Below are 288358 nucleotides of genomic sequence, written 5' to 3' on the forward strand. Positions count from 1 at the left end.
CAAGCTGTAGAACTCAGAGAGACAGTGTAAACTTTATTTTTTCCATTCAAAAGACCAAAAAAAAATAATTCCGATTATATCTAACCTTGTAGCATTGAGACAATCATATAAGCCACCTGAGCCCACAAGACAGGAGAATGTATATATATTTTTTCTTTTATAATTCATTGTGTAGTTATAAAAAGGACAGTCCATATAGCAGGAAATTGCCAGTAAAGCCAAATCTAATGGGGAAAAAATGTGTTTTTGTTCATATGTTGCCTGTTGTATTATTTTTAATACTTCTCACAGAAGTTGCAGATAATTAAAAATTGCCATTTATTGTTAAAAGACTTTTTTAAAACGATCAAGGACCACTTTTTCTTAATACTGGCAGGTTTCCACTGGCTTGCCCAGAATTCTTGCTTGTATGGACTGGGTTTGACAGCCTAAGAATATACCCAGCTGGTTTTCAAACTACCATGTTCAATAGTCTGGAGAAGGGCTGTGAGACATGTCATAAAAACAGCTGCCTCTATCTCCCAAACCAGCCAGAAATAAGCTGAAGAGAACAAAACCTTGAATGAAAACACCTCGACTTTTCATGCAAGGACAAAAGGTGGTCATTATGCATACCAGGAAGGTTCTTTTATAGTTAGTAATTACATATAAATTGGAGAGTTACAATCAAAAAAATCATTTCTTTCTTCATTTGCTTAAAATGTGATTTCTGCAGCCATTATATAATTACTGGTATTTTTCAGTAACATTATTAAGAACAAATGAGCTACTGCTTCTGAAATTATCATAAAGATGAAAATACTGAAAATTCCTTATTAGAACTAGTTGTTCAGTGTGAAACAAGAGCAGGGAATTCATTATTTCTTGAAAACTGAACTTTTTTCAATAGCAAAAAAGGATCAATCTCTGTCTTTTTACTTCTAAAAAAAAGAAATTAGTTCTATTCTCTTCGACACATTATTTCAAGCTCTCCATTTTCTTCAGGTTCCCTCCCATCGCTGCAGAAAACTTCCAGTGCTGACTGACCTCTAGCAGTGTGCAACAAGCAGGAATAAAGAACCCAAACATCAGGGGGGAAATCCTGAAATAACGGGAACAGCTGCTGCTGTTGCTCTTCCCCAGAACTTGACATCATCAGCACATCAATAAGAGAAATGTGATGTTATTCATGACAGCTAGTAAAGTCTGAATTCAAATGTATAGATGTTGATAGATCAGATACTATATACAACACTTACAGGGGAAGATGGGAGGAGAAGAAAGCCTTTTCTTTAAAACATTGAATGTGGATTCCCAGTGAAACAAACATCTAGAATGTAGAGCTAGAGGGACCTTCACTACCAGCTCTCCTTCCATGTGTTTGAATAGGATTCATCCTTAGGACAAAGGGACCATGCTGGTTCAGGGAGGCTACTCCTCTGTGTGACATCTTCAGTGAATCTGGTCCATTGTCTTTACGCTGCCCAATGGGAGGGGGAAGATTCCTCACTATTGGTGAGCCCTGATGGTATTAATTACCTGTGGAGCGCTCACCATTAGTGGCAAATCCCTACTCTTCTCAGCTCTCCTACTCTTCTCAGCTCCAATTAATGTGGAATGTTGCTACCCCATCACAGCCGGGCCAGGATCGTAGGCAAGTATAATCAGAGAGAAGCTTTAATAACCAGCCTCCATGCAGCTCTCCTCTCCACACAAAGATCATATCAATCTACCCTATTCCTTATTACCCATTCATCTAATGAGCCTCTTCTCCACTGATTAAGAGCCCTTACCTCCAGAAGATGATTGTTGACATACCCCAACCCCTGCCTTTGAAATCAACAAAACACAGCCCCCGCGCACTCAGATTTTCATCCTGTCCCTTCATGAAAACATCCAAATGTGTTTAAACCAGAACCTCCACTCATGCTGGCACCTCCGCCCACTCCTCCTTCCCCACCTCCTTTTCTCACGGCTTCACTCTTTTGCCCACATCATAGCCCAGGATACCTGCGCAGATGAGTGTTCTATCAGCTTCAGAGAGGGGTGGGAGGAGCCACTGTCAGAAAAGGGATTTTTTCTTGAAGGTGAGCAGAGGATTTGGCCCTTGTGTTTCAGATGGCTTATGCATCTTGCCCGTTAGGTTCTTATTTGGGTACTCAACTGCAAGGGCCACCTCGTGTTGTTTGAAGGGACTGAAAATGCTGCCAAATACTGAGGATAGAAAGGATGTGGAGGGGAGAAAATTTGGTTGCACATGTGGAGGAAGTAGGAGGACTGGGGTATAGGTGGATGCATACCATCTCACCCAGCTACCACTGTCAAATCTGCTAAAAAGTGAGTGCTGCCTCAGGATGCATAAGCTTTTTCTCTGCCTTGGGGAACCTTCTCCTTGCAGGAGGGTTTCCTGAATGGGAGACAGCCTGGCAACGTGGCTCAGTTTTAGCCAGCTGCCCAAGAGCTAGAGGTGGGTTTGGGAAGGGGCACATGGAACTAGTACATACAAGACTCTGTCTCCAGTGTAGCATTTTCAAGAGAGTTACGGAAATATATACGTAAAGATTTATTCCCCTTGCTTCTCCCCCACTGAATAGAACCAAACATGTAGGATCCTAGGTGGCTACAGGATGCCTGAGCCCTTCACAGTTGTTCTAGCCCCCAGCAAGAGCCCTCAGTTTCTGACATTATGGCCCTACTGGAGCCAGGCTACCAGGGATTACCCCTGGTCTCAGTAACCACAAAAGGCTCCATGTGAAAGATAACAGCCCCACATAAACCTCAGCAAATTAAGAAAGACGACTAAAGTGCATCCTCTGTTTTGACTCCCAGCCTGCCCATTCTCAGACTCTGCCCCCTGTCCCTCCAGCACAGATTTTAGCCCCACAAAATGCCCTTTATGTTATGGGATCCAGAGGAAGGAGGAATTTTGCTACAGGCACATTAACCCATCCCTTTTTTTCCCCATTTGTGCACACAGAGGGTCCCCTTCGAGCATGTGGATTGGACGGAAAGGAAACAATCCCACCAGTTGAATAGTGCAGCTTTCTCTTTCAGTGGGAAAGTAAGCTACAGATTGGATTTGCAGCTGGGAAGCAGAGCGAGATGAAATGTAATCATCACCACTGGAATGAATGGCAAATCAGATTATCAAAGCAAATTCTGTTTTGCTTTTTTTAAAAACAATTATTTAATTATGGTTAAATAATTTTTAAAACATAGAATATACCTGACAGCTTGACGACCACTGATCTCTCATTCACTCTATTTATGAGATTTATTTCCTATGTCCTAACTACATCAGCCTATTAAAGTGGCTGCTCCTTGGCTGCATGTTAATCATGGTTTTTGGCTGTATTTTTATTAACTTATTCTTCATTGTAATTAGATGTAATGATTAGAATATCTTTTATGAGGCTGTAGTTTACTTTTAACTGCTCCACCAGGCCCACGGTATAAATTGAGTGCATTTCAGCCACCTACTGCACTTCAGGAATATTCAAATCCTATTGCTTTATGATCATGGAAACTGCTGAAAACTGTTTAAATGAATAAATCCCTTAATTTACTCAAATTAAATGGAAGTATTGTTGTCTTTTTTAATATTTCCTATTGTTTGTCTGTGGTGAGAAGTGATTCTTTCCCTGTAGACTTTCAATCTGTTAGTGTGAATCAAAAAAATCAATACACAAAAAATCCTGGAATGACCAAACCCAGTGACACATACTGAATGTTATAAACATTTGCTGATTCAAAAGATGTATTTATAAACTCTTCTGGGTCTTAGAGGTCTTTCAATAGGACATTTTTCTTTGTGTTCACATCAAACAGAAAATTCATTTACAAGTGAATATCATTTCCTCTTGGTTTGATTGCAGAGCCCACCTTATTTGCATGTCTTTGTTTTCCTGTTGGAGTGCTTACCAGTCTTCTACAGCTGGTAGGGGCTATACTCAGTACCTGCTATTTGCCATAAGACACTTGATTCAACTAGTTACAGCCTTGAACCAGATTCCCAGAGACAGTTTTGCATAAATAGTATTTAGATAAATGAAATTCACAGGAAAAATACTACTTGAAAGCTGAAGGAAGGAATGGTAGGAAATAATTCATTTAAAACAAAAATATGTTTCTATTAATGTGAGGTATAGGCTTATCGTCAGGTTAAAAATTAGGAGCCATCTGTTTTTCAGCAGAACAAAGGCTAGACTCGTGTCCTTATGATCATGTCCATGTTTGAAGTGGTCCCCCTGTATGTATTTCCCCCTTCCTCATGTAGAAGGGGACATGATCAGATACCATTTCCTGCCTCCCCAGGCCCTACAATGGTTATCCAGGGGCAGGGTGGGGATAAAGAGTTGGCAGGCCAGGGTGGGGCTGGAGGGTGCTCATCATGCCATATCAACACTCAGTGTAGACCAAGGAGGGAAAGTCCTCTGTTAACTTTCCAGTGGAGCCTCTAGTAGTGTGGCTCCAGTAGAGCTGTCTTGCACTGAGAACCAGGGCAGAGCCACAGAGACCCACCTATCTATAGGTCCAAACTGCCCAGTTGGACTCTAGGAAAGCCCAGCTCCCACTCCACAGTTACCGCTGGCTCATATCTCTGTGATAGGCCAAATTCCCACCCTCCAAAACTTGACAGAATTCAGACCCAAAGTTTGCAGTTCAGGGCCATTTGTGCCCCAAACATTCTCCTTTCAGTCTTTATGCATTGCCAGCAAAATGACACTTTCCCATCTCACAGGCCTTGTCTTCACTACAAGAAAAAAGCACTTTCTTAACCCAAATTAGCTAACTTGAGATAAAATCCTAATGAAAACAAAGCAGTGTGTAATTTTCACAAGTCAGTATAGAGTCACAATCATAGGCCATGTCTACAGTACAGTAGACTGGATCGACGCAAGTTACATCGGCATAAACTCGCCACAGTTAGTATATCTCTTGTACACATGCATATTTGGTTCCTTGCATTGGTGTAGCACATACTCACTAGAAGTGCTTGCGTCGATGCACCATGGGTAGGTATCCCAGTGTGCAACTCACCATCATCCAGTGCATTGTCCAGAAATGAGTAACACTCGAGTGGTTGAGTGGCCAAGTTCCCATCATGCAATTTACACCATCCCATAATCCATCCATATCCCTTTTTTTTTTTTAAATCCCACAAACCTATATAGCATTTTTCACTGTCCATCATCTCTGACAGAAGCATGAATCCCGCACAGCTCTGCACTACCGTCAGGAGAATTGCAAACATGGGATGAATGATCCTCCAATGTTTGCAGAACCATAAGAAGACACACAGCACCTGGGCACATGATGATTTTGTGGAGGACAGATTGTTATGGGACATAGCAAAAAAACAGATTAAGGTTGTTGGTGGCATTCACAGAGCACTGCAGATGGTGAAGAGTCACTTCTGGGCCCAAGAAACAAGCATTGACTGGTGGGATCACATTGTAATGCAGGTTGGGGATGACAAGCAGTGGCTACAGAATGTTTGGATGCAAAAGGCCACATTCCTGGATCTCTCTGCTGAGTTAGCCACAGCCCTCCAGCGCAGGGACACCAGAATGAGAGCTGCATTCAGACAGATGCAAGCAGGAACATTTTTTTCCCAAATTGGTGATGATGAAATGACAACAGTGATCCTGAGGGACCCCGCCTTGCTGCCTTGGCTCATAAAGCCATACTGGCCCACTCAACAGCACCAAGGAAAGATCTACCATCTCAGCAGGTACAGAATAGCAAATGAATGTGCTTTTGGTAGATTGAAAGGACTCTGGCATTGTTTATTCGTTAGATTAAATCTCTGTGAGAAAAATATCCCAATGGTAACAGCTGCTTGTTGTGTCTGCTTAATATCTGTCAGGCAAAGTGGTGCAGGGAAGTTACCATTGAGGTGGAGGTAGGAGTGGCTGTCTGCTGACTTTGAACAGCCAGACACAAGGACTGTTAGAAGAGCTCAACGAGGAGCTATGGTGCTGAAGGAAGCCTTGAAAGATCACTTTAACCACCAGTCACATTACCATGGTACAGTCCACTGTATTGTACCTGACCCTGAAGTTTTGGGGCGTGGTTAAGAATGGTGTGGTGCTTGGTTTACCTTTATGAATATAGCACTCTGTTAATGCACCTATTAATTGTGCGAGGCTTGCTCTACATTTATAATTATTACACTGTGTTTGTCATGGATCCTGTGAGTTCTGTGGTCCTATACAAGAACAAAGAGTGAGTGCTTTGAGTACCGCTGTGCATTCTGCAGTAGATGTTGTGAAGTAATAAAGATGAATTAATTTCTAAAACAGAGTTTTATTAAGTATCAGGGGGTAGCCGTGTTAGTCTGTATCTACAAAAACAACAAAGAGTCTGGTGGCACCTTAAAGACTAACAGATTTATTTGGGCATAAGCTTTCGTGAGTAAAAACCTCACTTCTTCGGATGCATCCGAAGAAGTGAGGTTTTTACTCACGAAAGCTTATGCCCAAATAAATCTGTTAGTCTTTAAGGTGCCACCAGACTCTTTGTTGTTTTGATAGAGTTTTATTGTGAATCAAAACCAGTGCAAAAAAAAGTGTGCAGTTTAAAAACCAGTACAATAAAAAGTTATGCAAATACATTAATGTAACAGAACGTAGCAAGGGGAAAGGACGTTCATGTCCTTTTCAGTTCATTTTGCCTACACATACAGCAATCACCGGTCAATGTATGGTGTAGTGGTGGTTGCCTTCACTGTCCTCCAGCTTGGGGTGGTATGGGTAGGGATGCAGGTTCTGATGCCACAAAAAACATTGGGGGATGTACGGAAATGTTAAAATTTAGTTCTCATTATCCTGATGTATCTCCCGCTCCTTTTCCTGCTGGGACTCTTGGACCTTTCTCCTATCTGCTTTTCCTTCTCCACAGTGTCTGAAATATTCATCCTCCAGACCCTCTGTTCATAGTCCGATGCAGCACTGACTTGCAGGATCTCTGAGAACGTCCTCCTGAGTCCTTTCTTTCCCCTTCTTGTCTTGGGCTCCAGGTGTTCCACAGGTGTGGAGGGGGGAGCCCTCAAGGCCACAACAGCAACAATTAGAGATAAAACACACAGATGTATCATTGTATTCATGGTCACAAAGGAAAGTGAAAGTTATGTTTCAGAACTCCCACTCTTTCCTCCTCTAAAGTTTTAAACAACACATGCTTTTACTGACACTTCAACTTCGGAGCAGCTCTGCACAGCAGTCCCAACCATGGTGAATTTGGGCAAGCAGGGTCATGGGGACCAGTGCTGGGGGAAGGAGGAGGGAATTGTTCAGGTGCATAAAACAATAACATTTCAGCTCCTATTAACATGGGTGCAAGTACTGGCACTGTTTTTCACAGGTGGCAGAGGCGGATTAAAGCATGGGCGCTGGCCAATTTGGGGCCCCTGCAGGAGCACCAGAACCGGCGTAGAAGTGGGGGAGCCACCAGCACTGGAACTGTGGCTATGCCCCCTGCTCCTCCTCTTCCCCCAGGGCCCCACCTCCTGGCCAGGCCAGAAGCAGGAGTTGGACAGTGGTAAGAGCTGCCCAGGGAGCCTGAGCTGCTGTGGGGAGCCTCGGATCCTCCATCTGCCCTGGGCAGGGTCCAGGATGCCTGAGAGCAGCCCCCAGCCTGTGTCCCTGCCACCCAAGGCACACCACTGCTGGTAGGACCCAGGGGCAGGGACTCTGGTCCAACCTTCTACCCCCGCCCAGACTCCAGCACTAGGGTTTCCAACTTTCTACTCACACAAAACTGAACAACCTTGCCCTGCCCCTCCTACAAGGCCCTGCTCCCATCATGCCCCTTCTACGAGGCTGAACCCCCACTCACTCCACCCTTCCTTCTGTCACTCACTCTCCCCCACCCTCACTCACTTTTGCCAGCCTGGCTCAGGGAGTTGGGATGCAGGAGGGAGTGAGGGCTCCGGCTGGGGGTGCAGGCTCTGGGGTGGGACCAGGGATGAAGGGTTTGGGGTGCAGGAGGGTGCTCCAGGCTGGGGAGTGGAGCGGAGGGGTTTGGAGGGGGCTCCAGGCTAAGGCAGGGGGTTGGGATGTGGAAGGGGGTACAGGGTCTAGGCTGGGGGTGTGGGTTCTGGTATGGGCCAGAAATGAAGGATTCAGGGTGTGGGAGGGGGCCCTGGGCTGGGGAAGAGGGTTCGGGTGTGGGGAGGTGAGGGCTCTAGGTAGGGGTGCGGGCTCTGGTGTGGGGCTGCGGATGAGGGATTTGGGGCAGAGGAGGGGGCTCCAGGCTGGGGCTGAGGGGTTTGGAGTGCGGGGGTGGGATCCAGGCTGGGGCAGGGGTTTGGGTGCCGGGGAGAGGGCTCCAGATGGGGGGAAGGGCTTTGAGTTGGGGCTGAGATCAAGGGGTTTGGAGGGGGGAGGGGAGACCAGGGCTGAGGCAGGGGGTTGAGGTGCAGAACGGGGTAAGGGGTGCAAGCTTCGGGCGGCTCTTACCTCGGGTGGCTCCCAGAAACAGCAGCATGTCCCCCCTCCAGCTACCATGCGGAAGTGTGGCCAGGCAGGTCCGCATGCTGCCCTGTCTGCAGGTACTGCCCCCGCAGCTCCCATTGGCCGCAGTTTCTGGCCAATGGGAGCTATGGAGCTGGCGCTTGGGGCGAGGGCAGCCTGCGGAGCCCCCTGGCTGGCCCTACGCCTAGGAACTGGAGTGGAGACATGCCACTGCTTCTGGGAGTCGTGCAGAGCCATAGCAGGCAGAGAGCCTGCTTTAGCCCCACTGCGTTGCTGACCGGACTTTTAATGGCCCAGTCAGCGGTGCTGACCGGAGCTGCTAGGGTCCCTTTTCAACTGGGAATTCCAGTCAAAAACAGGACGCCTGGTAACCCTATCCTGCGCACATGGGGGGAAAATGGTAGGTGCTGAGCACCCACCGGCAGCCCCTCCCACCCCCATCAGCAACTCCACCTCCCCCCAGCGCCTCCTGCCCACTGGCCAGCCCTGATGATCAGCGCCTCCCCCTCCCTCTCTGCACCTCCTGCCCACCACAATTAGCTGTTTTATGGTGTGCAGAAGGCTGGAGGGGAGGCGGGAAGAGCGAGGACACAGCACACTTGGGGGAGAGGGTGGGAAGAGGCAGAGCGGAGGTGTAGCGGGGGTGGGAAGAGGTGGGTAGGGGTGGGGCCTTGGGGGATGATGTGGAGTAGGGACGGGGCCTGGGGCAGAGCTGGGGGTAGAGCATCCCCCGGCACGTTGTAAAGTCGGCGCCTGTGGAGAGTTGCTGGGCAGGGATGGCTCCCCCGGCGCCGCTCCTGCTGCTACTGGCCCGGCCTCAGCAGCCACCACGGTCCACCCAGGCTTGCCTAGTGCAAGCACCTGGCTCCCGCTGCCAAGCTGCCCGGCCTGGTCCCTCCTGCTCCCGGTGACAGGCTGCCACTGGGCTTTGTGCCCAAGGTAGCAACCACGTACAGCACCACTCATCCTGTTGCCTCTGGACCGAGGCTTGTAGTTTGTGGGGGGGAAATGTTCCCCCATTCCCCCAAACTACGCCCATGCTACCGCCACTCCACACCTGCCCATGTTAAAAGGGGGTGGCATAGCCCTCCCACTTTTAAAACTGGAGGAGGAACCAACGCTCCCCTGCTTTCCCCCCCCCCAGTTCTGGTGCCCATGGGCCCCCAGGGCATGGGGGGTACCAAAATGTTCTTTGTGCCTAGGGCACCAATAAATCTTAATCTGCCTCTGACAGGTGGTGGAGATTTAAGATGATATAGCACTTCTGAGGGTAACCAAGATACAGAGAATACAGCTGCTGCTGGCATCTTGGAGCCATTGGGGCCCATATGACTCTAGTCTGTTTATTGCAATGGTGCCTGCTGAAGTCATCGAGGATTGGCACAGGAAAGTGTCCTACTGTGGAGAGACAAATAAAGCTGTCATTTCCTAAAGAACTTTGTGGAGGAGTGTTCACTCCCACAGTAACCTGGAAAGCGTTAATGAGGCTGAGAAGAGACTAATTAACTAGATAGGCCACACCTAGCGGGGCTAGTATAAAGCCAAGAAATTGGAAGCAGAAAAAGGCTGCAGCAGGGAAGCCTGCAGTCATTCACTATGCATTACAGAGGGGAAGGAGGAAACCTGAGGGGAGAGTAGAAGCCCAGAAGATCCAGGCCCTGTAGGAAGGGTTTAGGCTGGTGGAACAGAAGCTTGAGAGAGGCAGAGTATGAAAAGGCTCAGGGAAATGGCAGCAAGGAGAGATGTTGCAGCTGTCCCGGAATAGAGGGTGACCCTGGGTTCCCCTACCAGCCACTGGGGAAGTGGCACAGTCAGGGCAATAGATTTGAAGACTGCCTGGGATGTACATCTTGTGGGCCTTTGATACCTCAGAAGGGGGAAAACATATAGTGACCTGTCCAGAGGGCCAAACCAAAAGAGTGAATACCCCATGTCAAAAAGAGAGAGAGAGAGAGGTGATGGGGCACACAAATGAATGGCAGAAGGGGGAATAGGACCTGGAAGTAGCTAATTCCCAGAGCAGCCAGGAGGAGGTGCCCTACTATATGTGTCCCTTGTTACACTTTGAGAGAGGATTGCAGATACCTCCATGAAAGTTTCATTGAGATCTCTCAGGATTCAAGGGACATCCCAGTAAACATAAACAAACTGCTCCGCATTGCTCCCTTCCTGCCTCTCCTGCCATCTAACCCTACAGAGGAATGAAAAGCAGATACCAACTCCACCTCTCTTTGTTGTACCTCTACCCCTTCTAATATGAGTAAATTAATGAGAAGTTGATAGTTAAGTCCTGCTTAGCTTGGGGTTTGATGCCATCAGTATATCTAAACATTGTAATGGAAAAGTTATTCACACATTTACCCAAGGTTCCTTCCTCTGCATTGGGCTCACCCGTTCTTGGCTGCGAGGAGCGCTAGACTGTGGTGGAGTAAGTCTCACACAGGTCCTGGCTCACAGCATAGCTGGAGCCCTCAGTCATGTCTCCCATCCTTCTTGTCCTCTTTCTCCTCCTCCTCTTCCTTGCTGTTAGCAGGAGGGGGCTGCATCGTGGGCTCCTCGGAAGTATCCATGGTGCTCTGTGGGGTTGCTGGGGTCCCCACCAAGTATGGCATGCAGCTCATTGTAAAAGCAGCAGGTCTGTGGCTCATCACTGGATCAACTGTTGGCATCCCTGACCTATTGGTGTGCTTTTTGCTGTTCCTTTACTTTCACACAGCACTGCTGCTGATCCCTGTCATAGCCCTTCCCCTGCATCCCGCCTGCAAACTGCTTGTAGATGTCCATGTTTCTATGGCTAGTCCACAGCTGTGCCTGCACAGCCTCTTCTCCCCACAGGTCCAGGAGATCCAGTATCTCCTGTCTACTCCAGGCAGGAGAACAGAAGGGGCTGAGGTGCATCAGTGCCCAAGGCCCCCACAATGGCAGGGACTGAAGTGACATATACCAGATGATCCTAAGCAAGTGACCTGCACTCCACAGTGCAGAGGAAGTGGAAAAACCCCAAGGTCCCTTACAATCTGACCTACGGGAAAATTCCTTCCTGACTCTGAATATGGTGATTAGTTAGACCCTGACCATGTGACAGACCCACCAGCCAAGTACCTGAGAAAGAGAATTCTTAGTACCACCTTGAGCCCGTGGCCTACCCATCCAGTGTCCCATCTCCAGCTGTGGTCATCTGTGATGCTTCAGAGGTAGAGGGGGGAAAACAGAATATATTGTGGGAATGGGAATCCTTTTGACCCTGGCAGGTGACCAACTGAAGCCCGGAGGTTCTAGGAATACAAGACATGAATCAGCAGGGACCCTCAGGGCTGTTGAGCCCAGCCCCAGGGCCGTCCCTAGCTATTCTGAGGCCCTACACGGCCTCCCCTGTGGGGGGGGAGGGGCCCAGCCTCTGCGGGAGGTGGGGCTGGCTTGGGGGGCAGGGAGGAACCCTAACCCTAACTGCCCCCCAGCACTCAGCGGCAGCGTGGCTGGGACCAGGTCGCTGCACTTCCTGCCACCAGTGAGTGCAGGCCCAGCCCTGCTGCACTCCTCAGGGAAGTGGGGGCAGAGCAGGGGCGGGGGCTTTGGGGAAGGGGTGGAGTGGGGGTGGGGCTGGGGCAGAGCAGGGGCGGGGCCATGGGGAAGAGGCGGGGCAGGGGCTGGAGCAGCATTCAGCTGCGCAGGGCACCAGGAAATCTGGTGCCCATAGGCGCTGACTCCGTGGGTGCTCCAGGGTTGTTTCACAGCAGCAAGCACTGGGAGAGAGGGGGAGGAGGGGGAACGCAGCATGCTCAGTGAAGAGGCGGGGCTGGAGCAGGGATTTTGGGAAGGAGTCCAATAGAAGCAGGGAGGGGGCGGAGTTGGGGCGGGGACTTTGGGGAAGGGGTTAGAATGGGGGCGGTGGAGTCGGGGCGGGGGCAGGGGCAGTCGAGCACCCACCGGTGCCTGGAAAAGTTGGCACCTATGCTGGTGCCCTACACAGCTGCATACTTTGCATATGGGTAAGGAGGGCACTGCCCAGCTCCCTCGCTGCCGCATACACGCCCATACATACATTTGTCAAGCACTAATTAAGTTGTTTGCCCCCCCACAATTCCTATTGGGAAGGTGTTCCAGAGCCTCATCTGTCTGACAGTAAGAAATCTAATTTCCAACTTAATTTATTCCTGGCCATCTTATACCCATTTATTCCTGTGCCAACATTGTCCTTTAGCTTAAATAGTTCTTCTCCCTCCATGATGTTTAACCCCAGATGTATTTATAGAGAACAATCATATCCCCTCTCAGCTCCATTTTGCTGGGCTAAACAAGACAAGTTATTTTAGTTTCCTCTTGTCAGATAGGCCCTCCATTCACCTGATATCCTAGTAACTCTTCTCTGTACCTGTTGTAGTTTCAATTCATCTTTCATAAACCTGGATGATCAGAACTCTATACAGTATTCCTGATGTGGTCTTACCAGTGCCTTGTACAATGATGTTAACACTTCGGTAGCTGTACTAGCAATGCCCCTCCTGATACATCCTAGGACTGCATTTGCCTTTTTCACAGCCAAATTATTTTGGTAGCTCATAGTCATCCTTTGACTAGGCTCCCCTATAACTTGACTTGTTAACTTGTGGTGAAACTACAACCTGCCTTGTTTTCAGCAGGATTTTACCTCAAGTTAGTTAATGTGAGTTAAAAACACCCTTTTCTTGTCCTAGGGAAGACAAGGCCACAGTGTTTCATTTTAGCAAAACATCCTCCTGTGCTCATGAAATCCAGACTATAGGCAAATCCTGCTGGTTCCATCTCCAAAAACTGTTATTTCCTCTTCCGCACTAGTAGTAAAATTCTAGTCGATGCTCTCATGCCTCCACCTCTTCTTCTCTGGTCTCCCCATATTTCAACTTTAATCCCTCTACTCCCAACTATAATGCTATGGCATTATAACAGTCTTCCTCTCAATGCTCTCGTCGTTCCTTTTTTGGAATCCCTTAACTGGCTACCCTGTGCCTTCCCTCTACCAGATTCAAATTTCTCGCCCTCACCAAAGTCAAGATGAATACAAGATGGTATGTCTGCATGTTTGTAAAAATGGACAGAAAACTATTTGAAAGAAGACAATGCCACAAAGACCAAACTCTCCAAAAAATGGACATCACCAAGTTCTATAGCTTTGTAGACCTACTCTCTGGCTAAAGAAATGTTGGGCCTGATTTATGTGGAGGTATCTACTAAAGGCTGCCTGTCCACTGAAGGTAGAACAAGAAGTAATCAGCTTGATCAGTGGCAAGGAAGATTTAGGTTAGATCTTAGGAAAAACTTTCTAACCATAAAAATAATTAAGTACTGAAATAGGTTTCCAAGGGAGGTTCTGGAATTGCCATCATTGGCATTCTTAAGAACATGTTAGACGACCACCTACCAGGGATGGTCTAGGTATTCTTGGTCCTGTCTCAGCACAGGGGGATGGCCTAGATGACCTCTCCTGTTCCTTTCTAGCCCTACATGTCTATGCTTCTATTTTAAATGTCCGCTTTAAGAATTAGGGACTAACAGCTACCATTTTAAATCTGTAAACTTTGTAGAAAACATCACCCAAGAGAAGAGTTTGATGGTCTATCTGTTGCTGATTTTATTTATTTAAGATTCATTTTAAGTTCAAGACTTACTGCCCCCAACACTGGAAAAAGTAAAGTAACATGGTAGAAAACAGATGGTGATATTAAGTAGTGCTGACTACTGATATTGTCCTCACTGCTAAAGGGGATGAATTACTTAAACATTTGGAACTTTATAACTTTCAGGGTGAAGATGTGCTTAAGGTCAAACAGTCACACTCAGGGATTTTTAAATATGTAATCAGAATAAAGCACCCCAATACCATGGTATTGGGTACCATCATAAATCAATAAATAAACACTGTTCTTTTTCTTGGGCTGCACAGTCAGAGAAGATCAATCCATGTATAAGGCTCTCTCTGATAGATTCACATTTTTTTCCAAAAAAAGGGGCACCCCCAATCCACAAAATATTGTTACTCCTTTTGGCCTGTGTAGCTAGACAAAATTTAGGTCTAATAGTTTATTCTAGTTGGGAGCAGAAATTGGTGATAATCAGGTATTTCTTTGATGCAGTTTTGTTTATTTACAAAGAACATACAAGCTCCTGTCTCTGAATGCAGAAGGAACCACAAACAAAGGAGAAGTTTCTCAGTTTACAACCCCAAGCCTCTTTAGCCAACTCACCCAAAAGCTCTCCCTCTCTCTAGCTTTCCCCAGGGGCACATTGTGCTCACAGGCTATTGCTAGACTTTGCTATCTTTTGCCTCTGCCTCTCCCTCTGTTCTTGTCTGTCATCAGTTTCTGTGTGTTCTCTCACACGCACACACACACACACCTGATCAAAATACCCAGTTGAATCCTCGCCCCGCCGGGTACTAGTTTCTGGGCACACTCTTATTTTAGGTTTTAATTGTTTCTTACTAAATGGGGGACTTGTTCACATGTCAGTTTGAACTAGGTTTTAACTCCACCTATAGCAAGGTTTCATCCAGCTCATAACAATATTAAGAGGAAGAACATCCCAGGAAAGCATATCTTCTTTAATTCTAACCACAGTTAGAGAACAGTTTATTGGTCCACTGTCTTCCCAAGTGCATGCTTGTTGTCAATGGCAATGCTCCAAACTCAGAATTGCAGATCCCCCTGCAGGTCTTTTCTCTTCAACATTTAACTGTAGAGAGTAACGCACTACCTTTTTCAGAGTAGCAGCCGTGTTAGTCTGTATCCGCAAAAAGAACAGGAGTACTTGTGGCACCTTAGAGACTAACAAGTTTATTTAGCATAAGCTTTCGTGGGCTACAACCCACTTGCATCTGAAGAAAGTGGGCTGTAGCCCACAAAAGCTTATGCTCAAATAAATTTGTTAGTCTCTAAGGTGCCACACTACCTTTTATTCTCCAGTCTTCTTCAGGGCGGCGAGTTGTATGGGCCTGTGGTGCCTGTGCTCCAGCAAATTCAGGGCCCCGGAGGCCTGGCTCTACCAATGTTCAGGGCCGGGTCTCTCCCCCAGCCCCACCTGCCACCCCCACGCACCTCCTCTGGAGCATTCCCCAGCCCTACCTGCCGCCCCTGCGCACCTCCCCCAAGTGTCCATGCCTCACCTGTGCCCTGGGCAGCGGGCAGCTACCCCCTGCAGCTGCCCGCTGCACTTCCTCGCCAGCCGCTGCCGGCTAAGGGAGGGGCTCTGGCAGCTGGCTGACTGCTGTGCCTGCAGAGGGAGGAGGGGAGGAGGCGCATTGGCATTGAACCCCCCCTAACCCTGGCAGGTGACTCCCAGGGGGCTTATCCTGTCTCCACTTCCTGAGCAGCAGCCTGGGGCTTGGGTGAGTGTTGTGCTGGGGTGAGGGGGAGGAGAGGGGGCCCCTTCCCCAGAGCTCGCTGCTGCACCCCAAAGTTTGAACTCCTCATCCCTGGTCCAGCCCCACCCCAGAGCCTGCACCCCCAGCCAGACTCCTCACCCCCTGATCCCAACCCTCTGCTCCAGCCCTGAGCCCACTTCTGCACTGTAAACCCCTCATCCCTGGCCCCACCCCGCAGCCCTCACCCCCACACCCCAACCCTTGACCCTAGCCTGAGTCCCCTCCCACACCCCAAACCTCTCATCCCCAGCCCCACCCCAGAGCCCGCGCCCCCAGCCAGAGCCCTCACCCCCGCCCCGCATTCCAACCCTCTGCTCCAGCCCTGAGCCCCCTCCTGCATGATGAACTCCTCATTCCTGGCCCAATTCTTTGCTTAGGTGTTGTCATTTCTTTCCTTTGTTCTTTATAAGTGGTTCTTAGGGGTACATTGCTGTGGATGCTAGACTGTCTGACTTGTAGGCCTTGTCTGCACTGGGTTATTTTACACCAACACAGCTGCATTTGTGCAAGTCCCTAGTGTAGACAATCCATGCCCAGTTAACCATGACTTGTGCTGGAACAGTTTATCTCAGTGTGAAATCCCAGTGTGGACAAGCCCTTAGTAAGGTGACAACTCCACTTTATCTAAAAAATTAGTTTTATAAAAACAAACCCTTAAGACCCACAGAAAAAATGTTCCTCTGATATTCTTTTAAATTCCATTGAAAACACTGGTTTTACAGCAAGGACAAATTTCCATCAAGTGTTTGCAACCCAAATGTTACAGCACAGAGAACTTGGAAGCACCTTAATTGATTTTCATTGTCCAAGATAAGAGATGCACAGACTGAGAGAGAGTCATAAATAGGTAAAGAAATACTTGTTTACAATATATGGCTTTCAGGCCATGTCTCCAATAATAGAGTTTAGCATTTACCTCCCTGTGCACATCAATGAAGATTTACCCTTTTAGATTCCTTTCATCTTGGTTACTAGGCTGAAATATTTGTGTAATAGTTAAAACAACAAATCTAGTTAAATCAGTGTACATCCCCAATAGTAATGCTCTGCACAGCCATGTCGATAATCCAGTTCTGCCTGCTCTCCAGCCTGGGAGAGGAAAGGAATGTCTTACCCCTCATTCCCAGCTCCACCCCAGAGCCCGCACCCCCAGCCAGAGCCCTCACCCCCCCACTCCAACTCTCTGCCCCAGCTCTGAGCCCCCTCCTGCACCATGAACCCCTCATCCCCAGCCCTCACCCCCACACCCCAACCCTCTGCCCGAGCCCCTCCCACACCCAACCCCTCATCCCTAGCCCCACCCCAGAGCCCTCATCTCCAGCCAGAGCCCTCACTCCCACCCCGCACCCCAACCCTCTGCCCCAGCCCCATCCCAGAGCCCTCACCCCCAGCCAGAGTGCTCATCCCCCCCATACCCCAACCCTCTGCCCCAGCCCTGACCCCCCCTCCTGCACTGTGAACCCCTCATCCCTGGCCCCACCCCACAGCCCTCACCCCTAAACCGCAACCCTCTACCCTACCCTGAGCCTCCTCCTACACTCCAAACCCCTCGGCCCCACCCCATTAATTTTGTGAAATAATAATCAACAATGGATAAATTCTTAATAAAGTTACCCAGAGAAAAAGAACAAAAGGATAATTCATCAAGTGACGGCCTGAGTTCAACACCCAGCTTGCAAACTGAAGTTATACAAAAGAAAGATGTGGCAAATCTAAAAGATAAGAAAAGGAGTTTTCATCAGTCTTGGCTATCAAGATTTATGTGGTTGGAGTACAATAGCGAATTACACAGACCTTTTTGCTTTTAAGGGTTATTGATCCAAGAGTGCTTGGTTGTTTCCATATTCAAAAGAGTATTAATAAAGTTGATATTCTTAGTTAAATAATTTTTTCTTACGATACTGATATTGTGCAATATAGGGAAACTGTTAAACACTTACTATTTCCAGTCCATTTATACATTATTTTAAAATATATATATCAGCTTACAAGGTGGCGGGGGACGGGACTTGGACCCGTTCTGGGCACCACCAAAAATTATACAAACCTACTGCCACTGGTCTTCTTAGCATATGCACAACGAGCCTCAGGTGGCAAATGACCAGGATTCATCACTGAATTTGGTCCGCTGGTTGGATCATTAGCTTCCCCGGCCTGGATACTGATGGAGCGTGTGACGTGAACGCTGATCCATGTATGCTAAACCCTGTTCTCCAGTATTCTGTTACATCTGTAACAAATCCATAGCCACTATCCATTTGTGATTTCACGGTAACAGAATTCAGATGCTCCTGCATCACAAACCCAAACCCCTATCAGCTGAGCTGGAAGAATCTCTCTTACATATTAGCAACATGGGGCATACTCAACAATATATGCCTGAACTTGCTCTACAGTTGAGTATTTCTGATTCTACCCAGTAAAGGACAATTTTACCCATATTAGCTAGTTCATTACAATATCAACACTTATATAGTTCAATACAACTTCATGCCCAGCACATGAAACATGCACATATTACTGGCCTGCTACTCCTCTCACATCTGGTTTTACAGCAGAATAATTCCATTGACTTCAAAGGTAGAACTCCTCAGTGCAAGAGGAGAATCAGGCCCCATAAGTCTTTTTAACCAATAATTTGCATCCTACAAAATAAAAAAGGATCCACTTGGCAGAAAACCCCTACCAAAATAAAACACGCCACTGAATGCGTTTCTGCCCCTGAGCAGAGGATGAGAGAACAAACAACACATAATAGATGTTAGTCACATTGCTTATTGCACTGCTGGAAGGCACTCAGATACTATGGTGATAAACGCAGTATAAGAACCTGAACAGAACAGAATAGAAGCTGGAGTAGGAAAAGGGGGATAGTGAGCAGGGCAGGTTGGCCAGAGTAAAATGGGCAAGGAATGGAGTAGAAGATGTGAAGAGAGATGGGACAATTTGTCCCCGGCCTTGAAAGAGAAAACAAGGAGCTTGATTTTTAAGTGGAAGGCTAAAATAGCACAAGTTTCTCTGTAACCTTTGGTTTTGATGGAATAATACATAATAGCTTTAATAGAAAGTGAATTTGGGTGACATTTTCATTGTCTTGTTGAGAGGATGATTCAGGTAGTCTAAACCTGAGGAATATTTTCATATTGTTTTCTAATATATGGAGCCATTGAACAGTTATGTCATTACTGTGACTGAGGCTTCACTTCTGAGCAATTCAATCAAGAAACACCTGGAAAGACTGATATTGACTGTGCTTTAGTGATTAAATATTCTTCAGCTGCTTTAGAAAATGCTCCTCTCTTAAGACATTTGCTTTACAACTGGAAAAATCTATCCCAGTCTCTCTACAGTGGAATCTCACTAATTTTGACTATACTAAGCCACAAATACAATACTTTTCTCTCACACAGAAACAAAACTCATACCAACCAGTAGCCTTGATCAACCCTCTTCCCAGAAAATGCCTGCTGGGTTGAAAACTCTGAGGATACCCTGGCTGAAATTTCCTAGACTTTTTCCCCTGTGGAATTTCTAGCCAGCAGCTGGGTCCCAGAACCATTAAGAAATGTTTCCTCAGCACAGAAGAAGCCATGGAAAAGACTGCATTAACAGTGCCACTTTTTCCATGGGACTTGGGCAGGGAGGATGAATTGCATCCCTTTAGACCTCTTCCTGATCCACATCCTCTCAACCCCACAGAGGTCTCTCTACAGAATCCAAGTTGGTTGATCCTAATGAAGAATCAGAGTCAAGATCTGAAATCAAGCAGCAGATGAGCCTATTTTGCAAACCACTGCAGCTGGGATTTTCAAAGAAGCCCAAGGGAATTTCATAGTTTCATTGAGTTTAAGGCTAGAAGGGACCATTAGATCACTAGTCTGACCTCCTGTATAATACAGGCAATCAGACTTCACTCAAATACCCCATCACTGAGCCAACAATTTCAGTTAAATCAAAGTTTCAGAGTAACAGCTGTGTTAGTCTGTATCCGCAAAAAGAAGAACAGGAGTACTTGTGGCACCTTAGAGACTAAAGTGCCACAAGTACTCCTGTTCTTTTTTTAGTTAAATCAAAGGATGTTAGTCCTCAGGAAAGTAAACTATTGTGTACCACAGGCAAGCTGAGAGTTAGGCACCCAATTCCCATTGTATATCAATAGACATTGGGCACCTGACTCCTTTGGGCATTAGAGCCTATGACACTTGTGACGGGTTGGATCACAGAAACCCCCTTGGGAGCTGCCACCCGATGTGCAAAGACTACCCCTGCTTCTGTTTTCCCTGCCAGCTCAGGACTCCAGCACCCTGTCTTGCTGAGCCAGACACTCCTGTCTGGCTCCAGACACAGATCCAGGGTCTGAATCACTTGTCCCAAAGCTGCAAGTTTACCTGAAAACAGCTCGCAGTAGCGTGCTTGTCTTTAGCACTCAGATGCCCAACTCCCAATGGGGTCTAAACCCAGATAAATCCGTTTTACCCTGTATAAAGCTTATGCAGGGCAAACTCATAAATTGTTCGCCCTCTATAACACTGATAGAGAGATATGCACAGTTGTTTGCTCCCCCAGGTATTAATACATACTCTGAGTAAATTACTAAATAAAAAGCGATTTTATTAAATACAGACAGTAGGATTTAAGTGGTTCAAGGTAGTAACAGACAGAACAAAGTAAGTCACAAGCAAAATAAAATAAAATGCGCAAATCTATGCCTAATCAAACTGAATACAGATAATCTCACCCTCAGAGATGCTTCAGTAAGTTTTTCTCAGACTGGACACCTTCCAGGCCTGGGCACAATTCTTTCCCCTGGTGCAGCTCTTGTTGCAGCTCAGGTGATAGCTAGGGGATTCTTCATGATGGCTCCTCCTCCTCTCTGTTCTCTTCCCCCCTTTATATATCTTTTGCATAAGGCGGGAACTCTTTGTCTCTCTGGGTTTCCACTCCCCCTCACTGGAAAAGCACCAGGTTAAAGATGGATTCCAGTTCAGGTGACATGATCACATGTCACTGCAAGACTTCATTACTCACTTGCCAGCACACACATATACAGGAAGACTCACAGGTAAATACAGCCATCTGCAGACAATGGGAGTCATCAAGATTCCAAACCATCATTAATGGTCCACACTTTACACAATTACAATAGGCCCTCAGAGTTACATTTTATATTTCTAGTTTTAGATACAAGAGTGGTACATTTATACAAATCAGATGATCACACTCAGTAGATTATAAGCTTTGTAATGATACCTTACAAGAGACCTTTTGCATGAGGCATATCCCAGTTACTTACATTCACTTATTACCGTATTTTCTCTAAAACTATCTCAGTTACATTATATTGACTTATTATCAAGTTTTTATAAAACCATATAGACTGCACAACGTCACAACACTAATAGTGTCAGAGCACAAATGTATATATAGAGAGAGAGATACCTATCTCATAGAGCTGAAAGGGACCCAGAAAGGTCATTGAGTTGAGTTGAATCCAGCCCCCTGCCTTCACTAGCAAGACCAAGTACTGATTTTGCCCCAGATCCCTAGCTGGCCCCCTCAAAGATTGAACTCACAAGCCTGGGTTTTGCAGGCCAATGCCCAAACCACTGAGCTATCCCTCTTAGATAGCTATAATTTAACTTTTTTTATTCTAGTGTGACAATGATAGGACCATGTTAGGGAACCAGGTGTGACAATTTGGGGAATCTGTCTGTACAATTACAAAATCTGGTTAATGTTGTGAAGTTGTTCTTATGAAAATTACCATATCACGGAATGCCTCTAGGTCTACATGTATCCACCATTGCTGACAAGCCTGTAAGTATATGTGATGGAGTGTCCATCCCACACAAGGCGGAGCTGGTTAAATTAGGCCAATTAGCCTGGTAGGCTGCACCTGGGAGGAGATTTAGGCTTGAGTGACAAGCACTGATTGATGATGAAGCCCAGCTAGCCAGGGGCAGGCTAAGCTTGTATAAAGACAACAAGCTGAGGACAGAAGAGGGCTGTAGAGGAAATAGTCCGCAGTCACTCCCTAGGAAAAGGATGGTATGTTTGGGACTAGAGTCTGGCACGAAGTCAAAGAGGGAAGTATCGTGGATAGTTCTCTGAAGATGTCCGCGCAGTGTGCAGAGGCGGTCAAAAAAGCAAACAGGATGTTAGGAATCATTAAAAAGGGGATAATATATTATTGCCCTTACATAAATCGATGGTACACCCACATCTCAAATACTGCGTACAGATGTGGTCTCCTCATCTCAAAAAAGATATACTGGCACTAGAAAGGGTTCAGAAAAGGGCAACTAAAATGATTAGGGGTTTGGAACAGGTCCCATATGAAGAGAGATTAAAGAGGCTAGGACTCTTCAGCTTGGAAAAGAGGAGACTGGGGGGGGGGGGAGAGATATGATAGAGGTATATAAAATCATGAGTGATGTGGAGAAAGTGGAAAAGGAAAAGTTATTTACTTATTCCCATAATACAAGAACTAGGGGTCACCAAATGAAATGAATAGGCAGCAGGTTTAAAACAAATACAAGGAAGTTCTTCACACAGCGCACAATCAACTTGTGGAACTCCTTACCTGAGGAGGTTGTGAAGGCTAGGACTATAACAGCGTTTAAAAGAGAACTGGATAAATTTATGGTGGTTAAGTCCATTAATGGCTATTAGCCAGGATGGGTAAGGAATGGTGTCCTAGCCTCTGTTTGTCAGAGGATGGAGATGGATGGCAGGAGAGAGATCACTTGATCATTGCCTGTTAGGTCCACTCCCTCTGGGGCACCTGGCATTGACCACTGTCAGTAGACAGGATACTGGCCAGATGGACCCTTGGTCTAACCCGGTACGGCCGTTCTTATGTTCTAAGTAATCCAGGGAAATAGCAACAGGATCTGGGAAGAAACAGACAACAGTCACCAGACATAAGGTCCCTGGACTGGAACCCAGAGCAGTGGATGGGCCTAGATTCTCCTACCAGCCATTGGGGATGTGGCATAGGACCTGGCCTCAGAGCAGAAGACCATCTCGAATGGCATGTGGACAGCCAATTCAGCAGGAGTGTGATACCCTGGAAGGGGAAAACTACATTGACTTGGCCGGAGGGCCTGAGTCATGAAGAAGGAGCTCTGCAAGTCCTGGAGAGCAAGGAAGGACACAGTGTGAGCAACCATTGGAATGGGGGCATCTGACCTAAAAAGAGCTAATCCCCAGATGTGGCCACAAGGAAACAGCCAATGATGTGTAAGCCCATGACAACTGGTTCAAGAATGTGGGCATGACAGTTACCCTGATACAAGGGGAGGATGAGTGTCTCCAGTAGAAAAAGCAAAGGGAAAGCAACAATAGAACTACAGTGTGTGGCTACCTTTTTTGCTGAAGGCACGTATACTTTCTCGAGTTGGACCCCACAGTTGCCGCTTTCATCTGAGGAGGCCAATAAACAACAAAAAGGGATCCAAGCACTATTTATGCAGATCCTAGAGAACCAACAGAGACAATGAGAAACACAGTTATTTCTACAGAGTTATTTGGTAACGTTGGTCGAACTGCAACAATGTTTCTTAAGATTCTCCAAGAAGAAATTAGCAATTAGGAATGGAAAAGAGGTTCGGTGGCTAAGAAGCCAGAGGCCCTGCCAAGCAAGTATCATGTCTGTGGAAGGAGGGGACACCTGAAAAAGGAAAGCCCCTCCCTATCTTGTAATAAAAAGGTTTGTCTGGAAGGGAGGAAAGCAGAACAGCCAAGAAGAGTCCCACCTGTTGTGAGAGCAGGAAAGGGGGATACCTGTTTTTACTGTGGGGAATTAGGGCATGTGATGAGGGGTTGTCCTAATAAGAAGGGTAAAATTACCCAGGAAAAGAGCAAGTCTGAGGGAAAGGAACAGAAGGGAGTGCCAATGGCCCACTACTTGGGCACAAAAGCTATCAGAGAAGGCCAAAGGGGCTATAATGATGGAAGGTGGAGAGGAGTTGGAAGGAAGAAACACTCCCACAAAGATAAGGCTGAAGGATACTGGGATAAATATGGAGACTATCTGGAATACGGTGGGAGCTCAGACCTGAAGGAAGGGGTTCTTGGGTACCCTGTGAAGCAATGGCAGAGGCTATCTGAGAAGTTGATAACTGAGGAGTAAGCTTTGAACGTGGCCTTGCAGGACCTAGAGTTCCAATGGGAAAAGTATTGTGGCACTATACAGGAACAGGGCACACTGCTTCTCTTTGTGCGGTACATGGAGCAGGCAAAGAGGGAACCTGTGGGACCAGTTACAACAAATGCAAGGTAGGCAGCACCTGTACCTCCATGGAATCATCTTATGAGGGAGGGTATGTGATGGGGAGTCCACCTGACACAAGGCAAAATAGATTAAATTATATCAATAAAACTGGTCAGCTGCACCTCGGAGGAGACTTAGGTTTGAAGGACAAGCACTAATTAACAATGAAACCCAAGTGGGCAGAGGCGGGCTGGGCTTGTATAAAGCCAGCAAGCTGAGAACAGAATGGGGCTGGCTGGCTGGGCTGCAGTAGGCTGGGCTGCGCTGGCAGCAGTGGCTGCTCACCAGGCTGCGGACTGGTTGTGTAGGTTGGGAGCTGGGGCTTGGAACTCAGGAGTGGCTTGAGCTGGTGGTTAGCTGGCTGAACAGAGCTGCAAATACAGGCTCAGAGGGATAGGCTGGAAGTGATTTTTGGAAAATAAGGGAGAAGAAGCAAGGGATTAGTATTAGGAAGAAGAAAAACAGAATCGAAATACCTGTATCTGAAGAAGAGGGAGCAGACATGGATGGAAAAAAGGATCGACGTCTTCTAATTATTAAATTGCTAGCTGAAGACAAGAGATGTTAATCCCTTTAAAACAGTGGAATGGATTAGGTAAAATATCAGCCATATATTAAGAGATAAAAGGCTGCAGGGTGGAGATTTATTAGTAGAATGTACCCATAAAGCAGAGAAACTTCTTAAAACTACAGTTTTAGGGAAAATAAAAGTAATTTGCAAGCTACCTGAATTTATAACAGAAGCAAGAGCGATAATGTATGGGGTTCCACTTGGCATGACTGAGGATGAAATGAAAAGGGGTATAGGTGAGGACCAAGTGCTGTTTGTTAAATGACTGATTAGCAGGAGAGGGGGAAAACACAAACCATCCACAGCCATCCGAGTAACATTTAAAGGTGCAATGCTACCCAATAGGGTTAATAAGGGATATCATTTCTTCTGGGTTAAACCATATCTCCCAGCCCCTTTGAGATGTTCTAAATGTCAAAGGTTTGGGCATGTGGTAGCTGTCTACAAGGGGAAAACGAGGTGCCCTAAATGTGAAGGAGAACACTCGTATGAGAACTGTATGTGAGGAACAGAACTAAATGCAGCAATTGTGAGGATGAGGATAAGCACAGGGCAGCATACAAAGGGTGTGTGGCAGAGGAATGAGCTAGAGAGAGATACAGAAAATTAAAATTATCCATACAATATCGTATGTAGAAGCTGCCAAAAGATATTCCCAGCACAATATAGAGAAGGAGGAAAATGCCATTGAGGGAAAAGAGCTACTTGTACAACAACATGCCGTTCAGGGCAGGAAAGATAATATAAGGGGAATAAATGAAGATGTACCACTTGTAGGCAAAGAGAAATTTATAGCTTTTCTGGCAGATGTTATTAATTGCACTTTATAGATGGAAGAAGACAGAAAAAATAAAAATTATAACAAAAGTGGCAGAAAAGTATTTCCATATAGGCACTCTCTCTTTAGCCTGCATTCATACAATTTTAAAAATGAAGGTAACAGTGCAGTTTAAACAACATGGTTCTAGTGTTTTTCGCTGGAATGCATATAGTTTAATAACACATGGTCAGGAATTAAAATAAAACTGTTTTGAAACAGAAAGCAAACCTGGCGTGAGATGTGTACAAGAAGTTTTCTCACTGACCTTGTTTATGTTTAGACTTTCAGGATACGATGTAAACAGATGTGACAAAGAAATAAGAGGAGGAAGGGCCTGTGTATTTATAAAGAAAGGTCTTAGTTATGTTGATTTAACTGTATAGAACTTAAGTTTTGACTACAATATTGTTGAGATGCCTCTGCAGAACAATAGCTTTATATGAATCTATAATGTTTACAACCCTTTTTAAAAACTAGACAATCTAGAATTGGAAGAGTAAATTCAGGGTGTCAAAGGCCCATATATTATTTGTGGAGACCTTAATAGCCATAACGAATTATGGGGAAGCATGAAAACTGATTATAATGGCAAATGCCTGAGACAGTTCATTGACATGCATCATATGGTATTGCTCTATACTGGAGCACCTACTATGTATAATTTGGTGGATAGAACCTTTTCGGGTTTAGAGCTGGGAATTCCAACAAGCAATACAGCAAGCAAATGCTGCTGGGAAACCTATAAAAAATATGGAATGGGAAGTGATCACGTTCCTGTGTAAATTACATATCAAGACCAAGGTAATGTTAAAAACAATGAAGGAATTCCTACCTGGAGCCTTAGAAAAGCAAACTGGGGACTCTAAGAGTACACGTGCTGATATCTAAGTACCAAATAGTAGTGTTAATCTAGTGCAGGGGTTCCCAAACGGGGTCGGGAGCCTTCAGAGGGTTGCAAGGTCATTACATTGGGGGGTTGCAAGCTGCCAATCTCCACCCCAAACCCCGCTTGCCTCCAGCATTTATAATGGTGTTAAATTAAACACACTTTTTAATATATTTATTGGGGGGTCACACTCAGAGGCTTGCAATGTGAAAGGAGTCACCAGTAAAAAAGTTTGAGACCCACTGTTCTAGCAGAATTTCATGATAATATAATAACAGGAGTTGTAACAGCAGTCAACCCAGCAATACATAAAACATTGAATTGCCACAAACTCAGAAATCTTCATAATGAAGATTGTAAAGCAACAACTAAAGAGAGAGAAAGAAGGCATACAAACAAGCAAAAACTACAATGAATAACAAGGACTTAATGAACTTTAAAAGATGTAAAGCAGTGGCACAAAGAATTATTAAAAATGCAAAGAAAGAGTTGGAGACAGTATTGTGGGGAAATGAACAAAGATTTCAAGGTTACACAGAGATATATATAAACAAGTTAAAAGAATGAATGGGATATGAAGTAAAAACAAATTTATACCTGGTCTTATAGTAAATGATAAAGTTGAAAATTCAACTTAAGAAAAGTGGACATTTTGGCAAAGGAGTTCCAAAAGTTACTAGTGATACAAGAGGAAACACTATAAGGACACTTTTAAAGTATATCTTAAGAAGGGAGGCATTGACCCCATGAACTGGGAAGAGCTGGCTGGCAATAGACTGCAATCGCATTGCATTATACATCAAGCCTCAGCCCGTTTTGAAGAGAATCGCCTTGCTCTAGAGGCTGAGAAATGGCAGAGGAGGAAGGAAAGGGTACAATATCCCAGCCAGCAGTTGTGCTTTCTCCAAGCAACCACCTGTTATATATGTTGGAAAACCTGCAGAGCACGAATTGCACTTCTCAGCCATCTTAAGTCTCATCAATGACATTTTTCCCCCAGCAGACATCATCCTCGTATTGAGGGATAGCTGATGACAACAAGTGATGCCAATCAAAGTAAAGAGTTTTGTGAACAAAGAATGTTTGATGAAGAAAATTGTGAGTCCTTGCCTGGCTTGGTAAAATGTAAAGATGACATACTGAATGACAACTTCAACATACAGGAACTCAAAAACACTATAAACAAAAGTAAAAAATCCAGCTCCGGTAAAGATAGCATATGTAATGCAATGTTTAAGCACCTACTAGAAGGGAGTTTGAGTTTTATTGAAATAATATAATATATAGGGAAAAGGGATTCTACTGGCAGAATGGAAGGAAGCAGTCATTATAGTAATAGGAAAACACAAGACCTGATGCATATAGACTTACTGCCCTCACATCATGTGAGCAAAATTGTGGAATGAATGATAAATGAGAGATTAATAGCGTACTTGAAAAAAAAGAAATTATAAACTATGTACAAAGGAAAGGAAGACGCACAGTTGATCATATAATAAGATTAGAAACAAAAATACAAAAAACTTATGAGGAACCAAGTTTGATAGCTTTCTTATTGGACATTGCAAAAGCATATGATGTGCTATGGGGGGAAGGCTTGCTGTAGAAACTAGAAGCAACTGGAATAAGAGGAAGAATGTTCTGGTGGATAGGAGAATTCTTAAATGATAGAACCATACAAGTCAGGATGGGGCTGCTTTGTTGAATATTTATAAACTTACTAGTGGCACTCCACAGGGACGTGTAATCAGCCCAACCCTGTTTAGCATTTTAATAAATGATCTCCTGGAGAGTATATGGGCAGGAATAGGTATTACTATATTTGTAGATGACTGTGCTATACGGGCCAAACACAGAAGATAGCTGTGGAGAGAACCAATGAGGCGCTCAGGAAGATTTCAGAATGGGGAGATACTTGGGGATTTAAGTTCTCACTTGCTAAAACAAAGGGAATGATATTCACAAAAAGGAAGACTGGGGAAGACTGGAACCTATATCTCTATACAGAAAAAATACAGGTAGTTCATAATTTTATATTCTTGGGAGTTGTATTTGATAACCAACTAACTTGGAAGAGTCATATAGTAATATCAAGACTAATTGTAAAGAGAGAATGAATCAACATAAAAGTTTTACTGGGAACTATTGGGGTGCAGATAAGAACACATTGGTGCTGTATATGGCATTAATAAGACCAGTTATAGATTATGGATGACAAGCCTTTAACTCAGCTTCTAAATCCACCCTAAATAAATTAGAGCTGATCCAAGCCCAAGCTCTGTGAATCATATGGGATGCTAGTATTACAACTCTGTTGTGTGTGCAGCAGGTAGTAACCAGATAAATGCCTATAAAGTTAAGCCTAGGCGTAATTTCACTGCTACATTGGGGGAGGGGGGCAAAGCAGGGGCACACCCATGCACGTGCACACTGAAGCCAATTCCCTTGGCTCATGGGCTCTCTCCTCCCACTTGGAGAGGTACCTGGGCTGCTGGTGCTGGGGGAGGGCGGGGACAGGCTGGCTTAAGAGAGGAACCCTGGTTCCTGCTAGTGGCCACTCTGGCACCAGCTACGGCAGTGATGTGGCTGTTCTGGTGCTGCTGCAGCCACCTGCCTGCTAGGGCTGCTATTGCTGCCAAGTGGATGCCACATACTGGGCTGCTGCTTCTCCCCTTCCCCCATTCCCATATCCCCTTCTCGTCCCCATCCCCTCCCCCTTCCTCTCTCCACTGTCCCCTGTCCCAACCCCCTCTCTTCCATTCCTTACCCAACCCCATCCCTTGCCCTGCCTCCCCCTGCTGGCACACACCATTGTATAGGAAACAGGCGGGCACTAGAACCCAGGAGGCAGCCTGCAGCGGCCGATGCTGTGGCCTGGAGCACAGGAGAACAGCTGCTCCATCTCACCTCCTCCCCATGAGCCAAAACATGCCAGGGGGGAAACGCAGCATGGGAAGGACAGAGCACCCCTACTCTCCCCCCACAGGTCGAGCAAAGCAAGCCCTGCAGGGCAGCTCAGTGCTCACAGAAATAGGGGGAGGGGAGGAAGAGGCACCTGACCCCGTGTAACCCTCCCTCTCCCCCCCACACACACAAACACCTCACCTCTGTTTCAGGGGGCAAACTACACCCATGAATTTAAGGATGACACTGTTAGATATAACCTTTGGGCTAAGGTTAATGGAAATAGGGAAAATAAGTGTACCAAACCAATATAGGAGGACTGCTGGGAATTAAGTAGATAAAAAGTAACTGGGTGCCACAAATTCCCACATGCTAACAAGGTGAAAAGTGAGTAAAAAACTTGAGTAAAAAGGAAGATCTAGAAGAAGTTAAAATCTTTAGTCATGGGAAATCAAACTATATCCAGACAGTTGTATCTCCAGTTGTAGATTTAGAATTCAACAATAAAACAAAGGGAAAAGCAAGATCATCAAATATGATGACTAAAACATATGTGTTATACATGGCAAATAGTGTCTGCGTAGCCAAATCTATATCAATGGCTCTAGAGATGACAATAGAGATTGTATCCCTCAATTTTGAATTAAGAGATCTATGAAACTATCCAATTTTGAGGCCATTATGACAGCCGCACTGATGGGCATACTGTTGGCACTGACTTGGATAAGAGATGTATGCCTAATTATGACTGCTATCCTGTCTGACTCTTCATTAGGTATAATGGCAATTAGAAAGGAAGCCTCGGGAAGCAGGAATGACTTAATCAGTGAAATTGATTGTTCTTAAATATTGTTCTTAAACTACGGAGATAGTACAATTAGGTATACATATAGTAATAGTGTGAATTCCAGCTCATGTTGGAATACCAGACAATGAAATGGCACATAAAGCAGTGAAATATGCCTTAGAAAATGAGGAGGTGGATATAAAGATTCCTCTGAGTAAACAGGGCTTCAAATGCTTGGTTCAGAGAGAACTTAAGAAGGAATAGCAAGAACTATGGACCAAACGGGAAAAAAAGGAGAAAGGTTCTATGAAATAAGTCCTAAACTTGACAATAATGGTTAACCTAATAGCTAAGACAGAAGTGAAATATCTATATTTAGAATGCTAACAGGTCACAGTGACCTGAACAGTAATTTATATTTATGAAACAAGCACAAAGACGGGTTATAGAACACATGCAAAGTCCAAGAAACAGTTGAGCATCTGCTGTGGCAATGCAGGAAGAATTACATAAAAAGAAAGATTCTTTATGATGAATTGAGATGCCTCAAGGTGACAGAATGCAGTCTCAAAGGATTGATGAGCCAGAGTACCAGGAAAGTGGGATAGCAGTAAAAAAGCATTACTGTTTTTTGTTTGTTGTTTTTTTTTTATAGATACAGGACTGAGTGAGAGGATATAGAATTTTGCTTATGCAAAAACTGCCACAGGTGGTGGTTGTAGCCTCACATGCTGAGGCTGCTGTACCAAAAGAAAAGAAAAGGGGCTGTAGGGAAATAGTCTGCAATCACTCCCTGGGAGAAGGGAGGTGTGTTTGGGGCTAGAGTCTGGCAAGAAGTCAAAGAGGGAAGTAGGAACTAGCCCAGGGAAATAGCAACAGAGTCTGGGAGCAAGCAGACTGCAGTTGTTAGACATAGGGTCCCTGGACTGGAACCCAGAGTCACAGGCACCAACTTTCCAAAGTGCTGGGGAGTGCTCAATCCCCGGCTCCACCCCACTCCTTCCCTTAAGGCCCCACCTCTTCCTGCCCTCACTCCAACCCCACCCAGCCTCTTCCCGCCCAGTTCGGTCCCCTCCCCTGAGTGTGCCACGTCCTCACTCTTCCCCCTTCCCTCCCAGACTTCTGCATGCCGCGAAACAGCTGATTGTGGCAGGCAGGAGGCACAGGGAAGGAGGGGGAAGGTGCTGATATGGAGTGCCTGCCAGCAGCCACCATTTTTTTCCCTGTGGGTGCTCCAAGCACCCACAGAGTCAGTGCCTACCTCCAGAATAGTGAGCAGGCCCAGGTTCCCCTACCAGCTGCTGGGGAAGTGGCATAAGATCTAGCATCAGAGCAGAAGACTGTCTGGAATGGTATGCAGACAGCTGATCCAGCGGGCCTTTGATACCTCGGAAGGGAAAAATTGAAATCACTGGTCTGGAAAGCCAAGCCACAAAGAGAGAGCACCCTGAGTCACAAAGAAGGAGCTCTGCATATCCCGGAGAGCGAAGAGGAACACAGTTTAAGCAATCTTAGAAGGGGAGCGTCTGACCTGAAAAGAGCTAATCCTCAAATGTAGCCATAAGGAGGCACCCAGTAGTGAGTAAATCCCGTGCCAGCATGTTTCTCCCAGACTATATAAAATGGAGAACAGTTAACTTTAACAACTGTACTCTGACGGTCAATAGGTATGTTGCTGAAGCTGGAAGAAGCTACTTCCTCCATTTTGTCTGTCAGGGGCTGGGGTTCGAAAAAGAGAAACTAATCTGTAGCAGGACCAAGAAACCAGATGGTGATGGGACATTTAAATTCAAAGGACTCACAGACCCACACCAAAAGGTTTGGGCAGGAGAGAGGTGAAGAGATGGGCAGGTGGAGTTTAGCTGCAAGACCAACAAAAGTCAAAACAAGCTGACCTGAGAAGGAGGAGGCTCCATGACTCAAAAGACAAACCATGTGCTGCAGCAGATGGACCCTAGATGGCCCTAGAAGACTTTGACTCCAGCCCAAAGACTGTTCTGGAGTGGTGAGGAAACAAAGGCAGGGTTTATTATTTTTGTATACATATGTGTATTTCTTTGTGTGATTAAGTAAAGAGCAATGGTGGTTTAGGATCCTGTGCAAAGTCTGTCTGCCAATGATATGTGTTACACCTATCACATTTCCTTGAAGAGTTAATGTGTAGACCCAGAACACCAGTCAGCTGTAGTTCAGAGAGGGGGTTTGTTTAAACTACGTGGAAGTCTCAGGGGTCACTCAGGCTAGGCAGTTGGACTGCAGGTCTCAGCTCTCAGGACTGGGTGTTAGACAAGGGTCTGCACCCCAAGAGTGTGCTTTGGGACCCCAAATCGGGGCAGTTCCTGGATTCAGTTCAGCTTCTGGAGGCTTGATGCACATTGGGCCCAGTTAAGTGGGCTCCTCACAGGAGACTGGTGAGCAGCCAAGAGGGGTGCTCAACTAGATCTGTGACACCATGCATTAAATGGCCTAGGCAATGCCAGACAATCATACATGGTTAGACTTCTGAATTCCTTGGAAGGGCTCAATCTAGAATGCAGAAAAAACGTCAAGAAAAAGATTCATACAATGTAAAAACGTACCAAAACAGATGACTTCTTAAAGATTACTTTGCTATATAGTGTGTATATTTTACGTCATGTCTTGCATCACACGTTTTTTAGAATATAAATAAAACAAAATTGACATGTATTCACAATCTAGCACCATCTGCTGCATAAAACTCGAAGGCATTTTAAAGGTAAAAACAGGCTCTGCTCATTCCTTTTCACATATTGTGACTCTTAATCAGTAAGATACATTTCTATTTTAAAAACTCAAATTTTCCTTGACTTTCAAATAACTTTAATTTAAAAACATTGCCATTAACTGAACTACTTTAAAAAGCAATGACTGTTCCATGAAATCCTGCTAATTAAGGACCATCATTTATTTTCTGCACTTCATCAAAATTCACTTATTTCCAAGATACCAGACAAGGAATGGGCCAAACTAAACCATCAGAAATTGTGATAAATCAAACAACATTTATTTATGGAAGAGCTACATATTTTGAGAGATAAAGATAATGTTTAATATTTATTAATTCTGCTAATACAGATGTTTAATCTACTATTCAAAATACATGGTTACCTGATCCATTCTGTATTTGTGCAGGAATTTTATTTTGCTAATGACCTCTTTCAATCTACAGGTAAGGCACATGGCCTTCCAGCAGAAGGTCAATTTTTCCATAAACCTGGACAGAAATGTGAAGGATTATTAATTTTATTTCCAACATTTGTTACTCAGCAAATGAAGGTTTGTACATGTCTCTTCAATTTGTAAAATCCCACAGCTGTTAAAACTAAGTAACCTGGTTTGTTTTGTTGTTCTAAACATCAGCTGTGCCTTGAAAATTTAAAACTACTGGCAGTTTAAATTTACAGCTACTGGCAGTTGTAGCCTATTCAGTGGTAATTAGGATTATATTTAGTATCCCATTATAAATACAATTTTAGCCCTTCCCCAGGTAAAACCAAAACTCCTGAAATTCCAAATGCCAGATCTCCTCCCAGTGTAAACTTTTACTGGAAGATCATCCCCAAAAAAATGAGAAATAAGTTTTAAAACTAATAAAGGCTTGGACTTGCAAAGGGGCCTAAGGGAGTTAGATACCCAATTTTCATTGAAATTCAGTGGGAATTGGCCAACTAACTCCCCTCCCCTAAGATTTTCCTGGAAGAATAACTCGAGACAAAAAGGAGTGAGGCCTAGGTTGCAATAGAGATTGTTCCAGATGCATCTCCTGAACGTAGCAAAGATATAGGCTCATAACCAGGCTTCTGGAAATATAAAGTCATCCCTATGTGTTCAAATAACATTGTGTCCATTAACAAATTGCTCAGTTCCTTTTTGGCATTTAAACAAACCTCCTGAATAAAAATGAAAGCACCATCCTTTATGGAGGAATTTCAGGCCGTGCCTAAAATATCAATAAAGTCACATGGTGTGTCAAAAAGTATTGATTATTTATAAGTTATTTGGTACCCTTTTATTTTGGGTAGAAATAAAAAGAATTTTAGCAAACCAACACACCAATGATGTACCTAGTAAAATAGATAGAGGACAAAAAGATACTTAAATATTTGGTGAACTTTTATTCAATACTAAAAGTATATTCAGCTGCAATAAACCAGTTCCTAAGTCCAATTTTTTTAATATTAGCATTTGATAGACAGGCATAATTTGTTAAATATGTAATCAGAGATTTCACTTAATTTAACCAAATCACTAGAAATGACGTGTTATAGGTATTGTAATGATGCTCACTCTATAATATGGTAACATCCTATTAAATAGAGAGACCTGATGGCTATTAAAAAAAAAAAAAGAGGAAGAAGAATTTTAGGAACTGTTCTTTCTTCCTAAGAACTAGTCTGACTGTGAAATGAAGCTAAAAGCCCTGAAGAGCCTCATACTCACAATTAACCAGTGGATACAAATATCAATACTGACAAACTTTGCAACCCATACGCCACAGTCTGGGAATGCTTATTAGAAAAATAAGCAAGAAACGTTTTTTAAAGACAAACTGCAACCATATTGTTCAGCTACGCAGTTTAAGAGATCACAAAGTAGAAAGCACCTGTCATAATGAATAAACTGGGAAATGTCACTTTTTTAAAATGTAATTACAATTGGCATTTTGGGGCCTGCTACTGGAAGTATCCATCTTGCTGAAAAGTTGTTGCTTTTTAACTTTAGTATTATGCGAGGCCTAAGGAAAAGACTATGATCCAAGCCAGATCCTAAGCAGGTTCAGACCTGCTTTAGTAATTGTGACACTGGCAAACCAGGTGCCAGATCTTGCCAAAGCTTCCAGCCTCAGCTGAGCACTGACAAATTCATTGCTGGAAACTAGTCTGTTTCACCTGTGTGTTAGGTATGGTTAAGATGGGAACTGAACTTACAACAATGTGTTTAGGCTTTATGAAATGCTTGTAAGTTGCTGCATGCATTAATCTCACTTATAATATCTTTATCACATGTTAAAAGGTAATATTTAAGTTTTTGCTTTTTAACTGTAAAATATGTTTGCCCTGAAACTGTGAACCTAGGCAGAAGGTATCATCTCCTGCCCATCAAGAAGGTCTATCAAAACCAAATGGGCCATTATGAAACATCACAATACAAATACATTGTTAATTATCCCCTCACACCATGAAGAGGCTAAGTGCAAAAGGGCTCATCCCATCAGGTTGAATTCTGGAAGAAGGAAATAAAGATAGCTGACATGAAAATTTTTCATCTCTTTTGCTGTTTGGACTCTCACAGGGCCAGAGCTACGAAACAGAAGCAGAGATCCTCAGGTCAACCTGGGGTTAGCCCTAGAAGACATTCAAAACTGACAGATTACTACAATTATGTCACCTTTTAAAACTTGTAACTCATTTGTGTAAGTGCTTGCCTGTTTTAACCTTGTAATAACTCCCTTATTTCTTTTATTAGTTAATAAATCCTTAGATGGTTTACTATAGGATTGGCTACATGCATTGTCTTTGGTATGAGATCCAGGGCCGGCTCCAGAGTTTTGGCCGCCCCAAGCAGCCAAACAAAAAAAACAAAACAAAAAAAAGCCTCGATTGCGATCTGCGGCGGCAATTCGGTGGGAGGTCCTTCGCTCCCCGAGCAGGAGTGAGGGACCATCCGCCGAATTGCCACCAAACAGCTGGACGTGCCGCCCCTCTCCGAAGTGGCCGCCCCAAGCACCTGCTTGGTAAGCTGGTGCCGGGAGCCGGCCCTGATGAGATCTAAGGTACAAACTGACCTGGGAAAGTGACTGGTCTCTTGGGAATGGGAGACACCCGAATATTTTGTGATCTTTGGTGTATAGCAACCAATTATCACTAAATCCAGCTAGCCTGGGTGGCAAGATCTGGAATGTCCAAGGGGCCTATCTGTGACTCTATGGTAAGACTATTATAGTGTGTCACGAGTTCACATTTGTTACTGGGTTGGTGAAATCTAATTACAGAACATACAATCAGTTTGGGGTCTCTGCCCTGCTTCTTGACAGTCTGCCCTGAGGTTGGCATTCACAGTCATGAGCCACTCCAGACAGTGTGCCAGTAATGACTGAACAGCTATGAAAAAGTATTTCATACATTTAACTTTGTCATTGTTTCTTCTGACAGTCAGACCAGTGTTAAAACAAGCTGGAAATTAGTTATAGTTGGATTCCTACGCTCCCTAGGTCCAACAGGCTTTGATTTCCAGCAAGATGGCTGCCTCCCGCACCATGCTAAGAAATGCCAATTTCAATTTTATTTTTTATTTAATTTAAATGTATTCGCCTTGTGATTTCTGAGCTGAGCAAGACTAATACAGTTTTCCTTAAGAGCTCTGGACTGGAAGGAAGTTATCATTATGGGCCATCTACTGCCCTCAATCCAGAACCCAACTCCAACTGATGTCACATCAAAGACTGCATACGGCCCTAAGAGTCCTCTGGATAGATCAACATTGCCTATTCTTTCTAAGTATGCTCCTTTTTGTCAGTGGTTATACATTGATGGAGCCTCTCAACAGAGAGTGAGAGGCTGAAAGAAGCATAATTTCCAATTGTGAGCTAAGCACCAAAGGTGGCAGTAGGTCAAGATTTTACATGGGGCTCTATAATTCTCTCTAGCTGCTTATAAGCTGCACGTGTGCTCATTAAGGACATTTCTGAAAGTGCTCTTTAGCCCTTTGCTGTGGCTACCAGGATGCACAGTGATGTGCAGGTGCTGTCTCTGAACACCTGCTCTTTGATTTTTCCTTCAAGCGTTTTACTGGGGTGCTACTTAGTTTACAGCACTGGAAAACAGTAAGGTGAAAGCTCTATGCAGGTAAATGACATACAGAGCTGAGATAAAAGATTTGTTTTGAATCTACTACAATTTGTGGGTGGGGCATTACCCCAAGTGTCCTAAAGGAAAAGCTATGATGCCAATTCTCTGATCCAGAGTTGTGTATTGGGAGGAGACTATCTGAATCAAAAGCAGGTTTCACAATCTGCAGAAATGTATTAAAAGTGCAAAATATAAACCTTTTTCAGAATAGCCCCCCTACATTTTATATTTTTCTAAGATACTTGTTTAGTCATTTGCACTAGGATGACAGCAATGCCATTACCTAAAAGATTATTAATTACTTGTTAACACACTCCAAGCCACTCAAGTTCATCGGCTTTGCTTTTTTACGAATCACTACTACTTTATTTCCATAGAACTAAGTGGGCGTCAAATTAATCAGTATCACATGACACTACCCAGAGGCAACTAGTCTAAAGTAACACTCAAGAATAAATACAAGCCTTTTTAGTAACCTTTTAGGGGGAAGTAACTTTGAATCAGGATAATATGTTCTAAAACTTACCAATGAAATGTTACAACAAATCAAAACTGGCTTAAAGATTGTTCAAAATATTCCATTAAGTCCTACATATTTCAAAATGCTAGCTTTAAACATAGAAAAATATATACCTCCTAAACCCACTAATGTATTCCTTTGCTATGTCAGTTGCTAAGGGTTTTCTTTCTCCTGTTTCTTGTACAACACAAGTTTATAAAACCTGACATGCTATTGGGAACCATTTCTTATTGGATTGACTTTGAACATACCTGAAAGCGTCTTGTTGCTCCTAGATTTTATCTGATATGGTCCAGTGAACTCAAGCAAGCCTGAACCTGACCTTGACATGTTCCTGTTTACCTTAAGGTGATAATTCAGGAAGCAACTGCTCATCGTCAAGTTTAAAATAATTCTTTCTGCCGGTTTTAAGGGGAAAAACAAAAAGATCGAAAAGAATCTTTGACCTTCACCATTTCCTGACCTAAAGCTAACTGCTGTTGGATGCTTTCTTGTCCATATCTTCTGTCACATAAGAAGTTTCAACCTGAGGCTTTCTGCCCAATTCATCAGATTTTTATTTTTTTATGTTTTGCTTAAAATAAAGCTTGCCAATAAAGTGACTTTATTTTAAATCATCCTTACAAGTAAACTGACTTCTACTGAGAGTATATCAACATTCAAATATTTTCAGTATAATTTTTCCATATCAGTGCAGAGACCTTTGTGAATCTAGAATGCAAACGGTGTTACTTCGCCACATCACAGTACTGTAGTCTTACAAATAGATGTTACAAGAATGAAAATGTGTCGGTATCTTTAAACAGTTTTCAAGACTCTACTGAGCTTTTTACTAATAATCTCTGTGCTATTTTTTCACATGGAAGGGATTTTAAAATACAAATTTAGAACAAAAAGGCCTTTAATCTTTAACACAAATATATGTCTCTATATCCTTTACATAGGTCAGTGGAGCCAAATTCCTGTCTCAGAGATGATCAAACTTTGCCTAGCTGAGCACTGTTGTAGCAACTAGCCCCAAAGCCACACATTAATAGCATTAGATAGAAAAAAAATTGCTCTTCTCCAATAATAATCTTACCGTTTCATCTGCAGATTTCAACATGCTCGTTGGATAAGCATCATTGGCGTCAATTAGCTTGTGTTCAGCAGCTTTGAAAATCAGATGTCTAAAGTAAGGAACCTAAGTAACTTGCTCAACATCATGCAGCAAGTCTATAGCAGAGCTGGGAATAGGCCCATGCTCCCTGAGGCCTGGTTCTGTAACCTAGCCATTGGATCTTGCTGCTTCCCCATATGTAAGTGTAGCCTAAAGACACTATAGCATAAGCTGCAACATTACATAATGGGATCTGGGGAGCACAGCTCCATACTAAAGATAAGAGTGGCCATAGATCTCATGACAGAATTGTATGGGACTGCATCCATGGGACATATTTTTCCAGCCCTGACTAATTGTCTCCTACAATGTACCAAATAGTACACACAGACTTTTGGAGCTGTTTCTGAAACAAGGTCAATATTACATCTGGTCAAAAAAATTCATCAGAACTGTTGTTCAATGGAAAATGGGGTTTTTGATGAAACACAATTTTTCATGGAAAGTGTTTGAGGCTGAAAATCCAATGTTTTCCACAGAAAACTCAAAAATTTCCAGGGGAAAATAGAGTTTCAGACCCCTTCAAATCACTATCCAAGAGCCCTCCCAGTACATAAAACAAATAGCTTCTGCCATTGATTTCTAATAAGCCAGCAAGTAGGGAACACTTTGGTTATAAGCCAATAAGGCTACAGCTCCTGTTTCACTCTTCACTATTCTCTGTTCATTCCTCCTGCCCTTCCTCCCCAACAAACATATTTAGTCCTCTCCACAGATAAAGAAATGAGAAAACTTGGTCATCTATACAACCTAGTCTGTGAGTAGACAAACCTCCCACTAAACCACATTTAAAAGGAATAAGTCTGCTCTCAATCATGACACAAGTCTTAATACCTCTATTGTCCCTATGTACAAGGAAAACAACAGTACTTACCATTTATACAGTGCCTTTCATCCAAAGATCTCAAATCTCTTTGTAAGTGTGATTAAAAATTATTTTCACCATATTATAGATGGGGAAATTTTGCCAATTATTTACTGTAAACCAAAGAAAATAAGTGGCAAATTTGAAAATAGAACACTGCTCTCCTGATTTCTAGTCACCCACTGTAACCACTAGCCCATTCTTCTGCTTTTCCACTGCATGAATGGAAGATGAACAAACATGGGAAAAGATTTGAAAGGGACAGTTTTGTGTCTGGGCCATTAGCAACTGCTCAGGCAGTATATCATGAGTCTGAACTGAGTCTGTCTCGTTTGCAGCCCAGATTTGCTCCCAGTGAAATCAATAAGAGATCTGGAAGAGGCTTCAGTGGGAGCAAGAACAGGTACCAATGATGCCTAACAAATAACTAAGAGTTGAAATCCACCATGCACAACCACTCAGAGGACAGGGGACCCAAGGCCCCAAGTTCTTCACGTCCATGTTAGTGTAGCTACAGGCTTTGAGCATTTCAAATCTAGGTCACTAATACTTTGTTTCCTAAGGTGCTTGCACCTCTGTGCCGAGGCTATGAAGACTGGTCAACACTACAGACTTAGGTCAATATAAGGCAGCTTAGGTCAACCTAACTCTGTAAGGGTCTACACTACAACGTTGCTCTCGCCAATGTAAGTTGCCCACTACACCAATCTAATAATTTCATCTCCATGAGAGGCGTGGTGCTTAGGTTGATGTAGTTAGGGTGAAGCAGTGGCCGTGTAGACACAGTGTTACTTACATTGCCCACAGGGCTCACAGCTGGAGTCCCATCTGCACCCCGAGCTGTCAGCCCCAGGATGGGAAGGCTCCAGCTAACAACTCAGGCTCTCAGCCCTCCACACTGCCCCACTTCAGTTAGTGTAAGCCTTCCTGTTGAGGACGCACGTCACCAGCAGAAGGAGGGGAGTGTGGACATGAAAAAATACAGTAATTACACTACTTAAATTGACTTAATTTTGTAGTGTAGACAAGGTCTGAGCGAAGATCTTTGCCCTTCCCAGACCATAAGGCCCTCGCTGGACTGTTGCCTGACTCAGGATTGCAGCTTCTTCAAAATGGGGAGGACAGAGTGCCAGTGCTTTCATGTCCCTTCCCTCCCGCCTCCCCAGCAGGGGGATTTGATGACTACCCAATGGCAACCTCAGCTGTGGTGAATCAACCAATAGAATTTTACACCCCACAACTTGTCACACTCAGGGCTCCAATTACTGCAGGGGGGGAGGGGACGTATGTTACCTTCCTGCTTAGCTGCACTGTTTGCTCAGCCTGCACCAGGTCCTGGAGCCGCACAGCACTGAAGATGCTCCACTGCCCAGGTACATGCTGCCTGTGCCAGTCCCAGCCACCCTGTGGGGTACACTAGCCAACTCAGGTCCCAGAAGGTGCCTCTGGGGCTCTTAAAGGGGCTGTGCTTTTTCTGGGCTGGCATGCTCTGGGGTCAGACTCCCAGGTGTGCTCACAATACAGGGACGATCTTGCACTGCAACAAGGGGTACTGGAGCGGGTACATCTGTGCTGCAGGACCCAGCTCCTGTATAGAGCCCATGGGGGGGCTAACTCCCTCATCCTGCCTGGGTCCAGCCCCAGGAGAAGTCAGCTGGTCCCATTAGCACCCTTCATACAGGGGAGCAGCCCCAAGAGTTATCAGGGCTCCGCAGGCAACACAGCCAGGCTGCTAGCGACAGCATGGTCCAGAGACCAGGAGGCAGGCTCTAGAACTCCAAGGTTCTGTTTGTGGCTGGGGTAGGTTCCTGCACCTGCTGTTCCATCTGCCCTATGATGATGGTACTAGTGCCTTGTAAAGTGCTTTGAGATCTCCCAATGGAAGGGGCTGGATATTTATCTGATTATGTTTTTGACATTTAATGAACATTATTAAGGTTGCTGAGTCAAGCACTCAAATGGCAGAAATAGCCAAAATTACAGTTGCCCCTGCAACCTTAACTGGGGCCCTTGTACTTTACATGCTCTGCACTGAATGAGGCAGGGCCTCTTGTGGGAAAAATAGTGTGTGTGTGATCACAATCAGTCACACACACACCCCATAATCACAGACGTCACAGGCCACCCACTCACCCAGCCATTCCAGGGACTTTCCCAACCAATTAGATGTTTGCAAACCAGGTGTAGAGACATAAGGGAGCCTCAGGCTCAAAGCTCTGTCTATCTGCACCTGGCTGAGAGAAGGCTAAGCGTATGTGTGAACCCCAGCCTAAAGATGCTTCCTTTAAGTATGGATCTGCCTCCTTTGCCTTTGTACTTGCTTGCAAAACACATTGCAGTCCAAACTTCCAATCCTGCCTTTCCCTGAGAGTTGCAGGGAGAGTATTCCCCTCATCCCAGATTGCCACACACACACACACTAGGGTGACTAGACAGAAAGTGTGACAAATCAGGACAGGGGGTTGGGGGTAATAGGAGCCTATATAAGAAAAAGCCCCAAATATCGGGACTGTCCCTATAAAATCAGGACATCTGGTCACCCTAACACACACATAAACGCACACACACCCCTTCTCATAAGAAGGCTTGTGAACAAATCAGTATCCCTGCTTCTGGCTATCATAGCGATGTCTGATTATTATTTGTAGTTTGCATCACATTCTAAAGTTGACTTATCAAAAATTGCATTTCAGGCAAAATAGTTTAGTACAGGAGCTGCACTGCCGCAGGATAGGTATGCATGAAAGATGAAAAATACATTGGGTTCAGCCCATTTCTTTCAGATATAACTGTCTTCGAAATCATAGCAGAGGAAGCTACTGAGTCAGGCAGTGCAAATATTATGATGACAAGCCAAACATACACAAATGAAAGGTCTGAACCACATTAGAATCTTTCACTCCTTCCAGTGGCCACCCTTATCTGGAGCTCACCTTTTTTCTGCAACCTGGTTATATGGCAATCTCAGAAACACTCATGACATACGTATTCGTACTTAGATAAACTGTCTTGGATTGGTGTGGGAAGCCTAAAATAACCAGATAACAGCTTTCCACGGTGAGGTGGTGAGAAAGTGTACTCAGGTGACAGCAAATGAAACAAAGCATCACGTCTGGAAAAGATAGTGTTTTGAACCCTTTCAGGGGAGACCTGTAAACTGGCCGGTTTGTTTAACTAAGTGACAATTTACGATTAATGCTTGTCTTTTCTGCCCTTGTGCTAATCACAGACCAGTTAGAGATACCTGTGGCTTTGCTGATATTGCAAATTCTGTCCTGAAAGTTAAAAAATGTGTCCTAACGTGATCTACATTCCCACTAGAAACCTCTTTTTTCAGATAATAGAGCAATCCAGAAAACATTACCAAATGAAATATGACATAAGGATCTCAGCACAGAAGTTATTCTATTTCATCTGAGTTTTATATAATTCGATTTAGCTATTTTATGATTGTGGGAGAACAAAAAATTGAAATATTGATTATTTGAGAACTGAGGGGTTCCGCCCCCCACCTTCTCTTTGGTTGTTGGGGGGGTGCCTACTTGATTCAAAGATTACTCTGATTTAAAATATAATACTGTACAGATCATTAATCTACAGTGTTGACTCGCCTGGAGAGATTTAAAGGAAATGTGACCAAAGCATTACAGTCTGTCGTTTTGTTTTAGTTGGTTGGGTTTGTTTGTTTTTTATGCACTCTACTGATATAATCATGTTAAATAATCCACAGATTTGGGTTCCCTTATTCTGCCCTTCACCACGCTAGACCATAAGAGCTCCTTTTGATGATGTCAAGTACCCACATACAAGGTTGCTGGGAGATTTTAAGAATCATTCTTTTCAATATGTGCTAAGGGGAGTCCAGCAGCACAATGCACTTCCAAATGCCTTGGGCAGTGTGAGTGCCTCGTACACTGCTGTTGAGATCATACCAGCTCTGATGCGGGAGTTATGACCTCAGTGAAAGGGCAGTAAGGAGATGCCATGATCGTATTGCTCGCCTGCAGGATCTCAATGACAGATTTCCTTCTTTTGAAAAGGAAATAAATCAAGCACAAACACCTGCTAAAATAAGTGCCTGGTTTAAATCCAGACCCTGCTCCCACTGAGGTTAATGGCAAAAGTGCCATTGGTTCAACCGAGGGCAATAGCAGGGTCCTGATTCCCTACAGTCCATGAGGCAGATCTTTGTCCTTTACTTTAAGGGGACCAGGATTGAACCAGGGCTTCAGTTTTTAGATAGCAGACACTATGTGTGAAACAATCCTAGTTATGCGAAATGCCCTAGCATGGATTGGTTGATTTATTTATTTACTGGCAATTTTTAATTTAAATTCAATCCTTTAAATCACGAATTTTGTTTCCTTTTCCTATACCTGTCATAGAGGTTAAATTTTAACTAAGTAAAAAAGATGGTCAGCTTTGTAACTAACATTTATATATTGCATATATCGATGATACAGTTGTCTTATTCGGGGTAGTCTTAGTTACTAAGTAAATGCTTTATGCGATTACTTTGGAATCTTAAATTTCACTGTATTCTCCTTTTACAGAAATAGGGCCTGATCCTGCAACTCTTACTCAGAGAGTAATGCTCACTCCTGCCTAACGAGATCGATAGAACTACTCAAGGAAGTAAAGATTACTCACCTGTGTAAGGGCTGTAGGATCAGACCCCAACTGTATTATAAAGCCCGTCCTTCCTGCCTATGTGACTGCAAAAATCACATTAAAATCAATGGAAAGTTTGAGATGCAAAAGGAATGCAAGACTGGGTCCTATTTCTGCACTCTCCAAAGATAAGGGGGGAAGGGAGAAGTACAAGGAAGACAGAGTGACATTTTGCATCATGGGCCACATTGTTAACCCCTTAAACTGAACTGGTGAGCAGTTGCTCACACAAGGTGTCCTATTGATTTCAGTAGAACTGCTCGTGTGACTGACTTTGCACCAGTGTGAATAGAAGGCAAACAGTCTGGCCCCACATGAGTGTGTTTCTTGGGGAAGTAGGAATGTTCACCATTGTTCTGCAGAGATTTTAATTTTGATGTATTTTGTTTCTCGGTGCAAAATAATAGAAAAAAGGCACTTTCTATTATAGCCTACGTAAAATACAAAATCAACAATGACTATAAATATGAATGCTTGCAAATACAGGACATTTTTACAGAACATCTGAGAGCCAATTAAAGTAAATACTTTGTTATATATATATATATATATTTCTGCACTTGGCCTTGTTCTTGTGCTTTAAAGAAAATCTTGGCTAGATAGAAAAAAAAATCCAGTTGTTTTTTTTGTCACGGATTGATCATTAAAATAACTCTTTAGAGTTCAAAATACTCCCTAGTGGCAGAATATTCAGAGTTGAATTCATTTAGGGCATCATCTAAAGTCCTTTTGAAGATAATTGACAGGCTCCTTCTGACTTCAATGAACTTTGAATCAGGCCTTTGATTACTATTAGATAGTTAAAAGTGGTATTTCCAAGAACCAAAACTTATTGAAGTCATTTAAGTGAACAACTAGACAAACAGTAGTTTGTCAGCAACTTTATTTAAAAAAAAAATCGCATGACAAACTGTAACCAAGACCAAAATACTGTGTCCACTGTACATCATTCATTATAAAACAAACATACACCACATTTGTAGTCTACCAAACAGTGTATTTTCTTTAAAATTATATAGTGCGTGCTTTTAGATTCATGCTTTCAATATTTATTTTACATTTGCTATTCAAATATTTTTCTGTTATAAATAATTGCAACTTGATCAAATTGTGTACCTGTTATCATCCTATGCGATCCTATTCAGTACTGCAATGCGTTTTTGTATGTTTTTTTCTTTTTAGACACGAGTAAGCACATCTGAAGTGTAAATAAAGTGTACAGAGGCCAGACATGTCTGCAGAATGGTGACTACTGTCCGTACCTAGAACTTGGAATGCTAGAACAAGTGGCAGGAAAATACATAGAAAAGAATTGTTTCCAAAAGGCACAATTTCCTCGACACGAAGGTACAATACAAAATAGATGGCGGCTAAAACATTGGCACCTAGGAGAGCGGTGCTTGTTGCGTGTGGACTCGTGCTGACTAGGATTAAACCCCCTGAGGGCTGATGCTTTGGCAGTTCAGGAGGAGGCATTACAAGAGCACTGAACGGAGTGAGAGTGGATGGTTAAAAACAAGCACCCCGTTCTTTCCCCATCCGCAAGGGTTTGTTTCCGAGCCCCCTTCAATACGGTACCCCCTGTAATTTACCTAGGAGGGCAAAGTCCGCTGAAGTGTTTCAAAGCCCATGTAAACAGAAGCGGATCTGCGCTGTGACAACCCCCACCCCGGTCGCTGGATTACTACTGATCATTGCTTCTGCTGCTGGTTTCCTGGTCGCTCGGGTCATCCGTGAAGCAAACGTCCACGTCGCTCTCGTTGTCAGTCTTTTGCTCCGGCTCCTGGGGCTGGTAGCCGGGCTCGCTTTTGTCCTCGGCCGCCTTGTGGAGGCTTTGGCCCGGGTGCCTGGATTTGACGTGGCGCTCCAGGTCCCTGCGCCGGACCAGCACCTTGCCGCAGAACTCGCAGCGGTAGGGGGTGTTGCCCTCGGCGTGCAAGCGGATGTGCTTGTTGAGGTTGCTGGGGTCGCCGAAGGGCCGCAGGCAGACCTTGCACTTGAGCGGCTTGTAGCCGGTGTGAGTCCGCATGTGGATCTTGAGGCCGTACTTGCGCGAGTAGAGCTTGCCGCAGTAGAGGCAGAGGTGGCCGGTCTTGGGCTTGCCGCCGGCTGGGCCGGCGGCGGCGGGCTGCAGGCTCTCCAGGCGTCCGCGGCTTTTCTCGGCCGCGATCTCGGAGAGCTGCTGGGTGTGCATGGCGATCTCCCGGTCTATGCCGGCCAGGGAGCCCAGCTCGGCCGGGTGCAGCCCCGCCGCCGGCCCGTTGAAGTAGGCCACGGAGTCCGGGTACTTGAGGAGGTTGCCGAGGTGCAGCTTGAGCGGGTAATAGGGGGCGCTGTAGAGCAGCTCGCCGTTGTAGAGGGTGAAGGGCACGAGCGGCAGGTTGCACTCCCCGGGGTAGGCCTTCAGCCCCTCGAGGGGCGGCAGCGAGAAGCGCTCCAGGTGCAGCCCGGCCCCGGCAGGCAGTGGCGGGTAGCGGCTGGGCGGCAGGCCGGCGTGGTGCAGCCCCCGCTCCACGTGCTTGAAGGCCGAGGTCTCCTCGAAGTGCGAGAGCACAGGGAAGGCCCGCAGGCCGCCGGCGCAGGACAACACGGGCGAGGGGCCCTCGGCCGGGTGCCCGCCGCACTTGGGGTGGGGGCCGCCCGCCAGCGCCTCGGGCCCGCCCCGCCCGGCCTTGCTGCTCCCCAGGGCCTTGCTGAAGCCCAGCCCGCCGGCCTTGCCCTCCTCCGCTTTGGAGAGACCGGCCGGCCTGAACGCCGACCTGCCCCCCGGGTAGAAGCTCAGGCCGTTGCTCCCCGCCGAGCTCCCCACCAGGCCGAGGAAGGGCCCGTGGCTCCGCCCCGAGCCCACGCTCATGTCCAAGGCTCGCTCCTGCTCCTCTTTCCCCGCGGGCCTGCGGAGCGCCCCCAGCTTGCTCAAGGGCGGCGAGGCGGCGGATTCCCGCTTGATGCTCTCCCGGGCCGCCTGCTGCAGGCTGTGGGTCCTCAGGGGAGCCGCCGCGCTGGGGAGTTCGCCCGCCGTCGCCTTCGGGGACAGGCTGAAGAGGTCCGAGGAGCGGGCATGGTCCGGGTGGTGGAGGAAGCCGCGTCCGTTGTTCAAGACGCAGTGGAAGTGGACGTGGGCTTTGAGGCTGTTGGGGTATTTGAACGTCCTCCAGCAATACCAGCAGATGTAGCGCTCCTCCCCTAGGAAGAGAAGCGGAGCCCTCCGTTAGACAAACAGTGGCGGCCCACCCGTCTGAGTCAGCGAGAGAGAGGCCTGTGCAAACCCTGTTACCGCAGCAAAATGGCCCACAATGGACCCGGGACTCCTGCATTAGACAGTCCATGCACGTCCTTTAAATCATTGCTAGGAGGGGCGCAATGGAAAGTAATGCTGCTCTCACTCACTGCCCACTACTTGTGCTTCTTTCCCCCAAGTTGCACAATAAAGGCCCGATCCAAACGCCATTGAAATCAATGGGAGGCTTTCGGTTAACTGCAATGGTTTGGATCGGGTCCTAGCTGCAAACGGGGTCTTCCCCCTTCTCCACCCGCCCGTCCAGCGCCTCCTCTAGGGACTGGAGTGTTGCCACAACTGTCTGGTTTGCCTTTTTAAGCGGGGTCACAAAAGCCTCTTGGCCCGGGAACTAAGCTGGACTGGCCTGGGCTGAGCAGAGCTGGCTGGGCGGAGATGGGCTAAACTGTGTTTGGACTGGGCTAAAATGGGCTTGGGGAAACGAGAGCAGCTGTTGCCTTAAATCGTCTGTCGCCGGGCCCATCTGTTGACGTTCGCAGAATAGGTAGCGTATGTCGAGGAGTTGACTAAACTGAACAAAGGCCAATCTAATGATCGTGAGCTCCTCATTACCCGGCGAGACAATCTCCTATATGTATAGGCCATATGTAATCATTCCTTTTCAAAGGACAATGCCCTTTGTGCCCCATCCCTAAACATTTAGGCTTCCCTGAAGCGGAACAAACCGAAATGGCCATGTTTGTGTTATGACTTCATGTTACTTAAACTTAGACTTTTCTTTCTCTTCCTTCTGAGGAATCAAAATAAAGCCTGGCCTGTTTTATCAACCCTGACATTGAAATATATTCTCAGCAGGAGATTTTTTTTAAAAAATATACAATAGTCTCTCCTACTTACCAGCATCCAAAACTTACAAATTAGACATTTCAAACAATTAAAAAATCATAATAGTAGTAGTGCAGGCTCTGTATTACAGACCAGCCCTAACTTTAAAGAATACACTAAAAAGGCAAAGTTGTGGAACTGAGCAAGTAAAATAGTATGTTTTCAAGGTTGCTGGAATCCTATTAAAATATTGGCGAAGTATCTTTACAAACACTAAGGTGCAAAATCAAGCAACCTTAAAAGCAGAGTAAATAAACAACAGAGATTTCTACTTTGGCCTTTTAAGAAATGTCATAGAAACATAGTTCCAATGTGTGTTAAAATGATACATTAACTTGAAGCAAAGCACGGAAGAGTGCAAGAGAAGCGTGTAAAATGGTTGGGTTGTTAATGAATAAGTTCACATGGAATTAGCACACTAAACAGCCTTTTAAAAATGACTTTTAATTCAGGAATCAACCAGTGTCAGTTCATTCATTGAGTATCATTCAGGATAAAATAAAAGTCTTTCCACCCCAACCCCCCATTCCCCTTTGGAACACTTTCATGCACACTGAATAATGAAAGCACAGAACAAAACATGGGTTGCGTATTTTCTAGTCTGTTAAGTATTATGTAGTTTCTGTCATGCATAGCTCTCACTAGCTTGCCTTGAAGTGAGTGGTCTTTATGGATCTATGCTGGAATCTTAAATCGGACGTTGTGTGTTTTTTCGCACTGCTGGGCTGAGCTGGTGTGGGGGGAGAAGGAGTGTGTCTGCTGAGGCCTTAATTGCTCAATTGCCGTGTGTCTGACTCCGATCCATTTCAGTAATCCTATTACCGTGCATTGGGATACAGGTAAACTAGCTTTAAAAACGAAAAGGCTTACAGTTAGAAACAACCTCCACAGCCTAATAAGCCTATTGTGTTGATTTAGAAACGTCTACGTTTTGGCTCTTTTCAAAGAAGTTTGAAATAAGCGTGAGTGTTTATGTTCTTAACAAAGTAGTTGCAATACCAACTAAGCTTTGTTCCAAACGCAAACGTATCCTGAATAAAAACCAACTCTTTCCAAGCAATGATCTATTTAAAAGAGCCTTGTTTATAATGTTAAAAACTTTGTTCAACAAAATCGGCTGTCTAGACGTTTCTTCTTGCATTTTTTTCAAAATGCTATCCACAAAAGTGCATAGGTGCTGGAACTAGGGGTGCTGTTGCACCCCCTGGCTTGAAGTGTTTTCCATCAGATACCGTGTTTATAGTTTGGTTCGATGGCTCTCAGCACCCCCACCATACAAATTGTTCCAACACCCCTGCAAAATTAGTAATAATGTTTTCACCCCTCAGCCAACTACACTAACGTCTTGTTCCATTTATTATGCCCTCACACTGTATTGATTACTCTGAAACTTCACTCTGGAAGTTGGGAAACAACTGATGTTCAGAATAAGATTGCATCATATATGCTATATTTAACAGTGGATTAGAAAGGATATATGAAATAAACATATGTATTTTTACAGTGGAGCAGATTCTGCTGTCCTTATTCTGAAAGAGCAGTGCTTTAGCAGTACTTCCATTGGAATTAATGAGATTACTTGTGGAGTAAGGTAATATTCAAGGTGAGTATGGGCAGCAGACAGAGTACTTAGCGGCATTTCACTTTTAATGCAGATCAATATAGCAGAGTCTTCTCCCGTTCATTGATTTTGTTACAACGGGTCAAATTCTGCAGGCCTTACTCGGGGCAGTAGCCCCACTGGCTTTAAGAATTTGACCCAGAGTTTGTTTCTCATGTTGCAGTATTTTAATAGAAATGATTTCACTCTCCGTAGAGTGACATAAACTAGCAATGTTAGGGCCTGAATAAGCTCCAGGAGATGATCAAGCCCTTCCTCCTTACGTAGGGTACTGACTTATGTGGGAAACCTTCTGAGCAAGAAGTGTGTAGACAGTGCGGGATCGGGTTTCTGATCTGTAGGAATCATGTAATCCCTGTGCGCTGCTCATTTCGTCTTTGAACAAGTCTGTTCTATTATCAGGCTCTTTATTCAACCTAATCTGTGCAGGGAAATGTCAGAGCAGCAATGAATGTATTCACGCTCCAAGCAGAGTGACTAAGTAGACCATCACCAAAAGCAATTTTCAAAACGAGCTTCAATCTGTTGCCTTCGTTTTCACTAGGAAGAGTGTATACAGTTTTGCAGAGATTTGTATGAAATACTCAATGTAACTGCTCTTGGAATACAATTCTACATCCATTGAAACCCCACGTCAGCTACAAAATGCCTGCACATGGAAAACAGCACATGGAAATATGCTAGCTATCAGATTAATAGGAAACCATTTAGACAGATAACTGGATAAATATTTTTCCTACGTCATATTTCGAAACATACGTTTTCCCCCTTTCAGAAACTACCGGGTTAATAATTTTAAAACATGGTTTATGTTTACACTACAACTTCACTTAAAAGCAAATTGCAGATTCACATAATTTATCCAAGACTGATGCATGCCAAGTGCTAATTTGCTAGTGCACATATATAAACTGAATTTAACTCCACATTATTTTTACTTAGTACATCCTAATTTGCGTAAACTGACCATTACCCTTTTAAAACGACTAAATGAATCTGAGGAGTAGCTGGAAATTGTCCCATATTTAACCTGAAAATGGAATCTGAAGCTGTAACCAAAGGGAAAAGATGAAAATGGTGTTTTAATAGGGCAGTAAGATAAATTACTGTATTGAAAAAATAGAGAATTATTGTTTTATAAACGATCTTAAAATCCCACTTTTCCTATCAAAATTATAAAATATAGTCGATGTTGAAAACAATCTCGTTATCTGAATCCTCCAATGTATTGTCAAATTGCTGGTTCCACTTATTTAAAAACAACTTTTAAAAAACAAGCAGAAGGAACAGATGACTGATTTACAATAAAACGGTGGCTGATTAACAATCGTTGTAACTGTGCGGGTATATTTTTTAAAGAATCTGTCTGCAAACACATATTTTATTTGCTTAGTTTTCTAACTGCAGTTTTATATCACAACGTGGATGCTAATTATAACGTTGCTCTGAGGAAAAAAAACATTCGCAATTGGGAAATCGGCATGAAGTTCTCCGTTAGAAAAGGCACCTGTGAGTTGTATTGACTTCTACGCAGTAACTACTGAACAGAATAATAAAGTCCAAGTTGTTGTACCTTTCTCGTCGTGTGTCGGAGTAGCAGTGATTGGGATGTCAAACCACTGAGCCAAGGAGTTTGAATACCACACGGTCAGCTCCTCCCCTGGCTGGACATCTCTAAGCGCTCTGTAGAAAATCTATTCGAAAGAGAGAAAACCTTATCAGTGCCCCTGTAATGCAACCCAGCGCTGTTAAAAGAACATTCAGCCAGAGCGTTGCACGCAATCGAGAGAGAGAGATACCTACCTGTCCTCCTGGTAGATCTGCAATAGCTTCCAGTGTCTGTTCTTGTGTGCTTCGGGCAGCCCGGATTAACCCTATCCACTCCAGAGCTGAGCCCCCGGCTTCATCCACTAATTCCCCTCTCACCATCCGTACCTAGAACACAGGCGTCAGCCACTGTCATTTCCACACAGGATCCAAGCAAGACAAAACACAAGCACAAATCCCTTATATAAATAAAGCCTAAACGTGCTCCTTACTAGCAACCCTTGCATCATCTTCCCGTCCAGGGAATCGCTGGTTTAAACAGTCAATATATAAAGGCCGAACAAGTGTTTGGGAATAACAGCAAACTGTTTGATAGTGGTGAAAGAGAAAGAAGCAGCTAATTTATAAGAGCTAGATTTTGCCATCCCTACTCATATTGAAAGTACTGTGCATTGAGATAAATGAGATTGTCCATGGAGTAGGTTGTTACTCATTGTGAGTAAGGATAGCAGCATAGTCTGGCTCTAAAAGCGGTAATTCTTTGTGTTATTGTAAGAACAATTCTGTATAAGTAATTTCTCCACTGGACAGCATTTGCTAAAATGTATCTTCTTCAACTGCTGCAGCTGCCTTTAATTTTAATTTTAAGCTCGTTTTAAAATGCACAGGTAATATTTAATATTCACGTTTCTTAATGAGTGTGGTTTCGTGCCTTACGCCTGTAGTGGAGCAATTGTAAAATACGCGACTTGTCAAAAGAAAGGGGGGAGAGAGGAGAAAATTCTGCTTAGCTACAAAGTCTCTGGGCCTCATACTTCATAATCTGCTGGCCCATACAAAGAGAAAATGAAGTGCCAGCTCGCTGAATGACCATGTAATAAAAGTCAATTGAACAAAGCCGTCTAAAGAGAGAAACCAATGGAGCCAGATGAGAAATAAATTTGAGGGGGCTGGCAGAGCGTTTAAAAACAATTAAAGGGCATTAAAAATCCGAGCGGAACTTATGACCAACCTGTGCACTGGGGAAGGGGGGAGAAGAGGGAGTGTTTGCCTTGTGGCCATCGCATTCATTTACAACACAAGCCAGTTGAAAACACTCTCTAGCAGAATTTTGCTGGGGTAACTAGTTCCTCTCCATTAAACCCCTTTTGTTTATAAGGGAAGATTTTGAAACTTTGAAGTGTCTGCTACTGGAAGCCTGAGATATTTTCCGCATTCCAGACTCATGGAGTTCTAACATCAGTCAGTTCCTTCAATTACACGCGACTGTGATGATTTCAGGGCATCTCTCTAAGCCACGGGTTTGTTTTCAATAGCTGGAAAAAGCTGGAAAAACCACCCTTAACTCTGAGCCTTGGCTCAGTACGGGCATCTGGGGCTTGTGCTGTACCTGGAAATAACCTACCCCCTGGAATATTTATAAACCAATCTCATTCTCCCATCCGCCTGCGTCCAGCTCGAAAAGATACAAATTATTACTGGAGCTCAGATTTCGATACCGGCCGAAGAGAAGACGATTTTTAAAAATACAAATAAAAAGCAACAGCGGTGGTATCTAATATGGCTTTGGCTGACCTTGTCGCTGTGGCCCCATTGTATAAACACCAAATAAATAAATATATCAACGAAGCCGTAACAAATCCAGGGACGCTTGGACGGAGAATACGATTTCTCTGAACAGGTCGGTAATTACGTTTCAGAAAGACCAAAAGGGAGAAAGGAAGGAACAAATCACCCACAAGTTATCAAAGCAACAGCATCTGAGAGCATAGCCAGCGCCACAAAGCTGCAAACTAGCGAAACTCCCTCACACCTAAAACCAGGACAAGCACCTCTTGTTTAGGATACATCGAAACAGGCTCTCTGCAATCACCGGCTGTGCAATGTGCCCCTCTATCATCCCTCTTCTCTTTGGCTTAATGAAGATCTCAAGGGCAGGGACATATCCTCTTGTCTAAAAACACCGCCACAGCCCCTTCACCTTCCCGCTACCAAGACCAGCCTGCCGTAACACTATCCAGCAACGCAGGGAGTGGGCAGGAAGGCTGGATAGGTTTTCTATACATTCAATTTCAAAGCCGTAACAAGGAATCTTGGGATACTTTATCAAACTCTTCCCTTTCTTTCCTGGTACTCTGGCTTGTTCTAAAAGGCAGGATGAACCGAGGAGAAGTCAGACTCTTCTCCTAAGTACAGATCCTCCTGAGTCACTCTCTGATCAAACAAGGTCCAGCAGTGCGGGAGAGACCATAGGAAATACCTTTTTTTTAGGTCCTGGCTCCCTGCGGTCTGACAGGTACTTGCCCAGTTTGAAGATGCCCGGCACAGGACCCAGACGCAGTCCGGCTGGGATGCAACTTTCTGCATTCACGCTGATGGCCGGAGCCCTGCTTGTTTGCATTGCTGCCTCTGGGTATAAGGAATCAGGAACCCAAAGCACTTAACGGGGATGGAGTGACAGAGACAGCCAGCGAGCAGGATGAACACAGGCGTATCTCCGCCTGCAGAGTGACGCGGTGGTGTGTGCACGCCGGCTTTTCAATTGGAACAGGAGGGGTACCCCTTGGCACGTTGATGCTCTAGGGCGCAGAGTTTGGTGAGAGAGTTTAGCTCTTACAGCAGCTGCAGAGTTCCATCCAAGTGGGTCACGTGGAGCCTTTCCCTAACCCTCCTGCATAATCAAGTACTTTGAATGGCTAGCAAACAATGGTCCAGGCGACCTTCCCATTCCTAAAAATCCAATTTGTCAAGGGCAAAGAAAAGGCGCTGGTGAATCAAAGGTCTGGAGGGACCATTAATCCTCAGCATGGGGTATTGTCCCCGAGACAGTTACGATATTTTAAGTGACAAATCCACTGTATAATTTCTCCATAAATTTTACTTCCTTTTATTGTTCCTAGACAAACCAGTTTTGGAAAATAAGTGACTATTTTAAGTCTACTTGGCTGATTCTTTTGAGGTTTAATATACTTCAAAGATTTTTAATTCTCTTCCCTTGGCTTTATTGTAAAGAAGATTAAACAAAGAGATGGGGAATGTTTTGAGGACTTGTTAACTTCTATTGATTCCTGGCGTGTGCCATACAGAAATTGGGCAGGTACTTGATGGGAAAACACCAGAAAATACCTACACTTTTTTTTTAAAGACCATATTACCATTTCAGTGGATTGGTTTCAGGCCAGTAACCTATTTATAACAGCTCTGCTCCTTAACTTTTACTTTCTTCTGGGATGAATGGCACAAAATATGAACCATTGTTGCCCTTTTAAATCACGAAGTGTTGCATTTGTGAACACCGTGGGAATTGTTTAATTCCTGTTGTTAGAGAAATTCAAGAGATGGATTCAAATACAAACAGACATCACAGCATTCTAAAGAGGATATTATATGTTTGTGTACCCCTTCTAAATTAATACCTCTCCAAGTTATTTTTCCATATACAAAATTGCTCCCACTGAGAATACTTTTTTAAAAAGTAAAAAAAAAGTGTAACTTAACCCATGATTCCATGAATCCATGATTCCAAATGATCTGTACTTTTTGTAAAGGGTGATCGTATTTTAATTACACAAACATGAAACACTGGTCTACGAGTAGCTTACAAGTACATTTGTAGCGCATAAAAACATCTAAGATAGTGGGGGGGGGGCGGAAGAACAAGATTTTGGAACGGGAATTTATCCTGATCTATTAATTGGACACACACACACAAATCCTGATGTGCACAAAAGACTAAAGAGTCAATAACTGAAACTTCTATTTGCGCTTTTATAATTTTTCCCATTTCTAAATAGGAAGCTCACTGTAATATAGGTGAAGTTGATCTAAATAGGCTACATCTGAATGTTTCTTTCTTTGAAAAACAGTTGCATAGGCACATTTTAGACATTATTTCCAATAGCAACTGCTCTCGTTCTTTTCTGTAGTTTGATAAATAATCCAATCCTAATCAGTTAAAAAACAAGCTATTAAAAAGTTAGTCTTTTAGATATAGCTCACTATAGGTTATATGAAACTGAGCAAATGCTATGCATTGCAGGCAATTATCTAGGCATTATATCTTATAGCAGGTAGCTCTCAAAATATCATCATAAGGATTTTAATCATTATATTTTTTTGTTTACAGCAGCACTCGTCATTATAATAAATACTAAAGGTGAGATGGCGCATTTTTCTCTAAAAGTATGGCATGTAATGGGATAAGCGGAAAAGCTCTTTAGAAATAAGGTGATTTTAAATGAGCCTCATAATTCTTAAATCTGCATGATCTGTGTTAGCCTGACCTAAGTATATATGAAGACAGACATCACAACACGCGGCGCTATGATACCAATTAAGGCAGGCCATGTCTTTCAAGTTAATGCAGATCTTAACATGGCAGTTGATTATGCAGATAGTTAATTTCATCAAACCCATCTTCTGTTCAGTGCAACAACAAATTGGTGTTTAATTTAATGTTAGGAAGCTGCCACATATCACACATTGAAATGTATTTGTATATTCACGTAAATTCATAAACTTCAAATATTTCTTCGGTTTAAACACTACAGTGGTTAAATGGCTGAAGTCCAGTATCATGCCTCTAGGACATGGCGTTACATCCTTTTTTGCCTGTTCTATTTTGTTATATGGCTATGTCCACAGAGATACAAACCATGGGTTAGATTGTGGCAGCACGGGACATTTGCTGCTGAATTGAATGAAAGCAGAATCTGCCCCTATTTAAATAACCAATGAAGAAACCCGGCCTAAGTGAAAGACGGGGGAAATGGCTGTGGCAAAATGCCTTCTCTAGTCACAAATTGTTCCCCTGCACTAAATCAATGTACGTCATGGATACATTTTCAATAATGATACATTTGCGCGCGCACTAGGCAAGCAGAAACAAATGTAAACTACGTCTCTGGAAACATTAATGATTATCGATCATTCCTCTCCATGGTGTAATTGTAGGGAACATTCTGAGAATAGGGTTTGGTGTGGACTGCAGCGGGGGTGGAAAAAAACTGAGATGACCCCTTTGATCAGCAGCATGAATGGGGGGGAAAGGATAAACAAGAAGTTGAGGGCAATAAATTTAAGCCATGAACATGTCCCTATAACCTCTGGCCTGGCGACTTTAGGATGACACCCAGTTTAAATTGCAAGCGCTGCAGAGATAGAGAGAGGGCTTTTAAGGAAACCAAGGTACCCTACCGCTCCATTTGGGGAGCTGCTCCATCCCCTCCTTAATGAGTCACAAAGCGTGAACGACACGCGAACAATTTTATCAATAGGACCATGTAAAGGCCGACTGTGAGGAAAGTTATTTATTAATATAGCCAATTGTGACTGGTTCCCATCCACTCAGAAAAGAAAAGCCCCGCTCTGGAAGCATTCACACCAGTTCTCCAATTTTTATTCTGTCCTGTGGCTCAAAGTTGAAGTTCCCCAAGTGAAATAAATTGTCCACAAAAGAGGAAAGGAACCACATTTTCTTTTATTTTTCCTTCCCTAAAAAGGAAGGGTGAAACCGATCTAATGTGCCCACTGGAGCAAGATGCAGCATGAAAGGCCGGGTGTTAAAAGTAAAAGCAGCCTTTGGAGCAAATGGGATGGAAAATTAAATGAAATTAAATAGCTTGAACGACCGTATTGTCCCTTATTAAAAAGACACATTAATTACATGGTTTCAGCTTTATTCAAAGACAATGTTTAGACTCAATCAAAACGTTCCACTCTCGTTTTTTATATACTTAAGCTGGGCTGCTCGAAACACCATTAAAGTGAAATAACTTTTGCCCCAGAGATTTCATGAAAGATATTTTAGCAGTCAGCCCTTATTTATGCCCACCGCTGAACTGCCAATGCCCCTGCGGAACACTTTGGCACAGTGTTCTTTTTGATTTAACAGGTTGCCCCATAATGAAGCATGAATGTTAAGGAACAACAGTCATCCAAAGAGGCACAGTTGCAGAGAGCAATGTCCCACCAGGGAGCTCCATTCAAATCATCAAACTGCTCCAGCACAGAGAAGGTTCAACATTACATTCAAACCAGCATGAATGCCTGTATACAGGGCCAGCTTCATTATGTTGCGGAGAAACACAGTGGATGCTTTAACAAAATACTGCCCCTTCATTCAGTAGTCAATATTCTCGCAGTAAAATTAAGCAGCCAATTCCCCCCATTGGCCCTTTTTAGTGTTTTATCCATTCCAGAAAGGAAAACAACCGCTCTGCGAACGATGAACCTTGCAGATTGGAAATGATCAGCTGTAACCTTTCAGATTGCACATGCTTTGATACGGTGCCACAGTCTTCGGCCACACTACACACATATACACACACGCACGCACCCCCCCCTCCACCCCACACACACATACACACAGTATGCGGTGCATAGATCACAACACTCTGTATTACATGCGAGCTGTTTTCCACGTCATAAGGCAAAATGCGCATTTAAAACAGACCCAGAGTTCTTTCATAAATCGTTGCTTTTAATTTAAAACTTCCTTGGCACTGGAGTATCCAAGCACAGTTTTAAGTGTATTGTTCTGTCTTGTTTTACTTCTATAATAATAATAATCGTAATCAGAATGAGTTGTTAATATTAATTATTACCTATGTGAGGCGGATTGGCAGAGTGAGCGGACAGGGGTGAGCGCTAAAGGCTCCTAACAAGCTGAGCTGTCCAGACAAGATGCGGGTGGGATATTAAAGCAGCTTTTGAGTAGTCATTAAGGTTCTATGGGAACCCCAGCAGATGACATGATCTCAATTTGGGATTCTTATTCTTAGGGGCAAACAAGCTTCATTCGAGATCGGGTTAAAATACGTTTGGTGCTAGCTAAAAATTCCAGAGTAGGGTGGTTGTTTTTTAAACCCAGTTTTAGCTGGAAGCGATGCTTGCCACATAAGGTATTCAAAGTCCGTCTAAAGTTGCCTTTTAACCGGATTCTCCCCCCGAGCCCCCAACTTATCTCTTGGTTCTTTCGGTTGACATGGTACAAATAAAAGTCAGTAAACTTGTTGCTGAATTGCAATGTTTCGGTGTACCTTATAAATTCATACCTTTTCTCCCTCCATCGCCTTAGAATGAGCCCCTGTCTCAATTCGATTTTCCTTGCTGTTGGGCACATTTAGGAGAGACTCTATTTGTGAAGTTCATTTCTAGGCAAATGTATTCAAGAGCTGATTGGGATGAATAGGACCGTGTGTCAGCCGCCCCTAATTGGGATTAAAGCACTTAGGACCATATGCAGAGAGTGACAGAAATTCTCAGGTTTCATTGTATTCAGACTTCCACCCGCTTGGACACTCCTCCTAGAAAGGAGATTTATAAAGATTTCGGAGAGAAACTAAGGAAATAAAAGAGAGACAGAAAATGACCGGGCTAATGTCTCTCGGTGGGACTGCCAGCACAGCAAATGTTCATGACAGCTCCTGAGAAAAGATGATTAGAAAGAAAGCTGCAATGACATAATTGGACTCTGATGGGGTGGCGAGTGGAGCAGTTTAATGGGAATCCTGCTCGGAAAGACATAGGGATTATTTCGTGTTCAGGAAAAACAAAAACAAAAACGAAACACTGATCTCTCTCACCCAACGTCCAATGACGCTCGTTTGTTCAATCCTACCAATAATATAAACATCTTCCAAAAACCCGCGTAGCTAATGCTTTTTCTAGTAGCAGGAAATCAACGAGAAAGATACATTGAGGGGGATCTTCATGAGATGCATTTATACAGTAAAGAATTAAAATGAACACAGAAAGGACTACAAAGAGGAATTATTTTAAAAGTATAATTAGAAATACCTTAAAAATATATACAGCAAGCATCATGGGCCTGATTCGATGCCTATAAAAGTAAATAAGATGGGAGACTTCCATTGATTTCAGAGGGCTTTGGATCAGGCCCTATGAGACACAAGGCTCGTATTGGCTGATAAAGCCATATGAAACATTGACAAGCGAGTTTTGAGATCCGACTGTCGGCCTCCTGGAAGTGGTATAAGTTACTCTCCAGTTGGCCTGACAATTGAAAAGGGAGGGCAGAATAGAGAGCGAGCTCTCCCGCTATGAGACCCTGTCGATTTGTTACTTTCGCCTATAAACACAGATGTCAGACTATTTTCTTCTTCCTTCACTGACGGTGACCTTCCGCCACGCACTTGCAGCAACACCCAAGCTTTCTCGTGTCAACAGACCCCAGTACCGACCAAAGGGGATGGCCCAGGTTGATCAAAGAGAGGAAGAAATGAGAAAGGCCGTGTTATATTTGTGTACGTATTTCCCCGGCATTTTATAATGAAATCCAGTCCAACTCTTCTAATGGGTGGCTAGTTCATGTTGAGAACGGAAGATGCTCTCAGTACCCCCCTTTCCTACCTCACCCCTCATTGCCCCGCCTCTCTTTTCCCATCCTATTCTGAGGTCTGATTATTATCAGGAGAGAGAGAGTAGGGGCTGCAGCTATTGATTTTCCGATTACTTAAACTGTTTCCATAACTGAAGAGCCCATCACTTTTAAGAAAAAGGGCATCTGAGACTCACAGGGTGAAGAAGATTTAAAATCAATAGGGTGAAAAATACCAAATCGCAGGGTCGACTCGACACTGACACAATCCCTCTGTTAGACAGGAAAGCTTTCGGTTATCAATTGACTTGAATCCCACCGTCGACCGGTGGTTTAGCTCGAAGAGGACATCCCCACAGCTCTGATTCACCTTTGTGTGCTAAATCCTGATCAATATACTCGGGCAGCAAGAAGCAGGGACACAACAGGCCCGATCCTGAATTCCTTCATCAGTCAAGATTCCCATTTAAGTAGATAGACGTTTTGCCCGCCTAGGGGCGGCGTGAAGAGGATCAGTTCTGGATGGACAGGGGTCTTTCTCGATCCTGATCGTCTTCAAATCAGGAAATATACTTGCAGTACACATTGTATTGCTGATTTAAAGTTCTCAGACTAAATGAACCCGCTGGTCAGCCGTGACGGTTTTCATTTGCTCCCACTGAAATCAATGGGAGTTATGCCTTTGACCAGAGGATGAGCAGGATCAGACATTCTACTGCTGATGTAAATGAGTGTAGCTTCATTGAGGGCTCAGACGATTTATGTATGAGTTTCGCATCCACTAGAAGAAAATATTGCCATAGAAAAAAATAGAAGATTCTCCCTTTTTTATCTTCCACAGGATTCCTACGTTTCAGACCAGCAAACTCTATATGTCATAGTCAACAGAGGATTTTTTCAACCACCCGTTGCCCATATGTTACCTTTATTTTGAATCGATCTAAGAAAATAGATGTGAGTTGTGTATGTGGCATATATATAATGTGGCATACATACACTGTACAATATATAACTGCGAGTTGATTCACAGCACAGAAATAGCTCTCTGCCTACCCCGTGCCAGAACAGAAAAAGAGACAACTATTCTAGATGACTTTTATCGACTCACAAAACAAGGGTAATGAGTTTGAGAGAGCGGAATCATTTCACGTCAGCGGCAGCCACGAACCCATAATGTGGTTGCAAGCTGACTCGAGGGAGGGATTCCGAACAGAATGTTTGGAAAATGGAATCTTGCTATTTCAGAAGCTCGGAATCGATACTGTATATCTCACTCCAGCGGCACAGGCAACGTATGCAAAAGTGATTGTGAATGGTCTAATTTTCTCCCTTGTGGGTTCCCAGCCCCACCACCCCTTTAACTTCGTTTCACGTGGCGTGGGGGAAGAGTTTATAGCGATTTACTCCTTCTCATAACACAAGAATTAGGCGTCTCCAAATGAACTAGGCAGCAGGTTTGAAACAAACAAAAGGAAGTATTTCTTCACACAAGGCACAGTCAGCCTGTGGAACTCTGCCAAAGGATGTTGAGAAGGCCAAGACTATAGCAGGGTTCAAAAAAGAACTAGATAAATTCATGGAGGATAGGTCCATGGATGGCTATTAATCAGGATGGGCAGGGATGGTGTCCCTAGCCTCTGTTTGCCAGAAGCTGGGAATGGGCGACAGGGGATGGATCACTTCATGATTACCTGTTCCATTCATTCCCTCTGGAGCACCTGGCATTGGCCACTATTGGCAGACAGGATACTGGGCTAGATGGACCTTCGGTCTGACCCAGTATGGCCATTCTTATGTTATGTTCTCATAGGACCCGGTTCTGCTCTCATTGAAATAACTGGGAAATTTGCTATTCGGTGGGAGACGCCTCGGATCCTACGCTGTGTTAGTTCACGAGCATTTATTTGCTCGCTCGCTCAGGACTTGGCTCTTGGTGCACCTGCAGTTCTTGACCTTAGGAGAATCGTGAACAGTGTATATTGTGCCGTTTGTTCCAGAATAGTATGGAGCCCTTAAAAACCAACACACCCTATTCTTTTGTAAGGTGTGTACAGAATACAGAAAAAAATACAGAAAAAAAAACAGACCAAGAAAGAAATAAGTTTTCTGAATGCTGCAAACAAAAAGGGCCAAGTTCTATGCCACTGTAAACGGGCAAAACTCCATGGGAGTGAGGGGAGCGGAGCCCTACAATTTAGCCCTAAAAATTCAGGCCTATCCCTTATTCCTAAATCTCTGCATCACTCTCTCCCACTCGCGGAGTAACTGACACGCTGTTCCTCCCAGACCCTGCGCGGTTGCAGAGATGGGTCTGCTACAGAGGAAAATACACACGCGGGTGGATCTCACGGCTTAAGCAGGGAGGTGAAGGAGTAGCCATCAGGCCTCTTATTATTTTTTTGTACCATAACCAAACTAGATTGTGTAGAGTAATTTATACAGCGATTTACGGTCATATACTAAGAGTACTTAATAATTGTTCAGTCAAATCAATCACACCCATATATCCGTAGTTAGGTTCTCGAAATCCCACAGCATCGAAACCATATGCTAACTATCATAGATAAATATTACAAATAAAAATCACATGGCATCTAGCTAGCTATGTCACCAAATAGGCTGTTAATAGGTTATTTTATAAGTGCAAAGAATTCTCCAGCTAAAAGGTTTGCATTTTTATGAGTCCTAATGGAGAATAAGTTACAAACCTACGGCCAATCCCTACAGTCTTTTCTTCAGTCTTCACTCAGACAGAACTCTCATTGACTTGAGTGTGAGTTTTACAGGAGTTCCTGAGGCTGTATCATTAGGCCGAAGAAGCGTTCTCATGGTGAAGAAATATCATGAAGGCGCATTCATTTAAAATTCCAAAGCCAGTCGTCCCAAAAGGGGAAAGTGTTTGTTTCCCTTTTTCCCCACAGTGATTTAACTGGGATTTAGTGATTTTTGGAATCTTTTGACAGCTCGACGTTTGTCTATAATTGTAATAATCTCTCTTCGGTGTGATTTCCTTTTAATTTTCCTGACAGCTCAGCTACAAGTTATATGGAATGTTTATTGATCCAAAAGCATATATATTGAGCATGATAAATATGCATATATTTATGCCACGACTCATTAGTATGATCTTTTGTGCGGTGATGGTTCGCACTTGTTGAATGGACATCTTGAAGAGCACTGTAAACCTACCAATGACCTGTTTCTAAATGAGCCATACAACATGCACTCTTCTGACAATGTATCCGGGTTGTTTTTATTGCATATTATGAACTCTACGCCGAATAAATGGCTCAGTTTTCTATCCCTAGCGAACATTAATGGGAAATAGCATCTAAACAGCTGCAACTAGTTAATCGTCTGAAAAGACAGAATGTCCAGTCGTGCTTTCCAACACCCCCTGTATTTTCTGCAGTCAGTTGATGCTTGTGTTCATTTACGCAGAAAACAACGTGAAATCCAGATCTACACCACATATCTCTTTTTGTCATTTGGTTAAGCACCATCTACTGCCCCTAAAGGTCATACCTAGCTATCCATGCAGCCTAATGTTGGGAAACACCCGGAGTCCTGGAATCACAAGGTCAAATTTAGACAAAGTCCTCTATGCCCTTCCTTTCAGCGGAGAATGGACTAACTACCGTGAAGTTTACTGTTTGAGACGAGACCTTAAAACGCAGTCCCTGGCTTTTCTGTGTAGTGGACATTAAAGATCCCATGACACTGTTTACACAAGGTAGGGTTTGTCAGCGTTATTGGCCAACATTTCTGGGACCTGTCTAAAAACCTGAAACCAACAGAATACAAATGCACACTATAAATAATAAATAAACCATGGGGAAATATTCTGAGGTCCTCCACCAGATCGGATACAACCGAGTTAGTGGGTAGGGGCCGTTTTTGAATAAAAATTGACAGAATTACCATACCCCACACAGTTTCCTTTGTACCCTGCTCCCTTTCCCGCGCAGACTCAAATTTGGGGTATGTAAATTACAGTTAAACTTTGATTACACAAAGCTCGAGTCTCCTCTGACTTATGAACGATAGAAAGCTGTCTGGCTATTCACATATTTTGGTATTTTCAGGGTAAATTAGATTGAAATGCAAAATCCAGGATTTAACGAGCCAAATTCATACCTAGTGCAACACCATAGGATGAATTTGTCCCTTGAAATATAATTATAATATTCCCTGGAAAATTTGGCACTCCTTGAACTCAGGAATGGCTAGCATTGTTCCAGGCAAACATGTTGGGCCATATTGTGCACAACTCCTGTACACATCATTGGAGTTAAGCAAGTCAATCAAGGGCAAAGTATGCCCCCAATGCATTTTCTGCTTTGAACTATGTGTTGTTGATCCCATATGATTTATTTTAATTTAATTGTCTGTAGTACAAAGTGTGACCAGATATAGCAGGATGGAAAGGGTTTAGCTGGAACGTGGAAATAAATGACAGATTCCCCCTTTGAATGCCTGCAATGAACGTTTAAAGTCAGAACCGTATATCTTGCATTTCTTCAGGTGTAATATGTTTAGACATGCGATTCCTTGTAATTCAACCAAAAAGAAGTCTATGACATAATTACATCAAAAAACGCTTTGGTTTGGTCATTGAATGAATGATATAGAACAAGGCAAATAGTTATCAACAATACCCTATCAGCTTTAAATCGAGCCCATTGGAGTCAATGGTAATCCTTCATTTGATTACAATAAGCTTTAGCTCAAACTCTGTGCGCGGCCACTATCTCTGTAAGCCTCCCCAGAAGACTATTCGACATTCTGCTGAAATCCCAGGACCCCACTAGCTAGTAAAGAACATGTTCTCACCTGAGAGCCCTGGTGAAAACTATCATTATATTTGCCTTATGTAAAACAAATGACACTTCTACACACAGCTGAGTAATTTTCAGCAGCGGAGTGTAGCAATATACAGAAACCTGGCAGTCTTCCAGTCAATCAAACAAACAGAATCCGTGCTGTTCTATACGCAACTTTAAATATCCTGGGACTAACATTGATTGTGGCTAATAGCAAGGACTATATTTATCTGACTGAATTTTTTGGTTTGTTCGTTTGGATTTGCTTTTTGGTCTTCCTGGATGAGAGAGAAATTGGTACTGAGGCTTTTTTAAACTATTTACATTTTCTAACATTTTCTCTCAGCCAGCATGTTTGATGTCAAGATGTCTCATAAACTGCCAGGGCTAGAACCTGGGTGTTCTCCATTCTGCACGGTTACTCCCTTGCCAAACTCCTTTACTTCTCCGTCCTTCTTTAATTCTCTCGTGGCCTCTTCTCCGTCTTTCTACAGCTGCCTTCCATTTTATAATCCTTCCTTTCTGCCCTGCTTCTTGATGAGGCTTTTAAAGAGAAGATTGATGCTATTTGTTCCAAGTATCTTTTACTTGTCCTTCGCCCTCCTGATTCCTGACCTGCCTTGCACCACCGTACCTCATTCCTCTCAATCTGGTATCTTCTCTGCATGCCCTCTCCTCTGTCCTCAAAAGGCCGTCTCTTGACCCCATCTGCCGCCATCCTTCTTTCTAACACCTATTCCTCTCCTGTGCCTCTAATTTGGAACATACTTGCTACTCACACTGCCTTGAATACCTTTCCCCAAGCTCTTGCTTTGCTCCTAACATTTGGTTTTTGCTCCTTCCACGCCCATGACATTTTCCTCATCAGGTACAGTGACCTTTTTTTAGGCCATACCTCAAGGCTTCTTCTCCACCCTTATCCTTGATTTATCCACTACCTTTAATATTACCCTGTCCCGGAAGCTGCTCCCTACCTTTCCTGGTTCTCCTCTAACCTCTCTGACTGCACCTCCCTCCACCACATTATTGCTGCCTCCAAGGGATTTCTCCTCTGTTCTCGCCTCTTCTCCTTCTACACTCTGTCCCTAGGCAACCTCGTCCTTTCCTGATCTTTAGATTAATCTATGATCAAATCTATGAATGACCCCACAATAGGAGAAAGAGCAATGACACAAAATGACCGAGCCAAACCGCAAAGTGACCTAGAGAGGTTGGAACAATGGAATGTGCAGATAAATAGGGGAGATTTGGTACTAATAAATGTCAAGCCTGGTATCTAGGGAGAAGAAATAAACAGCACAGATACAACATTTTAGGATTAACCAAGGATCCGCACTCGTGTTACAGATTGGTTATTTTAATTTTATCTATTTAGTACTGTCCTGCTATAGCTTTATGCAGTCATGACACAAATAAGGTTTGTAATCAGATATGAGAACCTATTCATAGAAACACTGTTCCACTATATAACTGATCACTGGTATAAAATTGCAGGCTGGATGCATTGCTACGGATGCATTCCAGGGAAGTACACAACACGAGTGGGTACACAGCACAAGAAAGGGTTCTTTTCCCTTCAGAAATTATATCCTCATTAGTAAGGTTATTCTGAAAAATAGATATTAATGGCTCTATTTAGCATTCCCCACTCAACAAAAATTCCTATTGACTTCATCGGGGGTATATCTACGTGTGGAGTGATGAGCCTTTGATCTTTGTAAAATGGTCTTTCTGTTAGATTTTACAGATTTGTTTATGACTGGCAAAGAATAGCAAATGCAGGCAGTGGGTCTGATACAAAGCTCATTGGAGCTAATGGGAGACTTTCCACTGGCTTTCATAGAGTTTGCATCAACCCCAGTGTGAGGCCAGTTGAAACGCAGAGTGAAAGGAGCTGCTTATTTTTGACATAGCTAGCGCACGCGTAACTGAAGCTTTTACGTGTATTATTCAAAAACATAACTTAAAAGGCAAACTGGTGATTAGATTAACTTAAATGTTTCACAAAGGTGCCAGGAAATATTTGTGAAACTTTTTGTGTCCGTTGATACATTTGTTTTATAACGCCTCCCTAATCCCTTGAAATACATTTTATAGAGTCTCTGTGTTAACTCCTTTAGAGTATTGTTGTGGCACTTTAACATGTTGTATCACCTAAATGGTCTGATCCTGCAGCTTTGAGGCAGACAAAACGATCTTTCATATCAATATGATTTTTCCTATATAAAGACGGCATGCTGGGACTCTTCTGATTTGAATATTTTCACTGATTCTCTCTGTTTAGACTACTTCTCTGAAAATAGTGGCGAGCTTGATATTTTCAAATCTGTTGTTGAATCTGACCCAAGGATAATAAAATTGTAGAAGGACACACAAAGCTAAAATATATAACCAAAGAGAGTGCATTCTGTCAAACTTCCCCACTCACATAATCCCTCTGCAATGTTTCGCTTGATTCTTTATACACAGTGTACATTTTTCCTTAAGAGTTTATCAGGGGTTGTCATATCTTGTCGAATAAATGTTCTATTTTCTGAATAATTGTAGCTATAATATGAAACACTTAATTTTCTGATAAACCTTCTTCCTGAACAGCATCATAATACAAAATATTATTACTGGATATTTAATAATAATGTTAATAACAATAATAATCCACCTAGCTCTTATATAGTGCTTTCAAAGCACCTTACGAAGCAAGTAGAATAACCCCAATTTTACAAATGGGGAAACTGAGGCACGAGGAAGGACATGACTTGCCCAAGTGGCCAGTAGCAGAGCCTGGAGCATGTAACTCAAATTTCCTGGGTCCTATTCCATTGATTTCCTTACTATAAATAAATGTGCATTTAAATGCTGTGCTGGGGATAGACAGATTGAATATGATTTCACCCCTTAGACTCCTATTGAATTCAGCACTTGATCTGAGAAGAGCCAGGGAAACCATCGGTATGGAGGGGGGAAGGGGAGGAGAGAGAGAGAGAGAGAATGGTAGCTGCTGGAAGGAAGATTTCTTTCTGTAGCGGCACCAGAGAGCAAGACAGGGCGGGCTGGCTGGCTGGTAATGACCTAAATGGGGAAAGTGATAGGTTTTGCCAGTAAGACGAAGAAATGGCTGTGAGAGCTGGATTTTTAATGAGAACGTATAATGCTGTAAAGGGTTTCATCATTTTCTGCTTTGCAAGACATGACTATCAGCAAGGACAAATGGAAGTTTTGCAAAAACCCAGCTATCAGAAACTGTTCATTACACTCTGGTAAACATTTCCTCATGGTGAAATAGTCGGGAGTCAGGGAAGAAGCCGAGTATTTTTCTAGTATATGCAGCTCTCTAATTAATGAATTTGACAAACTGAAGGTTTCTCCTCTGGTTCCTGCTTAAAGTGACTTGACTTCTTTTTAATAAGTAGAAATATCTGAAACAGGAAACTAAATGGATATATAGAACAACCACGTTACCTCTAATGTATAGGTTCTGTGGCTAAGTCTGTTTTCAGATCTCGTTTTAAAGTACATCAGGAGGAAGTATAATGCCTTTTTCCTTCAGTCTTGTCATATTTTTCAAACTGAAAAAATCTATTGATGATGACGGTTTTGTGGTAAGGAAGCTAAAGCAGTTCTTAGGTGTCATCTGTCAGGAGTCATTTTCCTTGTAATTTATTTAGTTTTAATATAAATGTTGCTGCCTCTTATTCATTGTTGTGCTACTTTTTAAAAATCCCTAAATACAAATACTTTAAAATTGCTGCTGAAGCGCTATCCTCTCCCCATCCAATGTCATCTCTGAATCGCGGTATTAAAATGTGTATGGAATAGAGGAGAGTCTTTAACTCAAAAGTTTCGGTCTCTCTCTCTCTCTCTCTCTCTCTCTCTCTCTCTCTCTCTCCGGGAATAGCCTAACTAGAAAGAAAGATCCTTTTGCAATTTGGATGCTTCTGCCACGGAATCTTAATTTAAACAAATCTCTCGCCTTAAAATCTTTGCCAGCCAGGCTTGAAATAACCTGCATTCAAAACGACTTGATGCCAGCCAACTCTTGTGTTAAGATGACGCTTGATAATCTTCAGTTTTAGAGTCAAGGCTGTCTTCCTGTCCATTGTTGCTTATTCCCATGAGGAAATACTAGCATTATAATTAAAAGCTGCGTTTCCCCCAAGTCTTGCCAGTAAAATGGAAGGGAAAATCAAGTTGGATGTGTAAAGCACCTAGCTTGACACAATCGAAGATTGCCAATAGCCTTTACTCACTGCAGCAGGACCCTTGGTTTCGGTAGACTGCTCATATGTGTAGAAACTATTCACGTGAATGCAGATTTGCAGGATTGGGTCCACTAAAACATATTATTGCCTTCAAAATGGAATATACACAGTATTACTGAATGCTCAGACCGCTCTTTCAAAAGAAATTGACACATATTTAACACACACAGACACAGACACACACTTCTTCAGAAAGCTGTTAATATTCAGCGAACACTTTTAAAGAATAGACCTGCCGTTTGCGGGCCATGTCGTGTTGCTTGCATTGATGCTTTTGGTTCATAAAAACATGTACATATGACGCCATATAGGTCTTTAATGCCCTTATTCTAAAAGGATAACCAGGGTCTTAACTTTGCACCTCGGGCGGAGGTGTCTGTGTCTGGATTTTCCACTGGTGGGTTTTTTTTTTTTTTTTTTTTTTGGCCTTGTATAGAAGGCCAAATATTTATTATGTTCTGGAAATTATAACAAAAATCTGTCTCATTAAATGACTTCCCAGCAGAAGAATATCTGCATTTTCATCACAAAACACCTGAAGCTGTCATTATGGACTATTGTGCCAGTGGTCATATCAAGTTTTGGTCTACATGGCCCTCATTTCACATAAGTATCAAAATTACAGACACTCACTTATGAATAGCCCCAACACACAACTGAAGCAAGCAAAACTCCTTTGTGGCATGCTGCTCTTAATGCAAACTATTCCGATTGCTTTGATTCAGACTGTCCAGGCTGCCTTGACAACTTATGAGGGTTTACCGTATAAACACTGTAAGCGGTTGTACTGTTAATGTGAATAAGAACCATTAGAACATAAGACCCATACTGGGTCAGACCAATGGTCTATCTAGCCCAGTATCCAGTCTCTGGCAATGGCCAGTGCCAGATGTTTGACGGATTGAACAGAACAGTCTGAGTCGTCCATCCCCTGTCTTCCAGGCCCATCTTCTGGCAGTTGCTGGTTTAGGAACACCTGGAGCGCGGGGTTGCCTCCGGACCTTGTTGACTAATAGCCATTGATGGAGCTATCCTTCAGTGGACCTGTGGAATTTTTGGGTAACTCTGCATGCTCTTCAAACCGAGAATTCACTACAATGGACCAGCACAGGGTTCCTCTTTATCTCACGTGCTTCCTTTGAACGTCAGTACTCAAAACTTCCGAGTTAAGACAAAACGATACATCTTTGAGCTCCTCATGGACCTCAGTATCCAAAAGGCGGAAGAGGAAGGAAGTTGTCTGGACATTTGAGGAATCCAGAATCAGGCGCATTATAAAACTTCTGAGGATAACTACCGGTGTTGAATAAAAAATCACCCTGTCATTCAATAACATGTTCCTAGTTCTGATGACGGGGGAAAGCAGCAGTTATTTCCATCATTAGAAGGGAACATGCATAGGTCCGATGTTCAGAAAGAAATAAAATTACGTTTTCATCACCGGATCTGTTAGCACTAAACAAATAGCCTGCCAAAACGTAGGCTTTACTGCTGTGCAACATTCAAGTTTGCGTTGCGCAGAACATAGCACGTCACCTTTGTAAGAAAGGGATACAATACTCTGATTAGTCTTGAGATGTAACTTCGAAATTGTTGTCGAATAGCCGGGATTTGGCGCAAATAAGTATGTCTGTGTGGAAAGTGTATTATTATAATTACACTGTACCTACAGTGCTGGTGACGTAATCCTCCTTATAATCCTTCCTGGCTTTCTGCAAGTGTGGAAGCATTTTTTAACTAGATCAGTGTATTTTCTCTGGAATAAATTGTAATTCACCCTGAGTGAACCTTTCAGAAATGGAGCTGAAAAGAAGCTTTTGATTTAGGCGCTGCTTTGTGTTTGTGAGACACGTTTGAAGTTTGGTGTGATGTTAAGATGAGAGTTTCTTAACAATCCTTTCCATGAAATCGCAAAAAGCTGAGTGGAAATCGTTCTCTCTCTCTTAAGTAATACGTGTGAGTGTGTCTGTGTAGCGATATAGATCAGAAAACATATAATACAAAAATAATAGGACCCTGCTCAGAAAGCTAATGCGAGCTTATAGTTTAGAGACGAATAATTTTTAATAGATGGGAATGAAAATTATTCCGGCAAAGTCAGGTCTTCTTTTGTAAAAAATTTTCTTCAAGCGTGATCTATGTAAGATCTAATTAATTAACATGTTCCTCTGTTTTCTATTCATTTATCTTCAGGAACGTTAGAGATTTTTCGGGATGGAAACTTCTCATAAGGTTAGACTTTAACACATGACACTTCTTGGGAAAAAAAGGTTACTAGTAAATGTTTCAGAGATGCAAAATGTTATAACAACTGTCAGGTCCTTTAAAGGCTAACAAATACCTTTTGTGAAATAATGCATAATGCCTTGCTTTAGATAATCATTAAACAGAGCAGAAGAAAAGGGGACCAACTCAGGCAAAAAACACATGCTCATAATTTTATTTAATTTAATAAAAGCGACAAATCAGGTTTAAAAACCATGCATAGTTTGGAAATGCGGTTTGACTAAAGGCGCTAAAGTTAGAAAGATTGAAGCGCATGGCATTTGACTCTCATTTCTTTGATCCCAAGCAAATTATCATCGTGATGTATTCTTCTTAGCTCTCAGCAGCAGTAGCACCAGTAATCCTTAACATCCTCTTTCGGGTGCCTTCCTGGATTTAGGCTTTGTCTGTCTCAACTGTTTTAAGGGGAAAATACTGGTAATGAATGAAAAACGGTGGAGCAAAAATAATGAACATTCAAAGGTACTAATGAAGCACTAATAACCCCTGTGCAAATCACAGACACGACCTCCTAGACTTAGTAGTGGTGCGAAGTTAACTGAAGATATACAGGGTCAGAAATACTTTTAAATACATACAGTGCAAGCCTCAATGGATTATTCTCGCGGGATGGTTACATCAGTACCTCGGTCAGTCCTTTTAGGCTTGTGAGAGAAAATATTATACTGACGTAGTTTGAGTCCCAATAATTACACACAATTTCCTCCATCCCTGTGAATTTTAAGGGTTTTTTTTTATTCTCTTGCATTTTTGTCATGTTTTTCCTATAGGTCCCTATTCCGGTGCAAATTACTCCTTTCCCTGATAAGCACAGGTTTGCTGGGGTTGGTATCTACAGCCTGACCTTCAGCAATGCTTTCAATGGTACTGCCCTGCCCATGGCCTATCATCCTGCCTATGAGATGTATCCCATTCAAAGAGGTCACCAGCTCTTCTATCCTCACTTTCAATCAGCTTCCTTAAAAAAACAAAAAGCACCGTAGCATTGAGAGTGACTGTGGAACGAAGGAGACCCCGAAAGCTAAAGAAAGCACAAAAGAGCGAACAAGGATCGCGTGTGAATCTGGCATAAATCCGCTTCTTCATCAGCATCATAACTTATATGTGGCGATCTCAACGTCCAAAGCCATTTTTTCACGTGCAGGGGATTTTGCTAGTCACACAGATGGAGGACGATTTTCTCCTTCATTGCTTTCAGTTCCTCTTGCAGTGTTTGTGTTTTCTTCTGAAAAGATCAACACACATCTTTCGTCTGATCGTATCCAAAGAGAGCAATTAATCAAAAGCCGGTCTAGGGTGTTAATATGCCGGAATGAGCTCTGCAAAGGTTACTGTGTAAAGAATTCTTGTTAACTTCAGAAAGGACTAGCAAAGATAAGTCAGGACAGAGAAAGGTGTGCCAAGTTTCCTGCTTTTCAAAGATCTACAAGGCAGTCAGAGGACGTATATTTAAGTCTAGTGACTGCCTACTCCAAAAGGTGGCTCCTAATAATTAAAATTCAGGATAACTTTAGATTGGACTAATTTACCTGTTGGCTTAATTCAATATTTGCAAAGAGGGAAAAAATTAAATTAAATTAAAACCTACGAATTGTAGTTTGCCTGTAATTCTTCAGCCACGTCTGTGTATTTCTCTTGGATTTCCTTGATCTGAATCCCTAATGCTGCATTTCCGTTTTAAGGGCCTTAATCTGTAGCACCAGAAGAGTGCAATGCGAAATCACCGATCTGTTCACTCTTGCCATAAAATCCTGGCCTCACTGAAGTCACAGGCAAAATTCCCATGGACTTAACGGGGCCAGGCTTTGAGCCTTGGAATCTTGTCTTTTCTCTCCACAAGTATCCCAAGAACTGAAATGGTTTTGGACAGAAATAAGAAAAGTTTCCATTGCGACCACAGATTTCAAATTTAATAAAGCTGCATCATATTGAAATAAAAATCCTCTGCAAAATGAATCTCACCTGCAAGGAAGAGGTTGAGACCTATGTAAACACCTGCTCAATATGAACAGTTTGTGCTGCACTGAAACCTGCATGTCTGCATCCCACATATTCTATGCTAGAACTGGGCACACCCTCTTTGTATCAAACATATACTTAATATAAATGTACCTAAGCCACGGGGAAATTGAATATGTTCCTAGATGGGCAAAATATGTGGAAATCAAAAGAAAATGCATTGACTTGAAATTCGGTATTGCATTTCTGTCTGTTGCAAAAGTTTTACTGGGAGGAGGTGGGGGTAAATAAAGTGAAAGAGTCTCTGGGGCCCAGAAATGAAAATCCTTTGAAATAATAAATTATTGTGTTGGAGGTTTGCAGCTTGATTGATTTTAAATGTGGGTTAGGGAGGAGGTTTGGACTTTGTACCCTGACCCTACCTGTCAAAGGGATCTAGCGATCTGTAAGTCAATGACTTTTAATAACACCCCATTCTCTGACACTTACCTTAGTATTTGTCCTTATTCTGGAAATTAAAGTGTGAACTTCACTAGCAACTGCTACTTCAATGTGTTTTTCGCAGCTTAATAAATCTACCCCGAATGGCACCTAGACTCCACCCCAAGGAGCTGTCTGTCTTTAGAAGTGTCACCTTCTTCCAAACAAGACATGTTCTATTGCAAACTAATTGTCCTCTAACCCCGTCAGTCTTTTTTTCAGATGATCTGAACCGACCTACACGTTGATTTCAGATGTGGGAATTAATAAGTAGCCGAAGTTATATAAAATATTATTCGTGTATGCTTTCTACCGGTTTGACATGGGGTCATATATAGAGACACCACTCCTCCAGTCCACCTCCCTCTCTGCAAATATAGCCTAAAAGACCACCATTACTGGAAAATATATCAAAGGATTGTCACATTACCTAACTTTGTGAAATCAGAACAAAGGGTTGCATTAGAAGTGACATAACATAAGCTGGAAGGGGTTTTCAAATCCACTTACACTTCTTTTGCAGTTCCCTATTTCTTCCCTGAAACGTCTCACATTCTCGGCATGTTTTGTGGAAGGTTGATTAAAGTCAAAAATCTGGTTTTGTACCACTCGTCTATTTCCGGAGGGGAAATTAAACAGAATATGGCAAACATGAATGTTTATAGTCAGCTCTGAAAGAAAATATGTTTCAGTTATTTTATTAATACATAAATATATTTAAAGTAATGGGAATATTGCCAACTATTGTATGGAGGGCTATAGATAAGTGTAAGTAAATAAGCAAAATTTGCTTGTAATGTTAAAATTAATCTTGCAATGTACAGCCATTGAAAGTAGACTCTCCCTCCATGTATTTCTATGCCTTTGTGGGATGTGTAGTAGGAGAAATATTTCTCTTATGAAGATACCTGTCTATATTATGGATGTTTGTTTCTAGAGATGGCATAGTAAATATATTAAACATGTTTGTCATGAACAAGGATTTTTTTATCAGCAAAGGCTGACAGATAATTTCATTTTGCAGATCCGATGAAGTATAATTTTACCTGCAGGTTCTTGGCTGCAATTCCTTCAGACTTCATCTGAATGTCCCTCGGAGCAGGAGCCAGGTCTGGGATTGAGCGGGAGACATCAACACACGCTGAAGCACTGTAGCTCTGTTTCATCAAATCTTCGATTTCCTGTTCTGACAGAAACACACACACAGAGTACATGGTAAATAATACGATACTTCTGCAGAGCTTCCAGAACAGAAAGATTGGAAAGTGATGTTTAAAACAAATAGACGTACAAAACTCTAAATCTAACCTCACTGTGTACTCTCTGCAGGAATGCAATTTCAGCCTCCGGATTATCCAGCTGTTTCTCCAGGGAGATGCGAGCTGAAGTGGCAGCCTCCCCATCCTTCAATTAACTAAATACATAAATAAGCATACATACATATAAAATAAAGATCTAGCAACGGATTTCACATTTAACACCAATACTAGCTTTTCGAACTCCACTCTGTAGGTATAGAATGGTTTCTTCTGATTGCACAGCACACTCTGAAATAAAACGTATGTGACAGAATGGCTGAACAGATGAAATAATCTTCATAAACAATTTTCTCTCTCTCCCTCCACCCCCTTTCTCTCCTTTGCCATTTTGTGTCGCCAGGACGGCTGGCTTTGGGTCGCACTAATATCCGGATGAGAATGATCCCAAATCGGGGTATTGTTTCAGTGCACGATAGGATCAATGCAGAGTATAGTTTGCATTCCATGCAACCGCAACTGCTTTTCTTAATTATAAACTCAGTCCTACAGGGCTAAAAGCTTCAATGTCTCTCTCCGCTTTCTTCCACCCTTCAAAGGCACCATTATAGGGCTTCTTTATGGACTGCAGCTGGTCGGCCACAGCTTCCTTGGCAGCCACTGCTAATAGGCTTTTCAAGGACTGATGAATCCTTTGATACCCAAGCCGCGGGAAAAGCAGTGGTGCAATATATGGCCTGTGACATATTGAGGGATGGGTAGGCCCCACTTTCTCTCCAGTGGTGATGGTGCAGTCAGGATGGCGCAAAGCACTGTAATGTCCTTTGTATATGGGAGGGGTGGCTTTCTGTGTGGTCCTGTGTGTGTGGTAGCTGTGGTGTATCAACTGTCCTGTGGCATATTCTTGTATGGTGTTGCACCCTATAGTACTGTGTGAAGAAGCACTGTTGTGTGGTGACCGGGTATATTTTCCTGGGCATTTTACACGATGGCATTCTGTGGTGCATTGCTGTGGGTGTGGCACCACTGTGACATGTTGTGTGGGTGGGACACACAGGCATGGTATAGTATGGTCCTGTGTGGAGCACTTTGCTGCTGTCCTGCCTGGGTGTGGAGCACCCTTATATACATTACTGTAGTGGATAGGAGCTAGAGTCATGGACCAAGAACACTGACCCCATTGTGCTAGTGTAACACCGACAGACCCCAGTCCACCAGGGGCGGGATCGAACCTTGCAGGGGTCTCTGGAGCTTAGTGCATGAGCCGCTAGGGCATGAGCTAAAAGCCAACTGCCTGTTAGCTGAGGCTGTAGAGCAGACACCTGTTTCTCTCCCCTCCCCTCCCAGCAGAGGGGACAGAACACTACACCCAGGAGGTGTGTGGGTTACTCTAGGTGCTGAACAAACACGCAACGAACAGACACGCCCTGTTCCAAATGGCTCACCATCTATGCACAGTATAAGAAGGACAACAGGTGGATACAGACAGACAGATGGGGGAAGGACGGTGTGGTTTGCTGTGGTGCTCCCCAGTGGCTGTGGCAAGCTAGTGTGTTCTGCTACAGCAGGCTAGGGTTATTGCCCTTTGCCCTTTCCTAAGGTCCGCGGCTCTGCACAGGTCCAGCAGCTGCTCTCGATACAGATCTCTCAGGCCACCGCAGGGCTTGGAGCTCGGTCCCCAGCAGTTTGCTTCCTTGCTCCAAGTCTCTTACCTAGAAGCAAAAGAAGAATCAATCAACCAGAGCATCCACCCCCTAACTGGCTCCACACACACTGGATCCTCAAACACCCGCCAAAATACACCTAATGGAGCTGCGAGAACCAGCTTCCCACCCGCCCCGTGCATATCGAGCTCCCAAACCCAGAGTCTCCAACACCACCGCCACTCCTCCCCCCCACACACCTGCCCTCCCCGAATTACAGCTCCCCATACAACCCGGCTCCTCGCTTGCCCCCATCTCCCTTCCTATGCGATCTGCGGAGAGGCGGGCTGGTGATCCTGGCTGCAGACGGAACATTTATTTCTCGATCCTGCAACGTGTCAACTGCAGGGCCAAGCTTTCTCATGCTCCCTGCAGTAGCCCCGAGCTGAGGGGGTCCATGCGCCTTTGCGCTGTACTTGGCCATGATCAAGAGCATGATCAGCTGGCGTTTATCGCTTTTCCAGGTGCTCGGGAATTCTTGGTTTACTGCTATGGCCGCCTCCAGATCCCCACGCATCGCTCCGGCCCCATGGCAGCCCCAAACTAGGACCCCTCTGTATTCTGCGGGGACACAGAGAGCAGCTCAGGGAGCGCATCTGTACAGCACGTGGCAGGACGTACTCACGCCTTACTCAGCTCACACACACCTGGGAGCAGGAAACCTGGGCTGTTCGGGATGGAGACGTGTCTGGGCCCAACGGAAGACATTCTGCATGACAGGCGTACCTCCCCCCTCCCCCCCAGCAATACCTTCACCTAACTAAAAAGCAACAAAGAGTCTTGTGGCACCTTATAGACTTAGATATTGGAGCATAAGCTTTCGTGGGTGAATACCCACTTCGTCAGACGCTTATGCTCTAATATGTCTGTTAGTCTATAAGGTGCCACAGGACTCTTCGTTGCTTTACAGATCCAGACGAACACAGTTACCCCTCTGATATTTCATCTAACTAGGGAGCTCCCTTATGGAAATCCATCCTGCTCCCAAGCCAATGACAAAACTTCTATTGACGTCAATGGGAGCGGGGGTAAGCCTAAACAGCTACTCCTGATGGAGATCTGCAGGATGGTCTCTCAAATAGTGGATTTACACTTCACAAGTTTAGAGCTACTTTTAGCGCCAATTGAACCTAGCTGTCAAGTTCCCAGAAGGGGGTCTTGGATGTGGAAGGTACCCCATTATTAATGCTATTTAATCTACCAATCTTAGTAGGGGGGCATGAAACTGCTGTTACTGGCTCTGGTGGCCCTCATTAACTTTATTAACAGCGCGTGGGAAGGAACTACCCCACCCCGACCCCCAAACTCCAGGAGTTCCTGAAGCAGTAGATTTGGTAACTGGAAAAGGAAAGGAAAGATCTTGGGTTTTGCCAGGTACATAAATATCTGGGAACATTCCTTTTTTACTAGATACTGAAAAGGAAGCCTCCCTTACCAGCTAAACCTCAACACGCCTTTCCACACGTATTTTTTTTTCCTCAAACATCTATGGGCACCTTACCCCCATCCTCACATCTAGGGCTGGTGATGGTATGCCCCGGTTGCACAGCCCTTTCAGACCAGGTTTGTGTGTTACCTTTTTGGTATGCAGGATGTGGAGTTGGCTCAGATGTTGCTTACATGCATTTGCTCCCCCTCCCCTTTGCACAACTCTGTTCCCATTAAAGACAGTGAGAGTTTTGCCATTGACTTCCATGAGTGCAGGATCGGGTCCAATTACTTCAAGACTGGGCCCATAGCGTCAGCAAGATGAGGCACCGTGAGCGCCTGTCCGAGCGACGTCATGTATTTAATTATTCCTCCAAACTAAACACGTGCGCACCCACAACGCTTTAAAAAAAGGAACAGAAAATGCATTGAAACGAGCTCATACAAAATCAATTGGATTAATGTCTTAATACATACCGAACCAACGCGTGAATAGAATCTTAATACATAATAGTAAATAATAATAAAAGCTTGCTAATTGTAAATCAGAAATGAGAGCCATCATGATAACCCACTGTATTGTATTTCTTTTTAAAGGCTCTAGGTAGGGAGCAGATTGGGAAACTACGAAAGAGGTCACTTTTATTGCATATACAGCGGCACGCCGTACACCAGCTTCACGATTGCCTGTAATGCATTCCAAAACTAAGGCACTTCTGGAATATAAATCAATATCCATACCGTAACATGAGTAAAATACATCTCAAATATATACGCCAATGAGGAGTGCTTAAATCAAGCGGTCAACAATAACAAAGCGAGATACCGTGTTAGGGCGGTTTACTTGCCCTCTGTATCAAAGATTCACAGAAAAGCCCTTGATTTTCTTTCCTTGTTATAAATATACTCTGCGGACTGTCAGGGAAATCCTGCAAGCACCCTGCTGCTGTTTTTTCATTCTGTACGCTTCTCATTAGTTCTGTCAAGGGGAGAGTTAGGGGCTTCATACTCCCGTCTTGTGGGTGTTTGAAATCTTAATGGGATAGTGAAGCAATTCCTGTTGTATTTGTGTAATTATATAGATGTCCGTGTGTATGCGACCCAAAGATTGTCGCAATGGCTCCTTTAACCCCTTTCTTTACCTTATGCTAAGTCACTGTTAGGTAAAATAGTTCAGTTTATATCTCTCGAAAGTGGATTTAAAATATTTTAAACAAAAAGGGCAGGGTAAATATTGATACATCTATTTCGGACCTCGGGGAAATGAAGAAATCCCAAGGAGTTCATCAGGAATAGCCCAAACTGCTGATTTTGTTTCACCTCCCCCTAAAAACACTTAAATTAGCCAACTAACGAATTAGAAAGAATCTTCTAATGAAATCATTATCCTTTTCACCCTTCAATATTCACTCATGGCACTTAGCCCGGGGAACAACGCACTTCGATTTTGCTAAGATGCTTTCCATAAGAGGTTTATACTCACGAAAGCTTATGCCCAAATAAATCTGTTAGTCTTTAAGGTGCCACCAGACTCTTTGTTGTTTTCATAATGTCTACAGGTCTTTGATCGGGAGATGAGGGAAGAAGTAAGATTTTTAAGTTCTAAGCACACAACCTGCGTAGCAAACCTCGATGTAAAAAGTGTATCGGACCCGGGGTGTCTCTCTGGGCACGCCGCGGATGCCGAGCAATCTTTTTCCAACCTTTAATTTTCTACATGTAACTACTCCGATCATTTGAACCCTTTAATACCTGAGGCGCAGCACCGGGATCTATAGCTCTCAATATCTGTAGGTATCTATGGTTCAGGAGAACTGTTTCTCAGTTTAAAGGGACAGGCCTGATTCCCTCCCGCCGTAATCCGCTCTAATGCGAGGGAGACCTTCCTAATATTCACTGGGGCCCGAGACTGAGCGCGGTTCAGTCCCCTATGAGCGGAAGCCCTCCCTAGCCTCCCATGAAGTAGAGCGCAAGCCCCCTTTGTCAGCGGCAGCTGGTGCCTTCTGCTGCCGGAGAGCTCGGCAGCAGTTCGCAGCAGCTGTCAGGCCAGCTGTAGCCACGCCTCTCCCCACCCCTCCGCCTTCCCCTTTACCTGGCCGGGCGCGGCCCGCGGGTGGCCGAGCTGGTCCTTCTGCTCGCCCAGGCGCTCCGCAGCCGAGAGGCTCCGGGTTTGCGTGCGGCTGCTGTTGCTGGTTGAGCAGCGCTGGCGTGGGGGCTGTTCTCACCAGCCGCTGCACAGCCGCCGAGCTGCTGCGGCCGCTGTCCTGGAAGCGCCGGTCGGCGGTAGGAGGAGACCTGGCTGGGCTGCGGCTCTGCGGAGGGCTGGCTGGAGGGCGAGGGGTGGATGGCTAGAGGAGTGATACTGGGGTGAAGGGAGAGGAGGGTGCAGACAAGGAGGAAGGGATCCCGGCCGGGACAGATGGGTGAATGGTCACCAGGCTGGGTGTCTAGGAATGCCTGGCTGGAGGGACTAGCGCCAGAGCAATGGAGAGCTGGCAGGAGTTAGCTGAGTGTGTAGTTAGTGGCGATGCTGGCAGCCTGGGAGCGACATTCCGTTGTTGCAGCGCCAGCAGCTCAGGAATGTCCTAGCCGGGTCCCAGCAGCAGGCGGACTCACCCTTCTCTCCTCCCTATCAAAATCCCACTCAGAAGCCAAATCCCCAAAGGAGAAAGGAAGGGCTCGGCAGCAGCCTTCCCTCCTGCTGCTGATCTAATGCCTCAGTCAGACGTGCCAGGTCCAGCATGAGAGCTGGAGAACAAAGCGTGCGAGCAAGAGTCTGAATATACGTGAAATGTACAGTACCATTGTGCCTCTTACCTTCTGTGTGCCCTGTATGAGACACAGCGGGCTATGTGAGAAAGGGGTGCTTTTTAAAAACATCGGCTATATAGGGAGCATCTCCAGCACTGCAGCGGAGCAAATTATAATGTACAAGGCTGATGAATCACAGAGGAGAAAGAAAGAAAGAAGCACAGAAAGCGTTCCTAATAGCTAATTTGAAGCAGCGGGATCAGAACATGGCTACTACTGCTTTAGCATATGGATTTTAAGTCTCCTCCTCCCCCCGGAGTTATTTGTATCACCAATTTCACCATTCCAAGAAAAGGAGACCAAAAAAAAGTTCCAAGAATTCATACAGGAGCTCACACATTAATTTGCAGGGACTGCACAGATCTTCATGTTTTATTAAATATAAATTAATACAAAAATAGCTTTTATTACATGACATCATATGACACACATGACACATTGTGCTTTGCTTTTACTACAATCACTAGATTGAATATGCAAAAGAGTTAAAAGAAATAAAATGGTGCTGTTACTTGCTCCCTTCAAGCTTATTAGGACATATATTCAAAACTGAAACAACTGATTAACCTTCAGTCTTGGGTTTGGTCCATTTTTTTGTTCTAATGGGTATGTTTTAATAATCTAAAGTCTTAGTAGTATAAAACATAAAGATATTATGGATAGACCATTGTTATCTTAAGAATATAGGAAATGCAGTACTGGAACAGAGCAAAAGTCCATTTAATCTACTGTGTTTAGGGTGTTACCTGTCAGGTCTGTGTTCTTGGGGAACCAGGGTGCAGTATCCAGCCTGTCTGACTCAGGAAGGACACACACACACAGCCCCCCTCTACTTGAACCAAAACTGATCAGAAGAAAGACTTACAAAAAGCAATGAAAAGGTAGCAGGAGACACCCCATCCAGACAAGGGTGACTGGATTAAGGCAACTTCCCTAACCTCATTTGCATCAAAGAGGGAAAGGGAGGCACCTCTGTTAGCATACAGAATGAAGAACAGAGATTCCAAGGCAAGAACCGCACTGAATTCTGGGACCAGAAAAGCAGGAAAGCACTGCACGATGGGGATCTCTGCTTCAGATGTTAATGAACCAATGCCTGCACACATCCAGCTCAGTAGTTATCAGACTAATTCTAACAATAAATCCTTTATTGGTATCCAAAATACTGAAGCTGCCTAATTGCATTGTGAGCTCCCTGGAAGGAACACTGCCCATAGCCAGGAATGATCAGTTCCTATTGTCTAGCCTGAACAAAACAAGGTTGGTATACTCCCTTGAGCCATCAGTTTACCCATAAACAAATCTACTGTTCTCACTTGAACCATTGTTGTTTCCCTACAAAAAAAAAAAAAAAAAGAAAGAAAGAAAAAGAAAAAAACCCTACCCACGCTCAGGTAAGGGTTCTGATGCCTGGATCCAAAATCTGCATCAATTCCATTGGGACTTCATCTTCTTCTGACTGATTGTGCTGGGGGCTCTGCCTGTCTCCAGCACTCCAGACCCTCAGCTACCACCGCCATCTGGGAACCCTGACTGGTTCAAGCTTCAGGGAGTGGAGGGAAACCACCTCTCTCTCTCTCTCTGGTTTTCTAGGTACAGCTTTCTAACCCTGACTTTTGTGATCAGGTATAGTTTTCTAAACCTGACTTTTGTAATAAAATTTAAGCTAGATTTAATATTGTAGCTGTTTTGTTTGTTTGGCTCTCCTTCTATGGTTATTACCTGGCAATAAATAACTTTTATGGTTAAGCTGATTGCTTTCTCCCACCCCCCTTTCTTTTGTGTTGTTGGCTTCCCCATTTGCTCTGCAGCAACGCTCATCTTGCCTAAGATAAATATCTCCGTAGCACCCAAAACTCCTGTGGGGTTTACTCATCCAGTGGGTTACTACCAGAACAATTGTAATGTGAAAGTAGGGATAGGGATGTGCAGAACTTGTGCCATAGGAGGGTGGCAGCTTGGAAGTGCTGCTCGACCCAGCCTGCTAAGTCCAGGGGCATATGAGGGTGGCAGATTGAAAGTGCTGCTCGACCCAGCCTGTTCAGGCATACTCTATTCCAATGCGGTGCTCCTGGCATATGAGGGTGACAGCTTGGAAGTGCTGCTCGACCCAGCCTGCTGAGTCCAGGAACATATAAGGGGTCAGCTTGGGAGTGCTGATTAACCCAATCCACTCAGCCGAGCTCTGTTAATGTGTGTGTGCGCGTTCATCTGATTCTGGGGCTGGAAGAACCCAGCCCTGGGGAACCTAGGTCCTGCAGGATAGCTCCATGGGAGGGAACATGCAGAAGAGAGAAGTAAAGCTCTGTATGAAAACACAAGTGACACAAGCAATACATTGATAGAATTACAGAAATACACCCCCCCCAAAGAGTAACCCTAATAAATAAGCATACCCCCAAAGTAATGGGCAAATCTGGTAAAAAGGGCCCTACCAAATTCATTGCTATGAAAAACGCGTCATGGACTGTGAAGTCAGGTCTTTTGGGTGCTTTTACCCTCTACTATACAGATTTCACATGAGTGACCAGAGTTTCTCAAATTGTGGGTCCTGACCCAAAAGGGAGCTGCAGGGGAGGTCGCAAGGTTATTTTAGGGGGGGTCACAGTATTCCCACTGTTACTTCTGCACTGCCTTCAGAGCTGGGTGGTCAGAGAGCGGCGGCTGTTGGCCGGATGCCCAGCTCTGAAGGCAGCACCCCCCCAGTAGCAGCACAGAAGTGAAGGTGGCAATACTATACTGTGCCACCCTTACTTCTGTGCTGTTGCCTTCAGAGCTGGGCAGCCAGAGAGTGGTGGCTGCTGTCTGAGGGCCCAGTTCTGCAGGCAGCAGCACAGAAGTAAGGGTGGCAATACCATACTACAACTTCTCCGCTGCTGGAAAGTTTACTAATTTGTGCACCAGGCATTGAGATGGGATCCATCTGGGCAGTACCATCCAGCACAGTTCTCTGCTTTGACAGTTTCTCAATAACTGTTATTCTTCAGATGTCATATTTTATCCAGTGCAGATCAGCCAAGTATCCAGTTAGAATATTATCCCCCCACTTTCTCTCTTTAAATATCTCTCAGCAAGCTATCATGTGGTCTACTGCTCCTGTTATTTGTCATCCTATTAAAACAAAATATAAACAGTTACTGGAAAGAGGTGTCAATAATCAACACAAAAATCTATACATTGCTTTTTATGTAGTCAACTTCAACAAGAATCAACAGAAACGGAAAAATAAAAACGACCTACTATGAATGTTCTCCCCCAATTCAGATTAGATAGTACTTCAACATCTTCACTATACAAAGTGACTTTTATCAACTTCTTATATTTGGTACTTCCCCCAGCTTCATTAAGCATGCTTTAGACATACTTACCATGTGTCAGCATGGTTTATGTGCTCTGTTGTGTCTAGCTCTCCTACTAGACTTGCTAATTTTTCTAGACACTACACTATTCATTTTCTTTTTCTATTCCTGTAAACCTTCAATAGAGTTGTGGGAGCTCACAGAAATGCAATGTTCATTTAGGGCCAGATTTAGGAAAGCACTAAATTAAGTGCTCAAGTGCCGTCCTGAATAGTTGTGTTTTACTGAACCAGCAGCACCTTAGCTGTCAAATATATAAATAACTATCACAAGGTGTTAAATGTTGGGAAAGCATGAATACCAGTGTATAAGGCATATAGATTTCATATAAACTGACTTAAATATTATGGACCAAAGCCTGACGTTCTTATTCAGTTTTTATGTTTGTATTCAGTCTTTACTCAGACAAAACTCTCAGTTAAGTCAAAGGGAATGTTGCTTAAGTAAGGACTGAGAGGAAGATAATTAAAGTCATGATTTGACTCTATTTATTAGTTAGTATTTACACAGATTTTTAAGGTGCTCATTATTAACATAGTGTCTGGGTGCTCACGGAATAGAAGCTCATTGAAACATCATGATATAATTGCCTTGGTTACAAACTGGAAGAACTATCTGTGACCCTTAGAGCATCCCAAGGCCAGAAGGAACACTGTTGTCATGATATTTACCCAAAAGGTGGAATGTAATATATCATTGGAAAACCAATAACTTACTTCTCATTAACATTCTTGCATGATGTATGTATGATCAACCTACACAGAACTTTACAGATGGGCTGGAAATATGAGACTAAAAGGTGTTTAAACCAGGCATGTCAGGGAGAGTTCACTCCAGACAAGTTTACTCCAGATAAAGGAAAGAGGCCAACACCTCAAATCAGGTGTAGCCAAATTCAGTAGGCTATTCATTTGTAGTGGAGGTTACAGGAAGAGATCATTTGCATTGTAAAAGTCACCAGTGCGGGAGAAGACAGCACAGAGTCTACACCAGGCAGCGTGGCATCCACATCTACCAGGGAAAAGGAATTCTCTCTGGGGACACATTTCAGAAGATACATTTCACAGATTTACTGGACTACAAAGAGAGGGAGAATAAACCCCTAAATTATTCTTCACCTGAGGAGACAAAGAAACCGAGCATTTTATGTTCTGTGAAGGGTCCTGGCCAGACAGTTTGGGCAGCCATGCTGGAAGAGACTTGGTGAGAAACTTCTCTGAACAAGAGATTTAAATCAGGTTTTAGCCTTAGAGGCATATTTTTACTTTTGTTTCTGTAACCATTTCTATCTTTATTTCTTATACTTGGTATCACTTAAATCTATGACTTTTGTTTAATAAATGGGTTTTACTTTTAATATAAACCAAGACAGTACTGTGATTGAAATAAGTGTGTTTGTCAAACGCCAATTAAATTAATGAGTTGCAATGTATTGTCTGCAGTGTTTTAAGGAAGCAATGAACTTAATAATGTCTCCAGCTTCCACCCCGGTCACATCACACGATCCATCGTCTACAGCCAAGCACTGAGGTACAATCGCATCTGCTCCAACCCCTCAGACAGAGACCAACACCTACAGGATCTTCACCAAGCATTCTCAAAACTACGATACCCACACAAGGAAATAAAGAAACAAATCAACAGAGCCAGACGTGTACCCAGAAGCCTCCTGCTACAAGACAGGCCCAAAAGAGAAACCAACAGAACTCCGCTGGCCATCACCTACAGTCCCCAGCTTAAACCTCTCCAACGCATCATCAGTGATCTACAACCCATCCTGGACAACGAACCCTCACTTTCACAGACCTTGGGAGGCAGGCCAGTCCTTGCCCACAGACAACCTGCCAACCTTAAACATATTCTCACCAGCAACCACGCACCGCACCATAACAACTCTAACTCAGGAACCAACCCATGCAACAAACCTCGATGCCAACTCTGCCCACATATCTACACCAGCAACACCATCACAGGACCTAACCAGATCAGCTACAACATCACCGGCTCATTCACCTGCATGTCCACCAATGTTATATATGCCATCATATGCCAGCAATGCCCCTCTGCTATGTACATTGGCCAAACTAGACAGTCACTACGCAAGAGGATAAATGGACACAAGTCAGATATCAGGAATGGCAATATACAAAAACCTGTAGGAGAACACTTCAACCTCCCTGGCCACACAATAGCAGATGTAAAGGTAGCCATCTTACAGCAAAAAAACTTCAGGACCAGACTCCAAAGAGAAACTGCTGAGCTCCAGTTCATTTGCAAATTTGACACCATCAGATCAGGATTAAACAAAGACTGTGAATGGCTATCCAACTACAGAAGCAGTTTCTCCTCCCTTGGTGTTCACATCTCAACTGCTAGCAGAGCACCTCACCCTCCCTGATTGAACTAACCTTGTTATCTCCACACTGATTTATACCTGCCTCTGGAGATTTCCATTACTTGCATCTGAAGAAGTGAGGTTCTTACCCACGAAAGCTTATGCTCCCAATACTTCTGTTAGTCTCAAAGGTGCCACAGGACCCTCTGTTGCTTTTTACAGATTCAAACTAACACGGCTACCCCTGTGATACCTTAATAATGTCTGTGAGTGTTTCAGGAGAAGGCTGGACACTGCAAAGAGATGTCTCCGGGGAACTCGTAAACTGGAGTGTGCTGTAAGTTACCTGCAAAGCAAGGTTAAGTCTTGAGGAGTTTGCTCATAAGAAAGACAGGCTGGTGTGGCAGAGAGCTGACACACAGCCTTATCTGCAGCAAAGCTCACTCTTGCTGAAGCAGAGAGGTGGCTTACAGTTTTGGGTGTACCGAACAGCATCTCACCGTATCATATGGGGGAGCTGGAGCAGCAGTGACCTAAGTATTCTTAATATTTACCGGAGTTCGGTGCTTTGTGGAGGTGACCTTCCAGAGTTCTGAGGGGAAGGAAGAGTGATGTTTGACATCAACCAATTCACACATTAACATTAGGGTGTGTCTCTTATACAAAATAGTTGCTTACTTATCATTTTGACCCCCAAAAGTGTTCACAATGTCACATCCCAAAGGATGGGAATGTATTCGGGTAAACAGGAAAAGTTTTAACTCCAGGAAAGGGCATAGGGAATTCAAGAACCCAGTTTGGATCAGCCTTCTACTCAGGGTTTGGTGTAGTAAGGAGAATCAATTCTCAGAAGATTTAGGAATAACAATATATAGGATCCAATTGTGATCTCACATTAGTTGTACCAACAAGACAGTATAACAAGAAAAGATTTACAGTGATATAATTGAGCAATCAGGTTATAGTCTATATTAAAATAAATAAAACAAAATTTACCATAATATAGAATAAATACACAAGTCACGAGAAATTCTGTAGTACTCACAGTCCAAATGGAAGCATATCTGTTTAAGCCTAACATAAAGTATTATCTCCACTACTCTTATTCTTTTGAATTCTATGAGTACTATGATACATATATATGTTCTAACCTATTGCATATAATAACCTGCATGCCATGTAATTCCTGATGGGTTAATAACTGATTGTGGACTAAAATATATAAATAACTCAGTTCACCAATTGTCTAGAAAGCATCTGTTTAAATATGTTTCATCAAGTTCATATGATCACAAACAAATGGGGTAGTTGAGAGTTCTCTTCACACATCACGGAATCTTCTAACAAGGAAAAACTACATGTTCTTGATTCAAATGTTTTACTGATGGTTTACTGTATTATGCCACTGTGTAAAGTCATTGCATTACACCTATAATGCAGTTATCCATTTAGAAGTGAATGGCCAGAAAGACATGAACATTTCTGTCTACCACAAGATTACATCTAGCACTGAAGATGATCAGCTCTAAAATGGTGGCAAAACCACCCTAAATTAGTAGAAAAAACAAATGTCATTGCAGAATTGAACAAATACTATGCCAACTCTGAAGAAATTTGTGAAAATGCTGATGGGCAATGCCATGGTGGGTGATCACTGCCTTAGATATTTACTCACAGTCATGATTACAGAATTTCACTATGGGGTGTGGATGAATGGAACTTGTATGCAAATTAGTATGTAAATAAGCTGCATATTTATGAACAACAGTGAAATAGCTGATTTCTAAAAAGCAAAACTTTTCCAAGATCTTGACTGTTTTAGAAAATGGTCAGCTGTGGTTTCTTTTAGTCTACTTATGTCTTCTGTCAGCTCTTGATGAAGATTAAAATATTGTTCAGGAATGGTAGTACATTATTACTTTTTCAGGTATGCAAGAGAGAAAAAAAGAATGCTCTCCAGAAGACATAGTCACTGAGAGAGTAGCAAGTATCCTTAACAATTAAACTATAGACATTGTGAAAGAACATTGGGTCATACTAAGCCAAAGTTTCAGTAAAATTATTATGTATTGCCTCCTTTGCTAGTATTGAGACTGGAGCTTGAGTTTCCTTTGATTTATACCAGTGTGAATGAGAAGTTATTCCACAGAGGTTAATTGAGTTACAGCTGTACAAACTGTTGTAAGTAAGAAGAGAATCAGACCCAGGATCTTCATTATCAGGCAAGCAGTGGTTAATCACACCTCCCCCTGTATCAGCCATTTGTCATTCTGACAGACTATGCCAGATACATCCATGCTATAATTCCTCTGACATCAATGAAGTTGTGCCAGCAATGATTGTGGCTTCATACAGTAGGTATAAACAGAGGAGATGGGGTCTGCATTACCAACTGGATTAGATACAGCTTTGAACCTCAGATAAAGAGTCAGATTGGTCACTGCATTGCTCCAGTTTTACACTGGTGTAATGCCATAGATTTCAGCGGTGCTATGGCAACATATATTTGGCAAAACACAGTGATGAATAAGGTCCAAGGGCTCTATTACACATCCAGAGGCCGAAAAGCCAGTCCACTCTAACACTAATGTAATGAAAAACCCACAGAAACAACAAAAACACACCTGAAGAAATCATTAATGAATTCCAAAATAATATTAAAATAATGTGATCTTTTGCTTTAATCTAGATCAGAAGTGGTCATGCAATGAGTTAATTAAATTAAGAACGAGAGGAGCTAGCAGCAGCAGCACTGTGGGAGGGAGTGATTCAGGTTGAGTATTCTCTTGGCCTAAAACCTGGAGGTAGGACTACATCCCAGCAGCCACCCCATCCCCTTCTAGGAGCAACCATGTAAGGCAGGAACCCCCAGCAGGTCAAAAACACTCAGAGGACTGCTGCAACTTCAAACTGGGAGCATGCCCCAGTGATGTCTTGAGTATGGTGTTCATTTCTGTTTACAGATAGGAATGATTGTTGAAAAGTAGGTGGCTAGAAGACTGACCCTAAAAGAGAGATTTGGAGGGATGTTACTATTGAGTAGGTTTTATTTCAGCACTTTTGTAGGGCTTTGCATGAGAGGAGAATTTTGTACTTTTCTTTTTAAATAGTTAACCAGTAGCAAGATGCATAACGTTGGCAAAATAAATTCAATTTTTTAATAAAAGTTACCTAGAAATTAGGTTAGGTGCAACAGTTAAAATTGGGGGAAAAGGGAACTAACATGACTTGTGCCTATCATCAACTTGATTATTGTGCTTGGATGTTGTATCCTTTTTTTCCTATTCTTTGTCAGTTATCCATCTTTTTAGACTGCAAACTCTTCAAGTGGGAACATGCCTTCTTATATGTTTGGATAGCACCTAGCACAAGGGGCCCTCTTCCGTGATTGGGGTTTCTAGGCACTGCCACAAAACAAATAAATAGTGATAATGATGATGACCAAAGCAGAAAAAGCATTTGTCTCTTTTGACTATCATATCTGTCTCCATCCTTTGTTTAGTGACAATAGGAAGCTATTTCCTCTCTGTCACTCAACCCTGAAACCTGAGGATCATATTTGTCTCCTCTTTCTCCCTTGCCCCTCATGTCTAATAGGTGAGCAAATCCTGATGCTTCTTCCTCCATTTCTCTAAGATCTGTTCTTTTCCTACCCACACCATGAAATCTCTCACCTAGACTCTCATCATCTCCTGTCTTGATTTTTGCAACATCCCAGTTTTTAGTTCCCCTATCACTTTCATTGCCCCCTCCAATCCATACAAAACACTGCTACTAAAATAATCCTTTATTGCCCCCTGCTTTGATCAGACCACCATACTCTTTTAGTCCCACTACTGGCTCTCTTTCCAACTCATTAGATTTAAACTTCTTGTTACCACCTTCAAAACCCTGCATGACTCTCCCGCCTCCCCACCCTTACTTATCTTCCCTTGTTTCATAACTTTATTCTGGGTCCACTCCCCCCATGACTGCACACCTGTCAGAACCCCACAATATTGTTCTGTGCTTTTTTTCTATGCTATCTCATATGCACAGAAAGACCTCCAGGAGCTCATCCTCAAAAGCCCCCAACTTTTCCATCTGTATGTCACTTCTGAAGACCTAACTTTATCATGATGCCAGAAGGAAATTTATTAATTGACTTTTCATGCATGAGGAGTAAATTACCTAGTACATATCCTATTTATTTATATTTATTAACACAACTGTATGTTTGACTTCTGAAATAATCACAGAGAAATGTCCAGAGATTGTGATGAGATTATTTTTGTCAGGATGTTGCATCAACAAGGCCCTTATGGGTCCCTGAAAGCAGAGAAAAACTGAAGTAATGATATAGTTAAGCCACACCCTTGACGTGTCCCAAGCCCCACCTACTATGGGCCAATATAGAATTCTCACACCAGCTTTACATCAGCCAGGAAGGGTGTCAACGTGCCTCAGTGGGTCACAACCAAGAATACCAAATTCAGGACAAACTAGTGGGCAATAGGGCAGACACCCCTCCTCCCCCAAACTGGTGGTTATTCTTCTATGATATACCAAACCAGCAACAAAAGTAAACTTCTGTCTCACCACACTGGCTAACAAGAAGTCAGACATGCAGCCTTCTTAGGTATTCCAGTCCTCGTTTCAACACCCAGACACTAGACTTAATGAAGAGTGGTTATTTAAAACCAATTTAATCAACAAAAGGGTTCTTCTGATCCCAAAAGACCAGCCACATAGCCAGGTCAATATATAACTCAGATCTTAACCAATAATAACACTGTTGCCAGTCCTTTAGTATCTAATATTTCCAGGTTTATTTATAAGAAAAAAGAAAGAGGTGAGAGTTAAAATTGGTTAAAGGAATCAAATACAATAATTGCAGCATTCTTGGATCAGGTTTGACGCAGTGATAGTATAAACTGCTGGCTTGTTAAGTTGCTGGTTGCTTCCAAATGATTGGAAGGTCCTCAGTCCTTTGGTTAGAATGCTCCCATTAGTATTAGTCCATAGTCCAGAGATCAGAGCAGGAAAGAGGCAAAATGGAGATGTTTCCAGGGCCTCTTATAGCTTCTGCCATGTGGAGGGAAACTCATTGTTCCAAGCAAAGCCCTCAGCAGTCAGCACAGTTTGTAGAAAAGTACAGGCACAAGTTGGAGTAGTCTAGTGTCTCACGAGCTGGTCACATGCCCTTGCATGCTTCAATGAGTCATAATAGGGCCATTACCCATATTCTAGTTAGAATGTCCACAAGCAAGTTCATCGGGTGGGGATAAGCTTCTTCCATGGCCCATAGAGTTAATTGATGGGCCTTCAACTTGAATAGTCCCTTCACGATGTGTGGCTAGACTGGATGTAAACTACCTTGTGGATGTTACCACAGGAGCAAACACATTTGAAATACAGGTACATAGTCAATATTCATAGCTTCAGATACTAAAATGACACATGCATACAAATAGGATAATCATGTTCAGCAAATCATAACTTTTCCATTGACACCTTACATGATACACTTTGTACAAGATTTGTTGCAATTGTTTAACAGTGGTAGCAACAATGATATACATGGTCCCATTTTAATCAGATAACATCACAAAGGGCCCTTTGCAGAGGGCTATTCTCAAGGGGTTGTTTCCACCCCTTTTAAAGCACCCTTTTCAACTGCTAAGGCAGCATTCAAGGGCCTTAGCATAACTGAGAACAGTCCCAGGATCTGGGAGTTATTGAGAGACAATAAATATAGACCACTACAATGTCATTTTTACAGAATCTCTTTTCAGAGCAGAACCATGTGTTAACACAAGCACTGATGACTGTGAACTAGTTATAATGGAAAAATTACCTGTGTAGTATTGTGTAATGGACAGACACCAGAGTGCGAACTTGGAGAAATGGGAGTAGGGCCTGATCTACTTAAAACATAATGGAAGTTTGGCCATGGAAGGGCAAAAGATCAAGTCCTAAACAACCAGAAAATAATACAGATATGGGGGAATATTCTGTCATTTGACTTGGAGTATCACCCAATTTCTTAACTAGAATTATACCACAACCCGTGAAACAAGAATAAGCAAATCAACATGTCATGTGTAATATTCTCACGTTTCTTCATAAAGTGCTGTTTTCTATAGGATGGACACTGATTTTTCTTTAATGCAGCAGTTATTTTTCTGAATTCTCTATTATTATTTACTGCCTTCTTGAGAGGCTCAAGTTACTGACACAGCATAATGCCATTTGCTTTACGGGTTTTTTTGCAGTAAACCATTGGTTCCCAAACTTGTTCCACCGCTTGTACAGAGAAAGCCCCTGGTGGGCTGAGCCAGTTTGTTTACCTGCCGTGTCCGCAGGTTTGGCCGATCGCGGCTCCCAGTGGCCGCTGTTCGCTTCCAGCAGCTCCCATTGGCCTGGAGCAGCAAACTTCAGCCACTGGGAGCCGCAATTGGCCGAATCTGCGGACGCGGAAGACAAACAAACCGGCCCGGCTGCCAGGGGCTTTCCCTGCACAAGCGGCAGAACAAGTTTGGGAACCACTGCAGTAAACGATAATGCTGTCTTCCAACCCTGCCACATAATTGTACATAGTGACTAGACAGTCAGCTGTGCCAAGCTCTGTTCAAAGCAGATGAGGAGAAAGGGAGCACAAAAGGTTTACTTTTGCTCTCCCTTAATCTCCAGGGCTGCCAAGATTGTTGTAATTGCCACTGGCTTTTAATGGCTCCCAAGGTTTCGCAGGTCTCAGATCTCTGGAGAGCAGCACCCTCTAGAAAGGATCCAGCATGTGCACACCTACTATTGTCAGGGGGCCAAGAGGACATGGGGTATAGTCAGCTATGCTGGGGGAATCCTCAGATGCCTACTAAGGGTAGCTTTGTGGCCATTTTCTGACACTCAATTGATGTAAAGAGCCATAGCTTGGGTCAAAATAAGGCCCCTTAATTTTGTTAGTACCTTGCAAAAGTTTTCCTGCTTATTATCTGCATATAACACATTTGATTTCATATATTAAAAAACCCTCTCTATATTGGTGGGATTTTTTATTTTATTTACTTCATTTTTCTTCTGAATATAACATCTACCATGTAGCATTCTATGTTTTTAACTAGATGAAGTACCATAGCATGTCCTAGCATATTGTGTTTTGTCTTATAGTTAGATTGTAAGCTTTTGGGGGCAGGGCGTGTCTTTCTGTTCATTGCTTGTACAGCCCAGCACAATGACCAGAGCTTCTGGATGCTAAGATAATACAAAAAATAAGTGAAAAATAATAATATAGTGAAAATCACCTTCCAGAAAATTACATAGTGCAGTGAATTGGTTTTATTGTATATGTAGGTGATGCACCATAAACTCTAATGTTAATATTATTGTTTTAGGTATATTTTAACATAAATGGTTTATTTTGGTGTTAACAAACACTACAAAAATAACAGTCAGTCACTTTGTAGGCAAATGAATACTTTTCTCATATAACCAAAATTTAAAACAGTATATTATGAAATTACGTGTAATAACTACTACAGTGTTCTCTTAGGTCCACAATCTACAACACTTTGACCCCCTTCCCCCCAAACAGACAGACAGACAAAACCTCCCAACCCCCACAATTTACTTAGATCAAATTTACTTACACCAGAATTAATTAACACAGATTTCCATTGATGTAATCTAGAAATTTTATGGCCCTGACCCTGAAATTGGACCCATGTGGCTGGACACTCCCACTCAGGTAAAACCACATTGCAGAATCTTGGCCTGTGTCAGGATTAGTTAATTGTTTCTCTGATCAGTTTGAGAAAAGTAACAGTTACTGTTATATCTACAGCAAACATAAATTAGATATTTTACACTACCTGATGGCAAGCATAACACATAGTGTAATCAATAAGGTCCATGTGCCTGCTGTGATTATTCTGCACGTTGCTACATTTTCTGCAGGTTAGTGTTTTTCTTGTGGCCCTTTTACACCTCCTTAGAGCTGATTTAAGACTTATTGTTCTTAGTTCACAGTAACTGTGATAAAATCAAATTATTTGCCTGCAAAAGAAGAAAATTGAATAAGGGCATAAAAAGGAAGCTCCACTTGCTATAGAGCACTTTCACGATATCTAAGGAAAATTAAGCTCATGTGAATTCTTTGTGAAGAAAACAAACTATTCTTTCAGTCAGTATTTTGCATGGTCTGTGAGTTGTGCCAGTCAGTGAATCTGAAAGAAGAAAGCCACTTCTCACATCTATAGATCACTGTCCAGATATCTTGATATTGGAGGCTAGCTAGAAAGCTAATTATTATTCTTATTTGTTTTTAATAGCATCTACAATGGGCTATGTGCATCACAGTCACAGAAGTAAACATGGTGTCTACTCTGAATACTTTATATAATAGAAATTATTATTAACTATTATTATTGCTGTCACTCCTAGGAACCTCAGTCAAGGAACAGGGTCCCATTAAGCAAGGCACTATGCAGGCAAATAAAAAAGGCAATTCCCATCTTGAAGCAGAGCTCTATGTGGCTCAACAGCTTGTATCTCTTACCAACAGAAGTTGATCTATTAAAGACATTATCTCATCTTCCTTGTCTCTCTAATATCCTGGGACCCCACAGGGCTACAATAACACTGTATAACTCCTGTCCTGTCAGACACTAGGTGTCAGATGGTTGTAACAGGTGGGCTAAAGAGACAACTAGGGTGAGAGGAGGCAGGAAGGGATGATGAGGTAAGAAAATGAACAGAACTTGGCAGCAAAATACAAGTCCTTGCTTGCCATTTGTGGTAGATAGATAGATAAACCAATTGCAACAAGAAAGTGAATGTCTGCATTCAGGTACATAAAATGTTGTTATAAGAAGGAAGGCGAAAAATGGTTCTCCTTAACCACCGAGGATAGGACAAGAAGCAATGGGCTGAAATTGCAGCAAGGGTGGTTTAGGTTGGACATTAGGAAAAACTTCCTAACTGTTGTCAGGGTGGTTAAGCACTGGAATAAATTGCCTATGGAGGTTGTGGAATCTCCATCATTGGGGATTTTTAAGAGCAGGTTGGACAAACACCTGTCAAGGATGCTCTAGATCAGTGGTTCCCAAACTTTAACAGACCGCGAACCCCGTTCACTAAATTGTGAAATCTCGTGAACCCTCTCCTAAAAATGAATATTTTCAGGGATTTAAGTTTAAATTTCCTCAGTGTGATGGATGCATTTGCTTTGCTCTGTATAGCTCTTGGAAGTCCGGAACCACTGGAGAAAGATAAAATCTCAGGTCTGATTCAGCATCCGGCACCACTCTCCCTGGGGTTCGGGCTGCTGGCTCCCCTGCTGACGGGGCAGGGCTCGGGCTGTCTGCCCTGCAATCGGGTCCCACCTGCTGCCTCCAATGCCCAGGGTCCTCTGACCACCATTAGTGACATTTTTCTGGTGAACCCCCTGAAAGGTTCTGGGAACCCCCAGGGGTTCGTGAACCCTGCTTTGGGAACCACTGCTCTGGATAATCGTTAGTCCTGCCATGAGTGCAGAGGACTGGACTAGATGACCTCTCGAGGTAGGGTGAGCTCGATATCGGGGACAGCTCACCGCACGCACCTGAAGTCCTGGGGCTGCCGGCACTTCCTGGTGGGGCAGCTCCTGGCGCCTGCCCGCCGGCAGGAGCCTGCAGTGCAGCCCCTAGGCACACAGGCGGAGGGGGTCTCCACGTGCTGCACCGGCTCCCTCCTGCCCAATCAGAGCTGCGGGGCAGGGCTTGCAGGTGCCAGCAGCGGGCAGAGAGCCCTCCGCCCCAACCCTAGGAGCCAGAGGGACCTGCTGGATGTTTCCTGGGAAGCACCGCCATGACTCTGCACCTTGCCCCCCAGCAGGTCCCTCTGGCTCTTAGGGTCAGGGTGGGGAGTAGGGGGCTCTCTGTGCACTGCCTGCTCCTGCAAGCCCTGCTCCATGGTTCCGGCAGCTCCCATTGGTGCTTTTCCCGGCCATTGGGAACCATGGAGCTCGTGCTTGTGGCGGGCGTAGCACATGGAGACCTCTCAGCCGCCCCTGATCCTAGGAGCCAGAGGGACCTGCCATATCCTTCCCAGGAGCAGCCGCCCCAGGTAGGCACTGCTGGGACCCCCCACCCCAAGCAAGTCCCTCTGGCTCTTAGGATGGGGGGGCGTACAGGGCTCTGTGGGCTGCTCCCACCTGCAAGCCCTGCTCCGCGGCTCCGGCAGCTCCCATTGGCACTTTTCCCGGCCAACGGGAGCGACGGAGCTCCCACTTGTGGTGGGCGCATGGAGAGTCTGGAGACCCCCCTTGCCGCTCTGACCTTAGGAGCCAGAGACCTCCCAGCAGGGCTGGTGAGTGTGGCCAGGGAAGGGTGTGATGGTGTGAGTGCCTGGGAGGTGTGTGGCAGGCGCTGAGCAGTGGGGGAGGTTTTTGTGTTTTGGGATGCTAGGCAGTGGGGGAGATCTGTGTGTGTCAGGGCACTGGGGGTCTGTGTGGGGCATTATTTAGTTGTGGTGGTAGGGCTGTGGGGAAGGGCACAGGGAGGGAGGAGAACTCTGTGCGTGGGGTTCTGTGTGGGACGCTGGGCAGCTGTGGCTCTCCCCCCGCGCTCGCTCAATGTGTCCTGATATTTCACTCTTGTGGTCTGGTCACACTATCTCGAGGTCCCTTCCAGTCCTACGATTCCATTCGGATGGCTACAGGGAATATTTTCCTTAGCCCATCTATGTCTGCTCTCAGACATCAGTGGGATACAAAGTGCAGCAGAGAGCAGGGAAAAGCCGCTGTCCCCGGTGCAAGGTGCTGCCCCAGCACGCAGCGCCCCACAGGCACCCCCGAGCCCGCCCAGCTGTGTGCACAAGGGTTCCTGGGGGTACATTTCTGCTCCCGCCCTTCAGCCGCTCCCGCCTTCCCAGCGCACCCGGCCTGGCCCTCGCCAGCAGCCCAGCCGCAGCAGCCTGACCCAGTCGCGCCCCCGGCCAGCCCAGCTCTCGCTTCCCCCGCCCGGCGGCGCGGTGGTTTCCAGGCGGAACCCGCCTGCGCGGGAACTGGCGCGCTCGGCAGTGTGCGCTGCCGGTCGGCGGAGCGAGGACACCACCGGGCTCCTGCCGCCGCCGCCTCCTTCCTCCTCCTGCTGCCGGGTTGAGCGGCGGGGTCGTCGGCAGCGTGACACAAAGCGGTCGGCTCCGGTGTCCTCTTCATGGCAGGGAACTTCTGGCAGAGCTCGCACTAGTGAGTGGCCCCCGCCCGGCCCGGGCTGCCTGGGGAGGAGGGGTGGCGCTGGGGCTCAGTGCTGGGGGGTGATGCGTGCAGGGGCTTGGGCAAGGCTGAGCGCAGCTGTCCGTGTGGCCAGGGTGCATCTGGGAGAGTTGGGCTTGGGCTAGGGGTTGTGGAGACACAACAGTGTGACCTCGGGCTTTTAAATCCAGCCAGACGCTCTTTAACCCGGTCCTTTGCCCAGTCACTTCAGTTTGCTCCTGACTGCCCCCCCCCCTGTTTCCACCGCATTATTTTTTTAAAGTGAAGGCCATAGAAAACTTATTAAACTTGTGTGGAAAGATGTAAGGTGGGGGTAGGGGAGCGCTTTACTCGATTTGGACAATGCCAATAATTTATGAATAATAATTAAAATACCTGTTCGTTCCTCCCCCCCCTCCCCCCCGGGGTTTGACACATCCAAATTGTGGGCCAGAGAATGTGTTCTGGAAGACTGAATTTTTTTTAAACAGACAAAACAAAATTAAAAAATAAGAACATTTTCAAAGTAGTTGAGAAGGAAATCTAGAGCATGAAATTAAGACTGGTGACAGAAGGAAGAATAGTGTGATGGGAGGAAAATATCTTTTAGCAAAATCAGGGATGTGACCATATAAAATAGGGTTCATAAGGGACTTATGATAGATGATTCATTGCTAATTAAAATGACTCAAATGGAAATATTTATAAACAAAAATAAACATGTTTTAGTAGCTAGAGCATATTGGTATCTAAATATTTAAAACAGCTGATCAGTTTCTCTGGCCTAGTAGCAATTTTCATGACACCTGCAGTTTAGCCATTTCCTTTCTCTTCTATTTTGTTCCTTTCTCACTTGGCTACCCTGATTATAATAATGGGGAATGTTCATGTACACACAAACTATTTACCAGTAAATCCCCAACTTTCCATCCCATTCCAGTGTATGTATACATAGGTGAACTTTCCATATTTATACATAGGATAAGCATGCAAAACTCATGATTGGACAAGCTCAAGATGTATGATTATACGTAGGAAGTGGAAGTGGTTCTGTTAGACTCACACAGGTTAAGCATATGTGCAAATATTTGTATGAAGCATTTGAGTAATCCCAATTGAAGTAGTCAGATTAAAAATGTTGACAACTAATTAAAAAAGGTAATTGTAGCATCAGTCAGTGGAAGGCCAATGTTTTAAACATTTTTTTTTAAGCAGTTGTATATTGGGGTTGCAGAAGAAAAGTCACAAATGCTCTAGGAATGGCTGTGTAAATACTCCCTTCATGTCTAATAATAATCTGCACCAAGGAGAAAGAGAGAGAGGAATTGAAAAGCCTTTCCTGGAAGGAAAGGCCCCTTGAACTAAATATGTAAGGTAGCCAAGAAGAACTGATAGAGTATCTCATTATTATACAAGAATGAAGAATGCAGACCAGTCTAGATTTGAGTATACCGAATTTTAAAAAGCATATTTGATAAAAATATAGAATAAAACATATGAATAACTGACAATTTATCAGTTTTATAAACATTTCAGCAACAATATTAAAAGAAATCCTCTTACTTTTTGTGAGTATTTTTCTAAAAGCCTGACTTTAATGACCCTAATGAATATTAATTTCACAAGCGTGCCTCTAGTATTGCAAGACTTTATTAAAGGGAACTGTCACCCTTTTTGGTCCCCAAATGTAATCTGCAATCTAGTTGTGCTAGAGACACTATATAATGTTTGTGCATAGTTTTTAAAAATTGCTTTCCCCCCCGCCTAGTTTACAATGGATTTTGGATAAACAGGATTTGTTGAAGGAACGCCAAAAGGACTTGAAATTTCTGACAGAAGAAGAATATTGGAAACTGCAGATATTCTTTACTAATGGTAAAATGGTTTTATTTTTAGCTTAGCTGTTTAACCCATACTGTATTTACCATGTCTGAATTCACGTTTCAGTTGCTTAGAATATCTCATTAACATCTTATATACATTCTCTCAATCTGTTTAACATGTAACTTTAAGTAATCTTTTATATATTATTCAGATTAGCTGTATTCTTAGTTGTATAAGGGGGTTGTATAAGATAAACTAGCTGCATATGTATTTCTCAGTTATGTTATGAAATTTCAATAGGCTTCCTCCTTATTTTCAGGAGGTTTCTGTAAAGACAAAAGGAGGGAGGGCAAAAAAAAGAAGTAAATTTATATGTAGAGGTTTAAAGGTTAGAATGTGGAGTTATTTAGGGCTTGATCCTGCAAGGTGCTGAACACTCTGGCCCTGACATTTAGGCACCGGAATAGTCCTGCTGGAGCAATGAGATACCTTTAAAAATCTGAGTAATGTAGGTGTTGCTGTACTCAGCACTGCAATGCTTAAGTCTCATTTTTAGAAGTGATTTAGGCCACATCCACGCTGCAGAAAAAAAAAAATGTAGCAGTGAGTCTCAGACCTGAGTCAACCGATTTGGGCTTGTGCTATGGGGCTGACAGTAGCAGTGTCAATGTTCCCGCTCAGGTTGGAGCCCGGGCTCTGAGATCCACCCCTGTCACCAAGTCAGTTGACCCAGGCTCTGAGGCTCGCTGCTGCAGAGTTCCCCTCCCCACGCCCCCCCACTCCCAGCGTTAATGTACCCTAAGTCACTTTTGAAAATGAAACTAGGCTCCTAAATCAGTTAGGCATTGCAATGCTGAGCACAGCAATGTCTAAATAGCTTTAAAAATCTGCGCTTAAGTGCTTTGTGTCATAAGGATCAAAACATTTAAGTATCTTGCAGGACCAAACCCTAAGGGAGAAAAGACTCTTAAACTAGCACTTTGTGCAAAGTGCGATTTAAATACTCTCTCGAAACCATTCTGTAAAGTAGGTGACGTAGTATTTTCTCAGTTGTCTGGGAGGAGAAACCGAGGCAGAAAGGTTAGTAACTTTTTTGAGGACACTTACAGAGTTCACTCTAGTTTGCCATCCCCCACTTCTATGCTCAGATGCATTTCTCTTTGGCATAGCTATTCTTATTTACAATTACCAAGTTTAAAGTACTCTGCAAAATCTGATCACAAATAATTAGGCTGTATTAACACTTATATATAGTACAAAATAACTGAGTGAGTACTCGTGTTTATCTAATGGATTAACTATCCTAAAGTTCCTTGAGGACAAAGTAAAATAATATTCTGATTTTGTAATGCAACAAGATTTAAAAGGATACTGATAAATTAACAATCACATATTTCCTTATTTATGTTACTCAGATTACTTTAGATTTATGAACACTAAAATATTTTAAAAATCTAACTTTTTCCATTGATGTTGCTTTTAGTTCTTCACTCCTCTTGGACAAAGAAAACAGCAGACTAGTTAGTTTAATGTTCTGGTGAAGATTACCAGCTGATTAAATGAATGACACAGTCACTTGTTTTGTTACATACTTTTTAAGTTAGGTTTTTTTAATCAGCTCTTACCATTGTCCAAAGAAGGACGTTTGTGACCACTCTCATCTGTAAGATTGTGGATGTTTACTAGAATTTATGATCCCCTTGGAGTAGACTAGTTTCCTTTTCTGGTTTTCATGCACTAGCACAAAAGCTATGTTTGGGTTACAAGCTATTAAGAAAAATATTTCAACTTTAAACAGAAATGTTTTCATTTTTAAATCAAGTTTTTGAAATGGTTGTGAAAATACTTGTTAGTATTAGATTTTTGTGAAACACTGGAGCTAAACAACCTAATAATTTTATTTAAAATACTTCATTTGAAAGCTTCCATTTGTAAGGTCTCTTTAGGCACTTATCAGTTAACTTTTTTTTTTCCTTTTCTAAATCTCACTTGATTTCTCTCTCTGGTCACAGATGGCCCAGCCATTCCCTCCTGCAGAAAAAACGCATGGGAAGGGAAAATGAACTTGTAAAATTCTGTGTGGTTTACTGTGTGGGTTTTTCTGATGCATCATCCCCAGTGTGAGGACAGCAGCATATAGTCAGATCAGGGGACACAATACTGTAATTGTGCAAATGTCCCAAGATTCATTGGGAAGCTTGTGGATATTGAGGCATTTGTGCAGAGACATTTCATGTTGCAGCTTGGCCCCTTCCCTGGCAGCATTGCTTATTTATGAGTCTTGATGCCATTGGCAGCCTGGCCTTAGCTGTGCAGTATGTGGGCTCTCTCCCTGAAGGGGTGAGGAGGTCACAAGTCAGAGATAAGGACTTAGTCTTGCTTCGAGTAATGTTAACACATGACATAATTTTTTTCTCTGGAAAATCTGCTGGGTGGCCAAGGAATAAGGATATTAAGAGTGACTTTCTCTCAGGTTCATCCCACCTCCAGCCAGCCATGCCCCCAGTAACTTCACATGACTCAACTGGGAGGCGTTTGTGTCCTTGAATGTGGGGAGAGAGCTTCTGTTGTCTGTGGGAGACAGCGGACAATGGTGCATGAGCAAACTAGACAATTACAAGTGCTTATATGGTTCTAATACGGTGTAAGATTCTGGCAATTTTTAATAATTTAAACTGCTTGCTTTCCCCATCTAATATACCACTGTCTGGTTTTTGTTGTACATACTTAAAATATATTATGTGTAAACTAAATGACATAACTTGAGATCTCTGTATAAAAGGCACGATATGGATATGGCATTGCCATGCTCAAACTAACAGCAGAGGGGGAAATACAGGAAAAATAGCATGTAACAAAATTGTAATGTTTCATTCCATCATTCTCTAATCCCACCTCTGCTTTGTATCCCAGACTGATGCATCTAATGTGCTTGGCACCTTTCCTTTGCCTGGGAGGCCAAATGAGTTACCTGCACAGCTGACACCAGGGCTGCTTCTTGGCCAACTGGCAGAGAACACTTGTGATGGAGCAGCTGACTACTTCCTCTGGTCTCCCACCCCCTTTCCCTAGATTAAACATGTCACTTCTCCAACACCTGCTGCCTCTGCCAAATCCAGTGACCATGTTTATGTTGGCAGCTTTATTCAGTTTACAATGTGTTTAAAAGTCATAGGTTTTAATTTAAAACATTTGAATTTAAAACATTTAGACATTTTACCCAGTGGAGGGCTGTGTAGTATGTGGTCAGCTTCCCAAGGGACATGCATAATTTGTACATAATGGAGCAAATAGTCATCCACATCTTTAAGAAAAGGTCCAGGCCACATACACCACTGGCTGCAGCATGCATCCACTGCTATCAAAATGGCCTGCTGAAACATGGTCTCTGTGGAGCCAAACCTCTGAATTAAAAATGATGGCTGTCTGACCACACTTTAGAACGCTTTCAATTCAGTTTCTCCCATGGGCCCCACATAGAGTGCCCAATAAATGGTACCAAATCATATTAAAACGCAACTTAAATATTTTGTTCATTTTTTTTTAAGTCATCCAGGCTTTAGGTGAACATCTTAAATTAAGACAACAAGTTATTGCCACTGCTACAGTCTACTTCAAGAGATTCTATGCCAGGTAGGACTGTTTACTATGATGGTACAAGAATAAAGCGTTTGTTAGGCAGATTTTGATAGCCCTTTAAAAGTGCAATAATAAAATAAAAATACCATTTTTGTTTGTGAATGGTGTAAAACTTTTATGTCGATAATGTTAAACAGTTTTTACTTTTCCAAAGGAAGTGTGATGCTCTCGATAGATTAATCTTTCTACATGTGTAAAATGACATATAATTTTGTTATAACATTTCAGATATTCCCTAAAAAGTATAGATCCAGTATTAATGGCTCCTACGTGTGTGTTTTTGGCATCCAAAGTAGAGGTATGATGTATTATAATTTTCTAATGTAAAAGTATATGATATATCGGGGAGATGAAACATTTAGGGTTCTTAAGGTATTTTTTGTTGTTTCCATGATTTGGGGGTTCAGACCTCTTTTTCTATGGATTTCAATATTGCTTTAGCATCAGAGAGAAAAGACCCAATAGCTGCTATTAAGTAGTACTTCACCTTTCACAATGTTGCCTGAGTTACTGACCTGTCTTCTCAACCCTAAAGGATCTTGGAGACTTTGACAGAGAGTTTAGATGATATTTTAATGTAGTTATTTATATATCTTAAATTGTGCTGCTGTTCCGTAAAATCTCCATTTTTATGTGGTTCAGTTTTGTCTTTTATGTCTAGAAACTGGTTAAAAGTTTACTCCAATTTTCAAATATAACTGATATATACAGTGAAAAACGCAGTGGAATGGGAAGGGATCTTCAAAATTTACCACACTTGCTTTTTTAATTTCAAAAGTGTGCGTAGTTGGATGGCAAAGGATATTGGTAAGGAGGAACAAATCTTTCCAGCTGAAGCTCCCTGACTTGAGTATGGCTAGGGTCAGCAGTGCCTGAGATTTGTTATAATCTAGAGGCTGTCCATGGCCCTGTGTGAAATAAAATGGCCTGAGGTAATTCTTTGATAGGTGTCCGCACCACCAGAAAACATACCTGCAACTGACAGGTTTGTACTGTGTCCATACAAGGGAATTTTACACACACACAAAATCTGCTGATGTTACAACTGGTTCAGCTGAACCCTTGTTAGCACTAGTGGAAGTTTTGGTGTAGATGAAGCTTTGGCAGCATCCTGTGTGTGTGCAATTTCTTTTTATCATTGTGGTAATTTAATCTGCTGAAAATGGCAGACAGAAATAATAGATACACAGTTTTAATTTACACAGTATTGAAAACACTGAGTACCACCAAAGCCTTGTCTATACTTGGACTCCCACTGTGTTAAGAGGGCAGCTGAACTGGTGTTCGCACTGGTGGGAATTTTTCTGTAAAATTACCTGATGTAAATAAGGCCCTGTCTTCTCGGCTAATACTGCCAACAATAATGCATGGAGACTGAGCTACCCTTGAAACATTAGCAGTGGCTTTCTAGAACAGGGTTTCCTCTCAAACAAGATTGAGATATATTGGTAGTGGGATGTTGGAGCTTGCAGTATGACTGCCTATTCTGTATGGGTACTGTAAATAAATTCAGTTTTGGGAATCTGACATTTCTGAGTATTAAATGTTTGTTTCTATTAATTTTTAATGAGACGTGGAGTAATTAAATGAAAAAGTAACCTCTGTCATGGTGTATCTTTACTTAAATAATTAACTCATTCTGATCACCTAAACAGAAATTTCATAGGGAAGAAAATATTTAGTTAAAATACAATGTAAAAAAAAAACCTCTAGGAAGAAAGCCCAATGCTTTTAAACTGATTAAATAGTGTGATCAAATGATATTTCAGCTAGTTCAATACTAACTGGGTCACCTCATTTACCGCTCTTCTTTGCTCAGGAATTTGGTGTGGTCTCAAACACAAGGTTGATTTCTGCTGCTACTTCTGTATGTAAGTGTAAATGATGTATTTGTTATACTATATTAAGGAGGCTATTTTCAGGGGAGAGATGTTCACTTTGTTAAGAAATAGTTTCTTATCAAATCATGAGGGATTTTTAACCTTGCTGCATAAGGGCAATTCATTTACATCATCTGTGCTTTTAGGGGAAAAGACACCCGTTTTAAGTGTGTATGTGGAAGAAAAGGTCCTTTCTGTGTACCATTCTACACTGGTATCAATTCTGGTGGGAACCTATCAGTCAAATCACAACTGAAAATAAGGCGCCATGATGATTATCCTAAATAAAGAAACCCTGAAAATCAGCTCTAGATTTCAATTCAAGCAACGGTGTAAATCAGAACTGTTGGGCCTTATTTGTCCTTTTTATCATGATTAGCTTCCGTAGAACTACTGCTCTGTGTGAGATTTTGTTTTCATTTTAAAAATAAAAGATCTTCAGATTAGAATCCTAAAGTTTGTAGAATCCTATATTTTGACATTTGGAAAAAGACTAAGATTGTATATGATATGATCTTGTAAGTACTGACTTAAGTTAATGGGAAAAATATTTATGTAGAATTCTGTGACTAGAAATACATCAGTACTGCAGTTAGTAGTAGGTTTGCCATTTTACATTAAAATCTTATCAAGAATGCGGATTTGTGTGATAACTTTGTGCATCAATGAGGAAAGCAGATATGTATTGGATAAACATACAGGAGTCTAAATTTGATGTTAGTTTGCAGGAATCTTGCTTTTTTTAGAAATTCCCCTGCATCAGAATCCCATAGAGAAATGTCCTCTGTAGTGCTCTAAAAACAGAATACTCCACTGCACTTGGGAGCACACATTGAGAGTGAGGACAATGCACAGGTGGCTTTTTTTTTTAACATCACTTTTGTATGTGTGTCTTCTGCCTGTGCCTCTGTTAGCAAAGCTTCTTCAGCAGCACAGGTTCAGCTGGTTGGTAGAGGACTTTGGAGAGGAGGGGAAAAAAGAATGAGTGGAAGAAATAGGAGATGCATAAAAGGAAACTAACAAAAAGGAAGACCTGCTAGTTAATTGAGGCAGTTTGGTCCTTTGCACGTTGTGCGGTGGCTAGAAGCACCAAGGAGGCAGTGTACACTTCTCCTTGGGGAGAAGGCACCTTAAATTGATCTCTAGCAACCTCTTCACTCTACCCCTGCAGTTGAGTGCAGGCAGAGCTCAATGGAGAGGTGGCTCCAGCATGCTTTGAAAATCATATCTTTTCCCCACAACTCTTCCAAAAAATTGGGATTCTTTTACCCCGACTTGCCTGAAAAAGTGTGGTGAGGAGACCTTTTCTGCTCAACTTCAGAGTCAATTAAAGAGCCATGATGAAAGGACTGTCCACTGATGGTGAACTGTAGTCTTGCTTCTGTTTGACACAGAACAGTAAAATTGACCTGCAACCGAGTCTATTCCTAAAACTTGGCTTGGTCATGCTATAGTCTCCTCCACTTCTAATGCTGTTTTCCTTTGAGGTAGTAGTATACACAGGGTTCTCTTTTTAAAATTATTATAGAATTGTATTGTTTACATTAGTTTTTGGCTTCTTTGCATTGTATGTTGTTTCTGGTGTAAATTAAAAACAAGTAAATGAAGTTGTAGTAGTTTTCTGAATAAATAGTCCACATAATCATTGAGCAGTTCATTATTGTTTTTAATCTATCGAACAACTCAAAATTAAAATTACTCTCTTAATTTGAAATAACTAAAATTTCCATCTAGTGGCGTGATCCTGCAGACAAAATTCATATAAAAGCATATGGAATATGCATACATACCTAAGGACTTCAGGTTCAATCCTTTAGTTGTTCAGAGGGCTAGATCCTCCTCCCATTGATGTCAATGGTGTAGTGACTTCAGCCAGAATCAAGGCCTAAATTACTCTCTCACAGTATGTTGGCATATTGTGGGGCCATGCGGGTACCCATAGCAGTGCTGCTGACTTGAAGGTATATATTGCCCCCAAATGTGAAATAGTTGTGGGTGAGGACAAAATCACAAAGTTCAGCCACCAGGTTAGCTGTGACATTATCAGGGATACTGTTCCTGACAGCTTGTAGTCACCTTCAGCCCCCAACTAAAACCTCTCCAGCGCATCATCAGAGATCTACAACCTATCCTGAAAGATGATCCTTTACTCTCACAGATCTTGGGAGACAGACCTGTCCTCGCTTACAGACAACCCCCCAACCTAAAGCAAATACTCACCAGCAACCACACATCTCTCACAGTATTACAGGGAACACTGTCTGCTCAGAAAATGTTAAATGTTGTCCATTGTGTCCAGAGGGGGAGCTTCTAAAATAGCTTTAAAAATGCATGATCTGACAGAACTGACAGTCTTTATTCAAATAATACTTCACCTTTCAGGAATTAAACAACTGAGTTATACAATTGAGTTAATTCTCCTTTTCCAAGTAGGATTGTTCTTTATGTGTAGCAGTAGATGGTTAGCGGTCAAATAAGAGGGTTTGAGGCTCTACATACTGATGAACTAATAGAAATAAGTAAAGAAGAATATTTGATTTAATTTTGTCATTATTTTTAATATATCTATCTCTTTTTACTACAGTGAAAACTAGGTTTTCTTATGCCTTTCCGAAGGAGTTTCCTTATAGGATGAATCATGTAAGTATGATATAACTTTAACAAATAAATACATAGACAAGCATGTGTGAGCAGAAATAAATTGTATGTTCTTCTTCGAGTGCTTGCTCATGTCCATTCAACTTAGGTGTGTATGCTTGCCACATGCACCGGTGCTGGAAGTTTTTCCCTCAGCAGTATCCGGATACTGCTGAGGGAAGAACTTCCAGCACCGGTGCATGTGGCAAGCACACACACCTAAGTTGAAAGGGCATGAGCAACACATCTTGAAGAACACCAGTTATGGAAAAGGTAACTGTCTTTTCTTACAGGTGGAACAGCTCTGTATCATTAATAGGGTTCTACCAAATTCAAGGCCATGAAAAGCGCGTCACGGACTGTGAAATCTGGTCTTTTGTGTGCTTTTACCCTCTATTATACAGGTTTCATGGGAAAGACCAGCATTTCTCAAATTGGGGGCATTGCAGGGGGGGTCGCAAGGTTATTTTAGGGAGGTTGTGGTATTGCCACCCTTACTTCTGCACTGCCTTCAGAACTGGGTGGCCAGAGAGTGGCAGTTGTTGACTGGGTGCCCAGCTCTGAAGGCGGCGCCCTCACCCCAGCAGCAGCGCAGAAGTCAGGGTGGCAATACCATACCATGCCACCCTGACTTCTGCTCTGCTGCCTTCAGAGCTGGGTGGCCAGAGAGTGGTGGCTGCTTACTGTGGGCGCAGCTCTGCAGATAGCAGTGCAGAAGTAAGGATGGCACTACCATACCACAACTTCTGCGCTGCTGCTGGTGGTGGCTCTGCCTTCAGAGCTGGGCTCTCACTGAACAGCCACCGCTCTCCAGCTGCCCAGCTCTGAAGGCAGCGCTGCCGCAAGCAGCAATGCAGAAATAGGGGTAGCGGTACCGCAACCCTCCCCCCCCACACAATAACCTTGCCTCCCCCCTCCCCCCCCTTCAACTCCTTTTTGGGTCAGGACCCCAACAATTGCAACACTGTGAAATTTCAGATTTCAATAGCTGAAATCATTAAATTTAAATTTTTTAAAATCCTATGACCGTGAAATTGACCAAAATGGACCATGAATTTGGTAGGACCTTAGTCATTAATTTAGTGACCTGACTTGTGCCATTCTGGCTCTGCATGAATATTTAGCTCCTTTGCCTTTTTATTTAATTCATATAGCTACAACACTGTGACTGTTTTATAAATTTAATACATTGTACTATTTTGTAATAAGAGGCAATTAAATCTCAATTTGGGGCCCAACTGAGCAAAAATTGCACCAGGCAATTCTTTGGAAACAAGTTTTTTTTCAAGTCTTCCATGGAAAAATAAGTCTTCTTCTTTGCTAAACAATTTCTCAGCAATATTAGTTTCACTCTTACTTCAAAGTATTCACAATTAACTTTGGATTGGTTGTAGGGAAATTTTCTTTGGGTAACCCACATCCATGCTTGCAGTTTCTTTATGAAAGAGTTATTTGTTGTATCACCTACTTTCCTTAAATTAGTAGAAAGAAATATTATAAAGGGAATAGAGAAATAAAGTGGGACTGAATAAAATAGCAGTAATTATACAGCAGTTGGTTACCAAGTACACTGCTCCAGGGTAGATCAATTCCAGTTCCTGGAATACTCAGCAGGCCTACACATGGGAACAGTTGGCTCATGTTAAGGGTTTTTTATTTTTGTCCCCGATATTTAATCTGTAGTAAAAATCTGTCCATTTTTCTACAACTCTTATTTAGAGTTAAGAAATTTCCAAGTGTTTTGAAGGCAAGATCTTTGGTAATGCAGCCTCACAATGATGAGGGGATTGGTGCAGATTTTATTAATGTAATATATTTTTTTCAAATTTACTTCCTTTTAGCTTGTACTATTATATTCCCAAAGGCCAAGCATGTCTCCATACACTCTTGGTAACTGTGATATATGATAAGATACTACTAAATTCTAATCTCAATATATTTTTTTCATTTTCATTTGTATGGTTCTCCAAAAGAGCTGGCCAGCCCAATTTTATTAAATTAAATTAAATTAATGGAGATATCCCATCTCCTAGAACTGGAAGGGACCTTGAAAGGTCATCAAGTCCAGCCCCCTGCCTTCACTAGCAGGACCAAGTACTGATTTTGCCCCAGATCCCTAAGTGGCCCCCTTAAGGATTTAATTCTTCTTTAAATCTTGATATAGATCCCTGGGGCAATGCTGTGCTGCTATTTTATTGTCAAACTCAAAGCCACATAAAAGTATAATATTGAACAGCACTGCTATTCTGGTTCTTGTTGATTCAGCATTCAGTTTATAGAATTGTATGATACATCAAGGTGTGGTTACATGGAACCGATACCACAGGAAACTTCAGCATACCCAATCTCTTAATAGATACCTCTGAAATTACTTATTGGTAATGAAATATGTGATTGGAGGCTGGTAATTGAAATTCCTACTTGCCACATAAGTGTATTAGAAATGTTAAATGTCTTCTAGTTTAGTGTAACACAGTTAATGCCATCATTGTAGTTCATAGACTTTCTTAATATACAGGAAAATATTGCTTGCTTTAACTGAACAAATGCAGTCTAGTCCTCTTCTTGTGGTGCTAAACCATCATCCTGAGTCTTGAATATGAGATATCTTGTCTTGATGTCTATAATTTGACAGAATATTTTAGTAACATTTTATACTCTAATATCCTATGCATCTGTCAATATGCCAGATATCCCTTCCATTTCATTTCAGTCTTTGCTGTAACAGTAGAGAAACTAAACCTACAAAGGCGCAAATGCCCTCAACTGTTTTTAACCTCCAATGAAGTTGGGGGCACTCAACCCCTTGAAAGATCCGGCCCCACATGAACAAAGCAGCATAAGTACTGTAAATGAAATAGTCTACAGAACATATTCATATAACAGTTAAATGAAAATACTTACATACATAGCAGTGACAGAAAAAAAACTGTGGAGTGGTTATTAAAATGACGAGACAGTTGACTAACTAAAGATGTTTTCTGTTGAGATATTTCTTAATTGGTTTGTAGTATTTCTATAAAAGAAATTTTGGAATTGGTGAAAGCTCTTGGGAATGATTGGGGTTTCTTGTGCAATTCGTAGTATATGGAAATGCTTATATGTAGAAAAATGTATTGGTCTGGATACTGATTAACCCTTTACTCTCTTTCCTGTTATGAGAAAATTGTTGCTTAATTATATTTTAATTCTTTGCAGATATTAGAATGTGAATTCTATCTTTTAGAATTAATGGTAGGTGTCTTTCTTTCTCTTACTACCACATTAGTTTATTTTTATCTAGCAAGAATGTTCTGGATTCTGCACATACGAAATAATATGTATGGAGCTGCCATTTGTTTTTTCAACCTGAGTTTCATTGTTGAGGTTCTTATTGTCCCCTTTTCTCAATTAACTTGTGTTTTCGAATATATGGAGGTTAGCGACCCCCTGTATTTAGGTTGCCTACCATTTTGCACAGTAAAGATTCTAGTGATCATTTTTGAAAAACTCGAATACAGTACTTCCATTATGTGCAGAAGGACTCTGAAATTTAACAGGCTAAAGACCATAGGGTCAAAAATGGAGATGTATTTTTTGTACCAAGAAATTCTGTTCAGGTTTGGCAGAGAGAAACTTTTGAAAGTCACTATTTTCCTTTCAGCGAAACTTTGGCAGCATGCCAAAATAATAACTGAATGTGAACATTCAAATTCTCACAGTTCAAATCTGAAGATAAATTCATTAATATTTGCGAAGCATTCAGATATTAGAATGATTAGTGCTCTAGAAAATACCACAAGGAAATTAATAATTCTGTATTCATTGCAGGGGTTGGATGGTGTCCTTTTAAGACAGGGCCACACGTTGATAATGAAGATAAAAATAAATTTTGAACATCTGCCTCATTCCCTGAACATTGTCCATCTTGTGCACTGAATGAGGCAGAGGTCCCATGGAACAGTACAATCATGTAGTTAAATATTTAGTGTTCAAATAGTATGTGATCCTGTAACTAGAGACTGTAGTATGATGCAGTGCAGGAGGCCGAATTAAGGTTGCATGGGGAACCTAAAATCTGACATTTCCTAACTTTTAAATGCCTAACTCTACAACCTAAATAATGTTATTTTAACATAGGTTTTTAAATATGTAATTGTATACATTTGTAATGTTGCCACTACCTGTATCCAGTACTATAAAGCACTTAAATGTACCAAATACAGGTGTGCAGTTCTTGGAATTGCCCAAATACTAAATAATTTATTTAGTGTCTACATCTTCAGAGCATCACACCAATATTTAGTTAACTTGACTCTTTGTTAGGGTTGTTGTTGGGATTATCTTAATTTTTATAGTGGAGGAAGTGAAACGGAGGCAGGGAGGTTAAGTGACTTGTCCCAGGCTGCAGAGGGAGTCATCTCAGATAACTAGACTACACTTCACATAACTAGTACCAGAAAGAGGAGCCTTTTTAAATGCATGATAAGGATATAAAACATAAATTAATTTTTGTAAATATGGAAGAACAAATAGTTGAAGGTACTGCAGCAACAAAATGTCCCAAATTCCCTGTATTTGACTTTCGGTGTTTTTGTAAAAGGAGTAATATTTCTTTTGTTGAGAAAGAGGTGTTTTGAATATCGGTGTCCTGTGCTGTGCTTAGGAACAGTCTCTGATCTTGATAATTAATCAGACATCAATTGCAACTGACTTTATTTACAGAAAGTTACTTTTTGTGACAATTAACATTTCCCCCCTGAAACAATGTACAGGTAATATTTGATTTCAGCTTTGTGTGTAGCGCACATTCACTGACACAGCCCTCCAGGGTTGTATACCTAGAACTAACTATTGTTGGGAGGTGAGGGTGGGGTCTTTGTTCTTCCTTGTACACTCCAACCTTAAGAGTAAGGAAGAAAATTCAGAGCTGTGTAGACTTCTAAAACCAGTGTCAGTTATTCTGGCAAGCTTCTCATGTATGGTATTATTTAGTGACAGACTGTTTTCTGGCAGCATTTTGAATTTTCAGTTGGGAATTACGGGTTTGTAGGCAAATAAGGTTTCAGTGTGCTGCAGATGTGGCACTTTGCCTCTCTAAGGGAAAAGAAAAGGACATTGACAGACTGGCAATCAGTCTATATAATGGTATTTTAGGAGAGTGCTTCCCTCATTATCCCAGAATTAGGGTGTCATGATGCTAAAATAAATGAAACTGAAAGGGAAAATAAAGGAAAAAAAACGATTGTTAAATCAATATTTATAATGCAAACTGATGACAGTGTATTCTCTATTATAATTATAATTTGATTTTTTTTTAAACTTGTTTGTAGGATTGCTGTTTGATAGTGTATCATCCTTATAGACCTTTGCTCCAATATGTGCAGGATATGGGCCAAGAAGACATGCTGCTACCCCTCGCATGGTAATGAAGACAAAGGTTAATACTAGTGCATCCTTTCAGTAGGAAAGCTAACTTGAAAAAATAAAAAACTTCAGAGATGGTCAAGTACAAGTTGGTTTGGCCAGGTCTAAACACAAAGTGGCAGCAATTTATTGATGTAAATGTGTCTACATAGGGGCTGACAATGGTGTAACTATTCTGTTTTTAAACTGATTTTAAACTTGTGTGTAGACCAGAACTAGTAGCACAGTGCCTGCCCTGCTAAATAATGAACATTGACTAGAGATGCTCTTTCCCTGCTAATGTGAGAGCTTTTTGTTGTACCTTGTCATAGTAGAACATCAGAAGTAGTATACAGTTGATCTGTTCTTTTAGATCAGTGATTTTCAAACTTTTTAGGCTGCGTACCCCTTTCCAAATAATGTCGTCTACACAAAGTGCCCCCATCTGAGATACATACATAGAATCTGCCTATGTGTGGGTGGGTGGGTCAAGGGCAGAAATCTGGAATGGCACTCCATTTAGCAATAGCTTCTAGAGTATTTCCAACTGAGGTGTGTGCACCCCCCTCCCACACACACAGAGGCCTGGAGGAACATTCAGGGGGGTGAGTAATGACGCCAGGTGGCTTGGGCCAGCCCTGTGGGGTGGTGCTCAGGGAGGGAATGCCACCTCCACCCCTGCCTCACCTCAGCAGGCCACCCACCTGTCTGGGTTGGGGGGGGGGGGGGATGCACCTAAAAATGGTAACTCAAAAGCGGGGCTCAACTCCTTGCAACCTCCCCCTGCCCCAGACACGCTGGGTGGCCCGCTGAGATGAGTCAAGGGTGGAGGTGGCACTCCCTCCTCAAGCCCATCCATGAGGCGCTGGCCCAAGTCGCCTGGTGTTGCCACTCGCCCTCCCCGAGAACTTTCCTCAGTGTCCCCCATTAGGGGTACGATCCCCATAGTTTGAAAACTTCCGTATTAAATAAAAGGCATTGTGCACCATTACAGGATTTTTCTCGCATACCCCCTGATGAGAGCTTGCGTACCCCTAGAGATATGCATACCCCAGTTTGAAAACCACTGTTTGTTAATCTAAAGCTTTGTTTTTAAAATAAAAATATGCAATAAAAAATTTAGCCTATGCCACTCTGGACTGTCTAGTAGAAGCCAAGAGCTCCTGAATTATAACTTAAACTCAGACATGGACTCCCTCTGTAGCTTTTTTGCCCTTGTTTCCTCCTCCATAAAATGAGGATTATAATACTTCACAGGAGAGCTGTGAGGATTGGTTGATAACAATTTTATGATGAATCTTCAAAACACTTTGCAAAGCAACATTTTATTAGGAAGCAAAATATACTTCTAAGTAGTGCTTAGAAGCAAACTATTACTATGGTCACCTGGGAATGAATCAAAAGATTCAAGATGAGAAGTGTGTGTACATGGATATAGATATTCATGATTTCCCCCACCTTTATTTCTGAGTGCCTTAATGTAAAAAAAAAAAAAAAAAAAAAAAAAAAAAAGTCCTCCTAACTTTTAAAATAAAAACGGATGGTAACTTCTGAAGTAAAATGAGAATAAAGGTGAACAACAGGGTGTTTATCTACTACTTTTGTTTGCACAGGAGGATAGTGAATGACACATATAGAACTGATCTTTGTCTACTGTACCCTCCCTTCATGATAGCCCTAGGTAGGTAACAAGTTCAACTATTTCACTGTATCTGAATGGTTTCATCTTGCATAGTGTTCCATGAATGGGCATTTCTTAGCAAATCCACTGTATTAAAGAATGTTGATTTGTTACCCCCACCATCTCCTTCAATTAGCACATCAGATGTTATTGACCGTGCAGTCATATGGCTTGAAACTCTAGCAAGAAACCGGAATGCTTGATTCCTAGCTTAATCCTTGAAAACTATGACTTGGAAGTGTTGTAGAATAGACAGTGGTAAAGGGAGGCAGAAACACTCAGAATTATAAAGAAGGAAATAATAGTAGAAAACGTATTCTGAAAATTATTTTCATTTACAAACATCTGTTCTTGTTACAATAAACAAACTAATCTTTGTTCAGTAGACATGTCTCTACACTTATTTTACTTTGCAGCTTGCCTACATGTGGCCTGTGTTGTCCAGCAGAAGGATGCAAGGCAGTGGTTTGCTGAGTTGTCTGTTGATATGGAGAAGGTATTTTTTTTTTCTTTCTTCATACATACTGACCAGAAAGATATGTCACTAATATTATAAATTGATATTTTGCATGCCTATCATTTAGATCAGGGATCGGTAAAATTTGGCACATGGCCCGCCAGGGTAAGCCCCTGGCGGGCCGGGCTGGTATGTTTACCTGCCGCGTTCGCAGGTTCGGTCGATCGCGGCTCCCACTGGCTGCGGTTTGCTGCTCCAGGCCAATGGGGGCTGTGGGAAGTGGCGGCCAGCACATCCCTCTGCCTGCGCCGCTTCCCGCAGCCCCCATTGGCCTGAAGCGGCAAACCATGGGGGAGGAGGAGGATGCTACTGCCTATCCTGGTTACCAGCTGCTAAATAGCCTTAAAAGAAGCTAAAAATACATTCCTAGTACTATTTTTCCATGTAACAGGTGGGATGTTCAGTTTTTGATGGGGAGAAAAAAACGTGGTTTGCGTAATTCTGAATGGGAGGCAAAGTGGCCCAAGAGAGACTGTTTGCAGTATCATAGAAATGCAGGGCTGGAAGGGATCTCGAAACATCAAGTCCTGCCCTCTATGCCTGAGGCAGGACCAAGTGAATCTAGACCATCTCTGACAAGTGTTATGATGTAATTTACCTTAAGGAAAAGCTTTAGAACCCCTGAGCTAGACCAAGATGCTCTCAACTATCTGTGGAAATAGTTAAGATTGCTAAATTGTTGAGACTGATGTGAAAGCCACTCTGATATAGAGAAAGCATCATACTAACATTTTTGGTTGGTTGGTGGCTACACATTTGTATAGGTAGTGATGAACACAGAACCACTACAGTATCTGATCTCAAATCTCTCTTTCTAATTAGATTTTGGAAATAATCAGGGTCATTCTAAAACTGTACGAACAGTGGAAGAACTTTGATGAGAGGAAAGAAATGGCTACTATTCTTAGTAAGATGCCTAAACCGAAACCACCTCCAAACAGGTACTATAATGTTTTTAATTTTCTTTTTTCATACCACTTCATATATTGTACAAATGTCTTAAACTAGACACTTCCTCTTAAAACACAAGCGAATATTTCATTGGGGCATAGTAAATATGTTTACAGTGCAGATCTTTCCATGGTAGACTCATTCCTATTTATTAGTTTGGGAGCCACGAAGAAGAGTTGCTTCTGGTTGATAAGAGAGTAGTTTCTAACATTTTTTTAATGTTAGATGTTCTCATTAAATTTATTTAAAAACAGTGAATTTTTAATTTAAAAAAATTTGCTCGTGTAGGTACTGTGATTGGGTGTTGTATAAATTGACAATCTGCACATGCAAATCAAAACTAAGGTGCAAATATGTGAGCTTAATTATGGTAACTGCAGAGGTAAATTGGATGCGCAGTTGGACATGGTGTTTTTGCATGTGCAGTTTTGAAAATCAGGTCCTTCAAGTGCTGGTTGTTTTGCATGCTTTCTAGTGGAATTAATTTATGTAGACCTAGTTATCAAAACAGTGAGTTTTTAATTGCATAGAGTTGAGAGAGGCAAAAAAAAAAATGCTCTGAATTTTGTCTAAAGATTCTTCATTTCAAGAGGCTTTTAGTGCTTCATCTTCTAGTGCACAATAGTTCTTCCTTTCTTAAAAGCTAGCAATGTAACTAATATACATTTTGTATCTGAAATATGTATTTCTCCCTCCAAACAGTGAAGGAGAACAGGGTCCAAATGGAAGTCAGAATTCCAGCTATAACCAGTCTTAAGACATTCCAAAGAACTTTATTATGGACCACTTTGGATCAAGACATACTGGGAACTTAATTGTGTTCATGAAATGGACAGAAGGTTTTAATAATGTCTTTGACAAAGAACTTGAAGAATAAATGGCTTGTTTCTATCAAGCATGTTGAAAGCTTTTTCTTTAAAACTGCATGAACCCCTGTAACACTGGAACAACCGTATTAGCAAGATTTCTCAATGTAAGGCATTCAAAAGTTTTGAACAGAGCTTCAAAAGATTCACACATCCACTTCAGTATTAACAGCTGAATACTGTTTTGTTTGTTTGCTTTCAGAAAAATGTAGATTGTCATTAAAGTGAAGATTATTTTTTAAACTACAGTAACGAAGCTTGTTGATTGTAACCATATTAATAACCCTGTGTCTTTTATCATTGTTTGTTACTGAAGGAGGACAGTGTATAAATCTTGTCGTTTACCTAGTTTGTTTTATAGCTAAGAAATATTATTAAAAAAAAAACACAACACAACTAATCTTGCAGCAACAAAGGCTGCAAAAACCTGTAAAAAATGTTGAGTTTCAATGAAAACAGTGCAGGAAAGAAATTAAGTTCCTCTTCTGGACTGAAGTGATGCTGTTTTACTCAGTACATGTAGCTTGGATATTTTTCCACAAAACCTAGTAGCCCAGCTTACCAGAAAAGTGCAATATGTATAGTGGACATTTGAAAAGAACCTCAATTTTCTTCACCCTTTCACATATTAGGAATTTAAAAAAGTTTATAAATTATTTGCAAGTACTATACTGTGCAATCCTCAAATGTTTTAGAAGCACATAGCAATATTATCCAGATATGATTATCTTTTTTTATTGTGGATTTTTTTTTGGTACAAAAAGTTATATACTGTTAGTCTGCCTTCATGTTATGAATTTGATATTTTGTAGACGTTTACTGAAAGGAACAAGTTTCATCTTGGCTGTTTTAAAATGTGTCTAAGAGTAGCTTTTAAGAATTACTGCAATGGGATTCTTTTGTTACCTACTTCCTGGACAAAACGAGTTTCCTTCAACCCACCGGTTGTAGCCTACATTCCTGAGTCATGCAGAACCTCCCACACAAGTCAGGATTTGGCCCTGAAGATTTTAATGTTTTGTCCCCCTTGCCTAACACCTTGTGTACTATTTAATTCTCAACTGAAAATGCTGATTTGCTCACAAATAAAAGCTGAATGATAAAAACTGAAGTCCAATAGCTTTTGTCCAATCTAATTTTTTTCCAAAGCATAGTAACACATTACACAGGTCTAAAATATAGACAATAAGTGCTTGAAAAACCTAGCCCGATGGACCTTATTAGTTCTAAAACTTGACCATTTAAAAACCACCTTACTTTTTTGTAGTCTTCTACTGGACTCTCATTCAATGAAGTGCAACCAAAATGTGGTTTTGTATGCAATCAATGAGGCTACTTACACTTATAAAACATTTAATACAAATTAAAACCTGCTTTATAGTAAGAAAACAGGCATTTTAGTCTTATATTAAATTAGTTTTGTTGGTAAAGACACTTGGTCTTTCTACTCCTGGAAATTGGCTTGTTGGTTTTATCCCTTGAAACTTAAACAGTGTATTGTTTGTAACGTGGATATGATGAGTAGGAATAAATCAATGTAAAGGACAATGATTGTGCGTAGTTCTTAACACTGATTATTCCTCAGTAGTAGCTGTACTAGCAAAATAAGTATTTTACACAATCTACAGTTTTAATACAATGTTTTAGACTAGAAAGTTAACCATTTGTTTTCAAAACTTCTTGCTTCTGCATGTAAATATGTTTTCATGATTGTAGTAGTGAAAGTATTTTTTCCATGTAGTTCTAAAGAGTTCACTGATTGCATTAGACAAGTATAACTTCTCTGGTCCTCAGAGCTAAAATGCCATTACACTGGTGCAGCAGATACAAGAAAATGGTGACCAGAGAATCCCCACCTGAAGGTGATATTGGGGGGCAGGAGGAGAAACAGTTTAACAGCTTATAGACCTAAAATAGTTCTGACTTAAGATACTGTAGACTGACCTCCAAAAAGAACTGTGTATACACACACACAGGTTTCTGGTACCCTTTAGTAGGATGTCTACACCTTTTAATTAGATTTTTTTAAAGTACTTGTCCCTCCTCATTTGTACAACATTTAAGATACACATAAAAACACCCCAATTGTCCCTCTAAAGTAAATCTGTTAACACCCTTAATAAAAACCTGCAAAAGAGAACTTTTAAGTGTGCCCTTTTCACCAACAAATCAAGGTTCTGTCAAAACAACTTGGGGGGAGAGATGGAATAGTTCGATTGTTGGAAAGTGCCCTTCCAAAGCACCCTCTTGCTTTAAAAGGAGGGGATGGCTAGCTTAGTGCTTCTGCGAGTCCCACCTTTGGCGGTTGCACATAAAGAGGTGGTCTATCAGATAGTCAAGTAGTACGCCAAAGAAGACTAAGGGTATGTCTTCACTACCCCCCAGATTGGCAGGTAGTGATCAATTCAGTGGAGAATCAATTTCTCGTCTAGTCTAGGCGTGCTAAATCGACCCCCAAGTGCTCTCCCGTCAACTCCTGTACTTCAGCGCTGCGAGACGCGCAAGCAGCGTCAATGGGGGAGCGGCAGCAGTCAATTCACTGCAGTGAAGAAATCACGGTGAAGTCGATGTACTTAAATCGACTCCAGCTACGTTATTCACATAGCCCTGGTCTATGCAACTTCAGCTAAGTCAAAACTCCAACTCCACAGGTAAGCTATTTGTACAGATTAGAGGACATGTGTAGTTCACTTATCATATGAAGCACTGCTAAATCATGTTTCAATAACTTGCAAATGGACTTAAGCAGTGGTTCTCAACATTTCCCTATACAGTAACACCTCTATTCCTATTTAGCAAGAATCTATCCTGGTAGTTCTCCCCTCCCTCATTTAGCAATATACAATAAATAGGTGTATACCCCACACTGAACCCATGGTTCAATAGCTGTTGCCCCATTAGAGAGCATTACAGTTGTCTAGTCAGGCACAAGTAACCAGGAAGACCCATATCTAAAAGAAAAATCCACATTTCTTCCCATATGCACGTGGAAAGTTATGGGGCAAAGCGGCTCGCTGAGTAGCTTGTGATCTAACCTGCAACAAATTGCAAATTTTAGCACAATAGAATTTCAGTTTTATAAGCTACAAGTTATACAAACCATTTTTCCTGATGGGGAAAGTGTTACATAATGAAAATGTCAGAGCAACAAGTAGACATCCCTTCATATTCTGATTCCTTCAATGCATTGGAAGTCACTTTGCAGTAGTATGAAGGACAAGAAAATGATGCAGTGCATCATACTACAACTTGTGCACCATACCTATTATAACTTCATAATGTTCAATTTTATGAACTCAATGCCAAATTAGTTTATAAAATAGGGATTCTACTGTAATACAATAGCAAATGTACTTTATTTGAGCAGGGTTGCTAATAACTGTTGATTTATGTTTCTCGCTGTAGATCTAGTCAGTGTCTAACTCTGTTGGGCTCTGAAGAATCCTAACCTAAATCAATCACATCTATTCTATCAAGTCATACGCCTAAATTCTTATTTCACATTAGGCTCCTAAGGGAGGTATATGAATTATCTGTAGTTTTCTGTCCAAAACTCTACATTTGCTTTTAAAGAAATGTTACTAAACTTCTGTAGTCAGGCATAGCTTCTGTAGCCAGACTCATTACATTTTGCAGTCAAATTTGAGAGTGTCACCTTTTGTGTTTGCAGGATCTGTTCCTCCCTTCTTATTTGCCCTCCTGACAAGACAGACAGGTTAAGAACAGCTGCTATACTCAGAGTAAATTAGTACTTATCTGCAAAGTATCATTCCAACCCAATTAAAATAACTGTGCCAGAGGAATATATAACAAAATTACTTATATAAAGTCTGTTACGCCTCACCATAAGTTTAATCATGATCCCCTGTTGTATATATCATATTGGTACAGTATGTTCAGTTTTTACATTGAAGGCCTTAGCTTTAAGTTTTCTTCATGGAGTAGTTCCACAGTAATTTTAACATATGACCAAAGGAGAATGAACAGTCTACTCATGTAATCTTCAACTCTCAATCAATTTAAATTCAGAATAACCAGCTACATTTAACAGTGTGTATTAACTTTACATATATAAACAATCATTCCCCTTCACACTACATTCTCAATCTTATTTCATACAAGATATTACTAGGCTTGTGTAAATTTCAGGACACTTTGGAATATGCCTTGTTACATAATTCATCATCATTGTTTTTTCTCTGGTGGTTCATACTTTGCCCACTCCTCCAAGCCACCAGCATAGTGCTGAACTCTGAAAGTATACAGAAGATTGTCAGTGTTATAGAGATACTACTGCTGGTAATCTTGTGGAAAAAAGATTAAAGCCTAGTTGCTTTTATATTTAAAAAAACAAAAACAAAACAACTAGTTTCTCAGAGACACTGCATAATAGTGGCAGTGTTCACTATTGCAAAACAATGTAATTGCTCCTGGTTTCACAGAGCAAAATGCAAGTATTTTGCAGTAGTTTTTATGGCTTACTGTCACTTAGTGATCCTCTTTCAGTTAGAGAAAATGAACAACATGGATTCAATATCAAGCAAGTGGTGGCATATGTCAATGCACATTACATTCAGAGGGGGAAAAAAATGAAAGCACTGGCCATGTTTAAATCAAGTTTGAACAAGTAATGTTATAGGAGTAGATTCACTTTACTTTGGGAGATTTAAGTGGTATCAAGTTAGTACTTTATTTCATCTGTCCAAACCTCACTTTCAGAGACCAGATTCATAGAAGGTTATCTAGTCCAACCCCCACTGCTCAAAGCAGAACCAATCCCCAGACAGATTTTTGCCCCAGATCCCTAAATGGCCCCCTCAAGGAGTGAACTCACAACCCTGGGATTAGCAGGCCAATGCTCAAACCACTGAGCTGTACATTCTCTAAGGAGATGTTTATAAACATCTTGAATGCCTTGGTAATAGAGCGCTAACATTTCAAACCATTACAGAGAAGACCATTTTGGCATCACATTTGCACTAGTTTAAGAGAGTTGGAATTTTTGTTTTAAATCCACCACTTACGTTTTCCATACATACTTGTTTGATAGGTTAGCTCAGGGGTCAGCAACCATTCAGAAGTGGTGTGCCGAGTCTTCATTTATTCACTCTAATTTAAGGTTTCGCGTGCCAGTAATACATTTTAACGTTTTTAGAAGGTCTCTTTCTAGAAGTCTATAATATATAACTAAACTATTGTTGTATGTAAAGTAAATAAGGTTTTTAAAAAGGTGTTTAAAAAAGGTTTAAGGTGTTTAATAAGCTTCATTTAAAATTAAATTAAAATGCAGAGCCCCTGGACTGGTAGCCAGGACCCGGGCAGCGTGAGTGCCACTGGGAAAAAAAAAAAAAAATCAGCTCGCGTGCCGCCTTCGGCGCACGTGCCATAGGTTGCCTACCCCTGGGTTAGCTAATGAAAAACCTGTTATGTTTGCAATATGGATTTCAGATTGTTAAGGAGATTCCCTATATTAACGTAGATGAGGGAGAGAAGGTTCAATATCTGACTGGTCTCCGACACCTTCCCAGATGCTATACTATCGAGAACAGTGGTTCTCAAAGCCGGTCTGCCGCTTGTTCAGGGAAAGCCGCTGGCGGGCCAGGCCGGTTTGTTTACCTGCCGCATCTGCGGATTCAGCCGATCGCGGCTCCCACTGGCCACGGTTCATCGCTCCAGGCCAATGGGGGCTGCGGGAAGAGTGGCCAGCACATCCCTTGGCCGACACCGCTTCCCACAGCCCCCATTGGCCTGGAGTGGCGAACTGCAGCCACGGCACGTAAACAAACCGGCCCAGCCCACCAGGGGCTTTCCCTGAACAAGCGGTGGACCGGCTTTGAGAACAACTGATCTAGAAGATACCATAAAGGGGCAGGTAGGTGGGTAGTGGAGCATTTAGGGCCAGAATGACAGTTTAAAAAGAACTGTGTGCCGACATTAACTAAGGAGGTTTTTTCAATCTACAAAGTAACCAAATTTAAAAAGGAAAAAATACAAGAGCCTTCTCTGTGAAGCAATATGAAAACAGATGTTGAAACTCCACTGGGGGCGGGGGAAGAGAAACACACACATAACAAATGTGGGGTCGTAGATGGTTTAGTATGGTTCTTCTCAGAAGAGTAGAGTACAAGATTGGAATTGTGGGATTCCATTTTGGTATGAACTATTTCAATTTCAATATTTGCTCAGTTTACAAGAACAAAGACTGCCAGCAGTCCAAACTCAGCCTACGGCCTGAAAGTCAGATTGATGGCTAGATAAGAGGAACCTGAGTAATAAGAATTCTGCAGTTAAGTGCTGCTTTCATCTTACACCTGTGCCATCATGTTATGCTGTTAATTACCATATACCTGAGCAATCTAGCAAAGGATTATATAATTGAGGGCATGATTTGAAGACAAAGCATTGCACAGATGGCACTGCAATTGCAAGTCAGCCAATAGTTTTGTTGATATAACAAGAGAATTCAGTTCAGTCTCCCAGAGCTGTTCTAGTTTTGCAGAGCTGACAGCAGTGGGAAAAGTCTTGTTACTGATTGACCAGAGATGTCTCCGAATAGATTCTGGGAGCATATCTGCAAAGTACCATTTTCATATAGCCCATCTTTAATTTAAAGAAGAAAAGCTACAATTTAGGTACTAGTTATTCTATTTGTTTTCACCTGTACCGTGAAGATGATAACGTCCATACTAGGTCAGACCTATGGTCCATCTAGCCCAATATCTGGTCTCTGACAGTGGCTAGTGCCAAATACTTCTGGCAGTTGGAGGTGTAGGGGACACCTTGAGTATGGGATTGCATCCCACCAAATTCTCTGCAGTGAAAACCGCTGAAAAGAATTAATTTAGCTTCTCTGCAACAGCTTTGTCTTCCTTAGGTGCTCCTTTAGCACTTTGATCATCCTTTGGCACATCCTTCTTCTGATGTACTTAATTTTTCTTACTCTTAGTTTTTGTATCTTTTGCAAGTTGATCTTCCAGTTTTCTTCGTGGCCTATCTAATTATACCAGTGTTTCTCAAACTGGGGTCGCCGCTTGTGTAGGGAAAAGCCCGTCGGGCCGGGCCGGTTTGTTTACCTGCCCCATCCACAGATCCGGCCGATTGCGGCTCCCACTGACTGCGGTTTGCTGCTCCGGGCCAATGGGAGCTGCTGGAAGCGGCGCGGGCCGAGGGACGTACTGGCCGCCGCTTCCAGCAGCTCCCATTGGCCTGCAGTGGCGAACCGCGGCCAGTGGGAGCCATGATCATCCGGACCTGCGGATGGGGCAGGTAAACAAACCGGCCCGGCCTGCCAGGGGCTTTCCTTACACAGGCGGCGGCGATCCCAGTTTGAGAAACATTGAATTATACTTTTACACTTGATTTGCCAGAGTTTATGCTCCTTTCTATTTTCCTCACTAGGATCTGACTTCCAATTTTTAGAAGATGACTTTTTGCCTGTAATTTCTGTTTACACTGCTGTTTAGCTTATGTTTGTTCCTTTACTGTTTGTTTTTGATTTGGGGTATACATTTAGTTTGAGCCTATATTATGGTGTTTTTAAAATTAGACTCCGTACAGTTTTCAGACATTTCACCCTTGTGACTGTTCATCGTAATTTCTGTTTAACTAGATTCCTCATTTTTGTGTAATTCCCCCTTTTGAAGTTAAATGCTACTGGAGTAGGTTTCTTTGGTATTTGCCCCCCCTACAAGGACGTTAAGTTCAATTACATTATGCTCACTATTACCAAAACGGTCCAGCTATATTTCCCTCCTGGACCAGAGGCTGTGCTCCCACTTAGGACTAAATAAAACAAACGTGGGCAAACTACGGCCTGCCGGACTATCCTGCCTGGCCCCTGAGCTCCCGGCCGGGGAGCTTAGTTCCCGGCCGCTGTCCCCCTTCCCCCGCAGCCACGCCACCGCACGGGCCACACTCTGACCCGCCATTCCCACTAGGCAGCGTGGGGAGCACAGCTAGCCCTGGCCGGGCGTCGTGGCTGCAAGCTCCTGCTGCTGGTAAGGGGTTAGGTAAGGAAGCGGGGGGTTCTGGGGGGCACTTAGGGAGGAGGGGGCGGAGTTCTGGGGGGGCGGTCAGGGGATGGGGAAAAGGGAGAGTTGGGAGTGGGAGTCCCAGGGGCCTCTCAGGGGGCAGGATGTGGATAGGGGTTGGGAGGGCAGTCAGGGGACAGGGAGGGTTGTATAAGGGGGTGGAATCCTGGGGGGGCAGTTAGGGGCGGGGGGTCCCAGGAGAGCTGTCAGGGGGCAGGGGTGTGGACAGGGAATCGAGGCAGTCAGGGGACAGGGAGCAGGGGGATTTGGATAGGGGGTGGTCAGGGGATAAGGAGCAGGGGGGGTTGGATGGGTTGGAGGGCTCTGGGGGGGGGGCAGTCAGTCAGGGGGCAGGGGCCAGGCTGTTTGGGGAGGCACAGCCTTCCCTACTTGGCCCTCCATACAGTTGCGCAACCCTGATGTGGCCCTCGGGCCAAAAAGTTTGCCCACCCCTGAAATAAAAGACTGCTTCTTGGAGCAGCTTGTCCTGGCACTCACAAGGGAAGAGGCAATCATTCATGGGTTCTAGAAGTTTTAATTTGCATTTCTTCCTGAGGTGATATGTACCCAATCAATAATAATGGGGGATTTCATCTGTTTTTGCAGCCTCTCTAATCTCTGAGCCCACCAGGGAAGGGGTCTACTTTTCAGAAAGTGACTTTTCCCCATTAATCCTGTTCTCCATACAGGAGCTTACCCAGCCAGCATCTCAATTGCTTACCTGCTGAAGCCCAAAGACATAGCAATATCCAATGCCTTCTTGCTTCGCACTCCTGCCATGCAGGAAAAGACTAGATGGTCGGATTTAGCAGGCATATCTTGATTGTACCGTTCTTTAAAGTCTTTTGGGTTCATCTGTAGAGCTTCCACAACCTCACCCACTGCAAGAATGGATGCAAAGCCTCTTTTATGTGTAATTAATGAAGGAGTTTTGTTGGTGAAGATTTACACTAGTTAGTTTCCCAGAAGAGTTTGCCATATGTATTACAACTTGTTTTTGTCAAGTCACTAGGGTTCACTTGCAAATTTAGCCTTAAAGGTTTCTGATCTTGTTGCTATGCAGTGATACATATAACTTACATGGTATGTTGACGGATCCAGGAATTTTTCCAAACTGTCCAATTTCCCACTTCTCTCGAACATCAATAAGAGTTGTTTGGGATTTTAGCAAGCCTTTGAGTTCTTTATAGGAAAGACTACAATCAGCAGCAGTGTCAAGATTACGAAAGATCACATTTACCGTTCTCAGACCTGGGAAAAGAAAAAGGACTGTTATCCCACAAGAAGCAGGAGAAAAAAAAAAATCAAAGAAATCTTGGAAAAGGTGGTTACCAGTAATCATGCTAAAAAAAATTTAAGATGCTCCAATCTGGGGGAATTTTCCACTGAAAATTCACTAAATGGCAAATTTACAGATGTTAAGGTGAGCCTGAGTTATTCCACTGTCACCATGGTTATCCTAGTGCCTCCCAAAATTAGAAATAAAGTGTATATACGTTTCTCTCTCTTCCCAAGAGTCAGGAAGGACTGGGCTGTTAATTCTGAGGAGGTTCTAAAGTGGATTTTAAAAGGCATTGTAAGATGGCTCAATCAAAGAAATGGGAATTGCTTCCTAGCTTTGATCAATACTGACAATGAAATTGTTTCTTTTTGCAACTTGAGAATTATGAGGGAAACTTACTATCAACACAGGTGCAGGCCTTAACCACAGAAATGTAGGCTGTATTTTCCAGGGATTTGGAGTGGAGCCTGGAGCTGGAGCAGTTCCGGAGCTGCAGGTTTTTGCCTGGAGCTGGAGCACAGCTCCAAAGCCCTGATATTTTCTACTAGTATTTATATTAAGGATTGTGCCTGTCCCTCAGGTTCATTTGTATTTTAATAAAACTCTTAGCAGGAAAGGGTTAAATACACTCTTCAGCACTATAACATGGATTTTTATTTAAAATGTATTTTAAATCCTTGGTTTCCTACTGGCTGGTCACAGACCCATTCCACTTATAGTCATTTTTATTGCTAACATCAGGTTAATAAAAACAGAAATCTTCTTTAAAAAGCAATTTGATGTATAAGAAAAAGGCCTGAAAAGACACTTATTTTGGTTGTGTGTGTTTGTTTTATTTTTGCTGGAAGACATCTTGAAGGTATGATGCATATTGACTGGGAGTGTTAATAACTGAAGGAACAAATTTTCTGAAATTAACACTTTGGATAAAGGACTGATACCTTAAAAAATCTGAGTCTAAGTATTTTGGCATTGCTGCGCTCAGCATTCCAACACCTAACTGATTTAGGAGCCTGTGTCATTTCAAAAGCAGTTTAATCACTTAGGAGCCAAAATCCCATTGACAGTCAATTGGACTGAGTTTAGCAACACCTAAACACCTTAAAAAAAAAAAAAATCTGGGCCATAGTCATTTTAAATTAGAAAATTTTATGTGAATACTTCAGTGATTAAGAGTCACTTTCCTTTTTAATTGCTAAAATTCTCTTGACTTTCCAGATACCACTTGTCTACCTTTACAGTCATCCTAGAGCCAGGGTAACCAATTATTTTGTGTCAAGGTCCAAGTTTCTTGAACCTAGTATAGTCAAGGTCCAGATTCTAGAAAGAGAGAGAGGAAAAAACAAAACAAACAATGATGCTAATAATAATAAAATAAAAAGATTTCTGAGTCCATTCAAAAGCATCTGATGGTATCCCATCCCATCTCCTAGAACTGGAAGGGACCTTGAAAGGTCATTGAGTCCAGCCCCCTGCCTTCACTAGCAGGACCAAGTACTGATTTTGCCCCAGATTCCCAAGTGGCCCCCTCAAGGATTGAACTCACAACCCTGGGTTTAGCAGGCCAATGCTCAAACCACTGAGCTATCCCTCCCCCCGGGGTCTTGATTTGGCTCATGGTCTGCCTATTCACTACCTCTGTGCTATAGTCTTCAGGCCTTGTGTGCCTGATTATAGAAAGCCAACACACTTCTTAGACCTTCCTTAGTGATTACAGATAAGGGAATGTCCATAACTCTGAGCAAACATTATGGCTGTTCTATCAAAATTTTACAAATTAACATTGACTTAATACAGCTTTGGAATTTTATTATGCCAAAGAAAAATGCTGCTTTTAAACCATCTTAATTTAAATGAAACAAGGACAGAAACAGTTTCCTTATCTTGTCAAAAGAAATTTTAAGTAGTTTACATTTAACATAGTACTGTATTTGCCTTTTTTTGTCTCTGTTGCTGCCTGATCACATACTTCCGGTTCCAAATGAGATGTGTGGTTGATCAGTCAGTTCATAACTTCTACCGTATCACCACACCCACCATAAAAAGAAGAACAGGAGTACTTGTGGCACCTTAGAGACTAACAAATTTATTAGAGCATAAGCTTTTGTTAGTCTCTAAGGTGCCACAAGTACTCCTGTTCTTCTTTTTGCGGATACAGACTAACTGCTGTTACTCTGAAACACACCCACCATGGATCTCTAACGTCCTGGCATCTAAGGCTACAACTACACTGCAAACAAACTCTATGAACTTGTAATACCAGAGTCAGGGGCGGGGCGGCAGCTTCAGCAGATGCTACTGAGTAACCTCACTTCGCATGAGCCTGCTCAGTCCCAGCCGTGCCATATTTTTTAACATCACACCGCCGCTTCCAGACACACGCCCCCCAGGCCCAGCACTGCCACTTTCACGCGCAGCAATGCGCTGAGACTGGAGCCTCGCCTGCCGCACACCATGGCCTCGGCTTCCTGCCGGCGCTCCTCCAAAAACATTCTCCGACCTAAGCCCGGCACTCTTCCCAGCGGGACAGCCGGCTGCACGGCGCCTACTCACCGGGCTGCAGCGGGCGGCGGCCGCTGGTCCAGCCCCCGGCCGCCCGCGGGACACCAAGCAGAACCCGGCCTGCACAGCTCAGCCCGCGATAGCCCCACATGACCGGGCCCCAAGCAGCAGCGTCTGCGTGCGTCTCTGTTTGCCCTGGGGGCCACCCCACTAGGCAGCGCACAGCAGGCGGAGCTTGCTCCTGCCTGGCCCGCTGAGCCAGGCCCTTTCAAGGGCCTGCGCGCGTGACAGCTGGGCTGCGTCCCATTCAGGGCGTGAGGCGGGGTGATGGAGCCTGCACAGTGTGGGCTCGTAGCCGGGGTGTCCCGTGCAATGGACAAGTGGAGGCCCGCGCAAGTATTTGATTTTTCTATTTTAAACCAAAAAAAAAAACTTTGTTGTGGAGTCCCAACGTTTGAAAATTAATGTGGAATTTAACAGACTTAAGCTAACAAGTGCAAGCTTTTGTGTTTACCCTTCAGCTAGCGCAGGGAGCAAAGGTTGCTCCAAACTTGGGACTCCCACATGGCAAGGGTAGTGCTACCAGCTGAGGCTACAGGCTGGTGATTCAGCCGGTAGCATTATGGGCACCGCTCCCATCTAGCAATCTTACAAACCATGTCTCTTCAAAGAACAGAAAAGCCTTTGGTGTACAGGTTGAGAAACTCACATTAGACGTTGATCAGCGGCAGTTTTTCTGTCAAGCAATTGGGTGTATGATTTTAAAAAGTGTGTTTCTATACATATATAAGATAATGTGGATTACTGAAAAGATGAGTATTTTATAATGCTTTTGAAAAGACTCTCGCAGCCAGCCTAGTGGCATATGGTGGCTGTACATTTCCACATGGAAGACCTGTCACTGGTGCAAACCAGTCATGTCATATAATAAACTGTTTTCCAACCTTCAGTGTAAAAGAGGAGGTAGCATAGTTTAGAGGTGCAAGTAGGGACTAGGAGTCAAGAAACTAGGCCCTCGACCCTACAGTGATCAATGCATTGGCCCAAGGGATCTCCAAAGGTTCAAAAGCCATGAGTCAGACCCCCCCCCCATTCATGAAATTGGCTTAAAATAGTGAAGTTTTTTAAAATAATAGTTTTTCACCTGTCTTATTATTTTTTATCCTTTGGGGGAAGCTGCTTGTGACGGGTTGGATCACAGAAACCCCCTTGGGAGCTGCCACCCGACGTGCAAAGACTACCCCTGCTTCTGTTTTCCCTGCCAACTCAGGACTCCAGCACCCTGTCTTGCTGAGCCAGACACTCCTGTTTGGCTCCAGACACAGATCCAGGGTCTGAATCACTTGTCCCAAAGCTGCAAGTTTACCTGAAAACAGCTCACAGTAGTGTGCTTGTCTTTAGCACTCAGATGCCCAACTCCCAATGGGGTCTAAACCCAGATAAATTCGTTTTACCCTGCATAAAGCTTATGCAGGGCAAACTCATAAATTGTTCGCCCTCTATAACACTGATAGAGAGATATGCACAGTTGTTTGCTCCCCCAGGTATTAATACATACTCTGAGTAAATTACTAAATAAAAAGTGATTTTATTAAATACAGACAGTAGGATTTAAGTGGTTCAAAGTAGTAACAGACAGAACAAAGTAAGTCACCAAGCAAAATAAAATAAAATGCGCAAACCTATGCCTAATCAAACTGAATACAGATAATTTCCTCACCCTCAGAGATGCTTCAGTAAGTTTTTCTCAGACTGGACATCTTCCAGGCCTGGGCACAATTCTTTCCCCTGGTACAGCTCTTGTTGCAGCTCAGGTGGTAGCTAGGGGATTCTTCATGATGGCTCCTCTCCCTCTCTGTTCTCTTCCCCCCTTTATATATCTTTTGCATAAGGCGGGAACTCTTTGTCTCTCTGGTTTTCCTAGGGTGACCAGACGTCCCGATTTTATCGGGACTGTCCCGATTTTATCGGGACTGTCCCGATATTTCCTTGTTTGTCCCGCGTCCCGACCGACATGCGGTCGGGACACTGGACAAACAAGGAAATGCGCCGGAGCCTGGAAGTGCTCGCACCCCCCCCACCCCTCCCCCTCCTCCCCCGATTGGCTCCCTCCCCGAATCCCCGCCTCTTCCCCAGGCTCACCATTCCCCCTCCCTCCACAAGCGCTGGAGGGAGGCCCGGGAGACGCAGGGGAAGCGCGGGGCCGGGGTGAGTAACAGTCCGGCCTGGCCCCGAGCAGGCAGGACTCAGTTGGGTGATAGGGAGAGTAGCGGGCTGGCCCGCGGGGCCAGGCGGCGGCTGTTCTCACCCCCGGGCAGCGGGACTCGGGAGCAGCCGCTGCTGCAGCTCCCACTGCCGCAGGGGAGGAAGCGGCCATGGCGCTCGGCGGCTGCGGCGCCTCCGAACCCCCCGAGCCGGGGCCTGCTGCGGGGACCCAGCAGCGCGCACGCTGCGCCCAGCCCCTGGCCAGTCGCGTCTGGGCTGCCCAGCTGGTGCTATCCCGCGGTGGCCCCGGGGCGGAGGCATTGTCAGCCCAGCCCCATTCGTTCCCCTGCGGGACGGGGGGGCTGGGGCCTGCTGCCCCCACTCCGGGGCCGCCGCGCGATAACACCAGCTGGGCAGCAGCCCAGACGCGCCTGGCCAGGGGCTGGGCGCAGCGTGCGCGCTGCTGGGTCCCCGCAGCAGGCCCCGGCTTGGGGGGTTCGGGGGCGCCAGAGCCGCAGCCGCGGAGCGCCATGGCCGCTTCCTCCCCCGCGGCAGTGGGAGCTGCAGCAGCGGCTGCTCCCGAGTCCCGCTGGTGAGAACAGCCGCCGCCTGGCCCCGCGGGTCGCCCCCTTCCTCTCCCAACCACCCAACTGAGTCCTGCCTGCAAGGGACCAGGCCGGACTGTTACTCACCCCGGCCCGCGCTTCCCCTGAGTCTCCCGGGCCTCCCTCCAGCGCTTGCGGAGGAAGGGTTTTTTTTTTTTTTTGGCCACGCCCCCCCCCCGCGTCACCCCCCCCTCTCCCCCCGCGTCCCGATATTTGTCTTGGGTGATCTGGTCACCCTAGGTTTTCCACCCCCCCTCACTGGAAAAGCACCAGGTTAAAGATGGATTCCAGTTCAGGTGACATGATCACATGTCACTGCAAGACTTCATTACTCACTTGCCAGCACACACATATACAGGAAGACTCACAGGTAAATACAGCCATCTGCAGACAATGGGAGTCATCAAGATTCCAAACCATCATTAATGGTCCACACTTTACACAATTACAATAGGCCCTCAGAGTTACATTTTATATTTCTAGTTTAAGATACAAGAGTGGTACATTTATACAAATCAGATGATCATACTCAGTAGATTATAAGCTTTGTAATGATACCTTACAAGAGACCTTTTGCATGAGGCATATCCCAGTTACGTTACATTCACTTATTACCGTATTTTCTCTAAAACTATCTCAGTTACATTATATTGACTTATTATCAAGTTTTTATAAAACCATATAGACTGCACAACGTCACACTGCTCACAATCAGTTTGTGTGTGATCCTCACATAGGGTGACCAGACAGCAAGTGTGAAAAATCAGCACAGGGGTCGGGGCTAATAGGAGCCTATATAAGAAAAAGACCCAAATATCAGGACTGTCCCTATAAAATCGGGACATCTTGTCACCCTATCCTCACAGGGTCAAAATTCAACCTTAAATGTCCACACAAAAATGCAAGCCTCCCCCTTGACTACAGACCTTATAAATACATGTACCAAAATAATAGCTCTGGTCAAGTGAGCTAGTGCTTTGAGCTGGTGCTTTAAAAATAACACTGTGGAACATGTTGCAACATGGGCAGTAGCTCACGCTAGCTATCTGAGCTCAGACCCTGGGAATGAGGCAGGTTTGGACACAGGTGACTAGCCTGAGTCACCACCCATGCTGCTATGTCCACCTTGCTATTTTTAGCATGCTAGCTCAAGCAGGGCTAGTGCATGTCTGTCTACCTGGGCTGGGTGGCTCACTCCCAGATGCAGTGTAGACACACCCTTTGGCACTCAGTGCTTAAGGAAGCTTACTGGAAAACGAGTTAAGCTCTGATCCCAAAAACACTTATATGAATGCTTAACATGACTATTGTAAATAGTTCTACTGAAATCAATGGGACTACTCATGGTAGTAAAGTCAAGCACATGCATAAGCGTTTGCAGGTTTCAGGCCTTACTTAGTGCAGTAAAGGTGGTAACACTTGGACTCGCTCTGACCTCCAGCAGAAGTGAAATCCACTGCTCAAGATTGTCCACTGAGGACATCCTGACCTTGCCAATTTGAACATGGACACTCTCATTCACTCTGTACCTATCAAATACATCTGCTGGAATTGGGCATGGAGTGAGAGGTCCCTTTGTAGTAGATAAGAGCCTGGACATTGAAATGGCCCCATTACCGACTATGCAGTCAGATATAGATTTTTTTAATGTAATATTTTCACATTAAACTGCCCCACCTAACTCATGGGCAGCTTTGATTTGAATTAACTGCAGTCTCCAGGTTGTCAATACACTAACACAATAGCACCTGTGTCTTTATAGCCCTATTCCAGACTTCCGTGGAAAGTAAATATGTATGTATTTGCACTTCAGTCATTTATAAACTAGAATATCAACAACTCTGGATCTGGCTGCTGTCCTTATAGAAGTATGGCAGATCTTGTTCCATGTGAATGTATCATTTTTCGATTAATTTCTTACTATGAATTAATTTCCACAGCAGTTTGACAGGCTTTGCTTTAAATTGTAAAGTCATATTTACAAATGAAAACAGATTTAAATGAAAAAGAAAAAAAAATGAAGAAATGGTGGCAGGGACTTGTTACTTGTGATGATGAAATCCAAAATTATTATTCATTATTTGTTGAGAATTGACACAACTCTCAACACTCTACAGAAAAATGGAGAAGACCCTGTTTCAGCTCCCAGGAGCTTATTATCTAAAGCAGGAGTGGCCAACCTGAGCCTATTAAGGAGCCAGAATTTACCAATGTATATTGCCAAAGAGCCACTGTAATATGTCAGCAGCCCCCCATCAGCTCCCCGCCCCAGTCCCAGCACCCCCCACCCACCGGCAGCCCCACCAATCAGTGTCTCCTTCTCCCGCCCCGCACCTCCCGATCAGCTGTTTTGTGGCATGCAGGAGGCTGGGGGGAGGGGAAGGGGAGAGGAGCGAGGGCATGGCAGGCTCAGGGGCGGGGGCGGGAAGGGGTGGAGTGGGGGCAGGGCCTGTGGCAGAGCCAGGGGTTCAGCAGCGAGCACCCCCTGGCACATTGGAAAGTTGGCATCTGTAGCTCCAGCCCCGGAATCGGTGCCTATACAAGGAGCAGCATATTAACTTCTGAAGAGCCACATGTGGCTCCGGAACCACAGGTTGGCCACCCCTGATCTAAAGGAACTATCAGTAAAGAGCAATTCAGGCACAAAGGATCAGTTGAACAGGAGATTCAATCACACAACTGTGCAGTAGTGATTTTAAAAGTAGATAAATAAAAGCAATTCTTTAGATGGTGGGTTGGCACTGGTAGGCCTCGCAGCAATTTTGAAGTTGGATGAAAGGGGAATGGATGCAAAGATGGCAGACCTGGATTTGTGGAGGGGGAGTCATAGCATTTTAGACATAAAGGGCAAGATGGAAGAAGGCACAGAGAAGGATACAAAGTGAGCGGTTAGTCTGAGGTGAGAAGGAGCTGTGAATATAGATGAAGGCTAGAGGTGTAGAACCAAAGTGTCAGCTGCAAGATGAAGTGACAGCATCTGGTCAACACATTATCATTTGATTAGCATCAATTCTGTACCCTGACAGGAATGATCTTGAAGGCAACCACCTGCAAAGCTTACACAGTATACCTACCTTCTGAAATTATTATTTCTGTAATAATTTTTAATTAAATTGGGGTAAGAGGTCTTGCTACCTGTGGTTATCCTGGATATTTGTAGTGAGATCCCCCATTAGCAACTCACATTTTTCACTTCATATGAAAGCTTTTGCCCTCAAGTACATGTGTGTAATTCCCATTGGACTCATTTGGGTTACACAGATGTAATTAAGGAGAAAATTTGGCCCATAATGATCATTTTATGTAATTAAATAAAAAATAATTTAGGTCCTTATCTTGCAATGCCTCCATCTGCACAGGTTTCATTGACTTAAAGAAGTGTTCTGTGCAAAAGACTTGAGGATCAGGCCCTTTTAATTTTTCCATGATTTTTGGCTTCACAGCCCATTTCTCACTGAAAAAGGGTTTAAAGCAGGGGTAGGCAACCTATGGCACACGTGCCGAAAGTGGCACATGAGCTGATTTTCAGTGGTACTCACACTGCCTGGGTCCTGGCCACTGATCTGGGGGGCTCTGCATTTTAATTTAATTTTAAATGAAGCTTCTTAAACATTTAAAAAACCTTATTTAGTTTACATACAACAATAGTTTAGTTATATATTATAGACTTATAGAAAGAGACCTTCTAAAAACGTTAAAATGTATCACTGGCACGCAAAACCTTAAATTAGAGTGAATAAATGAAGACTCGGCACACCACTTCTGAAAGGTTGCCGACCCCTGGTTTAAAGGCCCACCTTTTATTTCAGCAAGTAGAGGGTTAACTCCTGTCTTGGCTCTGACACAAGTGCACAATAAGTACTCCTGGGGGAATTCTGCATCAAAACATTTAAAATTATGCAACAAAAATTAAAAATTCTGTGGAGCCTGGGTGTGAATTTGGAGGGTTGTTGGGTATGGGTGGGAAAAATAAGAAACAGGTTTTTTGGGGTGGTAGGGAGGGATTGTTAGGGAACTTCCCCCATGCAGACCCTGGCTGACCCCTAGCCTCTCCCATTCAGTCAGGCACATCTGCCCCTGTCTCCATGTGTCTCTGCACCCCCATGTGTCCTTCACCCCCATCCACGTGTCCTTCCACCCCCACTCAGACACCACCTCCCCCATTCCCATGTGGCCTTGCACCTCCTCCCTCATTCCCAAGTGTCTCTGTGCCCCACTCAGCCACCCCTGTACCTATGTGGCCCTGCACCCCTTCCCCCATCACCATGTGACCCTGCACCTCCCTCCTCCCTGTGGCCCTGTGCCTCCGTGCCTCCATGTCCATTCAGCTCCTGCCCCAGTCTGTCCTCCCCCACTAGTCCTTATGAGCCACTGTCTGACCCCCCAGCAGTCCCACACTTTCTATCTCCCCATATTTCCTGTCTCCTGATCTGGCCCGGCAGGGGCTGTGAAGAAGGCACTACTGTACAGGCTCTTTCTCTTCCCTAGCTGGCCAGAAGCTGCTGCTCTGGTCTATTGCCACAGCGCCCTCTGGAGGGCAAAAGGCAGAATTGCAGCAACTTTCCAGCAGAAGGTTTTTTTCTGTGCAAAAAATTAAAAGTATGCACAGCTAATTAATTCTGTGCAGTGGCACAGAATTCCCCCAGGAGTAAGTAGGGCTGGGGTCTAGAAGTCCAAACAGACTCTCAGAAGGTACACAAAAAACTCAAATACTGCTCCCAATTGAATTCAATGAGAGTTTTGCCATTTATTTCAATTGGGCCAGAATTTCACATGGCTAGGTAATTAGAGGTCAAGCTGGTGAAAGTACTTAGAGTGCCAATGACAACATTCAGCTCTGGGTTGTATTCTAAACTAGTGAGGTTGTCTTGTTACGATCAACCATTTCGTTTTCTTATTGTACCTACTCCATTCTTACCTTCATAAAATGTATGAAGATGTATGAAATTGTCAGGAAGAGACTTTGCTGATTAAGGTCAACTTTCATTGAAGTCAATGGCAGTCTTAATTGACTTCAGAGAGTTAGATGGGGACCTAACGGTTCAATCTTGCAAACACTAGTTACTGGCATAGTGCTTACTATCATAAGAAGACCCATTGGGCTGTTAAGGGCTAGGTAGAACTCAATGAGTTTATAAATAGTAGCAGTCATTAGGCTGATAGTAATTATTTGCTGGATTAAATCATAAATCTTTTTTGCTTTGCAGCTGAATCAGTGGATTCACTATATCAGTTTAATGTATGTAGTGTTACAGATTACACAACATACTCTTAACTCTACCCTGACTATTCCATATTACCATAACTATATAAAAAAAAAATAATGGCAATATCCTATCTCCTAGAACTGGAAGGGACCTTGAAAGCTCATCAAGTCTAGCCCCCTGCCTTCACTAGCAGGACCAAGTACTGATTTTGCCCCAGATCCCTAAGTGGCCCCCTCAAGCATTGAGCTCACAACCCTGAGTTTAGCAGGCCAATCCTTAAACCACTGAGCTATCCCTTCTAATATATAGACTTTTTACTGTTACAGCAAATACATATATTTTGCAATCTTTAAAAAAAGGACATCACTGGCAAAGTAGGAGTGCACTTTTAAAATAGATATGCCAAGTTTTCATTTTTATGGCACTGAGGTATCTGCACCAGAGTTAAGGTTGCATTACAGAGTTAAAATTTAACAGGACCTTTTAACTTGTAGTTTGTTTACAACAAACAAAACTAAATGGTAAAAACCACAACACAGAATATAAACTTTGAATACTATTGAAATATTTCATGGTGGTTTGATTAAAAATTAATTGATTCAGAAAGAATGACTTGAAAATTGCCCATTTTGGTGATTTTTAACTGGATTGTCTCACTTTGTAGCTCTTTTGCAAGAAATCTAAAGCATTCTGGAACCAGCCCATTGGCCACATTGGTGCCTCCTCAAATGCATGCTGATTTCTATAAGATCAGTTACAGATCAGTATTGTTTGTCTGTGAAGAATTTTATAACTTCTTGGCCATGATGGATAATGTGTGTGTGAAGGCAAACTTACCAATTTTAGTTTGACAACAAATCTGCTGTATACAGTGTTGTTGAGCCATGCTGGTCTCAGGATACTAGAGAAACAAAGTAGATAAGTTATTGGACCAACTTCTGTTGATTTGAGAGACAAGCTTTTGAGCTACACAGAGCTCTTCTTCAAAACAAATCTGGTGTGATATGAATGCTGCCAATCACTCCCTGCGGAGCTTAAAAAAACATAGAAGAGACATTTTCTCTTATCACATAACCGTATAACCTAAGGGAAAGTTCCCTGAGCTGGGAAAATGGACTATGAATTAAAATCTCTCAAACCTCGGCAGAATTAAGGCAAATAAACTTCTCAAATGGATGGAATGTGAGAGTCAGATGTGCTGATCTCTTGATATAAAAGCACTGAGCATATGAACAAGTTTCAGAGTAACAGCCGTGTTAGTCTGTATCCGCAAAAAGAAGAACAGGAGTACTTGTGGCACCTTAGAGACTAACAAATTTATTAGAGCATAAGCTTTCGTGGACTACAGCCCACTTCTTCGGCTGCATATAGAATGGAACATATAATGAGGAGATATATATACACACATACAGAGAGCATAAACAGGTGGGAGTTGTCTTACCAACTCTGAGAGGCCAATTAATTAAGAGAAAAAAAAAAAAAAAACTTTTGAAGTGATAATCAAGCTAGCCGAGTACAGACAGTGTGATAAGAAGTGTGAGAGTACTTACAAGGGGAGATAGTCAACGTTTGTAATGGCTCAGCCATTCCCAGTCCTTATTCAAACCGGAGTTGATTGTGTCTAGTTTGCATATCAATTCTAGCTCTGCAGTCTCTCTTTGGAGTCTGTTTTTGAAGTTTTTCTGTTGTAATATAGCCACCCGCAGGTCTGTCACTGAATGACCAGACAGGTTAAAGTGTTCTCCCACTGGTTTTTGAGTATTTTGATTCCTGATGTCAGATTTGTGTCCATTAATTCTTTTGCGTAGAGACTGTCCGGTTTGGCCAATGTACATGGCAGAGGGGCATTGCTGGCACATGATGGCATATATCACATTGGTAGATGTGCAGGTGAACGAGCCCCTGATGGTATGGCTGATGTGATTAGGTCCTATGATGATGTCACTTGAATAGATATGTGGACAGAGTTGGCATCGGGGTTTGTTACAAGGATAGGTTCCTGGGTTAGTGGTTTTGTTCAGTGATGTGTGGTTGCTGGTGAGTATTTGCTTTAGGTTGGGGGGTTGTCTGTAAGCGAGGACAGGTCTGTCTCCCAAGATCTGTGAGAGTAAAGGATCATCTTTCAGGATAGGTTGTAGATCTCTGATGATGCGCTGGAGAGGTTTTAGTTGGGGGCTGAAGGTGACAGCTAGTGGTGTTCTGTTACAAGGAACCTATCCTTGTAACAAACCCCGATGCCAACTCTGTCCACATATCTATTCAAGTGACATCATCATAGGACCTAATCACATCAGCCATACCATCAGGGGCTCGTTCACCTGCACATCTACCAATGTGATATATGCCATCATGTGCCAGCAATGCCCCTCTGCCATGTACATTGGCCAAACCGGACAGTCTCTACGCAAAAGAATTAATGGACACAAATCTGACATCAGGAATCAAAATACTCAAAAACCAGTGGGAGAACACTTTAACCTGTCTGGTCATTCAGTGACAGACCTGCGGGTGGCTATATTACAACAGAAAAACTTCAAAAACAGACTCCAAAGAGAGACTGCAGAGCTAGAATTGATATGCAAACTAGACACAATCAACTCCGGTTTGAATAAGGACTGGGAATGGCTGAGCCATTACAAACGTTGACTATCTCCCCTTGTAAGTACTCTCACACTTCTTATCACACTGTCTGTACTCGGCTAGCTTGATTATCACTTCAAAAGTTTTGTTTTTTTTTTTTCTCTTAATTAATTGGCCTCTCAGAGTTGGTAAGACAACTCCCACCTGTTTATGCTCTCTGTATGTGTGTATATATATCTCCTCATTATATGTTCCATTCTATATGCATCCGAAGAAGTGGGCTGTAGTCCACGAAAGCTTATGCTCTAATAAATTTGTTAGTCTCTAAGGTGCCACAAGTACTCCTGTTCTTCTTTTTGAGCATATGAAGTAACTGTTAAGGTTTTGCCTTACAGTGCAAGTCTGATGAAGTTGGGGGATGTATTGTTTTTGGGTATCTGTTGGAGATGGAAGTCAGAGCATTATGGAGCACTGGAGTGTGTTAATATAAAAGTGGAAGAGAAGGCACAAGTTTCCCCTCCTAATTTTTTATTTCCATACTTTTAAGGTTTTGGGTGGGATGGGATGTGTCCTGCAGTAATCTTAACTGTGACTAAACATAGTTTTGCTTGCTAATAGTAACTCTATATTCAGTTTCTTCTTTTCAATGTTAAAACGGCTTAAACCTAATGCCATGTAGAGGGGAGGGATAGCTCAGTGGTTTGAGCAGTGTCCTGTTAAATGCAGGGTTATGAGTTCAGCCCTCAAGGTGGCCACTTAGGGATCTGGGGCAAAAATCAGTACTTGGTCCTGCTAGTGAAGGTAGAGGGCTGGACTCAATGACCTTTCAGCTCTATGAGATAGCTATATATTAATAAAACAGAGCTGCCACCACCATCTCCATGGAGATTTTAAGTTCTGTATTTAGCATGAGTACAAAAAAATTACCATATTCTGATTTTATTTACACCTGTGTAAATCCCAGTTAGTTTTTTAGTTCAGTGGGCGTACACCAGATTTGCACTGCTGCAACTGAGATCAGAATCTGGCCCATCAGCAGCAGCTGTTGAAAAAGCAGGGTTGCATTGTAGTTCTGTGACTAAAGTATTGTATAATTTTAAACATGTAATTTACATAAACAGTAAGACTTCTAATCACAGTAAAGAAAAAGTAAATAATAATTTAATTGAATTTGCTTGAAACCCGAATTAAAGAGAAGTATACTACATCATTACATTTTTAAGCAATCTACAATTAGGTGAATAGGTTTTTCGTGAATACAGGGTAACTGCACCTCTGTCCCTTTTCCGGTCTCACAGAGTGCACCTCCTCCAGTGTCAGGCCTTGTGTCTTACTTCTCCTGAGGTAGAATTCTACTCTTGGACCAGACTCTGAGCTACAGTACACTACATATCAATGATGCTTACCAAGCAGTTCCAGGTGGGTTTGGACCCTGCAGTTCTTCTCGTCACGATTCTGAGGCCAGACAGCTGTCTTAAAACCAGAGTATTGTTTGCTTTAATAGTGGGAACAAAGCACTTAGAAAAAAAGGATTTTAGGACAGTCTACAACCTTCTATTTTACCTAAAGTCCTACCATCTAGTAATGGTGACCTAGGCAAGCCTAGTTTCTCCAGACACCCCTGATGGTCCTGTGTATCAGTCTAGTTACCCCAAAGAACTCCCCAACATCTACCCCTTCTTTGACAGGGTCTACCTTTTTAACCCTGCCACAGGTTTTGTTTTGTTTTTGTTCCTCTGGTTCCCAGACCTTTTCCAGTTCTCATCCACCCTTAAGTGTTTGCTGAGAAGTGGCTTATCCTGAGTCATTGTTTTCTTTCCTGCTTGTTTTTCCTGATAACCCCTCATTAAACTAAACAAATGTATTCATACAGTAAACATTCCCATAATCTGGTCAATATACAATGTTCATAAATTATTACAGAGCAGTTTCACTTCTATCACAGTAATCACCATTACTACCAGTAATGGCAGGCACAATTTAGGATGCCTCCAGAAAATCATCTCTAAAAGTTTAGAACCATCTGTTTTTTTTTTCTTTCTCATTGATGTAATTCTGTCACATGCTGCTTATTAGAGACTGGGTTAACAAAGCACTCTACCTCCTACATTTAATATATATTTTACATCTAATTTTTCTTAATAGTGATTATTACTTATGGCTAAATAACAATGTTATCATACCTTTGTCTTTCTTCTACCAATCTCTCTTTCAGCTATCTAGGACTCCCACTTGTATCATATGAACTTAGTACCTGATCTTCCTATGACTGGATCTGCACAAAAGTCTTGTGCCTGCAGGAAGTCTCACTGGTTTCAATAGGGCTCTGCGTGGACACAAGGGTCCACCAACGCAGATCCAGTTATATGATTGGGGCATTCAATTGTAAGCTTTTTGGGGCAGGGAACATATATTTGTTTCTGTAAGGTACCCAGCCAACTTTCTAGTTCTTTCTTTAGAGGGAGCTATACCACCCTCTTTATACCCCACATGGAATAATTGTTAAGTATTAATATGTATTTGTAGTGTGGTAGTGCTCAGAAGCTACAGCATCATTGTGCAGAAACATACAACAAAAATATGGTCCTTGCTGTAAACTGCTACAGTGTTTGCTGTTATGGAGAGTTCTAATACCTGCTAATCCAGAAAAGTTCCATAACCCTATTATTTTGAATGACCTGAAAATTAACAAGGAAAATCAAAATAGTTATACTGATAAATGACCATCACAGAATATTATCGAAGTCCCTTATTGCCAACTATGCACCAAATTGCAGAATTTTTCTGACTGGCCTTGATCCTGATCCTGCAAAATTAAACATGGTAAATCTTTACAAAGCTCTCAGGATCAAAATCTGTTAAAACTAATCCTACAAAAACTTGCACATGTGCTTAACTTTACATGTGTGAGTAGTGTATTAACCTTAATGAGACTACTTGTGTGGTTAAACACAAGCATAACAGATCTAAGTTACTCATTCTGTGTGGGATCTTGGGCAAATTTCACTTGACCTCCTATTCCCAGGAAATCTATTTGTAAAATTAGGTAAAAAGCAGGCTCTTACTGAAAATCAGGGGTGAAATCCTAGACTCATTGAAATCAATGGACATTTTTCACCCCAGATATCTGAGTTCAGCAGCCGAGGTAGGTGAATTACACCCAAGATTTATCACTGCATATGTAGGACCATCAAGTTTATTTATGAAATTTGCGAACTCAACCACTGTCTTCAGTCTCAGGCGAGTCAGCATATACTGTACAGTTTTTGCTACATAATTAAGCAAAGGAAGCTTCCACAAATGTCTCAAATACTCCAAAAGCATCAAATACTTTAAATAGTAATTTTTAAAAAATCTGATAAATACAAAAGTAAATGTAACTTAGGAACCAAACCTAGCACTCAGAAAAGCTATCCCTGACAATTTACAACTATATATGTAAGTGGGATTGTACTGGTGTAACTGAGGGCAGTATCTGGCTTCTGGCGGTTATCTCACAGTCAATATCTACTATTTATGTCTGAAGACTCTGTGCATTTTAATTTGATTGTATGTTCCTCAGGTAGAAATAATGTCATTTATGTGTCTACCACTTGTGCTCTAATAATAATATTTTTAGTCTATTATCTGCCTTGTACACCTCTACCCCAATATAACACGACCCGATATAACATGAATTCGGATATAACGCGGTAAAGCAGGGCTGCACGCTCCGGTGGATCAAAGCAAGTTCGATATAACGCGGTTTCACCTATAACGTGGTAAGATTTTTTGGCTCCCGAGGACAGCGTTATATCGGGGTAGAGGTGAATTATAGGGATTCACTTTAAAGATAAGGCTGCCATTTGGAGTGGGGGAGGGAGTGGCAATCTAAACAATGTCTGTTTCAAACCAGTATTTCATACCTAAGGCCCAAATTCTCTAGTGGCAAGCCTTTATTAATGTGCTTAACTTTATGCATGTGAGTACTGGTGTGTAAAGTTAAGTGTGTGTGTAAATCTTTTTAGGACTGGGGCTTATATAACCAACATTTTCTATAATTACTTGTATTAAAGAAAAGATGATTTTGATGCATCTGTAGCTTCAAGATATTTCAGTATGTTTTTTGTAACCCATGATGTTGTTATTGGGGAATCCTAGTGTTGGATTATTGCTAAAATTACCGATCCTTTTAAATAATTTAATATAACTTTATGGGTGTTTGCCTTTTCCCCTCCATACATGGAGTTATGCATATAGAGGCATATTGTTTCTTTTCCATTCACAAAGGATGTATTTTGAGAAATGTATTGTTAACTTGTTCCTTATGAGAGTTTTCTTGCTCAAAACAAGGATAAAGCATTTCCCAGAAACGAAAAGTGTGACAAATTGAAACTGGCACATATAGCTGGTTCACTAGTTGCCCTTCTGCTAGCCTTTCCATATGGCATCCTTTTTGACAGACATTTGCAAATTTGTCTTTTAGAGGCAAGGAATAAAAATATAAAGATCGGTTGCAGTTTTCTGTGTTTTTGGCTTTAACATGATATGGATAAGAATAAAATATTTCTATAATTCCTCGTTAAAATAGTAAAATAACCCAAACAATGTACAATTCTATGCTGATAAAATTCAGACTTTAAAATAATAAAATGTGAGAGCATATTTATGATATGGAATGCATATGCGTATGAAAGATATTCTGACTGATTCATTTATTGTCTTCATTTTACAGATAACGACAGGACCATATATAAACAAAACACTGGCAGAAATAGGACTGATGGAACTAGCAGCTTTTCCAAAGGGCTCAAGGTAGAGAGTCAGAGGAGATGAAGCCACAGCTAGTCTCCTCAGTGGGAGAGGGGAGCAGCTCTCCCCCCCATAACACTTAGCACTTACTGTTACCATTATTTAATATTTCTAATACAGTAGCACTTAAAGGCCTCAATCAGAATTAGGGCCAGGTTGTGCTAACCCTGTACAAACACATACAAAGACAAAAGCTTACAGTCTAAGCCCCAGATCCTGCAATGTGTTCCATTTAGGAGTCTTCATGAAGGCTTTGTCTACACTATTACTTTTGTCTGCAAAACTTTTGTTTGTCAGGGGTGTGAAAAAAACCCCGACAGACAAGTTTCACTGACAAAAGTGCCAGTGTGGACAGCACTATGTCTGCTGGAAAGCATCTCCTGCTGACATAGCTACTGCCACTCATTGGGGGTAGTTTAATTATGCCGGTGGGAGAGCTCTCTCCTGCTGGCATAATTAGGCTACACAGGAGACCTTACTGCGGCGCAGCTGTGCCGCTGTACGGTCCGTAGTGTAGACATAGCCAAACAGAACGACTTACAAAATTGGGGCCTTACAATATCGTCCTTTCCCGGCCAAATTCAACACTGGCGTAAGCAGACTTCACCCTACTTCAAAAGTGTGGTCCTTTTAATACTAATGTGAAGTAGTTACTTATGTATTATCCCCATTTTCCAGAGGACGGACATAACTAAGACATGAGGCTAACTCTGGTGTAATGCCATTGACTTTAATTAATAGAGTTATGCCAGGGTTGACTTAGCACTTGTGGTAAGGAGGGTTTACCCAAGGACCCCCAGCAAGTCAGTAGTAAAAGCATGATGAAAACTCAAGAGTTTTTAAGAAGAGTTGGTCTTGGGTTCTTGCAATACATGCAGGCACCCCTCTGCGCAGCCAGGAAGGACTGAAGCCTGGTTAAATGGAGGAGAACCAGGAGGATAGCAGTGCCTTGTGGAGACCCAGGCCAGGAGAAGTTCACAGGGAGCTGCAGCTGCTCTTTAGGGATTTGGGAGCAGAGAGATGCCTAAAAAAGTGCTCTTGCAGCAGCAGTGCTGCTTTGCTATGTGGTTCAGAAGTTCCCCTTGCAGCACCAGGGCTTCGGTGTGGTTCAGGGATAGGTTAATACGTGGCTTGGTCATTGTTGGAGATCGTGATTCAGGGATAGGTTAATATGTAGGGGTGGGGGAATTTTTTAATCCTTGTTCAGGAATAGGTTTATATGTGACTTGGTCTCATTTTGTGGAGAATTTTATTGATTTAGGGATAGGTTTATATGTGCGTCGATCTCATTGCATGGGGATTTTATCATGATTGAAGGATAGGTTTATATTGCCTTGGTCTCATTAAACAGAGGGATTTTATGATGACATGTTAATAATAGGTGGCTGAGTCTAATTGTATGGGGGGACTTTAGCGTGACTCCGGGATAGGTTTATATGTGGCTAAGTGTCATTGCACAGGGAGATTTTATCTGGTTCAGGGATAGGTTTATATGTGGCTGGGCCTCGCTGCCGCCTGGCTTGAGGGGGGCCTGCACTCAGTTGTGCCCAGCCAGAAGAGCCCAAGGGCTCTTTGCCGCCGCTGCACTGGGCTTGCCCCTGGGCCGGCAGCAGCTCCCGGCTTCTCTCCCGCACTGCGGCGCAGGGGCCGGGGATCGGCCCGAGCCGGGGGGAGGGAAGGTGGGTGTGAGCGGCGCGGCCGGGGGCGGGACGGGAAGGCGCGGCCCTGGCCGAGGCCCAGCTTCTTCCGCCGCTTTCTGCTGCCGTCGCCGCTGCCTGCGTGTCGGGGAGAAGCCCGTGAGTGAGGGGCCGCGGCCGGGCTACGCCGGGGGTAGCTGCGACCCGAGCGCAGCGTGGCGCCTGCGGGGGGGAAGCCACGAGAGGGAGGCGGCCGCCTCGGGGCCCGGCTCTCGGGCTGCGTTCTCCGGGCCGGGGCTCGCCCAGGCCGCTGCTCCTGCTGGCCCGCAGGCGTCATGGCCCCCTCCTGTCCCTACACACACTTGGGCTGGGGCCCAGGTGCTGGCTGCCTTCGGGGGCCCGCTCGACCCGCCCGGCTCCTGCCGCGCTAGAGCAATAGGGCGGGTTATTCAGCCCGTGGGGCCCGGGCCGGGGGCTGACCCAGGGGTGCCTTTTGTGGGCTGGGCACTTGGCCACACTGGGTGCTTGGAGCCCATCAGACGTAGTTCATGGTATTTCACCTGAGCCGCCCTCAGATGGTGACTTGTCCGGCTACCAAACTGGGCTGGGTTTGTACCAGTGACATGGCTGTGCTGGAAACACTACAGCTGCACATTTGCACTGCAGCGCAGACATTCGGGCGTAGTTAATCCACCTCGCTGAGAGGTGGTAGTTAGGTGGGGAGACCGCTTCCCTCCACCTAGCGTTGTCTGCTCTGTCCTCTAGATCAGGGGTTCTCAAACTGGAGGTTGGGACCCCTCAGGGAGTCACAGGGTTCTGGGGGGGGGGGGGGGGGTTGCAAGCTGTCAGCCTCCACCCCGAGCCCTGCTTTGTCTCCAATATTTATAATGGTGTTAAATACATAAAAAGTGTTTTTAATTTATAAGGAGGGCTCACGCTCTGAGACTTTCTATGTGAAAGGGGTCACCAGTACAAAAGTTTGAGAACCACTGCTCTAGATCAGTACAGCTATGTCTCTCTCAAGGGTGTGGGTTTTTCACATGGCTCTGTGTCCCAAGGAGGGTCCCATCTTCAAAAATGTCAAATCCCAGGAATGAAGTTACAGGAAACTTTCTTCACATAAAGAAACCAAATTGGGTTTAAACTGCAGCAAGGGAGGTCTAGGTTGGACATTAGGAAAAAGTTCCTAACTGTCAGGGTGGTTAAACACTGGAATAAATTGCCTAGGGAGGTTGTGGAATCTCCATCTCTGGAGATATTTAAGAGTAGGTTAGATAAATGTCTATCAGGGATGGTCTAGACAGTATTTGGCCCTGCCATGCGGGCAGGGGACTGGACTCGATGACCTCTCGAGGTCCCTTCCAGTCCTAGAATCTATGAATCTATGCTTGTTATTTTTAACTGATCATTCTGCTGTTGTGTATTGTCTCATTGCCACACTGGCACTGGTAGGGTGGGGAGAAGGATGAAGAAGTAAGTTTCATGATGTGAGAATTTGGACCCTTCCCAGTCCCCTGTGGAAAAAAAGTTACCTTAGATGTGTTTTAAGAAAGGCCCTATGAAACTCAGTTTCTTGTCTTAACACTTTTGATTTGTAATAATATTTGGAAGAGTGTAACTTTTGTGTGTTTGTGTTTTGTTTTTGTTTTTTCAAATTGTCTAAGATGACGTAATTGAGGTTTGTTATTTAAGAAATACAGTACAACAAAAATAGCAAAATGGAAAATGTACTTTGTTAGTCTCTAAGGTGCCACAAGTACTCCTGTTCTTTTTGCGGATACAGACTAACACGGCTGCTACTCTGAAACTTGACCTTGAAGTAATTTCTCAGTTAATTGTCAAATAATAATGGAACATTAGTGTCACAATTTGTTGGATTAAAACGTGGACTACAGATTTAACTAAGAAAATTCCATTCACTTTGTTAGTCAAGTTAACAGAAAGTCAATGCACTTATTTAAAAATAGATTTTTTTTCATGGTCCATGATGCTCATTGCTGTCAGAGCTGATTCACACACTTCTCTGACATCCTAGCCATGCTTGCGATCCCACAGCCTCCATGGAATTGCTCTGGAGCCATTCTTCTGGAAGGGAGGGTTAAGTAATAGTTTTCAGCATGCCTCTTGTAACCTGTTAAAACCACTTAACACAAATTCCTGAAGTGCATGAATTTTTTTATCTTATATTTGAAGTCTGAGAGCTGATGGTGGTGATTGGAGGAAAATCCAAAGAAACTGTTAATTAGTTTGATACTTAGTATATTAGAATCACCAGTGCAGCTCTAAATGCTGTTTTTCAGCAAAAATTGTTTTAATTTTGGTTCCAGGTTTTAGAGCAGCATCCACTTTATCTTGCAATTAACTCTACATCAGACCAATGAACATAGACTCATAGACTTTAAGGTCAGAAGGGACCATTATGATCATCTAGATGCAGGCCACAAAAGCTGACCCACCCACTCCTGGAATAATTCTCTCCCTTGACTCAGCTGTTGAAGTCTCCAAATCATGATTTAAAGACTTCAAGTCGCAGAGAATCCTCCAGCAAGTGACCCCTGCCCCATGCTGCGGAGGAAGGCGAAAAACCTCCAGGGCCTTTGCCAATCTACCCTGGAGGAAAATTCCTTCCTGACCCCAAATATGGCGATCAGCTAAACCCCGAGCATGCGGGCAAGATTCTCCAGCCAGACCCTCCGGAAAAAGTTATCTGTAGTAACTTTTAATATCCCATCATTGACCATTGTTACTAATTACCAGCGATGGCACGTTACTGACCTATTGACTAAAGTCACTTTATCCCATCAAACCACTCCCGCCATAAACTTATCAAGCTTAATCTTAAAGCCAGAGAGGTCTTTTGCCCCCACTGTTTCCCTCGAAAGGCTGATTCACGTGACCTATAGACACAAATAAGGTTTGAGCATTGGCCTGCTAAACCCAGGGTTGTGAGTTCAATCCTTAAGGGGGCCACTTCGGGATCTGGGGCAAAATCAGTACTTGGTCCTGCTAGTGAAGGCAGAGGGCTGGACTCGATGACCTTTCAAGGTCCCTTCCAGTTCTAGGAGATAGGATATCTCCATATATTATTATTAAATAAGCAACTTCCTAAAATTAAAGTAATTTTGTGCAAAATAATTTGACTAGCAAGGATGAGCAGTTTAAACTGTATCCATTGCATTGCTCAGCTTTTCTACAAGTATCATATAATTTCACATGAGGTGCTGAAATGCAGTCCTTCAAAAAAAGCTCTTTTTAGCTCTTAAAGTGGAGGCACATATATGCTAGGATAGTTGCACAATATGCCTTATGAAGTTAGTCTGTAATTTACTCCATTTGTAAATATTTTGTCAGATTTCTTCAGGAAATATTGTAAAACTAATATTCTGTAGATTTGTTTCCCCTTGAGTTCTATTGCAGTACAGCATCTGTCTTTTGGGTTTTGCTGGTAATGTCTAAAGCAGAACAAGTTTTCCTTGATCTGGGATTGACATGTGTCATAAAAACAAATTGGGGCATTCCTGTATGTACAAAAGAAAATTGGATGTAATCTTAGGCTCTCGGCAGCTAGTCTTTGACTTTCTGAGAAATAGCACTAATCCATAGACTTTTCATAGCACTTCGCATTTCTGAATTCGTTACCTACCTGACAAGGATTAGTTAATGATAGTAAATATTCTCTCTACAAAGAGGAAAACAGTGGTTAGTTAAATGACTTGCTCAGGGCCACACAGTGAGTTCAAGTGTCATAGCAGATGTTAGCATTCGTGAATTTCTGGCTCTCAGTCCTTCAGCTTGATGTGCGACCTCTTGTGGGTCACAGAATAGTAATTACACAACCACAATTCTAAGGGTTTGTCTACACTGGCACTTTACAGCACTGCAACTTTCTCTCTCAAGGGTGTAAAAAACACACCCCAGAGTGCTGCAAGTTTCAGTGCTATAAAGTGCCAGTGTAGGCAGTGCACCAGAGCTATTCCCCTCATGGAGATGGGTTTTTTGTTTGTTTGTTTTCTCCCAGCGCTATGCCGCGACTACACAGCCATGTTAAAGCGCTGCCGTGGCAAGCGCTTTACCGTTGCTAGTGAAGATATGCCCTTGCCCTGTTATCTCAGGAGTTTATATGTTCTCTGACTATTCTAGCAAAATCCAAATTAGACCACAATACACATCCAGCGAACTAGTTTTACCCTCTATTATCTTAGTGTTTTCCTTTTCTTTTTTTGGGTGGATGGGTGAGAGGTAGGTTAATTTACTTTTGCTTCATGAAATTGTATTTTGACAGTGGTGTTAGTCTGACATAAAATACCCTAGCCATTAGTCTAAAAATACTTGTCTACACTCAGTAACAAAGATTTTGGCAACTTTTGGCATATTATATTTCAGTCAAAAAATAGCTCATGAATACTGTCACTGGGCAGGCGAACCCGATTTCTGTGAAACCTAAGAAATTACAAAATAAAGAACAGGGTGAAGAATCTGAGGAGAATCACATAGGTTGCAAACCATGAGAATGGGCAAATAGTGGTAGATGAAAGTGAAAAGTGCTATCGAATCTTTAACTGTTATGTGGAAAGCTGTGAGAGATAGGCAGCCATGTCTGTTTAACTTCTCGTCCAAAATACAGTTACTCTTCTAGGACTGTAATGTAATGTCAGTAGTGGACTATGAGCTCAAATCATGATGTGTCTTTGGGCCAGAAGAGCATGGATATGACACTACCAGAATTTCAAATGACAGGCTCCAATGAAAGAAGTGTTGCTGCCACTACCAGTCAGTAGTTCTGGTCCTTTTATTGCTCTAGCAGTCAGTGAGTACTTGTTTGCTCAAAAGGCTTTCATGGCTGTCACAGCTGTGAAAGTCCTGAACTACTGATTGATGACCTTGTCCAGTTGCTAGCCATGATGAATGCTGTTCTTGCTCTGATTGGATAACATTTGATCCAGCAATGAACCAGCCAAAATGCCACAGGTAGCTATGAAAAGTCACCCAAACATTTCTACTTGCTGCTTACATCAGAACGTGCAGCAGTTCTGCAGTACTTGCAGAAGATGTGTTGATTTGGCACTACCAGCCCACAGGAATATATTCCTTTTGTACTTTGCCAGATTTGAAGAAATGCATTAGGGCCTTTCCTCCAAATACAGCTACAGAACATCTTGGTCTCTAGATGCTATATAATAAAGGCTCCATGTGCTCTGAGCCAAGCTGTACCTAAATTCTGTGGCAAGGACCTGTGGTTTCTGTGGCAACCTTGTGCTGGAAGTTCTGCAGGAGCTTCATTTAATCAGTACAGTAGCCCTGTGTTACTTGTTTTTATATTCAGTTTCTCTTCACAATGCTGCCTCCACCTTTTCAGTATGTTACGATGATTTCTTTACAGTATTGGCAATGTAAAACTGCATCATAATTGTTGAAGTTTTTGGCAGCTGGATAGGGAGCAGTTGGTGCTTATGGTGCCTGTGGGGGGAGAGAGAAATCAATTTGGGATAAACACATAATCTAAAATGCACAGTAGTGAAATATGCAGTGTAGCTGTGGCCATGTCGGTCCCAGGATATTAAAGAGATAAGGTGGATGAGGTAATATCTTTTATTGGACTTACTTCTGTTGGTGAGGGCTTTCGAGCCACACAGAGCTCTTCTTCAGATCTGGGAAACATACTCTGAGCATTAGAGCTAAATTGAAGGTGGAAGAGATTGTTTAGTAGTTGCCATTGCTTAATAGTATCATTCAAGGTAGAATGGCCAATTAACACCTGCAGTCATAGGACAAAAAGAAGGGATTAGTGGGTTACAGATTATTATTATAATAATCCATAAATCCAGTGTCTGGTCAGTCCATGATTTTTAGTGTCTAGCAGAGTTATGAATCTAAGATCCCGGGCTCATCTTTTGAAAGTGTTGTGCAGGTTTCATTTGAGGATAAGGACAGACAGGTCAGACATAGAGTGATTGCTTTGTGAAAAGTATGAGGAGTACTTGTGGCACCTTAGAGACTAAAAAATTTATTTGAGCATAAGCTTTCATGGGCTAAAGCCCACTTCATCAGATGCATGCAGTGGAAAATACAGTAGGAAGATCTATACATAGAGAACATGAAAAAATGGGTGTTGCCATACCAACTCTAATGAGACTAATTGATTAAGGTGGGCTATTATCAGCAGGAGAAAAAAAACTTTTGTAGTGATAATCAGGATGGCCCATTTCAAACAGTTGACAAGAAGGTGTGAGTAATAGTAGGGGGGAAATTAACATGGGGAAATCATTCTTAGTTTGTGTAATGACTCATCCACTCCCAGTCTTTATTCAAGCCTAATTTAATGGTGTCCAGTTAGCAAATTAATTCTAGTTCTGCAGTTTCTTGTTAGAGTCTGTTTTTGAAGTTTTTGTTGTTGAATAATTGTGACTTTTAGGTCTGTAATCGAGTGACCAGGGAGGTTGAAGTGTTCTCTGACTAGTTTTTGAATGTTATAATTCTTGACATCTGATTTGTGTCCATTTATTCTTTTGCATAGAGACTGTCCGGTCTGGCCAATGTACATGGCAGAGGAGCATTGCTGGCACATGATGGCATATATCACATTGGTAGATGTGCAGGTGAACGAGCCTCTAATAGTGTGGCTGATGTGATAGGTCCTATGATAGTATCCCCTGAATAGATATGTGGACAGAGTTGGCAACGGGCTTTGTTGCAAGGATAGGTTCCTGGGTTAGTGTTTTTGTTGTGTGGTGCATGGTTGCTGGTGAGTATTTGCTTCAGGTTGGGGGGGCTGTCTGTAAGCGAGGACTGGCCTGTCTCCCAAGATCTGTGAGTGTGAGGGATCGTCCTTCAGGATAGGTTGTAGATCCTTGATGATGCGCTGGAGAGGTTTTAGTTGGGGGATGAAGGTGATGGCTAGTGGCATTCTGTTACTTTCTTTGTTGGCCTGTCCTGTAGTAGGTGACTTCTGGGTACTCTTCTGGCTCTGTCAATCTGTTTTTTCATTTCAGCAGGTGGGTATTGTAGTTGTAAGAACGCTTGATAGAGATCTTTTAGGTGTTTGTCTCTGTCTGAGGGGTTGGAGCAAATGTGGTTGTATCTTAGAGCTTGGCTGTAGACAATTGATCATGTGGTGTGGTCTGGATGAAAGCTGGAGGCATGTAGGTAAATATAGCGGTCAGTAGGTTTCCGGTATAGGGTGGTGTTTATGTGACTATCGCTTATTAGCACTGTAGTGTCCAGGAAGTGGATCTCTTGTGTGGACTGGTCCAGGCTGAAGTGGATGGTGGGATGGAAATTGTTGAAATCATGGTGGAATTCCTCAAGGGCTTCTTTTCCATGGGTCCAGATGATGAGGAAGATGTCATCAATGTAGCGCAAGTACAGTAGGGGACATAGCCAAGTCTGTGTTGGGTGTGAGGTCAAACTAACTGTAATGATCTGAGTGATATAGTTAGGTCAATCTAATTTTTAAGTGTAGACCAGGCCAAAGACTGTGTAATTCAGACAGCTGTACTAATTTTTTTGAATTTATTTTTCAACATTTTGTAAGTGAAGTGAGCAATCAATAAACAATGCCCTTGTTCTGTAAAGGTGGGGATAGGATGGGTACCATTCTTAAATGGGGACTAAGGAAGGAGGAGTGGATGGGAGGGAAGAAGTTTTGAGCAATAAAAAGTTAAAAATGCTTATAAGAGGAATAATGGCTATGTACACTCACCTGAGCTCCCTTACTGTTTATCACCAGGCTCATGTGCGCTTCCCTGGAGGGACTGATTTGACTATAGCAGAGTTTCAGATAACTCCTGGCTTATCATATGGTTTGCTTCTCCCTCCCGTTCCTCCTCCTCCTTGTACCCTGAAGTGGTCTCCATGTTAGACTCTTGCAACATATCCACAGTTGGATGTTGGATACTGCTGGGGTCCATGCCAAATATGGCATATGGTTCATTGTAGAAGCAATGGGTCTGCAGAACAGCCCCAGATTTGGTGTTGGCATCCCTCGCCTTCTGATACGCCTGCTGACGTTCCTCTGCTTTCAGGAGGCACTCCTGCTCATCACTGTCATGCCCCTGGTTCAGTATCCCCTGTGCAATCTGCACACAGATGTCTGTATTTCTTTGACTGTTGCTTAGCTGGATTTGCATAATTTCTTCTCCCCATAGGCCAAGGAGACCCACGACTTCTTTCCTGCTCCACACAGGAGCATGTCTAGTAGCTATCTATGTGCATGGAGCCCAGCATGGTTGGATGCTCACAAAATTGGTCTCATAGGCGCTCTCACCAATGTGGTCAATCAGAAAAGGGCATTTCAAAAACACAGTGCAGGTGTTAGAGCTGGGGAGGGGGCGAGTATCCTGTGTATGTGACCCCCCCGGGAGGTGGAGATCAAAATTGTGATTAGAGCAACCACTGGTGCAAAACAGGGGTATTGTGGAACAACAACTGGATGACTGTTAGGGTTGATACAGGTAATGCAGCGTCTGCTCTCAAGCTGCATGGACAAAAGTAAAGTATCAGAGGGGTAGCCGTGTTAGTCTGAATCTGTAAAAAGCAACAGAGGGTCCTGTGGCACCTTTAAGACTAACAGAAGTATTGGGAGCATAAGCTTTCGTGGGTAAGAACCTCACTTCTTCAGATGCAAGCCAAAAATACTTTTTAATTACTTTTGCAAGGACAAAAGTAAGTCGACCATGCCTCTGTGTTGGGGAAGGTGGTCTTAATGAATCACTGTAATGGGGTGCTTACATCATCAGGAGACAAATTTGGGTGTAGACACATGCACAGGTAGGTTGAAACAGGTCGACTTAGGGTATGTCTACAGTACATGTGCTGCAGTGGCACAGCATCAATGTTGCAGCTATGCTGCTGTAGTATAGATACTTATAGCAACAGAAGTTGCTTTCACATTGCAGTAGTAAATCCACCCCATTAGTAGAGGTAGAATTCATCTGTCGATCTAGCTGCGTCTGCAGGGGGGGTTGCATCAACCTAACGGTGGATGTTTTTCACAGTCCTGAGCGATGTAGCTAGATCAACCTAAATTTTAGGTGTAGACCAGGCCTTAGGTTGACAATGGTTGTAGTGCAGACCAGGCCTGAGTTATTTTCCAGAGTCTCAGCCTTTTACTTAAAAAACAAAACAAAACAAAAAAACTCTACTGGCTGTGGTTCTGAAGAAAGCCATCAAAGCATGAAGTGAGTGTGACTGATGCAGAGATGTTTGCTTGGGTATGTAGAGAGCCTGAACCAATAGCTCTGAGATGTAAAGTGCCCCATAAATTTCAGTGAGTACTAACTTGGATGTCTGTGAGGATATCTTTAAATATCAACATTGTTAACTATTTCACAGCTCACCAAAGCAAGTAAAACAGGAAAGGGAGTATCATATTATGAAGATGGACACCAGTGTTTCTCAAAATAGGGTGTAAAGGACTACCTGATTTTGACTTAAAGATGTCTAAATTAAGATGGGTAGGTTTTTATCAAATACTATATCAAATACATCTCTACCCCGATATAACGCGACCCGATATAACACAAATTCCAATAGAACGCGGTAAAGCAGTGCTCTGGGGCGGGGGCTGCGCATTCCGGCAGATCAAAACTAGTTTGATATAACGCGGTTTCACCTATAACACGGTAAGATTTTTTGGCTCCTGAGGACAGTGTTATATTGAGGTAGAGGTGTACATTTATTCTTCTGAGTTTAAGATAAGGAATAGATGGACTATAAATATTGTACCATTTTTATAAAAAGTGCAAAATGGACAATTTGGTGTTTGAAAAAGAAGATATTTCTCACTTTAACAAAACGGCTGTGGTAAACTATGATGGGTGCACTATAGCATCTTGTCTTTTTATGACTAACAATATGTAACACTATCAGCTAAATCACAAATTTTCCAATTTGTAAAATCAGCTACCTCTTGTTTCTACATGTTGCAGTAGCTTATCTAACAACATTACTCGGTGTGTATTCCTCACTACAAAATAGCTGAAGTTGGATGAAACCTTATCTATTATATAAAATATGTATTTTGTGGACTGTGGTTTTTCTGAATACTTGATTTGCTGCTTTCATGCTTTGAGAATATAAATCCTTAGATTTGATGAAATATATAGGAGGTGAAGTAATGTGTGTTTTTCCCTTCCTTTCCCAGTAAGTAACAGATGCGGGTAAAAGATCCATCGAGGGCTAACCCTGAAAAAAACAAGAGAAACAAAAGGCCTAATAGGCCTCAGGATGAAGACTCTTCAGATGACATTGCAGGTAAATAAATTATGTGACATTTGGCAATCAGAGTGAGGGAGGGAAAACAGTGTCCATATGGTTTTCATTAGTCAACAAAGCAGAAGACACATGTGGGAACCGTGAACTGCGTGTTGGTTGAATGCAGCAACAGAGATGCTTACAATCAAACATCTATGGCGTGATGAATTGTCATTACATTGCACTCAGGGAATTGGTGCAAAAATTAATGAACAGGAGGATAGTTTGGCCATATTAACATTTTAAGGAGGCAGGTGTAAGGGCAGTGGTGCAGTGATGTAGTTGAAACACAGGGAAGGCCTTCCTTAAGGGTAGGAAAGGTTGTCCAAACTACCTATATTCATTCTCTCTCTCTCACACACACACTCACACACACACACAGATTTCAGTAATGTTAAGTGTTGACAAAAATTAAGAAAATGAATGTTTAGTAATTTTGTCCTTTGGTTTATCTTGGATTTGTTGGGTTGTGTCACCAGCTTGTAGCTTTTTGGGTGTTCTATTTGGTAGGAAAAATAGTACTTTTAAAAAAGATGGAAATAAAATCCTTTAGATGCATCAGAAAATGGACGCTATCGTGTCCTTGGAGCTAATATGTCCTGCCTTTAAAAACTATATAGATATAGCTAGATAGTGACTTTGTAAGGTGTAATTTATGTAAATAGTAGACAACTAATATGTTTTACAATTACAAAATGTTATTAAACAAGTTGAGGGTAGGCTACAATTTAGATCTGTCAGTTTTGATAGTTACCTTCAAAGTAATCTCTATAATTAGCTTTTGTGTTGGAGCAGGGTTCTGGAAAGAACTGCTGTATCTGAAAGCCCTTAAGTTGTAACTTGAATAAGCATGGTGTGCAAGCTCGCTATACCTCCCAAGTATTAAACACATTTTTACAGTAACGAGTGCTACCTGATTAGCGTAAAATGGAATGTGATGTGTTATTACAGCACTTAAAAAAAAAAAAAAAAAAAGACTACTTGAATCCTTGTAAATGCAATTCGAAGATTGAATCTGGCTTTTGTGAAAGAAGTGAACATTTCCTGTTTCATATTTAGTTTTGTGGCTAATGACTGAGTGCCTCTTATTCTATAGGTTTAACCTGCCAACATGTAAGCCAAGCAGTGGATGTGCATCATGTGAAGAGGGCAGTAGCTCAGAATGTTTGGTCAATATGTTCAGAATGTTTAAAAGAAAGGCGAATAAATGATGGCGACCCAGTGATTCCTTCTGACATATGGCTGTGCCTCAAATGTGGCTCTCAGGTAAAGAAACTTGCACTGTAAATTTACGGATAAATATAGACCCTGATCCTCAGAAAGGAGTTGCAAGTGCAGATTTTATTTCTGCATGGAGTCTCACTGGCTTCAGTGGAACTCTGGGCAGGAGCAATTGGATTCTGCCCAAAGCGGAAGTGTTATCACCACAGATCCCTGCTTTTGGGGTAAGCCTCTGCACTGCACTAGAGTTTGAAACCTCTGGAAAGCTCTGACTCTTGGGGATGGTGTTGATTTCTCTTCGAGCTATACAAACTTTCCATGCAAGCCTATACAAGGATGTGTGCATGCCACCCTACCCGTGGTACACCCACTGTTCTTTCTAGACAAAGGAACAGCAGTTCAGAACTCCCTCTGGTCTCTTGACTTTGAGACTAGAAATAATTTTTAACAGTGAAAGTAATGAACCATTGGAACCATTTACCAAGGGTCGTGGTGGATTTTCCATCATAGAGAATGTTAAAATCAAAATTGGATGTTTTTTTTTAAATATATGCTCTAGGAATTATTTTGGCGAAATTCTATGTCCTGTGTTATTCAGGCAATCAGACTAGATGATCACAGTGGTTCCTTCTGGCCTTGGAATTTATGAACTTGCTAACTGTGTATATTGTTGGCCCCCCCGTGTGTTGACTCTTCAGTGCCAGGAACTGCCCTTCCTGAACGATGACAGATCTAACCGAAAACTTAGATTTAACAAATGCTTGTCTTATGCCTAATCCTTGCTTATGGAGGAAGTCCTTATTGTTTTCCAGGCAGACTATGGGCAGGTCTAGCCTAGAAGCAGTACATTGGTGCAGCTGCAGTGCATCTGGTGAAGACAATCTATGCTGACGGGGGAGTGTCTCCTGGCAACATAGCGCCACTGTGAATAGCGCTTAGGTCACTGTAACTTGTGTTGCTCGGGGTGCAGGGGCTGTCTTTCACAGCAGCGGCTCCGGCCCTAGCTCCAGCTGAAGCTGCAAAGGGCAGGGGAGCACGCAGTCTCGGGTCCTGCCGCAGCCACGGGAGGGCACGAGGGCGCACAGTCCTGACTCAGTCCCCGCCTCTGACAGCTGAAGCTGAAGTCATGGAGATCTGGTAAAGTCACGGAATCCGTAACCTCCATGACTAAATTGTATCCTTAGTTATAAAACATACTATTAGTTAGCAGATATTGGGACACAATTTACAAGTTCTAAGGAGGACTCCATGGCTTATATCCATAACATTCCTATTGTTAAAATATGTAGAACTGTTACCAGGAGCCCAATCCATGTGTTTATATAACATTACTCTTGATCTGGCCTCTAAATATGATATTGTAGTTCAGAAAAGAAAACAGTCACTGTTCAATTCATCTCCTTAATCCTAGCTCTTTAGACGATTATTACTGCTTATTACTCTCCCAAGAGTGGAGATCTGTACTGAATGACAGCACTAAAGGAGAAGTTATTCCACTGTGATGGAGTAGCTTGTCAGTACAGATGCATGTTCTCCCAAACTTATCCTCACTTTCCAGAGTCTACTCTGAATTCTCGGGAAATGGAAGGAATTGAGGGTATATTGGTGGCCAGCCATCCTTGTATAACTTCTCATTGAGCATTCCATGGCTACAGGAGAAGTCTATTTGGCACCCTATGATCAAAGCTTTCCAGAGAGGTTTGGCCTTTAGTGAACTGCTCTGGGGCTTCCTAAGAGTGTTCCTCTGTACTGCCAATCTTCTCAATGAATTCTAGTCATAGGTGAGTAACGTTTCAAGAGAGAACTAAATTTTGGAGTGCTTGTAATAGTAAGTACAGTTGGGAGGAAAAAAATGTTTTGTCCCATGTAAATTTTAAAGATTTAACAATTTTTTCCTGCTCTGTATTGGGATGAAACTGAGACCTTTTGACGTTTATTGTGAAAAACTAGAGCAAGACCCACCCCAGAAAAGCCAATAGCCTAGCGATTAGGGGACTCAACCTGTCTCTCCCATATCCCAGGTCAAGTTCCTGCTTTACCTGATTCAAAGAAAGAGCTTAAAGCAGGGAAGTAGACAAATTCAGACTGGCAATAAGGCATATGTTTTTAACAGTGAGGGCAATTAACTACTGGAACACCTCACCATTGGCTGTGGTGGATTCTCCATCAATGAAAATGTTTAAATCAAGATTGAATGTTTTTCTGAAAGATATGCTCTGGTTTAAAATGGAATTAATTCAGAGAAGTCCTTTGCCTGTGTTATACTGGAGGTGGGACTATGTGATCACTAGGATCCTTTCTGGCCCTAAAATCAATGAGAACGGGGGAAATTCCTGTATTATTTTTTGAAAAGTATGATCCACTCACTTTTGTATTGTTATCCATGGGGTGTGAAGGGGTTGATTTCTTTCCTGAAATAGAGGATAAGCAATGCAGGGACTAGGTGAAAGTGACGTAGGCAAATTGGTATGAATAGTCTTATCGAGAACTGTCAACGTGTGAATGAAGCTACCTTACGGATACAATGGAAGGTCAACAGTTGGACACAAACTTGTATTGACTCCAGTCAAGGGGGGCAGGACATGTGAAAACGCCGTGACAGGAGCTGAATACAAATAACGCAGGTGTTAGGAGTTGGCAGTAAGAATGCAGCTGCCCAGTGCTGCGAGGTTCAGGGCAGGTCTACATTAAACACCCTGCATCGGTGCAGCTGCGATGCTTAAGTGAAGACATTCCTATGCCGATGGGAGAGTTTCTTCCAGTGGTGTAGTTAATTCACCTCCACAAGAGGTGGTAGCTGTGTCAACAGGAGAAGCTCTTCTGCTGACATAACGATGTCTACACCAGGGTTTAGGTCAGTATAACAATGTCGCTCGAGAGTGGATTTTTCCCACCCCTGAGTGACGTAGTTATACTGATAAAAGTCTGTAGTGTAGACCTGACCTTAGTCCTGGACATTTGGCAAGACAAAGAGGTAGAGCTGCCAGGAGCATGGTGAGAAATAGTTGCTGAAGTATGTATAGCAGGTATGGGGCCCCCCCTTGTAAAAAGCGGAGGCTCAGGGCTTAACACTGAGAAGGTTACACCCCCAGGAACACTGTATAAAGGTTGTTGGCATAGCACAATTTATGGATCTCTGACAGATACTGGGTGTTCTTAAAAAAAAAAAAAAAAAAAAAAAAAAACCTCACACTTCTACCTATATTTACATTGTTACAAGTAATGCCCAAGATCATTATAATTGAAAGATTAAAGAAAAATAATTTTCTCTGTATTTCTTTTATGTTCTTTTTGTGCATTCGGGCAGCTCGCTTTGTGTAGTCAGTTTCACTGTTCTCTCTGTTGTCACTGTGTAACTCTCATGCAGCAACAGGGGAGAGACTCTAAATATAGGAAAATACAATTGTAAAACAGTTTTTAATGTTTTTAGGGTTGGTATAGTGCCTGAAACTAGTTTTAATTATAATTTTTTTTTTAATTACGGGATTTGAAGTTGACAGTGTCCCTTTAGATAAAAGTATATTCTTACTCATGAAATTCCATTTGTGTGTGTGTGTGTGCATATACACACCTCTACCTTGATATAAAGCGACCCGATATAACACGAATTCTGATATAACACGGTAAAGCAGTGTTCGGGGGGGCTACGCACTCCGGCAGATCAAAGCAAATTCGATATAACGCGGTTTCACCTATAACGCGGTAAGATTTTTTGGCTCCTGAGGACAGCGTTATATCGAGGTAGAGGTTGGGGTGTGTGTATAGATATAGATATATACTTCTCACATGAGTGCTTTAACAATGTTTTCCTAAGAAAAAATTTATGCTCTCCTGCAGGAAATTCTCTAGCATACAAACTCCATTCCTGCGATCAAGCACTAGTAAAGTGAATCAATAAAAATCCTGCTTTTTGGAGTTCTAGATGATTTTACCTCTTTTTCAAGAAAATGATCTTCAGTTCTGTTTTGTAAAGTAAAATATTGTAGTGATTTGTTGAAATATAATATGTATAACCTTTTCTTAATGATATCATTTTCAGGGTTGTAGTCAAAACTCAGAAGGCCAGCATTCTCTGAAACATTTCCAAACTGCTCGCACAGAACCTCATTGCATTGTAATCAATCTCAGCACATGGATCATATGGTAAGATTGTGTATAGGAGTATACACACACACACAATATTAAAAAGACTCTTTTTTTAAACTAGGGCAGTCGGTTAATCGCAGTTAACACATGTGATAACTCAAAAAAAATCAATCACAATTAAAAAAATAAATTGTAATTAATCACAGTTTTAATTGCACTGTTAAACAATAGAAGACCAATTGAAATTTATTAAATATTTTGGATGTTTTTCTACATTTTCATATATATTGTATTCTGTGTTGTAATTGAAATCAAAGTGCATATTATTTTTAATTACACATATTTGCACTGTAAAAATGATAAACACAAGAAAGAGTATTTTTCAATTCACCTCATATAAATACTGCAGTGCAATCTCTTTGTCGTGAAAGTGCAACTTAGAAATTTAAATGTTTATTGTTACATAACTACACTCAAAAACAAAACAATGTAAAACTTCACAGCCTACAAGTCCACTCAGTCCTACTTTTTGTTCAGGCAATCGCTAAAACAAACAAGTTTGTTTACATTTACAGGAGATAATGCTGCCCTCCTCTTATTTACAATGTCACCAGAAAGTGAGAACAGACATGTGCCAGATATGCTAAATATTCATATGCCCCTCCATGCTTCGGCCACCATTCCAGAGGACATGCTGATGATGCTCGTTTAAAAAAAATGTGTTAATTAAATTTGTGACTGAACTCCTTGGGGGAGAATTTTATGTGTACCCTGTCTGTTTTACCCACATTCTGCCATATATTTCATGTTATAGCAGTCTCGGATGATGACCCAGCACGTGTTGTTCATTTTAAGAACACTTTCACTGCAAATCTGACAAAACACAAAGAAGGTCCCAATGTGAGATTTCTAAAGATAACTACAGCACTCGACCCAAGGTTTAAGAATCTGAAGTGCCTTCCAAAATCTGAGAGGGACGAGGTGTGGAGCATGCTTTCAGAAGTCTTAAAAGAGCAGCACTTTGATGCAGAAACTACAGAACCCGAAGCACCAAAAAAGAAAATCAGCCTTCTGCTGGTGGCATCTGACTCAGATGATGAAAATGAACATGTGTCGGTTCGCACTGCTTTGGATTGTTATCGAGCAGAACCCGTCATCCGTATGGATGAAAGTTCCCTGGAATAGTGGTTGAAGCATGAAGAGACAAATGAATCTTTAGCGCATCTTGCATGTAAATTATATTGTGACGCTGGCTACATGAGTGCCATGCGAACACCTGTTCTCACTTTCAGATGACATTGTAAACAAGAGGCAGGCAGCATTATCTCCTGCAACTGTAAACATACTTGTTTGTCTGAGCTGTTGGCTGAACAAGAAGTAGGACTGAGTGGACTTGCAGGCTTTAAAATTTTACATTGTTTTATTCCTCAAGGCAGGTTTTTTTGTACGTAAGTCTACATTTGTAAGTTCAACTTTCATGATAAAGAGATTGCACTACAGTACTTGTATTAGGTGAATTGAAAAATACTATTTTGTTTTTTTACAGTGCAAGTACTTGTAATAAAAAATAAATATAAAGTGAGCACTGTACACGGTGTATTCTGTGTTGTAATTGAAATCAATATATTTAAAAATGTAGAAAAGACCCAAAAATATTTAAATAAATGGTATTCTAGTATTGTTTAGCAGTGCAATTAATCACGATTAATTTTTTTAATCACTTGACAGCCCTACTTTTAACTTAAATAAAGTGCTATCTTTGTCAAAAGCTAAATAAACTCCACTCCAGTCTCGCTGCTCACATGAATGAGACCTATCCCACTTCCTTTGTCTCCTCCATGGCTTCCCACAAACTACTGAAAAAAAGACCTCTTCCCAGTAGGCAGTAAGCCTTAGTGCCCATTTTCCCTCTGTCCTCTGCACACATCTTCAGCACAGAATAGCTCAAGCTTAGTGCCAGTAATGTTTCTACTGGGGCTATCAATGAATCACAGTTAACTCAAGCAATTAACTCAAAACAAATTAAGTCGATTAAAAAAATTAATCATGGTTAATCGCAGTTATTAAACAAGAATAGAATACCAATTTAAATTTATTATAGATATTTTGGATAACTTTCTACATTTTCAAATATATTGATTTCAATTACAATGCAAAATACAAAGTGTAGTGTGCTCACTTTATAATTTTTTATTACAAATATTTGCACTGTAAAAAAAGATAAAATTAAAAGAAACAAAAAATAAATTAATTTCATAGTATAAATTGTCTACATAAGTAATTGCTTTGGTGGTCCCATGTATGTTATGTGGTCACAAATGAGAGGGAGAGAAAAATAGTGCATTAGACTATTTTGCCACGACAGTGTGGTTCACATAATGGAAAAAATGAAAACCTCTGACCTAAGATTTATGGATATAGCCTTTTCAGATTAAAAAATCAGGAACACTTTTTCTCCCTTGAGTTTAAATATAAAGCTACTAGCAACGGAGTTTTGCATGAGCAGTTCACTGTAGTAGAATTTAAAGAAGGTAAAATCAACCCAAAATTATTTTGTTTCCTTCATTTTTTAAGTTTGGACAGAAAAGCAAGGTAAATGGAAGTCTGGACTGAGTTTTTTCGATTTTGCTACTCCTTCTTCTGCAAAACTACCTTCTTTGTATACTGTATGTGTACAGCAAAGCCTTGTTACATATATATTGTTTGTAAAAATGTAAAACCCTTAGTATATATTTGCATGATTTATTTTATTTATTATTTATGCCCAATCAATATTTAATTATTCATTTGTTGATTCTGTTCTACTTGAATTAAATGAAATTAAGAGAGACCCATATCAGAATATTCTATAGTCCAGTGGGTAGGGCATTTGCCTGAGGCTATGGCTACACTGGCACTTTACAACGCTGCAACTTTCTCGCTCAGGGGTGTGAAAAAACACCCCCCTGAGCGCAGCAAGTTAACAGCGCTGTAAAATGCCACTGTAAACAATGCCCTAGCGCTGGGTGCCGTGCTCCCAGTGCTGTAAACTAATCCCCTCGTGGAGGTGGAGTACCTGCAGCGCTGGAAGAGCTCTCTCCCAGTGCTGGTGCGTGACCACACTCGCACTTCAAAGCGCTGCCGCAGGAGCGCTCCCGCAGCAGCGCTTTGAAGTTTCGAGTGTAGCCACGGCCTGAGAAGCAGGGGAACCCTGTGGACACCTAATGGATCAGTCCACATAGGCAAGATAGGCAGAGGAATGCTTATCTTGTCCTGGTTTGTGGATAGTGGTGGAACTTAGGCGTCTGGATACCTACAGCGAAACAGCATTGAGCATGCACAGGGGCAGAAACGGGCACCTAAGGTACCTTTACAGAGAAAATTTAGGCAGCAAGTGAATTTAGACATCTACATGGTTTTGGTGGCAGCCACACAGGGGTTTTGTGGATATCCGTGGTTCCTAAAGCTGAAAATTAGGTGCTTAAGTCCCTTTGTGGATGTGGCCCTAAGTGACTTGCCCAAGTACACAGGAAGTCTGTCAGATCTGGGAAGTGAACCTGGTTCTCCTGAATTCCAATCTATTTCTCTTTGTTTAAATTCTGTGTATTGTTTAGGTGTTATGAATGTGATGAAGAGTTGTCCACACACTGCAACAAGAAGGTTTTGGCTCAGATAGTTGACTTTCTTCAGAAACATGTTTCTAGGACTGAACCAAGTAAGTTATAGTAATAATTTTATTTAATGCACCAATTACGTATTCATGTTTCTAGAAACGGCATCTCAGATTTTGGATTGTATTAATAATACAATCCAAAAACTATGGATGGTGTTGATACAAATGTTTTTCACAGTTGTTTCCAGAAACACTGCCTTCTTTCTACTGTGGTAGTAGAACTAATATGTTGGGCACTGTAATATAATTCTCCCAGAATTTCACCTTCTGCATCTGTATTTTATTACATCAGTTTATGGTAGATGATAAAACCTTGGTTAGGTCCCCAGAAATAAAGGCAAGTACTTGATGATAAAGCATTCGTTATCTCATTTACATTCACGCATACAAACTGCATTTTAAAAAAATTAATTGGCTGAGTTTTTATATCAGTCACATCTTTAAACTGCACAATTGCTTACTTATTTCATTGATGACGTTTGCACAGCAGTTCTCTACGTCCAGCAATAAACTTTAGTGCTTTCAATCACTTCACTTTATGAAATTAATTGCACAAGTTAGTACTATATGTAGTAGTAAGTTTTAGCGGTATTAGGCTCATAAAGCATCAACTAATGTGTCTTTCTTCTTGTACCTATATACTGGAGATAATTAGGTATACTTGCTGCTCACCTTTGCACTTTTGAAGATTGAGATGGATGATATAAGCACTGAGACAAGTCTTGCTGCAGCATTTCAGACCTAAAACTTTACTGGGACTGGGCAGATTCCACATTATTTAGACGTAATTGGGGGGAAGGGGAACAGACTTGGAAAAGACTTTTGATTGCACATTCCCAGAAGAGCATAGTTGTGTCAGCTGGTTAGGGATAGGATCAGAATTATATAGCCTTATGGGTAGGTCTTTATATGCCCCTTAGTGAATGTGCATAACTCTTGTTAGTTTTAATGGAAATTGTTTTCCAGGTGATCATCTCACAATGAGACCCTTTCAAGTTGTCATATTTAAAAAAATCAGATGTTCTCACCTCAGTTACAAATAATGGCATATTGAGTTTTAAAAATAGAGTTCTTCATTATGCTGTTTTTACTGTACGTGTTTCTCTCATTTTGGACAATGAAAATACAATATTCAATTTCACTTTCCTTTATAGTCCTATTTTATGTCTGGTTCTCATGCACAAGTAAAAAAAAAAAAAAAGGCTGTGATATTTCCGTTTGCAACCACTTAAATACTGTGGTAATTGTTTCAAATAATTTAATGTAAAATATTTAAATTTGATTAATAAAAGCTTGTTTTTACAAAAAATAAAAAAGATTCTGGCTAAGATTTTCAGAAGTGCATAATGATTTGGGATGCCTCAAATTTTAAGTGCCAGTTTGAGATGCTTTTAAGGTGTCTTGATTTTTGCTTATCACTTTCTGAAAATGGGACACCCAAAATTACCAGCCAGCTTAATCTTAAATCTTAATCATTGTCAAGTCATGTTGGGCCCAATGCTTATGCAAAGGAACAGCATTTTATATGTGGTTTGTTTTTTTTAATAGAAGCACATTGAGTATGCCCTATTTATTTAATCCAAGAGTTAGAAAATCAAATTTTATTAACGCTGACTGAGAATGCAGGCATTAAAAGTGAGATACCAAAAAGACAGAAAACTCTTGAAGATTTTACTCAGATGAACATGTTTGTGAAGACATTTTCTGAATGAAGGAGTAATGTCACAAAATACTGAATTATAGAGAATGAAATTTAAAATCAGTGATGTACTAAGCTCAGCTTTTTTGGTGAGCTTCAGTATGTTGCTGCTGCCGTCTCATTCATTCTAGCTTATGTACAGTGCAACTGGTGCTGCACTAAATAATGTCTTTGCACTGTCTGATGTGTTGCTGGAGTTTTGAGTTCCTCTACTTTAATTCAGAGCCATAGACAATTTTTTTTATTTATTTGGGAGTGGGGGCTAGAGTTAAAACATAATAAAATAATAGCAATTGACTATCACTTCAATTAGTAGTTTAGTACCAGAACTAAATTTGCCCACGATTAACAAAGTGAGATAAACTAGCTTCTGTTCCAAACTCAGTGTTTCCTTTATCAACGGAGTCCCTAAAATTTTTCTGGGGAGAGGTCTGTGGGCTAAAGCCCCCATCCCCCTCACTTCTCCCTGAAGTCCCCAGTTGTCTATGTCCATGTAATTGTGAGGGCAAAATTAGACTAATCCCGCAAACACTTATGCACAACTTTTGAGTATGTGAGTAGTTGCATTGACTTCAGTGCAATTATTCATATGCTTAAAGTCAAATGCATTTAAGTGTTTGCAGGATTTGGAGCTTGAAGAACCAGAAAGCTTAATGCAGAAGACTGGATCCTGTACAGTGACCAGCTTTCTGACCCTTATTCAACAAAGCACTCAATCCCATGCTTAAGTGGTTCAGATCAGGGCCAGTGCCTGCAACATTTAGAAAGACTGAGCTCAAAGGTTGTATCTTTATCACTAAAGAAGCAAGGAAAAGAGGTCACAGGTTAGAGGAAAAGGAGAGGATTCTGACTGGTATAGCTGAGGTCTTAGTCTGGTGAATTGGTACAGCTGCCAGAAGAATCTGGGAATTGTTGATCTATTGATAAATCACTGGTGAGCGGGGACACTTCTGAACAAGGTTGACTGTCTTGTTCCAGTTCGATAAATTTAGTTGCAGCGATTGCTCTTCACTAAATGATTATTAAATTCAAAATTAAAAAAATTGTTTTTCCACTAAAAGAATTTAACTTGGGCCCTTGTTAGATCTTGGAGGGTAGAAAAAACAGACGACACACCGAAAATCTTGACTGAGACCCAAACTTAACTCACATTAGTGTACAAACAGAAAAGGGGATAAAATATAATAGTCTGAATTAAATATATGAATTTTGAATCTTCTTGTCTTTTGTGGATAGATCTGAGGCCTTTATTTCTTGTTAAATATTTATTTTCATCATAATTCTTAATTTCATTTAAATGCTTGTTTCATAGTTCTGTTGATGTTTCTTTTTCCCTTTTGATTTTTAATACAGTATAGAAGATTTTGATTTTTGTAATGGTCAGGTAATGAGGTTAAGAAAAATCGTAATAAATGTGATTTTTTTTAAAAATGATAAATCTGAAAGTATTGACTACCAGCTTGCAATACTTGCTACCAACAACCTGCTATTAAATATTTTAAAATAAATCTTGTGCTTTGTTGTATTTTCTCCTCTTACTCCCCCATTTCTTCTGATCTGTGAGTAAACATACTGAAGTGGGAAAATTGCTACTTATTTGTCATTGAAGAAATTGTGGCATCTATAATAAAATGTACAGTCTAATATCTGTGTGTTTTGTTCTCTGACAACTGATTGGTATGACACTTCATAGCATACAAATATGTGCAAGCCTCTGTACAAATATATTATGCACATGAATATTAGATGTTGGCTATTATACTTGTCAAGTTCTTGATAATCAATCCATATAAAGATAAAGTAAAACATTTTAAAACTGGAAAGAGAGGGTGGGTTATATAGATTTCCTAATTAATGCATCTTGGAGGATAAACAAAAGCAAAATGCTTGTCATTTGGTACTAATGTGGTGGAATAGTGTGGCAGCAGGACCCCTGCCTTTTACTCAGTCTCTCATAAAGATTGAACTTCACTTCAGCTGCAGAAATGTGCAAATTACATTACTACTACATGACTGACTTTTGTAATTACATTAAGCGATTGAGATGAACTCCAATGCTGGGTTCCCAAAAGAATGCTTGCAGCTGTGTGGTTTTCGCATCTGATCCTATGGTTTGCTGTACCCAGCAATGTCTTTATTTATTTTTTTTAAAGTCTGTTTGGCTAAGAGGTCATGTTGGGCACAAGATGGAAGAATAAAGCAAGACTGCTTTCTAGGGAGTACCACCCAGAAATTTGTTTTGTAGAAAAGGTTAGCAGGCCATGATGGTTTTCCCAGGAAGGCAGGTGCAGTATTGTCAGGATGGCACACTTGTGAACTTCACAGGAACATAATGCACGTGTACTACACAGGAACCATGCTGAGATACTACTATTTGAGTGTCTGATTGTTTTCTGGGGAAGAAGAAATTTATTTTGCAGTCTTGAAAATTGTTATGTATATTTGCCCTAATAGAAGTGCAGAGATATAAATGTTTGAAGATTGATTTTAAAAAAAAGTTTAAGTTAAATCTGTCACAGATGATTGTTCCCAGTGTGGTTTTTGAAGAGAAAGGCGGAGAAGAGCTAGTATTAGTTCTCAGGCTTTGCAGTCACAACCCCTGCTGGGGAGGCAAGTAGCAGAATGGGTTTTTGCTGTTTTAAGTTCGGCTGTGCTGCTCTGCTGAAGTAGCTGACAGTAGTTGAAAACGGGGAACTTGATTTGTATTTTCATAGATGTCATTGATATAGTACAGTTTCAGTAATAGCTAGGAAAGTAATACATTTCTAAGACTGGTAATTTGTGTGAAATTGTATCGGGGAAAAATAAATATTCTGAATAATTACCCCATTCCACATTTGTGGGTGAATATTTATGAGTTGACCGTGTTTTACACTTAATTAAAAATTGTAGCTTTTTCTTAACTAATTTGTAGTACATATAATTCAAAATTTAAGGAGCAGGATTAACCAGTTGCATTGATTTTAGGGCAGGTGTGGCCAAACTGTGGCTCGCAAGCCACATGCAGCTCTTTTACAGTTAAAGTGCTGTTCACGAAGCCCCCACCACTCTCTTCTCCCTCCCTCCCTCCCCCATTCTCCACCTACCAGACGGAGGGAGGGAGCTTGGGCTTCTGCCCTGCGGCAGGGTGGTGGGCTAGGGGCTTCTTCTCTGCAGAGGGGAGTCTCGGGGCTTTAACCCCTCGCAGGGGGGAGGGCAGGCCTCGGGGCTTCAGCTAGGTGCGTGCCATGGCAGGCGCTGCCCCACGGGCCAGGTTGTGAGTGTCTTGCAGCTCTCAAACTTCTAAAGATTATCGTATGCGGCTCGGAGGGCCAGTAAGTTTGGCCACCCATGATTTAGGGGTTGCCTACACTGCTCTGGCAGAGCATGCTAGAGAGGGCTGATTTGTAAACTTGTCTAACCTGTATTTGTCCTGTTTAGATCTTGCTGGCACACTCTAAAAGGTGCCTAAAAGTTAATACAAACCAGGTATCCTTTAGAGAATGCCAGTAGGATCTACATCAGGCAGTCAGAGTGCTTTACAAATCCCACCCTCCTAGTGTGCTTTGCTGAAGCTGTATAGACCAGCCCTTATGTTTAGAAACAAAATTAACAAGCAAAATAATACTAAATGTGCCCCTTACCAAAATAAGAGAGGATACACATCCAAAAAAAAAAAATTTCCTCTGTTGTTGGCCTGAAATTCAGTTTGACAAATACAGACCTTTCCTTGGGAGATGCTGTTAATTAAGAAAACAAATTACATTTTGGGAAAAAATGAGATGACAACTCGGTGACAAATTGTTCTTTCCTAGTGCTGCTATAACAAAATAATTTGCCTCACTGAAGAATTATTTTGATTCTTTTTCTCTCTCCCAAGTCTTTCCCCCTCATCTATTTAGTAGTGAACAAAAGTACAAATAGTCTGAAAGTAGAAACTCAAAATTAGTGATTGAATAGCTGCACAATTGTGAAAGAACCAGACATAATTTTCAGTTTATTATATTCTGGCAGATGCATAGAAATAAAACTCTAGTTTGCTTTCTCTAATCCTGGCATTATTTTAGCACTGAAAGAAAAAATTAGGCTTTTAAAACATAAAATTAGCAGCCATTTAAGAGAATATTTCTTTTTTTCTAAGGGTTAGGTTTTCATGGTTGTAGAATATTGAGAAAACTAGTTTTAGTTCTTTTTTTTTTTTTTAATAAAAAAGGAGTGCTAGGCGATTTAGTAGCATTTCATAATGCAGCATGATGAGAATTTACTAAAAAAGAAAGGAAATCTATTAACCTTGCTTTTTTCCATGAAGGCCTTCAGCTGAAGTACCAGAGATCTACTCAATAGAAAAGGCTTGACCTTGGAATAAGGGTGCATATTCCTGGAACTCTCATTTTTAATTTTTTAAAAAAAGTTGCATTGAAAAAATAAACAAAGATGTTTAATCCCCCAGCTGAAGGAAAAATTGATTGTCATTTACGTTTTTGTTTGCATACCATCTGTATCCCCAGATACATTTCTGTTTCAGCAAAAATATTTCTGAAGCATGCACACACTGCACATATTTGAAATACAATCAAAATAAATTGATACAAAACCTACAATAAGTCTTTAGAGTTTCTTGTGCAAGTCAGAGTTGCATACTTCAGAGTTACATTGTTGTTTAAACTTCGGACTGGTAATTTTTAACCCAGTGCATAATCTGAATTGAGGAGTTTTTGCTAACAAGATTTATTGTGAACCTGTTAAATGTTCCACTGAATTGTAAAGAGAAACTAAACTTAAAATCTCCAGTTTTTATGAATTATGTGGTTTTTAGTTACTTTGGGCTCAGTCCTTAAGCCCTTCACCTTCCCAACTCCTATTGACTTCAGTGAGTGTTCTGCAAGTGGAGGAATTTCAGGATCAGGCCCTTTATTTGTAAGCACTACCAAATTAGCTAGACAACTCTCTCTATCGTTTCTCCTACCCTTCCTAAGAGTCAGTTTCTTCAAGGTGCTGCACGCTCATAGCTCTCATTGATAGCAGTGCTCTGCCCCTTGCAGGGCCAAGTTCTAAGACTCTATGAACTCCCACAAACAGTGCAACAGTAATGGGTGTGGAATAGTGAACCCTGTCCAAAGAGGTGGCAAAATCAGGTCTCAGACCTGGAGTAGATGAGGCCTGATATTTCTAATATAAAACAAAAATAAAAAAGTACAAGAAAACCCACCTCACACTCTGCATTCTCATTTGTTCTATTCTGCTTTTTAACATTCAAACACTTTTTACTCCCATTTGCAAATCACCTTTAATGCTGAAACACCCCAGCGCCAAAGCAACATAGTACAAGACTATTGTCCCAATTCAGAGATCTTTGGTTTTTTTTTGTTTTTTAAAGGTCTGGAAATACTTTATATGATGCACCTAATATACTGTATAAAAGGAAAAAAATCATTGTACTTCACTTTTATTTTAACTTATTTTTTTTCTTAATATGATTTGTACTTAGTAACTTTTGCCTTTAAAGATCTGAATTTAGAATTTCATACATATTTTAGCACCTGGCTAAATACAGTTTAATTGACATTGACTAAATGTGTTCCCATTAAGCCAAATATATACGGTCATAATTTTGCTCAGGCTAAGTAGCAGTCATTATAGTTCAATATTGTTTGCCTAAATCAGTTCCATAGGCAATCTCCCAATTAATTCTTATTCTGTTCAAATGGATTGCACTGTATGATGCACATTATTATTGATCATGGGACTAAAGCCAAGGAACTGGAAGCAAGATGGGAATAACTCTGCTAGATACCTGTCTTCATAAAGAAGATCTCTGTTTGTAAGCAGTTTATGCTCACAGAGGCGGATGATTAGTTTACAATGCGTTTATGACTTTTTGAAATATCATCCCCCATGTACAAATCTGACAGAATGGATGTGTAGGTTCACAAGATAATTAATTCTAAATAAAGTATTGTATAACAGAATTAGGAACATATATTTTAACTATTCTATTTACATTTATTTTGCACTCAGGGAAATGCATTATTTCTCATTTGGTTAGCTGGGAACTGGAACTTTTATTATTTGTATTGCAGTAGTATTTAGTAGTCCCAGTCAGTTAAAAAAAAAAAAAAAAAACCCTTTTGGCCAAGCTACTATTGCTATTTAGTGCCCACTGCAATTATTTTTATGTAAGATACATTTTTGTGAAGTGTTTTGAGTCCCATGTAAAGGTATTACCTTGTTCTGTTTAAAATCTCTATTTACGCCATCACTAATTTGTAGACTGTTTCCCATAATTTGAAAGTCAGTCTGAATAGTTTTACATACAGCTTCTCTTTATCATAACTCCTTTGTAATTTTGCTTCTTGGGAATTGGTTTGGTTTTATAGAAGGAAGATACTTTTTTTCTTTTAATCCTTGAAACTGTGAATCTATCCTGGTATGTGTTTGTAGTAGCATACAGCTGCTTTGATAGAAGAGTGTAACTTTTTTTTTTTTATAGAGCCCTTGTTGTGTCTGTATTGGCTTGAAAAGTCTCATTCTGTTACTAAAAGAGGAATGATACAATATTTGAATATGCGCCACATTGAATCAAAAAGAGTCTATAAAAATGTTTTTGTACACAAGCACTGTCCTTTTTTTTTTTTTTTTAAAGGTTAGGCTCTAGCATGCTTTTAGCCTTGGGTTATTTTTCAGTAGAGCCCTGAAATTTAAGTCTGTAGAACTGTTAACGAATAGCAATTACAGTTATTACCACTGTCACTTATTAAGTTGTCTGGAGGCTGCCTGACCAGCTCTATACATGCCCACCAAACATATTCAGCCTTACCAGCCCAAGGCCCAACTGCCATTTATCACTGAACTTAGGGCTTTCCAGTATGGAATCAATAGATGCTGTACCTTTTGAATTAGAGATCCTGTAGATGTATAAATGTGCTTACAAGTCACTGTACAAAATGAACTAGTTAAGCAATAATGTCTGTACTGGGACCAGTTTTACAGCAGTGTCTGTTTAGAGTTTTTCCAGACAAAAATACCTATTCTTCTTGGAAAATGTCATTTGGGAAAAACTATTAAAGATGGGTGGGGGGTCGGGGGAGAAGGCAATATTTAAAATCTCTGTGGAGGAAAGAAGGTTCCTAGGAATCACTAATAAAATGTATACAGCTTTTGTTTATTTAGTTCTATTTTTTATCCTTATAAGTTTTATCTAGCTAACGTGACAGTCAGATCTATAATTCTGGTTTACTGTGTTTTGTAATTACATGAGCATTCAGGTCTAATAACAAAATTGGTCATCCTTGTTTTGATTTTTTTTCTTAAATTATTTACATGTGAGACTTAGCAAATGGAACCTTGCTACTTGTGTGAAGCTGCCATTTAACCATGAAGTGAAATGCTTTTATTGAGTTTGCCCTGCAGATATGGTCTGCTGTGGCAGTGCTGTCCATATTTGGTGGCTGTGCAAGGAGAGCCAGGTGGTGCTGCAAAGCATAGCACAGTGAAGCGTAGAGAGATCTAGGTTTGACATTTGTCATCCTGTACTGCTGAAGGGAAGAGAAAAATCTGCTTTTCCATATGCTTATGCTTTAATTTTTGCCCGCAGTTTTGTCCAGATGGCCTTGTGAACATTGTTTACTTTAAGATGCTGTCCCAGATGTTTTTGGATGCCGATGGATAAATGCAACAACTGTGGTATACCAATACACAAATTATTTACACAGTTTTGGCTTTTTTTGTTTAACCATCAATTTTCTCCACATACAGAACTGTTTTAGTGTGTGTGACGGGGGAGGGGAGTGATTTTTATTTATTTTCCAGTGCTGAACAGTACATTCAGGTGGCAGATATTTGGAGATTCCCCCCCCCGCTCCCCCCCAAGCTCTCTCACTTTTCTCGCCTTAGGAGTTTTATGTGATGGCACTGCTGCAAGACACTATAGCATGCAGCTTGTAAGCATGTCAGTGAAAGGATGTTACTGCATGTATCCTAGTTTGTGGGAGCCTATTTAAATTATGAAGGGTTCCCAAGCTGTTTGTCATTTGCTGTGTCTACCTTTTCAAAGATAATTTACTCTCTTGCTGTGTCCTTGTACTGTCTTCAGTTTCCACACCAGTGGAATAGATAATATTTGTAAGCTGCGTAGCCTCTGTCATTGAGAGCATTAAAAAAAAAAAAAAAAAAAAATTAAATGGCAAGTGCCTCTAACTGCATTTTGACAAACTTGAAAAATATGTAACTTGAAAAATAATTATGCCTTGATATCCTTAAGGAGTGCATGCAAATTGCATCAAAGGTTTGTTGTCAGCCACAATAGATATTTTTAAATTGCATCTACTTTTTTTTCTGCATTTAATTATATTTTTCCATATTCTAAGGAAGTAAGTACCTAGGAGTATACATAAAATAACCTTTTGTCATGAGCATTTCATTAACGTAAATAGGTCTGTTAGTTATTTCTCAAGAACACTTTAATGAGACTTCACTGTGTAACTCATTAGAACAAATATATGAATTCATATGTCATGATGTAGATTGCAGCATCACAGTGCTTGGCATCCATTAAGTCCATAACTCGTTTACATTGACATGCATTATTAATCAATACTTAAAACACTGTAGATGTCAGTAATGTTCATATTTAGTAGAGCAATCATGACAATATGAAAGTTGCTAGTAGAATTCTAGACTAAATAGTGTATCTCAAGTCTTTACATTACCTCTAGGCTACAAGTTAATGACTGCCTAACTTCACTGCCCCTTGTCTATTTAAGTAATAAGGCAAATAGGAAAATACAAGGAAACTACTGGTAGTACATTCTATTGAGGCTTATTAAATCTGTTTTTTGTTAAATTTTAAACAAATAGCAGTATCTTATGCAGCTGTGTGTAGCTTAACAGATCCAGTGCCAGTGACAAGGGGCAGGAGAAGTAAATGTATCATCTGGGAAAACAGATGACAGTTCGTATCCGGCTGTTGAATGGGTTGTGCAAGCCAAATTGAACAAAATACAGTAACTGAGAGAGATTCACTGTACTCAGGTGGGAGCTTTTGCACACCTCCCTTCAACAGCACCTAAAAGTAAAGTAATAACTACTGCCTGGTCTTTCTAGTATGTGTATAGTGCACATAAATCTGAAGTCTTAACTGTTCTTAGTGACTAAAAGGGCATGCTGCAAGACCCATCTCTTTGTGTGGATGGTAGAAGAGGGTGGAGCCTGGGGATGCGTGGGGTGGTTTTTGTTTCTTTGTCTTTTTATGGTGGATAGAAGTTTGGTGGAAAAAGTATCACCCATTGGTTGTGTTGGTGGTAGAGTTTGTCTGGGAGATTTACTGCTGATTTTGTTTTTGTTGTATTGTTATTTTAAAGAAAGTCAAAAGTACACACAGTAGCAAAGATTTTATATGTTATACGTTGCAATAAATAAATAAATCAGTGGAAAAAGTGAACTGGGAAAAACAGGGTATAAGTAAGATCCCATTTCTGCAAACACTTAAACGCACATGCTAGCTTTAGTTAAGCACTAAAGTCGATGGAACTACTTCTTCTGCATTAAGTGAACCATGTCTGTAAAAGTTTTCAGGATTAGGGCCTGTATCAGTACTTTCTGTGTGAGTATCAGTACTTTCTGTGGTAGGCATGGTGCATTCGTATAGTAAAAAAGACAGATCCTGCCCTAAAGAACTCATAATCTATAATGTTAAGCTATTATTTTTGGTAAGTAGACATCTCAGCAATTGAATATAATATTCCATATCAGACATATTTAACAATCTCGTATTGGGTACTGGAAATAGCTTTTATGTAAAAACTAGCTTGTTTGCAACCTTTCCTTTTTTTTCCTCTAATAACTTTAAATCCAACTGTTCAATCAAGCAAACTGGTATCACTTTTAGGTAAAGGGAATCAATATTTCATGCTAAATATCCGAATCATAAAATCTGATCTTTTGGTCACTTAATGTTAATCTATAGTTTTATTTATAGGTTCATCGTCAAAAATTATACGACTTCGCGAAGAAAATAATGAAGGAAGTGAAATATTGAAAGGAAAAAGTTCTACAAATGGCGCTTCAATTCCAGTTAAGGGAATAAATAATTTAGGAAATACATGTTTTTTTAATGCTGTCATGCAGGTAAGATGCAAAAATGACACCCGCTTTCCTTGTTGATAGCATTTTAGAAATATTTCATTTAATCATTACAAATGTGAATTTTATAAAGGATATTTGTATGTTATCACTTCAATTATTGCTTTTTGACATTTCATTCTAATAGCTTTTTCCCAACCCTTTCCTTCTTCTTCCTTGCCTCCCCTTTCCCCCCCCAAATATTTTCTTCAGTAACAAACCCTATGTCAGCAGTGCTTTACAAATGAATGAGACAGAAGAAAATGTCAGGTGTTACACATCATGTTTGTGTGTGGGTTGTAGCTGTATTCAGTTGCAATTCAATGTGTGATCTTTGCAATTCCATATTAGGTAGCCATGAGTAATGCACTGAACTTGTCCTACCTGCAGGAGTGAAAAGGGTGTTTTACGCGTGAGTTAGGATATTGAGCACCTAGGCATTGTCTGCACATAAGAATTGTATTGCTTTTACTATAACCTCCCCCTTCCCAGCATGAATACACGTATTCCGGTATAAAAGTACTTATAGTAATTGATATAGTTTCTTCCCTAATGGGAAGAGCTATACTGCATGAGCTATACTGGCATACGCACTTTTATACCAATATCCTTGCATCCACACTAGAGTTGTACTGGAATAACTAAGCGTTTGGCTATACTACGGAGACTACGATGGCATAGCTATTGTGACATAGCTATGCTGGCATAACCCTATAGTGTAGATGCAGCCTATACCAGCGGAAGGGGTTTTTCTATTGGTGTGGGAACGCTACCTCCCTGAACGACAGTAGCTATGTTGACAGACGCATTCTTCTGTCAACACATCTGTGTCTCCATTGGGTGTCAGCATAGCTATGTTGATCAAGGATGTGTTCGCCCTCCCTCCCCCCCCGATATAGCTATGTTTACCTAACATTTATGTGTAGACCAGGCCTAATTCATTTTGAAAAACAGTACACCTGTAGTGGAAATAGTTATACCAGTAGAAAAATCTATGTGTAGAATAGCCCGAGTCACATTAACCCAACATTGTTTCTCTGACTATATTTTTAGTAAAGGTCAGGTATGTTGAATTATTAATGCCTTTTTTTCATTTTTATACATACATACATACATACATATATAATTTTTTTTTTCCCCCAGGGATATGACCAAAAGCTGTTACGCTAAGTCACAGTGCCCTCTGAAGCATATGTTAACACTACAGAGTCTATACTGTCATAGCTACGTTGCTCTACCTATGAAAGGGGTTTTCCCATCAATATAGGAACACCTCCTCTGAACGTCAGTAGCTACATCAACAGAAGCATTCTTCCATCAGCATAGCTGTCTCTACACTGGGGGTTAGGTTGGCATCGCTACGTTGGTCAGTGGTATGGATTTTCCGCTCCCCTGACTAATTTTTCTATGTTGACCTAACTTTTAAGTGTAGACCAGGCCTTAGACAAACAGGAAAACTCAAAGTTAAAAATAATAAATGATTTGTTCTACAATGAAAATAATAAATAAATCAGTCACCGAGAGAGTGTTATTGCTGTTCCAACTACTTCTGTTATTTTTATTTGGAGACCTACCAGCAATAACTACACCTTTTATAACAGTGAGACCTATTTCCTATAGGAGATACTTTTTTCCTGGGGCCTGATTCAATACCCACTGAAGTCTTTCTGTTAAATATATTTTTGTACATGCCAATGGTTAGAATTTGTGTCTGAAGAAGTTATGTTCTAGTTGAGATCAGTGTGTCTAACTTTTTTTTTTTTTTTTTTTTGTCTCTTTAAGAATCTGGCACAGACTCACATGTTAAATGAACTAATGTATGAGATGAAGGAAAAGGGAATAAAGTTAAAAATCAGTCAAGCTGAAGATGCACAATTGGTAGGTGTGTAGTAAGAGGTCCAGTTTGTGTGAAATGTGCAATGGGAGAAACTCGATCAGAATAATGTCTATAAAAGATAAAGTAGGCTGAGAGTAGGATGATGATCATGCCTTTGGCCTAAAATTTCTTTTGTCTTTTAGTTCTCAGTTAGTCTACAATACATATGACCTCACTTACTTTGTAGAGTTAATGTTGTAAAATCAACATTAAAAGAGGAAGAATGATCACCATCTAACATTCTGCTGAACTAAAGAAGGAGCATAAGTGAATGCAAATAATGCCTGACCTGAAGAAGGAGTGAAAGAAAAGAGTGTGATGTAGTGGATTTTTTTTCAGTTCTCATTAAATCTGGTTTTTAACATGCACAATACAAGAAACAGTATGTTTGTGCTTCATTAAATGTGTAAAAAAAATTCTTTCCAATCTACCCCAGCCCTTCGTGTAAAATTTGTGAAATTTACCAAACACTGAATAGCCAAAGCACTAAACCAGTATAAGGGGCCCCACTACTCAGGGCAGCCCCCAAGTCAAAAATCAAACTCCTGTTCCTCAAGTTGCTGAGGTTTTTATTGGGGTGCTATTCCTGGACCTTTTTTAGGGACTCCCATCTCTGGTTAGTGGATATCTAATAAATTTGACAACCGTTTTTCTCAATCCATTTGCTGCATGCATTATCTGGCTATGGAACAGAGTGGAAACATTCTCTCCTCTTCCCTATGCCACCCCGGCTGCCTCCTGGTTGGTGGGAGAAGGGTGGGCTTGGTGTTGGGACTTTATTCTACTGTACACATTGCTTCTCTGCTTTGGAACACTCCTACTCCATTGCCTGCCTCTGCTGCTGCATATTTTCTAGACTTTTAATCATTTTTGTTGCTCTTCTCTGGACTTTCTACGATTTGTCCACATCTTTCCTGAAATGTGGCACCCAGAACTGGACAGAATACTCCAGTTGAGGCCTAATCAGTGCAGAGTGGAGAGGAAGAATTACTTCTTGTGTCTTGCTTACAACACTCCTGCTAATACATCCCAGAATGATGATTGCTTTTTTTTTGGCAACAGTGTTACACTGTTGACTCTCATTTAGCTTGTTATCCACCATGACCCCCAGATCTCTTTCCGCAGTACTCCTTCCTAGGCAGTCATTTCCCATTGTGTGCAATTGATTGGTCCTTTCTAAGTGGAGTACTTTGCATTTGTCTTTATTGAATTTCATCCTATTTACTTCAGACCATTTCTCCAATTTGTCCAGATCATTTTGAGTTATAATCCTATCCTCCAAAGCACTTGCAACCCCTCCCAGCTTGGTATTGTCCGCAGATTTTATAAGTGTACTTTCTATGCCATTATCTAAAAATATTGATGAAGATATTGAACAGAACCAGACCCAAAACTGATCCCTGCGGGACCCCACTTGTTATGCACTTCCAGCATGACTGTGGACCACTGATAACTACTCTCTGGGAATGATTTTCCAACCAGTTATGCACCCACCTTATAGTAGCTCCATCTAGGTTGCATTTCCCTATGTGGTTTTTTTTTAATGAGAAGGTCATCTGAGACAGTATTCAAAGCTTTGCTAAAGTCAAGATATACCACATCTACCACTTCCACCCTATTCACAAGGCTTGTTACCCTGTCAAAGAAAGCTATCAGTTTGGTTTGACATAATTTGTTCTTCACAACAGTCAGCATGGATTTACTTATCACCTTATCGTCTAGATGGTTGTAAATTGATTACTTAATTAATTGCTCCATTATCTTTCCAGGTACAGAAATTAAGCTGACTGGTCTGTAATTCCCTGGGTTGTCCTCATTTTCCTATTGGCACTATATTTGCCCTTTTCCAGTCTTCTGGAATCTCTCCCGTCTTCCATGACTTTTCAAAGATAATCACTAATGTGAGGGAGGGATTGCTCAGTGATTTGAGCATTGGCTTGCTAAACCCAGGGTTATGAGTTCAATCCTTGAGGGGGGCAACTTAGGGATCTGGGGCAAAATCAGTACTTGATCCTGCTAGTGAAGGCAGGGGGCTGGACTCGATGACCTTTCAAGGTCTCTTCCAGTTCTAGGAGATAGGATATCTCCATTAATTTATTGAATTTATGGCTCATATATCTCCTCAGTCAACTCCTTGAGTATTCTAGGACGTATTTCATTAGGCATTCTTGACTTGAAGACATCTAACTTGTCTAAGTAATTTTTAACTTGTTCTTTCCCTATTTCAGCCTCTGATCCTACCTCATTTTCACTGACATTCCTTCCCCTATCATCACCAAGTCCTGTGCTTTGGATGATGTTAGTTGTTTTTTAAAAAAAAGCCTCATCGACCTCTTCTTCCTGGTTCGGTGGTCTGTAGTAGACCCCTACCATGACATCACCCTTGTTTTTTACCCCTTTTATCCTTACCCAGACATGTTCAACAAGTCTATCTCCTATTTCCATCTCAACCTCAGTCCAAGTGTATACATTTTTAATATATAAGGCAACACCTCCTCCCTTTTTTCCCTGTCTGTCCTTCCTGAGCAAGACCATAAGAGTATATGGTCTATAGATTCTATGATACCTTGCAGAAAGATAACAAGACTGTAAGTCTGAAGGCCAGCCACTACCAAAGGTACAGAATTTAAGGACCTAGATGCAATAATATAAGATAATAGTGAACTCAACAACATAAGAGCGGCCATACTGGGTCAGATCAATGCTCCATCTAGCCCAGTATCCCGTCTTCTGACGGGGCCAATGCCAGGTTCTTCAGAGGGAATGAACAGAAAAGGGCAATTATTGAGTGATCCATCCTCTGTGATCCACTCCCAGCTTCTGGCGTTCAGAGGCTGGGGACACCCAGAGCATGGGATTGCATCCCTGACCATCTTGGCTAACACTCATTGATGGACTTATCTTCCATGAATTTATCTAATTCTTTTTTTAACCCAGTTACACTTTTGGCCTTCACAGCATCCCAAGGCAGTGAGTTCCACAGGTTGACTGTGTATTGTGTGAAGAAGTATTTCCTTTTGTTTGTTTTTAAATGTCTATTAATTTCATTGGTTTGAGATTTTCATTCTTGTGTTACACGAAGGAGTAAATAACACGTCCTTATCTGCTTTCTCTACACCATTCATGATTTTATAGACCTCTATCATATCCCCTCTTAAATGTCTCTCTTCCAAGCTGAAAAGTCCCAGTCTTTTTAATCTCTTTTCATATGGAAGCTGTTTCATAGCTTTAATAATTTTTGTTGCCCGTCTCTCTGTCTTTTTCAATTCTAATATATCTTTTTTTGAGATGGGGCAACCAGAACTGCATGCAGAATTCAAGGTGTGTATGTACCATGGATTTATATAGTGGCATTATGATATTTACTGTTTTATTATCTGTCCCTTTCCTAGTGATTCCTAACACTGTTAGCTTTTTTTGACTGTTGCTGTACATTGAACAGTTGTTTTCAGAGAACTATCCACAGTGACTCCAAGCACTCTTTCTTGAGTGGTAACAGCTAATTTAGAGCTCATCTTCTTGTATGTATAGATGGATTATGCTTTCTGATGTGCATTACTTTGCATTTATTTATGCATTTATTAACTTTTAAGAACAGAAAAGGCATTGTCTAAATGGAGAGAAATGAGCAGAGTGATCTGTGATAGTTTTCAATTTGACAGACATTCTCCTAAGTTCTACAAGATGGTAATTATGCCTGTACTTTTGTATGGATCTGACTGCTGGGCACTGAGGAAGAGACAGGCGCATATCTTGAATATAATGGAAATGAAAATGTTAAGATGGATCCTTGGAGTTACAAGGATGAACCATGTTTGGAACAAATAAATTAGGGAAAGAATAAAGATGATACCCATTATAGGAAAGTGGAGGGAATCCAGTCCTAGATGGTTTCGACATGTGAAAAGAAGACTGGAAGAATGCATAGAAAACCGGGTGTTAAACTTCAAAGGGAAGGCTCAAAGAAGACCCCAGTTGGATGGATGGTTGGATGTCATACAAAAGGATTTGATTAGCTGTGGAGTTTCTGAGGGACTGTTTCAAGACAGACTGGAATAGAGAAGGAGAACTCCAAGAGCTAACCCGATAAAAATGAGACTAAGGCTAGAAGAAGACTCGTATATGCTTGACAACTAGTTTTGGTGAAAATGGGGAGGGGCCCGTAATAGCCAACTTTGATGTCCCAGAAGTCTAAAATAAAGGCAATAGTTAATTTTATAGGAAAGATATAGTTAATTGTACTGCTACCAAATAATTCATCTATCTGTTACAGTAATGTTTGGTGGGTGGTCATATAATTTTAGATTACTTCCCTTCCTTCTTAATAGCTATTGCTTTGCAAATAGGAGACAGAAGGTGAGGAAAAATTACAAATTACAAAATCTGATGTCTACTGAAATACTATAGCACAAGAATGTACAAAACCCAGGGAAGAGAAATTAGAACTGAGCTATATTGTTTGCTTCCTTTGACTTCATCTTTGTGTGGTTTCTTACTCAAGATTTGAATTTGGGAAGCCAGTCTTAGATGAAAGAAGTGAGAAATGTGCATAGATGCTGTGCTGACAATACTTGAGGTGCTAAAGTACCTGACAGGATTATTCCAACATCACAAACCCACCCTATAAATGCAATTGACATAAAAAAGAGAAAAAATAAAATGGGACAGATCTAGACCTTCTAAACATTTAATGAGGAATATATCTGTATGTGAAAACCAAGCTAATGAATTCATTACTATGTTTCACTAGGTTATATTAAATTTCACTTCAGTCTTCAGTTAGTAAGCCACTTCCCCCTCCCACCCTCCCGAATTAATACTAACCATCAATTTATATGTCCGTATGAAAAGATGCTTGATTCTGAAGCTATTCTTTTAAGAAACAAAGGTGTATATGGGATTTTTTCTTTGACTAAGGGTAGGTCTACAGTACCCGGTAGTTCGGCGGCAGGCAAATCGAAATCCTGGGTTCGACTTATCGCGTCTTGTCTGGACGAGATAAGTCGAACCCGGAAGTGCTCGCTGTCGACTGCGGTACTCCAGCTTGGCGAGAGGAGTACCGCGAAGTCGACGGGGGAGCCTGCCTGCCGCGTCTGGACCGAGGTAAGTTCTAACTAAGGTACTTCGAACTTCAGCTACGTTATTTATGTAGCTGAAGTTGCGTACCTTAGTTCGAATTGGGGGGTTAGTGTAGACCAGGCCTTAGATTCAATCAGGATAAACTAAACTTCTGAAATTAATGTATAAATTACTAACCATTGAGTTAAATTTTTTAAGCCTTACTATCAGTTACGTTGATCTTTAGTGTAAATGTATTAATTACAAAACAAGTCTTGTGCATCAGTTATATCCGCTAATGGCATCCATGTTACTGATACATAATTCAACTTTGTTCCAAAGGATCCTTTGGTGGTGAACCTCTCAAGCCCTGGACCATTGACTTCAGCCATGTTCTTGTTCCTTCACAGTATGAGGGAAGCTGGCAAAGGCCCTCTTTCTCCCAAAGTTTTGTTCAGCCAGCTCTGTCAAAAGTAAGTGCAATCAATAGTTTTGTTTTTAATGAAGTTACAAAGGGTGCAATCTCTAGTATTTAAAAAATATTAATTTATTGATTAATGTGGGTCAGACTAAAATATAAGCCCATAATCTGACATTATTAATAATATTTCAAGATATGCTAAGTCACTACTCCTTGCTTTCAGTGCAGTAGTATATTCTCCACGCAGTTTTAAATAACTCAAGTGATGGGACTGTTGCTACTTGGGAGACACTTGGATGGTGGTATCCCTCATTTAGGTGTATCACTCATATTGAAGCCAGTGGGAGTTTCATCTGTCTGTCTGACTTCACCCCTTATAATCTAATAGATTTCACACTTTGGACATTTTTCTAATATTCAGCACAATTTTTCTTTGTTAAATTTAATCCCATTCATTCTAGTTAAACCTCTTTTGACCACTCTAAACAATTACTTTCCTTCTTGGATGTTAAAACACTTAAACTATTTGTGCATAACTTACACACTTAGTTGGCATTTATCCTTATACATTCAGTATTTTGGCTTGAACTCTAATTAATTGCAATGGGCTTTTTAAAGAACAGGTGGTGGGTAGAAGCTAAGAAAAAAGTCATTAAAAAGATTTTATTTTCAGGCTTCTGGGAAGGTAATATGATAGGAATAAAATACATGGATAGTGGCTACCCTGTGTCAAATGTATGTATGTATGTATGTATGTGTTTTTTTTGTTTGTTTGTTTTGTTTTGTTGGGTTTTTTTTAAGTGTTTAAGCTTTTAAATGTGAATCCTGTGCTATGATGTTTTGCTTTGGCTTTGATCCAAAACGAAAAGGGCCTAGCAAGCAAGGACTTGAAGCACTATTGAGATGGCATATGGCTCCAGATTGAGAAGAACTTGCAAGCCCTAAAGAAATACATGTTTCTTAGGGTGGAAAATGTTCCCAGTGTTGCTTTATGGGTGTGTTTAATTGTGGACAGACAAATTTATTTTTTAAAACACCTGTAGAAGTGCTATAACTGGATCAAATATTTAAAAATTAAATGTTTAAAGGACTGCACTGTAAGTAAAATAATCTGTAGGTTATGATAGAGCAGTGTAGAGCAATACAGTTGCAATTCACGTTTTAAAAAAGTATGAAATATTATAATGTGGTGTTAATTTTATTTGCTGTGAAATTATTGTACACCACTCAATGCCTTTGTGTGGGAACACCTATTATTATAGTAACAAGTTGTAAAGAGCCCTCTACAGTTCTTGCTTGCACCCGTGCACAAAAAAAGAACTCTGTGAAATCCTCTAGTACCCCAAAGCTTTTTATTTTGATCAGAAACCAGCACTGGTATGAAATAGTTGTGAGCTAAAAAAACCTCTTTTGGGTAGTGACATACAGTTGACCATGGTGAGTGGCTCACTTTGCCCTAAACTTCTAGTATCTTGTACAGCCACACATAGCTTTTAAACTGAAGCAGGATTGACCATTTCAGGTAAGCAGCCCTGCATTATTTTCCTGTTCTTTCTCTCTCTCTCCCCCCCCCTTGCCGGGCATTATTTTGCTCTCAAAATTTGCCAGCAAAGGTGCCTTTTTACCACTTTTTATTGTACTTGATTTTCATTTCGTGTTTGTACTGTAGAAGAGAATATCAAATGCATATTTACTGGATTTAAAGAAAAACAACCATCTTGCGTATATAGCATTCTTTACCCTCTAAAAAGCATAAGGGATACTTTCCCACTTTATAAAAACAAAATGTGATATAATATAAAAATACAACACTTCACAGAAATTTCTGGAAACAGAAGAGGATTATTATTATTTATTTTTTCAGCAAAGGAATTGGAAGGAAAATTACTAAATATGGGGCCAACAACTATTCTGTATATATCTGAGGGGTGAGAGGGAAACAATAGCATGCTTTTATAAAGTGGTGAGGGATGAAATAGAACATTTTGGAGGAAGCAAATTTCATATTGTGGGGCCTGCCTCAGCAAAAGTATGATCACCTGTGAACTTCAGACAAGATGGAGGTATTCTTAAATGACAGCTTGTTTGTGTGTGTGTGTGTGTGTGTGTGTGTGTGTGTGCGCGCGCACACAGATAACGGATAATTCAAGGCTTTAAGCAGTGTAACACATCCAATAGTGTTAAAAAATGTTAAAACCAGCAGTGCTGAATTTTAGATCAGGCCTGCACTTTACAGTGACTGTGTAAAAATGTTACCTTAATCACCTGATCAGCTTTTTGTTATTTAGAATTATAGCTGCTGACTTTAGTAAAATCTTACTCTTCTCACTACTTTTTACACCTGTTGCCCTGTAGAACAAACACAGCTCCAAGAGAGATTCTGATTCTTTTCTGGCTCATGTATCAATACTAGAACTGTTAACCAAGTCCCCATTAGCAGGAAATTGTGTGTTCAGTTACACTTGTGCAACCCCACTGAAGTCAACAGACGGCTGCACAGGTATAACAGAGGGCAGCATTTGGCTTGCAGAATCCTTTGTTACTGATGGTGATGCATGAGCCAGAAAGAAAACAGGCTGACATTCAGCAAACTCAACTGAGTTTGCAAGTCTGGAACCTAGAAAAAAATATTTATTTTGTTTAAATGGTTCCATAAAAAAATTGTTCTGTTTTAAAAGTATAAACACTGAGTTCCACCCTAGCATTTTTATTTATTTATGTGATTGTGATGGCCCTAACCAGTGAGAATTCCTTGTTGCTGCACATTCTCAGTAAGCTACAAAATAGACATCTAGCTACTTATGAGCCTGGCAAAGAGGGAATTGGAGTAATGGAGCCTTGTATCCACAAATATGTTGCATTACTATTGTCTGGTCCTCTCAGGTTAAATTCTAGATAAACTGGAATAAATTCTCCAACTAAAAAAAGTCTACTTCATTTGATTCAGATGAATGTACATTAATTTATTTAGTGTAATTCTGCAGTTCCTGCTCTAGAACAAAAGTGTCCTGCATTTTAGAAAACAGAACATCTGTATTGCAAACATGGAATAAGAGCTTAGTCTCATACAGGCATTATTATTAAAGATAATGCTTTGCTTCGTTAAAAGATTTTAGTGAACAAGATCATAGCATTCCTAGTTAAGACTGATCAAAAAACACAGAAATTGCTTAATACAGTAAGCTATCATCATTGATGAAGCTTGTGTTACAACAACAGTTCAGTCCCCTCTTCAAATTCTTATATTTTAGAAAGCCATTTAAAACTGGGGTTGACTGGGTATATCTATCTGACCAACAGAAGGTGCAGTGATTTTTATATACCACGCCCACTTCAAATAATGTCAATAAAATAGTCTGAACAGTGCGGTCTTTTAATTTTAGTAACCTGACTACTGTCAGTTTAGTAGAGATTATTGTCACAGGTCTACCAATAAGCTGATTCTTTGATCTCATTGAGATATTGAGCCTTCATCAGAGAGACATTTTAATAGTTAGCTAGGAAATTATCTCATTATATGGTAACGTTCTATAGCTAGTGATTAAAATTATCTAGTAATATTTACTGAAAATGATTAAAAACAATCAAGGTCAGAAAATGTGATGTTGGCAAAATAAACTATTTGATTTCTGAAGCTTTGCTCCAATAAAAGGATAGCCAAATGAATGAAAGGCACTCTTATTAAGCTAATAAATAAGAATGGCTTGGGAGCGGTTTCTGTCTGTTATATAACATTGTTTAATTTCACTCTGCACAATGGAGCTTCTCAACTTCAATGTCAACGGGCAGCAAAAATCTTATGAAAGAAGTTAGTGGGCAGCAGTCAGTATTAGACCACAATAATAAAAGAAGCTTAAATCACAGTATAAATTAAAGGCCTGGAATTACTTTTTCAAAGTTGGCTTGGAGGTTGTATAGTAGTGCAGAAGAAAAGTACACTCCCATTTGTACCTTTTGTAAATCGGTATGGAGTCTTATTTCCATCCTCCTTACTCCTCTTGCTTCTGTAATGAAGATGATGAACATATGCCTCCTTTGGGCCCCATCTGGAAAATATCATTAGAGATAAGTGTAGGGTGATCCTTTGGCTCAAAAGTGGAATATGCTTTCTTCAGAACATCAGCCCATGTTTACCCAGGCACGAAGAAATTATTTCCAAACACTCAGACCCCACAAGATAACACATTGCTTTACCACTCAACTATGCTGGCTCCAAATGGCCACACTTTTTTTTATTTTTTGCATTCTTTTGACTTGCAATTAAAACAAATCCATTTAATTTATGGGCTGAGAAATATTGCAGGTTATTTTTAAAAAAATTGAATTATGTTTCAGGTTCTAATTATATATTAATTTTGGTATAACTCTTAATTAGAACTAGAATCAGTGAATTCTTTCTGAAAAGATTGTTAATATGCTTAGTATTTGGAATTTAAGAACATTTTTAGTAATTTACATTTCAGAAATTACTAATATATTTTAATGTTTCATTAAATGTAATTAATATCAAAGAGCCCTTACTCTGTTATATTTTACAGTATATTTAAAGGAAAGTTATGAAGCTAAAACAAAATGTTGGATTTTGTCCTTTTTTTGCTCCTTTATTATATATGAATGGGTCTTCAAGCTTTCTTTCTTTAAGAAGTTCTCCTTTTTTGTTTGTTTTTTTTACATTTTGAAATATGAAGACTATCCAGTCCTCACTTCCTCTCAGCTGGAGGTCCTTGGCAAGAGAATGTCTGAATAGAAATGGTTATTATTTGAGCTTAATCTCTCCCCTACCACAAAACTGAGATGAAGAGGAAGCTAAATTCTCTCTTAGTGTAGGATTCAGCTAAGATTGTCATAGAATCATCATCCCCCCCCCCCCTCAGTTTGATGGAGGTAAAGTTGCATTTAGAAAGCAAGTTTGACAACCTTGTGTGTGACATCACTCTGTAGGTCCTCCAAAATTATTACTAAGGACCTCCAACAAAGAAAAAAGAAAGCCCTGATATTTCTAAAAATACATAATCTGTAAGATATTTTTTAATTATTCACTTTTTTGGGCTCAACAGTTACTTTTAATAGAAAAAAAATTGTTAACCTACTAAAAATTTGCTCCCTGAGTCTGTTAGCAAAAATTTATAAAGAAGAAAATATTGGATTTTTATTAAGACCATACATTTTGTTTTTAATGTTGTAAGATGTCACTACATCAAATGGTGGTAGGCTTGTTTATTGAAGTCTACTTTAAAACACTGGAAATATAGCAGTAGTGATTTGCCAAAGCTAATTAGTGGCCTACTAGTTTCGTTCTAGATCAGATTGCCTGGTTAGAGAATGGCTGGCTATAAACTGGAAACCAGATGTCAGCCTACTTTATTTGGAGCATGGTAACAGTATTTTGAAGCTAGTATTAACTGGCTGGTGCTCTGAAATATTAGTCAGCGTACGAGAATGGAAGAAGAAGCTGTAATTGAAACTAACTATTGTGAAGATTTGTCCTAAATTTATAGCCAATGCTACTTGAAATAACTTAAAACAGGATGAATTAACAAAAATGCAGTTTTTCCTTTTAGATAATTTTACCTCATCTATAAGAAAAACAGATGGAATCATCCACAAAATATTTTTTACTGAAAATAAACAACCTAACATACTTTATTCTGTTATGTATGGATTGCTAAATCGATTTCAGAAGCTTTCTTTATTTTGAAATCCCTTTTCCTGCCATCAGTAACTGCAAATTAGAAAGAAGAGTTGATCTATTCATCTTTAATTTGGGAAAAGAAAGTTTGTTGAATTTGAAGTAGCTGAAACGTGAACGGTTTCAAGAAGGTAAAAGTCCGAATAACTTCTAGTGGGGGGGTGGGGGGGGGACAAGAAGAAGAAGAAACACTACATTGAAAAATTACTCTGGGTTTGTGGTCTGGTGAACCCAGTGCATTCTCCTCTCGGGAAGTAAGAGAAGAATTACAGCCATGGGAGGTATAGTCTTGTAGCTGTGTGGGATGAGATTACCTGTTAGTTCTTGTATGGATGCATAAATAGGAGTATGAGGACTTGGAGTGCTTCAGCAAAGATTTTTAAATGTGATGTCCCCTGTCCCCGTCCCTGCACCGGAGGCCAGTGTCTCAGTCCACAATTTGTTGGTCTAGTAATGGATCTTTCTTCAGCAAGAGAAGTATACTGTGCCTACAGTGATGACCCTAACTGGATTTCACTTGACTAGTTCCTTCTGAGTTGCATGATGATTGTGAAAGTGGGGAGTAGTGATCTGTTTGTCATGACCCTCCAGAATGTAAATATACTTTACATAATGGTCATTTACAAACCACTGGAACAATTTACCAAGGGTTGTAGTGGATTCTTTATCACTGGTAACTTTAAAACAAGATAGGATATTTTTCTAAAAGATGTGCTCCAGGAATTATTTTGGTCTGTGTTATACAGGAGATCAGATTAGATGATCACATTGTTCCCTGCAGCCTTGGAATCTATGAATGTACGGTGAAATGGCAATTTTTAAGTCTAAGTAGGTGAAATACTGAAGCTTTCTGCAACTCATGATACATTTTCCTTATTCTTCATGTTTACAACTACAGCACCTGCTTGGCAGGAATAATACAAGTCTGCTACTTTTTTGACTAGAAAACATGCTGTACTCCTAATAATATTGTTTTCATGTGTGATGTAAGGTTGGTTCCTCAAAAATAGATATTCTTCCCTAGTGTTGATATAGGTCATATGGGCAGTGTAGATCTGGATAAAATTGGTATTAATGTAATTTTTATACTCTAGAAGAGTGTGTGATACACTCTTATCTGGGAGAATTAATAACACTATTAGTGTAAGATGTGAGCGGCATTGCTATAATTGAACATCTGATGCTAGCAGTCCTTTTAGAGTTTGGTACTAGAGACTCAGTTTTCAAACGTGAATGCTTAGTTTTGCTTTTTTCATGTTCCTGTAGGATGTGAGGCACCCAAATACTTGCTTAGATGCCAAGTGCCACTTTAAATACCCAAATACAGAGCAAGAATACCTTAACTGTTTGAAAATAACACTTCTGAACTCTTGCTGCCATCTAAGGCTAGAAGTGTTTAGTGAAAGAGAATTCAAGAGGCTAAGGGGGAAAGAAGAACAATAAGGAAGGAGTTGAAGGGGAGAAGAGTCAGGAATGCACAGGTGAGGATGGAAACAGGACATGTAGAGAGATGAAATAAAGAGCTGGTACCATTTACCAGTCCATGACAAGAAGCCCTGATTCTAAAAATAAAGCTAAATGTTATCCAGGAAGCCAGGAGTGAAAGGAACCTGAAGCGGAGGTACAAATTGGCTGACTAAAGGTTAAAAAAAAAATGGGGCGTGACCCTTCAAAACTATGAGCCCTGTCTTAAAGTTCTAGATGGGCTATTGAATACCTTCACCCTTTTATGTATATTAAGTGTATAAAGGGGTAATTTGTGATCATTTATAATAAAACAATGTAAAACAATAGTGTTAATTTGGGGGGAATGGTGGTGGTGGGTCGATCAGTTGAGGAAGGGGGGAAAAAAGAAAGAAATGGATGATTCTTTCCATAGCAACTGTTTAGCGTCTGGTACTAATTCATCCACTGTTAATTTTGTTAGTGTTGCAGCTGTCAGACGTTTTGCTAGGACAGATTGTGTGCATAGCTACAGGGCCCTTCTGTTTGTTTTCCACTATTCTGAATATTAGGACTGCAGACTTTTGACTTATCTAGAGACTTAGTGACTGACACAACATTTATGTATTAAGAGGACCTAAATATTTGCTATATTTGTTATGGCTGAATAATTTTATCAGTGGAAGAAACTTCAGTTACTTTGTTTAGATTTGTGCACCGAGTTAATATTACCATACTTGAGTGGTTAGTGTCAATGAGTGTATTTTCAGGTATCAGAAAAACTGCTCTGTACTTCCCCCCCATAATACAACTAATTGTTTTGCTGCATGAATGTTGCTAAACAAGATTTTATTGCTAGTCTCCAGGATGACGTGGAACAAGTTACCTCTGGTGAAGAAGAGATCTCTCTTTCTCTCTCTCTTTCCTGATGTATTGTAAAGCATAGGGAAGGATTCACTGGGGATATAGTGAATGGAGGTTACAAGCACTTATGTGTACTGAGCTTTTTGGAGAGGCATCTTACAGAATGCTTGGAACATTCCACCATCATCATGGCTGCTGAGAGAAATAATGTTTATGGAAAGTTGAGATAATGCTACAGGTGATTCATGGAATGAAGGCAAGAGAAATCATTTTTCTTTATTTGTTAGTTTGCTAGGACACGTTTTTGTAGAAGGAGGATTGAGGATTTTCCACAATTTTCTTTGTTTTTTAATTGAAAAAGTTCCCAGGTTTCACTGCACACCTTACTTCATTAAAACAAACAAAACCCCTCCCCCATCATTAGACTGTAAGGGATGCTTCTTTCCTGAGTGACCATAGAGAATTTTTATGAGGGTCTCTGTGACTCGCATAAATGTACTTGCTCCACTTCTGTAGCTCTGTAGCAGAGAAAAGGGGACCTATCAGGCTGACCTTTCCCTCTTGTGCTGCTGACATAAAACCACATATGTTGGTGTTGTGGACCCCCTTCCATCACTGCAAAAATAAGTAGGCGACACACCGTTCTTTAAATTAGACTAAAGAACACTATAAGGAACTTCAGAAAAACCTAACAAAGCTAGGTGAATGGGCAGCACAAACTTGGATGAAATTAATTGCTGGCAAGTGCAAGGTGTTGCACGATGTCTGGAATAATTTGTACTACTTATATATGTTCCTGGATTCTAAATTAACTATAACCGCTCGGGAGGAAGACCTGTACATCATTTTGAACAGCTCAGTGAAAATATTTGCTTTGTCTGTAGAGGTGGTAAACAAAGCAAACAGAATGTTTATTCAGCTGTATAAAGAACAGGATAGAAAATAATACTGAAATATTTTAATGCCATAATATAAATGATTGGTATGCTCTAACCTGGAATACCGTTCAGTTCTGGACAGTCTGTCTCAGAAAAGATACTAGAGAGGCAAGGTGGGTGAGATAATGTCTTTTATTGGACCAACTTCTATGGGTGAGAGAGACAAGCTTTCAAGCTACACGGAGATCTTCAAGTCTGGGAAACCTATTCAGAATGTCACAGCTAAATAAAAGATGCAACAGATTGTTTAGTATAAGTAATTAATACATATTTCAAGGGACCATTCAAGGTGAAGTGACCTGATAACACCCTTCCAGTCATAGGGGGGAAAGGAAGCAGAGGGTGGGGGAGAGGCACCTGGGTGAGGTTTGTCAGTGAGTTATTGATTTTTGTAATAAACTGTAAATCCAGTGTCTCTATTCAGTCAATGATTTTTAGTGTCTAGCAAAGTTATTATCGGTAATTTAATTTGTTCCACCTAGTGTTTAACTGTGACACTCCGAGTACATTTCCCAGACCTGAAGAAGAACTCTGTGTATAATATATTGCCTCTCTAGTATCCTGGGACTGACAGGGCCACAACAACACTGCATATGGGCGGGGGGGTGGGTGGGGTGGAAGATACAGCAAAAATAGAAAGGATCCAGAGAGAGGCAACAACAAATATTTAGAGGCACAGACACACTTCCATATGAGGAGAGGATCTTTAAGTATTTTGTCATTAATTTTCCCATGACCTGTGAAGAAAGCACAGGAGAGAAGGTTTATTTTATTTTATTTTATTTTATTTTATTTTTTAAAAATCAGGATAATGTATTGCCTTTGTGACTACTTTATTACAATTGTGAATTTTTTTAGAGTGTTGCTTAATTCTGAAAAATAAAGGGTGACTTAATGTAGAATACATATGAAGAGTATTATACTTTGAAAGAACTGGGTTACTTTAACAAAAATAGTATTTGTGGTGCGCATATTTAATTAGTACTGCATAATTTTCATTGTAAAAATAGCTACATTCTAACTGGTAGATAATGATTAGAAACATCTTTTTAGTTGATGTACAAGATATAAATGCTTGACCCCAAGATCAGCAATGAAATGATAGGCTTAAGTAATAAGTACATGGCTGTCACAGTTGTCCTTCACTTCTTATGACCATTAACAGGAGTTCAACCTGTTCTGTCATTATACTGCTGACACTGTACAACAGGTTGTAGCGCATTGGCACTGGCTTCCATATGTCGGCACATCTGTGAGCGGTCAACTCAACCAACCATCTTGGAGTCCTCCACTTTTGCCAAGGATCTTGCTTGAAGCATATTTTCAAGGAGACCAGAGCACATCTTTTAGTTGTCAGATTTCTATGAATCTGTGTTGATTAATTCTTTTACTCTCAATTTTTTGTTAATAAGGACAGAAATCTTCCTGTAATTACCCTGCATTGTACTGGTTCACCTTTTTATATTCTTCTCCCCCCACATCCTCCCAACATAAACAAAAAGCAGACCCACTAATCCTGAACATTTTTCCACAGCATTGTAGAGATTTAGAATTAACTGTGGCATTATATAGCATATTACAGGCATGGGTGCCCAATTGTTCATATATTAATCAGTGTGTTAACAATGACATCACTTGTCAGTCAAAGTGAACCAGCCAAACCTTACTTACCATCTTTTAAAAAACGTTTTCCTGTCACTTCACCTTTAAAATTTTAATTGTTCTACTCGAATCCTCATTTCATTCCATATAATAGCATGTGATAATTGTTAGTTCTTTCAGTTAATCCATTTTAGCTATAGTGAAGGTCTTAAAAATAGAGCAAAGTCTAAAGAAAATTTTTAAAAACAACCACTTCTAGCCCTGTTAAATGCCCCTAACGCTACAATAAAACTCTAAAACAAAAGGTGTCTTAATGATTTCTGTTTAATCGGAACTACCACATCTTGTCGGTCATATGTGTCCTTTCCCATTTAAGACAATAAAGTTAATATGTAGAATATCAAATGAAAATGTTCTCCCTTGGAATTTTTTTACTAAATTAATTCTGAGTAATAGTATATATTGTTAATTAATGGGAAACTATACTATACATCCGTTAATGATAATGAAAGATGTATGCAATTTCCTGGAATTGCATTACTAATCTGTCTCTGGTTTAAGTGAGTTGTACTTATCCTGTATAAAAAAGGACTTTATATCCTTGCTCATTGTTTTGACTCTAGAAAATGTCAGGTTTCATCCTCATCAGTTCTCCCTCCCTCCCCCATTTCTCTCTCAGGTGTGGGAGTTATGTATGTACAGATATGGGATGATATCTGTTGAATATATTGACAAATTTTGGGTGTTTTAAAACAGCAGGATATATACAGTAATACTGAAAGTCACATATATGTGGTGAAACCCAGCAGTTCTCCAACTAACTTGTTTTTCCAAAAGTGAGTTGATTTTACAGTTTGTTACTTAAATAAATTTCAGAGTGAAGAATGACTTTATAGATGTCACTTCTCTTGCCCTATGTTAACCTAGAAGACCTCCGTAGTGTATGACAAACAGGCACAGAATGCAAATTATAAGGTACTATATTTACAAATATGAGTGTTTGATCTGCACATATACTGTGCATTTGTGTAATTATTAATGCTCATTATTGTTATTTATTATTTTTGTTGTAGCATCTAGGAGCCCCATATTTCACATCCCTTCAGTGTTCCTCTCACAGGCTATTGGTATGATATTTCCAAAGCAAAGCTGACCAGATCTGTTACAAGACTAGAAAAAATCATATTGTCTTATAGCTCAAGACCTTGTCTGGACAAGTGAAATTACTGTGTACTGGACAAGGTGATGACATGCATTTAAAAGTAAATGCACTGACTAGCCAGAGTATGTAACCTGAGCCTGAAAATGAAAATTCTCCCTCTTGCAGTGATTTAATTTTAAATATAACTGAGTAGTGGAAGAAATAGTTTTTTTCCGGCAAGTCTGCTAGTTTGATGAAATTTTTACTTGGGCTCTGCTCAACCAGTTTTGCCCCATGCTACATTTTGGGGAGGGTGCATGTGGCTAACTATGCATGTGCTGTTCCCAAAGTGCAGTAGGAGTTATACCTACTGTATGGTGACATTTACAAGGAAACTTCCGTTTAAATCTCAGGTTAGATGCATTGGCCCGAGATTTTAATTGAAGTCAGATCAGCAGCTTGTTCTGGAAAACAGGGCATACAATATTGTGACAGAGGGGATGGTATCTGTCTATAAGCATCTTCAATGTGCAGTAAAATTATGTTAAGAATAAATACTTAAACATAGTCTCATTTAGATTATAAGTTTGGAGACACCAAAACTATAGATCTGTGTAGTACTTTAAAAAGTTGTCTAACAAGGATTCTACACTCCTGGCACCAAAGGATGTATGAAAATATTCATAGAGATCTTTACTTAACTTTGCATTAGAAATTAATTTTTGCTTGATGAATATTTGTTAAAGAATGGATTATATGTTATATTGGACTGTTAGTATAAAGGGGACTCACAGGGTTTTGATGGGAGCCATGATTTAGGCTATGATCTGTTTACCATGCGGTACAGTGTTTGTTTTATAAATAGATAGCTACCCATGTAGCTTACAAACATGTCATTTGTAGAAACTGTTGGCCCAGCCTGAAATAATTTTGCTTCATTTGGGTTTGAGAGGCGGACAGTGATGCCTCAGACTCTGTCTTAAAATAATAAATTTGCTAGTGGTCATTTCAGTTTTTTTCATTTGTCTTGGGTAATAACTGTAAAATCAGCAACTGCCAGTGTTCCTTCTGTGTCCTTGCCCTGACTCCCAAGCTGGCTCGTTTCTTTTGCTGCTGATGCCAGACACCATAAAAGAGGACAGCTCGAAGGACGCACTGTGAGAGGACAAGGACAACACCAGACATATGTTTGGATTCCTTGTTTGACAGATTTCTAATTCATAGGGACCAGAAATTTTGTAGGAATAGACTACAATAATTGTGGTGTTTCTGAAACGTGGTAGTTTAGATCATTGTTTAATGTGGGAAGTATTTAGGTGTGGTAGTGGTAGGGAGGGAAGTGTATACTAGGAATTGTAAGCAAGCATTTGATATTGCACATCTAAAAGATACTGAATTTTTTTGGCATATTCTCCTGTTTGTTGTTACCAAATAAAGCATACAAAATGAGTGTGTGTGTGTGTGTGTGCGTGTGTATGTGTACCTCATTGAAAATGTGACACACTGAGTTTGTGTTTTTTACTCATTTACCTCTTGTTACTCCCCTAGCCCTGTTCTTGTATCTAGTATCATGGATGCATTAAAAAAAAATAACTTCCTGTGGACGAGGAGCCTCATAGGAGCAAGAATAGTGAATTTTGGCTGATTAAAACGCCCCCATTTATTTATTTCAACAACTTCCTGTTTTCTCTCCCATGTACTTGAAAATGTTCAGCATGAAGTTAGATAATATCTCTTTCCCTTTGCAGTGCTTTCAAAGAACTTCATTGTAGATTCAGTGCTCTCCAAATAGCATTCAATTCTATATCTATATTCATTGGATATTCATATTGCTAGCCTGGATCTTATTGGGCAGGGAGGGGAATGTGCTGAATATATTCATTGGGGCATTTGGAATTCATATTCCCCAGCTTTCCCTCTAACAGTGTGACAGGATATGTGTTTGTCCAAGTGCATATATTCCAGAAATTCTGAGTTCTCCTGGCTGGTATTAATTGCAGAAGATGGTATTGGATGCGACAGACCATGTGACAGTTGTTTTGTTGACTTGGGGAATTCATGTACACGGTTTGAGTAAAATTTTCCTTCCTTACTCATTTTTGGCTTTTTGCCTATCCATGCATGCATACTCCATATCACTTGATAGTAAGACGGTAAATAAAATAATCTACCAAAAATAGCTGTAAATAAGAATAGATGTTGTTTGGAGCACTGAGAAAACCCCTGTTTTCTTGACAGTGAAATTCAGTCTTTGCTATTATTTTTCATCACAGAAAATTTCTTCTTCAGTAGAGGCTGAAGAAAAATGTTCTGTAGCAAATTCCTTGAAGAACTGATCTCAAAATTGCGGCCATCTTTTATTGTTCTCATTGGGACTGAGACCACAAACTTCCTTCAGTTAATATGGCCACTGCTTCCATTCCCCTGCTCCTCATTGTGTTCCTCTCTGTCTTCTGACTGCATACGGGGCTAAGGGGGTTATTATTTTCTCTGAGGGCAGCTTGGCTTCACTCCTACTGGGAACCAAGGAAGGTGGTAGCAATTTCAAAAGAAGGCAATTCTCAGTGAGTTTCTCTGAGGAAGCTGGTTTTGTTCATCAGCCTCTGCAGACGGAGAAACTTTTAGTTATGAAAAATAACAGCAAAATCCCCATCCCTACCATTAACTCTAAATTTATTTTTAGAAACTCATTTCTTTACTTTGCACCAGATATACTGAACGGAGTGGTGTAGGAGGATGTAGAGGTGGAGGGCTGGATGCCAGGGAAACTATTGTGTGTGCATGGCAAAATGCAGAGGACAGAAGACCGGAGAAATGGGGAACTTGGGGCCTATATGTATAAGGGAATATGGAGGACAGGCAGGAAAGGAAAAATAGGATAGTGTACTCTGACTGCTTTATGCTGCTCTGATGATGCAATGCAGCTGTAAATCTAGCTTAACTGGCCAATATATTCTGTATGCTTTGTGCTCTTCCAGTGTGTCATAAAGCTACCAGAGAAGACTGGTGAAACTGGCCTTAAAAGTTAAAATGATTTAAGATTGATATTACGTATCAACATTTCTGTACAACCGTTAAAGATATCATATGGTAGCATTCTCTTTGGGCTTCTTTTTAGTGTTCGTGTATGAAATTTTTAGGGATTTTTTTAAAATTTGCAAACAAAAACTAAGATGGAGTTATGGTAGATAATACATATCAGTAATAGATTAATGATTACAGGGATATTGTACTTATACCAAAAGCAAGCATTACAAACCTAGGAAATTCAGAGTTAAGGTTAAACTTAAAAGAAATCCAAACATGTTAAGATATGGAAATGTACAAACAACTTTAACTGTTCTCTGCAGTGGCACCATGCAAAAACTGGATGATTATAATGAAGGCATTTTACTGTTTTTGGTCCCAGAATAGATTGGCTTTTAAAGACTCGTGATTTTTTTTTTCACATCTCTCAAGATATTACAGGGCAGAGTTAAGGTTGTTTGGGCGTCTGAACTGTGTATTTCCATATCTTAAAGTGTAGATAATCTAACAATTTTAAATTCAGCATCTATATATTTTTTAGAATCCTGGGTCTCTACCATTCTTTTTTACCATAATGCCAACTACATTCATAGGAGGCTGTTATTGTACCAGTCACCACTATTATTAACTTCTCCTTCTCCTTTCAAACACTACTTGGCTACTTCTGTCTTTCTAGATGAAAATAACACCGCTTCCATGAAGCATTTAGGAATTCAAAGACTATTCTGGATCCATCTGTTTGTCTTTTAATCATACTGTCATTTGGTGTGGTTTGTTTTTTGTTTCTAGATCTTGTAAGATTGTTTACATATACCTTTGTTACATAATTCTATTCCATTGTACAAGTACAGGAGCCTTTCACACTCTAAATGGTCAAGCTTCATTATTGGGAGCAATCGGGAAGCCTTATAAGGGTTCCAGGTAGGGTCTCATCCTCTAGTGTTATGGATTATTAAGGGTGATTAAAGCTCTGCCAAATTCCAGATTAGAACTCCTCAGACGCCACTTTTCTCTGTGTAAACTTTCAGCCATTGTCTTTTCCCTCCCTTCTGACTGTCCGTGGAAGTAGCCTGTTTAAAGGTATTTACCTCTGCCGAAAACATTGGTAAATTGATGCCTTTTTCAGTTTTTCATAAGGGCATAGAACATTACAGTACCCTGTTTTGTTCCCAAATCTAATTCACAGGAATCAGATCATTAACCTCCTTTCTGTCTGTCCAAGGGAGGCCTTTAGGCATACTCTGGATATTGTAAGGCCCACTCTTCTTAGAGGATGGCTTCCTCTTGTGCTGACAAGGGAGTCTGCTTTGGTGGATGAGATCAGCGCGGTATCAGTGTAAAGCTTGATTCGTCCCTTTACTTATCATTACAGAGTGACTGTAAGAATGTCTGCACGTGCAGTCTTTGGAATTCAGGGAGCCAGGGTCTTAGATGGTATTCCCTGCTTTCCTCCATAGCTAGCCTGCTTGGTGTCAAGATAGGTACTGCTAAGCAGGAGGTTCTCTCAGAAAGGAAGATTTTGATCTTACTTTCTCTGTAGAAGCCAATACTGATTTGAGTTCTAACTGGAGGTGGCGTAATTTCCAGTTGCATTTTGTCTTATCACTTGGCGAGCTCAGGGTGGCTGCAGGGTGAGTCCAGCTGCCCATGAAAAATTGGTCTTTCCACACACCATCAGTTTGCATTGATAAGACCAAATCTTCCTTCCTCCTTGCCAGTTGTGGAGATGGAAGGTTATTAAAGGGAAGTAGGATGACAAGTAGAATGCAGCTTTCTCCCCCATGGAAAGCATTTGCATATAGTATATGCATACAAGAAGGGAACAAAGAAGATTAACTTTGAGTTATAATTGTTTTCAGGGCTTCTCAGGTCATCCTGTCTTAATCTAGAAGGAACAGATTCTGATATCCTTATGCTGGTACTATTGAGCCTGGGTAAGGATATTAGAATCTGGCCCTTACACTGTAAACTCTTTTGGGATGGAGTTTTGTGTCTTGTATAGGTCAGTCATAGGGTCAGCCCTTAAAAAATATAAATAATAATAAAGCAAAGATGGTTGCCAGTTTGAAGAATTTTGGGTAACAGGCTAAAGGGCACTAAAAAGAAATTTGTGTTGGCTTAGGTATCAGATGCATTGCAGAAAGTTTTCCCATAGATGGAGTGACCAGGCAAACTGAGGGCTTTAGAGACTGATTCTAGGCACAGACATGAGGTACAGTGAGCCATGCAGAATAGGTCCAATAAAATCCTGGAATTAACTGATGACTTTTCTTTTTTCTCCTTATATTTAACTACACCTCTACCCCAATATAACACTGTCCTCGGGAGCCAAAAAATCTTACTGCGTTATAGGTGAAACCGTGTTATATCGAACTTGCTTTGATCCGCTGGAGTGCGCAGCCCTGCCCCCCGGAGCACCTCTTTACTGCGTTATATCAGAATTCCTGTTATATCGGGTTGTGTTATATCAGGGTAGAGATGTACTTTAGTTTCTGCCTGATTTTCTCATTGTTTGTTTGTTTGTTTGTTTGTTTGTTTGTTTTGGGTGGGAGATAATTCTAAAGAAATGCCGGTTGGAGCTTTCCTTGGGGAAAGGGTCCTGGAGCTGAACTCCTGCTCCTTTTACACGCTGTTCTCAGATCATGGTTACAATGCTTATAGAGGTAAATGTTTGCAGTAGAACAGTTATTTGTGTGTGGCAGAGTAACTCCCTGTGTAGCCATGAGCATGCAGGAGGAGAGGAGGAAAATACTGTTTTTCTGAAAAACAATTAGACAATCTCTGTGCTTCAGACATATTCTGTAGTTATAGTTTTGATGCCAGAGGGTGTAATAAGTGGTTAAAAGAATTAGCATGAGGAAGGATGGCAGGGCCATTTAAGAATATGCTATTTAGGCATATACAGATTTTCCTTCTGGCAGTGGTCAGGAAGAAAGCTCTTGGCAACTTTAGACTTGTACATAATTTGTTCCATCCAGAAGGCAATCAGTTAATGATTATATAGACCCTTTGCTGTGCTCAGTATTATATGCTGCTTTTGATCAAGTGATACAGATAATTAGGACTTGCAATAACAGCTCAACTCATGGCAGAAACTGACCTAGAATCAGCATTTTGCCTGTTGCTTAAACATACAAATTATCTTTTCTATATTTGGAAGACAATATTTTTCTTGATCAGAATATACCTAGAGCTTGTGCAGTTTCATGTTTGTTGTTTTTGAGTTCAATACATTCTGGAATGGGTGTTGAAGCAGAGGACCAGCAAAATCATTCCTCCAATAGTTAGATGACTTTTTTTGTTTTTTGGTTGAAAACTCGTCAAATACTATTACATGTCAGGAGTTACTAGTGGAATTGGGAAAGATTTCCAAAATGATTTGCAAGTTATGATAGCAGATAAAAATCTGTGGTGAATAACTTTTGGGTGTTAAACTATTTTATCAAGAATTATCTATTACTACTGAGGTTTCTTTGTATTCTCTTGCTACCAGGTAACAGCAAAGAATGTTACCAAGTATTCATACATTGCTTTGTGTATCTTGGGCCATGTAGTGGGTAAAAATTTCTGAGGAGAGTGGATCTACTGTGCTAAGCATAGCATTAGCTAAGCTTGATAGGACTAACACTAATGCTTTTCTGGGTATAGAAGTGTCTGACTCTTGGAATTCTGTTACCGCCCTTTCCCCCCCTCCCCACCAGATTTCTTGATGATATGATCAGAATTAGAAAAGGTGCCATTTATATCAAGACCCTTTTTGATACAGCCTAGGTGATTTAGTCGGATGAGCCGAACATGCTGTAGAACACAGCAAGATCAAAATCACCTTTGTTATGAATGAATAATTTTGTGATCCTCCTTGGATTTTGATGACATATCTAGATAACTTATTGCTATATTCAGTAACCACACACAAGATGGAATGTGTAACTTTTGGTATTTAGCCATGCTGTGGGATCATATTTTATATAACTGAGGATGGAGTTACTTGAATTACTACAGTGAGACATGAGCTGGCTCCTTCAGCTGTGATTTTTCAAAACTACAATTGGGCATCCAAATCCCCTAGGCCACTTCGAAAAATGTCAGCGGTCACATACACCAACTTATTACCCTGCTGTTCCAGACCTAGCTTTATGGAGTGGATTGGCCAAGTCAAAAAGATGCTTAAAATATTTTGTTGTCAGTCTGAGGCTTTTTATGTATTCTAGAAATGAAAGAATCCTTTTGGCTTGCAGTAATATAGCATTAATATTTTTCAGAAGTGGAATAAGGTATTGTAGTTTGCTAAATTTAAGAACAAAGTGAGACGTGGGTGTGCTGTGAGTTGAGAATTCATGGTGCTGCACATGTCCTTGTAAAACTGTATACGAAGAGAACGTAAGAACGGCCATACTGGGTCAGACCAGTGGTCCAGTATCCTGTCTTTCAACAATGGCCAATGCCAGGTGCTTCAGAGGGAATGAGCAGAACAGGTAATCATCAAGTGATCCATCCCCTGTCTCCCATTCACCGCTTCTGGCAAACAGAGGCTAGGGACACTTCAGAGCATGGTTTTGTGTCCCTGTCCATCCTGGCTAATAGCCATTGATGGGCTTATCCTTCATGAACTTATCTAGTTCTTTTTTGAACACTGTTATAGTCTTGGGTTCCACAGATTGACTGCACACTGTATGAAGATATACTTCCTTTTGTTTTTGTTTTTTAAACCTGCTGCCTATTAAAGAGATGACAAGAGTTAATATTGTATGATTATTAGGCCTGTCAAGTGATTGAAAAAAATTAATTGTGATTAATCGCGTGATGAAAAAAATTAATCGCAATTAATCGCGCTGTTAATAGAATACCATTTTTAAAAATATTTTTGGATGTTTTCTACATTTTCAAATATGTTAATTTCAATGTGTACAGTGCTCACTTTATATTTTTGATTACAAATATTTGCACAATAAAAAACAAAAGATAGTATTTTTCAATTCACCTAATACAAATACTGTAATGCAATATTTTTATCATGAAAGTTGAACTTACAAATGTAGAATTATGTACAAAAAAATAAATGCATTGAAACATAAAACAATGTAAAACTTTAGAGCCTACAAGTCCACTCAGTCCTACTTCTTGTTCAGCCAATCGCTCAGACAAACAAATTTGTTTACATTTGCAGGAGATAATGCTGCCTGCTTGTTTACAATGTCACCTGGAATCCCACCCCCTAGACAAACCCCTCTGCTCCCTGTCCCCTGACTGCCCTGACCCCTATCCACACCCTCACCCCTTGACAGGCCCCCCGGGACTCCCATGCAGGGTCGGCTCTAGGATTTTTGCCGCCCAAAGCAAAAACAATTTTGGCTGCCCCCCCCCCCCCTTATTTAATTACCCCACTCCTGGCCCCGCCTCAACTCCGCCCCTTCCCCAAATCCCCAGCCCTGCCTCCTCCCCCCAGGCTCTCAAGCCTAGGAGGGAGGGAAGGAGGGAGGGGGAGAAGCGGCGCCACGCCGCGGCCACCCGGAGTCTCCCCCCCTCCCAGGTTTGAGAGCCTGAGAGGGAGGGGGAGACTCTGAGAGGCTGTGGCGCGGGCGCCGCTTCTCCCACTCCCTCCCAGGCTCTCAAGTCTGGGAGGGAGGGGGAGCAGCGGCGCGCGAAACGGCTGCTCGGGATCTCCCCCTCCCTCCCAGGTTTGAGAGCCTGGGAGGGAGGGGGAGACCCCAAGCCGCCGCGGTGCGCGAAACAGCTGATTCGCGCGCCGCTGCTCCCCCTCCCTCCCAGGTTTGAGAGCCTGGGAGGGAGGGCGAGTAGCGGCACACGAATCAGCTGTTTCGTGCGCCATGGCAGCAACAGCGGAGGTGAGCTAGGGTGGCCGGGTCACCTCTTTAGGGGCAGCATTCTGGCGCCGGCCATGCCGCCCCTAAAAATGTGCCGCCCCAAGCACCAGCTTGTTTTGCTGGTGCCTAGAGCCAGCCCTGCTCCCATGCTTATCCAACCCCACCCCCCGTCCCTTGATTGCCCCCTAGAACCTCCACCCCATCCAACCGCTCCCTGTCCCTTGGGACCCCCCACCCCTTATGCAACCCCCCCCAGCCCCCTTACCATGCCGCTCAGAGCAGCATGTCCGGCCACTGTGCTGCCCAGCCAGAGCCAGACATGCTGCCGCACTGCTTGGCAGGAGCGCACAACCCCGCGGCCCTGAGTGCTGCCGGCGTGGCTGTGGGGGAGGGAAACTATTTCTTTTGTTTGTCGTTTTTACAATGCAAATATTTGTAATCAAAAGAAATATAAACTGAGCACTTTGTATTCTGTGTTGTAATTGAAATCAATATATTTGAAAATGTAGAAAAATTTCCAAAAATATTTTTAAAATTTCAATTGGTATTCTGTTGTTTAACAGTGCGATTAAAACTGTGATTTATGCAATTAGTTTTTAATTAAAATTTTTTAAAATTTAATTGCATGAGTTAACTGCGATTAATCACCGTTATTCATTATATAACACTGAATAACTGATTATATAACCAAAAATTATTTGACTCATATTAGTGATTAAGAAGATTACCTGGTTTTCCAGAATGGGAATGTTTATTTAAGAACACCCATCTCTATTAGTAACAGCATGATTTAAAGAAATTTTGCATAAATAAAATATTACTGGGGTTTAGTAGAAATTATGTACATCAGCAAAGCATGAGAGAATTTGTTTCTCTCCCCCCCCGCCCCTCCCCCCCCCCCCAGTGCACGGGTTCCCAGACTTGGTTCACAGGTTGTTCAGGGTACGCCCCTGGCGGGCTGCGAGACACTTTGTTTATCTGAGCGTCCACGGGTACTGCCACTCGCAGCTCCCAGTGGCCACGGTTCGCTGTTCCCGGCCAGTGGGAACGGCGGGAAACACGAGCGGCCGTACCTCCGGACACTCAGGTAAACAAAGCGTCTCGCAGCCCGCCGGGGGCTTACCCTGAACAAGCCGTGAACCAAGTTTGGGAACCCCTACCCCAGTAAAAACTAAAATTCATATGGTGCATGGCATTTATTTTTTTAATATATTCACCATCTTACCCATTCAGATGCCTTTCACTACATTCAGTAAGTTACAGATCAAAAGGTTGAGCAAGTAGGCTTGAAGCTGTCATAGGTAGATTATTGAAATATAAATGAGGATGAGTTCTTATCTTACTGTTACTTTCTAAGTAACTGTACTTGTGTACAGTTCTTTCTGACCTGGAGTATGTTACCATTTGGTCCAAGACTCAAGATGTTCCTTCAGTCTCTAAATATATTTTTTCCAAATATTGTACGTATTATAACACTGAGTCTTGTATTCTATACGTCAGCCTGAGGTTTTTGTCTTTTTATGATGATGATGATTTATTATTTTGGAAGGGGCACGGTAGGGGGAGGGGGCATAGTGTTTTGAAAATGCTTCCCCAGAGATCCTAAGTGGAAGCCAGAGGAGTTATTCTGAACTTCTTTCTCGCTTCTTCTATAGGGCCCCTCGGTTTAAAGGGTTTCAACAGCAGGATAGCCAAGAGCTTCTCCACTATTTGTTGGATGCAATGAGAATAGAAGAAACAAAGGTAAAATCTTTGTATATTTTCAGTGAACTAGCTCGAATTGACTGTAGATCAGATGTCACCTTTTCACACACTTTGTTTTCTCTGTTTAAAATAATGAAATGACTACTAAGGCTTGTTTCCACTATTTTTCAAAAAAGCAACTTGATTATTACATTTTCATTTTGATATTTTAAATTTGTTGATCTGGATACAGATTTCAGTTGATTGTTGAAGGGGATATCATAAATGGTGGTTGTTATAATTTTCCAGTGACTTTGGAAGCACTATTTTAGGAGACCGATTCATCTGTAGTTATTAAAAAATATACTTTTTAAGTGGTAGGGTAAAAGTCATGTCCCTAACTCATTTGGTAAAATCTGCTTCAGGATAAAACTTCATATACTGCCCCACATCCAGGGAGCAATTAGTTTATGTTATAAAACTTCACTAAAACCAATTTGACTGGAAAAAAATTAAAGCAAAAATATTATCCAAGTTTCTAATGTCTTTTAGCAATGTTCTAAATGAAGAAAAATTGCTTGTTTTACAGATGAAATTGTACTTCCCATTACTTAACAAATCTAGATCAAGTACTAAATATATATACATAAAGAAAGCTTTTTATATAAAAAAGATATCTATACACATTTAGTATTTATTTTCTTCATTTCTGCCCCTTACTTCCCTGTTTCCAGAAGTGCAGTTTTGAACCATAATACACCTAATCTGATTTGTTTGACATCTCCGGTTCATCACTGTTTTGCCTCTTTCTGACTCAGAGGAAAAGGTCTTTCTTCAGGTGTAATAGAAAATAGCCTTTTCCCAAAGGAGGCACTTTACTATAGTAGTGATCATTCAATATAGCCCTTCTTCCATCCCAAGCAAAGTTTACTTGTCTAGTATCTGTAATGTACCTATACTGAATTATCATGGACATGAGATCTGAAGCCACTCCTGTACCCGGGTCTCTGGCACAATAGAGCCATTGAGCCATCGCCACATAACAGCTCTATGATGCAGTATTTTTATGTATTTTGGACTTCATGGAACTATTTTTTTGACAAATGGCACATCTGGTCATCAGTCAGTCCATATTTTAATTGACTGAATAAAGTCTATAGACATTACTATTATAGCTTGTAATGTACAACAAGATTATGCAGTGACAGTATCTATAAATAAGCTGCAAAAGTGGTTAGCATGAATTGTGGAAATGCATTGCTAACATGCAACTCAAACCCAGTTTAATAATAAGAAGCTCCTTTTTGCAAACCTGAAAACTTAGTTCATGTCAACAATAGGCTGCATCATAAAAATAGTGAACTATGGAGAAGCTTTTCTCAGTCCTGACATTATAATGTCATAAAATGACCCATTGAGCAAAAGTATAAGGATAGCTGTTTTTATTTCTTTTAATTTAAGGGGGAAAAAGAGTTTTCAGAATGTTGTAGTGATGGCACTACTGTGCTGTTCCTGTTGACTTTAATGGGGTAGAGTGGTTTAAACCCTATTTACTGTACAACCTATAAGAATATAGGTTTAACAGTAAAAGCAAGGGAATGCTTACTTAAACTAATATTCTGACACTCCTCCCTCTCCCCATAATGAACAGATTAACACAAATGACAGCATAAACTCCAGTGCCATCAGTGAACATGGCAGCGTCATTAGGTCTTAGCGTGTATTTTTTATTTGTCCTATTAATAGTTTCATTAGAGAGCAATGGTGGCTGCTGTTATCACCATAATAGAACGTGTTGAGGAATATTTTCTTTATACATTAGGTTGTACAGTATTTCTGCCATCTCTGTCATTGGGTAAGTGAAGGTTGGTCCCACCTTTTACAGCACTTAAACCCCTGTTTTGCCATAATGGTGCATTACTATTAACAGTGACTTTATCACCTCAGGCTGTGCAGTAAGGGACATTACTAGTAAAAGCTCTTTTTTTCTCCCCCTTTCTTTTTCGGGTCTATAAATGGTATGACAAACTGAGAATGTCAGATCTGTGGATCTATTCAATCTTGTGAGCAATGACAGTTGTGCCAATCAGATACAAGCAGTAGCAGCATTGTCTGTCATGGGAACTGCACAGCTGTTAATCGTGCTATTGTTATGGAGTGTCACTACCATGTGTTTTTTGATTGAAGAAAGCCTACAGCAATATGTCTGCCACCAGAATCCTTTAGAAATGATTATAGCCACTAACCTTCCTCTTTCATGCTGCTTTTAAATGTTTGCTTTTGAGTGTAAAGTTTCGGTAACAGCCCTGATAAAATAGCAGCTAACCACTTCAGTGTACCTGTGATAAACCTTCTGTTTAGTTGAGCAGTCTAATTGGCACTTCTCTTACAAATTCTGATTAATTTTTTCAATCAAAGCTATTTGGTCCTTTAAAGTATATCTACTGTATTCAAATAGGTGAGTGCAATCTCAAAATGCTTTTATAGCGCTACATAAATTACCTTTTCACTATGCTTTTAATTTGTTTTTACAGCCTATAAAACAGTTCTTCTACAGTGCCTTGAGGTTTTGTCTCCAATTTCTGGGCTTTCTGAAACAATATTGCATTATTTGGAATCCTGTTTTTATTTTTTTCTGCATCCTTCTGAAAATACATTAATCTATAAAAGTGGACCTTTAAAATAAAAGTCTGTCAATACCACAATCCAAATTACACACTGTCTGCTGTTTCCAGCGATGTGTGCTGGAGATTGTTTCACACCAGGGTTTGAAGTAGCTGAACCCTGCTGCTAATTGATTAATGTCTGCTGCCATTGTTAGTAGCACCCTGACCATTCAAAGACTATGTCTTTCTTTGACCTAAATAAATGGTTCAACGCACTAATCCCAACAAAAGGGGTTGCTTATGGCCCTAAACCCATTTATGGTATTCAACTTGGTGAATTACGTATTGATTAGACCTTTTAGTATATTGTTGGCTTTAAGATGAACAAAGCAGAGCTTGGGGCGTCCGGACTTAATTCACAAGCCAGGTCACATACTCATAAGGTAGAAGTATGACTAATCTGTGGGTAGATAGATGAACTGGAAATCGAACCTCGAAAGCTATCCTTCATCATAGCATTTCCCAGTACATATGGTTTGAGTGGAACATGACATGACAACTTATAACCATCTCAAATTTTAATATATATTTTATACTTTAGAACTGTGTTGTAAAAGTGATGATTATTTGTTAGTAGGTCTGCTATGGACTACATACAAGACTTTTGTAGCATCACAGCTCGTTTCTGTTTGTGACTTTCATGTGCCATTTAACAAATATAGTAATACAGTAGAACTTCGCTACTTTTTACTAATGAAATGGAAACCCATTACACATTACTGAAGACTGTGAATAAGTACTTTTAAAAAGGGAGGAAAATAAAAACAGGGACATATGGATAATACATCCAAAAATGTACTCTGGTCCTGTATTTGAGAGTATCGTTTAGTTTAATTATTTATGCTATTCCACAGCATACTGGAGAAAAGTTAGTTATATATTCTGTAGAAATATTGAAGCCTTATTAATATGAGACCTCACTATGGTAACTGCTGTTAATTTTTTGCTGAGAAGTGGGCAAAACTTGCTATTTTTATGTGCAAGCTATAGGTACAGGTAATATAATTCTGTTGGATGCTATTTAGATGCAGTTCGCCTCCTCCAAAAATATATTTGTAGGGTTCTACATTCTCTTCAGTACATTCAGATAATCCTTATATGGGTTAATGGGAGTTTTCTGTACACACATTGATGTGTGACTAAAGGTTGTATTGACTAGCAAATAAAATTTAAACCTACTACTCTCTAAATAGAGTAATTGAAGCATGGTTAAAGATATTTAGCAAATTTTACACATTTATATTCCAGCCAGTCACTGCACTACAAAGCAATTTATTATTTCCTTTCCTAGCAATGTTCACTTCATAATCCACAATTTCTTGATAAATTTACTACCTACCTAAAATTTGCCCTTTTTTGTGAGGAAAAATGCTTGATGTAGTTAAAGCTAGAGTTATATAAACTTTTGTGTAGTTTTCTGGAAATAACCAAAAATTGTTTCTAACAGTCTGTCAGTGTTTTTAGAGTGCCTATCACCCACTGAAAATACTTATTAAATATTTGTGTTTATATTTATAGCGTATACAAGCTGGTATCTTAAAAGCATTCAACAATCCAACAACTAAAACTGCAGATGAGGAAACTAAAAGAAAAGTTAAAGGTATGTTATTCTTTAATACAATATTGTCTTGTTATTTATAGTGATTTATTTTTAAGTTCTTTTTAGCAAATGAATCAATCACTATTTAAAAAAATAAATAAATGTACAAGTTTTAAAATATAATTTTCAAAATTGACTGCCTTGAAGTATTGCAGATGGTTTTATAAGACTTTTATTACGTGTTATTGTGGTGCCATCTAGTGCACATGTAAAGTATCGAAGTGTTATGTACTAATCTGTTTCCAGTATCTAGAATAAAGGCTTTCTTTTGTTAATTACTGTCATATAGGCGTGTAAAACTTAGTTTTACTTTTACTTAAGTATTCTGCTGCATCTTCAGATCTTTCGATTAAGGCCACAACTATTGCATCACTCATAAAGAGACCACCTTAAATGCGTTATTGATTAAATTGCCACAAGGTTGCTGATGACATAAGTGTGTTGAGAATAACAACACAAAAATAAGATGAATTATTTGAATCAGGGCAGTATTTTCTAAACCTCAGTCTTTTATTTGCATAATACTTAAAGCTTAATTAAAATTCCAATGGTATTGTAATTGTTCTGAAAAATTAAGTTAATCCTTGCCAAACCTGTAGTAATTTGATCTTGATAATGTATTACAAATCTATTGAACAGGTTTTGGTTTTGAGTTGTACAGTTTTTTAGAAGCTATTTGTCATTTAGAAAATCAACCAGCAGGTCTCCTGCCTAAATGCCTGCTACAGTGCAATAGAATATTATATCAATAGGACTTATGACTTGCATTGTGTATTAAAATAAAAAACCTTTCTTAAAAGGAGATGCAGCATTATTCTGTTACTGAAGGAGGAGGGGGAGGGAGAAACTGAATTCTGTATTTCTAAGCATTGACAAATATTAAAGTAAATGATATATTTTATTGAATTAATTTCTTTAGTGGTAGGAAATATTTTGAGCATATTCCTACATTGTACTATATGTGTTCCGAATAAATCATAGAAAGAATTACATTGTACTTATACAGTGGCATTGGATCTGTTTTTTTCACATTAAAAAAGGTAATGTTTTTTCAGCATATGGAAGAGAGGGTGTGAAGATGAACTTCATAGATAGGATCTTTGTTGGTGAATTGACTAGCACTGTCATGTGTGAGGAATGTGAAAATGTAGGTATTTTGGAATTCAGCTCGATGTGGAATAGAAATGTATTGTCAATTTTATACTATTTATTTGTAAAAAGATTTTATTGAAGGCTGCTTATTAAAAAGGACTATTTTGTCCTTAAAATATTATCCTTTCCACTCATACAAAGGAGTCATGTGACTCGGAAAAGATTTAGACGCTTTAATGTGTCTCCCTGTTGTAGATCCCAGGGGGGTTGGAACTTGATTCACCAGGAGTTGGTGGGAGGAAGGAGGGGGAATGGTTAATTTCTCCTTGTTTTAAGATTCAAGGGGTTTGGATTTGTTTTCACCAGGGATTTGGTGAAGGTTTTTCAAGGCTTCCCAGGAAGGGAATCCATTGAAATGGTGGCAGCCGAACCAGAGCTAAGCTGGTAGTTAAGCTTAGAAGTTTTTCATGCAGGCCCCTACATTTGTACCCTAAAGTTCAAAGTGGGGACCTGTCTTTAATGTGTTTGTGTCTAGCTGATCTTGGGCTGGAGGTTCCAAATTCTACAATAGTTTGGGAAATACTGATCATGTATTTAATGCAGCATTTCCCAGATTTTTGAAAACTGAGCCCCGCTTTGGGAAAATGAAACCAGTCCACCCTCCCTGCCCCTGCAACTCTGTCATGTGTTGTTAAAGTCCTCCCTATCTTAATGTATCCATTTTTCTTGCCCCCATGGGTAGTCCTTTGGGACATGGACCACACTTTGGGAAATTTTGATTTGATTAAAGGGAGTGGGAAAAATATATTTAATCAGATTATGGAATTGATATTGATCTAAATGGTCTCTTCTTGAAATACTTTTAGTAGTTAACTTGATATTTTTATTAAACAATATATAACTTTAGTAACTTAGTATTGATCAACATTTTATCAAAAATAAGTAATTTCCATAATCGTTAGAATTTCCTTTAGAGTCACAAGGATGAAAAGCTTATTATTTTGATAAATTTTCATGAATTATTGAATGTTGCATTTATATTTGGTTTACAATATTATATTTCATATTATAGACATATAATAAACCCTTTCAGTCTGAATAATTAATCACAGTTCTGCAGTGCCAGGTAATCTTCCCCTTGTGTAAAGTGCAGAATATAATTTTAATATGTCACTGGTATCAATGAAGAACTTTATCTGCATACAACTTAGAAAGGTTAGAAGTTATATGTACCATATTACTGTTGCTTAGTCTGCACAGGAATCAGGAATTTGCTGGCTACAACCACATTAAAACAAGGTTCCAGTTCAGTTTCCTTTATCAGCGTTGGTAGGGATTTTTTTTCTAGCACTGGTTCTTGCAAAATCCCTCTCCACAGAAGCCTTGCCGAAATCCTGCTGACCCCAAAAAATAAACACATAAACAAACAAACACCACTTAAATTTAAACACGGAGCGCTAATCCTGATTATTTATTTTTCTAGCATCTAGTGATATGTTGGATGCATCACAAAACAAGTAAAAATGTTTTCCTAGCTAAATTTAACATAATACCCACAAGGGAGGGTCATAAACATACAAGGGGAAAAGAATGGCAAGGATGACAGTAATAAGAAAACATGGTTAGTCACTGGGTTGTATATACATCTTGGTATTTTTTGTTTGTTTTACCTTCCACTAACTTCTCATAAGCAAGGTGGCAAAATTTTTTTTAGAAGGGATTTGAATGTGGCGAGAAAGGAAGCTTAGTAAACAGGTTTTGGCAGGATATTTCGGGCATAAGGTCAGCATGGAAGAGGGCACGAAGAGAAAATGTGAGAGAAAATGTAGATAAAGGTGGGTGACGTAATATCTTTCATTGGATCAACTTCTGTTGGTGAGAGAGACAAGCTTTTGAACTACACAGAGCCTGAAGAAGAGCTCTGTGTAGCTTGAAAGCTTGTCTCTTTCACCAACAGAAGTTGGTCCAGTAAAAGATATTACCTAAACTACCTTGTCTCTCTAATATCCTGGGACTGATACAGCTACAACTACACTGCATATGTAGATAAAGTCCAACTCTCTCTAATTCTAGCATACCTTTTTATTATGGTTTTCAGGAAGCAAAACATAATTTTGGAATAAATTAGGGTATTTTTAAACACCCTATAAACTTTTTCCATAGATTGGCTTTAATTTAACTACTAGTACCACTCTAAATGTAGATGTGTGACCCAAGAAATTCATATAATAGCTTTTTAGCTTTAGCGAATGAACCAGTTTCATGATTTAACCCATTTTGGGGTACATCACTTCAGATATGACTAGGCAGAATCCTGTCATTTTACCCACTTGTTGAGTAAATGACAATTATATCAATAATTGTATTCATGAGCAGTGCAAAAGCTCAAACATTTCTGCATAGGGTCAAAGATTCCAAGTTTCCCTTCAACGTTTACTCTGCAGTTTTCCATTGGGTTTGCACCCTCTGCCTGCAGAAGAAATTGGTAATCCAACCACAAACACCACGTCCTCCAACATCTGCATAGATCTGAGATCCGCCAGCTATCACGTGATTCCTGTGGCTCACTGCCTGTTCCCTTGTGCCATGTTGCTGTTCAAGCCATGCTGCCAGTGACTCCCCATCCAGCATCTGTCTCTGGGACTTCCCTTTCAAAGGGTTTCCCTATCTTTTTAGTTTACTCTAAGTTCTGGAATGGGGACAGTATGCAGCTCCCCTGCTTACCTCCTGTCCTCTCATGTATTGCTACACCCTTAGAGAGCCTGTGCAGGTAAGGGAAGACTTAGTGGCAACTGACATGGAGGATAGGTCCATCAATGGCTATTAGCCAGGATGGTCAAGGATGCAACCCCATGCTCTGGGTATCCCTAAGCCTGTAGGACTGGACGACGAGATGGATCACTTGATAATTGCCCTGTTCTGTTCATTCCCTCTGGAGCATCTGGCACCAGCCACTGTCAGAAGATAGTGGCTTGGGTTGGATGGACCATTGGGCTGACGCAGTAGGGCCGTTCTTATGACACTCTTTGAGTGGGAAGGGAAGGTCTCTTCTGTGTATGGATCACAGGGATATATATGACCTTGTCCAGTGTTTTTATACACTGAAATTTGACATTGCATTCTCCAATACTTACTGACCCAAAATAAAATCACAGTTAACTTTAAGTAAATATTTAGTACAAGGATTGTAGAAAGCTCTTCATTCTAATTAGAAAGATCTTGCACCTGACAATTACCTTTTGTATAGTTTTTTTCCTACTATGATAGAAACATGGAGACTTCATGCTAGAACTCTAATACAGTTCTTTGTATTTAATTGTCTTTTCCTCCAAGATTTCCACAGTAAAGGAACCTTTCATTGATCTTTCACTCCCTATAATAGAGGAGAGGGTAAGAAACCAATCAAATATTTAATAAATAATCACAGCTTCTGCTGGGGTATGGTTTTTTTACACATCTGTATAAAAATGTGTGTGTAGAAATGTATAGATACACATTGTTTTGCTTTAATAACCTTAGTGTGTATGTATGTAATTTGTATATGTATATACAAAAAATATGTACAGTGTCTGTATCTGTATATTAAATTAGCCTAAATGTAGAACAATTCATAAATAGTCATATGTTTAGTTTTATAATACTTTGTGTACATATACCCTTACACGTTCAAACAGATTATTGTTAAATTAGTCTAAATGCAAACCAATTTCAGGCTACTTAGAAGCTTTTGAAAAGTAAATTCCTAATCTGTTGCTTTCTATATCTAAAGAAATGACTAAAGTAGTATTTAAATGCTCAGAGATTTACCTGCAACTCTCACTGAAGGCTAACAAAGTGATGAGGTAATGTAAAAATTGGTTCACTGTGAATATCATTGTTCCAATTTATTTGAGAACATTATTTTGAAAGTAATGATTAGCACAGAGTTTTATAAGCTCTCTTCATTAATTGGAAGAAAGTCTTGGGTTTTTGTTTTTGTTTTAAGTATCCTTCTTAGCAGCTCCACTGTAGATTCACATGTAGGCTGAGGAGAGCATTTAATAACTTACGTAAAAAAGGAACTGATGGTTGGAGGCTGGAACACAATTATTTGTTTGTTTGATCCTGGTTGTTGCAAATTTCACCCTTCTGCATCTGTGGAGTAAGTGGTCTTCCAAGAGAATTCTCTCTGGGGGAAAGACAGGCAGTTTTTTCACCACCACTCTTCCCCAGTGGTTCTATTAGGGAAAGGCAGTTTTAACTTGTGTTTGAGGATTACTGAGAATGAGTGGAATTGGTGCCTCTTTGATCATATTGTTTTCCTGGAAATGGAAGTTCCCATTTTTATATCTGCAGACCCTTGGGTGTCAACGCAGTTTTCCCAGGTCTAGTAGGTTATGTTCTATAAACTTAGAAAGCAGTTGTGTATCACAAGTCAGAGGCCAGTTAACCAAAGAATGTGGCTTTATTTAGACTAGTACTAAATAAAAGTGCAACTAAGATATGAGATCTCTCTCAGTTTCATGGGACCAACATGGCTACGCACTGCAAACTGCATTTAGTTATTTTATGGATACAAGGAAAATGGGATTTTATATAATTTCTTTCCTAAATCACAATATTTTATTTCTCAGGTCTCAAAACCCATGCCTTTGGGAAGGACAAGTAAATGTAAAAACATACAAGAAGCAGATCTTGGTCAGTTCAACTGCTCTGCTATTACTGCGCCAAATAATCAACAACCAAAAATCACCAGGAGACACTCTTTAACAAAAGATAAGGTTAGAATGTAACAGCATTGCTGGCCAACTTTATATTCAAACCCTGTTAGAATGTTTCAGGTAACAAAGTAGAATTCTAGTGTGCAATGAATGGGAGGCTTAAAAAAATCCACTTCAAATTGATCTGCTGCATATTTACTTCTAGATTTATAGATTTTTAAAGTTCATATTTTTAAATAGCTAAATTACAGATTTATAAAAATATAGAGAACATTATATGCATGAAAAAATCAGTGACTGGGATGCCATGTGGTTTGAAAATTATGGCTTCGTTTGTAAAAGTGAAATCTTTTCTCTAGATTTAGTTTTTAATTCACATGACTTTGTTTTGTTGGCCTCCCGCCTCGTGCTATCCTCCAAGTTTGCTTCTGGCTGAAATCACAGGCGTGGTAATGCTGGCAAAGAGAGCAGGCAAGTCAGCATTAGTGCCATTTGGTGGATCAGTTGGCAGGGTGTGCTACAAGAGTAGTACAGCCAACACAGTCCCCCTGGAGACTGAGAATATGGCTTCTATGATGCACTCAGCCTCCAGTTGCCCAAAGGCTTGGGAGTCACAGTTCAGCCCCTTAACATGGTCCTTCTTGATGGTGGCACAACATTCTGAAGACCTGCCAAACTAACAAAAATGTTCATTAACACTGAAGCTCCTTCCTTTGTCATGCTCTGTTCTATAGTATTTCACAAAAAAGCATTTTCTTTTTAAAAATGTCAGAGCTCTGCAGAGGAAAGGAAATCTGTAATCCATGTTCTGTATATGCATTATTGCTAATAATGTGTGACAGAGGCTTTGGTTTGGTATTCATGTTCTCTATTTAGAATATTCTTTTTGTAAGTCTCCTTATTGTATGTAGCATCCAGCAGAATATTAGAATATGTCAGAATACCAATGCTGAATGACTTAAACAATTCCTGAATGTATATGAAACTACTAATAATATTGACAGAAGCATAAAACTCTGTAGGTAGTTTCAGTCAGTGAATTATGAATCAAACTATAAATCTGATTTTTAAAACCTTTTTTAAATACAGGATTCATTTAAAATTAGTATTCCAAGTCTAGACAAAACCCTCTAATAGATTATAGGAAGCAACTTTGTTTTCCCAGGTATATACAAAATAACCGAATAAATCTGTCCCATCTCTAATTTGTGTGGTTCCGTGATTCAAAAATCCTTGTGCTTTTTTCCCTTTTGGACCATACATCACTTTGTCTTTCTGAATAACTTGATTAAGAGATGTTAAATATCCTTTCTCTGCACTGAATCTATCTATCTGAAACATGAATTGCCAATTCCAAGTCTGTTTGTATTCTGTCTCTCTAGCACAGGATTTGAGAAGCCTATAACTGGAGCTCCAAGGGCACTTGGAAAAAATCCACTTTCAGCAGGAAGACATCCAAGCACTAGTTGCCAGTCCTAATGCTTTTATTCAGCAAACTAAACTTCCTAGTGTTAAGGACTTAATGAGCTCTGTTTTCATAATACTGTATCCTGAATTCTAGTAGGAATTAGTAACAATAGTGAATTAGTTCCTTTTAACAACTTGTAGAAATTAAACAAACCTCAGTGGGGCAAGACGTTTTTCTCACTTGTGGTTGTTTTGTCTTTGTAATTTTTATTTCTTCTTTGCTAAATTGCACCATGACTTTCCAGTCTGAGGCCCCGAATTATGAAAACACAAGTCCATCCCTATGAAATAAAACATTTAGGAACATGTTTAAGTTTCATTGACTTCAATGGGACTTAAGCATGTGCTTAAAATTGAACACGTGCTCAAACACCCTTCCGGAGCAGGAATGTTTTCCTGAATTGGAGCCTTCAGCACATGCTTAAGGGTTCTGGTAAATCGGAGCGTAAACACAGAAAATGAACATTTAGAATGAAAAGAAGAGCAGTGGAGAAGGACCAAAGAAGACACATGAGACAAAACTAGTGAGAAGAGTGGTATAGTTAGGGCCCTACCAAACTCACGGCCATAAAAAATGCATCACAGACCGTGAAATATTATCTCCCCCCATGAAATTTGGTCTTTTGTGTGCATTTACCCTATACTATACAGATTTCACAGGGGAGAGCAGTGTTTCTCAAATTGAGGGTCCTGACTCAAAAGTGAGTTGCGGCATTGCCACCCTTCTGTGCTGCCTTCAGAGCTGGGTAGCTGGAGAGTGGAGGGCCCAGCTCTGCAAGGAGCAGTGCAGAAGTAAGGCACTGCCTTCAGAAGTAAGGGTGGCAGTACCATAGCATGCTATCCTTACTTCTGCGCTGCTGCTGGCCTTCAAAGCTGGGCTCCCGGCCAGCAGCTGCTGCTCTCCAGCTGCCAAGCTCTGAAGGCAATGCCGCCACCACCAGCAGCGCAGAAATAAGGGTAGTAGTACCTCAACCCCTTCTACAATAACCTTGCAATCCCCCACAACTCCGTTTTAGCTCAGGACCCCTACAATTACAACACTGTGACATTTCATATTTAAATAGCCGAAATCCTATGACTGTGAAATTGACCAAAATGGACCATGAATTTGGTAGGGCCCTAGGTATAGTGAAAACAAGGCAAAAAGATAGAAAGATAAAAGCACAGACATCCATAGTAATGGGAAAATTGGAGTCTGATCAATAACGCATTGAAGTGAATGAAAGGATTTCCATTGACTTAACTGGACTTTGGACACACCCCGAATATATATATATAAAGGAAAATGAAATTAAGTATAAAGATAAAAATAGATGGACTAGAAGTTTTTCATTGAAACTTAGCTACAAGAAGGTAGACAGAAAGGAAAAAAGAGCTGAGAATATAAATAGACATTTCTTAACCAGATGCCAGTTTTGATTAGATTTTTATCTATGACAGTATTTTTCTGGGATTGCAAGTTTTCCTCTTCTTAAATTTGAAATAATCCAACTATAGATAATATAACTATACATACAAGGTCAATATAAAAGTAGAATTGGTATAAAAATATATAATAAAGATACATAGACCATCCTTTACATTCATTTATGGTGCTGCAGTAGTAGAGTTGTCAATACAGAAAAGGTGAATCTAATGGATGGCAACATTTTCAAACTTCGGTATTTAAAACATGCTAAATATGGCGCAGGTGGGACTGGAAGAACCGAAGTGCCACCCCTTGAACTCCCATCCACAGCACCCATCCCTGTAATTGCCTAAATCGCCATCTAGAAAACATAGTTCAGCTTACTTCCAGCAGTTCCCAGGCCTGCACAAGCAACACCCAGCACTGGAACTTGTCTCAACCAAAATCAGCCCTGATTTCTTCCTGTGACCACTATCATTCGTTCCTTTGCAGCCACAAAAGATTGTGAGAGTAGAGTAATGACAAGAATTCAAACTAAGCTACCACAATAATTTATTATTATACTGGGTGTTCCAGGGCAAGAGAATATTAAAGAAAATAGAAAAACTTTGGCATTGCCATTCACTCTACATTAATATGAAGCGCATGAGAGAGGGCGTAGTCCACACCTCTGTTGTTGGGTTGGAGACAGTTGTCTGCATGGTTGCGATAGTAAGGGAAGAAGTACATGCAGTAGTGCTGGCTGGAGAAAGTCTGTGAATCCTTTTTACTAATTTTGAAGTAATAAAAAGTTTGTTGAAATGACCTTTTTTGATACCTTTTTCTTGTTCATTTTTATTAAGGATTTTTTTAATATAATAGTATTTCTCAGTTATAAAAAAAATTCAATATATTTCAAAATCTTAAATCAGAATTCTTGTATGAACAAGACAGCCTAGGTCCCATGAAAATTACAATGATTAGAAATCTTGTTATAGATCTGGGAGTGCTATTTCTTTGTTAGCAGCAAAATGTATAATCAGTCCAACTAAACTAACAGTCCAAGTTTACAAGCAGAATGTAGAATCTTTACCATCCACAGCGGAAGCTATAGTGTCACAAATTTGATATGATTTGTCTCAAGAAGCATTGATCTCACTAATTATGTAACATCTCTTTCTGCCCAGTGTACAGATCTACATTTAAGAACCAGATTATCTAAAGAATTTAGGAGATCAAGTCTATACATTATAAGTTCTTCGAGGCAGGGGACTATTGTTTTGTTTTGTGTTTGTACAGTGCCTAGTACAGTGGGGTCCTGATTTATGAATGGGGCTCCTAGGTGCTAACACAATACAAACAAATAAATTAATTAATAATAATTGCATAGCTAGATGATAAATTAAAATATTGGGTTTTATTTTGTTTTGAAAGTGTCATAAGTTATATTTACTTCTACTTAATGATATCTGACTGTCTTTAGATTCACTAGTATATTTTTTCTGTTTCTCTCCCATGCCCCTTTGAAATAATAATGTGGCAATTTCCAGAATCAGTTAAATCATGAAAGAAGTCTTGCCAGGAAATCCTCCTCTGGGGAAGAGGAGAGAAGTCCAGTTATCATGCATGAAAAAAGAAAGCTTGAAGTAGAAGGTGGTTCTGGAGTTTTGTATTCTGAGGCCATAAATACAGCTACTGTATCCACAGCAAATGGAAGTCAGACTGAAGGCAGTGAAAAAGAAGTCAGCCGTTCAGAAAGTAGCGTTGATGCAGACAGCGAAGCCTCAGAAGGTGAAAGTGCTGCTAAGCAAGCAGTTACTGGTAGATCCAGTAACGCATCTGGTTTGCACGTTGACGGGCTTAACCACTTGGTAAACATTAGACTGCCACACAACAAACCAAGTGACAGTAATAATGAGATGATCACCAGTGCCATATCCAAGCTCAGCTTCAACAGTATTGTCAATGAAAGCGAAGAACCCATCAGTGGGGATCCATCATTAAGTTTGTCAAACAATTCCATGTTTTCAGTGGAAAAGTCCCCTTTGTCCCAAAGCCCTCAAAATGCTTTTCAGACTCTTTCTCAAAGTTATATAACTAGCTCTAAAGAATGTTCTGTTCAATCCTGCCTCTACCAGTTTACATCTGTGGAGCTGTTAATGGGGAACAACAAGCTTTTATGTGAGAATTGTACAGAGAGGAAACAGAAGTATCAAAAGAAAACTCACAGCACAGGTAATGTGCTAATGTTGTGTATATGTGTTATTCATTTAAACAACTCTCTTTAACACGCTCAGGGGGTCTGCCCTGGGTCCAGTACTATGCAATATTTTCAGAAATGACTTGGATAATGGAGTGGAGAGTATGCTTATAAAATTGTGGATGACATGAAGTGGGGAGGGGTTGCTAGCACTTTGGTCAGGATTAGAATTCAAAACAACCTTGAAAATTGTAGAATGAAGTCTGAAATCAACAAGATAAAATTCAATAAAAAGTGTAAAATGCTTCACTTAGGAAGGGAAAAAAACAAATGTACAACGACCAAATGGGGAATAACTGACTCGGCAGTATTGCTACTGAAAAGGATCTAGGGGTTCAGGAAAAAGCTAATATCATTCTGGGTATATTAACAGGACTGTTCTATGTAAGACTGTGACATTTTGGGGTGCAATCCAGACCAGAGAGAAGTTATGTCACAGCCTGCACGGTAACCCTGAGTGCCTTAAATGGTCTGCTGTTGTGGTTCACTGCCCAGATACCAACAGCCAGCATACAAGTCTGCACTGAGTGTTTGTGTGCTATGGAGTTCTGGTTCAATGCTCTGACCCCAGCAGCCTGCCTATAGCACAACAGTTTTACCCTGGTCTCCACCACCCTTGGTTACCATCTGCTCGCTGTGTTGAAGCTCAGGGTGAAACTGTTGTGCTGTAGGTAGGCTGCTGGGGTCAGAGCACTGAACCAGAGCTACAGAGTGCACAGACACTCAGTGCTGGCTTGTGTGGCTTGTATGCTGGCTTTTGTTGTCTGGGCAGCATAGTTGCTAGGGGTCTTGCTGCAGCCCTTGCTTGAAGTAGTTTCCATCATATACAGGGTTTACAGTTTGGTTCAATGGCTAACAGCACCCCCACTATACAAATTGTTCCACCACCCTGTTGGGCAGTGAACCACAGCAACAGGGCATTTAAGGCACTCTGGGTTACCGGGCAGGTAGTTGCACAACCTCTCACTGTTTCTGGATTGCACCCCGGAATTTTACATTGGTGTAATCAAACAGGATCTTCACACAGCTTGTTATTTTAAGTGTGATTTACACTTTCAGAACTGGTAAAATAGTTTTAAGTAATTCTCAAGTGAGAAGATTGGGATGAATCAAGGGAAGGTTACAGTATCTCAGATTATAAACTTAGACTTGGACATGTGGACCTTTGTCCCTCCCAGCATCCTGCTGAATAGGCACATAAGAGTCCAACCATTTTGATCCTGCTGTAGAATCAGAACCTTAGTCTTGTCAACACCAGTATTTATGAATATAAGAACTAAATTCAAGACCAGTATTAAAATGCTCAGCTTTTACCACTGACATGTCAGTGTCTCTTCTGAGCAAGTGTCTGAGCCATTGATTGCTGATCTATAGAACAGAGGTGAATGGTGTTTCTTTGCTAATTTGTGTGATGAGAGATCATAATAGTGGCCAAGAGTGGGTAAGGTCATGTATTAAAATAATACAAAACAGAAAATGTTCTTCCTTTCACTGCCATTCCCACCAGAAATTCCACTTGTTTTCTTGGTGTTATGTTCCTAAATTCACTGAGTGAGTATCACATACAGAAAGTATTTTTGCTGGCTGTAAACAGTGAAACATGTTGAACTGATTAAAAAAAGAACATTAGAAACTAGATTTCTCTCTGTGCACGTGCCTTTCAATAGTTTTAAATATTCTGTGTGATCACTTTGATATTTATAAATTATTGAATTGTTTTATAATTCTTCTACTATGTGCTGCACAGAAAAGAAAACCGATGGCTTATACACTAATGCCCGGAAGCAACTGCTGATTTCTGCGGTTCCTGCCATTCTTGTTCTCCATCTGAAAAGATTCCACCAGGTAAAAGTAAAAAAATCTGTTCTTTTAAAATTCACTCATTGAAAGAACTTGTTGTAACAGACTGTCTGTACCTAGTAGAGATGTACAGAAGTGGCTTTCACACGGGGGTATGCTAAGGGTTTTTCGTAGAACTGCTGGTTTTTTCCCTCTTATTTAAGAAAGAAGGTACAGTGGCAGCAGCCTCCTGGATACTGCCATGTTATTCTGGCCATGTTAGTTGACTGCTGAAGAGAGACAGCAGTCTGCAGCATAGGGCTGTGGGTTTGAGCACTAGCTGCTAATACTGCATCTATTAATTCAGATCCCACTTGGGGCATATTGTTGGTTCATTCGATGAATGGGGGAGACAGTTTTGGGAGATGCCTCACTTCCCTCAGTAGACCACAGGAAAAGCCAGGTTGGAGATGTTGGGGGAGCCCCATGTGTGAAAGATGGAAACTGGGTTAAGGGGAGGCAGAGCTGGCCAAAACTCAGGATTCTCAGTTCTTGAGAAGTATCGGTATTTTGGAATTTGGTTTCATTACAAATTAGAACAAAACCAAATTTTATCAAAATCTCTTGCAAATCCCACAAATTTTGTTTCGGAAATATTAGACTCGCAATAGAGGTCTCCCTGCAGGATGACCATAACTCTTCATTAATAATTTTTGGCCACACCCAGGCCATTGGTGCTTTTCTTTGCTTCCCTGTGTTGTGTAACAGCATTCTGCTTTTCCAGTCTCCCCTCAGAGTGGCTTGATTCCAATTAAACTCCATATATTTCTTCCATCCTGCAATTCGTTGATTCCATATATGAGGCTCTTTGAACCACTCAAAAGGCCATTGCCCATTACTTAACAGATTAACCATTCTCTCTATGTATTGTATCCCATAAGTTTGCATCTGTACACATCGTATTGCTAGTACAGTTTTATTGTCAATCTCAGACACACCAAACAGATTTACATTTAGAGACGTTTTCAAGGCTTGGGCTTGTTTCAATTGGAGTTCCACAGTTCTTATTACTTGTTCTGATAATGCACCAAAATTTTGTGTCGTGTCTGTATAACCCCCAAAATCTTACTCAAAGCTGACATTTTCCCTTGTAACGTCTCAATATCAAATGAGTTTAAAGCTCCAGCACTAATACTACCTACAATATAGTCCCCCATACCTCTCATTTTGTATAGTCCCGTCTCCCTATTGTTGTTGCCACACTTGTAATAGAAGCAAGGCATATGGCATACACTCCGAATGTTGTGCACTTACGTTTACTTGCGCTCCTTCCAACCAGATTGTTTGATCCACAATAGTTGGGGCTTCGATTACTTCTCCCCTCCTATATGGGTGCTTGTCTGCCTTGATTCTTGGTGCAATCTTGTTTACTGGTATCTGATTAATAAACATAAATAAACAACCATATCCCCGAAAATATATTCCCCCATTAATTTTCCTAAAGCAGCTCAATCTTATCATTATGGAAGGATTTGCCGTTACACCATATTCTCATAATTTAAGAGCCATTGACTCATTCCATCCCACATGAGTATTAGCCAATTCTTGTTCATTAGTCACATCAAGGGTGATTACATCAAATCCCAAACTCCAAAAGATACAGTTCAGAGTACTCATATTCAGATTGTTCCCATCATAACTAAATCTAAACATTAGCTGACTTTCCTCCCCTTAGTATGTACAAATACTTCCATTGCTCTTCCAAATCTTTTGGCTTTAGATATTCCCATGTCACATTTTTGCCATCCATCATATTTCAAATTTTACCTCAAAAGCTCTGGATCCAAGGGAATGTAGTGCCTTTTCTTCATCCAGTGAAATTCTGTTCAAGTGTTGCTGAGAGAGAAATTCTTGAAAATTGTCATTCTTCAGGAAAATTTTGGCAATATGCAAAAATAACTGAACGCTGGCTGATGTGTGATAGAGAGTTGGTACAATTGTATATAATACAATGTTATTTCTTTTTAACTTTTAAAAATAAAAAATGTAGGAAATTGCATTAAAATGTTAATAGAATGCTTGACTTTGCAACCAAATTAACAGTTAAAAGTTAGGAAATTCCAGATTTATTGTTTCCTGTGCAACCTTAATTCTGTCCCCTTGTGTACATGCAGTATGATGGTGTTTAAGAATAAATACCATTTATTCACATTCTACTTTTTCTGTGGTACCCTGTCTCCATTGCACAGAATGGTCACACAAAGGGGCAGAATTCAGGTTGCACAGGAAGTCAAAATAACGTTTCTGTACCATAGGTTTTTTTTTTATGTAATGTTGAAGAGATGAATAGAAAATGTGTTTTATCCACATTCATTACAGATTTTGTATTCTGTTTTGTCTTAGATTATTTTAGTACTGAAGCAATACAGTTAGATTTAAAAGGCAGCTATGTAAAAATGTTTCTTTCATACTCTTATTTTCTCTTGAAGGCTGGTTTGAGTCTACGGAAAGTAAATAGACATGTGGATTTCCCACTGATTTTAGACTTAGCACCATTTTGTTCTGCTTCCTGCAAGGTACAGTATATTAAGAATACATTTTAGAGTCTTTATTTTAAAGCATTAATTTATTGTAGTGTAACTTTTGCAGCTATGGATACAAGTTAAACTCTGATTTTCACCCCAAAGAAATTACAAATGAATGTGTTCAAGCAGTAATCAAGGATCAGTTCTTTAACTGGTGTAAACTGGCATAGCTCCATTGAAATCAGTTGAGGAGGATCTGTCCCACTTAATGTTTTAAAATGAACACAGTAGCATTACAGCTAATTATCAGTGCTTCCAACAAAACTGGATTTAGTTATTGAACTCTGAATAACATAGTCTTCACTTCTTTCTCAAGTTACTTCAGCATTGCAAAACATACTTAACAAACTACAGTACTTATCACCTATTTGCTCCCTTTATTGTTGTAATATTTGAAATGTGTTAACATATATATTGTAAAAATCCACTATGAAATGATACAATTCATCTTTATTTTCTGTGATTTTGTGAATAAGAATGTTACAGATGGAGCAAGAGTTCTGTACACTCTTTATGGAATAGTGGAGCACAGTGGCTCAATGCGAGGCGGTCACTATGCAGCATATGTCAAAGTCAGAATACCTTCCAAGAAATTATTGGAGCACATTGCTAGCAATAAAAATGTTCAAGGTATGTCCGACAAACACTTCTCCCTTTGTAAGGAAACAAAATTGATCATTGGTACCACTCATCCAGTCACTGTACTGATATTGAGTAAACACTTTGGCCTTGAATCTTCTCATAATTTGCAGTGCCACACGAGTTGTTAATTTTTGTTTTAGTAAACCCAATATATAAACACTAATTTCTATGCCACCTACTCTCTACCTGTGGAATACCAAGTCATCTTCCTGTCTTCACTGAAGTCTCTCCTAAAGGCTCACTTCTTTCCCAGTGCCTTCAAGAAGTGAGTCAGTAACAGTTTTTAAAACAAGTTATTTCCTTCTCTGGGGTTCTTGTCTCTTCTGTGTCTCTTAGATTGAAAGTTATTTGAAACAGAAGCTGTTCCATTTTGAGTCTTATACTATGCTAGGCACAGTGTCAGTATGCAAAAAATACCAAATACTCTGGTTTAGTGTGAAAAGTAAGAAATACTATTTTATGGAGGATTGAAAATTTCTCCTGGTGACTCTACTGGAGTTCGAAGTGGCATCCTATGAAATAATGGAGGGAAGTAGAAGATGCCAGGAGCTCTGCCAAATAATGGCTGGGTGATTATTGGGTAGGAGAATTGGGCTGATGGGGGGTGGGGGGTGTCAGTCTGTACCTTTTTTTCATTTTAGAAAAAAAACTGCCAGTCCTTGCTAGCGATCATTTTATATTAGAAGCCAATCTAAAAAACTTAAGTCTCCACTAGTCACTTGGTTCTCTTTGAAAGTTCACGGGAGCCCAGTGGATCCTTGTAGTGTTTTTAAATTGCTATTAAATAACTGCTGAAATATTCCTTTTTCCGTCTCAGAATTGATCCTGTGTACTAGACATTATCAATGTAATTCAGAAAAACCGCAACGGAGGACAAGCTGCTTTTTGAGAAAAGACAGGGCAAAAAAAAAAAAAAAAGATATGACGGTTATCCAATGTAAATACCATTTTTGTGAATGACATAAAACAATGGTCATATTCTATATAAATATTACCTTTTACCTGCTCCTCCCATTATGACATTTTTCCAATACACATTTATTTGGTTACAAAGTAAAAAACAAAACAAAAAACTTCAACTTATTCAGTGTAAATTTAAGATAGAAACATATGTAATATTTGTTTATAAATCATGAATAACTGATGTGTTCAAAGGTATTTTCCCACCTCTTCTGTGAAGCACCAGTGTGTCATTTGATGGTAAAGGTATAAGCCGGTGAATAGTAACTCTTTGTATTTGCATTTCAGGTTTAAAGGAAACTGTGGGAGCATCAGCAGGACAGTGGGTGTATGTTAGTGATGTCCATGTACAGATGGTTCCAGAATCAAGAGTACTAAATTCACAAGCTTATCTGCTGTTTTATGAAAGAATATTGTAAGAGTGTTTACTGGTTTAATTTGAAAAATGGTAATGGTTATTTAGTCTATCTTACTTAAATGCTGCAGTGGTTGCAGTAACTGTAAATATTGTGCCTTAATCTGCCCTTTAATAGAAAACATACCATACTTTGACCCTGAACTTCAATCAAGCTGATTATCAACACCCCAACACTAGCTTAAAAATGTACATTTTGCCAAACATTAAAATTCCTGAACTCCCTGTATCAGCGAAAGAGAGAGTAAATGACACACAGGATGAAATCCTGGCCCTGTTGAAGTCAATGGGAGTTTTGCCATTGAATTCAGTGGAGGCAGGATCTCACCCATGATTTTAAACCAGTTAAGAATGAAAATGACATTGGTAATGTTAAGTGCCTGGAATCCCGATGGACAATAATAATGCAAAATTACTCATCTTCTGTGGGATTTAGTTCAGATCATACAAATTGCTGGGTTAGATATTTTGTCGTAAGATTTCTACAAACAAATTTGCATCATGGTATATTTCCAGACTTCTTATCTGGAAAGCAGTGCTTTCGGAATGGAATGATGACATTGGACAACATTGATTGGCTAATGCTGCAGTGTCATTTCCTGATGTACTACTGGGAAAACTTAAAAATATAGCATCTACCAGTTCATGCTTCCTGATGGCAAATAGAATATTTAGGGTTTGGATTCTCTCAAAAACCCAGTTAGGTTTGATACATTTGCTCTGAGCCATCTCTGAATGGCATTATTATAGGAATTTTCTACCCTCTTAGTACCTGTGGAATAACCTTGCTGTAAGTCTACTGATTTAATATATAGCCATTGTATTTATTCAAATAGTTCTGTATTTTAGTAAAAACTCAAAACTGCTATACATTGGTTGTGATTACACATGTACAGTACATAGTGAGCTTGTGTATATATATACAGAGTTATTCAAGCACAACTGGGTAATTCTATTACTAATTATTGGTTCTAAAAACAAATTTGTTCGTCTGTTGCTGATTACTTTTCTCACAGAAGTAATAAATGACAAATTATTTTTGCAGTGTGTGAGAGTTGGACAGTAGATGACAAATTCTGCCCTCAAATAGGTACAAGCAACAACCTTTGAAGTCAGTGGAGAAGGTGAGGAGGTCCATTGGCAGAATTTGTCCCTAATACTGTAGCTGCCTAGGGTATTGTGTCTGCCATAATGTCAGCACTTATTTTTCTTGTCAGCCCCATTATTTCTGTCCAAAATGTAGTAGACTATCATTTCTGTCAGTCTTCGGCCTTATAATTAAACGGGCTATTTTAATTTTTAGGTAATCTGATAATTTATTGAAGTTAGCTTAACTCATAACTAATTTCTGTTTAGCTTGCAACCCATCTGTCACAACTGCCGATTTATTTGGTAAATAAAAAGCTTTGTGTTTGTTTCTGTTTACTGTTTCAACAGTAGAAACATTTAGTTTCATGGTGAAAATTAAGTGCCAGTCCTCCTCACCCCAGCATTCCCTACTGCAGAACTCTGAACTTCCAGTGCTGCAATTAAAGCAGCCTGCAGCTTACTGATAGCCAAATCCCACCTCTTACCCCAGGGATTCAAGGTGTGAAAAGCGGCAGGAGCTACCATAGTTAACTAGCTCAGAAGTAAGGAGCAGAGGCTGCACAGGGGGACTCCATATTCCACATGCTGCAGCACAGTGTTCCATGGCAGCACATGCTGCCATGTAGCTCCACCTGGCAAAACTCCAATGTGGGAGGGCAGGAGGTAAGCAAGCATAAATGTCTTAGAGCCTGTGGGCTCTATAGCAGATACAGGGGAGCTAATGGCTAGTTGCAGCTAGTTGGTCATACCTTTGCTTAGAAGAAGTTGAGGTTACAGCAGGGTTAGCTAATATATGTTGGCTAACCCAGACATTTCCCCCAGAGTAGATTCAAATTAATGCCTCTTCCCTCAGTTTAGCTGGTCTCGGTCAAGCCTTGTGGGAGCCTAAGGGTCAACCTCAACTACCTAAGTGAGGTAAAAAGTCTTGACCTTGGTCTACACTAGGGAAAAGGTCATGGGGAGGTTGGAGTTAACTAACATATTAGTTACCTTGACCTCTTTTCCTAATCTAGATAAAGCCACACAGGATGCAGAGAGGTGTTCTTTTCTCTCTCTTTTTTTTTTTTTCCTTCTGTTTCTATGTAGTTAGTTGAAACTCATAAGATTAATGTGGATGTGACTCTCAACAAACAAAACACGTCACCGGAATGCTGACAGAGAAGTTTCACCACTGTGACAGAATCTGCTCCACAGAACACCAATGGTCCAGTATTAGAACGACTGAATTTACGTACATAAATCTCTGTTAACTGGCCAGATGTTCAGCCTAGCACTATTCTGTGGGATGCAAGACTGAAGGATCCAACAGCAGAGATTTTCTTGGCCCCAGTCAGCCCCAAGGAGATCACTTTGCATGAGGTCATGGAGTCCTCACAGAGCTGGCCTCTGCTCCTCTCCAATCAGTTTGCACCCACTGGGTGGCCTGTCTAAATTCTGTCCCCAAGGCAGTAGAAATGCCTGGGTTCTTCTGTCAGCGATCCTGCTGCAGCCGTGGCAGAAGAGGGACAACTTGCCCATTCGGGCTCAGGCACACATTTCCTTGCTTTTATGCTGCTTTATAGGCTTGTCAGCAAGAAAGATGCAAAAAAAATAAAGTGAAATGATGTGAAAACAGAATCTAATCCTAATATAAGTAGTACATCTATCCAAGATGCTTATTACTCTCCCTGCTGGAGTTCTGGTATTGGCAGTAAAAGCGACATGAGCTAAAACACAAAAAACACTAGCAGTGTGTGGCAGAAGCTACAGCAAATATGGAGCAAAAATTAATTTGAAACTTCAGAAAACATACTCTGCAATGGATTTATAGCTTTATATGGAGAATTTATTTTGGTAAAATGAGACCACAGACTGAAGCCACAGACTTCAAGCCTTATGCCTCCTTCAGTAACTTTTTAACTACTTAGGGCAATAGTTTTCCCACAGTAAACCTTACTCTGTTTCTTACTCCAAACAAAAGTCTATTAATAGCTCCACAGCTATACACGTTCTGCATCAGGAATTGAGAGAGAAGATGACACAGACTTCCAAAGGTTCTAGTCACGTAGTATCCCATACTTGCTAAGATTTGAAACATTTTTCTAAGGACATTTTTTTCAGATAAACTGGATAATCTGGGAGCTACTAGGTTCCTCCAGCTGCCTCAGGATTCTGTGTGCATTCTGTTGCATGTTAGTTAGGCTAGTGTGAAAATGCTCCTGCCTTTTCCTACCTACCACTTTGTGCTGTCTCATGAGGTTGCAACTGATGCATTTTCAAAGCCCCCAAAGATTCAGCATTTGGATAAGCATCCTAGAACAATTTTTATAGTGGGGGGTTCTGAAGGCAGAAACCATGTATTTGGGTTATTACTACTTCAAGCCAAGGGGTGCTTCTGCACCCCAAGTTCCCACACCTATATACTTTTCCAAAATAATGAAGTCTCCCTCCAGGGCCTATGGTCCTCCTCCATGTAACCAAACTTTCAAGGGTAGATCATAACTATGCCTTACTGTTATATTCTTGCAGATACAAGAGGAAATATAGCCTGCTACTGCACCTGGTTTTGTCAGGGGCAGGATTCCTCTGCAGTCTTTGTAGGGGAACAGTCCTCTTCCATCTGTCCCATCTTACCCTTTCCCATTCCTCCTTGCGATGTCTCCTCCTCCTCTCACTCTGACACCAATGTTTCCCCCCCTTACCCCTACTTTTGGTTATCCCTGCTGTTCTCCCAGCCTCTGGAATTTGTCTGTCAGTCACCCCTCTTTTATCTCTTCTCACTACCATCCAAATTTCTTGATCTACTGGAGCCTTTGATAGGGTGCTCAACTTACAGACCTGCTACTCATACTGCCTTTCTGTGGAATGCAATATGGGTTGCAGAAAGGCCTGAGAAGATAGAGAAGCAAGTAATGGCCACTGAGCAACTCATTTGCTGGCCAGCTGCAGGAACTTGATGGTGTGGAGGAATCCCAGCATGTGGGACAGGCAAAAAGTTCTGCCCAAAATGGGACTGCTGGCAGGTCTGACTGTGTGTGCATGGTAACTACCTTCTAAACAGGGATACAGTCCCTATATTTTGCAAAAATTGGTTACCACTGACTACCTCCAGAATTTTTAATCCTGTTTTTTTCCCATAAAGTAAACCTATTTTTTCTTCCCAAATGTCCCTGTTTGTGGATTTCAAATGTTGGCAAGTATAACAATGTTTTATGAAGTCATCAGAAGTTTGAGATGTCTTGTATATCTTTGTCATCATTTTCTTCTCCTATGGACTTTATATTCAAATAATACTACAAACTGACATTTTAAATGCTAAAGCGGTTAATGTGCCTATGTCTACTAGAGAAAAAAACTCTAATTGCTCAAATAAGATTTTAACAACAGAAACTAAGCTGTTGAAACTATTAAAAACTTATTTCTGAAAAGGAAATCCCACCTGGAATGATGTGTAGAGGATGGGGAGGGCAGATGGAGGAGACCTACAGCAAATGTAAAGATTAGAAAACAGGTGTTTGGATATTTAACAATTTACCACGCAGTTGTGCAATGGTCTCATGAAACAGCTTTTTGTTGATATAGCAGTAGCTGTGAAATACATTTTTCACCAGCTGGTAGTTGATTTCTAGACATGCTTCTTGCCATATCTAAGTTTGTACATAGTTTTATAAATCTATACAAAAGGGACAATATCAAGTTGCAATCTAAACAGCTTTTAAGATGTGGTTAAGTAGTTTGTTACTGCATCTGAATCTCCCTGTCTATTTTTGTGGTTTTGCAATGACATTTTCACACGTTTAAAAAAAAAAAATTCTTTCCCCTGTTGCTGTGTAAAAGACTCAGACAAACAATGGGAAACTGAAAGTGCTGTTAAGTGGATAAAATAAACAAAAAAATCTCTACTTTTTTTCAATTATAGTAATTTTAGGTGGCAATTGTTACAATAGTAGATAAGACCATGTTCAGAAAGCAGTGTAATTTTTAAATTGATGGTGTCCCTATAAGAGCAATTATTTTCTTTGCACAATATTTTGAAAAAGAAAAAAAAAAAAAAACTAAGAATTTACTTTGTACATGCAATAAATTAGCCTAATTATAACTGTATTTTTACACTTGGGATGACAACTTGTATATAAATTGTCAATGGAAATAAGTATTGATAATAGAACAGAAATACAATAATATATTCTAATTAAGAATGTTTCTTCCATTTATTGCAACTTCATATTTTTATTCCATTATGTTTGTAATACAAAATATTGTTTTTTAAAGAAAAATTACTGCACATCCTGCTTATGAAAGCATTTATTTTGATTACATTTATTTTTGGAGACTCTTACATGAAATCATAGTGCATATTTATAACCCCATTGTTTACAGTTGTATTAAACTCTGGTTTCTGAATTGTGTAACCTGAAATTGCAATGAGCTCTATGTGCTATTCCTGGGGGAATTCTTTGCCACTGCGCATGCGTAGAATTTGTGTACCCCACAGATTTCTTTGCTTCCCTGCAGAAAAATGACTTTCTGATGGGGGAAGAAAAGGGAAGCCATAAGAGCGGTCATGCAACTCTCCCCAGCAGTATGTTTTGGGTGCCCAGGGCAGCCGTCAGAGAGGTAAATCACTGTGGACAGGGGGTGGGACTGGGGAAGACACGGCTGGTGGCTCTGACCCTGCACTGGGCTCGGCTGATAGTCCCGACTGGGCTAGACAGGATGGGACTTCCTTTTCCCCCTGCACAGCATCTGTGTCAGACCCACACCCAGATTTCTCCCCTGGCTGCAAGCTCTGCCAACCGCCCCCCCCTCCTGCACCCATCGCTCCTCAGCTGCAGGAGAAGGGATCACTGTACAGGGAGCTGTTCCCACATCCGCCCAACCCCCGTGTATCCAGACCCCCTCATACCCAGATCCTCCTGCCAAGCCTTACTCCACCCACCCTACTGAGCCTCAACCACCTTCACCTGGACCACCCTGCAGAGTCCCATTACCTTTGCACCCATAACCTTCCAACAAGCCCCTGTGCATCCAGATCCCCCCTGCACTCAGATCCCTCACTGAGCTGCCCACACCCAGATTTCCCCACACAGAACCTTCTCAACCCACACCTGGATCCTCTCCACACTTGGATCCTGCCTTGCTGAGTCTGCCTGTCCACACCTGGTGCACCTGGCACGGAGGGGCAGAGCCCTGGGTGTTCTGGGGCAGGCCCAGTCCTTGCGGTGTGTCAGTGTCGGGTGCAGCCTCACTGCTGTGTCCGTGTACCGGGGGGGGGGGAGGGAGCGGCACAGTGATCTCCCACCTCTGTGCAGCCAGTGGCCTGTGCTCCCCAATGCCATGCTGGAGCCTCCACATTTATTTGGCAAATAAAATTTTCAGAATTTTAAAATATTGTGTGCAGAATTTTTTATTTTTTGGCGCAGAATGCCCTCAGGAGTAATGTACAGTCAGACCCTGTACCTATGCAGAGCTCATTACAGCATTGGGACATTAATTCCCTAATTAACTATTCTGCAAAGGAAGGTCCAATCATACAAACACTTATGCATGGGAATAGCCCAATTACATTCAAATTACTCATCCCTGTAAGTGCTTGCAGAATCATGGATCTAAGCAATCAAAAACCTGTGACATACTAATTCTTTAATTATTTGCAATAAACAGGAAATAAATCAATATGTATTTAAATGCTGATTGTTATTCCTTCTCCCTTCTCTTCACCCATTTTGGCTCAATACCAGTACTCTTACTCTTGCATCTATCAAGTATTTCTATGATCAAAAGGGTTAATTTTAGATTTATATTGCAATGTTAAAATGCTTCTTTCTTTTACAGTTTTGTTTGTAGACTGACAATACCAAATCTTACTGCTAAAGAAAATAAGGACTTAACTTCAGGCTGGACATTAAAAATCAGTTTTTACATTTCACTTTCTTCTCTTCTCTCTGTTTTTATATCACTTGGCAATATCTTAAGTACCTTCACAATGTAATTTTTTTTACAGAATAAAGATACCACTTGTTTCATACCCATCTTGTTTTTTGCATCTGCGATGTATGCTGTGTACTTAAATATGTGAATAAAATATCTGAACATTTGTAGAACTTACTAAATTGCCTAACTTTAAGATATGTGGTATACCTGACTCTCCACAAATCTTCAGTTTTCATTTTTGGTTAAAGAAAGAAAGAAAACAATATCCTCTCCCTTTTGTGGTGAAGTCAAAACATTCATTATACATTCACTGTCTCATCAGTTTTCAGAAAGTTGTTTCATATATCCTCTGATCGAACAGTGTGTGTACAGAACATTAGCCAGTGTATAAAAGTTGGTGCCTTTCTTTTTTTGGAGAAGGAGCATGCAGTAGCACTAATTTATGATTTGTCCAATTAATTTTGGATAAACTTTTAAATTTAGCTAATTTATTACATTGGTAGTCATTTTCTATCAATTAACTTGTAAACAGAATAACATAGATGTTATTGTGAACAGTTCATAAAAGGAAAAACCTTTATCACAGGAATTAAAGTGCTTACATGGTGCACATTCCTGCAGACATAACCGGGTATAATACTTACTATTTGAGTAGTCCCATTCAAATAAATAACATTATTAATGGTAGTAAGCACTGTACCCTGGCAGAGCTTAGAGGATCAAGTAAAATAGTTTACAGCCATATTTAATGTATACTTGCCTTTGATTTAATTAAATTCATAGTGTTTCATATTTAAATCAAGTACTAACTATGGCCCTAACACTGCAAACTCATATGCACATGAGAAACTTTACATGTCACTAATATTAATTTCCACAACGTTAGTCCTCTATGAAGTGTTCTAAAACACTTGCCATGTATCTTGATACGTATAATAGAACTCATCCAATGGCTTTCTAATCATAGTGGATGTATTGTTCAAGAATTCATTAGTAATGTAAATATGGGGAAAGAACTAAACTTTATTTTCATGTAAAACTGAACATAGAATTATAGAAATGTAGGGCTGGAAAGGATGTCAACAAGTCCAGCCCCCTATGCCGAGGGAGGACCAAGTGAGCCTAGACCAGGGGTCGGCAACCTTTCAGAAGTGTTGTGCCGAGTCTTCATTTATTCACTTTAATTTAAGGTTTCGTGTGCTGGTAATACATTTTAACGTTTTGTAGAAGGTCTCTCTCTAGAAGTCTATATGTAATATAACTCAACTACTGTTATATGTAAAGTAAACAAGGTTTTCAAAATGTTTAAGAAGCTTCATTTAAAATTAAATTAAAATGCTGATCTTAGGCTGCCAGCCTGCTCAGCCGGCTGCAGGCCTGGGGCTCCGTTCACCTAGGCCGGAAGCCAGAACCCCAGACTGGCAGTGGGCTGAGCGGGGCCAGGGGCTGGTACCCCAGACCGGCAGCGGGCTGAGCAGGGCCGGCACCCTAGACCATCAGCAGGCTGAGCGGCTCAGCCTACTGCCGGTCTGGGGTTCTGGCTGCCAGCCCCTTGCCAGCTGGGGTCCTAGCCACTGGCCCCGCTCAGCCCACTGCCAACCTGGTGCTCAGGGTGGGGATGTGGGGGGGTGCAAGAGTCAGGGCATGGGGTGTGGGGGGGCTGGGTATGTGTGGAGCGTGCAAGAGTCAGGGCAGAGGGCTGAGGGTATGTGAGGGGGTGCAGGAGTCAGGGTATGGGGGCTGGGTATGTGTGGAGGGTGCAAGAGTGGGGGATGCAGAGGTCAGGGCAGAGGGCTGGGGGCGTGTGAGGGGGTGCAGGAGTCAGGGCATGGGGTGTGAGGGGGCTGGGTATGTGTGGAGGGTGCAGGAGTCAGGGATGGGGGGATGCAGGGGGCTGGGGTGCACGGGGGGTGCAGGGGTCAGGGCAGAGGGCTGGGATCGGGGGGGTACTCCCAGCCCTGAGCGGCTCACGGCAGGGGGCTGGAGGGATACACCCCGCTCCTGCCTCCCTTCCCTGCCAGTCTGAGCAGCGAGGGCGTTGGGACTGCTCTTCTCCCCTCCCTCGCAAGGGCCATCGGTGGCAGGGAAGGAGAGGAGATGGGGCTCCACGCAGCATGCTGGGGGAAGAGACAGGGGAGGGAGAAGCTTGGCTGCTGGCGGAGTCTGCTGTACAACAGCAGCCAGCAGGAACAAGCTTGTTTCTGACCCCTGCCCCCGCCAGAGAGAGCGAGGGGCGGAGAGGAGAGGGCTGGGTCGGGCAGGATTTTTAATGGCATGCTGCTGCCTGCCAGGGTTCGGCAGCGGGCTGAGCGGGACCCCGGCAGGCAGCAGCGTGCCATTAAAAATCGGCTCACATGCCATCTTTAGCACGCGTGCCATAGGTTGCCGACCCCTGGCCTAGACCATCCCTGATAGGTGCTTGTCTAACCTGTTCTTAAAAACCTCCCATGGAAGCCTATTATAATTAGGATAACTATCCTTATAATTGGAAAGTCTTTCCTAATATCTAACCTAAATCTCCCTTGCTGCAGATTAAGCCCATTACTTGTTGTACCTCCAGTGGACTTGGAGAACAACTGATTACCATCCTCTTTATAACAGCTCTTAATGTATTTGAAGACTTATCCGATCCCCTTTGTCTTCTTTTCTCAAGAAGATGCCTAGTGTTTTTAACCTTTCCTCATAGGACTGGTTTTCTAAACCTTTTATCATTTTTGTAGCTCTCCTTTGGATTCTCCAATTTGTCCACATCTTTCCTAAAGGGTTGTGTCCAGAATTAGCCACAATGAATGTCTACTTAATTTTAAAATAATTTTTTTATGTACAGAATCTTTCACTCCGAAGATTCCCTGAGCAATTTACAGCCTGCATATACAGAGATCAATCATCTATCAAAAAATGCAATCCTTTCTGGGACACCCGCCATTAAAGAAAATCAATACTAGCACAAGGATACAATTGTGATGTGTATACCTGTACGCTCGACACTGGTTGTGACATTACCACAAGATAATGGGCTGGATTTAAACCAGTGAATTAGAAATGAATCCAGATTCCATTACCAACTCTTTAAACCAAACAGCCCTTTATTCTTTTAATCTTTAATAACTCTAAGCAGTCAAGGATTCAATTTTATGTTTCATCTGAAAGACCCAACCTATCAGGGTAGATGCATAACTACCAAAGAGTTGCTTGCTGCTATTTCAATGGGCATCTGCAAATCAGTGTTAGAAGCTGAACCACTCAATTTGTGGGAGTCACTGGGCAGTCACCTATAGTTTGCTGAAGTGATAAACTAATATTCTTCATTTGAATTATTGTGTTAAAATGTGAGGAACTAAATGGGAATGGAGAAAACAGGAAAGCAAGTCTTGAAAAAAATTATGGGAAAAATATTGTAGAAAATCTTATGGTCTACGTAGCTCTTAATAGTCACAGCACTTGGTCTTGTATGAGGTTTTGTGGGTGCAATTTCATTAAGAATTGCTAGAGAACTTTAAGTGGTAGAGCATCAAAGCTTAGTGAACTTGGCTCCTAAAGGATATCTGCAAGGATCTTGAAAAACTGTGTCCCTGTAGTCTTTTGGGCTGGTCTCTCCAGTTGGAACCCTGTTTCATGGATGACACAAAGTTGGGAGGTATTGCTAATGTGGAGGAGGACCAGAATGTCATACAAGATGGGGAGGACCTTGAAAACTGGAGTAATAGAAACGGGATGAAATTTAATAGTAATTTAAGTCATGTACTTAGGGACACTAAAAAATAATTTTTGCTATAAGCTGAAGACTTATCAGTTGGAAGTGACGGGGAGAAAAACCTGGGTGTATTGTCTGATCACAGGATGACTATGAGCTGCTAATGTGACACAACCATGAAAAAGGCTAACACAATCCTAGGATAAATCAGGCAAGACAGAGAATGATACATGGTACTAGTGGCATGATACAAGGTACTAGTGATAACTCATTTGGAATACTGTGTGTGATTTTGGTCTCTCATGTTTAAGAAAGATGAATTCAAACTGGAACAGGTTCAGAGAAGGGCTACTAGTATAATCAGATGAATGGAAAACCTACTTTATGAGGGGAGGTGCAAGGAACTTGGCTTGTTTAGCCCAACCAAATCAAGGCTATGGGGAGATATGATTGTTCTCTGTAAATAAACCAAAGGGATAAATACCAGGGAGGGAGAGGAGTTATTTAAGTTAAGCGCCAATGCTGAACAAATGGATGTAAGCTGGCCATCAACAAATTTAGGCTTGAAATTAGACAAAGGTTTCTAGCCATCAAAGGAGTGAAGTTCTGAAACAGCCTTCCAAGAGGAGCAGTGGGGGCAAAACTTATCTGGCTTCAACACTGAGCTTAATAAGTTTATGAAGGGGATGGTAAGATGAGACTGCTAAAATGGCCTGCGGCCTATCTGCGAGTGCTAGTAGCAAATATCCCCAATAAACACAAATGGGGCACTAGATGGGGAGATCTCTGAGTTACTACAGAGAATTCTTTCCCAGGTGTCTGGCTGGTGGATCTTATCCACATGCTCAGGGTCCAACTGACCACCATATTTGGGATTGGGAAGGAATTCCCCGCCCCAGGTCAGATTGGCAGAGACACTGGTTTTTTTTTACCTTCCTCTGCAGCATGGGGCAGGAGTCACTTGCTGGTTTAAACTAGAGTAAATGGTGGATTCTCTGTAACTTACATCTTTAAATCATGATTTGAGGACTTGAGTAACTCATCCAGAAGTTAAGGGTCTATTACAGTAGTGGGTAGGTGAGGTTCTGTGGCCTGCAATGTCTGGAGGTCAGACTAGGTGATTGCAATAGTCCTTAAAGTCTATGAGTCTCCTGGGAAAACTCTCCCCCCATTTTTTAATCACATACCATATCAGCTTTTGGTTATTTGTTTTCATTTCAGCAGTTAGTACAAGTTTGACATTGTATATCGGGGGAGCAGAGGGGTATTTAACACTTTAAGTGAAGCAAAATGTATTTCTGTAATATTTTCCTCAACACACCACATCTGTGACTCCATCACTTAAACAAAATCTAAACTATATCTCTTTGACACATTATTGTATCGGTCTCAGTTAGGAACACAGTACAATTAAGGAGATCCACACAAAATGGATAGTCAGATTTGCCTTATACAGGCCCAAAATTAAGATGTTTATTCTGAAAAAAAGTTACCTCAAAATATACAGATTAAGAAGGGATGGGGAAAGATGTAGAAAACACTCTATTTCTTGACTTCAGCTGATGGACTAAGGACTGAGAAGATTTTATTTTCCAGCTCACTTCCCAGACTGCTTTTTAAGTCCATGTTTTCCCTAATTAATATATTTCCCACATAGTTTTATATGGAAAAATAATTATTCTCTGCCCATGCAAAAAATGATTAGGCAGCATCACTGACACAAAATTCTTTCCATATGCTAGTAAACGCTGGTGAGTCACAGAACATTAGGGATGGAAAAGACCTGTTAGGTCATCTAGTCCACTTCTCTGCTAATACTGAGTTCTTTTTGAGTGATTGCACATGTCCATTCCAATGTAGGTGTGTGCACGCCCCGAGACACACAGTCGCCAGAAATTTTTCCCTCAGTGGTATCTGTCAGGTCAGCTCTGGCACCCTCTGGTGCCGCATGCTCGTTACACCGTTATAAAGGGCCCAGCCAATGCTGCGCCCTCTCAGTTCCTTCTTACCACCCGTGATGCTCGCTGGAATTGCTGTCTTTGCTTTGGTGAACTTTCCAAGTGGTTTTCGCTGTTCTTTGTACTGTAGTGTACAGAGTTGATTTAGCTGTAAATAGTTACTCAGTTTTATTTAGTAAGTGCTTGGAGTTTTTTCTATCAGCAGAGTTTGTTTCCCAGTGCCTGAGCATGCCTCAGCCACTGGGCTTCAAGACCTGTGCTTCCTGCAGTAGATGCCCTTGAACGACCTTCACTCCATTTGTCTCAAGTGCGTGGAAGACAGCATTGAGACTTGATTTGGAACCGAGTCACTTGGACTCGGCATCAAGTACATCAGCATCAGTGCAGAGTGCCCCTTCCGCTGTGCAAGAGTCTCGGCACTGTTTGCCTCCCCGGTGCCTAGAAGAAATACAAAAGGCAGTCGGTTGAGAGCAGTCGATCCCCAGCACCAAAGATGGCCAGGCATGGAGACTGGGACAGAGTAAAACCTGGGTCAGGCCATTCCTCTACCTCGGCACTGCAACAGCTGGTACCAGCAACCTCGGTGCCTACATAGGCCCCACTGTCTCTGGCACTGGAGGTGCCGTCTTTGGCAGACAGCACAGTACCAGTGTTTATGGTACCATCAATTCCAGAGGCATTCACTGCAGCCAGGGATCTGCTCTCATTGCTGGTGCCTGTATCCCTGGCAGTGTAGGGATCAGCACCACCACTACTGTCCAGCAGAAGAGATTTGTCTTCTCTCAGTTCCCTGCTGGTGCCAGGTGCAATGGCACTACCCAGGAAAAACCTTCAATCTTCAGGTGGTGACTCGACCCGCAACTGGTGTGTGTAGGAGTGCCTTTCCCCGGGCCCCAACTCTCGCTGTCTCTAGTAACAGATGCGTTGGTGATGGATTGGGTGGCGCACTTAGGCAGACTCAGGACTCAAGGCCTCTGGTCCCAGGCAGAACTTTCGCTGCACATCAATGTCAGGGAGCTAAGAGTGGTGTGCCTTGCTTGCCAGACATTCCAGGCCCATCTGGAGGGCAGATGTGTATCGGTATTGACTGACAACATGACAGCAATGTTCTACATAAACAGACAGGGTGGTGCTCACTCCTCTCCCCTGTGCTAGGAAGCCCCCCAAAATGTGGGAGTTCTGCATTGTCCATTTGATACATCTAGAGGCACTGTACCTTCTAGATTCCAGAACAAACTGGCTGATCATCTCAGCAGGTCATTTGACAATCACGAGTAGTCCCTCCGCCCAGATGTTGTGATCAACATCTTCCAATGGTGGGTATTTCCCCAAATAGATTTGTTTGCAACAAAGTACAACAGAAAGTGTGACCAGTTTTGCTCCTTCCTGAATCACAGCCTGGGCTCACTCACAGACACTTTTCTCCTCCCTTGGAAGGACCATGTACTATATCCTTTCCTGTCCTTCCCGCTTGTATACAAGGCCCTGATGAAGGTCAGAAGGGAGGAAGCATCGACGATCTTAATAGCACTAGGGCGGCCTCACCAGCACTGGTTCACCACACTTCTAGGCCTGTCGGTGGACATGCCAATAAGCCTGCCCCTGGTTCTGGACTTGATCACCCAGGACCACAGCCATCTCCAGCATCCCAATCTGCAGTCTCTCCATCTCATGGCATGAAAACTCCATTGCTAAACCCCTCACAGCACACATGCTCAGACCCTGTTAGAGAGGTCCTCTTTAGCAGCAGAAAGCCATCCACTATGGCCACCTATCTGGCCAAGTTGAAAAGATTCTCCATTTGGGCCTTACAAAAACACACTCCCGCCCTTACAGTCATCGATTCCCTTTACCCTGACTATTTGCTGTGTCTAAAACAGTAAGGTCTGTTGGTATCATCAATAAAAGTGCACCTGGCCGCTATCTCAGCTTTCCGTGCCGGTTCAGTGGGTTGCTGAGTTTTCGCGAAACCCATGCTTGGCCACTTCCTCAAATAAAACAGCCAATTCCCCCTTGGGATCTCAACCTTGTGCTCGCTAGACTGATGGGACCTCCTTCTGAGCTTTTAGCAACATCCTCCCTCCTCTTCCCTTCCTGAAAAGTAACATTCTTGGTAGCTATAACTTCAGCCAGGAAGGTGTCTGAGCTTAAGGCCTTAACCTCGGAGCCCCCATACACGCTCTTCTGTAAGGATAAGGTACAGTAGCGACCACACCTCTAAGGTAGTTTCGCAATTCCACGTGAACCAGGATATTTTTATTCCTGTGTTCTTTCCTAAGCTGCATGCTAGCAACAGGAAATGAATGCTCCACTCCCTGGATGTCAGACGAGCATTAGCCTTCTACATTGAACGAAGGAAGCCATTTTGAAAATCAACACAACTCTTCATTACAATTGCAAAGCATATGAAGGGCCATCCAGTCTTGTCCCAAAGGATCTTTTCTTGGATCACAGTCTGTGTATACAGGCATGCTATGACTTGGCAAAGATACCTTGAGGGGGAGGGGGTTTGCAGCTTAGGCCTGATCTACACTACGAGTTTAGGTCGAATTTAGTAGCGTTAAATTGAATTAACCCTGCACCCGTCCACACAACGAAGCCATTTACTTCGACATAAAGGGCTCTTAAAATCAATTTCTGTACTCCTCCCCAACAAGGGGAGTAGCGCTGAAATCGACATTGCTGGTTCGAATTAGGGTTAGTGTGGATGCAATTCGACGATATTGGCCTCCGGGAGCTATCCCACAGTGCATCATTGTGACCGCTCCGGACAGCAATCTGAACTCGGATGCACTGGCCAGATAGACAGGACAAGCCCTGCGAACTTCTGAATTTCATTTCCTGTTTGCCCATCGTGGAGAGCACAGGTGACTACGCAGAGCTCATCAGCACAGGTAACCATGCAGTCCGAGAATCGAAAAAGAGCACCAGCATGCACTGTACGGGAGGTACTGGATCTGATCGCTATATGGGGAGATGATTCCGTGCTAGCAGAACTACGTTCCAGAAGACAAAATGCCAAAATATTTGATAAAATCTCCAAGGGCATGATGGAGAGAGGCCACAACAGGGACTCATGTCAGTGCCGCGCGAAAGTTAAGGAGCTCAGACAAGCGTACCAGACAACCAAAGAAGCGAACAGAAGGTCCGGGGCACAGCCGCAGACATGCCGCTTCTACGCTGAGCTGCATGCAATTCTAGGGGGGGCCGCCACCACTACCCCACCCCTGACCGTGGATTCCAAGGAGGGTGTACTCTCAGCCATGCCTGAGGGGAAGATGAGGAGGAGGAGGAGAAGGACAAGCTTTCGGAGAGCACACAGCACTCCATTCTCCCCAACAGCCAGGATCTTTTTCTCAGCCTGACTGAAATACCCTCCCAACCTTCCCAAGGAGGTATCCCGGACCATGAAGCCATGGAAGGGACCTCTGGTGAGTGTACCTTTGTAAATATTAAACATGGTTTAAAAGCAAGTGTTTTTTAATGATTAATTTGCCCTGAGGACTTGGGATGCATTCGCGGCCAGTACAGCTACTAGAAAAGTCTGTTAACGTGTCTGCGGATGGAGCGGAAATCCTCCAGGGACATCTCCATGAAGCTCTCCTGGAGGTACTCCAAAAGCCTTTGCAGAAGGTTTCTGGGCAGGGCAGTCTTATTCCATCCTCCATGGTAGGACACTTGACCACACCATGCTAGTAGCAAGTAATCTGGTATCATTGCATGACAAAGCCTGGCAGCGTATGGTCCCGGTGTTTGCTGGCATTCAAGCAACATCCGTTCTTTATCTCGCTGTGTTATCCTCAGGAGAGTGATATCGGTCATGGTAACCTGGTTGAAATATGGGAATTTAATTAAGGGGACAGAAGTGGCCGTTCCTACTGGGCTGTTTGCCTGTGGCTGAAAAGAAATCCTTCCCTGTAGTTAGCCAAGCAGGGAGGGAGGGAAAGGAGCATTGGTGCTGAGCTTTTCACATTTGGCTAGCAGGGATCTTCCCTCTTCCCTGATACCAGCCACGCGGTGGAGGGAGGGGTAAAGTAATATGAGGAGACAGACAGCATGGGGCTGCTGGGGGGTCAAACGGGCTCATAAGGGCTAATGGGAGAGGACAGACTGGCGCAGGGCAGCGCCGTATTATTGCCTAGGCCGACAAGGCCTAGGCCAGCAAATTTTCAGGGGCGGAAGCTCCCCTCCGCGCCCCGCCCCCCTGCTCCAGCTCACCTCCGCCTCCCCTGCAAGTGCGCTGCGGCGTCCTGTTTCTCTCCCCTCCCAGCGCTTGCACCGCGAAACAGCTGTTTTGCGGGGCAGGGAGGGAGGAGAGAGGAGGGGCAACGCCACGTGCTGGGGGAAGAGGCGGGGCCAGGGGCGGGGATTTGGGGAAGGGATCCAATAGGGGAAGGGAGGGGGCGGAGTTGGGGCAGGGACTTTGGGGAGGGGGTTGGAATGGGGGTGGGAAAAGGGCGGAGTCAGGGCGGTAATTATTTCCCGGCCTAGGGGCGGCAAAATTATTAATCCGCCACTGGCGCAGGGGCTGAATGGGAGTGGAGACACAAGGGATGGGGGAGGGAGTGCAGGGTCACATAGGGAAAGGGAGGTGCCTGTGTGGGGGCACAGAAACACATGGGGACAGGGGCAGATGTGCCTGACTGAATGGGAGAGGCTAGGGGTCTGCCAGGGTCTGCATGGGGGAAGCTCCCTAACAACCCTCTCTGCCTTCCCCCCCCCACCCCCCCAAAAAACCCTGTTCCATATTTTTCCATATTTTTCCCAACAATCCTCCAAGTTCACTCCCAGGCTCCTTCCCAGCAATGACTTCCCTCTCCCTGAGCTCCTCCATTATCCCTGACTCCCCCAAGCCTTTGCATGCTTCTGAGGGGTGCGGGAAATACGATTCTGTATTGTAGTGTAAAAGAATTATTACTCTGTATCAATATACCTAGTAAGGAATCTATTTGTAAAAAACATTTCCTGAATCTTTTTTGTTGTCTCTATGTTACAGACATACTTGCTGACAGGTATTTTGAAATAAATTACCAAAATAATTGAAACTGGTGTGATTATATTGTGTTATTTTGGCAAATAAAATATGCTGAATTTTGCAGAATATTAAAATATTGTGTGCAGAATGTTTATTTTTTGGCACAGAATTCCCCCCAGGAGAATGTTGTTATTTGAGATGTGTTGCACATCTCCATTCCAGACCCACCCTTCTACCCCTCTGTCAGTGTTGGCTGGAAAGAAGGAATCGAGGGGGCACAGGGTCAGGTGGGCCCTTTATATTGGTGCTTTGAGTGTGCAGCACCAGAGGGCGCCAGAGCTGACCCAATGGATACCACTATGGGGAAAATTTCCAGCCACTGTGCTCGGAGCATGCACACGCCTATATTGGAATGGACACGTGTAACACATCTCCAAGAACAACAGTTACAGAAAGATAGTAACCGTTTTTTGTTCATTGTGTACATTTCTCTTTTGTCAAGTCTAATGCCAAATAATGTACCTCCACCACTTCTCACGGGAGACTATTTTACAACCTTATAGATCAGAAAGTTTCTGCTAATATTCATCTTAAATATTTCCTTTCTTAATTATATCTCACTAATTTCACTATTTTATTATACTATTAATAAAACTGCTAGTTGCACTCTGTTGTATAAATATTTTTCTCCTCAGTGTTCACTTCAAATATTCGTAGATATTCCTGCCCACCTCCCCAATGCTAAGTCATCATGGTGTACACCATTGAAATAAATGAGACTATTCACAATGGTAAGCACCATGTTGACTACTGAGTGTCTGATTTTGCATCACTGAAATCAACGGGACCATTGCCATTGGGTACAAAATCAGGCCCTAACAGGGCCCATTTATAAAGGATGATTTTAATACACCCGTGTAGGGTATTTTTAATTGCATGCTTTCAAATTTCAGAGTTAAGTCTTTGACAACTAGAATCTGGTCTATTTCAAATAAATTCAGTAAAGACTTTTACAGATCTAATTAAAAAAATTATCCCTCTCAATCACTGCTCCAGCCATACCTACTTCCACCCTCACCACACATGAATCTTAAGTTGTGCAGAAATTTCTGTGGGTCCTCTGCAAAAGAAGCATTTTAAAAGAGGTATTGCACAGCTCTGATGTCACAATTGAGAGTATAACCATCTCATGACCTCACACCCAAGTGTTACCTTGCTTTCCAACAGGCAGTGTCAGTTATAACAAATGTGTGCCTGACAGGAAGGATGAAGAGTCTACCTTAGGCAGGGTACCAGCTGTTAAAGGTGTTATCACATTAGTGCTATCTATAACCCCGACTGAATATACCTACTAAATGAGTCCTTTATGGGGGAGGGGGAGGAATTAATATGTAAGTTGAAAGAAAATGAGAATTAGAATATTAGACAATTCAAACTTACTGTAAATGTCTTATAACTTAAGATTCTTTGAGTGCCTGTCCATATATATTCCACACCTGGTGCACATGTATCCCGTGTGCTCAGGATTCAAATTTTGGCCAGCAGTTTCTGTTGGAGACATGGATGCACCCTGAATGTCCTCATGCCAAGGGAATAAAGGATGGAGCGGGCCCAACTGCCCCCCAGTTCCTTCTTACTGCCATGGCTGAGAGACAGAACCCCAACAGTGTCTGCATCTCTGCACACTTTCTAAACCACTTATTATAGATATTTGTAAATAGTGTTAAGATTAGGAGTTTTTAATGTGTAGTCAGTGTAATTTTGGCCCATTAACATAATTGATATTTTTGGAGAGAAGTTATTTCTCCTGGTACTGGGACTTAGTCATGACTGAACCTAAGTCTTCCGGGTCCAAAAACTGTCCCTCCTGTGCTGCTTAATGATGGTCATACAAGATGCCTTTTTTGCCTCAAGGACGGACACACCCCTGATAAATGTACCATTTCTAGGTTCCTTTCACAAAGGATCCAGAAGGTAAGAGAGGCTCGCTTCAAACTTTTTCTCTTGGACCAGGCTTTGACCTTCCTCAGACCCAGGCAAGCAAGACCTCCCTGGACTAACTCAGTTTGAGTCTAGAAGTGCCCCGGTAAACCCCCGATCAACCTTAGCTCCTAAGCTCCGTTCTCTAAGATGGCCCTGACTATAGACTCTCACAGGGCTATGGGATCATCAGCTAAAACTTTAAAACTTCTGATAGAGATAAGAAAGGAGCATGACTCCTTTAGAAAGCATTGGGATATATCCCAGTTAGTTGACCCAAGCATACAGAGAAAGAAATCGCTTCTTCATTCGCAGTCTAAGGGGATTTCACAGCCTGAATAGGGTACTGCTGTAGCCCAAAGGAAGCATGGTATCCGACTCTTAGCATGTCTCATGGATCAAAACTTATTGCCTCTGGTACCAAGTCTGCAGTACCAATGACTCATTCAACACCAGTTACTTTGGCACTAACCACTACAGCACAGTCAGCCCCCACACTGCTATTTGCAGTACCAGGGTGGCATGTATAGTGAAGAACTTGCTCAAAAAAGCAATGGATGTAAAGAACCACCATTTGTGGCACTACTCAACTATAGAGCTATAATGTGGAACTCCTCTACAACAGAAGTATAAATATTTGATTACCAGATATGGGACAAAAAACAAAGTCTGACTAAGGAGACTGTGAAAGTGAGAAAAAGACTGGAAAAGTACAATCAGACAAAATATTACAATAAAGGAGTAAGACATCTTCCACAGTTAAAAAACAAAATCTCTGTGAGAATTTGGCAAGATGAGTACTGGCCAGTCAAAGCTATAGTGATCAAAGAGGAGTCACCTCACTCATACTCATTGATCATAGATGAAGGCAAAATCTTACACAGGAATATGCTTGAGATACCTGACACCTTAGCCAAGATAAGAGAAGCGAGAGCAGATGCACAAGGTGAAAACATTTCACAAACTGCCCCCATTATTTCATGAGACTGAACAGTTTCTTACAAACAAGGCCTTTTCTAAAGATGGTTTGCAATACAGCATCCTGGGAAGACTGCTGAAATGCCCTAACGACTGATCAAGACATGGTTGTGTTTAAGCAACTTGAAGGATTGTTGTCAGTTATTGTATTTATCATTTATAGTTTGTTTAATTTAATAATGTTTTAGTTAAATACAGAAAGATGGGATGTAGAATAAGTCCTCCAGGAAGTGCCTACACATCCCACTTCCTGTGCACTCTAGATGTAGTCGTTAGTTTCCAGTGTCGCACTGCTGGAGCAGGACAGGACTATCACAACCTGCAGCTCCATAGAATAGCAGAAAGTTTAGATACCTCACTTCTGTACATAGACTTTATCTTGAAACTGGTCAGCTCATCAGTAAGATACTACAGTGGAGGAGATTGTAGGGGAGGTATAGGTTGTGATGAGGGATTGGCTATGGGCATGGGTTGTGGCAAGAGAGTGTGTGTCTGTAGGGAAAGATATAGGTTGCGGGTATCTGGGTGTAGGAAGAGTAGGAGTTGGGTATGTACATAGATGTGTGTGTATATAGAAGAGGATGAGTTGTGAGTGTGTGTAGGGATGTGTTTTTGTATAGAGAAGGATACAGGATGTAGCAAGAGGTCTGTGTGTGTAGGGGGGAGGGTATGGAATCAGACAAAAGATGTGTTTGTTCAGAGAAGGATATGGATTAGAGTGGTAATGGGTATATAGAGGAGGGAGCAGTGTAGTGGGGGTGGGTGCATGAGGTGTGTGAGTAGAGGATAGGATAGAGATTTTGGTGGGGGATGGAGCGGATCTGTATGGTACAAGTTGTGGGATGTGCGTGTGTGAGGGGGAATACAGGTTGGGGTGGAGTGTGTGTGTGAAGGATGAGGGTTGAGGCAGAAGGGGAGGGTACAGCATGGGGTGGGGTAGGGTGTGGGTTGTGACAGGGAGGGATTGTGCTGGGGTTTGGGGAGCAGGGCAGGGGTTGTGGTGGTGGGGTGTGTAAGGGGAAAGGAGGTTGTGAGGGGGAGGAATGCAGAGGTGGGAGGGCGGGATATGGGTTGTGGTGGGATTTGGGGAGCAGGGCCGGGGTTGTGGTGGTGGGGTGTGTAAGGGGAAAGGAGGTTGCGAGGGGGAGGAATGCATGGTACAGATGTACAGATCATGGTGTGAGGGATGGCTGCAGTGGTATATGGGTTGTGGTGGTGGGGTGTGTAAGGGGAAAGGAGGTTGTGAGGGGGAGGAATGCAGAGGTGGGAGGGCGGGATATGGGTTGTGGTGGGGTTTGGGGAGCAGGGCCGGGGTTGTGGTGGTGGGGTGTATGGGGAGGAAGGGGGTTGTGATGTAGAGGAGTGGGGGTAGGAGGATGACGGGTGGGATAGGGGTTGTGTGTGAGAGAGGGGAGGTGCGAGGGGGTGGGGCACAGGCTGGGAGGAGGGTGGTGGTGACGGTGTAGGAAAGCTGTGTGTGGTTGCGGCGGGAGGGGTTGGTGCGGCCTGCGCTGTCTGAGCTCAAGGTACCTCCCGTCACCCAGCAGCAGCTCCGCGGTCCCTGCTGAAGCCACAGGGGCTTCCCCGCCCCAAGTGCTAGGGTGAAATCGGTGCAGTCGCCCTCGCTAAAGATGGTGGCGGCTGAAGCTCGGGTCTTGCCCTTGTTAAAGATGGCTGCAAGCGAGGTTGCAGCCCGCTTCCCCTCAGTAAAGAGGGCGATTGATAGGGAGTCTCTCACGGCCACTCTATTGCCCACATTAAAGATGGCGGCCGAGCGCGTTCACGCTGCCCAGGAAGGGGTCAGCTCAGTGACGCAAATTTCACTACCGGGTGAACGCCAGCGGGCGCCATATTGTCTTGTTCGTGAAGACGAGGAGTAAGGGGGAGGAAGCGGCAGTGGCGGTGAAGGAGACGAAGCGGTGCCGCCTGTGACCGGTGGGGGGAGGAGAGGGAACATGTAAGTAACGGGGCGGGCAGCGCTCATCGCGGCGACCGGGGGCCTGAAGCGACCGGCATCCCCGCCCCGCCGAGGGGGGAGGGGCTGGAGGGCGCTCGGCGCTGTTGTCCGAGCCGCTCGCTGTGTGAGGGGCTGGGTGCCAGCGCCAGGCTTCCTCCGCCTCTGGGGAGAGATTTATGTTCCCGACGGGAGGAAGAGCATCTCCCGCCCCCGTGGCGGTTGGCACTTGCGCATGCGCTACGCGAGGGAGCTGGGGTACAATCGAGGTGACTGGAGAGAGAGAGACCCCCGTTTCTCGCGGTGCGCATGCGCTGCTGTCCTAGGGGGGTACCCAAGAGACTGATGGAGACTGGTCTCGGTACCCCATATTGCGCATGCGTAAGTGGTCAATTCTAGCAGAACCCAATGGGTTGGAGCGCGCAGCCCACGCTGCTGTTCGAGCAGGAAGGGAAGCTCTTTGTTGAGGTCTCTGCCATGTGCCCGTGGTCCACAACCTGCCTGTTGTGTCTAGGGCTGCCCAGCTTTTGGACTTTGTCTGCGACAGTGCCATTAAACTTACTCTGAAACCCAGTTGAGCCATCCTAGGTGGAGGGTTACTAGGTTTGCATATACCCGACCTGCTTTGTGTTTAGGTCGCAGTGACGATTATGTAATTGGGGTAACTTAGGCAGTGCCTTGCTCAGGTACAAGAAAGCAAGTGACAAGAGGGATAGGTTCATGGTCCGGCTGATGGAGAAGTACAAACCTCTCTTTAAACTCAAAAAAGTAGGATTCTTCAGCTGCTAGCAGTGCTGATTCTGTGTACTAGTGACCAGAGCATTAATAGTTATGAGCCAGATTTTTGCTGTAACAACATCAGGATTCTGTAACTGTTAAATTACCAGGATACTTCTTTTAAATACTTAATGTGAAATGTATGTTGCATTGCACCAGCATGTGTGATGATCATTCCACTGGGGAATTCCTAAGGGGTAGCACTACCAATATTATCATTTACAAAATGCCTACACTTAGTTGAACAGCTCAGCAGAGATAGGACATTTCTAAACACCTCCTTAATCAGAGCTCAAGTTTTCAATCCTTACTCCTGTTAAGTGAGTAATACTTACACAAGCAGTTCCATGGAGTTCAATGGGACAGCTTGTATTAGTGTATATACTACTTTCTGTGAATAAGGGATTGGGCCCTTAATTATGTAGCTACTGTTCTACCTAAAGCTTTGACCTGCCTAACTTGGGGAAATTTAACTTCACAGCCTGTCATGTATTATTTCTTTTCTTCTGTTACTATCGTACCTGCCCTAAAACACACAACAAGAGCCTTCCTCTCAGGAGTGGGGGAGGCTAGCATATTCTTGCTTTAAAATGAATCCTCCAGATGAGAGAGTCTCAAGCAGGTTAGGCCTTTGGTTCAGCAAAAGGCTCAGCAAAGTAAGATATTGTGGGGGCAGGTGCCTCCAGCTTCATTTTCCATGGCTGGCAAGCCAGGTATGGATTCATAAGGTTGCCATTGACAACAGGTTTGCAGTTGGTCTTTGGATGGGTTTTACTTGGCTAGAGAAATAAATATAATGGAACAGTCACCTTCCCTGATGGACAGACATTACTTATGTATCGTATGCCTCATCAGTGTGCTTGGTTTCTATAGAAAACAAATCCTTCAGGAAGGATGTTACAGTCTAATGTAGACTGATAGTACTATTCAGGCACACAATACGTTGGATGATCAGTTGAAAAATCGAGTGCCAGCCCTGTTAGTTGGGGTGACTTGATTTCATTTCTTTGTGCACCCATCAGTTTTTTCATGAGCGTTTTCTAAATTTAGTAGAATTTTGACCATGATTTAAAAAAATAATTTTATTTCTCGTGTAAATGTAAACAGTCCAGCAGCTGTTTCTGTATATGATATCAATGTAATCTTCTATATAAAGATAATTTAAAAATAGATTTGGTATGTTTGTTACATTAGTCACAGATTTGTGAGATTATCTGATCCACAACCAGGTGAAGAAAAATAAAATATGCAGGTTATGATGGCTTGGATGTACCTATGCATGTTTGTCTTTATCTCTCCAAACATCAGAAAGTGCACATAAGACACTGCAGTTGCCCATATTTTGCCTATTGTGCTTTTTAAAGTTATCTTTCTGGCTCAGTTCATTATTCAAGTATAAGCTTGAAATAACAGAAGACTAAAGTTTCATCCCTTTGGATTATTCTTTCAGTACAGGTTTTTTTTAATAACAGTTTTTCAGTTAAATTTACCTCTGTTCAACCTGCTTCATTCCGGTGGGTAGTAATGTAAATGTTTCTCAGAATTGCTGATTCTTGAAGACTGTTACAGGTGCTAAACAAGCCACACATTACAATTTGTCCTTTATTTGTCCTTTATTTTGGATCGTCGGTACATATTTGGAAGGCCTGTATTCCATGCTTGGACAAAGGGACATTGGCAAGAATGGTTAAAGTAAACTTCAGATACTAAGACCGTATGCAGTTAGGCCTAACTGGCCATAATGATAAGTAACTGAGATAAAAATGCATTTGGTTTTGCTCTGACTTCTTCCTAACAGAAGCTTTAGAAATAATTATATTCTGCAAGAAGTTGACATTTGAAACAAATATTTAAAAAATGTTTATGATACTTCTGACTATCTTCGGTATAAGGCAGATACCACAGTAACTGAGCAATAAATAACTTCAGCAACTTAGAAACGCTACTCATGGTAACACTGAAGCCTTTGGTCAACTAAAAATGGGTTGGCTGAAGCAGAGTAATGCCCAAGATAGTTATATTAACTCAGTCCAAACTCACTTTGCAAAGTTTTCATATTAAAGGCCACCAAATACAGTAATATATTTAGTATCCTTTAAAAAAAAAATTAAATAAGGGAAATTGGTGCTTTGACCTGTTGTTATCGGCCTGTATAATGTATTTGGGCACACATCACAAATCTACAAGAAAATATTTCATTGTAGGGACTAGGAGGGGGGCAAAAAGAACAAATGCGTGTTTTCTGAAAGAATTGGGAAATGTATGTAAAGGATATTGTGACCCCTGTTCTTGGCTGTGACTGATGAGTGCACATTGCTATTTGCGGGGATACGCATAGATATCTTTTAAGTAACCTTTGTGCTTCCCTCTGTCCTGGGCTGGCTGTGTGCTGGGTCAGCCCCCCACTGTAAATTATGCTAGTTGCCATAGTCTCCAAGAGTCTGTTATAGCTGTTGGGATCACTGGGCTATAGGAAGGCCCTGGACATGCCATTACACCAGATCTACAGCAGGAGAAGGTCCTCCTACAAAATGTTGATTCTCTCATAGGTGTTTGCTTCAACATTAGGCCCTTTTTTGTGTGGGTGGCATGGCACAAGATAGCTCTACTAGAGGGGGAAATCTGGGCCAGTATTTTAAAGAATAACACACAGAAGCAAGTATCAGAGGGGTAGCCGTGTTAGTCTGAATCTGTAAAAAGCAACAGAGGGTCCTGTGGCACCTTTGAGACTAACAGAAGTACTGGGAGCATAAGCTTTCGTGGGTAAGAACCTCACTTCTTCAGATGCTTCACTTGCATCTGAAGAAGTGAGGTTCTTACCCACGAAAGCTTATGCTCCCAGTACTTCTGTTAGTTTCAAAGGTGCCACAGGACACACAGAAGCAGTATTACAGAGAATGTTACAAGACTATTTATATTGTTCTGTGACATTGTACTAACTTACATCCTAACAGGAAAATATATACAAGTAAAAAAAAAAAGGGGGGGTAATTGGAATTCATTAAGTATCTTTCTTTCAGGTAGTAATGTCTGTATAGCAAGAAAACTGAATTAGGTTCTTGTTCCCCCTTTGGTAAACAGATTTTTAATAGATTCCAGTCTTCTGGTCTGACATGGGGGAATAAGAAAACAATTCTTAGAGCTCTGATTAAGTGGTCTTTTGTTTATTCCTGGCATGCGAGAGCAAGGAAATGCAAAAGAGAGAGAGCTAATTTCACTGGTAGGTGAAACAGCCAGAAATGAAACTACCACAACTTTGTGTTTGAGTGTGTATTGATTTCCCCTTCCAGGTAGGCACTTATGAATTTAACATTATTTTCTGGACCTTTATATCCAGTTATGCCTTTTAAATTGTATTCATTTATGAGATCAGAGTCGTACCCTCTTCCCATTTGCTAAATGCCAAACTGACATACCACTCTATTGGAGGGGAGATGTCTTGCTTAACATTTGAATCCAGCCAGCAAGAGAGATGTGCAGCTTCCTCAAGCTCCCAGATTCTGTTTGTACACTGAACTGTATTTTCCAGCATTTCTTTCCTTCTCAAAGGGGCTCCACCTCTTTGGAAGGGAAATATCTTTTAGAACCTCCCACAGCTCTTACTGACTCTGTGTTATAGTGAATTTTCATTAGTGAGAAGTGGATTTGGATTTGTCCAAGTGCTACCCAAAGGGGCTCTACCTCTGTGGTGTCGCCAGCATAGGAAAAGACAGGCAAAGCAAAGTCCAACCATTTATCTTTTGTGTGGCAGTACTCCCACTAGGCACCATGCTTGCCTTAGTAATACAGTTTTTAATCAGCTCATCATCTAGCACTTTAATTTCAGAGGTGTCTTTCTTATAACTCTGTAACTTGGACTCTGTCTTCTACAGCCTCCGGTCATTGCTGCCTGCATGTGTCAGTTCTTAATTTGAAGAAAAGGGTGTCAACTTTCAGATGGATGAAAGTGCCTAACACCCTGTCAGTTATTGTGTGGAGACACCCATCAGTTCTCTGAGATTAGTTCTTTAAATTTATTTTTGATAGCACAAAATTGGTGATCCTGACAGGGAAAAATACAAGAATAGCGTCTGTTATTTATTGCTTAGGAGTATGAGACAAAATAAATCTGCCTTCACATTCTAGTTATACCTTTCACCGTGAAGTTTGGGTAGATAAGTGTCCTTTATAGTCTGTTATGGATAAAACAGATAACTTGGTTCCAATTAATTAACTACTACCCTTGAATCTTAAAACCTTACAGCTTCACAGAATTACTAGGTCTTACAAAATGCTGGCACCAGTGATCCTCCCATGGCCAGCCATGGTGGCTTGAGAATTATAGTGTCGCAGTGGTGAATTTGTAAAGCAGCCACCCCACACAGAGGATCTGGACTGAAAGACTTGAGTTTTCTCTAATATATGATCCTCCTAAGAGAAAACTCTAGTCTTTTTCTGTCCAGATTGTCTGTGTGGGGTGGCTGCTTTACAGATTTGCAGCTGGAGTCCCCCTTTCCCAAACCTGGGGCTGTGAGCCAGGCTGGGGTGCAATTTCACAGCAGGGAGCCTTCCAGCAGTGAAATTGACATTCTTGTCAATTTCATGGCTGCTATTATTTCACAATTCCTCTTTGGCTCCTACTGTCAGGTCTGGGCTCACCTGGCCGCCTCCCAGTGATGTATTGGGGGCGGGAGAGGAGAACCCGGGCTTGGGCTCTTCTCCCCCTCCCTCCCACACACAATCCCTCAGTGGGAGGAGGCGGCAGGGCTCTGGGCTGTCAGCCAGCAGGCAATGTAAGTAATGCAGTGTCTACACCAGTGGTTCCCAAACTTTAACAACCTGTGAACCCCTTTCACTAAAATGTAAAGTCGAGTGAACCCACTCCTAAAAATTAATATTTCCAGGGATTTGCTCCTTTACCTGAGTATAAATTATAAAAGCAGTGATTTTGGAAATATAAAATTTGTTTTTATGACAAGCTTATTACACACTATTATTATTATTTATCATTACAGTATTTTTATTACATTATGAAAATGGCAACACTCTTCCAAGATCTCACTTTCGTAGCTTGTATCATTTTGAATAAGCCTCTTATAAGACAAGGCTCCTGTGTTTCATCAAGGAGTATCAAACGTGAAACAGCATGAAGGCATTTAAGAAGCCAACTCAGAGTTCCTCCTACACAAGCATTCAGGTCTTGAGCAGTCCATCAAACAACGCACGTTACAACAAAGCTTAAACTTGTTCTTCATAGGAATTTTAAAAACAATACTAGCTGTCTATTTAATTTTAAAAACAGCAAAAAATATCCACCTCCCTTTCCATTTCCTATAAGGAGTCTTGAAGTTTAAATCTCCTCAGTATGATAGTTATGCTTGCTTTGATCTTCTTAGCTCTTGGAAGACCAGGGGCTCTGCGCTGCTGGCCCCGAGTTGTCCCGGTCCCTACGGACAGGTCTGTCTGCCATTAGGAAATTTTTTCACGAGAACCCCCTGTAACATTTCGTGAACCCCCAGGGGTTCACGAACCACAGTTTGGGAACCACTGGTCTACACTGACCATGCATCGTCCTAACTACATTGACATAAATGCTATGCCTCTCACAGAGGTGAAGTGATTGGGTCGAGGTAGTAGGTGACTTACATTGGCGGGAGCTCCATTCTAGTGTAGACACGTAATTAGGTCAACGTAAGCTGCCTTGTGTCGACCTAACTCTGTAGCGTAGACCAAGCGTGAGACTGATGTTTCATACTGGAGGTTTGAGACCATCACCTTCCAAGAGTTAAAATCTTGTGAGATTATATTGTTAGTGAAGCAGAATTACAAGTTATGTAATTTTCTCTTTGGAGATACCATCATTGCAAAATTCTCATTTGGAGGAAAGGTTTCAAACCTCCAGTATGAGATTAGTCTGATGGTAGAAAGCAGAGACCCAAGAGTGAGAATCCTGTCAGAATATCTTCTTTAGAGAGGCAGAATTAAAAGTGAGTTAGTTTACCATCATGGGATGCGAAAGGGAGATTGGTTATGAAGTCTGGTTATTCTATATAAATCCAAAAATAAAGGGCATGTTTTCTTAATTCTACACTTTCTCTTATATGTTCCTGTCACTGAATCTGTTGCCTTGTGTACTTCACTGCACCACTCTTTTATAGAAATATTGATACTTTTTAGTGTTGCAGTATCATTTTCTTGGCCATCAGAGGAGTGCATAAGAGCTATCTCTACTATTGACTGAGGTCTAAAGGATTATTCAATAAAAACAAACTGTGTAAATGGAATAGTCCCTTCAATAGTAAGCTTAAATAGTCTGTACGTCCTCCTATACAACTGGGCTGCTGGGACTTATGTACCAAGGAGCCATTTGTGGTATTTTACAATTATGCTGTTTCTTTAAATTATTACAAAGACCAGCTAATGTTTTCAAGCAAGTTACCTGCTTATGTTTTCAAAGAATAAACCAAAGAGCAGGGCTTCATTTGAAGTCCATTTTTAGCAGCATGGAGCATCCAATTTTGACAGCTCATTTCAGTGTAAAATTGTTGTTAACATTCTGGGATCTTAGTCTTAATGTGTCGGCTTGAGGTATCCAGAAAAAATATTTGTTCATTTCCAATTAGGGATGTTACAGGTAATTAGATCGTTTTGGTTGAGCATTAATCAGAATGCATTTTGAGTATTCATGTTGTCGGTTGCATGTCATTTATGTACATGACTCCTGAGTGCCATAGTGGGATGGCATTAATGTCTGTTTAGTATTCGGAGACTAGTGGTGGACTATTAGTATTTAAAGCCTTGTCTACGTTAGGGAAGTATAGATTGGTGTAACTGCATTGATCAGTAGTTACACTAATACGTCCTTCCATTTGTTTGTCACGTGACATCCCTACAGCAGCCTGCGGTATTTGCTTTTGTGGAAGAGTAACAATGGGAGTATTGAAATATATATTTTAGCTTTTTCTTACTGTAATATAGAAGCCAGAAATCAAGACAGCTGGCATCGTGTTCTTTGGAGTCTAGTGGTTATCTAGAGTTTCTGATGCTTTATAGTAGAATGCAAAGATATTTAGGAAGAAACTTGATTTATCTTCACAATTAGAAGATGTGACGATCACTGAAAAAACAAACTAAATTGTGTACAATTTCTTTATGTATGAAGGCAAGGTTTTTGTAAAGTTGCTTTAATTCATACCTGCAGTCTAATACAGACACTCTCTTAAGCATAAGTCAGACCTTGCAAGATCATTTTAAATGCCAGGCTTGTGCCCTTGGCGTGTAACTTTTCCCATCTTTCTACTGATATAAAAACAAAGTGGGCTTCTTAGTTACAGATCGAGATGCTATTGACTTGTGCTTTGCCTTCGTGTTATTTGGTGTCAGTATGTCCTAAACTGGTGCCATTGAGTAGTATGGTACCTTAATGTAACAATGAAACTTCTTTGTTTTATCCTGCAACAAAAAGGTGGTGAAAGAAGTAAAATAAATTCATGCTAATAATCTCAAAATTGAACTGGTCTTGTTAAAAACTTACAAAGTTTGTTTCACAGCTTCCAAGAGGCTTGCATTTTCTTTTACCTGTGCCGTATTCATGTAATTACATACAACACATTTTGGCCCCACTCCCACAAGCCGATCTATGTGGGTAGAGCCTGATGCCTGTGTGGAACCCCAGTAAAGTCTGTGCAGATCAGCTTTCAGGATCAGGGCCTTTCTTTGTCTCTTGATAACAGCATTGTTTGTAGGGTGTATAGAAAAATACCTTTCTCCACAAGATCTGCTGTCTATATAATAATATCTGTTTTTTAAAGAACACACAAGTGCATCAGTTGGATAATATTGTTCTAGTTATAAAAATAACTCCTTAAATGTGAAGTGGTAATGGTAATCTAATATTTACTTTATTTAAATTGCTGTCATGTAACTTTATCTTAAGAAACTTATTACCACATCTTGCATATCATTTTGTAATTTATTAAATGCTTTATGAACATTTTAGGGAAAGTATATTAGTGTTTCAGAAGTCATACAATGTTGTTGAGTTTAAACAGTACACAGCTGTTTTTAATAACCTCTTTCAGTTGTTGTTTTGAACAGTTAGCATTTTCCTCTAGCTAAAATTATTAAACCAATACTGCTTTGTCAACTTGGTTTTGCAGGAGTTAAATGTCTCTGTGCAATTGTGTAATAGGTTCAAGTATGTAAAGCTTCCTGAGTATCAGTTCAAATGTAAAACCATTTTTTTAAATTAAATGTAGAATATATAAAGAGTTAAAGATGTGGGATCAAGGTGGACAGCCTTGGCAGCAATGGCCTTTGAACCAGCAACAGTGGATGCAGTCCTTCCAGCATCAGCAAGATCCAAGTAAGTAAATAACAAGATTTGTGCTATCAAAATACAATTTAATTTATTTTTTGTAATCTGAATTTTAGTCCTTGGATTACAGCATGACTGTGGTTACTCCTTTCTTATACCAGCTATTGAGAAATTGTATTTTCTGATGCTCCTCTGGGCTCAGTGATGCTTAGTGTCTCTTCTCTCCCTCCCCTCGTCCCCCAATTGATTTTTAATATGTACAGTACAAGTAAGTGAATTGATTTGTCTTGGGTTGATAAAGTATTGACAGACTATAATCTATTCCCAACAGTTAGTCTATTTGTTCTTGATTTTTGTTGCCTTAGTGATTCTTGATGGCTCTTGGCCTTTCTTTTCAGAAACATTGGCTTTTGGCCAAGCTAAGTCATGAGAAACCTTGCAGTTGAGAATGCCTGCTGTACTAGGAAATGCCTGTCTGGTAAAGTGTGCATGCAGATGTGTTTAAAAATCACTTCAGTGAAATCTATTTTTGTGTAGATGGATATATTATTTATTTTGGTTACAGTAATGTGAATGGTGTGCAAGATGCTTTTCAAACACGTAAGATGGTCCCTGCCCAACTAGAGTGTGCAGAATGCTGGCAGACACATATGTCTTTAGTTCTGTGTTTTTGTCTGTTGCATAAACTATCCCCAACTGCACTTCTACCTAGAGATTATTTGCTGACTTTATGATGTCTAATACTTATTATAACAGTATCTTTGTGAATTGATGGCTCTATGGTAATTCACCAGTGGTGTAACCCCAAGTAAGGTATTTCCCCCCTATTCTTGTAAAGATAAATTGCATAACAGAGGTGAGGTAACATACAGTAGGGGAAAGATGGTCTTGAGGGAAATGCAGAGGACTAGTGACCCAGAGACCTGGAGTCTATTTAAATCTTTACCACAAGCAAGTCCCTTTTCAGATGTAAGACACTATATAATTTTTAAAATAACTCTTTTTTTTTTTTTTAATGTTCTGCAGAACTAAAATCGATATAGATGAGAATTGTAGAAAAAGAGAAGTGCTCAAAATACATGTGGAGCCAAAAGGTTATTAGGACTAAACACAAGTTATGTCCTCCATAAATAATATATGAAATAAGAATAACACAACAGTATATGACAACAAATACATGAAAAATGGAAGATGTGCATTTAAACTAGATGATTAGCAAATGAAACTCTGTGCTCCTGTTTGTACACATCTGTACATAGATACCTTAAATCAGGAGTAATTAATGTATAGTCATTCACTTTGAAGTACATTGTACCTGTTGCCTACGGTTTGTTGGCACACTTCCAATTGCTTCTAGTTCCTGTGCTAGTCTCTTGCTTTAATGCAAGGAGTGATGGTGGGAGAAAAACTGTGGAACAAAAAAGTAGCAAGTCCAATCTCAAAGCAGAACAGGTAGTAGTTAAGAAAACATTATGGGAGAATAGACAAGGTAAAAATGAGGAGTGACCGAGAAAAGGGAACAAAAAAGGAGTAGGAACTCAAAAGACCATTATAAGAAGATAAAAGATCATTTTAACACACACTACAAATATGTGCTCTAACTATACATATTCCTTAAACTTAACTTCACTAATATAGAATTTACAGAGTTTACACCTTTTAAAATCTGAATTTGTATTCTTCACTCTCAACAAGAGTATAACTACCATCCATTCAAGTAATGATAGAAAAACTAAAACAGTATATATAGTATTCATTTAGAGAAACTCCACTGCAACAGTATGCACATACACGTTGACATATTTGCAATCGCCAATAAAAATGTAATTACATGCCATGAATCATCGGCAAGGTAGTTGTAGGTAAATAAAGTGATTCTTCGGTTAAGAGAATATATGTATATCTCACTAGTAGAATTGTATTTTGGAAGTTTAAATACTGAAATGGTAAAGTTTTTAAAATTTGTTTTAGGCCAGATTGACTGGGCTGCATTAGCTCAGGCATGGATTGCCCAACGGGAAGCCTCGGGGCAGCAGAGCGTGGTAGAACAACAAGGAATGATGCCAAATGGACAGGATATTTCCGGAATAGAGCCTGGTCCAAACAACCATGGTAATTTTCAAGGGGATCCCAACTTCAACAGAATATGGCAGCCAGGTTTGTGTGTCTCTCTCTTTTTCCCCCCTCCCCTCTCTCCAACCCCTCCCATATTTTAATTATTTATTCGGTAATTTGGTGAATGTGTGAATATGTATGTATATTATCCTCTGTTTCTCTATTTTCTGTGTGTGTCACCCTCCCCATTGCATCATTCACTTACTTCTGACAACATGATGTCTACATTCAACAAATAGCTGGTTCAGGGATGGGAAAGAGTACAGTCATGAAGATTTTATAGTACAGTCTAGTCATCTGAAATTTTCATAGACACCAGTTAGTGTGTGTGTATATATATATAAAATAGTCTTTGGGTTTTGTCTTTGAATTTTAATATAGAAGGTGAACACCTGTGTTTGGTTTTCCCCCCGTGGGATTCAGTTACTTGTTTCACTTCTTATTCCCAGGTTGGTAGGAGCTGGCGTATTGAAGGGCACAATGTGCTCTTGAGGAAGAGAGCATCTATTGTCACTCTGTTGCAACCCTTTTAGCTGTTTTGGGCTATGTTTTTGACAGGTTATGGAATGAGTTCTGTCCAGCACTTAGCTGGTGGGATGCTTGCTATGGTGTTCTTTCAAGGCACAACAGCTTGGAGATCAGAAAGGGCAGAGGTCTGCTTGTGAAATACACTTTTATTGTATGTGTCTTCCTTTTTGAGATTATCTGCTCTCCCCAGGTCTTGCCCTACCCATTATATGCACCGCACATGGGATGCCTATAGTTAAGATTAACTGAACATTTATAATAAAATGGGTCACTTTCAGTAAATTACAACTTTCTCAAAAATTTAGTTTTTGGCTGAAACATATATTTCTTTTCCTATCAAGGAAAATGTTTGTCCTGAAAGTTTCATTTAAAAAAAAAATAGAGCTGATTTCAAGAATAGAAGGAGTAGAAGAATTGCAATTTTACTTCCAAGAATTATTTTGCAAACATTTTCTTTTGCAATTTAAAAAAAAAACAGATCTAGCACATCTGCAGAATGTAATGGCCATTTGAAATTTGGCAGGAATGCAGTTTCTAAGTCTGTAGATGGTTTTTTATTGGTCCAGTGAAAATTGCATTTGATTTTATAGCTACAAGGGAGGGTAAAAAACCCCAAAATCTGCACATGTGCACTGAATTATGTTTAAAACGTTAAAACAATGATTTCTCAAAGTTCTGTTGGCACTTTGGCAAATGTGCCTATGTGAACTGAATGGAAATTTTCATTTAGACTATCTCAGACAATCACTTGTGGTACATATACATGTTTAACAAAGTGGGGTAGAATGTCAGGTTTGAAAGGCAGAAGTTATGTGGTGTATAGTGTCCCAATTCAGTGACTTAACCACATTCTTCTTCCTCTTTCACTAAAGATCCAGGGCAGTCATGGCTCCAGTATGCAACTCTGCAGAGAATCTGAGCAGTGCTGCTTTCCACAGGGAAGCTGCAATAAGTAGGGCAGCCATCAGGGCTGTCTAAATTATCCCCTGAGTAGCCCCCAAGTTCAAAGGTGTCTTAAGGGCACCTTAGTCCTTCCACTCCTGGTCTTCAAGTTCTGTGCTGCCACCTCTAAGATATGCAGTACTGAATATTGCCTTTAATGTTTGCAAGGTTTAAGCGTTTTTTTTTTTTTTTGGTAGTTTTGTTCTGACTAACTTTCTGCATTGTAATGTAAACATAGAGAACTTGACATAGAAATGTTGAATCATTATTGAGTGGCTATGTTTCTAGGGGGGTTTGGGTGATTTTATGCCATTTAATATTTTTATCAGTGACCTGGAAAAAACAAAATCATTTTTAATCAGGTTTGCAGAATATACAAAGATTGGAGGAATGGTAAATAATTGTTCTGTTAGTGCCTTGTCCTCTTAATCTGACTCAGTGAGTACGATGGATGCAAGCAAGCAATATGCATTTCACTACAGCCAAATGTAAAGTCATGCTTCTAGGAACAAAGAATATAGGCCATAGTGACAGGATAAGGGACTTCTGTATTTGGTACTGGCCTTACTTCTGTATTTGGTATTGTTCTAACAACTATTGATATACTATGTCCAGTTCTGGCGTTCATACTTCAAGAAGGATGTTTCAAAATTGGAGAAGGCTCAGAGAAGAGCCATGAGAATGATTAAAGGATTTGAAAGCCCTGCCATAGAGCGATAGACTCAAGGAGCTCTATCTGTTTAACTTATCAAAGAGTAGGTGGAGGGAGTGACTTGATCACCATCTATAAGTATCTACATGGGGAACAGAAATTTGATATTAGAGAGCTCTTTAGTTTAGCAGACAAAGGCATAACTTGATCCTATGGCTAGAAGTTGAAACTAGACACATTCAGACTAGGAATAATTTACCCAAGATTGTGGTGGATTCTCTATTGCTGGAGATTTTTAAATAGAGATTGGATGTCTTTCTAAAAGATATATACTATAATTCAACCACGTTTTTTGGATTTGAAGCAGGAATTAATTCCTGCTTCATCAGACTAGGTGGTTATAATGGCTCCTTCTAACCCTAATCTATGACTATATATCAGTTTATACCTACCTGACTCCTTATCAGACAAAAGCTGAAAGTCTTGTTTTTTGGCACTTCATGAGATTGATAGCTTACGAACATTTATTATTTGTCTAAGTCTCATTGTTAACTTCATACTGAATTTTATTCTAAATCCTGAACAGAATGGGGAATGCCTCACCAACCTCCACATCCACCTCCAGATCAACAGTGGATGCCTCCAGCCCCTGGTCCAATGGAAATTGTTCCTCCATCTGAAGACAGCAACAGTCAGGATAGTGGGGAATTTGCTCCTGACAACAGGCATATATTTAACCAGAACAATCACAACTTTGGGGGACCACCCGATAACTTTGCAATGGGGCCAGTGAACCAGTTTGACTATCAGGTGAAACATATTTGTTGCTTTAATATTGTAGACGTACAGAGTCCCTTCTGTGGAAGTGTTCCTCTAAGAATATCTAGCGGCGACTCTCACTCTTCAGTTCTACAAACAAGAAGTCTGTTAGCTGCTAAATCTTAGCAGCTAAGATACATTTTAACACAATGCAGAATACCTTATGCATACAGAAGAAGACTTTAGAGTTTTCAGTTCTGAGGCCAAACAAGATTTTTTCCGTACAAATAATGAGAAGTGGTTATGTGCAAGATTAAAATGACTCAGTGTTTTTCAGTATATAATTAACATGACAAAGTTGTGTAAAAGAAAGGAGCATTAAATAAAGTTAAGAAAATAATATACCTAAATATACTAGAGAATGTACTATAGGGTAGCGGTTCTCAACTGGGGATCCATGAGCCCTTTCAGGGGATCCGCGGAGCCCCATGACTGAAACCTAGTGCCCCGAGCCCAGCGCTGAAGCTGGGAGCGGCGCAGGGCTGAAGTTGGCGGCCACCCCGCCCCAGGGTGGAGTAACGCGGGGCTGAAGCTAGCGCACTCTCTCTCCCGCCCCCTCAAGCTCCTGAAGCCAGAAGTGGTGTGGGGCTGAAGCCGGCAAACCTCCTCCCTCCCCCCCCGCTCCCCTCACCCCCGAAGCTGGGAGCTGCACTGGGAATTGCCCACCCACCCGTACATAGCCCCTAGCTACCTCCTGCCTGCACCCTAAGCTACTCCCCTGCCTGCACACATCCCCTAGCTATCCCCTCCCTGCACCCTGAGCGGTTTTCAACCTTTTTGAACTGAGTCCCCTCCCCCTTTGAGTTATATATTTTGGTTGCATCCCCACACAGCCCAGGCAGGCTGGGTGGCCTCCTGAGTGAGTCGGAGGGTGGAGGTGGCACTCCCTTCCTGGACCCCGATGTATGGAGCTGGTTCAAGCCCCGCCAGCTCTTGCCCTCCACCCCCCCACCCCCCCAGTAGAAGTAAAACTATGCCTATGTCTAAGGGTCCCCCCGGTCCAGAGCCCCAAGTTCCCCTCGGCCCCCGCTGGGCCCTGGTGTGTTTATAGCATGTTGAGGGGGGCCTCAGCAAGAAAAAGTTTGAGAACCCCTGCTATAGGGAATAGCCCTGCATTTGCAGGGAGATAGACTGGAGGATCCAATTGATCTTTTCCATGTCTATCTTCTGTGAGTCTATGAATAAACAATTATTTAAAAAAAAATTCACATCCAATTTTTTTCTTTACTCTTGCAAACACGTTATGTACAGTGTATATAAAGAATAGATTTTTTTTTAAGTATTACAGTGAGGGATATTGTCCAAGTCTATATCCAAAGAATTTACTCTAGATTTTTTTCCCCCGAATTTTCAATGGTATTGTATGCTCAAACCTGTTACAATAAATTATAAACACACATTACCTTTTGGAACATCTACCTCATATTCATAGACAATAGAAATCTGTGGGGAAGACTGACAAAAGGTATAGGAATTTATTTCTATTTTCTATCCTAATTTCTCTACTCTTAAATTTTAGTGTCTGGCATCATTGTTAGATGTGAGGTGAGCCATCCATTTTCAAATACTTTAGGCTATAAAAGTCTTCTGTCTGCTATTACTGGACAAAGTTTTATAGACAACTTCTCAGAATCCTGTAAAAATGGTACTGAAAGTCCACTTTGTAGCAGATGATGCAGTAAATGCTACTATCTTTAAAATTACATTGGAAATACTAAATGTCTGTTATTTGAATAACCAAAAGAATATAATAAAACATTGATTTAAAAAGAGAGGGGAAAAATCAGATTTTTTAATTTAAATTTAAAACATTTTTCTTTTTTAAAATAAACCTATTTCAAATTAAATTTCAAATTAAGACAACCTGTGTTAAATCCTGAACTGCTTATAAATATTAAACAGAACATGTTTTCTGCCAAAATCTTAAAGAAAATCACATACTGAGCTGGCGGAAGTCACTGGCTAAGCACCTGGAACCAGAGTTTGTTGAAGTACTAAGCCAGCTTTTGATAGTAGTAGCAGATATTTTCTTCATTTCAGATTATTCAGATAGTTCAGTGACTAGTTCGTTCAAAGTTAAAAAGTTGATTGGAGTTGAAAAAGAAGAAGTTTGTTTTCCTCTTCCAGTCTGTGAATAAAAACTCCGTGTGAGAGAATGAGATCTACTAGTTCTAAAATCTTGAAGGACATGGTAACCCGAAACAATCAGTTCAATTTATTAACTACAGATAACTCTTATTATTTTTATTTATTTGTATTGTCGTAGTGCCTAGTAAGACTAGTCATGGACAGAATATAGTACTTTTCTTAATAATCAGTTTTAAATGCAAAACATGTTTTGATGAACTTGTTTTTATGTATCCAGCACATTTAAGGGAGTTTTAGTTAACTAATAAAAAAAATTAAAATGCTGTTCTTGTGCATTTTTAATTGAATTGCAGTTTGCATGCAAATAGAGCTTGACACAAATCACACATAAAAATGAACCTAGTAAATAAGAAACGTATCATCCATGTAATAGGTACCATTTCAAACATAATAAAAAATGTAAAAAATTAAGCTATATAATTGCTTAAATGTGCATAGATATAGTGTGTCCCCTGGTTAACAAAAAGTAGTATCAAATTTAGTGTAAAGGGTATATGTAGTTGCAAATCAGCATGTTTTAATGGTTACCAACCAATGAGAATCAACCTTTTTTTTTAAAAGAAAATAACTAAGGAGTACAAATGCAAAACAAGATTAAAATAATCCATTTTAATCAAGGTCCTGCTTGTTTAAATCATGCTGAAAATTGGCAATTTAATAATTTTGACTTAAATCACCCTGTCATAAAATATTTGATGCTTGTAGCCTTATACCTATATGCCATCCTTTTAAATGGTTTCAATGGCTATTTCTAGGAACCAACTATAACATGCACTCATCTGTGCCACAGCTTTGCAACTCTGACTTGCATGGCAACTTGGTAGGAATGCAAGAACTATACCAAACTTGCATATAAATATATGCATTATTTTGATCAGCCATAATATATCTTTTTATTTGCAACATCCTCAATAGATGAGTGGAGATTGCAGGTGAAGTCCAGCAACAAGCAACAAAAAGTTGGAGCTTTTCACCTTTGTCCTCAAGTTGTAGTTATAGGGAGAGAGTGATTGCATGTCAGCACTTCAGGACTCTGCGTGCTACTTTGGCCCTCAGGCTGCACTTTGTGCACCTGAGCTTTAACTGAATATGCTAATAATAGTTGGTAGTGAATTGGTTAATATTGACAGCAGCTAGATGGGTATCAGACTTCAGTTTTGAGAGGTTGTGAAAAGGGGTTGTCTGCAGCCCATTCATAGATTCATTATGGTGTCTATGCATTGGTTTACATTCTAAAAACTATTTTCAAAACCAGAAGTTCTTAAATAAATAAATGACTTTTTAAATAAAAATGACACTTTAGATTTTGGGGACCACAGTAAAACAGGTAGAAAGACCATACTTAGGTAGAAAAATCCATGATTTCAATTTGCCTGGATTTCTGTTGTTTCACTTACATACACGTGTGCGTGCACACATGCTATGTGGAGCCCAAGGAATAAGTTTAGAGTGCATTGTATTAAATGTGAAGAAAAATGAACTGCGTTACTCTTTCAGCATGGGGCTGCTTTTGGTCCACCCCAAGGTGGATTTCATCCACCTTACTGGCAGCCAGGACCACCAGGGCCACCAGGTCCCCCAGCACCTTCAGCGCCTCCCCAGAACCGAAGGGAAAGGCCCTCGTTCAGAGACCGTCAACGTTCACCCATCGCGATGCCTGTGAAGCAGGAGCCTCCACAGATTGGTACATGTTAACCACACTTTAATGAAAACAAAAACAAAAACATGATTTCAGAGATGGTTTTCATTGTAAAAAGAAATGTAACATTTGAAATCTGTAATTACAACTTAATAATAGCAACAACAAAAAATTCTAATTGGGTGAGAAAGATGTATCTTTTTATTTTTTTTCCTTCTGACAAAACTATAAATCTCTGACATGCAGATGCTGTGAAACGTAGAACCCTTCCTGCTTGGATTCGTGAGGGTCTGGAAAAGATGGAACGAGAAAAGCAGAAAAAGCTGGAAAAAGAGAGAATGGAACAGCAACGTTCTCAGATGTCTAAAAAAGAAAAGAAAGCAAGCGACGAAGCTGAAGAAGGAGATGGTCCACGGTTACCTCAGAAAAGTAAATTTGTAAGTAGAAGCATTCACTTTTGATCTAGATATCTATTTTCCTGAAAGATCTTAACATTTCTCTCTCTAACCTGAAAAATAGTTTATCTTTATCTACAACACTTATTTGTTACTCATGTTAAAAATTAAGTTTGTGTCAACCGCAGTGCCACTTACCTGACCTTTGTAAATTCTTGCTAGATAATGGGCAAAAATTTAAGCATAGCTTAAAGAATATTTATTTTTACTTGGTTTGTAATAGCAAAGAGGCAGTGATAAAATAGGGCCTTATTTTCTGTTTGCATAAATTGGTAATTGGCATAAACTAGGAGGGAGATGTCTATGGTAAAGAATTGAACTGTTTGTACTTGGACTAGTTTGAGTACAAATGTACCAGTGCATCCATGCTTGCCAAAATGAACCAATTTAGAGAGTCTTATGCTGTAGCCTTGTGTCTGTGGTAGTTCTTCCTAAATGATTTGCAGTGCTGGATACCTATCCTACAGTGACCAGACCACTGCATAGATGGCCTTTCTGGACACAGAGGGGTCAGGTGAGCAGTCGAGAGCCGTTAGTTTTTCTCCTTGGGCAGCTGCCTTGCCTGACAAATATCCTAGGTTGTTGGGTGAGAGTCCTTTCTCTGGATCCCGTAGTCTGATTCCTCCAATCCATGCATAAATCCCGTTCACTTGGGAAAAAGTGTCTATGTTGATCCCCTCACATTATATCCTCCACACCCTGCCTCAAAGAACAGCTTTGCGTGTCCTAACCAAAAAGACCCACAATGGCTTGTCCTCTGAAAATACTGGTTTGACGGTCCATCTGAGGATTACCAAACCTGCATTGCAGCTGGTGATTTATGGTTGGATTTCTGGCTCCAAGGGCTTGCAGAGTGGGAAGGGGGATCACTTACTTGTTTGGAGGGCTGTTTTGCTTCATTCTGAAGTACTGTATTTCAATTTTTGTTGAGAACCATAAATAGAAACTTCCTTGTTTTAATTAGTCCTAAAGTATGCAATGTTCTTCTTATAGGACAGTGATGAGGAAGAAGACGACATCGAAAACACAGAAGCTGCAAGTGTTGGAAAAGTTAGTAGGAGCCCCTCTCCTGCTCCTCAAGAGGAGCAAAGTGAACCAGAAATGACAGAAGAAGAAAAGGAGTATCAAATGGTATAAATAACATAGTTCTCTCAACAGGGTGTTCGTCTATATGTATTTTTCTGGCTTTAGGCATAAAAGAGTAGTTGTGCTTTTCTATGCCTGACATTTTAAATAAATATATAACATAGATTGTATACTGTACTGGGATTATATATGGAGTCGTATGTGTCTCCAGTTTAACATATGAATAGCATTTCCACATAGGGGAGAATATACTTATATACGCGTGTGTACCATACCATATATGTGAAGTCAAGAGCTATCTGATAAGATGTAAAGAAACACAATATACTTATTTATCATGCATTTTTGCCCACCTCACTGGTCTTTGTCCACTAATAATTCTATCATTCTTCCTTGGAATTTATTCTAACATTCCACCCCCCCCGCCCCGCCCCCGGATCATCTACTTTTTGCTAAAAATACAGTTTCTTAAAGCCCAAGAATAGCAAGATTTAGTCTTGGGCTAGCAGCAACTTTTCTATCCAAGAATTATAATTATTTGACGTGCAATATTTTGTGGTGTTGCACGATGAGAAATGGGAGCTTGTTTCCCACTATGACCTAGTATTCTTTGGAGGGTCTCTGTCTCCTATGTATAGAAAAGGTATTTCAGGTGACTCATATAGGTTTTTGTGGTTCTTTCTGAACCCTCTACAACTGAAGTCCTGGTATTTAAGGCCCCAAACCTGCGAAGTCGTATGCATGCACTTTATTTTAATGAAATTAAGTAATTGTACAATCTGTAATAGTGGGATTTCATACCCTGCTTCTGTATGTGAAATGCTTATGATTATAGGTCAGTGTGAGAGTACAGATTGTTAGGATTTTTTTCAATTGGACTTGATTTCCAAACTACTTCAGAGTCCTAATTTTAACTGATCTTTTGTATAGAAAAAATAATTAAGTAAAAGGAACCAAATTATGCTTTTACACCCATGCAAAGCAGTGGGGTTGCATATGTGTAACAAAGTGTAGAATTTGGTTCAAATACTTTGCTTCCAGTGTTGTTTAAAATTATTTTCTTCAGATGATGTTGACAAAACTGCTGCTGACAGAGATTCTTTTAGATGTCACAAATGAAGAAATTTATTATGTAGCCAAAGACGTACATCGTAAAGCAACTAAAGGTATGCTTTTCTTTTTTAGTTTGTTCAGTGAATATTTTATATTTGCATGTTTTTAGAACATTTTACTCCATAGCAACTGTTCCCAAGAGCAATCAATATACAATGCATCTGATTTGCTAGAGCTCAAATCCAGTAATCATATACTGTTGTCCTGTGCAGTGTATTGTGAGTTACTTCAGTTATTCCATTTCTTTCATATAATTCATTTCTTTAGTTATGATGGTTCTTCTGTGTTAATGGCTTTTGCAGTGTAGATATCTATTTCTTAATGCTATCATTTTACCTCAAACTTTTAGTTGATCAGAAATGAAAAGGGACAAATATGAATCCTCAAGTAGCTCATTTTCTTTCACTGTTACAAGGCCACTCTATATATAACAGCAGGTGATTTTTTTTCTATACAATTATGAGTAAAATTAAATATGTAAATACTGGTATTTGAAATATATATGCAGATGCTGTAACTTGGAAACGGATCTCTGAATATAGATTTGTGGTTTGCAAGTGACTATTAACTCACATTTATAATGTGAAACTTTTACATGGTGAGAAAAACTAGGACTGGTTTTAAATGGATGATACGTTTTTAATGTTTCTTCTCTCCCTCCAAAAAACAGCAATAGTAGTAGATTTAACAATACCATAGACTCTCATGACTATGAAATCGTGGCTATTTGTGTTAACATGTTGTTCCTGTTGTTGATGTGATACAAAGCTCCTGCAAAACAGCTGGCACAGTCCAGTGCACTGGCTTCCCTCACTGGGCTCGGTAAGTATGTTCCTTATTTTTGAGAGGGGCTTAATGGGGAGATCACTCTTACCTTGCATTTCCAGAAATTGTGTGTTGAAACTAGGTTGTAATTGCCCTAATAATTAAGGGTCATTCTGCTACCTTTACTCATGTTGGGTAGATCCTTACTCTATAAGTTATCCCACAGATTTCAGAGCGATAATTTGTGGAGTAAGGAACTAATCATATGAGTAGAGTATCAGAATCTTGCCTACGTTTGTAAACTAGGTAAACACATGAGAAGTACACCTACTTTTTTTTGGCTGGATAGTTTACTCGATAACTAATTTTAATAGGATGGTTTTTGAATTGTTCCAGGAGCAAACTACAATCTTTTTGAAGGAAGATGACTATTTTTATGCATTACTCCCGTTTTGGTCCAGCCTATGTTAACCGTGGGTAACAGTTGACAATATAACTGATAAAAATGTAAAGCTCTGGTTTGCAAAAAAAAGCCTATTCAAATGTTTAGAATAAATTTATACTTTCATTGAAAAAACTACACACCTACTAAAGCTCCCATATCCACGATTATCAATTTGAAGATGTACAGGATGTGAAACGTAGAATTGCATTCTGAGATGTAATAGGAAAAGCTCTTTCCCAATGTTGTCATCTTACCATAGTCTAGTAGCAGTGCTACAATAAAATGTCAATGATCATGTGCTGATTACACGATATTGTGAACTTTGTTGAACTCCTTTACATAAGGTGAAATGTTCTCTGTCCCAATTATTCAGATGTTTTTAAACTAATTGTAATAAAGATTAAGAGAAACTCAAATGGAAAGAAAGTAAAATGCCTCTGTGTCAGATGTTTAAGGTTACTTTGTATCAGTCCAGTATATACTCAGACCTTTCTTTTGGGGGCAAGGGAAGTCCATTTCTATTCCTTCTCTGTACCTTTTGACGTACAGTATTTTCTAAACCACAGTAGAAAAGTTGATATGGCATTCAGGAATTCTAAGCCCTGGACAACTGAAGGCTGCCGAAGTCATTGCAGAGATGTCTTCAGGGACAGGGTCCCAGGCATTTCACTGCTTTGTCTGTGTACTTGCTGATACATGGGAAGGCATTGTTACTGGCTCTATATGGAGCTTTTTTTGCCCGTGGAAGCATGCCCTTCCATACAATGAGAAAAGTGCCATGATCACAGTGGTTGCTTGCTGAGAAATAGACAAGCTGTTCCAGAAGGAGTAAACCCAGATAATAAGCACCAGTACAGAAATGGGGGCCTTGAACACTCCAGTCAACCAGCATTGGCACTTCCCTCAGAATAAGTGGCTTCTTCAGAGAAGAGAAAGTGAAAGAAGGGCAATGTACTCTCCTCTTTGCCCCACAGAAATATTAAGAACAAGGCTTAATCTTTCCTCGTGATAGACTGGGCTTTATGCACGCAGGTGGACTGGGTGGTTATGGATCAGGAGACAGTGAAGATGAGAGGAGTGACAGAGGCTCTGAATCATCTGATACTGATGATGAGGAACTACGACACAGAATCAGACAAAAACAGGAAGCATTTTGGAGAAAAGAGAGAGAGCAGCAACTATTACTAGAAAAACAGCTAGAAGGTAAGTCATTTAAATGTGTTCCTGCTGTAAAAACATATACATACATACATTTTACAACTTAGTGGAAATATATATTTTTTTTCAGGCTAAAACATATGGAGCCTTATATAAAAATGATGTTCCTTAATTCTAAAGTTTTGCTCAAAAATGTGTTTGTTACTTTGCCAAAAACTGGTTTTGTGTCCCTTTTTCTTTCCTGGTTGTAAAATCCATTATATATGTTCTTCATAGACTATTTACTTTCTCAGTTTTAAAAGAGCAAATTACAACCGATAGTTAGAGCCCTGCAAATCCATGGATATCTGATTTATATCCGCAAATATTCACAAATCGTTTTTGCAGATCAGATGCAGATACAAATTTTGTGTATGTGCAGGGTTCTACAGATAGTTTTCAAAAGTAAATTCCTTTAAAATATCAATCCTGATTTAGGGTAAAATTCACCCCTATGGAGAGGGACCATGTGAAGCCTTTTCTCCACTGTTCTTTAAAGTGCGACATAAGGCTTATGTTGTCCCTTCACATGCGAATGAATTTTACAAGGACTGCATTGCACAAGGATCTTTGAAATCGTATACATTTACAAAATGTTCTCAGGTTGAGAACCATTCTCCAAACCTGTTTGTCAGGCTACACAGTGGGTATATGTCAGCCTACTAGTGGATGAAGAAAAGAGTTTGTGCAGATGAAGAATTTTATATATACATTCTAAATACATGAAAAATATTATAACTCTTGTGATGTCACTCCCCATTTCAAAGGGGTAGTCTGGTTCTGTCTCTCACTAGATGGTGAAAACTTGGTGGCTGGATAAGCTATGATTTTTTTGGGATTTCCCCCTTTTCCTGCCCCCCCCCCTTTTTTTTTTTAGAATTTTTCTCTTGTCACTTCATTAGGCCTAGATTAGCATAAGGTGCTTCTTTGTGGATAGTTAGACTTTTATGTTGCTTGTTTGCCTTAGGGTTTTCCCCCCTCTTCCCCCAAAGAAAATCATACTGCAACTTGGGTCTCTAAGAGAAAGCTGAGCAGTCCTCAGCCAGAGGGATTATCTTCTTTCAAACTGCTGAAATTTTGGTTTGGAGTGATTTGTGACTGCTCAATCCTTGAAGAAAGTAAGACCCAGGATTTGCAATTTCTTAAAGCAGATGTAGAGATATATTCACTGCTTTTTGTAGCCTAAGGCACCTATTGGGTTCCACTCTATTCTAAATGTGAAGAAAGTGAACTCTGTTTTCTGTGTGCCAATCTAATTTCGGAGACTCAATTGTTCATGATTCAGCAAGTCAAATAGAAGGAATTCTGCAAGAGGCCTGCATTCACATACTCATTCACTCAAACAGTAAGAAGTTCCTTTGGGTTCTCAAAACCAGCCAAAAGTTCCTTGCCCCATTCCAGGAAACACTTCCAGGTTAGATACTCTGCTAAAATGTTCCTTTCAGGACCTCAGATTATGCAACTAGGTATGTTTATATGTGTGTCTTCATAACTTGGTGTCGGTTCCAGTTTTCACATTCAGTCACTCCAACTATAGCTTCTGAGAACATAGCCTTGATCAGAGCTCTCTCTGGCCTACCTCTCCTAACACTTTGGATATTAAGTCCCCCCTCATGCATGATGGTTACAGCACAAGAAAATGTGCTGGGGTTACTTCTGAGTTTCCTGCCTGGAGAGCAATCGTGATTGGTACATGCATGGGTGAGAGGCTCACTTAAGTCTCAGAGTGGGGTAAGTCCACTGGATGTAGGCAGAGAATAATGTTTACCAATCATTTTGCTTAAAAAAAGGGGCTGTTGGCAATTCATTACTTCAGTCAGGATCTGATGGGGACAAGGCAGTTAAAGTTAAAACAGTGTATCACTGGCATATTTATTTCCTGTTGTGTTGAAGTTGGACATTTTCTCCTCTTTGTTTAAAGGCCTGGAAGCTGACCTGGATCAGCCATTCCTTCATAAAGGGGTGTGATATTTCAACATTTAGTTTCCATTCCTCTCTTTAGGTGTATTAAATGCATATATCAAAGGAGAGGAATGTGGAAGTGCTCTGTATTGTGGTTACATGAGGGAGAAGAGGTCGCCCTGAGGAAAAATATTGAAACTATGGAATTTTGAAAGGTTATTTTAAATTTGTTGTCAAGGTGGTCCTTTATAATATTAATTTCCTGGCCTGCTCAATTACTTCTAGTTAAACATGAGCAAACACAGAACCTTTGTCATTGCTGAATATTCAAGAAGGTGGGTTTTTTTGTGAAGCTTGAAGTGAAAATGACCCAAAAACTCTTCCAGATCACTTCATTCTCCTGTTTTTTTTTCCCACCCCTGTAAAAGGTGGTCTCTTCATAAGGCAGTTCTTGCAATAAATAAGTGTGTGTTCGGGTATCTCAAACGAAGTTTTGTGTGGCTTTTAAACTCTTTCTGTTTAGAAACCATGTTGCCTCTTTCAATTTTCAGTTTCTCTTCCCCGGCTTTTATTTGTATTTATATTAGGATATTTACATGAAAACAATACTATTTTTGTTTAGTTTTCTGCTCATCATGTATTATTCCCCACTTAAAGGCAATATTAAAGCTATGGGCCCAAGCCCATTAGCTAGAAAACACTTCACTTCTGAGGTATTCACTTTGCCATTTAAACTGTCACAGCAAGCAAACAATGGAGTTGTGCATAGCTATTTAGCCAAACTAAATTATCACCAGATAGAGCAGTAAATGGATGGATGTTTCCTATCATAAATGGACAAAAAAAGCTTTATTGCAACAGATGTGCTTTACTCTGGTTGAATACATTTTTGGATCACAACTGTAATCGTTATCTGTGTTCAGTGAGGTACAGCTGACTCAGTTTTATGTAGAATTTTGGGGGGCAACCTTTAACCTCTTCAACATGCAGCTGAAACAAACATATCTTGTTACTCCATATCAGAGTTGATTATAATTGAATTGTAAAAGGTGAGCACTTACAGATTTTCTGGATAGCTGAGATTTTTGGCAACGTATGCATTTAATGTAATGGTATCTTGTTCTGCTATTTTAAAAAAAATTATATTTAAGGGGAAAAAGTATTCTAAAATTAATTTTTATCCCTCAAATGGTGGTATCTTAATCCTTTAATATGTTTAAAATGTGTGTAATGCACTGAAAAACCTTATAAAATTCATAAGTATTTATTTTTCTTGCTTAAGAGCTATTTTAAAATAAAATATATCGAAGATCTGGATGTTTTGGGGAACTTGGAAATGGGATATATAACTTTCTTTTACTTTCATGTCACCAGTTTGACTTTGGTCCATACTGGTAGTGATCTGTCAGCAGTCTGGTATGCTGAAGGCTTGTCTATACATGGAGCAACAAAGAGTCCTGTGGCACCTTAAAAACTAACAGATGTATTTGAGCATAAGCTTTCGTGGGTGAATGCCCACTTCGTCAGACGCATGGGAATGTCATGCATCTGATGAAGTGGGCATTCACCCACGAAAGCTTATGCTCCAATACATCTGTTAGTCGTTAAGGTGCCACAGGATTCTTTGTTGCTTTTTACAGATCCAGACTAACACGGCTGCCCCTCTGATTCTATACATGGAGTTGTTCCTGATTAACTCCATGTGTGAACACTCTTATTCCAGAAAATATCAATACATGGAGTTACTTAGGATCAACTCCATGTATAGACAAGCCTTTAGTCTTGTTTCTAGTGGACAGATGTCCACTAGAACCATGCCCCCTCTCCCTCCACAAATTGCTAATTAGTCTCAACAAAGAACCTAATGATTGAATGAGTGAGTATGGAGTCTCCATTATCCTTTTCTAGAGATGTGGTCCATCAGGGTGGAATGGAGAAGTTAACACATCTTGCAGTACATATCGCTTTGAGATGATTTTGTCGTCATGGAAACAGAATGGTTTCTCTTACCCATATGCATCAAGTCAAGATACATTTAAAATAAAAACATAAAGTATGAATTAACTCAAGAATTTTGGCAAGTGATTTATGTAAACAAAAATAGCGTCCAAAACTGTTAAAAATATCTCCTGTTTCGCCTTAAAAAAAAAAAAAAAAAATTCAGAAAGCAGGTTTTAGAAATCACTTCTAAATTATAGTGTCATAAAATTAGGTCATCCCATGCAGCTCCCTGTCATTACAGGCTTGTGAATTAAATCCTGTATGTTAAGCAGTATTAAGCATGGGGGGCTTAAAAGAAGATGAAAAAGTCATCCAGGAACTTTAAGATGGTGGTGTAGTGAGGAGTGGCAAGTGAATTGTTTTCTAAAAATGACTAAGGTGGTCTGGGAACTTGTTCCTTAGCCAAGAAAGTCAGCACATTTGTTCTCTTGCCATGTATCTGTACCATGTTATTTGGCATTATTTCTGTTTTTTTTTCTTTCATATGCTTTTCCAGAAGAAAAACTACAAAATGAAAAAATTGCAAAAGAGATGAATGAATTCATTAATAAAGAGCAAAATAGCAATTCAGCACCACAGGAAACGAAGGAAACAGAGGATGATGTGTTTAATGAAAAGAAAAGATCTCCAGGTGAAACTGCACCAGATATAGAACCCAAAAAAGAGGTTAAAGAAAAAGAGAGAACAGGAAGGAGTAGGTCAAGAAGTTCTAGTAGTGGTACCACTAGCAGCAACAGTAGAAGCAGTAGTAGCAGCAGTACTGTGTCTAGTACATCATATAGTACAAGCTCAGGTAGTAGCCGCAGTTCTTCACGGTCTTCCTCTCCCAAAAGGAAGAAGAGACGTAGTCACAGTAGATCTCCATCACATAAAATTAGGCGCAGTAGAAGTAGGAGTTATTCTCATAGAAATAGGAGAGAGAGGAGTAGAAGTAGGGAAAAGATAAGAGAAAGGAGACGGTCTAGTAGAAATAGCATGGACAAGGGGGAGAGACGAAAAAATCGTAGTCCTTCCCGGGAAAGAAGTTGGGAGAAGCGTAGAAGCAGTAGTCACTCAAGGGATAGGCGAGCTAGTCGTGCTAGTCGCAGCAGGAGTCGAGATAGACGTAAAAGTGATGACCAGCATAGAAGTCTTAGTGGAAATAGGCACAAGCACAAGGGTGAAGGTAAAGATCAAGAAAGGAAAAAGGAACGAAGTAGGAGCATAGATAAAGATAGGAAAAAGAACAGAGAACGGGAGAGAGACCAGGAGAAAAGAAAAGAGAAGCAAAGAAAAGAAGAAAAAGACAGTAAGTCTGGCAATCATGATGACAGTAGGTTAAAGAGAAAAAGAGATAGTGAAAGAGCTCTCTCTCGCAGCAATTCAATGTCTGCTAAAATTTTAAGACAGGATTCTAGACAGGAAAGCAAAAAAAGTTCTACCAAAGATAGTAAAAGACATTCAGGCTCTGAATCTAGTGTCAGGAGCAGTTCTGAATCACCAGGAAGCAGCAAAGAAAAGAAGGCTAAGAAATCAAAGCATAGTCGGTCACGATCCATGGAGAAATCTCAAAGGTCTGGTAAGAAGGCAAGCCGCAAACACAAGTCTAAGTCACGATCAAGGTAGTATACTTTTTAAGTATTTTGACTGATTATTTTTTTTTTTTACTATTCGTCTTCCTGTGTACAACATATAAAAGTATTTTTTTAAATAAAATTCGGTATTTGTTATAATTGTTGTCTTGGGCAAAAGTAATTTTGGGAAGTCTTTTAAAATTACTAATTGTTAAGCCTAAAGTATGTGTGGTTTTGGGGCGGAGTGTCTTTCCCCATTAACTTTTCCCCCTTTCCCTTTATTTTTCAGGTCAACTACCCCTCCTCGTCGTAAACGCTGAGGAACGATGTGGCACCAGTGATATGACATTAAAAAATTCCATGAGTTTTAAGGGCTTGTCTCATTATAGAGGCACATTGTGGCTGTGTAGGTGAAACCAGAATCCTTTTTTAAACTGTAAATAGGTGTATTTTTTTCCAAATGCTGCTCAGTTAAATAATAGGATTTCTTTGTATTCCAATTTTTTCAGAAACAGTAGTGCTTAATAAGAATATAAAACCTGCCATTCTCTTTCAGCTGTAATGTTCTTAAAATTACTATTGAATGTACTGTGATGTCAATAAAGCTCTTTAGTTCATTTTTGTTTAAAATTCTTGCACCTTAATTTTACGTATTAAAATATAGATAGTACTTTTTTTTTAAAAGGCAGCTGTACTTTGAAAAAAGTTTTTAACATCTATCGTTTTTCAAAGTATGTGAGGTTTTTTGTTTTTGTTTTGGTCCAGGGATTTGTTAAGATTATTCAATTGGGTGGGGGTTGGGGAGAAAAAGTAATAGACTTCTAATTATTTTTTTCTTTAGATGAAAATGTCTTAACCTTTTTGCAGTTCTCCTTCTTTTTTGGACTATCAAGTAACATATGCTGTGTGTGTAAAATATGGATCATTCTTTAATATGAGATATGTTAAACCCAACCGAGCACCATTAGGAATATGTGCAAGTAACTGATCATGTGCACCATGAATGTTCAGCTTTGGAACTATATTCCTCAATCAACCACTTCTATTTTGTGTTCAAATGCTACTGGTTGGAATATAGAATAATGGATAATACGCTGCTCTCAATAGACTATTATTTCTCTTAAGAAGTGAGAATTTTGTGAAGAGTTGGTTATCTTGACAGTTTAGACATTTGGGAATGCGTAGATTTTTTTTTTTATTATTATTTTTTCTAATCAGCTACAATTAAGTTTAAGATACACTACTGTGGAATACAGCTTCCGTGATGCACTGCATTTGGTTTTGAGTCCAGATCTTATATTATCTGTTCAGTTAAAAAAAAAAAAAGTATGAAAGGTTTATACAGGTCTGTCGCATCTTACGCACATTTAACATGTGCAATTTCAGCTTTGCGCGGTCGGGGGGGGAAGTGCGGGCGATTCCACCAGCATGAGACGCGAATCTGCTGTTCCCACTAAAATATTTTTTGGAGGGGACTTGACAGCAAAAGCATGTCTTTAGGCCTGTGATAAGGTTCTCCCCTATAATAATCCTGGAGGGTTGGCAAAAAAAAAAAAAAAAAAAGTTGTGTGTCTGCCCCGGAGTGAGTGTGAGATGGGAGAAGCGAATCTGCTGTTCCCACTACAGTACTCAGTCCCCCTGTGCCTCTCACTGTGCGCATCTTGCCGTGCTGAGTGAGATTCTATTGTGCCTATACTGTTTAAAGAGACAGTATGTATTTTTAGTACTGTATAACATGGCCCCTAAACGCAAGGCACCTACTTCATCTGGTGCTCAACCGAAGAAACAGCAATGTGTTCCAATGCTGGAGGAAAAACTAGCTGTGTTGGACTTACTGAGAGACGGTATGTCCATCGCCAACGTGGCGCGTAAATACGGCCACAACGAATCTAGCATCTGTGTCATCAAGATTCGAGAGACAGAAATTCATCAAGCCGTGGCATCAAGTGCTCCAGTAACTGCTACGGTGATGGGCCAAGTGCGTGATAAGACTTTAGTGAAGACTGAAAAGGCATTAAACTTATGGCTGGCAGACATGAACCATAAATGTGTGCCTATCAATGGCAACATGTTGCGAGAAAAGGCATCTATGCGCTGTTCAAACCTCCCGCCGAAGAGGGACAGCCTTCTGATAAGAAGGAATTCAAAGCCAGCCAAAATTGGCTTAACAGTTTTAGAACCGCTTCAACCTCAAAAACATGCAGACTACTGGTGAAGCTGCATCTGCCAATGAGGACGCAGCAAAAGCCTATCCCGAACAATTAAAGAAAATCATAGAGGAAAGGGGCTATCTTCCAGAACAAGTTTTTAATGCTGACGAGACTGGGCTCTTCTGGAGGGGGAAAAAAAAAAAAAAAAAAAAAGCCCACACGCACTTACCTTTCGAAATCAGAAAGACAAGCCCCTGGCTTCAAAGCAGCTAAAGACCGTGTGACTGTGTTGCTTTGTGGAAATGCGGCTGGGCATTTAATAAAGCCGGGCTTGCTCTACAGGGCTGCAAATCCCCATGCCCTAAAAGGCAAGAACAAAATTCTCCTGCCTGTGTTCTGGCAATCAAATAAGGCTTGGGTGACCGCAGCATTATTTCTGGATTGATTCCACAAGTGTTTTATTGTGGAGGTCAAGCAGTACCTTGAAGAGAAAGGACTTGACTTTAAAGTGTTGCTGATCGTAGACAATGCTCCTGGCCACCCTGCGGCACTCCGGTTTGCGCATAACGACGTTGAAGTCGTCTTTCTCCCCCCCAATACCACCTCCAACCTCTCGACCAAGGCATCATTAGCTGTTTCAAGGACATGTACACGAGGCTTACATTCTCACGGATCCTTACTGCTATGGATGCTGATCCCAATGTTAATGTGATGGAGTGTTGGAAGGCCTTCAACATTGCTGACTGCATCACTTATATTGAACAGGCAATGGATGCTATCAAGCCTGAAACAGTCAATGCATGTTGGCAAAACCTGTGGGAAGACACTGAATGATTTTAAGGGTTTCCCGACCATTGACAAAGAAGTGCAACTCATTGTTCAGGTGGCCAGGCAAGTGGGTAGTGATGGCTTCGTTGACATCCTCGAGGAATTAATTGAGGGCCATAGAGAAACATTGACTAACGAAGAGTTAGAGGAACTGATAAAATCGTCTACAGAAGACGAAGATGATGACTAACAGGAAGAGCCAGCAACTTGGAATTTTCATAAATTTTCTGAAGTGTTCCAAGCAGCGAAAAACTTGAATGATTTAATTTCTGAATATGATCCTTCTATGGAACGAAGCCTCAAAATCACATGTAGTATTACGGATGATTTGAGACCGTACCAAGAAATATTTGAGGAGCTCAAGAGACAACAGCGACAGTTGCCAATCACCATGTTTTTAAAGAAAAAACAACCAGCAGCAGCAGATCCTACACAATCAACTTCTCGAACTGAACCAGAGCCAACCACTTTGTCTACGACTCGCTCTCCGTCACCCAAGCCTGGCCCATCATCGCCTGGATCGACATCAGGCCCTGACGACTCAATGATAGTGTTGTCAGGGGAAGAGGAAGACTAATCATTGGAGTGTGTACTGTACAAGTCTAGCAAGAATATCCAGGATGACTGGTGACTGTTCAGGTTTACAATATTGCACTGTACTGTTTTCATTTTTATTCTTTCATTCTTCTGTTATTAAAAATACTTTAAAATTATATTTTGCATATGTAGTCTTTATTATATACTGTACTGTACATTGCTGTACAATACATAGTACTATACAGGGTTATATACACAAAATTGTACTTTATGGGTGATTTAAGGGATTTTCAAGGGTCAAGGGTTTTCACTTTACGCGCTGACTGCGGAACGTAACCCCAGCGTAACATGAGACAGACCTGTATACTCTACCAATAATTGGAATTTTGTCACATCCTGTATTTATGGAAATTACATTATTTGACACAACTGCACTGATATTGGTAGTGACTTGCCAATAAAGAGAGCATACCTTCAGTACTGCTGTATTTAAAAATTCCATAGATGTAGCTAAATAGCATATACAGAACATCTATTACTAGCACTACATTGGCATTAATTTTGTTACATTGTTGACATTCGTGTATATTAAACTTCATCGTGTTTTATAAGAGAGTTCTCTTATGAGCATGTTTGGGAAGGGTAAATAAGAATGTCAAGTATAATTTCATAGATGGAGGAGACATGATCTTAAACAATTCTGTGGGTAAGTATATAATAGGGGGTTTGTATAAATAAAGAGAACTCTAAATTTGGATGCTCTATTAATTTAGATGTGTGCAGGCTTCTGCCTGTTCTAAACAGACACAGATTAAAATAATTTTAAAAGATTTGTGCAGTAGGGAAAAGGAAACACCATTTTTAAGTGTGGAGTAAGTGTTATGGGGTTTCTTTAAAACCCAAGTTCACAAATGAAGGCTGGGGTGGAATGAAAATAGTATCCTCCCTGTTAGGGCTTCCCCTCATCGTCCCTTGGTTATTGTCACGCAGACAAAAAGAAGACCAGAGTCTGAAGTGCAGGTAATGCAGTGTTTATTGGGGTTAATCAAGCAAGCATATCCATAGCTTTGTACACCAGTAGATATTTTTCCTCTCCTCTCCCACCCCAGCTCTTCCTTAGCAGGCTCGATTATACCTGTAGTGCACACCCCAGCACCACCTCTTACAATTTATGGTAATTTTCTGTTTTTGGAGGGTCGAGAGTCTGGGGCTTTGGTACCACCTCTTTTGTATCCCATGGGATGGGTAGGGAGTGAGGTTGTGTTTTGGCCAGGGTCAACATTTCTTTGGCTTTTTAGTGTTTCTTACGCCTCCTTTCTCTCCCCCCCCCCAACCTTTCCTTGTCCCTCCCAACTGGTTGCTTGACCTTGCTTTGAGGTAGAAGTCAAAACAGTCATATATTAAACTCCTACTAAAACCAGCAACACTTTAACTCTCTTCCTTATCTTTTTATTTTGTGCCATAAACCCCTTCTGGTTGTGGGCAGATGCAACACAGAGTGTCTTTGTTCTTTGTTCACAGGTTAGTAAGAATATTATAAGTCAAACGGGCAAAGAAAACCCAAAATTCTATCTCAGGCAAATATACAGGCCTGAACGCTATGTTAGCATCACTAACACTCTCAGGCTGTGAATATGTGAAGATAAGTGAAATAGCACAGTTGGTAAACTTCTGAAGGGTGGGAGACAGTTGGGGACTTGAACTGTTGTCTGAAAACTCAAACTGGATGCAGATGGATGAATCAGTCAGATGTAGTCAAACAAAGGACATTACTAATGTTACAGATTTTTATGTACTGAGGTTTTGCAAATTTTCTGGTATACGGTTTAGTAACTTCCTGTTCTGGGAGATTATACTACACCTCTACCCTGATACAACGCTGTCCTTGGGAGGCAAAAAATCTTACCGTGTTATAAGTGAAACCACGTTATATCGAACTTGCTTTGATCCACTGGAGTGTGCAGCCCTGCCCCCCCCAGAGCACTGCTTTACCGCATTATATCCGAATTCATGTTATATCGGGTCGCGTTATATCGGGGTAGAGGTGTACATTATAACCTTCTCTGGCTCTGAGGGACCTTTTCAAGGCTGCCACTTACTAGCTGTGTCTTATTTAAAATTATAGCATATAGAAGTAGAAAGACTGAATAGACCATCCATATATATCGCACTCAGCTTAAGTGAAAATTTTGACCATTGTACTTTTTGTAAATAAATATTTTAATGCAGTAAATAAATATAAAAAAAAAGAATGACAACATAAGCACTAGTCCTTACGCCATAAAAGAGGTACCAGTAATTGGTTTTCTGGTGTAGTTCTAGACTATACATCCTAAACAAGTTGTTGTGAAAATGGAGGGCTGGCTCTTCTTCCAAATCTCCGATCTGCATTGTTCTTCCTCATCTTATGCAAACTAATTGCTGAAGTCTGAAACACAAAATTTTAATTCTCTTCAAGCATGAGATTCAGTTTTGAATCCTGAGAAACCTTCCTGCATGTGAGCATAAAGGGCCTCCTTTCTATCTTTGAGCCAGGATTCTTTGACAGCTCTGCCGTGGAATCCTTCAGGTACGTGGACTTCTCAAAGAGGTTTTACCACTTTACTCTTACAGATTACTATGTTATTGGCCCTGTTGAGCATTATGAACGTACCTGGGGGTTGAAGGGTGGGGGAGAGGGATGGTACAGAAGGCCTGAAAACACTCCAAAGTGAAAAGGCCTCTTATATGTCCTCATCACTGAGACAAACTTCTGTGAGACCAGGGGCCTCTTAGCAGTTGTCCTCATCCAGCTTGTCTTTGGAAACTAAAACTAGCTTCCAGAGAGCCAACGTATTGAGACTCTGACTACACAACTCTCCTCTCCCACAAATCATTTCTATTATAATTGGCATCATGATGATGAGGGAGGAAATAAATTACTTACAAATTAAATTACCAGAGTTTCTTCTAAGCAGAAAAGAGAGCAGAAGACTCCAGGATGATTACCATGGACCTCTCTATGAATATTTAGATTGCTGAAGGAAGCTCCTAAATATTAGTGATTGCAGCTACAGAGACCATTAAGGTATACAGATAATCTGAGAATGAAGAATCCATGGGCACGACTATTTGAGGAGGCCTACAACCAACCTTGTCCTTGAATGATTCTGTGGCTAAACCCTTAGTTCCTGCACCTGCTTCAAGAGTTTCAGTTAAGGCATAGAGCCAGCAGATGTCTGACCCCTGCATCCATCTCACCTCCAGTAGAACTGACTATATTAGGTTCCACAGAATGGTTTTAAATGGTTTATGTGCATCCTATCCCAAGTTCACCAATAGACCCAGTAGTTGATTGAAGACCTAGAAGACAAAAATGCCTAGGCCTGATCAGGAAATCATACTTATTGGGCAAGTAGTGGGCTAAATAGCCAATTACTGAAATACAAGCCATAACACATTCCTACTACGGGGATAGAGCAGCATTCTCTTTTAAATTCAGGGGTGTGGAGGAGTAGAGTAGCCAAAGCTGCTGGTGGTTTTCCAGCGAGGATTAGCAAGCAGCATGTTTACCCCTATGAAGAAGAGGAAGGAAAAGTCCAGAATTAATTTGAGTGAACCCAAAATATCTTACGGGAGGAAGTGCCCTGATTTATTTAGGGCATGGAAGCTGATTTATTAGTGAGGCAGTGAACATGCAGCAATACAAATGTAAACCTAGCACCAGAGGACTTTTCGTTTGAACTAGTAGAAACAGGTGAATATCAACAAATTTTTTTCAAGCCTTGCTACTGGTAGTGGACTAGTACTTACCATCTAGATTTATGTTGGATGAGCCTGCTGCATGGTTTTCTGGCTCTCTAGCTTTTGCATTGTTACAAGGAAATGCACTTGAATGTTACATGACTTTTTTTTTTAAATTTCATCAGCAAAATGAATAGAAAGTGGTACGAGTATCATAGAGAGGCCTGTTTCAGTCCCCCATGTTTAAGCACTGTAAGGCTTCTCTCAAATGAAGGCTTTTTTGGTTTTATGATAGGGTTGGTTCTACTGCCCTCTTTTCCTTATTTTATTTTTTTCCTCTTTTTACTGTACAAAGGCATTTTCTCAGATGGAGCACTCTTAAGGACTGCAGCTACTGTCTCTCTTTTTGTCCTGTCTCTATCCTCTTTGTGTAGATAGAATTCACTGTGGCTAGTGGTGTGTCCCTTTTATCTCCAAAAATGTAGTAAGGAAGCACTTAATTTTTATGCATTAGTCCCAAACCCTTTGTTAGAACCCATAGCATATTCCTGATGCACACTGTCAAATGAAATTGCCTTAGTCACAATTTTAACATAACATAAGATAGCTTTTAGTGGTCCATCTATTAATTTAGGTAGCCTACATCATCTTAGTGGAGAAACAGTGTTGGATGTAAAAGTTAAGAAATGCATCTCTTAGTTTGCTGGAAAACTGTAACAATTTTATGTTTGCTTCTCCAAGAGGTAAAATATAATGCTGTGTGAGACCTCAGTGAGGTCCTAAACTGTGGCTACTGTACCTCTTACACGTTCCTTTGCACTTACAAGTAGCATTGAGGGTCTTAATTTTATACTCACTAGATTTAGAAAACACAGAATTGCTAGAAAGTCTCTGTCCCCAGAAGTTTGTTTCAAGTTTGTAACTTCAGTTACTTGTGGGAAATATTGTTTAAAATAATCCTGATTTTTACTTTCATTTTGATTAAATAAAATTCTAAACTCAGACTGATAAACCAATTTTGGGTGGAAGCCATGACGGATGGAGGCATTACACCAGCTCCTGGAAAATCATTGTGATCCTTAAAGCTGATTTGGGCACCTAGGTTCCCTGTACAATGAATGAGGAAAGATAAGTGCCTTAGATTGTGATCCACAAAAGTCAGCATGGTAGGCGGGGAGACACCTAAGCTAGCCAGTGGGAGAAGGTAACGAGCAATGTGTCCTAGGCATCTATCTTTGAGAGGGGAAGGACTTAAGTCTGGGCTGCAAGGTGACACATCTGCTTAGTGATCCCCAAACAGGGAGCCAGCCACATGGAGTTAGGTGGATTAGGGGCCTAAGGTATCTCTTAGTAGTTAGACACATGCTCCACACAAAATGATGAGAGGAGGTGCCCACCTTATTACTTCTAGCCCAGTGGCTAATGCATTCACATGGGATGTGGAGACCCAGGTTCAATTCCCCTCTCTCTGATGGGGGACAGGAGGGGAAATGATTTGCACACTTCTCTGGAGGGTACTTTAACCACTGAGCTATGGCAAATTGTGTGTGTGCGCACATGAGAATGACTAGTCCAGTGCTTAGGGCGGCCCTCTGGGGAGTAGGAGGCCCGGGCTCATCCCGCCCCCCCCCCACACACTTTTTCATTAGCAACAGTGGCACAGTTTCAATAGGAGAGATTGGGGGAAACCCTCTAAAATCAGAATACTACATAGCTCAGTGGTTGGAGCACTCACCCGAGAAGCAGGAAATCCTTATTCACATCCTTTCCCCCGTCTGGCAGAGAAGGGGGGAATTGAACCTGTTTCTCCCACATCCCATGTGAATGCTGTAACCTCTGGGCTAAATGTAATAAGGTGGGCAAC

At 41.2% G+C, this 288358-nt stretch overlaps 5 protein-coding genes and 1 pseudogene across 14 annotated transcripts; 3 read left to right on the top strand and 3 right to left on the bottom strand.

Moving 5' to 3' along the window:
* Positions 1 to 45863: 45863 nt before the first annotated feature.
* PRDM13 (PR/SET domain 13) lies at positions 45864 to 54088 on the bottom strand. Its single transcript, XM_054021432.1, has 4 exons — positions 53948 to 54088; positions 51724 to 51855; positions 51494 to 51614; positions 45864 to 47362 (listed from the first exon to the last, which is right to left on the bottom strand). Exons 1-4 carry the CDS (start codon positions 54086 to 54088, stop codon positions 45864 to 45866), a joined length of 1893 nt encoding a protein of 630 aa, XP_053877407.1.
* Positions 54089 to 70230: 16142 nt separating this feature from the next.
* Positions 70231 to 77311, bottom strand: LOC128834272 (vimentin-1/2-like; annotated as a pseudogene).
* Positions 77312 to 97781: 20470 nt separating this feature from the next.
* Positions 97782 to 118427, top strand: CCNC (cyclin C). The gene is made up of 12 exons (XM_054022136.1): positions 97782 to 97930; positions 99705 to 99811; positions 103309 to 103393; positions 103628 to 103697; positions 105219 to 105270; positions 107864 to 107919; positions 111115 to 111150; positions 113229 to 113320; positions 114915 to 114982; positions 115399 to 115478; positions 116322 to 116440; positions 117153 to 118427. Exons 1-12 carry the CDS (start codon positions 97899 to 97901, stop codon positions 117205 to 117207), a joined length of 852 nt encoding a protein of 283 aa, XP_053878111.1. The 5' UTR covers positions 97782 to 97898; the 3' UTR covers positions 117208 to 118427.
* Positions 118428 to 118652: 225 nt separating this feature from the next.
* On the bottom strand, positions 118653 to 129394 carry TSTD3 (thiosulfate sulfurtransferase like domain containing 3). The gene is made up of 4 exons (XM_054022137.1): positions 129182 to 129394; positions 126427 to 126597; positions 126068 to 126227; positions 118653 to 121568 (listed from the first exon to the last, which is right to left on the bottom strand). The coding sequence occupies exons 1-4, from the start codon at positions 129279 to 129281 to the stop codon at positions 121502 to 121504; spliced, it is 498 nt and encodes a 165-aa protein (XP_053878112.1). The 5' UTR covers positions 129282 to 129394; the 3' UTR covers positions 118653 to 121501.
* A 99-nt stretch (positions 129395 to 129493) lies between these two features.
* Positions 129494 to 235026, top strand: USP45 (ubiquitin specific peptidase 45). 10 transcript variants are annotated; one of them, XM_054022467.1, is made up of 19 exons: positions 146269 to 146314; positions 155486 to 155607; positions 156297 to 156406; positions 157503 to 157672; positions 161667 to 161770; positions 165307 to 165407; positions 177020 to 177168; positions 178945 to 179040; positions 184439 to 184569; positions 206702 to 206789; positions 210914 to 210995; positions 212036 to 212142; positions 215421 to 215477; positions 216701 to 216847; positions 221192 to 221876; positions 223649 to 223746; positions 226170 to 226256; positions 226742 to 226895; positions 228156 to 235026. In XM_054022467.1, exons 3-19 carry the CDS (start codon positions 156307 to 156309, stop codon positions 228284 to 228286), a joined length of 2487 nt encoding a protein of 828 aa, XP_053878442.1. In that variant the 5' UTR covers positions 146269 to 146314; positions 155486 to 155607; positions 156297 to 156306; the 3' UTR covers positions 228287 to 235026. The 10 variants fall into 10 exon arrangements, 8 of the variants coding, with proteins under 8 accessions (XP_053878443.1, XP_053878441.1, XP_053878444.1 ...); XM_054022468.1 differs by lacking the exons at positions 146269 to 146314; positions 155486 to 155607 and adding an exon at positions 129494 to 129526; XM_054022466.1 differs by lacking the exon at positions 155486 to 155607 and having other exon boundaries at positions 146229 to 146314.
* Positions 235027 to 250722: 15696 nt separating this feature from the next.
* PNISR (PNN interacting serine and arginine rich protein) lies at positions 250723 to 279873 on the top strand. The gene is made up of 12 exons (XM_054022462.1): positions 250723 to 250826; positions 259838 to 259944; positions 261868 to 262053; positions 264720 to 264943; positions 268598 to 268784; positions 268986 to 269176; positions 270188 to 270325; positions 271347 to 271446; positions 272162 to 272215; positions 273636 to 273806; positions 278200 to 279304; positions 279546 to 279873. The coding sequence occupies exons 2-12, from the start codon at positions 259857 to 259859 to the stop codon at positions 279574 to 279576; spliced, it is 2475 nt and encodes an 824-aa protein (XP_053878437.1). The 5' UTR covers positions 250723 to 250826; positions 259838 to 259856; the 3' UTR covers positions 279577 to 279873.
* Positions 279874 to 288358: the final 8485 nt, after the last annotated feature.

Source organism: Malaclemys terrapin, chromosome 3 (genome assembly GCF_027887155.1).
Source record: "Malaclemys terrapin pileata isolate rMalTer1 chromosome 3, rMalTer1.hap1, whole genome shotgun sequence".
In the NCBI taxonomy this organism is placed as follows: domain Eukaryota; kingdom Metazoa; phylum Chordata; order Testudines; family Emydidae; genus Malaclemys; species Malaclemys terrapin.

What these genes read in the sequence shown, in the direction of transcription:
- TSTD3 (XM_054022137.1), bottom strand. Translation starts at nt 129,281, where the DNA reads ATGTGGGGCTATCGCGGGCTGAGCTGTGCAGGCCGGGTTCTGCTTGGT. An exon ending in CCGCCGCCCGCTGCAGCCCG is followed by an intron (nt 126,598 to 129,181) that starts GTGAGTAGGCGC and finishes TTCTTTTCCCAG; the next exon opens with GTCTGAGAACGGTAAATGTG. An exon ending in ATGTCTTTGGGCTTCAGCAG is followed by an intron (nt 121,569 to 126,067) that starts GTAAGCAATTGA and finishes GTATACTTTCAG; the next exon opens with AGTTCAGCACTATGCTGGTG.
- PNISR (XM_054022462.1), top strand. Translation starts at nt 259,857, where the DNA reads ATGTGGGATCAAGGTGGACAGCCTTGGCAGCAATGGCCTTTGAACCAG. An exon ending in CAACAGAATATGGCAGCCAG is followed by an intron (nt 262,054 to 264,719) that starts GTTTGTGTGTCT and finishes AATCCTGAACAG; the next exon opens with AATGGGGAATGCCTCACCAA. An exon ending in AAGTCTAAGTCACGATCAAG is followed by an intron (nt 279,305 to 279,545) that starts GTAGTATACTTT and finishes TTTATTTTTCAG; the next exon opens with GTCAACTACCCCTCCTCGTC.
- CCNC (XM_054022136.1), top strand. Translation starts at nt 97,899, where the DNA reads ATGGCAGGGAACTTCTGGCAGAGCTCGCACTA. An exon ending in GCAGATATTCTTTACTAATG is followed by an intron (nt 99,812 to 103,308) that starts GTAAAATGGTTT and finishes TTTTTTTTTAAG; the next exon opens with TCATCCAGGCTTTAGGTGAA. An exon ending in TCCCTTCATGATAGCCCTAG is followed by an intron (nt 114,983 to 115,398) that starts GTAGGTAACAAG and finishes TTTACTTTGCAG; the next exon opens with CTTGCCTACATGTGGCCTGT.
- USP45 (XM_054022468.1), top strand. Translation starts at nt 156,307, where the DNA reads ATGCGGGTAAAAGATCCATCGAGGGCTAACCCTGAAAAAAACAAGAGA. An exon ending in TGTGTGAGGAATGTGAAAAT is followed by an intron (nt 212,143 to 215,420) that starts GTAGGTATTTTG and finishes TTTTCCTCCAAG; the next exon opens with ATTTCCACAGTAAAGGAACC. An exon ending in TTTGTTCTGCTTCCTGCAAG is followed by an intron (nt 226,257 to 226,741) that starts GTACAGTATATT and finishes TTTGTGAATAAG; the next exon opens with AATGTTACAGATGGAGCAAG.
- PRDM13 (XM_054021432.1), bottom strand. Translation starts at nt 54,088, where the DNA reads ATGCAAACAAGCAGGGCTCCGGCCATCAGCGTGAATGCAGAAAGTTGC. An exon ending in AGCCAGGACCTAAAAAAAAG is followed by an intron (nt 51,856 to 53,947) that starts GTATTTCCTATG and finishes CCTGTGTTCTAG; the next exon opens with GTACGGATGGTGAGAGGGGA. An exon ending in TCCGACACACGACGAGAAAG is followed by an intron (nt 47,363 to 51,493) that starts GTACAACAACTT and finishes TTCTCTTCCTAG; the next exon opens with GGGAGGAGCGCTACATCTGC.